This window comes from Platalea leucorodia (genome assembly GCF_965183815.1).
Source record: "Platalea leucorodia genome assembly, chromosome: 3".
NCBI classification, from domain to species: Eukaryota; Metazoa; Chordata; class Aves; order Pelecaniformes; family Threskiornithidae; genus Platalea; species Platalea leucorodia.
In genome coordinates, this window is record NC_138825.1 from 72,202,927 (window position 1) to 72,416,532 (window position 213,606).

The window sequence follows — 213,606 nt, forward strand, 5'->3', positions numbered from 1 at the left end:
AAATTATAGGTGATCTCTGCAATTTCTTGTTAAGACTAGTCTCCCTGTACTATCCCTGTAATTTTTACCCTGTCACTAACCCAGCTATCTGCTAAAGATGCAGAAAAATTCCCTTTACACAAACAGAAAAGATCTTCTCTTCACAGCCCTGGTCCTGCTTTGCTGCCGGGGTGAGAGAAGAAGGGGAATGCCATCCTGGCAATGGAAAGCAGGTGGTCTGTAGCCAGCTTCTGCACCAGCCTTTTGACAAGGAGGCAGCTACAGGAGCAAAAGACATACTGCTTTGCCTGTCTCTGGTCACTTGGGCGAAGGGGACCTCCTCCTGTTGCACCTTCCCGTTTCCTCCCGTTGCCTGCAAGCACAGAGACTAACCCACAGCACTGCCCACAGCACTGCCTGCAGGCACTGAGTTACCTACCACAGGGTGAACCATGGGATGCTCCATACTGTCTATCCCGCAATCAAATACATGATAAGGTGGGGATAGAGAGAGGAAACAGCCTGCCAACACAATGGGGTAGCTATGCTGTAGTGCACTGACAAATGTGTTCACTAACATGCTCTTGCTGACCTGTGGGCAGACAGGAATTAAGACGTGGCCTTCTGCCTTATTTTCTGATCTGTTGCTATAAGAAAAATGTCATTCTAACAGTTTAGGAAAGGGGATTCTGTTCTTCCCACTGGTGCTGCTGGAAATAAAGCATTTATTGGAAAGTAGAGTTATGTCATATAGCTAAAAGCATATGGGGCTTTTGACAGCAAAAGGCATAGTGCCCCTTCAACCTGCAAAAATAAAACATAATTGCTTTGTAGTCTGAATTATTAAGACCTTCTGATATCAAAACCTTGAGACTCAGGAGTAAGGAACATGACTATGCTCTGTACCACCTACAAGGCCCTCCAGATCATGTCCCTTCATGCACTGAATTCAACCTAACATGCTCTGAATGAAAATCATAGAATCATAGAATCATAGAATCATAGAATGGTTTGGGTTGGAAGGGACTTTAAAGATCATCTGGTTCCAACCCCACTGCCTTGTGCAGGGACACCTTCCACTAGACCAGGTTGCTCAAAGCCCCATCCAACCTGGCCTTGAACACTTCCAGGGATGGGGCATCCACAGTTTCGCTGGGCAACCTGTTCCACTGCCTCACCACCATCATAGTGAAGAATTTCTTCCTTCATATAATCTAAATCTACCTTTTTTCAGTTTAAAGCCGTTACACCTTGTCCTATCACTACATGTCCTTTCAAAAAGTCCCTCTCCAGCTTTCTTGCAGGCCCCTTTCAGGTACTGGAAGGCTGCTATAAGGTCTCCCCTGAGCCTTCTCTTCTCCATGCCAAACAACTCCAACTCTCTCAGCCTTTCTTCATAAGAGAGGTGCTCCAGCCCTCTGATCATCTTTGTGGCCCTCCTCTGGACTCACTCCAACAGGTCCGTGTCCTTCTTATGTTGGGGGCCCCAGAGCTGAACGCAGTGCTCCAGGTGGGGTCTCACGAGAGCGGAGTAGAGGGGAAGAATCACCTCCTTTGACTTGCTGGTCACACTTCTTTTGATGCAGCCCAGGACATGGTTGGCTTTCTGGGATGCAAGCGCACATTGCCAGCTCATGTTGAGCTTCTCCCCCAAGTCCTTCTCCTCAGGGCTGCTCTCAATCCATTCTCCGCCCAGCCTATATTTGTGCTTAGGATTGCCCCAACCCATGTGCAGGACCTTGCACTTGGCCTTGTTGAACTTCATGAGGTTCGCACGGGCCCACCTCTCAAGCGTGTCAGGGTCCCTCTGGATGGCATCCCTACCCTCCAGTGTGCCGACCGCACCACACAGCTTGCTGTTGTCAGCAAACTTGCTGAGGGTGCACTCAATCCCACTGTCCATGTCACTGACAAAGATGTTAAACAGCGCCAGTCCCAATACCAACCCCTGAGGAACGCCACCCGTCACTGGTCTCCTCTTGGACATCAAGCCATTGACTGCAACTCTTAAAATCTCTCTTAAATTGCTCCAAAGTTTGGGTTAAAATGTAGATCGAAAATCCAGAGGGCATTATATAATCTCACTCAAGTTTGTTAATAAGTGCTATTTATTCCAATTTCTGTCTCCTTCCAAGAAAGATATAAAGTCATTCTCCCATCTCCCACTGTTCTCTAGGACTTTTACCTTTATATTTATGGCAGATTGGAAAGGTTGAAAAATTAATCTGGCAACAGATTTTACTTTCATTAAAAAATGCATTCAAAACAAGTTAGAAAAATAGGAAAAATGGGGTTTTGTTCATAGATCAGTATTTTTTGACTTGAGAGGAGTTGTGCTACTACTGGGAGGTTTTGTACTGTGGCAACACAGTAAACAAAATTCATGAAATATAGGTGAAAAAATCTGTATCTGGGACTGGAATTGTGGTCTCAGATAAAAGGCGTTGACTAATAAAAAGATGAACTCTGATGAGACATTCAGAAAAACACTTTTGCCTATTCCTTTTCTAGAAATATATCAATGCAGACCTCTGTTTCACTTGTGTGAAAGGCAGAAAACAATTCCACTCTACTGTTTATAGGTCAGCAAGTGCCTTCTCATTTCACTTCTGGTGCCATCTTGTTTCCCTTGTGCTCTGCTCTTTTGAAGTATCTCTTTTTTAGCCATCTGGCCAAACATCTTTTTTCCAGTTAAGGAACTGATGTGAAAAAAAAAAAAGAAAGCCCACTGATTTTAAACTGTGCAAATGAGGCATCCATCACTTTATTTTCTGGCTATTCTATATATGCTGACACAAAGTCAGCTCTTGTAGAATATAAGTTATTCATGAAGACAGTCTCATTTGCCCTAAACAATGCTCTGCTTTTAATTACATTGTCACCGAACAGCTGAACAACTCTCAGGAGTCCATTCCAAAATTCTAAAAAAAATGACTTGGCTCAGACAGGACTTCTGTTTACTGCAAGGTTGCATTTAAACTATATATCTCTATATACAGATATATATGTAGTTAAAGATACAGATAATATCTCTGGTCTTGGCTGGTGTTGCATCAAAGCAGCAGTTGCCTCTGTATATTCCTTCCCGGAAAGCAGAAACACAAGAACATGATACAGTTGAACAGAAAATTCCCCAAACTTAGACCTTTCTCCTTCCCCTGCACTTCAACCCCAAATCCTATTCACTTGGGCCATAAAAGCCCCACTGCTATAAAAGACCTCCGAATCTTCTGCTTCTGTTTGTGTCAGTTTATTTTCTCCCAGATCTTTATTTGGATATGTAAATGATATACCTTAATGATATAATGATCTGTCCCAGCTCTACCTATATCGCATGGCAGAGATCTTTGCTCTGTGCTCCATAGTCCCGTTCCCCTAATAATGCAGATATGTTAGAGCTGTGATTTCCTCGGAAACTAAACTAGAGAAAAGAGGAGTGAAGTGTGTGCACAAGTATCGTGTCTCTGCAGCTCACACCTGAATCAGTGAGATGGGAAGAGCTCCTGGGTGGTACATGGGCTTGCTCTTTCCATGTGTTTTCGTTATTTAAGGATAGCAAGGAAAAATAAACAATAATGTATTAGGTAAAGGTTTTTTTAACCTCTGTGAAACTGTGATATTGTTCAGGCTACATTAAGCCTGACAGTGAAAAATCTGTTCCCTGTAAGTGCAGATATGTAAATTGTAGATCTAACTTAAATTACTTTCCTTAGCTGAAAGCTGTGACCTAAGTCTTACTAGAATATTTTGATAACAAGAAGCTTCCTTATAATTCATTCATAATGGTAATGTAACGAACGGTAAATTAAAACAAATGGAAGACTGAGCTGTTGGGAGTCTTAAAGTAAAACACCCATCGAAAGCCTTTCTGAAAAAGTCTATTTTCTTGCCACAGGCCTATAATGCAAGAGAAAAAACAGATTGACCGATTAGTTACAAATTTAAAAACTGACACTGAAACAGACCTTAGGTTTTGTTCCCACTGCATCACCTCAGCTGTAGAATCAGCTCTGCAAAGCTGTCTTCTGGCTAGAACCTGCCAGGATGAAATTAAACTACTTTTCATTAATAAAGTACCTAGAAACTTCACACAAGGCCTGACGTTTATTTCTAAATTATTTCCAAGTTTTTAAAGTCTTATTTTTAAACCATGTTTTTAAATACATTGCTTCACAAACATTGCATGCATTATAATATTAAAAAAAATAATATTACACTATAAAATAAAGATTTTGTTAAAGAGTACAATTGTGCTGAACTTTGTCAATGAAATGTTTACATGGTCTTATAATTCAGTCCTCAGAGATTTAGCTGTCTGGTTCTTTCAGTCACTGTTGATATAGAGAAGAAGGAATTGCGTAGTATTAGTAATCTACTTTTAACCCCCAAATAATATTTTCTAATTACTTAGGCCACTGACATTCAGATGCCTGAACTTCTTTATTATACTACAGGTGGGGTTATGTACTCTTAAATCCAATTTTCAGCCCAAACCTCCTCAGCTGCTCACTGGTTTTCAAACAACATCAGATATTCTCACAACTAGAAGCTCCTGTGGTTTGAGTATCATCTCATGTGTTAAAAAAATATTTCTTCCACTCAAAAACTATGCTTTGTGTTTTATATAAAGCTGTTATAATTACAAATAAGCAAAGACATATTTTACTAATGTTTATTCTACCTTTTCACACCCAATGCAAAACCAGCATGTAGCACTTCCCCAAGGAAAGACTTGGGAGGCAGAGCTTAGCCTGATAAATTCCTGCCTCAGTGCAGCCTTTAGGAACACACTTAAGTCTGTGTTTAAAAAGAAGAATGTGACTGAAGGTTTGCAGGAATCAGGGCCAGGAAGACTAGTGCCCATCACTGTGAAGTGATGAATAAGCATACTGAATTTGCTCTGCAATAAATGGTAGCTTTCAAATCACAAAAGACACGTCAAAATCACCTTTGTGAAATGAAAGAAGAAAATATCTAAGTCCGGGTACTAAATAATAAATCCTTCAGGGATTCAAATGACACTGTTAATTAGTAACAGAGTCTGAAATTTTAATCTCTAGGTCACCCATTCAAATCCAGCTAAATTCAGTAATAAAAGGTTAACACTGTTTAATGACACCTTCCTGAACAAGCAAAAATAGCGTGTTTAAAGGTAGCCTTAAAGGAAGCCCAAGGACAGAGGGAGTCCTCCGACTGCAAATCCACTGATTTGAAAGAAAAGACACTCACGTTAACCCCAGCCACAACACATCACTATTTTTCCCCACACTAATGGGAAAACTACAACAATATTGTGTTTGAGTAAGCCGGGAAGTTTTTCTCTTTGATTGCATTACATTATCTCAGTTCTTCACAGTGATCCATAATGAAGGAACTTCCCCATGTACGCTTCTGTTTGCCTGAGTCACTGCACAGGAGAGGCTTTACAGGGAGATGGCTTTTATAAGAGAGAAATTATTTTGTGAGGCTAATATAACAAGCAGCGGCTTGAGGGGAAAGGAAAATATCCAAGGTATCGGGGGGCTGACTCTATTCTTTCTTACATCAGTTTTAAAAAAGCTGAACTGCACGGGGTTTCAGTACTCAGCCGGAACATTTCAGAGCGCGTGGGCACTGCCAGATCAGACTTTGGATACCTCTTCACAGGGTAAAAAATCCTTGCAAAGGTGAAGGGCAAAGGATGGTCAGGACTATAGGATTCATCCCCAATAAGGGACAGATGTATATCCTCGGGTGAAGGTAAAAGATGACCTATCAGCATTACAGTCAAGAACACTGATAATGAACTGCAGCTCAGTGCATCTCACCACAGCTTTTGAACCAGCTCTGTGATGAGAACTTGTCAGTGCAATTCAGTTACTTTTCATTAAAGCAGTGATTGGAAACTGCATACAAGACCTGAGGTTTTACTCAGTGCTTGTGAGAGGGCTGTGAGAGCGGAAAGCCTGTTTTCACTAATAGTTCATGCTTTATGAACAAGGATACAGAGCTCCTAGCACATATTGCTGTCAGGCAAGAGTGGTCTTTCTCTTGATATTATATACCAGCTCATTCACTTGCCTGCTTCCCCATCTGATTCAGAAAACAAAATCTCCAGAGCTTTCCTACATCTCTGGAAGAAACCACTGGTGCTTGTCTGCTGCTCCTGGGCGATTATCACAGGTATTACTCTATAAGCTCCAGGAGTTTTCTGTGTTGCTGACGGAGAGAGATCATCTCTTCCAGAAGGCATTCAGAACAAAAGCCCAAAGCAGCTGTACTTTATCACATCTGAAAGGGCTTCTTTTTCTCCACTGACTACAGAGGAGTCCATGGAAATGGCCCTTACTAGACTAATGGCAGCCTTGCACAATACTTCCCTTCTTCCTCCAGAGTGTATCCTTTCCCATTACTTTAACTATCTTTGTTTACAAGCAGCCAGAAAAGGAAAGAGAAAGCTTGACTACCTACAATTTATCTTGCTTTGTGGGCTTTTTGGGTTTTGGTAATGTTTACTAATAACGAATTTTGTTGACAAAATACTTTTAACATATATTTACTGTTTTGACCTCCTAAATTATAGGCAAGAAGAACAATAAACAACAACAGAAGAAAAGAAGCATCAACTGATTTTAATGTCCATATTAAAAACTAGTAATATCACCTTTGGAAAGAGATTTTTCTAAGATACCAAGACCCAGACCATTTATGGAATCAAGGGGTCTATACCAATAGGTCACATTCCATCTAAAAATAGCTCGAAGCTATTTTAGATCATGGAGTATGGTAGAATACTTTCTGATACCCAGATTTGACTGCATCCCACATTGACTGAAGTTTCTCAATAGCCTTTTAGTGTATTTTAGTCTAACAAGGACAATAATTAGGGTGAGGTAAAAGAGAGGAGGGAGCAGTGTTCTTGACTACATATATCTGGGCACAAGGAAGAAGCTGGAGACTTAGTGGGATCAGAGATCAGGACTTGGTTAAGAACCACTCAAAAAAGGGTCAAGCATAAATTTTCCTCTTCTTGATGTGTTTCTTCACTTATCAACATTATTTCAGTCCTGTATTGCATCACATCCTGAAAATTCATCTTCACCAAGGCCCAAACAGACCCAGACCCCTCTGACTCAGTACTTGAGATTGAGTGAAACCGAGACACATTTTATCAGTCTACAGAGCACTACAGCCTGACCTCACGATCCCTTCTGCTGACTACAATCCACCTGAGTATAATTGATTGTAGGATTAGATTTATGTTTGTAAACATCTGAGTTCTGCACTTAAAAAGAAAAAACAAGCACATTTGCTTGTCTATTCATTGCAGTTTTATGTCTTTGAATAATGTCCACAGCAGCATTTTTAGTGACAAGTTATAACATAGATTTCTATATAGTATAAGATAACTTACTTAAATCCTTTGTTCATTCTTTCCATTAAAAGCAAACAAAACCAAATTAAAATCCATTTTTGTGGTTTATTGCTTTATTGTTTGACATGTGGGAGGGGAAAGGAAAAAAGTGAGTAAAAAGGACATCTTACAGGGGCCAGTACCCTACATGGAGACAAGGCAATCTGGTGTACTTTACTTACAGTTATACAGGGCTTGTTTATTTAATCCTACAAAGCTCTTTTAAGAAAAAGCCTAAACTAAACCAAAATTCATTCAGGTCTCTTTAGCAACACCTTGCTGAGCAAATAGTTCAGTCAAGGAACTATGTTCTTTCCTACTACTTTTATTTTGTTCCTGTGGGAAACATTTAGGCAGGACATATTGTCTCTGTCAGGTTTGTACAGATAGTATGAGAGAGAAATTTTAGTAGTGGCCAGTTGCCACCTCGTGAGTCTTTCACTACTATCAATCTAACCTACAGTAAAGGAAAACACACTGGCAATGGAGTGGTAAACGTTGGAAATACCATACGACTGGGTTACTAATAGCCCTTCAAGTGAAATTTATCTTTGTAATTTTTTAAAGATTATTCATATATTATTTTATTACTATTATAAAAATATCTGGCTGGTATTTTTTCATTTTAAAGCTGGTTACTTTCCATATTCCCAAATGCTTAGACTTCGTTTGGTACCTCATCTAGTTCTCCATCTCAATGACAGGCAGCTCAGATTAAATTTCCACAGCTAAAAATTGAAGAAAAGCAAAGGATAAGGAGTACTACACAGGCCTGACACAGGACGCAACTCAGCAACTTCTATTTATGGATCCACTTTCCATATCCACCCATCCTGTTTTGGGAAGGACAGTGGAGTAACTCATTTTAGGTTAGTGCATTAACCTAAAGCAACCCATGCAGATTTCCTAGTTCTTAATATTATGTCTGTTTTTCTTATGTATTTAGGCATTCATCTTAGTATTTAATTTGCTGCATTAACCATTCATGAGCCATTCACAGATAAACATGGTAGCAACCCTGCTGCCCTGGTGGCTTAACCTCCGAACCATGCTTATAAACAGATTCAGCTGCAGGGAAGAGCACTGCTCCTATGCAGAATTTGGTCAAGGCTTCAGAGCACAAGGCTGACACTCCATTACACAGATTATTTCCACATCACAGTAAGTAATCCAATTGACTGAAATAGGACGGAATCTAACAGCAGTAATAGTAATAAAACTGGCTGTAAGAAAGACCTTACCCATAATTTTGAAAGGCTTGCACCATGGCTGTACTTTCCCTGGTCACTGTGGACCATCCTGGCCAAGATCTGGATGATCGCAGGTCAGTAAGGCTAAGAAATGCCGGTGTGTAGAGGAGGTGAGGGACAGCTGTTTTAAGGTCTCCTTGCCTCTGGCTAGTGCAAGAGACAACTATAAGGATATCTTGTCCTGGAATATAACTACGGGTTGTGACTCTAGCTGGCAATAAATAATGTCTCATGACAATGTCTGGTTTCCTGACACAGTGCCTCAGGAACAGACTTTTGTTCCCAATTGCCTGCTTTCTATTCCTTACTTTTCCTTCCACACACATATAGCCATAAGCACTGCTCTCTACTTTCATCCTTCCAGCAGTCTGTGTGCCGTATGGTCCATATTCCGTAGACAAATCATCCATATTTGTGTTGTCAGTCTTGAATTATTCTGGTTCAGGCCTGTAGTTTCCCCTCATGGAAGAGAGTTGCTGGACCAGTGACCCATGCAGGATGTGCCAATGCGGCCAGCTCCAGGCTGGGGTGGGGGTGGGGGGATGTCTTCTTCTGTGCAAGCTACAAAAGGATGGGAGGGTACCAGACGGCTGGTCCTTCAGGACAACTGGATATAGGGGCACAAGAGGCAAGTCTGTAGCCTGAGAGTCTGGCACCAGCCCATGTTCCTCATCCCTCACTTTTGCTATGAGGTGCTGACAGGCCATGGCTTAAATGAGGCTATCGCCTTTCTACAAGACCACAGGATGTGTATGGGTGGCACAAACATATCAGTGATGGAGTGAATAGCCAGAGGTGCAAAAAGACCTTGGTGGTAAAGACATGGTCTCTGAGACACCTTGTGGAGGCCTCTCTACAGCCTCAGTAGGACTGTTAATAGGACAGGACTGGTGAGAGGGCAAGTCAGCATGAGCCTTCCCCAGTGCAACAATACTTTTGGGAGACTGAACAAAGCAGCACAGTGTTGGTCAGAAAATAATTTAACTTTCTTTCCACTGTATTCAGAGTTCTTTGCAATTTTTTCAAACATTCTGATACAACTTTGGCAAATAGGATGTTACTTTTTAGTAGTGTTTTATAAAAGGTTTTGCCTTAACATTCTGAGGCAAACACTTGACTATTAATTTTTCCGGCCACCTGAGTTCTGCATTATCAAATTGTCACTATGAACTGAAACAGAGGACTAAACATGAGGCAACACAAGACAGAAAATCTTTCTTTGAAGAGCGATGGCGAGGTTGTAGTAAGAGACAGCATGACACTAAACCATTTCTGATAAAGATCTTTAAAGACAACCCCATCTGTTTTTTCAAAAGCAGTATGTTCCAGCTCTTGCAGAAGGCATGGGGTAGGTCACACCAGCCCAAACTGTTACAGAAACATGACTTTTCCCTGCCTGCTAGCTAGGATGGATTTATTCTTTCTTCCACCTGAACTAGAGAGAAGAATAAATTACTTGCAGCTGCTTGAATGCTATGTGGTAAACTTTGTTGTCTATCAGGAAACACTCCTTACTGATAAAGAAACAAAAAATATCCTAATTTTAAAGATCTTTTCAGAGCCGTTTGCAAATCAATGCCTTCCTAATATAGATCAAACAGTACGGTGTATGGCCATGAAAAGAAACTGCCTCTGCACTAACCTTTGGGGGGAAAAGGTGGAAGAAGGTAAACCTATATTTAATGGGTGATTCTAAGGGCATGACAACCTTACCCAGATGCCTCATTCTGCTCTGTTTGGAATTTGTCCTCTGTGTTCATGTACATACGTTAACAATTAACTTATTTTGCCGTCTCTCATCTGTTGATTCAAATACATAAGGGGAAAGACATGCCAAATTGTTTTCATTTGAGCAAAGCAGCTGATGCCAATGATGAGCCAAAAATAAGGAACAGACCATGAATATTTTTCAAATGTAGCCAGTTACTGGTTAACTTGAGAAAATACCAGATATTACCTCTTACACTAGATATATTATCTAAATATATTAATGTTCAACCACTGTTACAAAAACTAACCATTCACTTTCCATGTTCGCAACTGCCCTGTAGGTTTATTCAAGACAAAGGCAGGTTCCCACCTTGCTGGCAGGGACATTAAAGGAACAGACTGTATAAAAGAGAACGAGAGAAACATACAAAGAAGCATGAAACTATGAAAAACTTAGAGGACATTCTCCCACTTGTACCCCACTTTGTAGATTTACATATAAATATTTACCCTTTTCTCAAGACAATACTCTACATGCATGAAGACCCTCATGCCACAGATACCAGCCTGAAAGTGAAAAATATGTTCTTCAGTCTTCAGCATCTTCTTTGAGTCAGGAGGGTTTCCCTAAGAAACCATTGCTTCTGACTCAATAATTATCTTCCCTTTTCAGTCTTGGATATTTTCCTGAGTCTCATCTTAAATAGAAATCTGCCTGTCCGAAAGCTGCTTGCTGTTAATTCACTCTTCCCATTCTTGAGTCTGGGATTCCATACTGCCTGGTGCTTTTGAGGGACATAAAGCACTCAGAAGTACCTTGAATTCAGAAAACCTTTACACACTGCAAGCTCAGGGTTGCAGCAATGGACCAGAGCATCAGATGACATTGAAGCAATACAGCTGTCAATAAAGTAGAAGGCACAGGGACAACTGAACACATGTAGAGGAGAAAGGAGACCTGTGTTTGAGGAAGACAGCCAAAAAAGTGAAATGAACCAGAACTGGTCTAGGACAGATTGTCAGTGGTGTACTACAAGACCTGGGATTAGTAATTGAGCATTGAAAACTAAGAAGATTTTAATTTCTAAGGAAAACAAAGCAAAACTTTGCACCCCAAAACAACATTTCATCTAAGGATATCAAAGCAAACTCCATACATTAGGTCTCACTGTGAAATAGCTTAGCTCTTATTTTACAGCTGAGAAAACTAAGGCTCACCATCATACAGACAAAAAATGGCAAAGCCATTTTTCTTATCTAGGTTTTCAGTAAGATCCTGGTTTAGCCAAACAGCAAGAGCAAAGGTCAGATTAGCTCCGATTTTTTCTACATCATTTAGCTGCAGCAGTAAAACAAACAAGGGAGTTTCAGTAGGATAAAAGATCAGATTTGAACTGAGGCTGAAACTCCTGGATTTCATTTAGAGAAGACAAATAATTCACAACTGTCTATGACCTGAGCAGACACGTGTGTGTTGCGCGTGCACACACCAGCCAGCATTATGCGGCTGAGAGCCACTACTGTGGGAGCAAGTTTACCAAAAAAAAAATTCACACAGCCTGTCAGGTGGTAGCTGGACACATCTGACACATTATCACTACGTGTCAAGGTGAGTCAGAACGCACATAGCACAGACAGGAAAATTAAAAAGAAATAATTCTCCGTCACCAAAAGGCTCCTGTGGCTTGGGGTAAGAGAATCTGTCAAGGACTGATGGAACCAGCCACAACAATTTTGAACAAAAGTCTGTGAAGAGTAAACGTGTAGTGGTCCTAATGAGAACCACCGGAAAAAAGGTGCACCTCTTTTTTCCAGATGAGAGAGACAGTAAACAGTGGAATATTTTCAACAGGAAATATTAACTATGAAAATAACTAAATACATAACCTCTGCTGCTTATAACCCCAATGCCATCTAAGACCTACAGAAGGAGAAAGTAGCTTTAAAATAGACTCGAAAATAAAGTTGGAGTAATGCCTAGGTCAATCAGGGTCCAGTTAGTAAGCCATGTCTGTACTTGTTCTATTAAGACGTGCTGTTGAGCAGAATTAACTCATCTAGTCAGGGAAAGAGCCATTGGGAAGAGAGAGGAACAAGGACACCACTTCAACTATTGCATGAGGGCAATTTACACAATCCACGTGGCATCACATGTGGTTGGGGTGATAAAAGGTCGGGAACATTTTCAGCTTTGTTTTTTATGAAACAGCCAAGGAGCCATTAAATATGGAATTAAAATCTTGTACAAATCAAGCACTCCTAATATAAATAAATAAATGAATAATTCACAGTGTTCTTTCTTTTTAAGATCTCTTGATACTTTCAATCATCTATTATAATAGCTTTTCTTCCTTAGCAGGGTTATCAGGTTAGTAATCTCCACTCTAACCACTCTTCCTTGGGGCTATATACTAAAATAGACAGCTCTGGTTTGCAATCAAGATGTCCAGTTATTCCTATCATCTGGCTGCTAAATACAGCTGTTAAATGACTGCAAAACCCAATGTCAGTGACCATGTCTTGCTTTCTGCCAACACTTCTCCCCTTTGGTTCAGGAAAATGATGCCACCTTGGAAAGGAAAGTAAGTCTGTTTTCCAAGGATCCTCTCACAAAATTTTGCCTCCTTGTCTCGATTTAACCTTTTCAGAATCAACTCTAAGTTCATACCTGTAAATGCAGTATACAAACTTGATGACAGCCAAGAAAGCACTGCTGGGAGAAAGCAATTGCTACGGTTGTAGTGCTGGCACAAGATGTTTTAGTGCTATTGGAGATAATTAAGACTAAAGGAAAGCACAGTAGTAAATTGTTTTCAGTCACTCACAATCCACTGAGCTTTGTCCCTTAAATATATGCCGTATCTGGTGGCCTTCTACCTTTGCTGGGGATTGTGGGTACAGAAATGGGAGACTGGAAGTAAAAGAACATATCAACCTCTATGTAACAGCAGTCTCTTCAGTTCTGAGGGACAAGGGAAGAGAATAGAGGTACCTGTCATGACTTTCAATAATCTCTTAAAGATCTAAGGTCCAGATGGAATTTCATGGGATCTCGCAAAACAACTGCATCCTTAATTGCTATGAGAATAATTATATGAGATGCCAGTCTGAATCTTAAGTGATGAAATACCATAAACGCTAACTTCCATTTCTTAGCTCAGTAGCTAAAATTCTCTTCAAGGATGTGAGCATTGATAAACTGTTCTGGAAAGAGGGACAAAAGTTTGTAGCGCTTTTTCTTTCCCTTATTTTCCTGCCTCTCTCTTGTACACATAACACCATGGCCTGGTTTGCTTACTCTGAGGGACTACAAAGCATCTATAACAGAAGCAGTGAAAAAAAGATGAAAAGCAAGGAGTAACTTAAGTGAGATATTCTCAAAGATGCCATCTGGGGTTGAGTATGATACCTCCATGCTAGTACTGAACACGATCCTGCAAGTGGTCAGAGTTCAAATTCTAGACTCGGGCGTCTTGCGATGTTGAAGAAAATGCTTTTAATCTTTCATGGTTTTATAGAACGAGAGTCAAATATTTTCTTCAGGCAGCATTTCTTGCAGTTCATCTTCTGCATCATCTGAAATCTTGGAGAAGAGAGAAAGGGCAGAGCTTTTCTGCCCTTAGCTGGATGCTTAGCTGGACACTTTCAGCCAACCCTCCCAATAAGCACTGCATGCACATTTAATTTGGAGAAATGAATGATCCCCTCCCTCAGCTGGGGATGGAAGGAGTTATGAAGGATAATTCCAAAGATACTGATAGAAAAGAGAGACCTTTCATAGCATTGATGGGCCATGCCAGAAAAGAGTTGAAGGAGTAGAGTAAGTTCCGTGAGCTTACAGCTTCATATTCCCAGTACCTTTCTACAGTATTTATAAAGTTTGGATATTAGCCACATTCATCTCATGTGTTTAACTAGAGGAAATGTTTGAAAAAGGCTGTCACAGAATTTAATTTTCTTTCTTCTGTTTTCCATCTTCAAATAGGAGACCAATCTTCAACACTCGTCTCATTGGGAGGGAATAAACTGGTGTCTCTCTGATCTCTCTCAGATTAGCACCCTAGCTCTTAGGCTGTAGGCTTCTCTGGGAGTAGTGTTCTCACTTCAGGGCTGTTGAGCAACACTCCTTATGGAAAACTTTTCTCCTCTTTGCCTTCAGAGTCCTGCACACCTCTCTGAGTCATAGCACCACTTCAAAAGGAAAGGTGGCGGGGAATGTACACATTCTCCAGGATATTACTGCAAGATAAAAGAGGATAATTTGAATCCCCTGAGACTACAAAATGTGTTGAACACAGATCTCCAACTTCCTGAGCAAGTGCTCTAACCACAGGACTCCTAAATAAGTGGTCAACACTTCTTTCTTCTGAGCGCTTAAAGAAAAGCATGAGGCAGTCCCTTATTCTCGAAGCACTGAAGATCAAGCAAAGTTTTTGCGGTTGTGAATCACACTTTCCTCACATATTGAACTCAGAACTGCAGCCAAGCGCCAAAATTGGAGAGACAGAGAGCATTTCACACACAACTAGTCCTCAAATGGCCAAAGCCGCCTTTCAAACAGCATGCTGGGTGTTATGAATCCAACTGGTGAGCCCTGGGAACCTAAGTCTATGTCACACTACTTACTTACTCTGTGAAGAGCTGGATGTCTAACTTGGGTTTGTGAACACATTCCCAAAGGCAAGCCTGTTAAAAGTATCTCTGAAGGACTGGGCAAAAGTATTGCATCTGAAAAGGAAGCTGTCAAGTAATTTTTTACAGTAGTCTTAACCAGAACGTAACACTGGGAACCCCTTGTAAGGGAGTGGTACTGTTATAGACCTGCTATCCAAAAAGATGTATCCATCAGGATCTCTGCTTCAGCTGAATGTGCCTAAAAATGGGCCAACTGTTAATACACTCCTTATCTGCTACATGTATCCTTTAGACCATGCAGGCTAATTCCCTATCACAAGGCAACATCTAAGGCTAGAACCATGACAAATTAGGTGCAGCTGATTAAAAAAAAAATAGGAAAAGAAACAGTAGAGTTATTTTTTTCCAGACCTTTCAGTCAATATGCAGCAAATTTGCCCATTCAGAACATTGATTATAGAAAAGTGTCTTGTCCCTTGATTATGCAAATCTCCCTCTCACCACCTCTCATGTATCAGTTCTACCTTTCTATAAATGCCTGACCTGCGCATGATTGCTGGAAAATGATTCCTGATCCGGCAGCTGAACCCACAGAAGAGCCATTTCTCTCTGCAGGAGAGATGCAGTCCAGTGTTTTGTTGGCAAAACCAAACTAGATCAGACCCAGCCTTACCCAGCATAGCAAAACAACTGCCTGAAGACTTGGGTTTTTTTTCCCATATAGCTGATGTCATCCAGGAAGCAATGTGGCTCAATTAGTTTAAAAAAAAAAAAAAGGAAAAAAAAAAACAAAAAACAAAAACCAAAGTGTCAGCCAGCTCAATGTTTCCACTAGGCGGATATGCTGACAAAGCTGTATCGACAGAGGCTCTTCCAAGTGCAAGTCCTGGTGCAGGTGGGTGGGCTTTCCACTGCTGTCACTAGATTACTGCAAACACCAGGCTTCATTTGTTCATGCTTTATTTTGATTTTTTGACAATATTTAAGCACCTATCAATGTGGTTTAACTTTACAGCTGCATTGCCTATTGGATACAGCCAGTCAAAACTGAGCATGTACAACCCTAAGTTCTACTACTTGCATTTGAGGTATTTTTTTCTGAGTTACTCCCTGTATTTTCATGTTCTTTGGAATATCCTGTACAGTTCTGTATTGTGCCTGAAGTAAATCATTGACAAAAAAGCAAGGGACTTGTATAGTAATGTTGGGTTGAGGGAGGTTTTTTGTTCTTTCAGTCTCCATTGCCCTCATCTTGTGAACAGCTCTGTACGCCAGTAACTTTACATGCATCAATAGTCCCACTGAATAGTTCTCACATGACTTTGCTGGTAAGTGTTTGTGACATTAGGTGTTAACAACAGGGAAGCTCTGCATACAAAATTTAGGGTCCAGTTCAGAGGAGGAGTCCATTTTAGGGCCTAGATTATCATTGTCCTTGGAATGATCATCTCATCACAGAGGCTGGAGAATTTAACAGCTTCTGTCTTTGCATAGAAAATACTGGTTGTTGCTTCCCACAGGCTCAGGAAACGAGCAGGACGTCCCAAAGATAGTGAGGAGGGTGGCAGTGATACCCCTGGCGCGCATTCATATTTAACCCCTAGCACTTAGGAAGGACACCAAAAGAAGGCAAGAGGCTGGTGAGTTCAGAGGGCTCCAGTTTAGGAAGACGAGACACAGGAGGAGAACCCCACGTGATGACATTTTCAACTCTTGCATCCATTTACGACGTGCTACAGAAATATGGCAACCTAAGGAATTACTTCAGTATACTGAAGAAAGGCCCTTCTTCCAGCAATAAATTCTTCCCTCAAATATTATCACATAAGTAGTGATGAGTTTTGAGGGCAATCTGTGAAAAATATTATACGCCCACATACACAGTGATTGAACCAGAATATGCTCACCGAAGCTGAGAGTGGTATTTCACCGTTTAGGAAGCTTTTTCATTACTCAACTGTCTTTCAATAGCTAAACTCTGTATTTGCTAGCTTAAATGTTACTTTAAAAAAAAAAAAAGGCAAAAAAAAAAGCAGCATAGATTCTTATCTCCTTTTCCTAGCAGGCTGAATTCTTCAATCCCGAACAGTTTTATCTTGGCACAGCTATCAGGCTACGTTACACATTTCTGGGAAATGTGTGTCAAAGTCAGTGCTTATTGTTTAGTTTAAGGAATAGTATCACAGCTAAATGTGGGGAAATGCAACTCAGGAAAAATAGGATTTAAAAGATAACCGGAGTAAAAACTAAAGGAAATTACTGATTTCGCTGGATGCAAAATTGGGCCCCTGATCCTTCAGTTTCACGTATAATCCTGAAATTTTACAAAGCATATGCTCGTATACTTATGGCAGTTTTGCAGGACTCCAATGTTTCTATGTAACTGTCTTCTCTAAACCTGTTTTTAATTAATCTATTACATATTCTAACTTCTAAAGAATGGGATTTAGAAAAGCACTGGGCAGCAGCCTTACTTTATTCCTATTAAGTCAATAGTAAAACTCCCCTTAATTCCACTGGGAGCAGAATTAGGCCCATGCCAAGCCCATTTTCAAAATCACGTCTTTACAGCTTATGCAATGCCTGCTCCCTGCCCTTGGTGAAAGCACAGGCTTCCCTCTACCGTTTTTTTTTTTCCTTGCAAAATAAAGTCATGCAAATGCACAAACAAACCAACCTCAGCATCATAACTTCTGGGAACAACGTATCCCACTGTTTTCTTTCCGACTCTGTGGTTCACATTTTGGAGGAAACATTTAAGTTTATGCTGCTGAAGCCGCTGTGAAAGTCTAGGTAGGCTCCAAGTATGTTCCAAAAAAGTTTGAGATAGACCTCTGGGTGTTGGCTGGATTCCCTTTCCCAGTTAAAGAGACCCAGCATTTTACTGGGATTTTACTGGGTTTCCCTGCTTCTCACATCCCTGCTGCTTATTGCATTGCTCTGTAACGCGAGCAAAATAATAAATCCCTATCTCTTTTTTTTTTTTTTTTTTTGGAAACTTTTCCTCTCACAGAAAGCTTGGGGAGCTCAATGAAGCAATTTGATCAGCTATCAAAAATGACATTTCTGTGCGCCAACACGTGTTGTTTTTCCATTTGCACTAGCATCGGGGAGAAGTCGCATTTTCGCACTCACATGGGTGTGCTCCTCGCCACGGACGCACCTTGCACCTGCAGAAGACGACACTGGAATTAAACCCGTTTCTCTGGCAGAGGGCACGGCTCCCCCGGACCGGCGGGCAGGGATTGGTGCCCACCCGCACGGCCGCGCTGCTGCCGCCTCCTCGCGCGCTGCCCCCACCTGCGGGCACGTGTGGGCGTGCGTGCACGCGTGTGCACGTCTGGTGCCCGTCAGCGTGCAAGCACCCGCGCGCGCGGCTCTGGGGGCACACGCGCGTCGCGGTGGGGGCAGATGTGCCCGTGTGTGCACGAGCATCCGGGGGGGCGGGGGGGGGGCGCCTGCGTGTGTGTGCACAAGTGTGCACGTGTGCGCGCGTGCCTGCCTGCCGGCACGTGCCGCTGCCGCGCGCCCGCCTCGGGCCGCCGCCGCCGCCCGCCGCCGTCGCCCGCCGCCGCCGCCGCCCGCCGCCGCCGCCGCCGCCGCCCGCAGGGACGAAGCGGCCGCACCCGCTGCCCCGGCCGGGCGGGCCCGCCGCCGCCGCGCCCCCGCTCCCCCCGCCCCCGGAGGGCAGGCGGCGCCTGCGGCGGCCTCCCCGGGGCTGAGCCCCGCGACCCGCGGGGCCCGGCAGCCCGGGAGGGCGGTGGAGCCCGCGCCCCGCCCGCGCCCCGCCCCGCCCGCGCTCCGCCCCCCGCCATTGGGCCGGCGGCGGCCCCGCCCCGCCCCCGGCTGCCCGGCAGTTCCGCGCGGGCGGAGCGGGGAGCGGCGGCCGCGGCCCGGCAGCATGGGCTGGAGCTGACAGCGCCCGCCCCGCAGACGCCGAGCGCTGCCGGCGGGGAAGGGAAAAGTTGCCGCGTCCGCCCGGGGAAACTTTCTGCCGCCGAGGCGGGGAGGGGGCGGCGGAGCCGAGCCGTCCGGTCCGGTGCGGTGCGGTGCGGTGCCGTCCCTGCGCGGCGGCGGCGGCGGGGCGCGCTGCGCTGCGCTGAGCTGAGCTGCGCTGAGGCGGCGCGGGGGCCATGCCCGCCGCCAGCCTGCTGCCGCTCTTCGGTAGCGCGGCGGGGCCGGGGGCGCTGGGCGGCCCCGCGGGCAGCGGCGCGGGCGGCGGGGGCAGGAAGGCGGCGGGCCCCGGCGCGTTCCGGCTGACGGAGAAGTTCGTGCTGCTGCTGGTGTTCAGCGCCTTCATCACCCTCTGCTTCGGGGCCATCTTCTTCCTGCCCGACTCCTCCAAGCTCCTCAGCGGCGTCTTCTTCCACTCGGCCGCCCTGCAGCCGCCGCCGCCGCCGCCCGGCGGGCAGCCCCGCGCCCCGCCGCAGCCCGGGGGCGGCCCGGCGGCGGGGGCGCCGGCGGCGGGCGGGGCGGGCAGCCTGGAGCGGATCCGCGCGGACCACGAGCGGGCTCTGCGGGAGGCCAAGGAGACGCTGCAGAAGCTGCCCGAGGAGATCCGCAGGGACATCCGCCAGGAGAAGGAGAAACTTCTGCAGGACGCCCGCGGCAGGAAGGAGGCGGGCGCCCCCGGGCTGCCCCAGCGCCTCTTCCGCCAGCCCGTCGGCGCCGTGGGGCAGGAGCCCGCCGACCCCGCCGTCCGGCAGAGGAGGGACAAAATCAAAGAGGTGGGTGGCGGCGGCCGGTCCCGCTCCCGGGGACGCGCCTCGGCACCCCCGCGCGGGGCAACAGGTCGCCGCCGGCGGGGTGGGGGGGAGCGCTGCGCCCTCCTGCCTCCTCCTCCTCCCTACGGGAGGGCGTCTGTCTGGCCGGCCCTCGCTCGGCAGCCGCCGCGCAGGTCGGCTTCGTCGCCCGCGGTTGCCCCCTCGCAGCCCGCCGCGCGTCCCGCGCCCCTTGCGCGGCCGCGGAGCGAGCGCTGCCTGCGGAGCCGGCACTGCCTCCGTGCCGGCTGCGCCTCCCCCCCGACGTTACCGGCTCCCCTGGCTGTTGCACCGAAACCCGGGGAGGAAGCAACGCCCGGCGGGCTGCGGGGCGCCTCGGGGCGGGGGGCGAGGGGCTGCGGGCAGCGGCGCCGGGGAGGAGAAGCGACGGCGGGCAGCCCCATCGCCACGCGGGTCCCCCTGCGCGCCCCGTGGGGCGTCCGGGGCTCGGCCGGCGGCGGAGGCGGGAGGCGTCACCCGCGCTGTCCTGCGCCGGCCGGGCCCGAGCCTTTCCCGGTGCGAGGTGTGCGGCCGCGGGGAGCCGCCGTCCGCCGCGGGCTCGTCCGGTTCGCTCTGCTCCGGTACCGGCAGTCCGAAGAGTTGAGGGTGTTTGGCAAAATACAGTGCATTTAGGTTATAGTGGTAAAGCACCGGAGCTGTAACGTGTTTTGACAAATTCCCGCAACTGTATCGTTTGTTCGCGCTGCTTGGTTGGTTCAGGTACCGTTTTAAAGTCCTTCCCCACAGAAATTGTCCAACCTGCGTATAGGTGAGACTGTCGTGAGCAGAGCTTGACAGGGTCCTCTGACAGAAGAAGAACTTCCTTGATAATACAGTTCAACTTCCCGTCATTACTGGCAGGTTTTTCTATCGAACTGACAATTTCAGCTGCCTGCAGAGATTAGGGTTTATGAATTAATTAGTAGTATATGTTTCCTGTTCTGTCGTGGTGGAAATGAGACAGGAGTGAGACTGTAACTACTGAGTGTTTCTGTGTTTGTGAAACATCGTTAGCCTTATTTGGACTGATTTATTTTTATTGCATGTTTGTACAGAGCGCTCTGAAAAGTGAGCCCTGACATCACGCGGAGCACCAGATAATAAGCTCTCACAAATCTCAAGTTATGTTCTGTGCTCTGGAGTCCTTGCCTCAGTTTAACTATTTTAGCAAATTGTGCAGCAGTCATAAGCAGTAAATACCAATGCAAAGGTATTTTGAGGGGAGAAACTCTCGGGAGTGCACGGTACAGACCACATCTTGGTGTGCAGAGACTGTGTTCCCTTCTGGTTTAGTCACGCAGCCTCCCTAAGGCATACAGAACAATTAGAAATACCAGCAAACTCTTTTCCCAGTTATCTTGAATTGCCATGTAGAAGTATTTAGAAGTAATGAGGCTCCAGACCTGATGTACATGATTCGGTAGTATAGATGACTGCAACAAGTAAATAAGCAGGAGGGAGAAGATAAAACTTAAGTATACTGCTTTTGCGGGTCCCGCTCTGTGCCAGCTAGTCCAAGTTATCTTTTATTATATATGGATACACATGTGTATGTGTGCGTATATTTGTACGCTTGTGTACATATATACGTACCCCAGTATCTCTTCAGTTTTTCTTCCTCCCTTTTCATTCCATCACTCTTTTTTCTCCTCTACTTGTACACAGGAGCCACTGACAACACAGTAACAACTCAAACCAGATTTTTGGCCATGTACGCGTAGGAGATGACAGAGAGACTGCACTTAGTTTCAAGATCTTTATTTTTCCTTCATATCTCAGCATAATTCCGCAATGCTGTGTGTTGGTTCTGGGAGTTGCCTTTCCTCCTGATTCAGTATGTGACTGTAACATGTTTACTTAACTGCTCTTGCAGTTTTGCGGTACCTTGACTGGTTTGATTTTTCATTTTTAAAGAATGCTTCTTCCCCCCCCCCCCCCCCCCCCCCCCAGCTGTAAGACAGTGTTTCCTATTCGGTGTTAACTTGCTTCACATTGTTTCATGTGTTGGCCTTTATGTTGCTTTTCTCTAGGTCTTTGCAAGCCCTTATCCACTTTTTTTATGTTGATACTTTACTGTCAAGCTGGACTTCTAATCTGCAGTCTTTTTAGAAATAGTTTTAAATTGTAACTTTTTAAAGTGTGAACTTTTGTACTGCACTGTACATGCACAGAAACTGGAATTACCCCTTAAAGCTCCTCTCCTTGTGCCTGGTGGTTGCATGCTGGAGCTGCAAACGTAAAGAACCTTTCTGCTTTCATACTCTTTTGAGCCTGGAATTTGGAGTCTGCATTGTATGATGTACGTTGTATACCTAGAACTCAAAATTTGAAGCTATTCCTGTGGATATTTCTAACAGAAGGAAGTGGGCTACTTTGAAGGGAAGGAATGCCAAGAAATAAGATTGTTCTTCCCTGCATTTCTGTCCTGAGAGAGCTCTGTATCATTAACATGCTGATATAAACTTGAGGGGGAGAGAGAGAGCTTAGAGATGTTTCGTTCATTTGCTGTTTTAAATTTCAAGTTGAAATAAGCATTTAGAAGTCTAGCCAGTACTAATATGGCTTACGATCACAAAACAATACAATGCCATGACTTCATAGCATTTCTTAACGAAGTTCCGTCACAGAATTTTTAACCATTTTTTTTCTATGGCGTACTTTTTTGTATTTAAAAAAAAAGTGCAACTTAAAAAAGGTGGGAATATAAAGATTCTTGAACTTTATTTAGTATCAAAACCAACATTGTATGACAAATAACTAGAAAAATAAGTTGCTAGAAGCTTATCGAGCAAGTAAAAGACTTGTGGAGACACAAGGAAGTGGAGATCGTGTTGTTGTCACTGCCTTCCGCTCCGCCAGACTGACATGGTTGCTCTCGAGGTCTGTGCGTGGTAACCATCCCGCCATGTTACACCCACAGGGCCAGCCTGTGTGCAGGGATGCCCGTACAGGTAAGGGATGTGGGCCAGAGACAAGAGATAGTAATGAGTGCTGCAATATTCCTCTGTTTCTCTGCTGATGGTGAGTTACAGGCAGACTCAAAAGAAAGAGGGTCTGGCAGTACTGCCGGCAGTGGGGTTTGCCCATTTCTTCCTGTTGTAAAACCGCTGTCAGTTGCTTGTGGCTGCTGAATTTTTTACTGGCTGACCTAATGTTGTCTGCTCTGAGCATCTTCCTCATGCTGGATGCCTCAGGAAGGCTTGAGCAAAGAGGCACATCTGCTTTCGAGCATACCAGCGTGCTTGTATTTTGTCAGAACTTGTGTTCTTTGGGCAGTTTCCACTTATGCTCTGGTGTCTCCATGACTTGGGGCAGAGTCTGGGTACCTGGTACACTTCACACTGGTCTCTGTTTCGGTGTCCTGATAGGAGCCCCAGACTGTGAGTGAGGAAGTTGTGGTTTGTATTACTGCTCTTCCATTCATTGATTTGAGAGGTGGCCCCTCTTTTGAGCAAATACCTCCTGTGATATCTGTTCCCCATCTGTAAAAAAGGGGGAGTGGAAGGCAATGATGATTCTGTTCCATTCAAGCTGAAAGTCTTCCAGTCTTTGCTCTTGTCACTGTTGGTTGTGGCTGGGCATCATTATTTCTGATGTTCCGGGAAGACTTGCAGGTGTATAGACAGTCCGGAAAAGGTGGCAGCTTGATATGAACAAAAGAAGTGATTAGAAGAGGATGGTAATAACGGGGACAGGCTATGGAGGCAGGAGATCCACTGTTTCAGTTAGGGAAGTCTGACTTTGAATCTTTTTCAAGTCTCATTCCTCTCTCTTCCAAAAAAAAAAAGTGGTTGAATTATTTAGGTGTTAAGAAAATAGCAAAACCAAACTCTCTTTATTTCAGAGGCAAGGAATAGAAAACGATGAATGAGCTAGCTCAGGTACTAGAAGCAATATAATCACATTAGCGTAGTGCTCTGCCCAGGCTAATTAATCCTGCTGAACAGCAAGCTATTGGTGTTGGTGGAGCACCATACTAATGCAGCTGTGCTGCTCTTGTGCAAGGTAGCTAGCTTGAAAACTGTACAATTATTGTTCGGAGCTGTTTGCATGTGTTTTCAGGATAAAAACCTCCTTGGTAAACTGAAATCGATGTCCAAAGTGCATGATCATGCGGTGCTCCAAATACTCGCACAGGTCTCAACTGTTGCAGTCACCTAGTAGAAGGCCTGGAGAGGAGAATTTCATTCAGTGATTCCACAGTCATTCCTGAGCACTAGTTCTTTGAGTTCAACGGGGCAATGGTTGCAAGTCAGCAAAACAGACTCTGCAGCTGAAGATTACTTCACTCTGTCTTTCTATAAGGAACTGAATTGAGGTTGCATTGGCAGTGTGAATTCTGGAGCTTCCTAAGTCCTCGGCATTAATTTTGTTTGTTTAATTGTTTTCTATGGTGGCTTTTATGCAATTTAGATGGAAGTCATTAGGTTAAGCAAGAAGTATCTGGGGGAAAGAAAGCTTGCGAGCATGGAAATAAAGCACTAATCAGAGATCTAATACGCACTTGACATAGCAGCACTTGGGTGTAATCAGAACTCTCCGGTAACAAGGAGGAGTGATGGCAAAATTATAGGAGGTGGCTCGCTGCTGAAGAAGGGCGGTCGGCCCCTTGTACCTTCCTGCGTGCTTCCACCGCTTGCTTTCCTGCTGCCTGATATCCTGGTGCTGCTGCTTGGTGGGGTCCAGTGCCAGGTTGAGGGGAGATTTATTTTTTGGTGATTTTTTTTTTTTTTATGAGACAGGGTGAGCTCACTAATACTTGTTGCTGTCAGAAGAGGAGGGCAAGTCTATTCTTGTCACTTTTGACTGTCTTCTTCCACTGCCTACTTTGTGTTAATCCCACTGTAGCCCTCTGTAAGCTGCTTCAGCTCACTAAACTAGCAGAAAACTGCCAGAGCAAAAAAGTTGGATAGTTTTCTGCCAGGTTGGTGAGTTGAAGGCCTTAATGGAAAGATTGACTTGGTGCTAGTTTGGGTTCTGGTGAGGGAACAGTACTATGTGGATGAAAGAGGTATGAAACCCCTTTCAGTAGCCTTGTTTTGGGAGCTGGTATCTGATCTTCTGGCCTAGCTTCTCCATTAAAATTGAATCTCCACAATGTGACATTTGCAGAGCAAAGGTTCAATCTACTGTAATGATCTTCTGTAGCAGGCTGAAGTGCTGTGCTTCAGGAGACTGCTACCTCCCAACCCCTTTTTTCAGAACAGAAAAGGGGAAAAGAAACCCAGTGGCAGGAATTACTGAAACCCCAGCTCCTGTAGACCAAAATTCAGAGTGCTTTTACGGGGAGGAAGGTTGTGGGGGCCTTCATAGGAGGGGGAGAGAAAGAGTTAAAATGCAGCTGTGGAAGTATTGAGTCATTTGGGTTTCAAACAGAAAAATCCACCTTCCCTGATGGTACATTTCTTTAAGAACAAGTTACAGTGAAAGGGAAGGAATTGACATGTAATGAGTAAGCAACTGGTGATTCCTGGCAGCATGCTGATGATGCAATGCATTTCGAAAGAAGTTTTCTTAAAGTACTTTGTGACCTTAATACTGCCATCTTGTAGCTGTCATTCAGTTTGTTGAAGGAGTTTAAAATGAATCTTGGCTTTTCTTTTTCTCCCAATGCTTTATTTACCTACATATAATCTTCAGTATTTTTGTATCTCTAGTTCTTTTTGAGTGTTTTGCAGTGCTTTCCTTCATGATAAGTACCGATGTTTTTGTTTTGTTTTTGGTTGTTGGTTTTTTTTTTTTTTTTTTGGTAACGGTTTTATAAAATATGCTAAGGAGGTGAATCAAGTGCCTAAATACAGGGAATCAAATATGGTGGACAAGTAGATACCTTATACCCTTAAGTTAAGGGCATCCGTACAGAGCTCGCAGACATTCTCCCTGGGTTTCTTGGGAGATTTGTGCTCTTGTGAAGTGGCAGGTGGAGGTGGCAGGGGTTATCTTACGGCATCTAAAATGTCACAAAACAGCAAGTTAAATGGCTTGCTTAGAGATAATGGCACTACAAGATGCAGGGAATCACAGAATAGTTTGGGTTGGAAGAGACCGTTAAAGGTCATCTAGTCCAACCCCCAGAGAAGCTTCATCTGAGTTATTAAGAATATGATTCGGTGACTCTATTAAGCAACCTCTAGTTTCTGTCACTTGCCGGACCCTATGCAGAGCCTGTTCAACCTGCCAACCAAACAGAAAGCTACCCCTGCTTTTGTTGGGTTCATGGCCTGGTAGGGTAGGGAGCCAAAATGGCTTAGTGGAGGTCTGAGCACAGTGGAAACAGTGGACTCCCACTAAGCCAATGCATTTGAAAGGAGAGCAAAGTGGAGGAGAATGGGACTGAGGCGTCTTTTTGTCCACAAGACAGGGTAACCTGAAACAGGGTATGCCTTTGCCCAATTAATGTTCTTTCTGCTGGGAGCCCTTAAGGTGTTTTTAGGGGAGGACATTGTTTCAGGTGAGTTGCTTCAGCTGCCTTCTTTTGAGAACCGGCAGCCTCTTCTCAGTCAAATGACTTGAAGTTTCTGCCATGCAGGCAAATGCCTGTCTGATTTGAACATCAGTCGTGAGATGGAGGGATGTCTCAGTGTGTGGCTGTGTGCATATTTGACCGGAATAGGGTGTGTTCCCATTGCTAGTTCGTGTTTTTTTGGCCTCACACCTGTTTTCTGTGAGCTAAGAAGAATATTTAATTTTCTTATGTTCAGACTTCATCTGCGTTCTCAACAGGTAAATTTACCAATGTAACTGGATCCTCAGAATTGTGGGGAAAATGAAAAGGCTTTAAATGTTCAGTGGAAAACATCTGGCTTTCACAAAAAAATCAAGCACATGATTAATTCTTTAACTGAAAATCCACGTGCGCATTTTATGCGAAGGCAAAACCTGAATTCCAGACACACAGGACTCTTTTCGTGAAAGCTAAATAAGGTGATGTAAAGACATGAGGTAAAGCTTAAAATGGAATGTCTCCTGCATTTTGGCAGAAGTTATAGTCTCATGGTGATGATTTTGTATTTAATGTTAGTATAGCAGCCTATGGCAGCCATTTAATATAAAGAAATAGAGTAAATCATAATGTTGGTGAGTACAGTTGCTTAAGGCTGTAGTTCTGTGGGCAAACTGAAGCAGAAAAATTCCACCCATTTATTAAAATCTACCATTAAGGCCAAAAAGTGTCTTATCTCATTCAGGGGGGAAATGCGAGTGGTAGACAGCCAGGCTTTGATAGCTCGTTTGAATGTTAATGAAAGCACAGGGCTATGAAAAGGAACTCATGGACAGACAGGAGACAGCCCTTCTCTAGATGGTAATTAATGTCATTACAGAAGCACTTGTGTGACTGTTGGGTGGATAGACCTTTTCTTAAAGCTATCTGAAAAATGCTGCTGTAAGAATTGTTCCGTGTGTTAACTTTCTCTTTGGTTGGTTGTTTTTTTTTTTTTTTCCTAGCTTGGGGAGCTAGAATAGGTGTAAATTTCTGCTGTTTTAATTTTAAATAGAGTATCTCAACAAGTAGTTCCTTTATTTACAAATAATAAACTTGTCTTCCTAACTTATTTGGCAGAATGAGAGTCTAATACTTCAGGAAAGTGGCCTTCACTCAGTGTTTCCTGCTGTCTAATGGTGCAGCACTTCCCTGGCAATAAACTGCTGCCTGAGATGGTACAGAGATGATGAAACACTCTGGTTCTGTGCTTTGCTGGTAACAAACTCAACTATTCAGATGTGTCTCTGTATAAAATATGTTTCAGACATTCAGTTTTGAAGGATTTTGTGGTCTATTTATAAGTTGTTTCTAGACCTGTCATTTTACAAATGAAGAAAATAATTGTTTAAGTGGGCCTGTGAATTAGGCAATATGGGCAGCCTACCAGATACTCAATATACTGGTTCCTTCTTTTGTGTGAAAATCTCCTTTATCCACAAAACTTGTTTATTTTTTTTTTGCTTGTTTTTTTAAGCATGTGATATAAACAATGTGTGCACACTTCTAAGAAGTGTCTCTGTTTTTCTGTTTACCGTGACTTTTTATAATCGGGTCTGCAAGTCTGTCATGAAAATATAATTGGTGAGTAATAAAGCGCATGCTTGCCTGAACCAGATTAAATGAAACCTTTTGCAGAATTGCGGTTAAGTTGCTGTTGTATCGCAGTGCTCGGCAGCCTTGCCTGCAGAGTCCAGAAGACTTTGCCGTTGTGAGAAAGCAGTTTGGTTTTTCAGGGGTGACAGGGGTCTAGTGACTCGCGCAAGAGCACGCAGTGCGACGGTAAAGAGCAGAGCTTGACTACCTGGCTCCGATTTGTTTGTTTGTTTTTTTTTTTCCCACTAAACCAGGGGCTGTTGCTGTGTGCTGGGGGAAGGCTCCTATGTACGCTGCAGGTCTCTAGCCTGGGCATGTGAGCTCACTAGGGTCAGTTTAAACCTGGGCTTTGGAGCCTGGTTCATGGCTGCACGTGGGCAGCTGTGGTTTGCCACTGAGCTGCTGCTAATCACGCTGTTTAGTACAGAGGGAGGCTAAACCTGAGACTCCCTGGTTCTGTAAGCTTTTTAATCAGTATTTGAAATCAAATGCTCTGGTCCAGTGCTGTTTTGAAGGAAGGCAAGTAGGGTAGTAAAACTCCCAGTTTGCCTTTCTGGCATCTTGAAATCTTCAGTTTGAACTCTGTTGTAACCAAGAAATGCTTGTACGAAATAATATGACAACTTGCTATAACTCTCTGCAGTAAGCTGATTGGATTTTATAGCTGGTGTTTATGAAGGTACAGGTATTGCTCATTCTGATGCCTCTAATTTTAAAAGCTTTTCAAACAGATTGGATGAGCACATAACCTGCTGTTACATTCTTATAACTGTTAAACATTCACAGCCCTTGTGGGAACAGAGATATGCAGTCTCTTATGCAAAGGTAACTACAAGTGTAAAATCTACTTTCATTTGTCCTCCCACTCCCTCTTGGAAACTATATGTACCTTGGCTTTTAAATTGTTTTAGGAATAAAGCAAGTGAATGGAAGTCTGGCTTCTAAGAAACTTGGGCCCTTTTTTTTTTTTTTTTTAAATGCAAATCTCTAATAAGGTAAGAAAAGACATGAGGATCAGAAGAGACAGTAGGCAATATTGAGCAGAGGACCAAAATGATGCTGTGCAATGGATGAGCTGATGGGTATGGAACATCCAGCTGTTATAAGACTTTCTGTGCGCATCTCAGAAATTATTTCAGAAGAATCAACTTTTTTCTCTGATGCCGGGCAGATACAGAAGTTGCAATTTTAATGTAAAAACATGCAGCTTTGCACTTCTCATGTGAAGATATATATTGCTGGTATTTAGGTTAGAGGCAGTATTGTGTATTGTTTATATGAATAAAGTAGGGAGGAAAGAATATCTGATACTTTTTTCCAAAATTTTACATCATCGGACTTGTGTAGGGGTGATCTTACTGCTTGGCAAAATAGAACCTCTTTTTTCAATTATTTATTCAAGGTCAGTACGTGCTTTTAAAACATTGCAATAAAATTGCATTAGATCAGTGTGGCTTGTTTCTTCCATTAGTATTCAGACCACTGTGAGGCTATTTTTTTGAAGTATCTGCATATTTTTCTTTCGCTTAGTCCACTGCATAATAAACATCTCTGTGCCTTTTGAAATTTCTTTTGTTCAGGGACTGCTGTCTTCCAAGGAAATAGGAAGTAGCTCGTGTAAAAGAATATCAAGCTAAAAAACATTTTGCTTTCAAAGTGTAGTGCTTAAGGAGATAGTAATTTTACTATTCACTGATACACACACGCAGATGCAGACCCAGTCTTTAACTCCACTGTCAGTTTTCTCACTGCCTTTGAGCACTGACATCTGTTGGTGCACTGAATGGTGATACTAATGATAAAGCTTTGCCTATACTGCTGTCTGTAGGGAAATCTGCTGCTTGTTACTGTGGTAATAGTTCTCCACCCATCTGTGATTTTGAGAATTGCACTTTAAATTTTGTGTTGGACCTAGACAGTAATACTAGATTCTTTAAACTAAAGCTTAAAGAAGAGAAATAGATGTTAATCATTTGCAGTGATGGATTTCCACTCCCCCCCATCATGCAACAGAAAACCTAATTGCCATTTAGAGAGTAGAAGAGTTACACACATTACATATTTAAAAAGTCATAATACTTCAAAGCTGCATGCTGCTTTCTTTGTTCTGGTGAGATTGTATGAAGAATCACCATGGGAAAAACTATGCTATGTAAAGACAAACTGCAACTTGACTGATATTTTTATGTCTTACTCTGTAAAGCTTTAGAGTAAGCATGGCACTGAACCTGAACTGACTCTTCATAGAAATGTGTGTGATCTTGTCAAGGGCTGAAGTGACATCACAGATCAAGAAGGGCATTTCAAAAAATGACTTTTCTGAAGAAAAGCCCATACGTCTTTTCATGCAGTTTCTTTAAAAAGTCACTGTATTCATATATTGAGACAGAGACGTATTTGTATCTCTGTCCATATATATGTTTTACATAAGAGTCAAATATATCGTACGGTTGGTAAATGATAAATTCTGTTGTCTGTAACTGAAGATGTAATTTGTTGGGGGCAAGCTCTGATGTGAATAAACAGCTTGGAAAAAAGTAAAAGGCATAGTTTTTGGGTTTGTTTTGTTTTGTTTTTTACAAATAGTCATCTAAATTGAAAAGATAACTATACATATGCTGCAAGCAAAATCCAGAACTTTAGGATGGAGCAAAGAAATCCTTGTATTTCAATCATCAGTGTTGCTCAAGTTGTTTTTTATTATATAAATCTAAACCTTGCAGAAAGTAGATGCTCTGTGAGAAAGTTTTCAGACTTCATGGAAACAGTTTTCATATGCAGCCTGATCATCTGAAAGCATTAGGGAGATGTGGTTGGTCTGCATTTTTGCAGACTGTAGTCCTGTTTGTTCTTTCTCCTCTGCTTACCATATGATTTTGTTGTTGAGAAGGAGAAAGATTCAGACTTGCCACTGGACCTCTGGAGGCCTGATCTCTTGCTTAGAGCAGGGCTGACTTAAAAATTAAATCAGGTTGCTCAGTCTTGTGCACTCAAGTGTAGAAAATCTCTGCCGAGGGAGATTCTGCAGCCCCTCTGGACAAACATATTCCAGTGTTTGAAGACTCTTATTGTAGTTTTTTTTAATTATTATTGTATCTAGTTAGAATTTCTCTTGCTGCAATTTGTGACCACTGCCTTTTCTCCTTTCATTGTGTACCACTGAGAAGAGCTTGGCTATCTTTACTCTGTGGGCACCCACTAAGTCATTAAGAAGCCTTCTCCTCTCTAGTCTGAACAAACCCAGCTCCATCTATCTCTTCTCATATGTCAGGTGTTTTCCTGTTTTTTTTTGTTTTGGTTTGGTTCGGGTTTTTGTTTTGTTTTTTTAAAAATCTCCGATTGGTACAAGGGAGCAGAAAACCAAGAACAGGGCTCTCATTTGAGGCATCAGGAATGTCATGTAGAAAGTGTTAATTGCTTCCTATCACTAGCAAGCACTCTTGATAACGCAGCCCACTATACAGTTAGCCTTCATCTCTGCAGGGATGCCTTGCTTACTTGTGTTTAACAGGTTGTTCACCAGGACTGCCAGGACATTTGTTACAAAGCTGTTTTCTAGCCTGTAAGTTCCCATCATGTACTGTGGCATGGCATTATTCCACATTAGGTATGAGATTTTTGCATTTGCTTTTACTGGGCTTCACGAGGCTTGTCAGCTCACACCTCCAGCTTGTTGAGGTCCTTCAGGTGGGAGCTCTACTCTCCAGCTTCTCGATTGCTGGAGTTTGGTGTTACCCATGAAGTTGGTGCGGGTGTGTTCTGCTCTGTTGTTCAGATTATGGTTACTCGTAGCTAGCTGCTAGTTAGACTTTGACCTGTTTACTGCTGTCTTGAGCTTGTCAGTCCAGTCACATTTTTCATCAACCTTGTTGACCAGCCATCTAGTCTATGCCTTTTTGGCTGCCATAGTGCTAAGGGCAACTGCATCAAAAAGCATGCTAAAGTCAAGGTAAATGCTGTCTGGTGCTCTGTCCTAATCCACAAAGCCAGTGGCTTCATCATAATAAGTAACTGGGTTGGCTGAGCACGTTTTGCCTTTGGGAAACTATGCTTGCTGTTCACAAAGGTGATTCTGTCCTTTGTGTTCCTGGAAATAGATTCAAGGAGGATTTGCTCCGTTTTCTTCCCAGGGTTTGGAATAAGGCTGACTGGCCTGTAGTTCCCTGGATCTTCCTTGCTTTTTTCCTCAGTTACCAGGGGCCTCCCTTGGCCACTACGGCCTTTCAAAGGTGATTTAGAGGCTTTGCAATGAATCAGCCAACTCCCTCAGCACCGTCAGAAGCATCTCATCTGGTCCCATGGACTTGTGTATGTCCATTTTCCTTAAGTACTTCGTCTTCATCTACCTGACGCCTTTCCCCAGGCCCTTGCCGTTAAGCCCTGTGAGCGTGCCTGGCCAGTAAAGACCAAAGCAAAAAAGACAGACTCAAGCAGAGCCTTTTCATGTTGTATGCCACTGATTTTCTCAACCTGTTGAGCAGTAGGTCCCTGTTCTGTTTCGTCCTTCTTTTGCCGCTCATGTACCTGTAGAGGCCACTCCTGTCCCGTGGCAGTTTCCAGCTGAGCTTTGGCCTTCTCTCCTCTTGTGCCTGGGCAGCACTTCTGTACTGCTGTGGGGCAGCCCCTGCCCGCTTCCCTGGGGGCTTGGGCTCAGCTGGGCGCTCCCCATGCAGCCACCCTGGTCTCCTGCCATGGGCCATTCTCACACTTGAAGATCAACGAGGTCTCCTGGGCGCCTTTGCCCTATGGGGAACTCTCCCATGGGATCCTGTGGATCAGGTCCCTGAACAGACTGAACTTGTTCCCCTGAAGTCTAGGTCTTTATTACTTGTCTTCTTCAGTTCCTTCAGGATCTTAAACTCTTATGTCTAGCATTTAAATAGGCTTGGGGCTTAGGCATTTCTTATTTGTGCATTAATTGTTTTGAAGTGAGCTTTTATTATGGGAGGTGGGGTGGTGGAAGAAAAGGACATGTGGCCTTTTCTGACTAATTTGCATCTGTGCTACCTTTCTCGGTTACAGCAGGGAAGCACAGCAGGCAACTGCATGTTAGCTCAGCAGGTATTTTGAGATTTTTAAAAATGAGGAAGTGTTTACTGAACAAACAGTAATACTGGACAAACAGGTTAATATAGGGAGTTCCAATTTTAGTTTTTTAAATATTAGCTATTGATGGAAAACAAAACTCTTAGTTGCAGCTTTTGCCGCTTTTGTGAGTGTAAATACGTTATTAGCTTACTGATGCAGGCTGGGAGACATGCCATCGAAGAATAGTGTGCTGTTTTGAAGCTTCCTCCCTCTACATACCGCTGATCAAAACGTCAATCATCTGATATTTATACATTGCAAATGAGAAACTAAGGACATGAAAGCTAATATAGTGTCAGTTAAAGTTGAGAAGTTCAAAGTTTGAATTGTAACTGAAATGGATACCACTGAATTAGATTTAAATCACAGTTCTGTTTGATTTCTTTCTTAAGGGTCTAACTTCATTTGTAAGCACTTAAAATTAGCAAATACTTATTGCTAGCTTACAAACCTGTGTTTTTTGATTAAATTTCCATCTATTTTTTGTTACTTATTGCATGGTTTACAGCAGCCACTGTAAATATTTTTACAGTAGGGTTGTACTATTGCACTGCACTACTAATTCATGAGAGTCCAACTCTTCAGCATTTGATTTTCTGTCACTTTTGATATCAAAAAGGTCTGGCTTTGGTTTTGAAAGTGAAGTCTTTCTTTATACTGCCTCGTGCTCGATGTCCAAACTCACTAGTCACTCTAAAAGGGTAGTTTTCTGGCATTATAGCAATACATGAGCATCTCTTCAATTTGACATGCCTATTTTGATTTTGTGATGTGAGAAGCAAAGCTCTTTCCAGCTATAGCAGGGATTATATAACGTTCCTTTTGCCCCAGCTTTATGATCCTTTGCTATGGGAACAGTGATCACCCATAGTTTTTATTTGGCACTTAAAGCAAAAGTGTGAAAAGGTAGCTGTAAAACCTACATGAGTACTTTTGGTGGGAATAAGTTTGAGGAAAGGGCCTCTGTGTTTTGGAAAGGAGTTGAGCTTGTTTTAACTTTCATTAGACTTTTTTTCCTTAAATTTTCTACTAAGTCTGTGTATGGAGGTTTTATTTCATCAAGAAAGTAAGTTATTTTGAATATCGTTTAGCAATCCAAAGCATGACCAGTGGCTGTGTCTCCACTTTTACATTTTTGATCTGTGACTTGAAGTAAAAATTCAGCATTTCATTTTCCAAAGTAAAACAGGTCCTGTAGTGTAAGCTATTGAAGGTCACACCACTTGGGTCTCTTGCATGTGAAAAGAAACTTTAGATGAATGGTCTTATCCATATGTGCTGGGCATTGAGAAAACATTTTTTTTTTTTTGTTAGCTGTAGTCTTGATCATAAGAACCTAGAAAGATACAACTATTACGAAGTTATTTTAAACACATAATAGTGCACTGCAAGATGTTAGACGTGTTCATTTCAGAGTGACTTTAGCTTCCTGGTGTGCTAATTACCCATTACTGTGTTCTGCCACGGGGGGATTTTGTGGAGTTTTTTCTTCCCTTCTGTTTGAACACAATATTTTTGTGATGCCTATTTTATTCTTTATTTGCCATGAGGAGCCTTATCAAGTTCAGATTCATGCCACTGTTTGAAAAATGCAGTTTTTGTTTTCTGAGGAAGGAACAAGGCACACGGCTGATGCCAAAAACAAGTCTCAAAACCAGCTTTAAAAGTCCTCTGTGATTGTGTGAACACTGCAGTGCAAATAAACGGAGATGTGATCTATTACCTCAATGTCAAACACACCTAGTGTCTTGTTTTACCAGCCCTACCTTATGTCCACATGGAGAAACATTTCCCTAAGAACTTTGTGGCTGGTTTTACTGCAGCTTCACCAATAATGATTCTCTTGTACTTGGTGACTTGATGTTGCTGTTAGTCCTCTGTTATGTGGGGAACTTCTGCAGGCTGTAAAACAAGCTGTGAATGTGCTATAATCAGAGAGAAAATAACTTACTCATAATTTCTCTTGGATATTCCTGCTGTGCTTTAATATCCAGTTTCAGATATGCTGTCTATAGGAAACATCCTGGGTGGCATTGTATGTGCTGTAATCAAAACAACTGGGAATTTGTTACATGTTATTTTTTCTACCACCACCAGCCCCCACCCAGGAAAAAACCCCACTCAAATTTCAACTTCTGTCTTTTCCTTAAAATAGTTAAGGACTTGACTGAATTCCGCAAAGATGTTATATAGAAGAAGAGAAACTTTTTGTGGGTTTTCTGATGGGATAAGGAACGATGAAAGTATGTGAAGGAAAAGTTGCTCGTCTTTCATTTGAAAACTAATAACTGGGAACATCACAGATGCGCCACATTTTACTAAAGAAACTAGTGTATAAAAGAGTGTTTGGAGTGAAGTGAAGGAAGCTTTGTGTATGTGTATGTATGTGGGTTAACGAAAAAAGACCAAAGAAAAAGCTCATACCTTAATATGTAGAATTATTGCCAAAGAAGTAGAGCCAAACTATAATTCTTACCATCTTTTTAAACATGGTAAAGATAGGGTTGTGGGGCATTTTTATATCTGCATTTGCTCTTACTGTAGTTAATGTGAATGTTTCACAGCCATTATGGCTTGTGTGTGAGACTGAAACCTGGGCAAGGCCCTTGTTTTGGCTGGTGAGTAGGGAGGAAGTGTTTGACAGCTCGGACGATGAAAGGTAGTTCTTGAAACATACTGTGTAGCTGTATATGAAGGTGTACTAATGACTTTATGAAGTTTGATTAAATGGGTTTTTTTGTTAATATTTTTTACCTTTTGCCTTTTGGACTGCTGGGGAAAAATAACATTTTTGATCTTCAGAAGTGCTACTACTAATTATCATAGAATCATAGAATACTGGGTTGGAAGGGACGTCAAGGATCATCTGGTCCAACCTTTCTAGGCAAGAGCACAATCTAGATGAGATGGCCCAGCACCATGTCCAGCTGAGTCTTAAACATGTTCAGCGTAGTGGAGTCAACCACTTCCCTGGGGAGATTATTCCAATGATTGACTGTCCTCATTGTGAAAAATTTACCTCTCGTGTCCAGTTGGAATCTCCCTGGGAGTAACTTGTACCCGTTCCCCCTTGTCCTCACCATGTGACTCCTTGTAAAAAGGGAGGAATTAAAATAAATAATTAAATTAAATATAGACCTCCTTGGGTAAGAACAGTATTTGCTTGCAAGTCTCAATGTATTTAAAAATAAATTTTATTCACTATTTTATAGCTTACTGAAAATCCTAATCAGCTGTTCTCAATCATCTTTTTACACAAGGAATTTGATAACAAGGAATTTGATAACAATTAATTTGTACAGTTAATCCACATAGTTAATCCTTCTAACTTTGGGACATCACTCGGTTTCATTCATGCTCTCCAGCTTTTGTGATACGGTTAGTGTTACTGAAGGATCTATGACCTCACTAAGACCTCTGGGTGAATTTAGAAATATTTTGGTTTTTTCTAGCAGAATTTTCATTTCTTTCAGCATCTATCCCTAAACCTATTTAATTCTGTTTCTACAGGCAAATATTGAAACTGTGTATTGTGAGGAAAAACAAATAATTTTTATGTCTTCATAAGCTTTTAACATCTGTACAGTCAACCAGTTCCCGAAAATCAGCACAAACCTATGTTCCTTTTTTCTCCCTTGGGCTTTGGCAGTACACTTAAGAATCTAACCTTGGCTCTGCCAGAGCAGAGCTGGAGGCAAATTCGCCAAAAACCCAGTGTTTTTTTGGCAGACACCTTGCCACTGAAAAATTCCTCTTCCCTGAAGGCAGAGTGCACGTGCTAGTGTTGATTGTAGCAGAGAATTGTGTGCGCTTGGTGCCAAGCCTTTTGGACTGCAGGGGCCAAATGCATCTGGAAATGAGTGCAGATTGTGGACTATATGTACTTTTTCTTGAAGCTTTGGTCATATGATGAATGATATTCCTTTACTTGCTTTATAACTTGGACAAAAGCCAAACTAACCAAAACTATAGTGCTCTTGGAGTGATCTGTAAAAACATGCCTTGCATGAACAAATTGATTATAGTAGTTTGCTCCTAAGAAGAATTCTAATGTAGACATATGGGATCACCAGCAGATCCCTCCAGTTGGGGCAAGGGATTAAACTCTCCCACTATCTACCTTTTAAGGATACCTGTGACATGATAGCATGAAACTGTTTTTTCCCAATGCTTTCTTAAAGCATTCTAATATACCTTCTTCAATATTGAGAGAGGAAACAGATAAGAATTGGGGCATTGCAGTGGATGAGTGCTCCTTTTTTTATGGCCATATCTGTCAGTTTCAAACAAGGCAAATGCTACTCCACAGCAACGGCCGTTTTCTTCTAGAGGATGAAAGCAGTAAGCAACTTCTCTTAAAATCAATGAAAAAAACACCAGACTGCAAATATTAAACAAGTTTTTCAGGGTATGTGTTTTGGATGACTGTAGTTTTTTAATTTGAGTTTATTTAATACTGTCAGGAAACTTCAAATGCAGATGTATTTCTGACGTGTTGCCTCTCTTGCAGACCCTTCTTTTTCTGTTCTGCTTGACACCCCCTTGGGTTCAGTTTGCAGTCTGATTACAGCACTAGTTTGCGCCAGCAGGCATTATTGACTTTTAGAAGGAGGTATGTACATTTGATGCTGACTTTAAAACTTCCTCAAAAAATGTAAAATACTTGCTCAATATTTAAACTTGATAGTTTCTTGCTGTGGCTTCTGGTTATTACCTATTAGCAAGTAGCAGTAGCATCATATATGGGATAGGCATGGAGTCAACTAGAGAAACTGAAAGTCTGAGCTGCTGCATATTTTAATTACACTGATGTGTTTGTGGGACCAGCAACAGGAGTACCCTCTGGCTTTCAGTCATTGGTCAGAGGCCCTGATACGAGACGAGCTCCATTAGCACCGCACACCAGAGCAAAGCCTGTATTGCACAGCCAAAAGGCTTTCCTGCCACGTCTCGCTGCTCTTGGTTGGGACGTGAAAAGCTCCAGGCTTCAGCACTTCAGCTGTGGGCTCTGACTGGTGTGACACTTCTGGAGGGGTCTGCTTTGATTTAGCTGGAGCAATGGTTAGTGACCTATTTCAGAGTCAGTAGCACATGAACACATTGCCTAGTAGCTTTTGTCAAAGCTACTATGCTAGTACATGTAAAAGGACTAGACTCAAAGCTGATCTCTCCTCAAAGAAATGACAGGCTTAAAAGAATATAGGCTATTAATGGGTACAAGCAGAATGCAAGGAAATTAGTCTCTTCTGTTCAGCAGGGTAAGGCAGTGATAGAGTTGGCTTCTTTGTTTTTATGACAGACGTGGGACAATAAGATTTCCCCTTCAATATCCACATCAGCACTTCATTGCCTTCCTTATCTAGCGCAGGTAAATTTTTAACTCTCAGTTAACCATGCCAGCTAAAAGTTTGTAAATAGGCTTAACCTCGCCTGATTGTAACTATATGTAAATCTTTTGGGGCGCTAGCTATTACTGTTAAAAGCTGTTACTGTGGCAGCAAAATCAGTGGTAGTACACTAGTGTGGGGCACAGTGTTGAGTTTCCAGGTATGGAGTTCTGTTGTAGATACAAAGCGTATCTTCCCACCTTAGGTATACTGCTCACCCATAACTTAATGAAAAGTTTCCACCTTTAGCAATAGATTTAACTTTTACTTAACGGATCTCACAGAACTGATATTTTTTGCTTTAAATGACGCCTTAGACCAGTAGCTTTTTATTTAAGTGACAAGCTAATTCTGTCAAGTCTGAATCTCCTGGACATGCAGCATCCTGTGTTTTGACTGCTATTTTAAATGGTAATGTACTTGTTAGAACAAATTCCACTTCCCATTTAGACACTAGCACCTTAATTGTATAGAGGAGTCAAATTTGAATTTTGACACACTTTTCATTGTCCTAGCCCTCAGCTTATATTTCAAATACATACAGGTTTGCTATTTCATGAAACATTTATCAGATAAGTGTGTGAAAAAGGCAGAAGTGAAAGTCAGTGAACTCTTGAATTAAGTCTCCTGCTGTCTGTCCATAGTGGACTGTAGGTTGCTTGGGTTCTAAATTAATACCATACTTTTTAAAGAAAAATACTTCCTTTTACTTCTCCCAAATGGTGTATATATAGATATGTCCTCGTAATACTGCATTGCTAAAAATTAAGAGCAATGCGGTATTTTAAGGTATTCTGAAGTAGCTCCTAAGAACATGCTCCAAATCAGAAAAGAATTGTTAAAATGAACTTGGATATGCTGGAACAGAGGTCTCCAGGTTGCCCTTGTAAGCCTTGACAGTCAAACAAAGAGAGTCCTGAAATATTCCATGTGCTTGTCAGACCTGAACCACTGGATGCAGAGGGTGATGGGGCTTGCTTTTTATGATTAACAGGAAACAACCAGGATACTTTGTGTTCTACTGTAAACAAGTGATGCCAGGACCTTCTAAAGTGTCCTGGTTTCAAAACAAACAAAGAAACAAACAAAAAAAATCCTGTTACGGATCCAAGTTGTGATGTGCAGATGAGCTCTCTATGTGTGGTCAATTGTCTCCTGTGCATGTGGAAAATATAATTCAGCATTTTGTGAAAGTGGGCAGGCAAGACAGACTTAGGGATGTGTCAGGAGGTCTTTTTGTGATGGTTTTCTTTTCAAGTGGTCATTACAGGATGGAAACGTTGGAATGAGAAACCGATGTGGCTTTTCTGTGTTAGTCTCAAGCACAGCAGCAGGGGAGCATTTGGAAGAAATGAAATGTCTCTCTCAAATTCTTTGATGTCAGAGTGAAACTTTTCACATTTTTGTGAAAATGTAGTATTAGAATAACAACTGTTTCTTCTCCTTTCATTTTTGAAGGGAGACGCTATGAAGGAACAAGTTCTAGGAATGAAACGTATTGCAATTTTGAGAAGACTGTAAGAAGCTGTCTAAATAGCTTGTATGTTTGACTTTTGTGCTCAAAAAGGGAGCTTTGCGTAGTTCTGGAGAAATGAAATACCTGTAGAAGGACCGAAACCTCTGTTGTCCTAAACTGTCATCTCTAAGGCCTGTTAGTTTAACATGCTAAATGTTATATTTGAATCCTTAAAGATTAAAAGCTCTGGATTTCTGTAATTTGATTCTGAAATCAGTAAGTGTATGGAGACAGTGAGATCGTAGGCAGGTAACCTGCATGTCAGTATGGGTAAAAGGGTGCTGCTTATGAACATGGTGTAGAAACTGGATGCTATGATAACACATGGCTATTTTACGTAAGGTTTTTATGAATGGATCTTATTAAGCATTTCAGAGAAGATCAGAACTGCTTCCCCATTTTAGAATGCAGGAACTAAGGCAGACTTAAAGCACTTTAGCTCCTTCTAATACACAAATAGTAGATAATTAGAAGGAAGCTAAGTTACACATCTCTGACAGTCAGTGTATTCTCCACTACAACAATCTTTACCAAAATACATAATAAAAGCATACTTTATTTCAAAATTGTAAGATTAAATAGATTCAGTGTTTTTCAGGAAAACACTGAAACTGGGAGAAAGAGGTAATAATAAGACATCGATTTTTATGGTGTATTTAGTGGTGTTATTTAAGCCTATTCTGAGAAATATTCCTGTTTGTCGAATATAGGGCACATCAAATGAAACTACTAGGTGACAAAAATCAGAACAAACCTGTTCTTTACAAATTATGTTGTGGAGCTGTAGAGCCCTTTCTGCAGGATGTTGTGAGTATCAAAAAATTTAGACAAGTTCAGAAAACAGTTGAGTAATTTCATGAAAGAAAACTCTAGTGGGGATTATTAATCATACAAGCATCACATCTGGCTCTGAAAGTCCCCGACTCTCAAGCTCTGAACACTTCTGTTACTCATAGGAAGTATTTCTGTTTGCTTGTCCTGTCCCTAAACTTTTGTTAGGGATAGGAGGCTGTAGTAGATACACCTTTTAGACTCATCTAGCAGTCATTTTTTTGTGTTGGGGATCTTCGAGAACTGAAATGGTTGTTGCCTGGCTTGTACTGAGAGAAATCTATTTTTGAGAGAGGAACAACAACCAAAAAAAGGCCCTGAAGATAGATGCTGGAGTTATTTCAGAATGGCACAAACAGAATTCCTACCTGTCTTAAATAGAATTACATTAGTATTACCCAAATGCTCAGTTAATGAGTTACAAACATGGGGAAAGGTCTGTTCCGTCCTGTACCTTGCTGGGACATCAGGAGGTCGCTTCTAGCTATTCCCTCACTGGCAGGAGGGAGAGCACCCATGTTCCCCCTCACTGCATAAGTCAGATGCAGGTATGGCCAGAGCATCAACAGATTTATTGTCCTGTTCCAAGATGTGTTGATAATGTGCCCTCAAACACCTGTTTTGTTTCCCCTTGTATTCTCTTCTTCCATTTTTCCCTTTCCATTTACCATCCTCATCGCTTCCCAATTAAACATCTCAGCCCTGTTTCCCTTTCCCCACTGGCCTCCGTTCTGTTGACTGGTAAATTCTGTTAAGCTAGCACTCCCCTTCTGTTATCTCTAGTGCCTGCTTGCCCTTTCTCGTGTTGCTGTCTTGTTAGTGGTGCCACAGGACAGGGTGAGCCATCTGCATATACCATATACGCTGCTCCTCCTCTGTTATCTGTAGCATCTCGCACATGGTGGTGGTGTTATCTTGTTAGAGGCACCGCAAGCCTGGGCGTGCCATTTGCACGCTACCCTGATGTACAAGAAGGCTTGTAGTCTGTAATTCCTTGTGTCTGTGCCCCAGAAAAGACTGAAGGATAATAGAGTTTACATATACCTCAGTGTTTACGTAACTATAGATGTGGCTAAAGTCTTTGTATCAGGATAACCACAGCTGTTTGTATTGGAGATTAGGGGACTTGGTAACTGGAAAAGGGTAGACTTGGAAAAGGGATCAAGCCCAGAGCTGGATAGAGAACGTTTCTTGGGGAAACACTGGAGATTTAGGGAAGAAATATGAGACAAAAGAACTATTTATTTATTTTCCAAAAATGTTCCACCCAAACCCAGAATTTTCAGAATTTACAAAATTTGCTCATGGGCAGCCAGTAAACTAGAAATGAAAATTGACAGGACCTGTCAAGCAGGCTGCTGGGGAAGCTCAGTCCCTGCCTCCTCTGCTCCTCACCCGTCAGCCTGCCTGGGAGGGACTTGTCAAATTTGGCTTTCTGTCCACAGCAAGTGAAGTTGATGTGGTTTGGGGTTTTTCGTTTTTTGTTTGTTTGTTTTTGGTGGGGCAAGGGGGAGCTGGTTTTTAAACATGGACAGCTGGATTTTCAATAGGGAACTTCTCCACCAGCTCTACTCTACCAGACACTTTGTAGCTCAGTGACTTGACATAGGTATTATTTTTTTGGAAATTATTACAACAATTTGGATGTTTTGTTTTCACTTTTGCCACATAATTGGGCTTATCTTTAAAGTGTTTCTTAGAAACAGCTGCAGCAAACTCCCTAGATTATTTTGGATAGTTTAGGCTGAACTATCCAAAACAGTTTGAGGGAGAGCAAAGACTTTGTCTCTTCTATATTGTAGTTTTAAGTACAATAAATACCTTGATTGATCTCCTTTGGGGAACTTCAAATAAAGTGTGGAATCAACAGAGCTGATCTGTGAAACTTGAGTGGTTTTACATACCTGCCTGAAAAAAAGCAAGAGAATTAAAAGAAAGGAGTAGTGTGCGCTGGAAAACAAGTCCTATCCGCAGTCTTTCCTTTCTCCAAGCTTGCAGGTCTGTTAACTCTATAGCTGGCTTCCCCGTTCCTGCTTAGGAAGGGACAGAAATTCCAGGTAGTTGCTTGACTGCATTGTATTATGGAGGAGCAGCCCATCCTCTATATTTTTTTCATGATAACTTATGTATTTGTGTGAGGCACCATGTACACTGAGAAACTGGTAAGTTTAGATGGCAGTGCAAAGCTAGATTTTTTTACCCGTTGTGGGAATAAGTCTCTACTGGGTGGGTGGGGTGGAAGATGTCGCCTCCTAATAACACTACACTGCATGAAAGTCATCACACCATTAGCTGTGTTACAGATAGCACAAACTGGAATTATGCTTCCTTTGTGCTCTGAAAGCTATAAGTCATTTGAAGCACGTTTTGTTAACAGCTTAGCAAATGCAGTATGAAATTTGGGCAACTATGACCATCCGCTCTCAAATCCTTCAGTATGCCATGAAGTTATCACTGTCTGTGTCTTCTGGCAATGCTTCCTGAGTGTTTACCTTTTCCATAACAAACATAACCTTTGTGTGTTTCATTTTCTCCTTTTTCTTGTACAAAGATGTTCAGGAGGAGCCCTTACTTTCTGTATGCCTTTACTTTTATCTTGTTCTCTTTTCATCCATTTACAAATAAGTAGAGCTAATTTTTCAGCCTTTCCATTGAGGAAAATATCTCCATGCCTCTTAATTTAATTCTATCTATTTCTTCAGTATCCTCTACTGCTAGGAGGTGATTGGAACAGACCACTAGTATTCATCTTGGCTGTCTTAATTGCATATCAGTTTTCTGGTTTTCCATTTGTTTCCTTGTACAACTGAGCATCTGATTTCTTCTGCCTGTCATGAAAGCAGGAGCACAGACATTCTCCATAAGACTGTGACAGTTCTTCTCAAATCCGTGTAGAACTGATGAAATATTAACAGTACTATAATTTTCTGACTCATTTATAAAGGCTTCTTGCTGAAGAACATTTGGATATATAAGAAAAATATTGTGTAAAGTGTTAATATGCTATGTATAGCACTGAAAGAGATGCTACCTAAGGGTTAAATTACTTCTAGTACATAAAAGCAGATTTATGTAGATTTTTAAGGTTCTTTTAAAATTATATCTTTCCATAAAAAGATTCACTGCATATGTATACTTTTCAGTATAAAGGTATCATTTCCAAGCTGTCACCCTTAACTCCAGCTTGAATGAAGGAAATTATAGATACCAGTAGGTACATTTCATCTGTTGGGCATGAGGGCAAGTGTCTTATTACTTTTTTGCAGATACATTTATCTAAACTGGAAAGCTAATTTACAAATCTGGTCACTGTTCTGTAACATGCATATACTATGGTAGTGGAGTTAAGCAAATGTGTAAGGTCTGAGTGTCATGTATTTTGGGAACTTCACCAGCACTGATTACCAGGCCAGGTAATCAAAGAAATGTTTCAAGAGGAGAACAAATGCCACACAAAGAATGGTGATGTTTAGGTTTACAATGTCAATGTTGAATGCTCGCATAAAACTGCTAAAGGAAAATAACTGATACGTGTTTTCTGTTGTGGTGGTTCTTTCACTGTTCACACAGAGAGTGATAACTAATTTACAACAAGAAATTTTCACCTCAGAAAATTTGCTACAATACAGCCCGTGTCTCCTGGAGATAGTTTGAGGGCTGCAGAAATAAATCTTTCTTCAAATAATTTTCTTCTGAAATCAAATGCGGCCCTGGGTAAGCTGTTTGATCAATCCTGACTAAGATAAGTAGATGTAAATGTGAAATGGGCAGAAATCATGAATTCATACATGACACTGGATCTTCATCATGTTTTGCCAAGGTCTGATTATCTTAATTGTTCTTCTTGAATCTTTCTGTACTAAGGCAATAACTAGATAGCTCTTAACTTCCTGTCAGAAATGAGCTGGCAGTGTTTTGCATAGCTGAAGTAGTTTATTCAATACAGAAAATACCTTGAAATGTTTCTGAAGGCTGGGAAAAACCTTTAACAACTCATAATTCTCATCTGGAATATTTTAAACAGCCACAGTCTTGGGCTGGAATTTGAGTTGTGTGCTTGTTGTCGATGGGGAGAAGCAGGTCAATTTACTTGCTCTGTAAAATTTAGGTAAATGTGTGCAATCCACACTGAATTTAATGGGATCGCAGGATAGCTCAGCCTGGAGGTCCAAGGAGGTCCCTGGTCCATCCCTGCCGCAGCAGGCTCAGCGCTGAGGTCAAACCGGGCTGCTCAGGGCTGTGCCCCCTTGGGGCTGGAAACCTCCCGGATGGAGCCAGCACAGCCTCCCTGGGCAGCCTGCGCCTCTGCCCTGCTGGCCTCTGGGGAAAAGCCTTTTCTCAGGTCCCATCTGAACCTCTCTTGCTTGGTTCACCCAATGCCCTTTGTCTCTGTGGCTCCCTCTTCTTGACGACCCCCCTGCAGTTACAGGGGGCTGCTGCCAGCCCCCCTGGAGCCATCTCTCCCCAGGCTGACACTGACCCAGCCCCATCCCTCAGCCTCTCCTCACGGGGCAACTGCTCCGGACATGATCAGCTTGGGCTCCCCCGCTGGACTTGCACCAGTTTGTTGATATCTTTCCTGTACTGGGAGGCCCAGAACTGAATGCAGTATCTAGATGTGGTCTCCTGAGCACTGAGAACAGGGGGATAATCCCATCCCTTGATGGATGGGCCGTGGTCCTGCTGCCAGAGCGCTGCTGGCATGTGCACAACTCCCTGCACACCAGAGTCCCAGCGCCTTCCCCGCAGAGCTCCTCCCCAGCTTGTACCATTGCCAGGGGTTATGGACTCTGCGTTTGTCCCCGCTGAATTTCATGAAGTTCCCATTGTCCTGTTCCTCTAGCCTGTCTTGGCCTCTGTGAATGGCAGCCCTGACTCCCAGATAGGATTTCCCTTCTCCACCCCAACTTGGTGTCATCTGCAAACTTGATAACGGTACACTGCATCACATCCTCCAGGTCACTGATAAAGATGTTAAGGGGGGGGGGGAGGTAATAAATTAGTATCTGCTTTTGACCTCTGTGTAGCCGGTTTTCAAACGTTAGGAAACAGTCCAATCCTTTTGCTCTAATTTCAGGCTATTAGGCTGAAGATACTTCTCTGAGGGTAGTAGTAATGATGTAGACTTAGCCCTTGACCCACGCAGCAACTGTGTATCAGATTAATCTATGTAAATACTTTTCAGTGAACAGGCTTTCTGACTTCTGAAAGTACAGTTTCACCATGGCTACAGTAATGAGCTTTAGCAGTGGCGTACTTCAGCTTTTTTAACTGGATGCTGGGGAGAGGAGTGGAAAGATGGAACTCATTTGGGGCAGGAAAAAAGGAGAAAAATACTTACAGCTGACAGTTAGTGGCACATGGATAAGGATTTTGTATGGTCTGGTCTGGCCTTTTGTCAAAAGCTGATGCCCTGAGGATGGGGAGAGTATTTATTGCCAGTACCCAGTATTTTGGAAAGCTCAAAGTGCTCTACGCTATGTGAATTCAGTGACAACATCAAGCTTAGTAAGTTTCTCATTAACTGATATCTGATAGTTTTTATAACTGGTTTGTGTTTTTTACTTATTGTTATTAGCTACTTAACTAGGTTGGTGGTAGTCCCAAATCTACTAATAATGCATGGCTCAGTGTTTAATTTTTCCTTAAGAAAAAAACTACTAGGAAAAAAAAATTAAAAATAATTGCTTCAAAAGAATGCAATTAAATACAAGAAAATACAATTAAAGAAAAATTGCACTTAGAAAATACATCTGAAATTTTGCCTTTCAGTGCCAGTCTGGCGTTCCTCACACCTAAAACTTCTTACCAGCAAGGATACTCTCTTGTCCCTCGCAGTTTCTGACATGTGCTCTGAGAGGACAGCAGGATTGGGGGATGAATGTAGACTCATTCTGCAAGGGGGAGAAGCTTCTGGTGGGTTGTTGTTGTTCCCATTTAGTTTTTCTTGTGAAAGACATCCTGGATAGACCTGGATATACCGGTGCTTTCCATATAATGGGGTGGACAAAAGATTGTTACTTACTGACTTTAGCGGCAGAGTAAAACTTGAAGCATGGGAGGGGAGATTGTGAGTTCAAAATGTGGGAAAGAAAAATAAGCAGGTTCTTTAAATCCACCTTACTTCTTTTTTGTGGTTTTTAATCGTGCTCTGAAGCAGCAACTTGAATCACCTTGATGTTAAAATCACTTCATCTGGGTGTGTTGTACTGCATAGGACTGTGCTTATTTTTTATTTGCATTACCCCTGCCAAGATTGGGAGCTTCTGTAGCAGCACTGCTCTGTAGTGCCAGGGACCTAACGACCAAGTAGGAGATACAGTCTGTGCCATGAATAATTTATAATCTAATTAGAAGCAAACCTTATCAAGTAACTGTTTAAAGAACAGTAGGAAAAAATAGAGAACAAAAGCATGATTGTATCATGCAGTTACGGGAGCCTAGCTGTTCACACTGTTCAGCTTGGGAGTTCTTGGAAACTGTAGCAAGTCATAAGTAGACCAGGAAAAAAAAATTGACACTGAGTGGGATGAGTCTACGTATACCACTATTCTTTATAAGAGTAGTATTTCCACAAATTGCTTTCTTTTTTCTTTCCCTCTTATGACATTAGTCAAATTATGCATGAACTTCAGAGGCTGCTACTAATTCTGCATAAGATCAAAGAAATAAATTAGTTTTTTATACAACTCTGCAATGCCTTTCTGCTTTAAGTGAAGATGCTTCAGCTTTCTTTCTGGTTATCGCCAGCAATGAACAATGACTTGAGTTCTTGCACATTACGTTATGATGTGATATGTTTCTTTCTTAATGGATGTTTCACTAACACAAAACATTTGTGTGATTTGATTCTTTAAAAGCTAGCCATCAGTGACTCTCCTTCAAAAATAAAACATTGGAGCATGACTGGTTTGTCTATCACAGATGTTAAAAAAAAAAAAAAATCCAAACTGCTGAAATCATGGATTGTCTGAAGAAACATCATCTACCTCTTACGCTAGTAATAAGGAAATAATTTTTCAGTCTATCTGTCACAGAGTCCATCTGACTTTTTTGTTAAGTGTTTAAAGAGGACTTAGCTTTGGAGAAATACAGTGGTCTTGAGTGACAAGCTGTAGGCTTCAATTTTTTTTCTGAAATGCACATCTTGGTAACAGTTGCTACGTTGTAAGATAGGGGTTGTATGGCTCATTCTTTAGACTGCTCTGCATGACTTGGATAGTTCATTTAATATTTCCATCTTGTGTATGTATACAGACGTAAATGGCAACTGAAACAAGTTGAAAATAGAGCATCTTCAACATTAATGTCATCTCTGGTCAATTTTGTAATGCTACACTTCAATGCTATATTTTCTTTTCTCTTTCCACTGGTGTAGTTACTGAAAATGTGTTGTTGGCTCCTCCACTAGTAACTGAAGAGTTGGAGGCCAAAGCAGTTCGACAGCATCTTAATTGATGCTTTCAAGGCAGATGTTTTCAGGAAAAACTCTTAGAATGCCTACAGAATATACTCAAATCCTAGCTTACCTGGGGGGAGAAACAAATATATGATCCAATGCCTCCTCAGTTTTAAAAGGAAATAGTGATTTCTTGCATATCTATTTTGCTTTCTATATGTTGGGCAAAAGACAGCTGAAGTTGAACGAATGAATCTAAAACTGAGCTAAAACTGATCTGCTTTGGATGGCTCAAGGTAGGATGAGTGCTGTTATGTTAGATTTGGGTAACTATATGGGCAAGATTTTTGAAGCACACTTTTTTTTCTTTCCCTGAAATTGATAATTTCATTTGGCTGAAATTAGCCAGACCTTCGGCTTCAGAAAGTGCAAGGACAGTATGTTTGTGGGAAGGGTTGTAGATTGGTTTTGCCTTCCTAGTTTTTGTTTAGGCAAGGAAAGTGTCTCAGCTAGGATGCTTCTGTGCTGCACCAAATAGTTTGTTTTTCTTATAGCTGTGGTGTTGGGATGGCCAGGTAAGAAGCAGGCCGTATATATCAGCTTGTACTGAATGATACAGTATTTGGAGTACGGAGGTGAACTGTGGTCTTCCTTCAAGTTTCTCTGCCTTATCACCCTGTGACTTCTACTAAAATGAACTGTGCAATAGTTAAAGCACTATGGCCCGACTCTCAGAAACTAACTGTAAAGCATTCTGGTATCTCCAGCTTTTCAGTAAATTCATAACTTTAGAAGTACTTTACTGTTCAGCAAAGAGAGCTATGCCTGACAAATGACTAAAACGTAGCTTGTTATCATTGAGTAGTTTGGTATGTCATACAATCATTTTCAAATGAACTCTTTTTTTGGTGCAGACATATCAAAGCATCAGGACTGCTGTTCTTATTAATTATTGCTTACATGAAATAGTCCTGTGTGCTTGTGCGTTAAATAAAATATACAGTAGTAGAATAAGTGTAGAAAATACCCTACCTGCAAATTTCCTGTTCTCTTTAGTTACCTTTTAATTAGAATTCTTGTTACAGAATTAATAGGATAATTTATTCCTTTTAAAATGTGTTACCGAATGAAGCACTGTGCAACGTCTGTCCCTGGTTAACAAATGGTGCCCAGAAGAGCATATGATGAATATTAGTTGGATAGTTTAATACACTACTAAAGAGGCTTACAAGCTACTGTGAGGAGTAGAAAGTATAAGAATAGAAGCTTATCTGTAACTTAACATAACACATGTGGGAATAATACTTAGCATTTCTGTCAGGCTTTCCATTGAGGATTTTGCAGTGCTTTGCAATACAAATGATGAATTAATCCTCAGAATAGTCCTTTCTGTTTTTATCTTCCGTCTTGGTTCCTTTTTTATATGCAGATATTGGATTTTTTTATTTTAATTTGTTTTTGTGGGCAAGAAATGAATTATTTGTAGGATCTTGAAATGCTGAAGAGTAGCAGGAGTTTGCTCGCATATTACTTTAATACAGAGCATTAAACACAGAACCATGTAAAATATTTGATGGTATGATGTGCATGTTTAATATGAATGGAGAATCCTGTAAATTAGTTTGGCTATCTTAGCTCTAGTGTCATTTTACGAGTTGTCGGTATTTCCCCCACTCGGTTTGCAGCAATGCCCTACGCTGTGGGTAGCACTCTTGGACGAACTTCTGAGTTGTTAAAAGTTCTTCATTCCTATCACAATGCAAAACGAAGCCGTGAGCTAAACAGCAAGTGCCTAAATGCTCCCAAAATCTCTAGCTGCTGCTTAGTGGAAAACAGCAACTGGGAATTCTTGTTACTGGCCCATTAACAAATGCAAAGGTCTCCACTGGGGGTTTACTTGGCTAAGTGGAAGTCCCGTCAGGAAGCAGGAACTCCTCCAGCCTGTGTGTGTGCTTCGGAGCATGGTTGTCATCCACCTGCTAAATTAGAAACGGTGACACTTTGGCAGTGACTGTTAAACAAACATTGACAGTGTGTAGCTGGCTTTTAACTCAAGATGATGCCATTAGGAAATGAGGTTATAAACACCAGAAATCTGTCAAGCTCCTGATTTGCAATAATCTTCCTGCTGACAGATAAGAAGTGGTTATATATATATATATGAAGGATCATAGTGACAGGATTTATTTTACGTGTCTTGAAGGAGAAAAACAAATTTCTGTTACCAGTAGAGGAAGGGAGTATGTTGTCATTTGTATCTTCTTCTGTCAGATTCAAGGAAAAAAAGTAAACAGTATCCAATGAGATGAACCTTCTTCGGATATTTGAGATTTTCTTTTTTACGGCTTTGTTTCTGGAATAAGAAATAATAACTAAAAATTAAGAGCTTAGAATAAAATTCTGTTGACTGTAATTGCTAATTTTTCATTTGAAATCAAACTCTAGACACGATTCTACCTACAGAAAACCTGATCTGAATATAAACCAGTTTTATCTAGTTTTCTAGTGAATCTTGGTCTTCAGTCAAGAAGTTAACTTTGAGGTTTTGTTTTATGAAAAGTTGCTTAAAATTAATGTTGTCAGCACTCTAGCATAACAGTAGACAGTGTAAATCACTCTCAGTCATATCTGCGTTTCTGCTTATATAACGTTATGAACTAATTAGTGAAGAAGTAACTGCAGTAGAACACCCTATGTCTTTACCTAAAATTTCCACTATAGAGCAAGTCTGAACAGGGTAAAAAGCTGCAAATACCAATTAAAAATTACTTTTAAAATCCAATTTAATTTTTGTAAGGCAATTCAAGGCAGTTATTAGTGATCAAAACACTTCCAGATGGAAAAGACATTGGAATGTGTTACAATTATATGCAGAACTGCAAGAAAAGAATGAAATAAAGGGTATGAAGTACCACCAAAGTAATAATAGTGAATAATGACAAAAGTAACAAAGATCATGCTCTGAAACAAGGGAAATTGCCAAATGATTTCACAATGTAGTTGTGCTTCCTAATCTTAGGAAAAAAGTGTTTATGTATTGAGATCTAGAGAAAAATTGACGTATTACTTCATGTTTCCAAGATGGAAGTTATTCAAGACAAGATCAATAAACTCAGTTAATAACTTATATTTCTTTAGAAGAGCAATGTGACACTAAATACCATTATGAAGATGATGAAACACAAATGTAATACTTTTGATAACTAAAACAAAAAAGACAGACTGTGTATTGCCAAAATTACTCACTGTGATAATCAGTGGATTCTGTAAGAGCATATTAAACAGAGCTCTTATATATGCAGCATGATTTTATTAAAACTGATAGTGAATCAGTTGAAGGAGATCATACAGTTTTTCACAGAGAAATTCTGATTGGTGACAGTACCTTCAAAGGTACTGTTCTGTTTACTAATAACAGATTTCTGGAATGATTGTGAAGTGTTTCAGCTGTACTGCAATTTGGCTGCTACTTGGGGACTGTGGAAACAGTTCAGAATGGGTCTTTCAATGGGGGTTGGGCAAGATGACCTCCAGAGTCCCTTCCAGCCTCAACCCTTCTGTGATTCTGATTCACCGAGCCTCATTTAGGTTCAGTTGTTGGGTAACAGTAATGGGAATGGAGAGTAAGAAAGTAAGGCTTTCTAAAGCTTGAGTTTTTGCTAATGGTTAATGTAATATTGTCATCAGAGCACAGAAACCAGCTGGGGCTCCGTTGTGGTCACAGACTTCCTGCACTGGAGGTACTGTATGCGTGACACTGTGGTGGGTTCACCCTGGCCGGCAGCCAAGCACCCACACAGCTCTTGGCCCGCCAGATGGGCTGCAGGGGAGAACAGGAAGAACGAAACCGAGAAAACTGGTGGGTTGAGATAAAGACTATTTATTAGGTGAAAGAAGGAGAGGGCAGGGACAAGTGATGCAAAAGCAATCACCACCTCCCACAAGCAGACTGATGCCCAGTCCCTGAGCAGTAGCCACCTTGGAAAACCCCTCCTTTTTCTTCCTCTGCCCCAGTTTCTATTGCTGAACATGATGTTACATGGTAAGGAATATCCCTTTGGCCAGCTGGGGTCAGGTGTCCCAGCTGTGTCCCCTCCCAACCTCTTGACCACCCCCTCCATCCTACTTGTTGGGGGGAGTGGGAAAGGGGCAGAAGTTGGAAAAAGAGAAAGCCTTGATGTTGTACAAGCACTGTTCAGCAATAGCCAAAACATTGCTGTGTTATCAACATTATTTCAGCCACAAATTCAATACACCATATGGGCTGCTGTGACGGATGCTAAGTCAATTCCGGCCAGACCTAGTACAGCCATCAATCATGCAAGTTGATTTGTACAGGAGGAAGGTTTAAGTGGAACATGTATAGAGGTTTCTTACTAATTCTAGGGACTTCCTTCGTTTCCCTTGCTGATACTGTGAAAGAAACAGGAACAGAAAGGAAAGAAGATTCAGGGACACTAGACTGAGTGAACATGTAGTTCTGGTAAGGAGAAGTTTAAAAGGTGGGAATAACTTAAATGAGTAAAAAGTTAAGTGTAAACTGAGAAAGAGAAGATTATTTAATCTAGCAATGAGAGTTTAGTAGAGATTAGGCAAGCAAACTATTACATTTTCTTCAGAGTTTTGTTTTTGTTTTGTTTTGTTTTTTTAACTTCTCTCTTAATTTCTTGGGTTTCCAGTACCTTAGTCTTCCGCCTTCCTTCCTTGTCTTGGCATACTTTATATGGCTCTGTTGAAGGTCAGAATGGTACTAGTCCATGCAATAAAATATTTTTCCCTTTAATATCCCAGTTCTAAAAGGTGCTTGAATTCTTTTCCTGACATCCTCTGACATCTCCCCAGCTTGTATGTAACTGCTAAAAATAAAACGTATTAAGTTCTTATTATTTTCACTCCACCTGGTACTGCACTAGTTTGCATCTAAATACCACTATTACTGTGCTGATTCAGCATCGCTGTTGTTTTCTGGCAACATTTTGTGCCTGAACTCTTGGGTACTCCTGTTTGAATAGAACTGTATTTTGCACATTTCATGTGGCTTACGTGCCCTCTGTAGACATTGTGTTACTGCCATCTTCCAAAGCACTCTAACTAAAATACCAACAAATGGGAGTGCATTTTCATAATCTTTTGGTTGGCCAGCATTATAGCTGTAGAAAAGGTCTTTGTTTCTGCTTCTGGAGAACAAATCTAATTTGTTTGTTTGTTTAATGTTCAGTGGGTTGAGAAGGATTTTAAAATTATATTTCAAAATGCTTCCTTTAGAATTAAAGAAATGCACAGGTTCTTTTATGCATAATGTCAGACCTTCACCTTTCTCTTTTAAGTGACTTTGCTGATATCAATTACAATAGCACACTTCATTATTCTTCAACAGAGGTGGGGTAGTATTTTGGCATATTCTGAATTCCTAAGAAAAAATCAGTGCCCCATTTTTTTCTGAAGATGTAAAAGCAGCCAGCTTACTAGTGAGACAGTGCTAGCTGGTCAAGCCTTCAGCTGCCCCTTCTGATTGTGAGTGACCTGAGGTAGAGCTCTGTTGGGAAAGGACTTTGCTAATCTAGACACGGGGCTTCCCAGTGAGTTGTCAGGCTCTTCTAGAGTTTGACGTTCAATGAACATATCTTAGTAAAACTAGAAGGACTGAGGAATATGTCTATGCACATGTAACTCTGCCTATTGACATCCTGGAGGACTAATAAGGAATTACTTGAAAGCACTCGGGTGAAATAATTTTATTAGTTTGAGAGTATCTGGAATCATCTGGTCAAAAGCTGTTAGACTCTTCATCATTAGGAATTTCTCTTTTTAACAGGATCCATAATGTGCTGAAATACAGATGTTCTCAGTAACTGTGATCTTTATTTAGACATTTCAAGTGATCAACAGTACTTGTACAATTAGTCAGAGATGTGATCAGAAGGGCCTTTGTGAATTAAAAAAATCTGGAGATACTGATTTGGGGATGTCTCATGCAAACAGAAAGGTGAAGACTGCAAAGAGAGATGGATTTCTCCAAAAAACTGTTAAAATTAATTCCTGAACTACCAGTGCAAGGAGTTTTGCCTAAGCAAAGGCTTAATTATCAGTGAGCTGGGTCTATGCAAATTGCTACTCAATATTTTAGAACTTTCGCATTCTTATGTAGAAAATAAAGCTATTAACAAATAGGAAATTCATTAGAGGGAAACTTATTACAGTTTTGTAATTTCCACGGGGGGAAAAACATGTAGAGTATTTCTGATGTATTGAATTCTAGAAATTGAGACTTCTTGCTAGGTTAGAAGCACAAACTCACTTGTCCAGCAGGTAGTGTTGATTAAGGTGGATTTTTTAGTCTACCATATCTCTAGGCTATTTGCACAGTAAGTACAGTAACGCTGAGTCCTAGTAACTTTTTGCTAAATAGCCATTCACATTTGTGTCTAGTTGGAATAACTCCTGTCCTTTTGAAACACTAGAGGGCTCACTGACTGCTTTTGGAGTTGCATTTTGCTTTCAATGTTATGTCCATAAACCTCCAAATGTCTAAAGCAATGGTGTTCTAAAGGTGCATTTTCATAGGAGGAAACTTACTTACCAAGCTGGTGCTTTTATCTAAACCTAGACTTTGTAGACTGTTTCTCTAAGAGTCTTAAATTAAAACTTTGATTAGCCAAAAGAGATTAATTAAATCTTTTGCTCAGTAGATTCTGGTTGTTTTTTTCCCACTGAAGTATTTCTTAAGGTTTCGGGTTTTTTTCAAATTACTGGTTTTGTCTGCTTGGCTTTTTGGATTCACGCATTATAATTTCCGAAGAAGCAGTTAGACAAATGTACCTGAGTGGTTAGGCTCAGCAAAATGGGAGGACATTTTGGAAAACAAAAAAAAAGAGTTGTTCATTAACATGTAATAATAATTATTATTATTAGAAGGTAGTGTCTAGTGTGTGGGTTAGCTTCCTGTCTTACTGTCTAGGGGTTGACTAACAATAAGGTAATCAGAGTGGTTCTTCTTAACAGAAGTTAAGAACACACACATGCATTTACAATGCAATGCGATCAAATTGTCAATCAGTTGGAGAAACAAAAGGCAACTGAGTACCTATGGGACATCTTGTAGTGTTGTGCGCTTTGTGACTGTTTTGGTTGAACTGAACTGGGTTTGGAGCTGTTCCTGCCTTTCCCGCTTGGTAACTCTGATACTCTTGGCAATCTGACTTGGGGAATGAGACAAGACAAAAATGATCCTCAAAAAAAAAAATTTCACTTGCAAAAGTTTCTGTTTCCTGAACTGACTTGGTGTGGGGATAGATGAGCACTGCATCTTTTATGCAAGAGAAGGATCGCGGGTGTGCTAGGAGAGAAAAAAGAGGGGGAAAGGGAAGGACCATGGCAGTACTGGCTTGTGCAATTTTAATTTTATTATAATACCACATCTTTAGGCACTTTGATTCAGACCACTTAATTACAACTTTGATTTAAAAAAAAAAAAATAAAAAAAGAGCCCTTCTGTGTGGTGTTCCCAGATTAAGATTAAACAAATTAAAAGATTCTGATGTGATTTTATGAGAAAATAAGCTTTGGCAAAGCATAGCAAATGTCAGGTTCGGTGCAGGGCAGGATTTAGCCTGCTGAAATCTTTGAGAATTTGTGTTTTAATATCTAAAGCTGAGCTTGCAGGTCTGACACGTGACGGCAGGGCAGAATAAATGTTTCTTGTATAATATGCAAAATTACTGGAAAACTTCAGTTGATAAATTAGAAAATATGCTGTGGCCAAATGATTGGTTTCATATGATCTTGATCCCTGTAGCCAGGGATTGGGAATGCCTCATAGACATGAAGTCTACCACTTGGCTGCTTCTTACCAGTTCTGCGTTGGGACAAAATACCCTGTCCTTGGAGAGCTCCTAAGCCATTTCACAATGAAGTTGAGCAAGGGACACTGCTACCGCCATCCAGCATCAGTGCCATCCGTGGCCAAAGAGCAATTCCACACAGCCTCTTGCTCGCTGCCTTTCAGCTGAGATCTCGCACCAGGCTAACCCTCTGGTTGAAAATGGTCATGTATTAAATGTAGATACCAAATTTTGCATTTGTGAAGCTGGGCCTGTAAAGGCTCTAGAGTACATTAACATCCCTGAATTTTCCTGCAGGATAGAGGCGCATTTGTACTTCTGTAAATAGCAAAGAAACATTTATTCTCACAAATGTAGCAGTACTCTAGAAAATCTGTTGTCATTTATTATAGTCTGGCTTAATGCAGATTTTTAATTGACATAATTTCTCTATGTGATTTGAGCAAAGGAAAGAGAAAGGAAGAAAGTGCAGGATTACTATTATCAGCGAGTCCCAAGGCTGTTGCTTTTAAATTTAGGATTATAGCTGTTATTTAACAGAATTGTCCTTGACACATCTGGCCTCAAGAAGAGGTCTGAAAGCAAGGGCAGAGCAGTGTTTTCAGCTGACAGCCTGAAGCAGTATCTTTGAAAAGGTCTGAAATTGTCACTTTTTGTCTAGAAGATGACCTCTGGCATTCCCAGCGCTGCTGTGCCTTGTGGAAGAGGGGAGGAGGGGCAACGCAGAGGCAAAATCTTTCCTTCTGTTACATAAAGTCAGGCTGCTTGTGGTGGCCCTTAAAGAAGTACTCTTCCTCTGCAGGCGTTAAAGGTGGTGGTTGGTAAAGGGAGGCGTTGACCTGCTGGAGTGGCAGTGGTTCTTCACCAGGCCTGCAGAGCTGTGTGCGTTGTCTTTGCCGCGTGCTTGGGGAGGGAGAGGTGGGCTCCTGGCCGTGCACCTGGACCACCCCCAAAAAGGACAGTTTGGGCTAGGTCTGGCTGATTGTGGTGGTAGAGAGTGTGAGGTGTCCTTGAGTCAACCTGCTGTCCCAACTTATGATGTGGATGTCCTCTGCTCTTACCGCAGAGCTGCTGTGCTGGGTTCCCCCAGGCAGTTCCCCAAAGCAGTATTTATTTGTGGTGCGTCTCTTTATGCAAAACACGTTTTTGTAGTGATGTGTTTAGTTGTAAAAGTTCTCGGCTATTTGTGCAAAATGACATGTGAAAGTAGCTACAGATGCATACAGTAGCATTTATAGTCATAGATTATATCATAATAACCTCAAAACCTCTCCTAGGTGTTCTGCCCGCCCACTTTAGCTTCCTTCTGTTATTAGCCGCACTGAGTTTGAACCAGCTAGTTTTATGCAAGAAAGTCTCTGCCGGAATCTGAAAACTACTGTGAGCTTAATTTTCACCTTAAAAGTTCCTGCTCTAGGAGAAAAAACTTCTTTAAAAGCTTATTTGAATTGATATGTAACACAATAAATTCCCTTCCTCAAAATTACTTATTTTTGAGTGTGTCTTGATCATGAGCATGCAGATAACGGTAGAGGGGGATTGGACAGACATGGAATTCTTACGGTAACCATCGCACTGCCACCTGGAAAACAGTGCTACTGTTATTCTATATTGAGTATTTCATAGTTCTAATGCATATAACATGAATTTAATCAAGCATTGAATTAAATATGTTTAATATTGAGAATATTCTCAACTCAGTATTTGCTGTGGCTTCTTGCTAAATCAACATTACAATCCTGCTTTCGTTTCCCTACAGATGATGAAGCATGCCTGGGATAATTATAAGCGTTACGCATGGGGATTAAATGAACTGAAACCCATATCTAAGCAAGGACATTCAAGCAATCTATTTGGTGAGTGTATTTTTGTGCTTTAGTGACGTTAGCATAAAACAGTAAATCAGCTGAAAAGCTTATAGGTGATAAATGTGTTCTTTCTACCCTCTGTCATGCAGTGTGGTGTTTCTTGCTTATGTATAAAAAGTAACAGTAAATGAAGGTGATGCATTCTATGACTTTTATAGATTCTCTTCTGAATGAGAATAAATGAAACATGTCAGTGCTGCATGATAAAGATGTAGTTTTGTTGCATTAAATATTGCCCCGCCTTAAACTCTTCCTATGAAGTGGAACTCATTGACACTGTATTCAATAAGGAGGAAACAAAAACTATAAGGGGGGGGTAAATACAAGGAACAAAAGATACTCTCTACAGTCATGAAGATAGCTGAAGCTGTCTACAGTTCTCAGGAATTTATTTCCATTCCTTAGAAAAACTTATTAATCTCTATCAGTCAGGCTCCCTTATAAGGCTTTCTCTTTAATGAATATAATCATTATTTGCATCTCTAAACGTTGCACAGGAGATGCTTAAATAACACTCAAGTTGTTATCAGTGTAGAACAAACATGGGGCTGAAACGTTCTAGTAGGAGAGGCACACTGCAGAAATCCAGTGTAATGATGCAGGACTTTTCCAGTGTCCAAGTGGGACATAGGGCTGGATAAATAACAGCTGAAGAGCAGCGGCATTCTGAGGAAGCGTGCGAAAGCAGTCATATGAACTGTCATCATCTTCAGTTTTGCAGAATCTTGTGGTTTAACCCCAGCTGGCAACTAAGCACCACACAGCTGCTCGCTCACCCTCCCTGCCCACAGTGGGATGGGGGAGAGAATCGGGGGTGGGGGGGATGGGGGGGTGTGTAAAACCCAATTGCTTATCACCTGCTGACTGATGCCCAGCCCATCCCTGAGCAGCGATTGCTGGCCCCCAGCCAACTCCCCCCAGTTTATATACTGAGCATGACCCCATACAGTATGGCACAGCCCTTTGGCCAGTCTGGGTCAGCTGTCCTGGCTGTGCCCCCTCCCAGCTTCTTGTGCACCGGGCAGAGCATGGGAAGCTTCAAAGTCCTTGACTGGTGTAAGCACTACTTAGCAACAACTAAAACATCAGTGTGTTATCATTATTCTCATAGTAAATCCAAACCACAGCACTATACCAGCTACTAAGAAAAGAATTATTAACTCTATCCCAGCCGAAACCAGGACACAGAAAAATGAAGAATTTGACAGCAATCTTTATATTCAAATAGCTTCTGTTTTCCAAAGTGAAAGCTGAAAAATTAACCAATTTCTATAGCTGAGACAAAATCAATACATTATTTTGATTTTAACAGGTACTTATTTTGTTGAATGTTTGGAAAAGATAGTTTGAAGTGGAAACAGTTCCTTATACAGTCTAAATAGAGCACTTATCAAATCCTCAACTGTATTTGGAAGTTGCTAAGAGACAGCAGTTGTGATTACAAAAATAACTTTGAAAATACAACATCTACATTGATCTTGCTCCACTGCTTGTCAGCCCAAGGTAACATCAAGAATGTTACTAGATAATTATTATATAGTTAGCTGTTGGACTTTAAACAGGAATTGGGTACTTGAAACCAAAGTAGTTTGGGTGAACTTCAGGGTTATGTTGGGCTTCTGTTTTCTTGAAAACTAAAATTTTTTATTATCTTCATTTAGGTGACTGATAGTTGTGCAATTTAATGTCATATTTGAAGAACTATTTAAGGCAATTCTGTTTTCTTTGTTTTTTTGGAGGACAACAAAATGGCACATGATGTCTTGAAAATTAAAATGCGTAATTTAGTTTCATTTGAAATCAGAAGTGGTATAAAAATCTACGAGGTTTGAGTTCTTGATATTTCGTGGATTCACAGAAAAAGCTGTAGATATATTGACTTGTGAAATTTTTGAACAGGAGTTCTGTGGACATTGCATAGGAATAAGTCACTGCAGGCGCTATTCAGTGTGAAACAGGACAAGTGTTGAATTTGAAAATAAAACTCCATTTAAAGGAGCAAGAGCCAGAATCAGTCTAAATGCAGATCACTTTCTCATCATGGTCATCTAGTATAAGATCTTATTGCTGAGGAGATTTCCTTAGAAACATCTTCACTCTTATTGATCTCGGTGGCAAATCAAAATAAGTATTAGGTCTCTTTCTGCTGAATTGCTTTACAGAATACTAAAGAGCAGCATACCTGCAAGCAGTTCTGTCTCATAAGCTACCCTTTCCTGAATCCGTAATCTCCTTTTGTTTTCTGGAAACAAATCCTTGTTTCTGTAGTGTCCAGAGGTCATTAGACCTCATCTGAACCTTCCTGTTTGAATTCAACAAATGCCTTCTTTTTCATAAAGCAATAAAAGGATGATATGGTTTTGCTTTGCTTTTTTTTTTTTTTTTTTTTTTTTTTTGGTCAAATAGTTGAACCTCTTTTTCCTCATGAAAGCACAAACAAGTTTCCTTATCATCTTTGTTTCTGGTTCTTATTTTTTAGAAAAAAAAAAGCAATGGCTCCATTTTAAAAAAAATTGCAAATGGTTGTCTACTTTTAAGGCAATTCTGAATTAAATTAGTTGAGAATAGGTTACCTCCAGCTCCGTGTCCTTCAAATCTGCTCACAACCTTCAGAAATCAAGTAAGACGTTCAGTTCGCTGTCATCCATCATAACTGTCTCCAACTTGCCATGATAGTCTTTTCTTGCTTCCAGGTCTCAAATTTTCAAAAGTACAAGTTTCAGATTGTCTTAATAGCAGTAAGATATAGCATATTTCGTAAGCCAGCTGTTTAATTTTGAACACTTCCCCTCCTATTAATTAGTTGGTGCAGTTATGGTGTTTTGCATATATTGGGAGTGTCTGTTATGGGATAGAGACTTTAAGTACCTCACTGTGGGGAACAGCACAGAGCCAATGCTGTGGCTCACTGGTGCTTAATGTTCTATAGGTTACAGACAGTATAGCTCTCCTGACAAAGAAGGGTAGAGTTGTTTTCAAATTATATTGCTTCTAAGCTTAATTTTGAAAGTATAAATGTTTCAGTCCTTGCTAGCATGATAAGGCATTTTGTAGATAGATTATAATGACAGTTGTGTCTTGAAGGCAAGACACAACTGTCATCATGCGTTTCTCTGAAGCACAAAAATAAGATGGTCTTTTAAGAAGTGTAATTACACACGAGTGTGACTGTTCGGCACTACCATCTTGAATTTGGCAACTATACTGACACTATTGTTAGACTAGGGGAAGAGGAATACAGCCAGTGGGATGATGATGGGAAAAAGGTTAGTGATGATGGAGGAAAGAATAGTGACGACTGGTGGTTTTGACCTTGGGGCAAAGAAAAGCATCCTGCTTTAACACCTCGTACAAATTAAGAGTAGTAGAGCTCTTCTGTAGCTGAGGACTTCTTGATGAACTTTGAAATGACATTTTAATTGTCCTAAACCCAGGCCATGAAACCAAATTAGGAAGACAAGGGCCTGCCTTGATCTTACTGGTTTTCTGTGAGCAGTGTGTGGAGGGTGTATTTGATAAATTGAGGGAGTCTTTAGACTGGCAGACTGTAGACATATTCATGTTATGAGCAGAAGTTGCTTCCTCTCACATGTGCACACTAAAAATAATTAACTTTTAGAGAAAGGCTGAAACTTATGTAAACTGAAATATTTCTGTCTCAAGCCAAAGCCACATACTTGCCTATGACCATTGCAAAGTCTTTTCAGCACATCCATGTAATGTTTTTATATCCTTTTTATTTGCTACTTTAGCTTTTATCATGTTGTCTTGACAAGTAACTAACATTATTGTGGGGGTTTTTTATAGTTTACTCCGACTACAAAGCATTCAGTTACAATAACAACTATTTGAAAAGGCAGAAGCAAAAAGTCATCAGTTGTTGTCTCTGTAGCATTCCTGTTAGTTTAATTCCATGAAGTGTACAACTATTTCTAGACTAATCAAGTAAATTGGAATAGCTAAACACCTGTTTGCACCATACCTGTGCATCAGCAAAACACGGCATGTCTCCTATGCTGGTATGACTTCCGCTGTGAGTACTAATCACTCTCTGCCTATACCTGGTAGAAAGTAGGCCGTGAGTTAAGTGCTGCTAGTTTTTAATACTGTAAAGTTTCAGATTAATGTTAACAATGTTTGCTAAAATAGAGCTTTATCCATCTACCCTCCTAGTGTGGGTAGATCACAATTTTGCCAATTTTTTTTCACAGCACCCAACCACCAGCCCCCCAACCCAGGAGCTATTCCTCTCCAAGCCTTCTGTGCTAATTTTAAAACTAATGAGCATTGCTGCAGTGGTGGAGAGGTTTTTCTAGAAGTGGTTTCAGCACTGAAGTGAGTGTTACTAAAGGGCTTTTCTAATTATCTGTAACTGTATTTCATGTGCAGTATTGCAAGTTTAATAATATTGTAACTTGTGGGCATAGTATAATTAGTCTCTGCAAGTGAAAAAAGACCTTTTCTGGAGGGGAAAAGGGAGGCATTTAATAAATACAATCTGCAAAGCCAAAGTACTATAATTTAGCAAGATCCTGTTCCTCACACTTTGAACTGATCTTTGTAGTTTCTTGTATGGAGTATTGAGGTGTATGAAGATTCTTAAAGCCTGCCAAAATTCATATTCAAAACTGTCTTGTGGTGTACACCAATGTGTATTTTTAAACTGTAAGTTTATTAATATGACTCTAGAAAATTAATTGTACATATATTTAAACAATATGTTAATTTAAATTGAAAAGCTTCAACATATTCCCCCTCCCTCCCTTCTTGTTTCTCTTCACTTTTGCTGCTGGATTCCTTGGAGTTTTGGATTTCAGTATGTGGTCTTAATTTTGGAAGTAAGCCTGACACCTTTCCCAACTAATTAATAGAAAGCTGTCTAAAGAATAACACTAACAGATACATGGATGAATGACTCACCGCGGCATTTGTGAGAGGAGGTCATGCTGCACAGCTGCTGTTTTTTCACAGTTGGTCAATAAGGAGACAAGGAAGTTCATTGTCTTCTTAGATTTCCAAAAAGCATTTTTTGGGGTTATTACTGGCCTCTGGCAGGGATCCATTGGTGCTGAGGCCAGGCTCTCAAATTATTTATCACAGTGCTGGAAAATCAAGTGACCAGAGTGACAGTTTGGCAGCGCTAACAAGTTACTCAAGGTAGCTACGGCAATGGCAAACTGTGATTCCATGAACCCAGAAGGGTTCCCCGACAGATGATAACTGCTCTTGAAAATAGTAAATGGTGTCTAACATACCTAAATTTAAACCAGCACATAGTGGCATGGGAGATACGATTCTAAGTTATACACAGAACTAGCAGACTTGAACTCAAGGTAGTAAAGATAGAAAACTTTTCAGTATAATATATGGAGGTGCATAGAAAGTGGCATGATTGGGTGAACAAGGATTTATTGTTCCTAGTGGGGAACAATACCCTTTGTAAGGGGTGGAAATATCAAATCAGCAGATGGCATGTTCAGACAAACAAAAGAAGGTGGTTCATAACAAAATGTGTAGCTGAGCTGCATGGGTCCCAGAAGCATGGTGGATGCCAAAGGCTTCCATGGAAAGCAGAGATGAGCAACGGAGGAAAAATTCATCAAGCGCTATTGAATACAAAGACACCAGATCTGGCTCTGATACGCACAAATGTACAAAATATTGGAGATTAGAAGAGTATTCTGGAAACATCACAGCATTGTTTCATGTTAGAGATATGAAAAGCTAGATCTGTAAAAAAATTGAAAGTGTTGTTTCTTTTCCCACTCTTACCAGCTGGTAATAATGACTGAAATTAAAAATGTTAGTGTTGCTGAGGGTTTGCCAGTACTTGAGCAAGAGTTTCATGTTTTGGCATAGCATGCTTTAATAATTAATCACTCTTGACACTTTAAATTGCTAATGATATTGGATAGGAACCTTTTCAGTGAACTTTAAATAAAGGAAAACACTGATTTAAAATCTGAGTCAGCTTTTGAAACAATGCTCTAAGAAACCTACAGCTCTAATCAAAATGTTAATTTTGTCAGATCTATATGTATTCTTGAATATGTTGAGAATAATGTAGTTCAGAATTGTTACTGTACAATGTATATGCATATAGAGTTGAAAAAAATTGGATCCTTGATTTGTTTAATTTGCATATTTAACATTACAAAGAATCTGGTTTTATTCCCCATGTTAAGAAGATCTGAACTGTTCTTAATGGCCAGATTAAGGAAAAATTGTGACAGATTATTTCTGTATTTTTGGCTGGAATTTTGAGTCTGAAATGACAAACTGGAGGAAGATTTCATAGAATACATCTGCTTTGACTGAGCTTCTTCAGCTTACAATAACTGGAAGGTGACAAGACAAGTTTGCCTTACTGGCTGAAAACAATGAAGAGTCTTAGATGATCAGGGTGGGGCTGAGTGCAATTCAAATACAGCTATGTATAAAATTTTCTTTTCCACAGTAGCATGGAGTAGCCCTAAAAAGCAGTTCTTCTGACAGTAATGCAAATAATAATGGGTATCCCTTCAAAAAAAGTGCAAATGTTCAAAAAGATGTTTCCTGTATGTGCTGAATTTCCATCACATTAAAAAAACTACAAATATGAATGTCCTATATTAATTTTCATACTTCATATCAGAAACAGAAAACTGTAACTGTTTTTTCTGGAAGAAATAACAACATTCTATTCATCTTCTACAGTCATGCAAGAACAAGAAATCCTAGTTTATGACGCTTGCTGGATGGTGAACTGTTATAGGTGAGGGAGCTGATGTATATCATGACCTGAGGCCACTTCATAGTTCATCTTTCCTTATCTTCCACTTTTGTCATATGCTTCGCCACAGTTTCCTTCCAGTCAGAATATGACACAGTCAGAAAAAGAGAGGCAGTTGAACTTGAGAAGAGTAAGGGGCCTGGCTTCCATCCTGTTATAGACGGTGCATTAGGACACATGCCTGAAACTTTTCTCCATGTAATGTTCTGTATGATATGCTTGCAGATCACAAATTTTCATCTGTTTCACATATATGTATGCATATATATGTGTGTGTGTATGTATATCTCTCTCCAAATATATTTGATGGCAAGGAGTGTGGATGTTCTGGAGAACCAAACCCCAAACTTGGTATACAATGGATGGGGAAAGTTGTAAACAAACTATTAAGTACACCAGCATGCATTGATTCTGGCATCCTGGCTGTATTCTGTTTCAGACTCTTTTGGCAAAAATATAAGCCATGTCTGGGCTAGACAAATAAAAGCTTCTGTTGGCCCACCCTCCAAACAGTTTGGCCGTAAGCCAGTTGTGGTTCTTAAACCATATGGCCACATAAGCTCAGTGACAGAGCTGTGCTAATAAGCTTGTCATCCATAGCAGTTCCCCTGCAGTGACACCCTGGAAACTCATAAAAAGTTATTCATCCTCTGATCACTTTTTTTATTCTTCTCTGCTTCCCCACCCCTGAGGCACTACTCTGTTCTCTAATGTAATCTCCTTTTCTTATTTGTGTGCACATACCTTTGCATTGCTAGATATTAAAAAGCATGCTGCTTAAATGGACCTACTGTGTACTACCCAGTGGTGATCTAGACTGCTCTGTGCTTTTTATCACACTATTCTGAAATTCTGGGTAATCAGCTATCTTCATTAATCATCCACAAATCCTGTTAGCAGTAGGTTCTTTTTATTTTCTTCCAGATCATTGCTAAAGATTTCAAATGTTAAACTGGAAGGAATGCTCTGTAGATGCTGCTAGATAGTCCACTTGAAAGTTTCATGTTGACCAATTTCTTTTGCTTTCTCTTCAGTTAACTAGCTTGTAGGCTATTTTACATGTTCTCTATTAGTCACTTACATGGAATAAATGATGCTGTTAGTAAAGAGGAGAGAGAAAAACAGAAGCAGGTTTAACAAAACAAGTAAAATGGAGCGTATACGAGTACTTGGTCTGGAGGTTTTGGTAGAGACTAATAATGTTTCACTTTGGTAGGCTTGTACATCTGGTTATCTCTTTTATCATCAAAATTATTCACTTCAAGCTTATGTTTTATGAATTTCAAGTCAGTTTTCTCTACCTTGATTATACTATTTTTTGTACGATCTGCAAAATATATCTGTGATTACCTGAGGTGTATGAATTTGCTCCGAGTATTACTTGCGGTATCTTCCTTCTGCCTAGGGCAACTGTGAAACTCTACCATGGTGACTGCAACTTTGCTGGCACTTTTTGTAACCCAGTGCTCACTGTTAATCAAATTTATAGCAGTACCTTAGGTGTATAACAAAACAGTCCTCCTGCCCAAATATTCTGTGTCATAGGAGTGTATATCATAATCGCCTAGCAATAATCTTTGCCTCTTGTAGATCATGACTGCTGTGTAATTCCTTGGGAACGTTGTGTAACATGAATGATAACTGTATTTCATAATTTATGTGGTGTGCTTTGAGAAACATAGCATATATAGGCTTGTGAAATATTTGATCTTAATTTGATCTTATTCTGTAATAAGAAATGTTCATTTAACTTCTTTGCATTCCCCCCCCGCCCTTGTTTGTCTGACTGGTTATAAATGAGCTGTTCAGCTACACAATTTCCTTAACACTCTTTTTAAGTCTGGATTATACTGATTTAGTGTAAACTGCAATTGTTCACAAGTCATAATTCTGCCCTCTAAACCGACACTTTAAAAATGTGTTCTGTGTTCTTTTATCTTTTGTCAAGAATTTTGAAGTACAACTGTTCAAGACAAACTTGACTATTTAATTGTCACATTCATTGCTTTATTCTGTTTTCTGGAGCCTTCAGAATAATAGCAAAAGTTTTTTCAAATGAAGTAAGATCTGCTTGAGATTCTCCCATTTTCTTCTGTCTGTCTGCAGGGAAAGGTCTGTGATTTAAGCAGGCCATACGGCCCAGATTCAGAAAAAAAAAAAAAAATCATAGGAAGTGGGTGACTCCAAGGGCGATTTCTCAATAAGGTTGAATTCTCCTCTTTTTCTTCTGACTCAGTAGTGAGTTGCAGCTCAAGTACTAATCCTTAAAATTGAAAGCTCAACTGTTTAGAGGTGGTGTTAGCTGTATTACAAGAGGATTATCACAAAGAATGCTATTGCGCGGTGAGCCTATCTCAATCCACTGAAGCAAATCAGGTTATAGATGATTTTTTCCATAAGTAGAGCTCAGTTGCAAAAGTTCACCAGGAGCTGCTTTTCTTGTAGGGAGTTACTAAACATCTCCAGAGCCTTTGCAGTTGTGTTCTGGAGCACATGTCCTCCAGCAGTTTTCCACAATCACTCTCACTTTCTCACGAGCTCAGGAAAAATACAAGTTACTTAGCCAAGTTTAAAGGAATGCTTTTCCTTTAATATGAGAGAAGGGCAGCCAAGCTCCAAATAAGCTCTGAGAAGATACGATGTCCTTCTTAGCAAAGTATGCTGCAGTTTTATTAGTGGAATGTCTGGGGGAAAGCATAGATTACTTCCTTCAGAGTAGGAAAGGGATGTTCCAAAAAGGATGGTATATGCAATTAGCAGCTGCTAAAACAGAGAGAGCATCTGGTTCTGTTAAATGTTCCAAGTAACTGTTATAATAATCTCAAGTGTTATTTTGTTTAAGATAGTACAAATGGAAAATTGTTTTCTACCTGGAAGCTTAAGTTAAGAAAGTGATGGCAATCCTGCTATATGGAGGTCTCCAATCACTCCTCCATTTCATGAGGAAGCAGAAAACTTTGATGGTAGTAAACACAAGAGTTGACTGAAATAGTGGATTTCGTACTTAAATATGAATAATTCAATTCTGATACTTGCTAAGTCTACAAAACTAAGTTTACTTTTTCATCAGGTATTTCAGAGGCAAGATGATAATCAAATTTTGTAAAGTTAGTTGTAGGTACTGTCTTGTTATTCGCCCAGGGCAATCAATTCCTGAATGAGCATTCAACTGTCTACCCCAGTCACCAGCCCTGCTGGGGGAGAGAGGGATTGGACCTAACGACTTCCTCTGTTCCTTGCAACCTAAATTATTCTGCACTTCTAAATGTTTACTTCTGTGTCTAGGGTCTTCTCTAAAGAATAGCTCAACCGTAGTTTGCATTCATAATGAAGATTTTCTTAGACGAAAATGCTGTTTTAAAAAGGTTATTGTAAATTTGAAGGAAGCATGGGAAAGTCATTTGAGTGGCTTTATTTTCTCCCTGACCCTCCACATTACCCGTTCAGTACAGGATGATGAACATTTAATCCATGCCAAAGTGAGCATACTGATGATACTTCATCTTGCAATGTTAGGTGAAGGCTAGTAAACTGACTCTTATCCGTCTCCATAACAGAAGCAGAAGGATGCCACTTTTGCAAACAACCAGAACCTGCTCTGAAAACCGATGCCTGGTAGTCTGTCCTGAGCTGAGAAATTCAGATGTGTGCACGTTTGCCTTTGCTCCCCCAGTGCTTTCTTGTGTAGGTTACACGGTGATGCACAGTATCAGAAAAATTGTTTTTCAGAGAGGATACTTCTTAAAGGGCTTGCTTAACTGAAACGTGATCACTGCTTATCAGCTTCCTAAAGCTTTATGTATATTGTTGAGTATTAAAACAAAAGAACAACTGACTTTTTTCACTCCGAACTGGAAGAAACAGTCATTTCTCCATTTATTGAGATTTATTGTCTTCTATGAATTACATTTTATAGTAAACTGTTCCATCACTGTTTAAAAATGCAAAATCGTGACTGAAAATGCAGTGCATCAGAACCACTCTTCAAAACTTCATTAGTGGAAGAAATACTTAAATATTATGATGCTGTGTTGTGGCATGGGAATAAAAGTTAAGGCTGTGAATTACTAGTTGCCCACTTAAATGCTTATACACCCAATTTTTAATTGGACTAATTGAAATTAGATTTTAAAATTAGAATTAATTTAAATTAATTAGACCTAACTGAAAAGCCTTCTGTTGGAAAGTAAATCACTGGCTCTTCATGTATTTCAGGTAACATTCAAGGAGCAACAATAGTGGATGCCCTTGATACACTATACATCATGGAAATGAAAGAGGAATTCAAGGAAGCCAAGGAGTGGGTTGAAAAAAACTTAGATTTCAATGTGGTAAGTAGTGTTGCTGATTTAACATTTAATGCTCTGTTTAGTCTCCAGGGGCCAATTGAGGACTGGGTTCTAATATTGCAAGCATGATACAAGGATACAGAATTTAGATCATTGATAGATAAAACAAGGCAGGAAGCAGAAGCATAATAAACTTACTGCTCTGCTTATACGCAGTTTTTCAATCTGAGAGATTTAGGTAGATAGGAGGCAACGAGCTGAACTGAAGGAAGGAAAAAGGAATAGAGTATTTACCATTGTAAAGTAAACAACAAACTTTTCAGCCCTTTTGGATAGAAGAATTGGGACACTTCAAGCATTAATTTTTTCATTGTATAAACACTTTGCATTTTTGCGTTGTGAAATCTTCCACAAATTACACTTACACTTAAAGCAACACGCCATACTTAAAGCTACATGTCATACATACCATTTAAGTTCCGTTGTGTGTTCTAGTGAAGTTAAATCCCCTGAGTTAGGCTGAACTGTTGGCACAAACTGAGCTGCTTCAGTCTTATGAGGCACCAGGTCATCACAACTGCATGTACAAATCATCCTATTAACGGGTAAATATGTAACGAGAGCAAAGTCCATTATTAAAGGTTTTATTCTAGAAAGGCCCTGAACAGGCAAGAACCTCTGTAAAATTTCAAATAAATTGAGAAGATCTGGTTTAGGGGTTTTTTTTTTTGGTTGGTTGGGTATGTTTTGTTTTTTTTTTTTTTTGGTGGGCCAGAGTATGTATTATAATTGCTGGGTACAGAGAGCTAATGGAGTACCTCTGCTGATTGATGTAGTAAAGTAGGAAAGCATTGTAGGCACGGTACACTGAGCACTTAAAAGCTCTCGTAGGTGACGTGCGTAATGGTAGAAACACTTTCTGAAAACAAAGTACTCTTTCTAATATGTTATGCAAAAGTCAGGATTAATTAACTTCTCTTACATGCTTGAGAATTAATTATCATTTTAAGAAGGAGGAGTTAATAAGAGTGGATATTATATAGTTTATATAAGCAGCAATTTAGTGTGCATTTATGTTTACATCAATAATGTAAATACAGGATATTAAACTGTGCTTCCGAGTAGTGTCAGATACCTGAATGACATGCTAACTTTATCTTATGCATAAGATTTTTTTTTTCTAAAGGAATTTTTGTAATATTAAATTCCTGTCTTATTAGCTTAGCATTATTAAGATGTTTAAAAATGTAAGAACAAAACATCATAGAAAATAGCAAAATCCACTTCAAAGGAAGAGCTGAGCTCCACTTGGAGGAACATCATAAAGCACTGTAGAGTGATTTACATTAATAACACTAAAATCTTTGGTTTTGCATAAATCTTGCTATACTTTGTACTGGAAACTTCTAGATGGTATTGCCTACAATTTCAGCTCCTCTTGTTAATTTATGTACTTTTTAAAACTATGTAGCACTTACTTATTTTTTCTCAGTAATGCTTAAAAGCTATGAAGCCTTTCAAAATATCTGAAATTTTGTATTGCGTTAATCGGTCAATGCAGCAATCCAGCAGATTTACTGAAACTACTTTACAGATAAAACTGATATGCATCAGGAATAATGTCTTGTTCCTGATATTCCTGTAAATAGCTGTCTTGAGTTTGACACCTCACAAAATTATTTTCATAATACTTCATAGTCCTATAGAATTGAATTTTACGTTGGTATCAGTAATGAGTAGATGAATTTTCCCAAAGTGAAATGAGGAAATGAAAATAAATAATCACAACACCAACTTTAATAATTGACGTCGGTTTGTTTAACAGTTGAATTGTTTGACGCTACTCAACTTGTACTCGTTTAGTTTTCCACTTTAAATATAAGTTCTAGTTTCAAATGCTGCTTTGTATTTGTATCTTACAGTTTAAAGTTGGAAATCACTTAACATAAAGAACAGCTGGGCCCTCTCTTTTATGTTTAAGCATTTATCATGTATCAGGCGTTACTTGACATTTTCTGCATTAATGTTTTGTACACTCTTACTTGCTCCTGTTTTAGAAACCTTTCTCCCATGAAAGTGATTTAGTTTTTAATAACTGACACACTGACATATCCTTACGTATTATTTCTTGTGAGTAGAATAAAACATGTTTCTGTTTGATGTTTCTGGTTATTTCCTGGGCAGCAACTGCTTAATCAGCTTTTGGGGAAGCATGTTTGGCCTTTATTTGTATAAATAGGATTAGTTTTTCTCTCCATTTAATCTTAGAACTATGCTTTTTAAATCTTAACTTTTCTGTAACATGTTCTTTACAAAAATAGCTGTGACTGTATTCTGTGGCAGAACCTTTTCTCTTTATATTCTATGTCAATGCAGCTGCATAAAGCAAGTTTTCCTCTCTAGAAGTTTGTAATACATCAGATACTCATTGTACATGTTGAACTATTGGCCCAGCGCTCGATCTTTCTCATCAGCTGATCATAAAAGTTTCCAAATGTCACTTTGTAAACTAGGCAGTAGTTTATCCACATAAAAGGATTTATGGAATAAAGATGACTTAATGGGAAACGGCATCATCTCTTCACATGTTAGATTTCAGTCCCTCAATTCGATGAATTAGTTGTCAGGGTTACTCTTGTTTACCTTTCCGGAGAAAGCAAACTGTTTTGATTTTGAAGGAAAATTCTAGATAGGTAAATGCCACTTTTCTCGGCAAACTTGTGAATTTTGGTAAGCTTGTGAGTAGATGTGTTTGGAAGCTTCCCCTTTTGGAGTATAACATGCTTAGGCTATTTTTATTATAACTGGAGCTGGTAGCCCTGTGATTTTATAACCGAGATATCCACGTTGCAATGCTTGGAGTTTTTTTCTCTCATAACTGCTGAAATTCCTCGTATTTGATACCTTGCTGAAGTTTCAGCCAAAATGAGTAGTCCTTCAGGAATTGAGTTGCATTTTCTGATTCTGTCAATATTTTAAGAGATTTAGACATACTCATGCCTTTGGAAAGAGCTGACATTTAGCAGTGGCTAAATCCATGGTCTTTGCAGCATGGATGTGTGCTCTGTTTTCCATTAAATCACTTCATGTCTGTGGGGGTGTATCTTTGCTCTTCAGTTAATATAGCTGAGGATTTGGTCTGACCTCCCCACGCATGCTGCTGCCCACACACCCTTTTCACGGTGCTCGTGCACGGCCCTGCCCAAGGCTGCGCTGGGCTGGGTTGTGTATCTACATGTTGCAACGGAGGAAAAAGGAGCCAGTCTTTCACGGGATCACTAGGGAGCTTGGCTGTTTCCTAGCTACAACTACACACTGCTGCATGCTTCTCTGTTTTTATTTTTTCGTTATTTGCTTTAGGACCTGCACACACACAGAGCATTCATAGCTTTCTGAAAGAGTTTCTGTACCACCACTCAATTTCTGCTTCACGCTGGGGAGGAAAAAGCTATCGGTCTCTGCCACGCAAGGGGTGAACCACAATGAATCCATACTTGGGAAGAGGGATTGGAAGAGGGATCTTAATGAGATGGATGGAGGGGTCAGGAGTCAGGGAGCAGTCGTGCAGGAGCTGAGCCGCTTGGCACAGCAGTGAAGGGTTGGGAGTTAAGTACTGGAATTAATGGTGCTTCGCTTCTACACCCAGACACATCCCAACTTCTTTAGGATAAGAGACTAACTGACCCGTCCCCCTCTTCTTCAGCCCTGCTAAACTCCTTCCCCACAAAAGGACAGTCTGGCCCATACTGCATAGTGGGAACAGTCCTTGGCCTACATGGTGTCCTGAAGTGTGCCTGGACATTGGCTTGAAAACTAGGGGCCCAAACCAGACCAGAAGGTGATAACAATTAAATGGTATGTGGGACAGTGCTTGAATTCATGCCCTGACCCACTGATCAGCCATCTGATGTGGGTGTAGTCAGGCAGGACCAGAATGGGAACAAGGTACGGAGCAGGAAGCCATGCGCTTGTTGGGAGAAGAGGAAAATGATTTCTTCTGCCAGCAGATTGCTCAAAGGTGAATTTGGATTCAGACTAAAATAGCCTTCCTGTTGGTTATTAGTGGATTTGGCTTTGTTTTCTTCATCCCTCTCTATTTTTGGTCAAAATGGAGGATGGCAGAAAGTTATGATTGCTCAGTCAGATGAAAGTGGCAGCGCTCTGTGCAATAGCTCTATCTATGTGGATAAAATTTAATTGACTTCAGTTGACATTTTATGCGAGCACTGACTCATCGTGCATTATCTGTCTGATCATAGATACCTTCCCTTGTTAACTACACAGGATGGATCAACCTAGGAAAGAGTTGATGTTGTGCTGTGGGGAAAGTATGAACAGCATTTCATTATTTGCTCTCGGAGACAGGTACTAAATGACCTGAGGAGCTGCATCAAGAGAAGGGAACGAGTAAGACTGCAAGGATACATTGAGTCTTGTGTCCTGCCAGCACTCTTAAGCAAAGCTGTTTACAGACAGACTGTCAATCAGTCACTGTATCTGATTTTATAAGCCACCCTGAAGCTTGAAGGCTTACTTACCAGTTCTGATTTTCATCTTTCTACTTAGCTTTGCAAATTTCAGTATCTTTTAAAGAAGCTTCATGCAACGTAGAAGTTTTGCATGTAATATGTCTACTGTTTTGGGAACTAGAAGAGAGTGGAAAAAGTACAGAAACTTGAAATTGTGTTTATCTCTACTGCCATGTGTAGATTAACTTGCACCTTTTCCAAGATCCCAGAATAGCAAATATTATTTGGATCTAATTATTAATGCTTCCAGCATTTATCTTTAGCTCAGATCTATCTGTGGTGTGGCAGTCAGTAACAGGACAGACTTTTAGAATCCAGATTGTTTATTTCAAACTTCAGCATTTACAAATTTAAGTCCCGCTACTCTCGAACTGTAGATATTATGATTGAATTATAATTATATTTAACAGTCCATAACCTAATGTTCTGGCTTGGAGGCAGATGGTTCTTTGGCACTTTATTCTTGATGGTTTTTTCTCTTTAACTGAGAAAATCAGAGAGTTTCCAAATATAACGATTTGGAACAGGATAGCTTTCCTATTTTAAAAAAAAAAAAAAAAAAGGCGTGTGGGAGGTGAGAGTAAATGGACTTCAAGTAAATGTATAATGGGTCTGTGAGGAAGCTTAAGAAAGCCAGCAGTTGAAAATGGTTCTTTAGTTTGTGGGACCATTTGTTTACTAGTTTGCCACATAACTTGTTAGTAAACTCTAAATGCCAGACTTCAAAGTGACTTGATTTTGTTTTGATTGTGAATAGGAAATTATTCCGATGGTCTAAAAGGAGATCCTGCAAATTTATTATTAAATGCAGTTCTTTTGCTGCTAGAGTTCGTTAATGCCTTCAGTAACAACACTATTTTTGTGCCTGTTTAAGATCTTACAGTTTGCCATGTAGGGACTTCAGCAAGGTTGAATAGCATGTTATGCAATAACCAGGTTTTGACACTTGCAATAAAAAGGTTACTAAAATTGTTTCCCTTGTCTATGGGAACTGAGTATTTTAGCCAGCTGCCACTAAATTTCATTTGTGGAATACGAATGAAACTTGTTTCCCCACAATTGCAAGTAATTAAAATGTTGTTTAATTACAGTAGCTTCAAGTGAGCTATTGTAGTACTCTTGGTGTCTCTATCATACTTCCTGGACTGCTTGAAAATGCTAAGATTTGTTGTTGTTCCCAACCTTTGTGTTTCAACAGGGGGATATTATTATTATTTAATAGTAATAACAATTCCAAATCCCTCTCATTTCACTTGAAATGTGGGCCCTTTGTGTCCATTTTTTAGTCTAGAATTATATACATTATTCAGCATTGTTCAGTATAGAGTCCCTGGCGTTCTCTTGCACAGCTTGTTAACCTGCAGGATATGGGCCGTTTGCAATGGTACGGTATGGTATGTGGCCGTGGGGGGAGTTGCTATATTTCTTGAACATAGGAGCAATAGATGGAAATGCAGATGAGGTGACTGAAATTTTATTACACTGCTGATGAGGTAAGAACAGGAGAACTGAAGGAAAGAAAGTTTTGGAAAGAATCTGTGCAATAAAGACTGACACAAGTTATTTGGTAGGATTTGTGGCCTTATTTGGATTTTTATAAAAACAAAGTGAGTAAGCTCTTTATCAAATACAAATTAAGGTGACTTAATTATTGTGGATACATTCATCCACATAAACAGCACACAGTATTTTCTCCAATTGAATTATGAATGGCAGAGCAAGTACCAGTGCTAATGAGTGCCAGGTGGAAGCTGATACTACATAAATAAAATTGGGTTGTATTTCAAATGTTGTGTTTATAAGTGAGGGTGACTTCCCATGAGAAAACATAGATGGAAGTTGTTTTGGCCTTGGTCTATGAATTTGTGGAGAGGAGGACTTTCAGGAAAGAGATGTGTTAAGGAAATGATCCAGAAGGATGTTTTGGGAAGGTGGAGGAGTCCAATAGGAGAAGGGCTTCAGGAGAGCCCAGCTGACAGTAGTTTTGTTGTCTGAACAGAGCTTTCAGCATTAAATTCAACCACAGCTGGTTTAAGCTTCAGTAGTTTACCAGTTGTAGGCTTAATCCTCTGGTGTATGGAAGGGTGAGGGAAGTGAAGTGAGGTGCAGCTGAGATCAGATTGACCCTATCATAGGTTTACAAATAAAATACAAATGCAGAGTAACACAAACTAGGTAATGTAACTCTTGGCACTTTTTTTTTCTTCTTCCTGTTCAGTAATACTTGTTGCTTTTTGAAGATGCAGCTTCCTTCAGGTATAGTCAGCCTCCCTTTCTTTAAAAGGAGTTAGTTTAACAGGTTTACTAGTTAAACCTGTCACATTTTGCAGCTTATTGAGTGTTTCTCAGCTATGATTCTTCTCTTGCTTAAAAAACCCTTATTTTGGCATTTCTCTTTGTCAAGAGAAAATGACAAAACACTCAGCTGTTTTGTCCTTTGATTGTAGAGACCTTGTTACTTGCATAGCCTCGGTTTGAGAAAGAGCACTCTCTACCATATGTAAATAGGTTCACTTTGGCATTATGTGTCTAGCCGGAAATGTAAAGGATGTTACATCTCTTTGTCAAAATAATTTTGTCTTTAAAAACTAATTAAGGAAACTAGATGGAATTCCATGAAGTTGTCACAGTTTTGCTCTTGCACCATGTAATGGGTACATATGTTGCTGTTGGTTTTCTATTTCTCTAAGTACAGTGAGCGGCAGTCACAATTTCTCTGGATTTCGTATAGTACTTGGACTATCCCATTTATGATTCACTTATCAGAAGATCAAGTAGTGAATGATAAATTATTAATCAAATGTAAGATGAAAGACCAAATTACTCATATACTTCAATTAACATAAAAGCCCTGGAAGTAAAACAAAATACGTTGTTCCCAATATACATATCACTTTCCCAAGCATCTACATGCTTTCAGAATCCTTCATAAAAGGGAGGCCTCCAAAACTAGCAGCCAGAGTAAGATGATATTGCATAGGAACAATAAGAGCTTAGCACAGATGTGTACTAACAAACGTGTTCCAGATATCGTCGTACACAGCACATGGCCACACAGCCTAATTGGGGTACTAATGAAACGACTGTAAAATTAGAGATTATATCTGTCCAGTTGGTCAGAGTCATCTTATAGACTTGGGATCTTACAAAAGGAACATTGTGGTCATTTTGAAATAAGCATGTCCAGTCACTTCTCCTTACAGAAGTTCCATTAGATCTAATGGAATTAATTCAGCCACTGCTCAGACCTGCTATGTAATGATACAATGATGGTTTGAAAGAGAAGGCTAAATTCAAAATAAAAAAAAAAAAAAGTAAAATAGTTCTGGCCTCTTCAGCTGGTGAAGTAAGAAACTTTGGGAAGTGCAGATAAAGATTTTTCCTATATATTTTGGCACTGTTAAATGGATGATGAGGTATTTGTGTACAGCTGGATCTGAGACCAAAATAAAAAATAACGTTGCTTATTTAGAATTTGACTGCGGAGTAGAAATATACAGACTTATTTGTGCAAAGTGTATGTGGATGGCAATTAAAAATATGAAGAGAGGGTAATGATCAGGGTGTGGCATCTTAAATGTGTAACACAGAAAATTTAAAAAAAGTCAAACCAGAAAGAACGATAAGTTGGTGTAGCAGAAATCTGCTACTTTTAGGACAAGTTCACTTTTCTTAACAGACTACTACTTTACATGAACTTTCCATGTAGAGATGAACGTTTCTTTGACATGAAGTTACAAAAATTCTTTAACTGTTTTGCAAATTGCTGTAATTCCTGTGCTTTCTGAGAATACTACTAGCCTGGCATAATGAGTTTAAGAATAACTATGTATTAAGCATACAGCTTTCAAATCTGCCATTAATGAAATATCTGTCCATGTCATTTATTGCGTCTGCTTCAGTGGCTTATATAAAGATTTTAGTAAGAGACGAGGATTTTGAACAAAGGTTCAAGAGATTTGTGCAAGTGAAGTATTGGAAATCTGATAACATTAAAACAATGGTTAGCATCAAGAAATGTCCTGAAAGATCACCACTTCAGCAAACATTCAGGATTACAGAGCGATTAATCTTTGTGGTTTGACAGGAAAATCTTTATTCACATTACTTAAAGTCTTCTTTTTGTCTATAACTGAATTCCAGAAGCAGATGTCAGTGCATACATACTGAGCTTTTCTTAAAGGGCCTTTGCCTTCCTTGAAAGATAGCAATGGATTGTGAGTTAAGTGGCCATATTAAATCCAGAAAGGCAAAATGTAAGGTTCTGGAGACAAAATATTCAGGTCATACATCACTCAATTTACTTCGAGCAATTCAAAATCAAAAAGTAATTTAATTCAATCCTTACAGGAAAGACAAGTGTCTGGGATATCTGATTAACTCATTTCCTTGTCTAATACCTACCTCTTTACAGCTTCAACTTTCCCACATCAAAGAAAAGTTCTCAGCGTGTGCTGAGGCTCAGGATTGAAATAGAAAGAACCTGAACTTCTGAAGAAGGTTCTCAAGTAAAATACTATTTATAGGAGTTTCAGCGAGCTCAAGTTCGAGGGAAGAGAAGCTGCCCCTATCACTGCTTTAATCATCCTTTCTTCAGTCAGACCAGATCACATCAGCCTTTCCTAAGTCAGATCAGTTCTCTACAAGCTGTTTTATGCATTGGATTTAGTTAAGGTAGACTTATTTATTCAATGTAGAGTTCTTACATAGGTAGCCTGCTTAGCAGATGAACTTCTGTATTGTCTAGTTAGTTCAGATTTCTAGAGGTTTTAAATGTTTTTATATCCATCTTCCCAGGTTTACCATATATCATGATATAATAAAAAGAAATACACAGAAATGGCACTAGTTAAAGTTGAAGTGAATACCTGTTTCCAGTTACTTCATTCTCCTTCTTGCTGGATTCAGTGAGACAGTGACTGACCACTTGGAAGCAGAAATACCAGATTAATTTTGGGAACAGAAATTAAGCCTTTTTTTTTTTTTCTTCTTTGTATTTTCTTTTAGAAAGAATAAGAGTAGACCAGTATTGGGAGAGCTGTGAGTGAGGAGAAACTGCAGAGTTTTAGTATGCTTAAACTTGGAAAAATGTTATGTTCTGAACAGTGCAAGACAGCAAGATAACTTTTTCAGTTTGCAGTTTTAACATGTGATGACAGGTCTGAGTTTTCAATAGGCAGATATGCGTGATGGCTTTACTTTGCCCCTTTGAATTGTGCTCATGTGTATAAAACACCACACACAGGCACACACATACAGTATATATGAATTATATATTAATCAGAGCAATTCTGTGGATGAAATTCTATCCTCCATTTTTAGAGGGGGAGGTGCACAACAAATTTTAGAGGAGAAAAGTTAAATGCCTGAGGGTAAGTGGACAAGCATTGTAGCAAGTCAGTGGGTGTTTTTTTGAAGTCTGTACCTTTACAACTGATGAAACACTGAACAACTCTCCACAATGTGTCTAGATAACTTTCCTTAATCAGAGTGCCTTGCAAACTCAAAAGCATGAAGTTGTATTTCTAGTAAGTAACCTAGTGCTATTTTCTTCTGCAAAGGCAGTTTACTAGAATTTAAAATCCATAGAGAACAGGGAGCAACTTCTTCCCTCCTACATAAGCTGACATCTGAACGTTTAAACTGGAAAAGTACAAAAACTAGCTGAGTGAGAAAAGGCTGCAAGCCCTTTGGAAGAAAATCCTGCAGCTCCACCGTGCATTGATTTATATTGAATATAGCTATAGTTTATGTCAGCAAATAGAAGATGGAAAAACAACTCAATAGAAGCAAGAGCAACCCAAAACATGCGCAAGTCAAACACCTTATTTACGTGCCCAAAAGTTTAGAAGATTGACTGCTGGGTACCATTTTTCTACAGAAATAGAAAAATATAAAAAGTAGTATTACATAAAAAAGTGAAAATTAAGAAACTTCAGCAGATCAGCTTTTCAACTGAATGCCTCTTGAGTGGATTGGATGTTGTGTGTTGAGGTAAAATTGGAGTTGACTTCATAAAGAACAAGAGAAGGTAGTGATCATGAGACTCAGATTCCTCATTTAGGTTTGAATTTAAAAAGGCAGAGAAGAATGTGCTTTGAGTTTTGAAACAGGTAATGGCTGTATCTATGCTGCTCAGTACAACAAACCTGGTCTCTATCATTGGTAAAGACCAGACCAGCTTGGGAAGGGCTGTCACTGTAATAGTGAAAGATCATCTGCTTCCTAGTGAATACATACCATGATTACATTTTTATCATGAACATATAATTGACTCATTCTAATGTTACCTCCCATTTTACAATCACCTGCATTTGGACTTGAGGTAGGAAAATTCTTGTTATGACATTCTGATCAAGAACTTCTTAAAGGGTGTCTGAGAAACGAAGGTGTGAGGTGAGGTAGTGCAGGACAGAGGATCTGAGAGGACATTTTGTGTGTGAGTGCAGAATCATCTGCAGGAAGGTACTTAGATATGTGGATTCAGAGAATGTCCAGGTGGAAGAGATGAGAAGTTGAACAGGGTGAGGATAATGGACAGGACATTTTGTTGATGTGAGGAAGAGAAGGAAATACTTTAAAATGCCTGAAGTTCGCTTATGTTGGCTTTGCCTACATCTTCTGTGTTTTGCCATTTACAGCTGTTGTAGCTTAATACCTGCATGTATATATATTATTTAAAAAAAAAAAAAAAACAAAAAACAAACAAACAAACAAACAAAAAAAACACTAAAAAGAAGCAACCAAAACTGTACAGAAAAGTATTGGGGAATAAAACTATGTTTATTTATTTCAACAGAATGCTGAAATTTCTGTTTTTGAAGTGAACATCCGTTTTGTCGGTGGATTACTTTCAGCTTACTATCTTTCAGGAGAAGAGGTAAGATATTTCCACATGGCTTATTTGAAATATCATCATCTATATAAAGAGCTAACTTTTAATGATTTTATTTATCAGAATTAAGCTTGTTTAGAACTTTGAAAATGGCTTGTACAGCAGAGATCAGTCCAATGGATTTTCTTCTACTACTGTTGCTTTGTATAAGTCTTAGTGTTAAATGAATTATTTTTTCCCTGAGTTGAAACCATACCCAGTACATTCTTACTGGGCTTCATGCTGGAGTGTGTAATTACGGAGTTCCTGTGCCATGGTAGTAGTAGATTTGGTGCATCAGGTACCTGCTTCACAAATTGATTTGAAGCATATTCTTTAACTCCTCTAAACTATACTTCTGTTGGCTTTCCTGAAGCTGAAGCTTCAACTCACATGGAAAAGACATGTTAAGAATGAAAGGGTAACTGGTAAACCTATGCATGTGAATGTCTTTAAAGCATTAATATCCCATTAATCTCTATTGCGTGTCATGGTTTCTGGAGAGGACGAAGAAGCAATTTCATGTAAGAGCTTTGACTAATGCAATTATTTCTGTAATATATTTAGAGAAGGCTATACTAAGTCACAGGTGCTGTGATATTTTAAACTTCTAGCTTGGCACTTGAAAAGTCTTTTATCTTACTAGTTCAAATTCTTGTTCCTGTCTCTGGATTATAGTAGTATTTTATTGTAGGATTAAGACAAGTTAATACTCTTTAACCGTAAGTTGAGTTTATCATTGGATTTCTTTAAATCCAAAGCAATTACTGGTGGAAACTCTACAAAACCCTAAAGATGTATAATTTTCTTTCATATGTAAATTTCCCAAATACTGGATAAAGCTCTGTTTTCAACCTGTCACTTTAAATTAACTTAAATTCATGTTAGTTTCTGTTAAAATTTATCATTATGTTAAAGCTGTCTTAGCAGATATGATTTGGTCATGTACCTGGCAAAGTAGTTATAAGGAGACAATGTTTCTCTGACACTTTACATCTTAAGTAGACTTACCTATTTTTTTCCCATGGTCCTGTCCTGAGTGTAGGTGGCATTGAAAAGACATTAATGTTTTGAAATATACAGTTTTTCATATTTTAACTGTCGTATAATTTTCTGGGAAAAAATTGCACTTAGACCCATTCCAAATTCACACTTAACAGTAATGAAAAAAATTGAGAGGTGCTTGGTAGGTGGCTTCTTCATCTTTACTAAATGTTGTTTTACTTAATGTCTCATCTCCAACTCTTGAAGGAAATCGCTTGTCCTCATACAGTAACTCAGCAACTAGAAATAAGCTTATCTAAGGAGGAATAGAATTGAAAGCTCTTCCTTCTGCGATTAAATAGTTGTATCTTTCATGTCAGATCTACTTCTCACAAACAGGAATTAACTTTTCCAGTATAACCTATTGCTACATTTTAATTAAGCAGTTCTGACAGAAGCAGAGGATGCTTCTTGGCAGACAAGAAGCTGGTAGAGGACTGCACGTGAGCCTTTACATCAGGTGGCAGTTGTCTGCCAAGAAATGCCTGAACCATTTGTCATCAGTGCTGTTGATTTCATATATGTGTTGATGGTTTATATCTTGTGTCTGTTAATGTGCAGGCTCACTTTCAATCAGTGCATATAGTTTCTCCTAAATAACACCTAGTCATTGCTTCTCAACCATTCCGTCACCTTTAGAGAGGCAGTTTTACCACCACCTCTTGGACTAGATTGACAGCAACACTAGTGTCCAAATAAAACTCTGTTGTACAAACAAAATGAGGAAATATTTAAAACAAAAGAAGGTGTTTCACACAATGCATAATTAAGTGGAACTCTTTGCAGTGGAGTATTAGTGATACCGGATGCTAGTGTCCATTCTAAAAAAGAATGGACTCATTAATGAAAGTAAAATGGGCCCCTAAACACAAAGATGATGTGTATGATTAAGGAGGGTCCTGAGCTATTGCAGGCTGGGAAAGACACCGTCCATGCCTACCACTGGTTTTCATACTCTTTGATAGACATCTTCTGTCCGAGACAGAATGATGTTCCTAAACTAGCAGTTGGGATACAAATTTGGGGAAAACTCCTGCTTTGTCTCCTAAATCCAAGACACTGAAGCAATAGCCAGCTGCTGCCTATGGGAGGAACGGGATGCAGCTGTTGCGAGGACAGAGCAGCCATGCAGCAGCGTGAGGTTTCCCGTGTTGCTTGGGTCCGTCCTTCACTGGTGCTGCTGACGGGTGTGGAGAGGACTGAGGTCCCCAGAGGCTGGCTGCCAGCATAGAAAATATATCTTTAATCATCCTTTAGTCCATTATATTAGTGGGCGTTCCTAAGGAGGTGGAACAACCTGTATGCAGGCTCTTTGGAGGATTAAGCTTTCTCAGTTAAAAGCTCATTTTATTCTTTATCAGATTAACTGTTTAAAAGTCTTATATTTGCGGTTCACACTTATCAATATCCTAATTAAAGAAAGCTATGTTTCAGTAAAAGGAGTGACAGAAGTAATTATTGTTTGTACTTCTGAATTACATTTCCATGGGTAATGATCCAAACCTGCAGCATATTGTGTGTTCCATAATCATTTGTAAGTCTAACTAATCATGATTAAAGAATATCCTATCATACTGAGTAGTTCCTACAACATCCTGCTCGCATAATAGTTCATTTAGATAAAGGCACCAATATGAATAATTTTAAAAATGAACAAATGGAATACTTCGCCTCTTGATAACTGTGTGTGGTACTTACTTGCAAATAGAGCTATGAGATGTATTATATTAAACTTCCTAGAATTTCTGCCTTACTAGAATTAATATGAAATGCCTAAAAGTGATAGAACAGTGTCATAAGCTTTAAGTCACTTTTTCTTTGTATTTTATGATTCCTGTTTAAATGCAAGCTAGAAATAATTCCAGTCAAATATCAAACTTCATTTGTAAAACAGCTACAAATACCAGAAAATTTGATTTCAAGGTAAGTAACTTTTTAAGGACTGCTCTTCTTTTTTTTCTTTGAAGTCCCTCATAGTAATATTACATGTGAATGCTTCCCTGGTATTTTTCCATGACTCAGTGGCTATAAGGGATTATTAAAAATAAACCTGTCTCCTTTAAAGCAGTGCTAGTATTGATTTGTTTGTTTGTTTATTTGTATGAAAGCATCTGGAGGATCCTGTAATATGGTGAGTTTAAATGGTAGGAACAGGACAGATTTATTTGCAAACTTTCTTGATTGTTTTGTTTAAATTAAATCTGAATTCATTAGTAGACATGTGATTCCTCTTCTAAGCAACTTGGTACGTGGTGTTTTTTGGTTTTGTACTGGAAAATAAGACGCCTAGTAAGGGAGAGATTTGTTTTACAAATGTTTTGTGGTACTTACTAGTCTGATGTAAAATTCTGGTATACCAAGGGTCAGGAGTACTGCATGCAACAAGATCCCCTCTTCTGCAGACCCAGATATTTTTTTTTCCCTCTTGCTTAAAGCACACTTCCAAATGTAGTCATATAAGGACATAATTTGTTAGCTGTTGGAGGACAGCACTGTGTCCTCTAACAGCAGCTAAGACCTTTCTTGGAATTCATGGAGATGAAAAACATTATTTCTCAGCACTGTAATCTTCACTGTTGGGAATTACTGTGATACTGGTGCTGAAAGTCATGGTAAGTGTATGGTGCTGCTTGTAGAGAATATACAAGCCTAAAGACTGGTCTGAGTAGCTCTTCTGGTTTACTAATAGCTGGTTCTTATAGGTACTGCTAAAGCTGTGTAATAAGGGGACTGTTTTACTTGAAGGTTGGTTGCACAGTCAGAGAATACATTGCATAGGCAGAAATAGAGGGAGCTTTTAATAATTGCTGTTTGTATGAGTAGCAAAGAAGTAAATCCAAAATGCTCTCAAGTGAATAAGGAGCATGTGAGTTTCAGATCCAGCTGGTAAGTTCCCAGATTCCTTTGAAACTTTTCCATTTTTTTAATGGGATGAGTTTTGGTTTTTTTTTTTTTTTTTTTTCCCCAGAGTTAAAATATTTTGGATTTAACAGCTGTTTTTCTTGCATAATATAACCTTCTCATTTCTAGGACTAAAGATAGTTGATAATGATGTTCATATTGCCATTTCTCTCCATGGCATGAAGCAGAAATGTGACAGGTTTGTGGTTATTTTCTTTTTCTACTCTGGCAGCATATCCTGTTTGAAGGAAAACAAATTTATCCTGATCAGGATGAAGGAATAAAAAAACAACAACAAACTGTTCCTCATGATGATACATGTTGGACTTTCTGAGTTTCATCTATTACTGTCTTACCAACTGTTAATTAGAAGTAAAAAAGAAAAAAAGAAGATAAAAAAAGTGGTGACGTATCACCTAATTAGTTTATACCTGCATTTAGAATAGAAGTTACAGTGCCACTATTCAACTTCACTTGACGATCTTGGCCCCCTGTCTGACTTCAGACCTAATCATTGCTCACTTAAAGCAACCATCTATCAGGGATGGTCGTGCTGTCTTATTAATGAGGAGCAGACATGAAATAATGATGCAGATGCTATTGATTTAGAGCTGCCTTTGCCTGGCTGACCACAAAACATTGCTGACTTCATAGTGCTAATACATTCTCTAGAATTTAGCTGCAGTTATCTTTATCTGGCTCTTCCTCTCTTGTAGAGGTCTCCTGTCGTAGAGAATTTTTAAATTCCGTAAATATAATTCACCATTTAGCAATCTTGAATAGTAGGAGGATGAAGTTTGTCACCTATACAAAGGTATTGGCCTATTTCTGCAAATCAGGAATATAAGTTCCAGTATAGATGCCTTGGGGATCTTATCTCACCAGAGTGAGAATTGACCACATACTTTATCTCCCACTTCCTTTCACTCAACTTGACGCTAATTAACAAGAGGACTTTTGCTTTTATGTCTTGGAAGTTTGATTTCTAATGCTGTTTGAAACTCCGAGCACACTGTATCAGCTTGATCACTTCTGTGTGAATGCCACTTAACTCCTCCTTAAGCATCTTCACAGACTGGCAGTAGAATTCCCTGTTTGGTAGAAACCAGAAGACTGCAATTGCCTGTAGTTTTCTGCAGCCCTGCTCTCAGATTTGGGTCCTGTTTGCCACCTACCATCCATCTGCTGCCACTTTAAGTGATACATCAGTACTTCAGTGGTGTCATGTTTTAGTTCCTTTAGAGCTCTGCAATGATCTTGATGATTTGTTTCATTTTTATCGATTTATGATTTTTTTTTAACTTCCATAATTCATAGAATCCTGGAGTCATTCAGTGTGGAAGGGACCTCAAGAGGTCATCTAGTCCAGCCTCAGTATTGGGACAGTGCATTAGGCTTGTCCTTTTAAGAATTTCCTTGCATGGGAACCTGCCTACGCTCTTCAAGACTGAACACTGGGGCAAATTTAGCTTTTCTGCAATGAATTTGTTTCATGCACTGTGCTCTTTTACACAAACATCTCTTAATTGTTCTTCCTGGCTCTCTAGCAGGCCTCATGTTTCTCTTTTTTTTTTTTTTTTATAACTTTAAAAACTTGTTCTTCAAAAATTACTTTTAGCCTGACTTAATAGCTTTTCATTTAACTTGTCAGACATTATCAGTTTCTGTATTCCTTAATAGGACTTAATATACTTTTGCTTTTAATTACCTTCTTTATAGTCACACCAAAAGAAGATAAAAGTCATCTGAGCCTTTTGATTTGAGAATCTTGTGACTCTGAACCTCATCTTTTATCCTCCAAGTCATCTTCAAGCATTTTACCCATTTGGCTGTTCCTTTCTAAGTTCGTATCAGCTGGTCTTCTTGATTCTCTTTCCAAACTTAAATGTTACCAAATTGAACCTTTTGTTTATAACAGCATGTTGAATTGGAGCATGTGGCCCCTGTTAGACAGTAATATGTCAAACTAAGTCAAGAGGTACTTTTTCTCTTACCGACTCTGAATTTCTGCAAGAAGCTGTCATTACAGTCTATAAAAGCATGGTTTATATCTGCTCTGATGTAGCACTTAACAGCCTGCTCAGGGACAGAGAAGGATTTAAAGTCTCCTCTGTTTCCCACAATCACAGTCTGTAATCTCTATTAGTATTTCAGTCTCTTCACCACTTTTAATAGCTCTAACGCTGTTCTCTTTCTGTGCTAGCTGCATCAAAATGTACTACAGAATCCCTGTGGATTCACATTCTGGAGATAACTTTGACTCTGAAGATTTTCTTTGATGTAGACTGTTCTTCTGCTGTTCAAGCAGACTGCCCTTCAGTCTTCTATTTCTGTCTCTTAAGTTCCTGCAGTGCAATTATACTGTCGCTGTTGATGAAACCCATCTGTGTTAAATATGTTCCTCGTACTCTAAAAGCTTCCTCATTCCTAATGCTTCTGTCCCCTTTCTCCGAATCCTACTTGCTCAGCTGCTCTGTGCACTCTACCTCTCAAGCTAGCCCCACAGATAATGCTGAGGAAACCTCAAAGAATGGTAACAGAGATGCCGATTTCCAGTCTTGCACTTAATGCAAATTTTGCTTCTTGGTTTTCCTTCTCTTCTGTCCTGGTTTCAGCTGGGATAGAGTTTGTTTTCTTCCTAGTAGCTGGTATAGTGCTGTGTTTTGGATTTAGGATGAGAATAACGTTGACAACACGCTGATGTTTTAGTTGTTGCTAAGTAGTGCTTACACTAAGTCAGGGACTTTTCAGCTTCTCATGCTCTACCAACTGAGAAGGCTGGAGGTGCACAAGAAGCTGGGAGGGGGCACAGCCAGGACAGCTGACCCCAACTGGCCAAGGGGATATTCCATACTGTATGACGTCATGCTCAGTATATAAACTAGAGGAAAGCTGGCTGGGGGCCGCTGCGCGGGGACGGGCTGGGCATCGGTCAATGGGTGGTGAGCAATTGCATTGTGCATCACTTGCTATGTATCATTATTATTATTATTACTAATATTTTATTTTATTTCAATTATTAAACTGTTTATATCTCAATCCATGAGGGGTTTTTTTTTTCACTTTTACTCTTCTGATTCTCTCCCCCATCCCACCGGGGGCAGCGGGGAGTGAGCAAGCGGTGGTGCGGTGCTCAGTTGCCGGCTGTGATTAAACCACATCTTGCCTCTGCTTTGGCGTTAACTGATATCACGTATGCATGCCACGACTGGGAACTCTTACTCAGCTCTAAGCACCTGAAGCCTTGTGGAGCCTCTGCCACCTGTACACCAGGCATGCAATCAACTGCCATCACCAACAATTTTTGTGCCTCATAATAAAGACCCTGAGGCTACTCTACTAATATAAAGTGAAAATACTGGCAATTTACATTAATTCAGTGAATTGCTGTCTGCTGGAGTTCAGCAATGGGTATGTTTCTGTTTCAGATGTCTATTATCAGCACGAATATCCACAGCAGGGGGACAGAGCAGCAGTGGTGATAGCCTGTTGCAGCTGCCATAACTAAGCCTACTATGAAACCAGGAGCCGGAGCCCTGATTTTGGTCTAAGAAACATGAGTTTAGAACGCTGACCTGTATCTAACCACATTCTTCAGTTTTAGTGGTTTCCCTTTTGTTTGGGGAGTTTTTTCAAAACAACAAAAAAAAATTGGTTTGTCCCATGGCAAACTTATTTGACATATTTTTGCATTCATGCATTGACTTTAGAAATAACTGAACAGAAATGCTTTATTGCTCATTACATTAAAGAAAATTCCCTGCTTACCTCCAGACTACTATAGTCTGATGCTAAAGCTGGTAAACTGTTAGAAAGGAGAATGGATGATAATGAGAGCTAAGTAATATCTGTTTGTGATTGTAACAGCTGGTATGTTTGACATGAGCTGGTGAGCTATATTATTAAGTAGAATTCAAGCAGCTGAGAGGGAGCTGGTTTGTTTGTTCTGAGGATTTGGCTCTCAACCAGCTCCTGCAGTTTCACTTGATTGTGGTTCTACAGAACTGTTGGAGAGGGCATGTCTACCAGAAATACTAGTGTGGGTGCTTTCCTTTTGAGCAGCAGCTCTAGATAGACCCGAAAGATTGATTCTTTGCATGTGGGTTAATATACTATACAGAAGAAATTATATGCTATTAACAGACTGTCCAGAGTCACCATGCATCTGCAAAGAAATTCAGTCTCCAAGACGTTTGTCTCTTTCATTTATCTCAGTATTCAGTTCTGTCATTTTGCAGCATCAAATGCAATTGCAATAATAAAGCAGAATAAAAGGAGAGTAAAAACATATTGCCTGAAGTTAGTGGGATTGTCCTGTTCTGCAAATTTAATAGACAACGTACAGCATGTGGTTAAATACATGGTTCTGTGGAGCCATTTGCAAGCAGTGTTGAGATTGTTGCAAATATACTATCTAAAGAATAATCCTTATATATAATTTTACACCCAAGAATCTGGCTTATTTCTGCAAATGAAAGCAACATAAAAATATCTCAGTCGGTGCTGACAGTGGGAATAGATCAGCATTAATTTATCCTCCTTTAATTCTAGGCCATATAAAATACTTGCAAAAGTGTATTCTCTCTGTGGATGCATTATAAAAGTTCAATTAGGTGATAAATAATAAATGTTATTGAATCATTGTACTGAATTTTTTTCCCAAAAAAAGTACAGGTAAAAATAATATGTACCTGCATTTTACTCTGGGCATGGAGTAACTCTTCATTTCTTCATCTAAATCTTTCACAATGTTTAGCTAGTTTATGTAAGATTCCATTTTGTGCTTTGTCTGCATAGACTTAGTCTGATCCAGAGGTTATTTTTCATTAAGTTGGAAGTTAAGTAGATGATAACATCCTCTCCTTATTACCTTAGAGAAGATAAAAGCATAAACCATCCAGTAGAAGATTCCCCTGTTTTTCATTCTATTGGCAGCTACTAAGGCATTCCATCAGATTCCCAAATCTGACTTTAGCAAAGAATCCTTCTACTTTTGTGTCTTTTTTGCAAAAATTTAAATTACTTCTATTAAAGAATATGTAAGCATTAATTAATTTTAAGTATTTTAAATACAAATCAAGTGAATAGAAGTTTGTGATAAAATTGGGAAAGCTCCTCATCCAATTTGCTGTTTGAAGGACCAGATTAGAGATTCATTACAAAACATCACTTTGTGCCACGTACAAGTCCTGCTGCTTCAAGCTAACTGAAAATCATTAAGAAAATTGAATGCCTGAAATCAGAAGCAGACATCGTTGCTGTTCTTCAGTGCCCTTCATGCCTCCAGCAATAGGTACAGATAATGGCATCTTTGCTGCGGAAGAATCAGATATTCTTTTAGTCTCCTTTGGATTTAGCAATACATCTTGCTCAGTAGATCAAGCCTGAAACAGATACAAACAAGGTTCACTGGCTTTAAGTTAGCATGAACTTTTGGGATCAATTTACGGAGAGTGCTAATTGGCCTGTATAATTTTTTTTTGGCAGGATCTATTGTTTATGCTTTTCAGACAACAGAAATCTGAAAGATTTGAAAGGGAAGATGAGGAGGGAGCTTTTTACCAGGTCTTTCAGAAATTGCATGAATCCACATGCTATTCGTTTGCCATTTGTTTGTAAAAATGCAACAGTTGAATAATGTTGATAAATGTTGTGGTTGATAAATGAGTGCAGTTCCTGTCTCTCCTGTGCCAAAAGCTTCCCTCTGCCATACACAGACTGTATTTGCACCTTATGTGCAAATGATTGAGAAGGAATTTGGAAAAGATGTTCACATGAAAAATCCTTTGCCACTTCCAGCACAATGGATGCCAAGGCGAATTCAGGTTTTTGGCAGGTGATTGCCCCTAAACAGAGATGTCATGAAGCATTTGAAAAACAAATCTTTGTTTTCCTCAAAGCAATGGATATAAGGGCTCATTTTGCATAGGCCTAAGTGCACAGAAATGGGAAAACTGCAAACTTTTCTTAAGCCAGAGACTGAGGAGAAACAAAATCACTTCCATGAAGATTTAAAAGGTGAGAAAGAGGAGTAGTATGTAATGCCAGTGTTTCATATAAGTCTTACTTGCTTTCCTCAAGGAAAAATAGTTTAGGATGTATTTAAACAGCGTATTCAGTTTCTTAGCTCACTGTTTACATTGCAAGTCTTTTGTCAACAAGTATTATACTTTTGTATTCCCACAGGTGTTAGCTGGTCGGCTATCTTACTGTTTAATTTTCTAGTAAAGCATAAGATATAAGAGAGGTCAGGAGCTGGTAAGATATTCTGAAGAACTTGGATTTTGTTTGATGTGTTCAGCTCTGATATTCTTCATTCAACACCTTTGCTTATGTTAACCCACCTGACCTTGATAACTCCTTCAAATAGTAGCTAATTAAGACAGTACCGTATGAGGGGACTCTCGTCATTCAGCTACATGAAGGCTCAAAAGCTTATTTTAACATCCAAAAAAACCAACCCTATGTAAACTAACAAAGCTTTAAAGCAAACAAGTAAGATCATTCCAACATCAGTGTTACTGGAGCAGAGTCAACCTTCAATTAACAGAAAGCAGTCTTCCTTCTGGCATCAAAAGCCACTTCCTTTCTTATGATTCAAATGCACTGAACTACCAAAAAGGCTCTGTAACTAGTTAATCTGAAGAACTAGATGTGTCTGATTTGTTTCTTTTCTTCAGCCTTTAGGCAATCATCATCTGCTTTTGCAGGCTAAGCAAAATAACCACACTAGTTGTTTTTGGAAGCTGGTTCAGTCCAGTTAGTGCTTTAAAGTTGTGTTGTCCCTTGGGGGGCAAGTTGTCCTTAATTTTTGCAAGCATGACTAGATAATTTTACAGTCCAGTAGATCCTTGGGATCATCATGTGAAAAGGATATGCTGTGAAATTTATTCTCTTCCATTTTTCTTTGAAACCTTGTTTTCTTCAAACCAACAGCTGCAGAACAGAGTCAGCAGCTCACAATGCCGTTTCTTAAAGGATGCTATTTTCCCCAACTTGTTCTTAAAAACACTATTCATAGTATACAGACAATTTCAGTCTTTTTCCTTTTATCATGCAAAACTACTGAATAACTCAAACCTTCTCATCAGCATTTGCTGCTTGTAGGGTATCTCTTAGAAACATCGTTCAGTCTGTGCTCAGTCTTTTCTCTCCAGAGTTGCTTTCATTTCCATTTATATTCTAGAGGGAAGAACAAATAAGCTTCCTGATTCCAGACAAGATCAATAACTGCTGAGATGCTCTGGGCAAACATTGCCACACTGCTGCAAGAGACTACGGGGATGGCACTCTGCACAGCTGGGCAGACTTACTCCAATGTTAAATGCCATCAGCCTTTCTGATTTGCCTGAAGGTTGTGTGTTAATAAGGTTATTAACTGACCCAAGGCCAAAAGTGAAGACTTACTGAGATAGCAAGAAGACCTCCTTGCTCAACCATTTTTTTTCTTGATGGACTATGACTGTTGGTAATACAAGTAATGAGTGTAGCTGGTGCTAAGATGCCCCTTTTCTAAATCATACTTTTAAGACTTTTTTTATGTCTAGTTCCAACTTGAAATTACAGTTAAGGTACTGTAATGTTCTAATTTACATACCATCAAATATGAAAATAATTTAGTGAAACCTGTAAAGTATTCTCTCTAGGAATGGCTATATGAAATGTTCAGTCACACAGTAAAATAAAACACTAAAGCCATGCCTTGAGTTTTGGCAAAACCAAAGAGTGTTTACATGACTGTCATGTCTTTTGTTTTTTTTTCCCCTTGCTTCAAGTGGGGGGATGGAAAGCAATGTAATGATACTTATATATGCTAATATGCATACCTGAAATCTTTATGAATACTTCTAACCATTATTTCCTCTGAATATACACTGCATTCAAAAATAATGTTAATTTTTGGAGTGAACATCTTATGGCTCTTTAATTATAGGAGTGATTTTGAGGTTTAACTGTAAAAAAAGTTTTAACTGCAGGGAATTCAGAGAAGCAGTTGAATTGCTCATAAATTTATGACTTGCTGGCAGCACTGCTTTTCAGTCGGAGCACTTGTTTCTGACTCTTAAGAATTGGAAATGTCTGCTTCCCTTCTTATATTTTAGTCACTTTAGTTTTATGGCTTGTCCAGTAAGAGAAATAGTCTTACAGTAAACAGAAAGGAATTGAATTAGTCTGCCTGATGATTTAACTTTACAACATAAAAGCAGCTCCTTAAATCATAGTTCTTCTCTCTTGAAGCCTCCTGTTTGGCTTACATAAAAAGAACTACAAGAGAGTTCACATTTCTTATATTTAATTTAAGGAAAATACACAAGCACTTTATTTAGGCTTGTTTTGGATGTGCCTGCTATTCATCAGACAATTCAGTGACTATTGTCTTTCAGAGAAATCTCAACAATAAGAAAGCAAGCACTGACTTAAGAAAACATCATCTTCTTTTCTTGCTATGCAAAAGAAGTTTTTTCTTGTTACATTATTTATATGAAAAGCCAGCTAGATGGTGTGTCAGAGGTCTTGTGGAGGAAGGAGCCTGCAGAGTATGCTAAATTTTAACATGTTCCTCTCCCCTGAAAAATAACTTCTTAGGAATGCATCATCAGTGCTACTGCTAGTGTTACGAAACTCACCTGTCATGGAGTCAAGCTAAGCTGTTTGCACAGTTGCAAATCCAGGCTGAATTTACCCAAATGGCACTTTCTCAATCCCATTGTTTTTAACGGAATTTACCAAAGCAAATGAAAGAAGTAGTTTCTATGTTGTTAGCAGTTGTGACAGTCATCGACATTTACTTGTAATCTGAGAAAACACTGAAACATTAGGGCCGGAACAGATAAAACTCTTGGTTCCTTTTCCATATAGATATAAAAGTGAAAAAGAAATAGTCTGTAGCTGCTGGTGGCAGAGGAAGATGAATGAAAGAGTTTTATGATCAAATGGCTTGTTCCTGTGTGATCCATGCTGTAAATCTAGCAGAGTGACAGTTGGCACTGTCTTTGTACTTGTGATCATTTTACTTTTTAAGATATTTTTGATGTTTCCAGTATCTGAGATCACAAAATCTGGAAATTCCTGTGTCAGCTTCAATCCTAGTATAAGGATTAGAAGAAGCCCTTTACTGTTTAAACATGGGACAGCCTTAATATACAACATTAATTTTCAGTGAATACTCATTATATTTGGTATATGTTTAAAGAGTAGAAGAAACACTCTAAAAGAGTAGTTTTTAATTTATTTTTCTTGTATCCATGAACACATCAAATTAACGGTCAGTGGAATTGCCCATGCGTGAAGAGGAACAGAAGATCTCTGGTAAAGGACATTAAACTGTACTGTAAATGAGATTCCATAAGCTTTTTGTGTTTAACGAAGACTGTGTAAAGCCTGGAACTCTGTAATCCTAGGCCCAACATCTTAACTTGTTTTTAAAACTTCAGTATTCAAACTTGTCAGTTTGGATTCTTATCCTGCTTTGTTCCTTGCCCTAATCCTTTTGTCACCTGTGTTGCATGTAGTTCACTAGTTATTAGTTGTTCTTATTATTGTTATTATTATGAGTTTATTGCTTGCTTCTTTCTAAAGCAAGCCACTGCTTCCTTACAAGAGGAGACTCTTATTGATAAATAGTTTGTTCCAGTGTCTACTGAAGCTATAGCTTGGACAAAAGTCATTTAGGACTATGCTATGACACTGCCCTGTACATGCCGTCATGCTGTGCCACAATATATGCATAACATTTATATATAACTGTCAGCAGAAACTGAAACACGGGGGGCCCCCTCTGAACATCAGGAAATGCGTTTTTACTGTGAGGGTGACTGAGCACTGCCCAGGCTGCCCAGAGGGATTGCGGAGTCTCCATCTTTGAAGATATTCAAAAGCCATCTGGAACAGGCCTGGGCAACCAGCTTTAGGTGGCCCTGCTTGAGCAGGGGGGTTGGACTAGGTGACCTCCAGAGGTCCCTCCAGAGGTCCCTTGCAACCTTAGCCATGATGTGATTCTGTGAACTTTCATTCACAGCTTCACGAAGACACAGCCCCTTGGCTATCTGGAGCACTTTGCATGAAAACAACAAGGAAAAGGAAAACTTTGGTTTCTCAGGGCCATGGTACTACCACTGCAGACCCATGACAATTGCTCTGCAGCAATAGGAGTAACTCTCTCCGGAAGGAGCAAACCCTGAGCTGGCTGGAGAAGAGCTACTCTGTGCTACCTGGTCTGAGGACATTGTCAGTATAAATTTTAACCATTTGAGGACTGGCCTCTGAGTGATATAAACACGTGACTTAAAATACCTGTGATGGTGTCAGGTTGAGACTATGTGGTGATTCAGGAAGACCGGCCTTTTGAGCGGGACCAGAGCAAAAAGACAGAGTAGGTTTTTTTTTTTTTTTTCTGTTGGCTTGGTGAGTTGAGCAGGTTTGCTCTGCAGGTACCCATTAGCTAGTGGTCGGTTCAAAGAGGATGGCAAAATATGGGAGATCCTGAGCCTTGGACCCTTTTGTCCAAGGACCCTTTTGATTCCAACTGTTGAGAGTCATTTCATTAAGCTATTATTCTGATGTTGGAGTAAAATATTAGAATGAGTAAATGAAGTTAGGAAAAAAAAGAGCAGAAAAACAAATAAAGTAGGCATACTTGGTATCCTGTTCACGTTGTTATACTTGTATATTTGATACACATAATTTAAAACTCTTTCGATTAACAGCTGGAACAAACTTACTTACAAATGTCATGTAACACTGGCTGAAACAAACAGCTCTCCATTTGCTGTTGAATTAACATTAAAAAGCAGAATATCCTTTACCTATGGAGAATGATTTTAGCCTTTTCTGTACCTGCCACCGTGGTCTAGGAGCGTACTTTAGAGTGAAGGCATCACTCTAAATCACTTAATGGTGTCGGAATTAAAAGATACAGTCGAATTTATAAGGCCAGGAATGAATCTTCTGTTAGGACTTTATGCTACATTAAGTATGTAATTATTGATTCACCATGCAAAGTTTATTAGGCTCCTCCACCCCACCCCCTGCTTTCAACACAGATGGTGTTGCAAATCACCTCTCAACGGTCACCTGCTTGAAAGGAGAGTTTCATATGCAAAGTGCTATTCTTTGTTTAGATGTGATAGCTTGCAAGATGTAAAATGAGGCAGCTATTTAAATTTGTTGTTACAGCACTTGGGCTGGGTACACAAGATTAAATAAAAAGAAAATTAGGAAGCAGATGCTTGTGGCTTAACAGAGGAATTGTGCTAAAAGATACTCTTCATTACTGGTGGATATGAGTAATTTTACTAAGGCAGCTGTTTCCTTAATCAGGAAAAACACAAACCTCTAAGATGACATCCAGATGTTTTCTGTATCGCTTCACAATATAATGAGTTTCCATTGTATATGCCATATTTTTAATTCCATTCATATTTACTTACATCCAATATATTTTCAAATACATGTATCATCTTCCTTAACTGTAGAAGATCTGAGTGCTAAATACGTGACATATTTTGTGCTCTTGACATCCTTGCCTGGTGTTAGTCTACAAGTTGCTTCTAGGGCTGACAATGTCTCTTACCAGCATCCAACCATGTGAATATCAGACTTCTGCAGGTTTGAGGGGGGGTTTGTTTTGGGAAGGAGTTTTTTTAGTGGTAGTGTCTGTTCATCCTTTAGTTGTGCAGTTGTGTGATGCCTCTTATCAGCGCTGCCTGTTCAGAGCAGGACATACCATAGTGTTAATACATATATAGTGGGTTAATACCCTGTTCCAGTTATGTGAGTATTGGGTAAAAACAGAGATTTAAAACTTCCACTAGCTCTTAGGTGTGGGCTCAGTCCTCCGTCATGCGCTGCTGACAGTTTTAATGCCTGCTAGCTTGCCATCTGCCCCTGCTAGAAACACATGCTTTATTTGACTGTGGACCTGGGATTCCAGGTTTTCTGTTGCTGGCAGGATGCAAGACTGGCATCCCAAATCTTTGATACTGATTTACTGACACCGAGCTGTTTCATAATTTATTTATTTGGGGTGGTGTGGGATTTCAGAACCTTAAGATTTGAGTGCAGCTTTTGTAGGCGTGAGTCTTGTTACCTGTGGTTTGGGCCTCGGGAGCCAGCTGCCAGTGCACAGTTGATCTGCACATACGTGGCAAATCCAACTCATTACTCATTGTGCAGGCTGTGTATCGCACCTCTTGAAAAATTAAGGCTGCCCTGAGTAGGGTGAGGAATTCTCACAGGCTTTTATACCTAACAAATTCCTTTTATGACAGGCAATTGTTAAAGTTTGTTTACTATATTCATTACCACTTTTTCTTGATTTATCACAACAGAGATGATATTAAATGGTCAGTTCATGAGCTTTCCAGGTGCTAATGGGTTGTGGCTTAACTTTTAATTGTGCAAGTATACATAAGCTTTAAAAAAACATAATGCTTTCTTGACATTAGTAAATAAATTAGCAGTTACTTTTTCTCTTGTGGTCTAAAAGTTCTTCCTGTTAAATATTTCTTGGAGTTTATGTCTGCGTAAGCAATCTTAAATACACATGAATAGCACAAAAGGAAATAACTAAATATAACTGGAACAAACTCTTCCTTTATGATTTTTTAATTCTGCAGTTATTTAGCAATTCCTTCCTTCATTGCAATTTTAAAGTGCAAGTCAGATATGTAGAAGTTACTGTACATTAATATTTCTTTGGTTTATGCCTTGCCTTCTTTCTGCCAGTTTGTATCATTTATTACTGGCCTTCCTAAAATAAGATTTTCAAACACAATATATCTACTTAGAAATTCTTTAGTAAAAAAACAACTGAAGTAATTACATGTGTTAGCTACTACTGATAACTTGAGGGGTTTTGTGCTTGTTGCTATGTACATTTGGATTAAATCTGGAAATCTCTCACTAATCCAGTTACTTCCATTTGATTAAGTTCTCTACAGTCTTTTCTACAGGGGGAGACTCTTCATGGTACTATGTGACTTCTTTGGTACAATGATCAGCTGGAAAAGAAAATTAATCTTCTTGCCATCAGTGAAACTATAACAAAAAGGCTAATTGAATAAAAGAAGGATTTTTTTTTTTCCCCAAAAAATGTAATCTAATTTTTTTGTAATAAGCATCTTTTTAAAGTGGATTTGCTTATACAAGCTGGTGACCAGCACACTGGAGTATTCTGGAAAGGGCACTATGAATCTAAAAGCTTACCCATGTTTGTTATTTCCTCAAGTTATGAAAAAGAAACGTACCGCTCTAGCAGTTTGCAGGTGAGATAGAGCTGTTGTTCACAGATACCACAAGCTGCCTGAATCTCTCCAGTAAGGTTATTTGCATACTTCTACAATCATGATTTTCAGAAGCTGGAAACTTGTGTGCACCTTCCTGAGTTGCCACGTCACCTTGGGTGCCAAGAGCTTTCACAAGGTTTGAGCGCTCTGATGCCTGCTGCTCTCACAGCTGAGTCAAATACAAGCTTTGGATTCCCATACTGAAGATCTCGTTATAAATACTGCCCTGTGTCTGTTTCAGCCTTAGATTGGGATAGAAAGTCCCCTTTTACTACAGGATCTATATTTTCCAGGCTTTCTCCACTGAAAACCATTTGTCTTTTAACACATTCCAGCCCAGCACTGTATGGTGGTTGATGCTGAGGAGGATTGTGGGAATGGCTGCAGATTGTCATTATTTTCAAACGAAACATTCCTCCTGCTTTATACAGCTGTGATATTGTTTATATGTGTGAGGGAGAGATTTGTATGAAAACTAGTGCTGCTTTGAGGACTTCAATGAGAGGGGACCATCTGAGATTATTTACCAAGCTAAGTTTTTTTTTTTTTTTAATTTAGTCATTTTCCTGGGATTTCTGACATCTCCTAGCCCCAAGATGCCCCTGCGATGTTCTGTGTGACAGCTTAACTTGCGCTCCCTCTGCCGGCATCCCGATGGGATAGAAACCCGACCCGCTGCGTTTTGCTAATCTCCAGGGAGGGGGTGACTTGTTTAAGTTCTCAATAAAATAAAATGCTGCTCTATCCGGTCAAAATTCTCAGGTGAAGGTGTGACAAACCATGCTTTGTAAAGGAGGTAGAGCACGTTTTGCTTCCTTCACTGTGCTTTTATGGAAACGGTGTTGATTTAAATTTCTAGCGCATAGTCAGCTCTTCACTGTCCGGGCTGGTGGGTTTGGCTCGGGCAGCACAGGCAGTGTGGGATGCTTTAGGGTGTTTAGTGCAGAAGCACCCCCTTGCCTCTGTAGAGAAACTTCTTGCATCCAGCTAAGCCTCTGAGCTCCAGGTTGGTGCAACCCCAGGAGAGCCAGGCCTGCTCCGCTCAGTCATCAGTGACCTTGGGGGCCAAGGAGAGGATTATTAGCTCTGAGCAAAGTAGTACAGATGGGCAAAGGTGCTTTGGGTCTGATGCTACACTTACGAATCAGAAAGCCTTCCCAAAACTCAGAGTGCCGAAGAACCTGATGCTGACTCTGGTGTCAGCTCGTGCAGTCATGCTGATTAGCTCTGGCTTGTCTTTGACCACTGTAGGTGCAGTCTCGAGCGGAGCCACTCATTTTTAATGCGCTGTCCTCTGCTGTATCCTGGTAGGAAGACATGAGGTTGGGTGCAGCCCTGGGCTGGAGGTGGGCTCGTGTGTTGGTGTGGCATTTCACGTGTGCTCTGCTCAGGTCCAGCAGGACTAGCCCAGAGCTAGCAAGATGGTCTTGGACCCAGTCTGTTTTCTGGGGAAAATGCTCAAAACACGCTCTCGGCACTTCTGGATCTGGGTGTACAATAAATACTACTACAGCTGTGAAGGTCCTAAATGAAGTCCATTGGGCTCCTTCTGTTGGTACTGGTTACCACACTGACGTGACTCATTACAACGCTAGTTTCCAGAAATGTTATTAACTGTCTCCTTACCTTGTAGCACAGATGATTCATAACTGACTTGGCTCAGCCAGGAGTAAGTGAGGACTGAATGAAATTAAACTCAAAACCACCTGCTAGTGTCAAGGTGACAGTAATTGTAAAAGCAGTAATTGCTGGTGAATTAATGCCAGCAGCTGAGTAACTTCTCCAGGTGTCATAAACACTGAAAATAAGTTATAGGAAATGTTTTCAAATAATATGACACTTAAGTGTGGTATCACTTGGTATTGAAGATAGTGGAAGAATTCAGCTTGGGCTGTTTCAAGTATTGTAGTATGTCACAGCGCCACAATTTTTGTAGCATTTCTAATCTTTCATTGTAAAAATAAAGCAGATGCAAACATAGTAAAAATCCTGGATTGTCTTTCAGCAAAGAAGGTATTGGAACAAGTCCTTCTAAGAGAGTTGTCTTTTGTTAGCAGATGGCTTTAAACCTAAATCAACATTTGTTATGCTGAAAGGATTTCTATTCAGTGTTCTGAAGAGCAGCAAAGCGGCCTGTCCCTGTTCATTTTTCTGCTCTCGTTTCCTGCTTTTTCACTGAAATATTCATTCCTTACCCTACTGGGAAAGGCAGTCAGGTACAGGAAAGAAAGCAATAAATCTTACTTAGTGGCTTGTCAATTTCTATCCATAAATATAAAACAAAAATGAAAAATGCTTAATTTGACAGAATTAGAAATGTGGAGAAAATGTCTTTGTCAATTGAAAAAAAAACTAAAAATAGGATTGTTTCCTCTGGTGTTAAAATGTAACTTCTGGTTTCCCTCATATGGAGGACTTTTTAAGGCAGAATTCTGACTGTTCTTTAATTTAAGATATTGTACCATGTTATACTCTTTTTTAATTATATGTGCCTCATATGCAATCCTAAGATATTTCTTTGTTTCCTGTGTTTTCTTTTCCTTCTGATTAGCAACAGCAATTAAATCTATAATGGGGTAATCTAACATTTTCAAAGGGGTTTGTCATTCCAGCTAGAGGAAATGATTTTGTTTATCCAGAGGAGGTAACATTCTTGTGCTATAATGAAAGCCAGTGCTCACCAAATGACAGCTCTGGTCTTAGCCCTGCAGTTGCATCCTTGCAGGCAGATCCCCATTTCTCTGTGGGAACACTGTTTTCCCTAATAAGATTTGATAATGGACACAAGAGTCTGCAGAATCTGATTGATTGCGCAATTGGGTCCTGTAACATGAGTAACGCAGTTCTGAATGTATCTGTCTTTTAACAATCTCTTTTAAAAGAAAAAGACTTTTTCTCTAAATCCGTTAAAAAAGATCACAAAACAAACTTTGATATCTGCATGCCACAAGATTGTGTAGAGCATGTGAGTAACTGCTTTAAATTGAGTATTTGGAAAACTTGGTTCATTCAGTTCACAACTTCTTTTCATCCAAAGTTTGTCTCTCTGTCCTAATTCATGCCCCAAACCTCTGCATTTGTATCAGTGGCACAAAGTAAGCAGAACCAGCAAAAACCCATGCCCAAACTGCTTTTCTAAGCAAGAGTGCCTCACTGAATTAAGGTCACATTTGAGAGAAATTTTTATTAGAGAAACAGTTACTGTGGGAAAACTGCTGATGGAAGTACTGTATATGTAAATGTGGTTACTTTGCTTACCTTTTTCAGTAATAGTGCTAGCAGCCCTACTGGAGTGAAAGAAGCAGATTATAGTTGCTGAGAAAGTGGATGAGTCTTTGGGACTCACTGGGAATCACGACGTGCATAGGTGCGGTGTTGTGCAAAAGCATACCTCCTAGCAGCTTGTGCAGCGGTGCTGTGGTAGGGGAAGTTCCCAAGTTAGTTTGTTCTCTCTTATGAAGACCAAGAAATATTTATATGTATTTAAAAAACAATCGAGAACATCTAATGGAGTGAGAAAATAAAGTTTTGCTCCCTCTCTTGGTATGTGTGTAGCCTGTGGAATGAACAGACAGTAACAGGAAAGCTGTGCGTGCGCAGCAGTGAGGTGGATTTCTTGCTTAAGTGTTACTGGATACTCAAATGTTGTTCAAAGAATGGCTGGCTTGCAGTAACGGCGAAAGGGTTTGGTGTGACTTTTGTGTTTGTAAGGCACCTGAGATTGGTAACTCGAAGGACAACGAAAGTGCTGCTTTACTGAGCATTGAGCTTATTTTAACTAACGATTCATGGCCTACTAATATAAACAGACATCTCAATAGAAAATGTATCTTCTGTATAATCTATTATATGACTATCATAAGTATCTAATTTGCTTTAGTGCTAATTACAATTATGAGTAGGAAGGAGTCTGTGTATTTATTTCATGGAGGAGACTTTCTTATGCAAGACCTTCACACAGTGAGAATCAATATCATACAAGTTTGTTAGAGATCTTACATAAACTTTTAAAAAAATGTTAATAATACTTTTGAGTTTAAAAAGAAGGATTGCCTTGCATCCAAAATCTATCTTCTGGCAAAAATTAGGTTAGAGAGAAATGCTTGAGAAAGCATTTAATATCCTACCTAACTTTATAGTGTTACATACTGGTCATGTATTTCTGACTGCTTTCAATTATCATTTTCTTTTCTGAATCACAGTGCTTCACTTAGAATAATTTCCTTTGTTGTAGTATAGTACCTAGCTCAGTTAAATGCCAGCGCAATTTTTAGTGATTTGGTTGCTTTTGAAAGGTAGCCACCCTACTTTCCTCTGAATCCTCAATTTAAAAGAAGGGATTGATGGTGGTGTGGCTTACTCATTGCATCACCTGATGAAAGGACAGCTGATATGGGGGTTTCTGGGGTTGTTTAGTCTGGAGAAGAGGAGGCTGAGGGGAGACCTTATTGCTGTCTGCAACTACCTGAAAGGAGGTTGTAGCAAGGTGGGAGTCAGTCTCTTCTTCCTAGTAACAAGGGATAGGACGAGAGGAAACGGCCTCAAGCTGCGCCAGGGGAAGTTTAGGTTGAATATGAGGAAAAACTTCTTCACCGAAAGGGTAGTCAGGCATTGGAACAGGCTGCCCAGGAAAGTGGTTGAGTCCCCATCCCTGGAGGTATTTAAAAGAAGGGTAGACGTGGTGCTCGAGGACGTGGTTTAGTGGTGGACTTGGCAATGCTAGGTTAACGGTTGGACTCGATGATCTTAAGGGTCTTTTCCAACCTTAATGATTCTATGATATGTCAGGGAGATAACTCCACAGTCCCTCTTCCTTAAAAAGTATGCAGTCTAGATATGATAGAGCAGTGGAGGTCTTCGGAGTAGTTTGTAGGTAGACTTTTAGTCTTGTAGGTAGATACTTAAACCATGAGAATTAAGTGTGGGGTGAGGGGTGAAGTGCAGGTGTGGGACCGTGACAGCTTCTGCCAGGTCTGATCCAGTTGGAGTACTTCATGTAAGTAAGCCTCCATTCCTGCTGTCTAAGCATCCATGAGGAGAGGCCAGGAAAAGTCCTTGAGCCTCTTGAGATAACCACTGGGATGGAAATTTTGCTGTAGATCTTTTCCTTTATTATATGTAATGTCTCTTCTTTTCGTGCTCTGTCATTTCTGCCTTTACTCTGTGCATCTCAGTAATGGCTGTCATACTTTTTGCTTACCAAAAAATGACTTTACTGAGAGATAGTGGAGAGACAGTAGGGCTCGGCAAGAAGTTGAAGTTCATGTCAGCAATAGAGATATTAAGTAGAATTTTCTATTGTTTCTTTACTTCTATTATCCAGAAAAATATCTTACCCTCTACAATATTTATTTCTTGTTGAATATTAGAAGTTTCTGCGAAAGAAAAATATGCTGAACATTGTGGATGGTGTGCAATAATTATAATACCCTCTTTTTCCTGTTATTTTTTAACGGTTAAAGCTGCAAATTGAAAAATAAAGCAGTTCCTTTATTAATCTTCACCCTTTTACCCTTGCTTGAAGAGCGTAATTTTGCTGCATGAAGTTGCTATTTATTGTGTTCAGTCATTCAGAGTGTTGTTGTATTCTTGTCATTCTTGCCTATAGTGTTCTACTTAATAGATAGTGATTTAGCAGTCAGTCGTTCAGACATGTTAAATTAGCCCAGAGATAAAATTGGATAATGTCCATAGCTGACTTTTTTTTTATAACTTTGGAAGGGGAAGGAAAATCAGTAGCATGTATTAATAATAACCTGTTGAAATTCTCTTGTAAACAAGAAGCGCGTCTTCACCTCAAGACTTGTTCCAAAATTGTGTGATGGTTTAAAAATTGCCTGGTAGTTGCCTACTAGGAAAATTGTTTACTACATTGGTAGAGGTGTTAGAGGTGTTAGCTTCACTGGGTGTTCTAATGTTGGTGTTGAGAGCACTGTCCTGATCAGGAGTGAACTACATTTTCCTTGCATATCCATATGTGGAACACTGTTTCCTTACTGCTTCGCATCAGATGTGTTTATTTTTGATAACCATTATTTTTGACATTTCCATGAAGTAGGCAATTTTATTTTGAAAGAAATTGGGTTGTTAATTTATAAAAGAAATACAATAGAATTGAAAAAAATATGTGAGAGTTGGTAGAAGTATTTGAAAGTAAAGCTTTATTGCTGTACATCAAATCATTATTTAAGATACTAAAATGTAACATCTTTGTCCAGAAGCAATTATTGTAACAGACCTCTTTCTGAGCTTTAATGATGAAGCCTGTAAGGTACAGCAGTTACTGAGCCTTGCCGCCACTGCTATGGTTGAATACGTATGTGCTTTTTGAAAGGGAGATCTCCTCTTGTCCTTAAATACACATCTAAAAAGAGTACGTATGGCACCCTTAACCACATTGCATAAAATAAAATATCTACCCTATTTACATATGACAAAAGACAGGGTTTCATGCTGCACAGCAGATGCTTCTACAGAAATTCAGGGTCCTTGTGTGCCCATTGCTTGGAAGGGTCATCGTAACCACTCTCCTGTTAATACTTCAGTGTTTCAGGGCAGAGATGCTAAGGTAAGCTGATGAGTTGATCGCACCATATGTTGCGAAAGGCTGAGGAGGCTTCTCTTGTGCTGAAAGAGCAAAGCATAGGTTTGGGTTCAACAGACCAAAGTGAAAAAATGTGGCTGTATAGTGTAACAAGGGGAAAGCTTGTGTGCTCCTGGTGGGGTTACTGCCGCTGGCTCCTCTCAGGGAAACCTACTAAGAGATAATTATGTTCTGCGCCAGCTGTTTCTGAATGTCCCTCAAGGTTTTAACCCCTGGGGAGACTGAATTATGTGCTGGATGAAGATCACAAATCCATAACTAATTCTCAGCAGAATCCACACAATTGATAAACTGGGAAGTCAGAATTAATGTGGATTATGAAGGGATTTCCAAGCAAATTGTTTTCTCTGCTGCCTTGCTTCAAGTTTCTCCCAGCACTCACATGCAATCCACTCGAAAAAGTTTTCTGAGTCCAGCCATCATTTGGCTTCAAATTACTTAACCTCCCTCAAAATATCTTGTACTGTAATTCTACATCTTGGACTGTTGTCACAGAAATCTTGAGACAGGTCATATGAAGAGACTGTGGGATAGTTTGGACCTTCTTTATGGTAACATGATTATCCCAGAGTTTTATATTCTCTTGTGATCACCTATTTTTCAATAATAAAACCCTTTACTCAAAGTGGCTTTTAGAAAGTGAGGTTTTATAAATTGTAGTTTATTTGTGTGGAAAGAAATTTCTTCATTACCTTGTTTTGACCAGCAAATATCTTTATTCACATAAACATATATGCATTTTTTTCCTTGTCCGAAAATTTGCTATACTGTACTTGGCTACACCGCAAGATGCATCAGATGTACAAGTTGATTTCTAATACATAAATAAATAAAAATTCATCATAAATATGTCTGAGGAGAAAAAAATGAATTGAAGGGAGCCATTATTAGAAAGACAGAACAATGAAGGTGACTTTGCTATTTTGGCTACTACACCTGGGATAATCCCTTTCTGTGTTACGCAGGATCCCAGTGTAATTCCAAGCAAATAGGCCTTGAACATCCACATATTGAAATCACTAAATAGGTTTCTATATTTAAGTTGGAACAATATTGCTTCTAATTAAAAACTCTCTTCCTAGAGCACTCAGTGCTCAAAAAGTCAGGTTAATGTAACCTGACTTGAGCTGGCAGTTGGAAGGAGAGTAAAATCCTCTTTCTTCTAGCTTTGTAACAATTACTCTGAACATAAAAGTTCCTAATGTTAAATTGTTTGTCATTGTTGTGGGCACACATTAAGCAATTGGGGTCTTTCCGCTTCTTGGTTTTAAGATGAAATCTGAAACTCTTTACATGCTAAAGACCAGTTAAGCCTCAGTTATCTGTAGGAGTGTATTCCAGTTTTTTGATTACTCATGCTGTTGATACCCATCTGGGTATAAGTCAGCTGAGTCCATAAGACTGTGGTGCTGCAAAAATATAATTATTGTTGGGAGGGGAGGGGGCGGGGAGGGAAGGGAAGGGGGGTATTTTTGCCGCAGATTGCCTGTGCAGCATATTTGCAGTACGGCAGGTACACGGCGATCCAGCCGTGGTTCCCACGGCATGCTGAGCCACCGTTATATACACCTCACACAGAGCAAAGGCAGCGTTTCTGCGGCAGCATCCCCACCGCTCTGGGAGGAGGCGTCGCTGGGGGCAGGGAGCTGCCTGCGAGCCAGCCTGGATCCAGCAGCATGCCCGGCTGATGGCCTCCCTCCCTGACCCCAGAGCGCCTGGCAGGCAGGGCAGGAGGCATGCAAGCAGCTCTGTGCAAACCGGAGTGGGTCTGACCACGCTGATGTCTCTGGCTTGATGCTGGTCATGCCAGACGCAGGTCACCTGGGCACCATCGCTCTACGATCCTGCTGTGCGAGTTCTCCCGTTACTGTGTGTGATGGAAAATGCGTTGTGCTGCTTCGTTCCTTTGACGTCACTGAAAAAACAGGGATGCTTCGTGTGCTGAGATGACTTATACTATGCGCTCAATAACAGTATTATCTAAATTAATTCAGTGGGAGCAACAATGCATTTTCCAACACTTTCTTTCTTCTTAACTTTCAGGTTTTCCGAAAAAAGGCAGTGGAGCTTGGAGAGAAATTGCTACCTGCTTTCAACACTCCCACTGGGATACCTTGGGCATTGCTTAATATTAAGAGGTAAAACAACTGCTTTTTGGTGACTAGCGCATATAAAAAAGTTATGTTGAAACCATCTTCATCACAGAACTATTAGAATTTCTGCACAGCTTTTGTCTTTCCAGCTAGGTAAAAGTTGACATAAGGTCCTTGGTTCTACAGTTTAAATTAGGAAATTTAAGTAGATAATATGTTGTACACACAAGAATGCATATGGAAATACATTTATGCACCGCAGAACTGACTGCTTTTTTGTCAGTTAGTATGTTGCTCATCACTTTTCCTGAGGTCCTCCATTGCTTTTAGTATTGTTATACGTAGAGTAAGGCCCAAAGGACATGTGCTACTCTGAAAGGGTAAAGCTTCCAGCCACTTCATACTCATATTTTTACCTGTTCTCAAACTTAGTATCAGCATGTCCTTCAGTAGCATATCAAGAAATGAGTAATATCTGCTACAAGTGACTCTCTGTTCTGCAAAACCACCAAGGAGTGCTTTTGCTTTAGAATCATAGAATGCTTTGGGATGGAAGGGACCTTTAAAGACCATCTAGTCCACCCCCCCCTGCCATTGGCAGGGACATCTACAACTAGATCAGGTTGCTCAGAGCCCCATCCAGCCTGGCCATGAATGTTTCCAAGGATGGGGCATCCACCACCTCTCTGGGCAGCCCATTCCAGTGTTTCACCACCCTTTGGCCAGTTGTGCTTTGAAGACAGCTGCGTGTTGCTGTAGGAAATGCATGCTCTCCTGAAGTCCCTCTGGCCTCCAGTGTCTGACTCCAGACAGATGTCAGCAATTCCTTGGTCTGCCTCAGGCCTGCTAGCAGTGATACTGTGCTGGTAAAGAAAATGTTTTCTTTGCACTGCCTGGGGAAGAATATTGAGAGTTACACCTGTGGGGTATATTTGTATATTCATAAGGACACATCAGCCTTCTTCATACTGCAGATAAACCCCAGCACCACCCGCCACAAGGAAGTGAATCAAGGAGAATTTCACATGTGCATGTGTTGGTGTCATGTTGTATTTTTTTGCGTGATTCCGTCCTTGACAGTCAGCATCTTCCACTGTTCTCTGCTTGGTCTGTGTTTATGGGTACACCTTTTTCGCAGAGTGGGACGTACGTTGGCATCCTTGCTTGGTTGGCTGTGTTTGCTTCAGGCTTTCCAATAAGCTGCTCAGAGGCAGTCCTGCAGAAACCCCCGGTATGTCAGTTCAGCCAGGCTTATCTTCCACCTTCCTTTCAAACAGAAGTGAGGTGAGAGGCAAAAAGCACGTCTGTGTGCAGGAGCAGGAGGGAGTTAGTGCCTCCTGAGCTTTCTCGCCATTGAAGGGGCTGATTAACTGCTGCCTGGTGATGATCCCTGGACTTTGACTGGTTATTTACATGCCTGCTAATGATTTCTTCTCAAGAGACCGTAATGAGTTCTGCACAAGTTCAATAGCACAACAGCTTGAGGTTTGTTGGTTATTTGTTTTTAAGCTGTTACAAAAACTTCCGAGTATGAAACCCTAGCATACGTTTGTAATTGCAACACAACAGTGCCTTATTCTACATAGTATATGTAAACATATTTAAGGTATTACGGCTAAAAATTTGTCTTATATGCAACCCTTATTTAAATCCCTGCTTATCTACTAAATATATGAATGTTTTTTGCAAATAGTTCAAATTCTGTGGTAGGTCTTTATGACCTTATTCCAAGCTTCTCACAACTGCTGTGGTGCACTGCAAATGTCAGCCACAAACACTACAAGGCGGTGATACAAAAGGGATTCATTTCTTATCTTGCACCAAAGTGCAAGGAAATGCTAAGCCACTGAAGCCTGCATATATTACAGATCTAATACTCCTCATTTCTGATTAGTATTTTATTTTATTTTATTTTGATTTATGCTTCAAATTGGAGAACACTCACAATAGATTGTGGGTGTCAGTGGTTATTTTTAAATGACTATTTTTGGATTAACAGATGAGCTGGATATTTGCTTCACTATGCAAATGTTCTTCACAAAATAGTTTGTCTTCTCTGCTCGTCCTGTATCATCACAGCTAGACTTGCTCTCTTCTTGGGTGCCTCTGTGTGTAAACATATATATGTGCTTTTGTCTGAGTGTATCCTTACATACCAAGGGCATCCACCTGAAGTCTTGTACTCTTTTCTCCATTCTTTTCTTCATCCTGCTTCTTTCCTCACGACTTAATGACCATGGGACACTTACTGTCTATTTGTGGAACCCTAATTATCAAATATATTAAAAAGTTCACTGTACTATTCCTCAGCTAAAATTATTAGCCAATTCTTGACTGTGTTTGTAAAATTTCCTTTTGTCTCTGAAGTACATTTTAAGTAATTAGATCGGTAGTTTGTACCGGGATTTCCTTTTCTTTCTTTCTAAATGTTTCAGTTGCATTTCCGTGTTTCTGATGTTCTTGATATTGGTCTGGATCTTCAGGATCTGTTTTTCACTTCTGCTTCTACTGCCAAATTAGAAGTTCCTTTTACAGCTCACTTGCTTATTTGAGTAACCAACGTTGTATAACACTTGTTGACTATTCTGACTGAAAACGCTCGTACAAAGAGGGGCTGCAGAAGGAGAAGGTGTATAAAGTGGTGTTGGCTTGACAGATAGGTTTGAGTCTTCTTTTGGGGATAAGGAGCACAAGCTGGCAAGGCCGCTTTTATTTATTTACTTACTTATTTATTTTCCTCCCTCGCCCAAGTCCTTTGTTTAGATATTTCATCTTCAGGATTTCTGAAACAGCAACTATAACAGCTTCTTAAAACACCACTAGTTCATGGCTTTTCTTCTCAGTGAGCCATGACAATCTGGCTTCTTCATGCTAAAATTTTCATTTCCCTTTCTCTCTAAAAACTTCAAGTAATTTATGACTGAGCAATCAGATTGCTTGTGTATTTCTGTAATATGCCTCTGATTTATAGAAATAAAAATATCTGAAATTATAACTCTCTTAGTGAGTTAAGTAATCTTAACACATATCTAGCTTGCATCATGTTCACGGGATCAAGTAACCTTCTTAATGTATCTATTTATTTTTACCCCTGTAACTATTAAAAAGGAAGCTCTATGGGGCTTGTGTTTATGGGATGACGCCCAGCTGTGAAATACAGAGAACCCAGATTGTTGTTAGTCTGTTGGATCAGTCAGGAATAAACTTCTGAGTATAAGATCCTGTATGGTATTTTTTCTCTTTCGGATGAAAATTGTCTCTTTATGTCACTTTTTCCCCCTTTGAAAGCAGACTTGTATCTTTTTGTTAGTCACTATTAGTTCCAATAACACCACATTACTACTTGCTAATAAGCAACCAAGAAGCATTCTTATATGAAAGAATATATTTTCCATAAAATGTTTGCTTTCTATACATTGGCCAGTTGAATAGCTGTTTTAAGGTTATTTATTATCCCTTTTGTGCTACTATGTAGCAATACTGGTAGACATTAAGGTTCCTGGCTTTTTATGAAGAATCCACGTATAATATAACCTTTAAGTGCATCTGAAACTTTGAAAAATAGTTATGCTTTACATTAATAAAGAAGTTTTTGACTGGGCTAAATAATATTTTTATTTCTGGAAACATAACAAACTGGAAATGTTTTTTTTGGACATGCAGCCTGTTTGCAAATGTTGTGGCTAAGGGGGATACTGTGCTTGTTCCCCTGGCTCAGTGACAAAAGTAAATAATGTAAATAAAGTAAATTGATGCATATAGGGACCATGGGAAGTGCTGTATAGAAGGAAAAGCTATGAGGTATGGGTGAAGTGGGTCAGAGCAGGGAAGCTTAACAGAAGTCAGAAAGGACAAGTTTGAAATAAATTTGATTAATTTGTATTAAAATCAAACCACAGGGAGTGATAAGATTTACTCAACATAAACATAAAATGTTCACTGTGTCTGATGTCAGCCTAGGATTTTTGCCTTTTACACTTTAGCATTGATTATATGTAAATGGTGGACCTGAGTTGAATTCAACATTACATATTTTACGAAGTGAGATAGCAGAGGCCCTGCTAAATTGTTTGAACAAAGTAGTTACTCATTTGTAGGTAACTGAAGATGGAAGTGACAAAACTGCAATATTTATGCTATTGGGATGTTGTCAGCATGATTTTAAAGCAAGGTTCTCTTTTGATTTTTTTTTTTAATTATTATTGTTGTTTTTTAAATGATCACATTTTGTACAGAATATTTAAGTTATGCCACAGGCCTTTCTAGGCCTCAAAGCTTTCAAGGTTTGAACAAAAGTTTCTTGGAGCTACTGAGCCCTCGGAGCCACTGTGTAGATTCAGAACAAGAAGCTACACCCACAGCACAGCTTCAAAACCAATCTTTTTTCTCTCATGTTGTTTGAAAAAAAGCAAATAACAAGGAAAAATACACCCGTAGTTTTTTATTTTGAATGCTTTAAGTTTTATTAGCAGCTAAGATTCCTGTTCCATGACAGTAGTGGCAAGCAGGATGGCTCTCCCCCACCAGTCTGGCTTGCCCAACAGAGCCTGGCTGCTTTGGAGGGGGATTTTATGCTAAAATGCCACGGTGTCTGCCAGGGTGACACAGGCACAGGTGTTGCTCTCTTCTGGGGCACATGCTCTGGTATTTCAGAGTACTGGCAGTATTTTAGGTTGCAGGCATTTAAAGGAGCTTATCCCTCAGTACCTTCCGCCTAGGAGGAAATGTGGCTGATAAACCAACCACCAAGGCATGAAATATTGGTCTTTAGACAACAGAACTTGCTTGAAAATATTTTAAAGTTTCAAAGTAATTCCCAAATTCAAAACATGTTTAAGGTCTCATGTGCCTAAATCACTTGAGGAGTAGATGGCCTTCAAAATGTCTTTAGTGTGCTACCTCATTAGAAAAACGCTATTATTCCTAAGAAAAAATTTTGGTGTGTAACAAAACGGTTGTCTTTGAGTGCTGGGACTTCTTCCAAAACATCATAATCAATGCACTTAAGAGTATATTCCTTTATAGTTTGTAAAGGAATCTTAATGCATTGAGAAAGTTTGAAAATACCAAGAAGAAAGGATCCAAACACGTAAATTCAGTAATCCTTTTTGGACAGCTTAATTCTTCCACTTACACTATCAGAAACGCCTGGAATGTGATTGTTGCATTATTTTGCAAAATTTTCCTAAGCATCAAATTGTGTGATATTGTTCTTCAACAGAATTAGTGGTTCATGCTTTCACTTGTCCTAGTGACTCAACAAGCACTTTCTTGCAGAGATTCAATCAGGATGGTTAATTTAAATTTTCTGGTTTGCACTATTAACTCTAGTGTCTAAATTAAATTAAAAAAAAAAAAAAGAATAAAGGGTTAAATAAAGCTTATTCTTCAAATTTTACCATCTTCAGCAAAAATAAACTTGTTTTCAAAGGGGTTTTAAAGAGGAAAAACTTACATTGTCTGCACAGTTTGTCATTGTAGGACCATGCAGAAGTCGTGTTTAGATGGAATCTTTAATTTTATCCCTTCTGTCTAACCTGGGCATGATTTTAGAGGAAGAAATCAAAACTATCTAAGAAACAAAAGCTAAAAGTAGTCTAGTTTGCACGCTTAGTAAAGCCTTTGTGTGTGTGGTTTTGGCAAATGCTCCACTGACGTAATAAAGCGAAGTGGTAATAGTAACAAAAAGGATTTGGATATTGAGCTGAACACTGAGATTTCCCCTGGAGCAAAACAGACCAATTGAAACCAGACTTTTTCCTTCAGGCGTTTGGATCACAGTGTGGATTTGTATTAGCACTGGATGCAAAGAGATAAATCCTAGCTGAACTTTACCTATCTAAAAATTATTTGTCTGGTGTTAAGCGTATGTTTTGGCATAGAATGATTTGCCTTCTAGAGATACTGATCTCTCTCCATTGACTAAAGAAGACCTTAGGCAAATAATTGAAAAAAATAACTTTTTGAGTTGAAGAAATTAATTCCGTCCTAATTTATAAGTAACAAGTGACAAGGATGTTTTCAGCAAACGGTACATTTTTTCGGCACTGCCATTTCAGGTGCTGGTTAACCCACTGGTTCACTGCATGATTCATAAAAAAGTTTACATTTCTTGAGTCAGTACTGGATGCAAAATAAACTTGAAAAATGATTTTGTGTTGGGGCATTTTGATATCACCGTATTATATGTCATCTGATTAGCAATTTCATTGTTTTAGAACATGTTAGAACACCACAGTAAGCAAATTGCTTGCCATGTCTTTACTTCATCTGACGTGAATAGCCAGTTCTGCATTGCATGACTAGTGCTTTATATTCAATAAGGATCAAATGAACTATTGTAAAATTATATTTCATTTAAAAAAAAGAACAGCTTTCTTTTTTCCTCTGAGTTTCCATAAATAATTCTTCCATGGCCACACATAAAATTAAAAAATTGGTCTAAGAGTGTTACTAAAATTTAGATTTTCTGATTGTAGGTATCAGTACACATCAGTGTGGTTTTCAGGATAGATACTTTTGACCTGAGGTGGTGTCTGATTTGCCATTGAACAATGCAAAAAATCTTGTTATAAAAATATCAGAAAAATTCCATGAGATAGTTCAAGGAACATATCTGTTTGGTGGGAAAAAAAAAAAAAAAAAGAAACAGAACCAAGAATAATAATGTTTTGGTAATAGTGCATAACGTTAAGCTGTATTATTCAAACAGCAGCTTCAATTCAATATTGTAATGCTGAATTTGTGTGGGAGGCTGCCCTCTGGCAATAACACAGGAAAGATTTGGGACCTATTATAGCTATTGCAAAATATCTTTGTCAGTTCAAGTGCTTTCTTTGTAGCGAAAGGGAAGAGATTCTAGTCCCAAATTCTAAGTTTAAACACTAACTCTTTCCCTACGGTTTATTAGTGCACTGTAAAATGAGTGAAAATACTTAAAAATGCATAGTTATCATACTACTTATCTGTGTAAAACCCTATGTGATTCCTCAGCATAAAATCTATGATTGCAAACACTTTGTAGATCTCTATGGTGCTAACAATAGCTAGCATTCTTTTATAAAACAAAACAAGCCTTTTGACAAACAGTCCCACAGAAGCCAGCTGGTTACAGGAAGGTCTTGGTCTTCGCTTCATGGGTTTTGCACCCCTCCACAGCAGACACTGTCTTCAGGGTATCAAAATCTTCCCCAGCTATCATAAATTTTTGTCTTGCTGGCTTAAAAAAAAATGGAAAATGGCTTTTTTTGTGTGTTATTTACAAAGAAGATATGGAAGTTTTCTGTGCTGGGAAGGGGGAAGGGATTTGAGTCAGGATAAGCAGGTTGCACTATTTTGTGTTTTGCCCTAGAAGAAATTGGGAGTAGGAAGTTCACGCAGGCCACCTATGGCATGTACCAATAGGTGACATGTACCAAACAGGTACTTCAAACTTTCTACTAGTCTGGTTGTAAATTAACCCGGCCCTGGCTGAAACACAGTGACATAGGGTGGAGAGTGACGAGCGTGAGAAAGTTGCATCAGATCCTCGGTTCGCTTCCTGATAGTTAAAACTGCTCTTGCTCCCCAAAGAAATCTGCCTGCAAGGTTTTGAAATTGCATTTATTGAAAATACGATTTTATAAATTAGTATGTAGATGTTGGTGTTGCTTGTGCTCTTGCTTTAGCTGCATGACTGCTGCTATCACCTTGATATTGGCCGATAATTAGGAGGTATTTGTCCGACGTACTTTCCCGCTGCCTAGGACATGCAAGGGAACCCTTCGCATTGAGCTGCCAAACATATTTGAGAGTTGGAGTTGTACATAAAGATGTGCAGGGTGAGACTCAGTTCAAGATGAGACACATTTGTATGTTTTACCAGCACAGCAGGAACTGGCTCCCGTTACGGTCATTAGGGAGCCAGGCACTGCAAAGTAGCAGTTGTCTTACCCTGAAATAAATGCCTAGTGCCTGGCCCACCGAGCTGCCCTTCCTTGACCGTATTGACTGTGCTGGGAACTCCAACACCTGAATGTAGGCACATTAATCTTTGCACTGGTTAAAGATCATTTCCCTTTCAATTGCTTGTATCGTGTAGATCCTAATTTTGATCTATGTCCAGTAAATGGTAATCTTATAATAGACAAAATGTGACTGTTGGAAGAGGCTTCCTTCAGAGGGAAGGGAATCAATTCGTACAGACTTCAGGTTTCATTAAATAAATAAAATGAGCACAGGCACTTCTCAGTCACTTCCACCACAATTCAAGTCACCTCAGGGAAACACTTCATCTAAAAATAATAGTTGCGTTAGGATTGTTTCTCCTAAGAATTTTCTACATGAGAAACTGTGAAGACACTTATGAATTATTCACTTTATGTATGTGATACGATGTATGTACATTTGCAGGATTTTGCCTGCAAAATCCATGACTCCATATTTCATTAGGGAACTCTTTAAATGGCCGTGAGAAGGGGAGAGGGGGCATTTATCAAGTGTTTTGCTTGTGTATTTTAGCTCAGATTGCTTTAATACTTCTACCTGGATAAATTCTAAACCGGAGCATGTCATTCTTAAAAATAGTAATTTCAAAATGGAAAGGTGGTTGTTGGTTTTATTCCTACTCTAGTTTAAGCATCTTTATGATGTGGTGGATAATAAGGATTGAGATCTACCAAGCACTATACTTAGACTGTCTGACTAAATTGTTGGTGATAATATGCATAAGGGTATGATACCTGTTCAGCATTACAAGACTGGAGGAACAAGATTTTTTACCTAGCATCAAAAGTAAGGACTATTTTAGATTGTAAAATAAGCACTAGTTTAAATAAGTGACTAATGTTTGTAGTTACTCTGTGTTCTTATTGTCCTAAAATAACGCATGTGAAGAAGAGTTGCTAACTACATTTGTTCAGAAATCATTACTGAGAACAGATTCTACTGTCCTCTTCACAGAAGACAACTTTTTTTTTCTCACTAAAAAGACATTTTTTCTCTTCAGTACTTCTCTAAGTACATTAAGCTTTTAATATATCTTTCATTATAGATATGCGCACACACACACATATATGCACATGTAGGTGTGTGTCTGTCTGTGTGTGTATATATATGTGTGTAAATCTTTATTCATGATTGTATGGTTTCTCATTGCTACTGATACGAGAGGATCTCTCCTTAACCTCCTCCAAACGATAACCTCCCAGCTGGACAGCTGAAACCCGATCTGTAACTGTTGCAGTTCCGATATCACAACGTATATATATATCACAAATATTTCACTCATCTGAATTTTAAACTTCTCTTTATAGTACTTCATAATCCTATTAATACTGTGAAACTTGAATTTTGTGGTTTTCAGTTTCATTATACCAGTGCTGACAAGTGTTTTTTATGCCATTTTTATAAGCATGTTTAATTTTGAACTGACTAGTCATAACTGCCTATGACATCTTTTGTTCTTCTGAAATTCATGACATATCCGTTTTCACGGACACGTCAGGTATTCTTTCAGTGCACTTTTCCATTTAATCTTTTATAGTGACCTTAAAATAACAAATCACCATAAAATAGGTTATATTTTTCTCTATAAATCAGTCTGTTATATCAGAATAAGAACATTCAAGCAGACTGATGTTTAGCTTTAGTTTGTTTTTGTTTTTCTTTTTAACATAAACTAAAGTTTATTATTTGTTAATTGTTCAGTTAGGTTTAGCATTTGGAGAGATTTGCAGAGTTTTCTTTCTTTTCAGGAATCTTAAAATGATGGAAGGATTATTGGCTTCCTTTCTTGCAGAATTGCTGACCATTAGTTGGATTTTCTCAGGTTTCTGACCAGCGTCATACATCCAGCTGGATACAGAACACATCCTTGTTTTTAAATAATAATCTCAGCATTAAATGCAAATACCTGAAGTACTGTACTGGTTACTTTCAGTTGCCTCAGTGTTAGTCAATGTAAGGGCACAGGTTTTGGTTGGAAAGCAGCTACGTTGTTTCTCCTAGTGTCTCTTCAGTGTCCAGACCTTATTTGAATCCATAATCTAAGTTGCAAGTTTTTATTACAAGCTTCTGAGATCATCCAATGCCTTTTATTAGTACTTTTTCTGTAAATCAAGAAGTACTGCAATCCATCTTTGATCCTGTTCTAATTTATGTATTTTCTAACCCTGCTACTTCTCTTCCATGCTTGCTCCCCCCTTCTAATCCATTTTTATTTTGGAGGAGGAGCACACCAGTGGTGATTTTCAGCTCTGATGGACGTTTTTTCTGCTGAACTGTGATTCTGCCCTTGCCTCCACATTTTCCATAAGAGGAGTCTGAATCCTGGATGCATCATGTTTTCCAGATCTATGGGTTGTTCCTCTGAGTCTTTTTTCAGATGCTTCAGTTTCATACCTTGCGAAAATTGAAGTTTGGGAACTGTACTGGGTGTTGTCCCACATATGTCTTCTGAGACTTCCGAGCTGATTGTTTTTCAGCCCCTCCCTCCTGTGTTTGAGGTTGTCTAGTTGATCTCCTTCTCTGCCTCTCTGCAGTACCCAAAATGGGACACATGCTAGAGTTGCTGCCTTGAGGTAAGATGCTTCATGGAAGAGTTGATCCATAAATCCTACTTCTCCTAGTGTATTATCATGTAATACACTGTTCCTTAAGGTCTTGAATCTATTAAAGTACTTGCATATTCTGGAAGGTGTGATAATCAAGCTATTCTTAGGCGTATTTTAGTATATGTTCGGGGGAGTATATATTTATACACACATATAGATGTTTTATAAAGATAGATATATATAACATTTATATTTTTATATGTATATATAACATTTAGCAGTGTAAGGCAAATTGGGCTTTTTTAGGGAATTCTGGGAGAAAGGACAAATTAAAAAAAAAGTTGCACTTGCCTTTGCTGCTAAAGGCTACATATTCTTTAAAAATCTCTTTTCCTATCTCCAGTTTCTCTCAAATACAGAATTACATGGTTTTTACCATCCCCTGGAAGACTTTAGAAACATTTTCAAAGAAAACCAAACAAACCCAAAACATATTCAGTCTTCCCTTTCTGATACCTAAGCTGACCAAGTGAAAACTTCTATTAGATCAGAATAAAATAGGTTACCGCTGTTTGGAAGCCATGACGTCATAATTCTCATATTTCTACACTCGTTCTTATCTTTTACAAAGGAAGAGATCCAAGGGGAGAAAAGAAATAATTTTTACGCAGCAGTGAGGTTGGAGAAATAAAACATCTTTCGGGCATAAATGGAAAATATAAAAAGGCGCATCCATTTTACTTGGTTTTCCTTTCCTCACAAGAGAACCCTTGAATAATCCTTCCTGTTTTGTAAAAGCAGCTTTTGATGCTAATACTGATACGGACACAGGAAGATGTATGCTGCTTGAATGCTGCATTAATTATCTTTGCAGTATTTATAACGGAACACTCTTGATCAGCACTCTGATGAACTTTAATCTATATCTCTATAAAGTTGTTTTCCTTTACTAGTTCTTAAAATTTCTTGCAGTCTGTGCTCTGCGAAGGCCAGACAGGTACGGAGCACTTTTAATGGTTTCTAATGACAAAGCGATGAAGAAATTTGAAAAGTCTCAGCAGTGAAGTCTTTCAACAATGCAACTACAAATAAAACCTCTTTTCTAGTTGAAAATATGTTGAAATACTATGCATGTCTGAATTTTGTCATTAAGAAGATTCTTTAAAAATTCATTTTTAAGCTTATGTAGTTTTTCGACTAACTATATTAAGTCACATTGTAATTTATTTGCCTTATTACAACACTTCATTAAAGTGTCAGAAGATACAGCTTCTAGGCAGGGTAATACACCAAGAGCTATGCATGTGGTGCTTTTCACATATGGAAATAGCTGCAGCAGTTCTGTTCTGCAGCGTGAATTAACAAAGATTGATTGCAATCTGTTTTTATTAACTCAAGGAAGAAAAGCAGTGTAGTGATATCAAGAAAATTAATTATAACTTTCTAATCTGGTAATTAATGTGCAGCTGGGCATGAGTGCAGTTAGTGCAATTCAGTGATTTGGCAGTTCTGACAAATTAACATCATCTGTTTTAAGGTAGACAACTGGTTTTTAATCTTTGCTCAAATTTTTATAATCTTTTCCATTTCAGAATGGTTTTAGCAATTTAGATGTTAGATATGGCCTTTTACTATAATAATGTGAACTGAAGTTCAATTGTATCTTTTAGGACTGAAGTTCAGTTGTATTTTTTAGAACCCTCTTTTATTCTTTCCCAGTGTTGTACTGAAGTTTCTTATGAAGCAGTTGTATGAAACAGTGAATACTGGTAATTGACCTGCATATGTTGAATAATCTTTAAATGCTACTGAGAATTTAATGTACCCTGTAAACTGAGATACTTCCAATTAAATAGAGTTCTTAGGATAATCACTTTCAAAACTAATCAAGTAATACACAATGTTACTAAAACTCTTGTTGACTTAATTGTGACAAATTAATAAACCTAACCAATGCAATTACTGCAATGGTCGTATTAGTTTGTATTTTTCATAAGCTATCCATAAATGTTTTTCAGAAACACAAAAGGAAAATAGAAATTACCTAGGTGTATTGAATTACCATGGCAAGGTGACTTGAGTGGGGGAGTGCTTGTGCCCTTCTTGCCTTCTTTATGAGGCGTGAAGGTGACTGTGGATCACCCCATGCTCAGTGCCTCTCATCTATTAGGAAACCAAATGCTACTGTACAAAAATTAGAACTAGGATCCTAGCACTGGAACTGATACGAGAAAATGCTCTTAAGCAGTCTGAATTGTTTTGCTGCTATCGAATTCAATCTTCTAAAATACACTGGTGAACAAAGTATCGTAATCTTGTCAATAAGGTTTATCTTTTGTGTTATTTTTAACAACGGAATGGGGAAAAGCACAAAGTATCTATGTAAATCAGACTCTCAAAACTGTCCAAAACTATTCAATATCCTTACACTATCAATGAACAGATGGTTAAAAAAAACTGCTTTGTTTACATCAGACTTTTGGGGGGCTTCCTTGTCGTCTTCTTTAAGGGCTTTTGTTACTGTTAAAGTGTTCATTAGGAATGCATTAGAGAAGGTGTTCTGGGAGACCAAAAGCCAGGAGTTTTCAGCCCAATGAATCTGTCCTTTTGGTTGTTTTGTGACACAATTTCAACAGGAAAAAAGATGGACAACCTTTCCGAGAACAGCTTCTTGCCTAGCACTTAAGATGTTCTCTAGGAATTTAGCAGGTATGGGTCTGAACCTCCTCAGCTGGAGGAGAGTTGAACTGAGGCCTTTCACTTCTTGGACGTTTGCTTTAGCTCCCTAGGTTATTTCTTCCTTTAAAAGAAAGCATTAGCTATAGAGTTTAAATCAGTCTGATTTTACTGATAGATGGATGGTGGGTATGTTATGGCTTAAGGGCTTGTGAATAATTAAGATCAAGGAATCAATGTGGATGTCTTCGTTAGCAGGTTAGTTCAGCTCAGGAGTGAGCTTCTGAGGTGTTTCTCCCAGTCTTCCCCACTTGCCGTGCTGTGGTTTATGGTTAAACACAAAAGTGCCCAAAAGTGGATGTTTGCTCGGCACCTTTGACCTGCTTGTTCTCAGGACATGTGAGGATCACGAACCTGGCCTTAAATTCCTAAAGTAAAGCAAAGCCTTTTATGTCTTTTGTTTGATCCAGCTCAAGCTAAGCAGAGAGCCAGCCAAGATTTTAAGTAGAAATTAAAAGATTTGATTATTCCATAATAAAAATAAATATATAAGGGATTGGGGGGAGGGTTGGGGGTGAGGGAGAAGGGTGTTACTGAGGTTCTAATCAAATAAAAGCCTTGGAATTTTATAAAGGACCTACTAGGAAATTCGGTTGGTTTAATGGTAGAGAGTAAGATTCAGGCAGATCTCATATTGGGTTTGCTTTATGAATTATGCCTGGAGACACAAAAAAATTTTAAAAAAACACCCAAGAAAACCTCAAGCACAAAGAATGGAACTTGAAAATTGGCAGAGGTTTGTTGGTTGTCATTAATGACTGTAAGCAGTGCATGATGTTCACTATGTTATGCCTTCTTCTAATTTGTGTTTCACAGCCAGTGCCATATCAGTGGTTTTAGGATCCTGAAATATTCCATATTGTTCTCCATATCAAAAAAATTTCATTTAATAAATTAGCTTGTATTTCAAAATAAAAAATAGGTAGCAATGCAGTTTATTGCATTAGTCATATTGAACAATTCATGTTGGAACAAATGAAATGAAGAAAGACTAGAGGAAATTTGGGGTTTTTTTCTTTCTGTTTAGACACATGGTTGTGAACAATTCGTATTTTCATTATTTTTGTCTGCTTCAAACCATTTTGTCAGTATCTTAAGTTTTTGTATTGTTTTATTTCAAATTTCCTAAGTATTTTCTTTGCACTCACTAACATAACACAACTTTCATGAGCATTCATAGTAATAAAGCTCAGTTTGCACATGGCAAAATAAGAATACATGAAATGCAGCTGTTTGGAGAAAGAGTTATTTTGAAGTGTCTTATGTATTCTTTGAAGTCATTCTGTGGTGAATTAGACACTCCAGTACTGTGAGGCAGTTTGATCACACTGTAACTTTCAGTTAGATTAGCTATACTTCCATTAAGTGCTTTCATGTACTACCAGATATTACAACTGACAAAGAGCACACGTTACAGAATTAGTTTGTAGATATGTAGGACAAAATATAACCCTAAATGATATCCAGTGGTATAATTCATTCAGCTGTGCTGACAAAATGGATGGCTGCAGACTTCACATGGGTAGTGAAGTCCAAGAGATCCTCCAAAAGCAAATTCAGTCATATATATGAATGCCTCAAGGCCTTTTGTAGCTATCTGTGGTTTTTCCTCATAGTATTAAAAGGTATGGAACATTAACCATGACACTTCAATCTTTCTGTCCAGTTTTGATCAATAGGTTGGCTTTTAATGTCTTTTTTTTTTTTTCCTTTTTTTTTTAAAGAAAAACTTTTTTCTTTTTAATCTTCTGATTGCTGGTCAGTTGCATGTACATGTAACTTTGAAGGCTGATCCTCTGTCATATCATTGGGTTTCTGCTATGATGGCCAGCATGATAATCATATTGAGAAAGAAACTGTAAAAGAAGATGCTGAACTCTTCCGTCAGGAGAAATAAGGATTAACAAAGAACCTGTATCTGCTGAGATTGTTCTGGATTTTCTCTGCTGTTTTGCAATGAGTTGCTGCTAAAAATCCTGTACGCATTCATATTAACTGCATGGCATTATCGTATCAATGTTATGGCTGGGTGAGCATTTCAAGTGAGTGTGCCTCTTGCTACCAGAGCCTGCAGGTGTTAGGGTCATTATTGGGTTCTGTGTAGGCTGAATATCTGCTATTTTTATTTTTAATATTGCCATATAATTTGGAATTACTATAGTAGAGAGCTAATGCCAGGCTAGTCAACCGTAAGAATGAACGACCCAATGAGCAATGCTTCCGTGATCATGTTCTGCTCTGGCTGACCTTTAACTTGTTACAGGCTGACTTGTGTGACGGTAGGGAGGAGTAGGAATTCACAAGCATATCTCTGCGTTGTGGAAAACAAGCAATCTGACTTTTTACACCTTAGTCCAACGGGCTGATGTGGACTGTCTTCTTTGTGTTGGGTTAGGTGGATTGATAGCCAACATCCAAACTATGTGGTGTTCTCCCATGTTCTTGCTGTAATCTCACATTAAAAAATGAGCAACTTCATGTTTACTGCTTTTTGATGAGCAGACCTTGCTTGCCGTACTACACCATAATCTAACTGAGTGGACCTGGCTTAGAGGATATAGTATAACTGAACATAATTTGTAAAGACTTATCAGAATAGTCGGTTTGCTCTATATTAAACAATCTGCTGCCCACCAACAAGCAGTAATAAAATCCCAGCGGTAAATGCCATAGACACATGGATGTTGCTGTAGGAATCCAGATAGCAGAGGGTAGAGACAAAACGAGACTTGTACAACGGTGGGGTAGTTTAAGAGCTATTGAGAAGGAAATAAAAAGAGGCTAGTGAGCCAGCTAAGCAGTTTGTTCCAGAAATTTGCCTTCATTGGTTTAAACTTCACGTTAAAATTACATTTTTATTGTTACAACACTGACACATCTTTACAAGGAAGTTAATAGGAGGGAACAATCTTTCAGCAAATTAAATGAAAGGCTACTATTTCCAGCTGACATCTGTGAAACTGCTGCTACACTCCTTGCAGTAGTGCTTAGAGAAATAAATGAGCAAGTATTCATTATAATCGAGCTTTAATGGTATCCATATGCGATATATCTTGTAATGGTGCTCATGTTGTGTGGTTTCTGTGTAGTATAAAAAAAATTGAGTATTAGTCTGTCAAAGGCCCATTAATGTAAATGTCTTGATTCAATACTTAGCCTTGGTGTGAGGCTCATGTGTTTTAAATATATCCCAGAAAATCATCGTTGGTGCAGCAAATCTGACAGTCTTTCTGGTTGACCTTTCAGGTTGTCCATTTCATGTCATACAGTGTACTTTCTAGGTAATGAAATCTATTGGAGCAAAGAAGATTTTAAAAGTGTTTCATTTTGATTTTAATTCTTTTGAAATTAATATATTCTAATGGGCATTAGAATGTGCAGTCTTTCAGCAATGTTGTTTCACATCATGTCATGATATTCTACTGAGGCCGTAAATAACCTATTTTCTCTATCTTCTGCCCAGAATTCATTTTGTAAATTAATTGAGTTTTGTTTAACTACGTTTTAGTCAGCATTGTTTTAACAGCTAATAGCTTTTGGACCTGTCTTTGAAGGCTTAAATCTGTCATTTTTGTATTCAGCCTGTTGTACGCTTAAGGTTTACTAGCATCCAAGGTTTTCATGAGCAGTACAAGTTCACAAGCCTGCTTTTGAGTAACTAAACTTTGGACACTTGTTCAAACTTGCTTCTTTTTCTCCACTTAATGAAGTCTAAACTGTCCAGTTTTTGCATGATAGACTGGTTCTTCTGAATGGCATACCACAGATGCTCTGATAAGGCACACCTTAAAAATTGGAACAGGACTCTTTATGGGCTTTACTTGCTTCCCTCCTCCTCCTAAAATGCACAGGGATGGGATGCTTTAAAATTTTTATTATTATTTTTAAACACGCTTAATTCATCAAGAATGTATGATTTAGCTTTCTCTTGCTTTATCAGATTTTTTTTGGAAGTTCCTGAAATGAAATAATCGCAGAAAATAAGGCAGAAGTCACGTCATCAATCCATATGTTCCAATACTGAACACCTAAGCTGCGCCTAAGTTACCCAGACAGATGTTTGTCTAACCATTTCTTCAAGACCTGCAACATGGAGATTCCATGCTTTTCCAAAGTAGCTGATTCCAGTACTTCTGTGTCTTCACTACTGGGAGTTTTTTGGGGTGGGTGTTATTTTCTCTGATGTCTATCCTGGAACTTAAATACTTCACTATTTTGGTGGAAGATTTATCCCCTTTTACATGTTGGAAGAAGATTATTGCCCTGTCTAATCTATTATCCATTAACAAGATCACTCTTTCTCTCCTCAGCCCTGGGGCAATGCTTTCTGTGTTCCTGATAATTCTTGTTACTCTTCTCGAGGCTTTCTAAAATTTGTCCCTGTCTTTCTTGAAATGTGGTTGGTGTCCGGTATTGGATGCAGGTCAGGGAAGGCCTTTCCATGAGTGAATAACATACGCCCTTCAGCACCTTCATTCCTTAGTTGCATTTAAGCCATGCCATACACCCTGCCACATGCCCTGTTTGCATTTCCACTTAACAGCCTGCTCATTTCTAAAGCCTCCTTCCCCACACCTGCTTCTCCAAGCTTTTTGGAATGCTTCTGTAGCAAATTCCAATCCTAGGTAGTAGCTTCATGAATTCTCTAGACCTCTTTTCCATACACATCTTTTGAGCCAGCAAAATACTTGTCTTCTCAGAGCAGCTCTGGTATACACTCGGCATCACTTACTCTTATTCCCCTCACTCGAGTACAACAGAAAGAGAAAACATTCTGCAAAGCCATGGCATCACCATCACTTTTATGTATTTTTTGGTGTTATTCTATACCATATCAGTACTTGATCCTCTGATATGGGAGACTTTATCTTTCAGTATCTCTTGAGCCTCTTTGAAGTAAACAACCAGTTTATTTTTTCCTCCTTTCCTTTTATGATCCTTTGTAATTGTGTAGGGTTTTGTGCATGAGCCAGATTGGTTTGTTGCTGATCAGTCATGTATTGACTAAGCATGTCTTAGGTACTTCAGAGGATTAAAAAAAGACCTGTTGCTGTCCACAGCGATGGTGGCTGTAGCAGAGGTTGTTCTTCATGCTCGCCTGTTAGGGAGGAGAAGGGAGCCTGGCCTTTTATATTCCGTCCCTGAGTTCACCCACACATCAAAGACAATTTGGACTCTGGTTGCTGGCCCTTTGGAAATTTGCCTACCTGAAAGATACGGGAGTGAGAAAGGGGAGCCACCTCCACTTCTGTGTTTACTCCGATGATTTTGACTTGGGCCACAGTGTTGCTCTCATACTCCCAAATTTGTAATATAATAAGAGCCAAGAAATAAATCATTTTGATAGAGTAGACAGACTGTATTTTAAGTTACTCATAAGAAACCTAAAAATAGTTTATTTTGATGGCTTTTGAGTTCAAAGTCTTTCTGGTACCCAAAAGGCAATTTTGTACCTTACCAAAAATAGTTATTTTGACTGACATTATCTTTCAGAAGAGTCAAACAGACTAACCAATATGCCACATCTATCCAGAATATACTCCATTCCTGACAAGGTCTTCAGTTTAGTTGAAGAACAAGTATGGGACTTCTTACATGATGATCCTTGGAAGATACTCCATGCTATACTATTCCAGTCTACAGCTGCAAATACAAAAAAGCAAAAAAAAAAAAGGGGGGGAAAAAAAAAGCTTAAAATACGGGTTCTTGTACTAAAGCCATTAAAAACAGTGAGAGATTACAAACAACTTTTAAAACCTTTGACCAAATGTTTTGCTGGAATGGGGACAGAAACCTGATTTTCTTAAATGCTTTATAAAACTATAGCATCATTGTTCTCACTGATAATTTAAAAAAGAAAAATAGCAAGGTACTTTCCCTGTGTACGTTGTTTAATATGCAGAAGCTTTTTCAATGTGGTTAATGGAACAGTGTGTGCTGGTGCAGGAACAAAAAGTACCCATACTGTCTCCAGCAGGATTCCAGAAGTGTGGGGTTTTTCTGAGCCTTTGATTGTTCTATCATTTTAAATAGTAATCCTTTCATGCTGATTTCACTTCATCCTTTATTATCTTATTTTCATTGTATTGATTAAAATCCCATTACTGTTAAGAAAAGCTTATTTGACTACTTGATGCCAGCCCCTTTATTATCTGATAATCTGGTTTACAAAATCCTCCAAGGAATATCTTAAGTGTGGTCATGAGTATTAGTGGATGGATTATGATTATTCTTTTAAGAAGTACTTTTAGAAGAAACGTTTGGTACTTCTCATTTTTCTGCTCTGCCAAGGTAGCGTAGGTCTTTCAGCCTTTTTCAACTCTATTGAATTATTAGGTAATTGGATGGAAAACTCCTTTCCTTCTTCACTACTTTAAAGTATCATTGTATCGTCATTTAAAACATGGATTACTGCAAAAAGATTATTACTTTTTCTTTAAAAATACAAGTCTTGCCTAATCTGCTTTTACTGAGTTTTCAAGGTAATGTTTGTCCTTTATTTTTTTTTCCTTTTTCTCTTTATGGTATAATCAGATTGTCCTGGATCATAATTTTTAGTGCATATCTGAGAATTAAGCCATATTGTGCTGTGCCTTGCCATCTGAGATAGTCGGCATCATTGGTTTCTTGTAAATAGCTCATCTGTAAGATGCGCAGCAGCTGTGTAAAAGTATTTGTTGCTTGAAGGAATATATAAGTAGATTAAAGGTGAAGTTCTGGGTTTGGTGGAACACAATTGAATGACTGGTAATACAGACTCTACCACAGGAAAAGTGTGATGGGGACGTTTTCCTCAGGTGAAAATCAGGTGAGGATTACATTATGTGTTGTTTTTTTTTTTTCTGTCTGCCTGCTATACAGTGGGAGATATTCCTATTTAATCATACCTTAGTTAATGAATTTGATCACATTTTAGCCGTTGGTTCATTTTCCTTGATGACACAAACAATGAGAGACTTGATACGTTTATAAATATGTGATCCAATGAAATCACATTTAACATTTATTAAACCATATTCCATTATGTTTGGAGCACAAGCATAACATCCAGAATCAGAAACGGATAAATAACATGGTTATCTTCCACTAGCCTAGTGATATGCCTGAAACCAATGTCACTTGAGAAAAATAGGGATAGCTCTTTATCGTTAAATTGACTGGATTACACTGAATAGTATGTATCTTCTATAAATGTATAAAGTGGGGAAAAAGGAACCTGTAAATTGCATGTAAGTACTTCTTTAAAGTAATTGACTTTAATCTTGATTTTCAAATAGTTAATAGGCATTGAAGGATAAAACTGCGCATAAGCCAATGTGTGATGTGCTGGGAAAAGAATCCAGAATAGTCTTGTTTTACATTTTATTACTGATTTCCAGAGAGAGAACCAGTTTCCAGTTCCCAAATCTGAATGGTGTTAACAGAAAGGATTTATACGGTGATACTGGTGTTTCAGTCAGGCTGCAGGGATTCCCTGTATTCATATTAACCTGTTGTCTCAGTAATAATTTTAATGACAGTTACAGGATTTTACTGCTTGATCAGTGTCTGTTGAAGCCACCAGGAGTTTTTCTGTTGGCTGTGAGTAAGGATCAAACCCGTAGTGACTGGCACTGAGAAAAACAAGTGTTTATCTGATCCCAGAACAAATGGATTTATATGACAAAGCAATGTGTGGGTAAAGAGGACGGAGAAGATTGAAGCAGACTGGAAAAAAGGGACATTTATACTTTTCTTAAAGCATTTGTCAAAACAGATTATGTCTTTAGCAATACTAGTCTGAAAAAGACCACTTCAGGTTTTTTTATCTGGAAAAGCTGTCCCTTTCAGTGAACCAGAATGCCATTTCAGTAGCGTTTCATACAGCTGTCACAGCATCTGTGAAAGCAGAGACTGAAGAGAGGTTTCCCTCGACAACAGTGGTGTCTCTGTATTGTACATGTTTAGATTGATACACGTATCTGTAAATGCATATGCAAGTGTAATTTATGGCATTTGTAAGTTAATGTTATATCAGATGAGTATCACAGCTGCAAGTCTTGTCACAAACTGTCCAGTATCTGAAACCACTGTTGATCCAACAGCTGTATTAAAAGGAGAGATAATTGACTGTCAGTCAGAAAGCCTTTGGCGTAGGCTCCTTGCAATGAATGGTAGCTACAAAACTGCTTAAAACAGACCTTTGCAACTTGTCAGCCAATTATTTTTAATAACGGAGCCATGCAGCTAGTGTAATGATTTTGATTCTCACTTCAAACATTTAATGGTACCACATGCAATATCAAGCACAATAAATGTGACTAAATGCTTTGAAAGACTTTTTAACTTAAATGACTGTGAATCCACTTAAAATATTTTCTTGTCATGAGAAGCTAATAAAAGCTAATTGAGTTCAGAAAAGTAAAAGATAAAAAAAACTTTTTAAAGTTACCATCTGGTGGTAAGGAATGGATATGATCTGGATAAACAAGAGTGATACAGATATGTTTAAAATGACCAAGATTGAGATTAGGACAATCTAGAGTATTATAAAATTAGTGTTGGGAAGTGGGAAAGTGGGAATTAGTGGCTGGGAAGTGTCATATAGCCTGTCACTTGCCATCCTTTGCTTTGATGCTTCGAGTCTTTACCTTCTCTGGAAAGTCCTCATCAGACTGAAAAGACCGAATACTTGGATTTTGTCCTGTCCAGAAGATCAGTCATGGCTTTCCTTGAAAAAGTGACTCCTGCTCCTCTGATAGAGAAGCCACTGTTTTCACAATATTTCAGTACACTAATATTCTTGACTGGGTTGTGAGTGTCCTTAACCTGAACTGGAGGTGACCACTGTTGCAGGATCTCCATCATAGAAACGCGCCTTGCTGCTTTCCACTTGAGGCTGTGTGGAGACAACTTAAAGATCCCAAGTCACTGACAGTAGAGGGAAGAATATCTGGTAACACGGAGGTTGATTGGGAGAGCAAGAGGAGAGTTGTGGGGCCAGAAAGAAAGAGCAGCAGCAAAAAAACAACACACACATCAAGAAGAAAAAAAAATGGGGAAGTTCTGGGTTCTAGCACCAATTCTCCACACTGTTTCTATGTTACCTAGTCACCTCCAGATGCAAACTGCTCAACACTCATCCTCATAACAAATTATTTTACAGACAAAGGAAATTAGTAACGTTTATTTGCACTTGGACAATGCAATTGATATGACATAAGAATAATTTAGCAAAGCTTGAATATCAGTTGTTAGTAAAGGAATTCTGATGTGGGATAGACACTCACTGAAGTCAGAAGTCAATGAACTAATCAGGGAGGAGGGGGGATTTATAGCAAATCCTCAGCAGATGAAAAAACATAACCTGAAAGTTGAATGTTGGAAAAGTGATATAAAACTGGGAGCAGAGTCTTATAGAGAGATGTACTGAGCAAAGTAGTTCAAGAGTGCTGATTGCCATGGCTATGGTGGTTTAAGACAGCAAGCACTCTTGTTTAATGTGAAATGTAAAGTTCTGAAATAAGCTTTAGATTTAAACAAACAAAGTTAGTTTGTCTTTTAGTATTAAAAGGCATGGCAGAGAGGAAGAGAACATACATAAATGGTGTTTCCCGTGGACTTTTCCAAAATTCTTAATTATTTTTCTCCCCAGTGAATCTCTTAATAAGGTGTTTTCCACTGGCTTCTCAGAACCAAGAAATTTTGGAGTTTTTTGTGCTTTGGGGTTTTTTTTCGAGGTGGAGGGGCTTTATGTTTTGTTGTTTGGTTGGGTTTGGTTTTGGGAGTTTTTTTAGACTGTCACTAACACTGAGTTATACCAGTTGCTACAGTAGGGAATTTCATTTCTAATACCTTCTTCTTTTACACCGTCTAACTTATTATCACATGGATGGCAGAACTGTAGGCTTCTATTCATGACTTTTCATTTCCTGTTATTTTCACTTTTCTTCAGGGACCTGATTAAAAGTAGTGTATGCTGGTACTTATCTCTAGCTTTGCTCCATTGTGTTGTATTCCCTCTTGCTTTTTTAGCCCTTGGAAATTGATTCATTAAACCTTTAGTGCATAAAGTAATAGGAAACATGAATTGTTTAGTGTATTCATTAGTGTGTTGTGGGAGACATGTAGGTCTGTGCTGTGCTCAGATAACTTTTATCAGAAATGATTACAGTAACAAGTACAGTTTTAGTACAGTGATGGTGACACTGAAAATTACCTTTAAACACTTGACATGTCTCGTAGTGACATTTCAAATCATGTACTGCTGGGCTACTAATTGTCTCTCCCTGTCTCACACTCCTCCATGTGGGTGCGTACGTGTGAGTTTACTGCTCTGTTGGTTTGCCGCAGGGTGCCAGTTCCACAAGCTTTGATGCTCCTTTAGAGCACCAGTAATGTGAAAAGTGTCACAGGGCAGACAGCCATAAGGAAAGGATTGTACGAACCCTGCCAGTAAAGTCCTAGAGATATTCAGTATTTTTCCACAGAGAAATGCTGCAGGAATTTGACATAAATGAAGCAGTCCAACAGTCTGAATGGACTGGTGAGAATAAGATACTCTGATTATTTTAAGCATCAATAGACACAGTATCGCTAGATCCAGATGTTCAAAACCCATGCATCAGATCACGAAAGAAGTATCCCAGGGTGTACGGTGGTGTTCCTGTGGAGGAGGTGTTTTATTTTTTATTCTCAGCAGCTGACAGACTTCAATGTGTACAGTAAAGCATGATCTTCCCACAGGCAATTTCACTGGCCTTTGCTTATTCTCTGCTGCTCTCCAGAGGCAGATGAGATTGTCTCCTCTTTGTCTTGGTTCTCTCTGGCATTTTGGTCTCCACCTGCCTCTTGGGTCCTCCTGCTCCCTCTGCTGCTGTTTCCATTTGCTTCAGTGTCCACTCATTTCAGTATTGCCCCAGGACCCATCATTACCCTGACCTAATCATGAGCAAGCAGTTTTCACCACAGAGGGGCTGGTCCTGCTGCCATGACAGGGAGTTTGATGGTGGTGTTGAACAGCGCCCTTTTTTACCAAGCGAAGAGTGCTTAGTGGGGTTTCATGGACTATGACTTGGATGTGTAGCAGACATAACTCTCTAGCCTCCTCTGTGTGTTTATATGCACACTTCTCCAACACCTCCTCCACCACTGACTTGATCCTTCAGGGAGGTGGGGACCTGTCCTGGCCGAGGCCACAGCACAGGCTGATAATGGAAATTCCATACTTCGTGCACCTTCCGTTTCCTTCCCGCTTTTACATGAACAGTGCTCTTCAGTCTCTGTTGCTGTTCCGTGCAGTTTCAAGAGAAATTGCCTGTTGGATGGTCACCTTGAGGAGGATCAGCCCACTTGATAGTATTCCAGGATTGTTGAGCATTTTAACCTTTTGCCTGCCAGTACAGTAAGGAAATAGTGACCATTCCAGGACAGCTTTAAAGGTCACTGGGTAGGTTTCCTTACAAAGGTAAAAGGCAAAAATGTTGGGAGGAGAATAACTTTTGTTCTTGAAAAATTTAACCACAGACAGTGCAACTGATGTGCTTAGGTACTGTAGGGTCTCTAAAACAACTGTTAATCTTCAAGAACCACAAAACCATTCTGACTGGTCCCGTCTTCCTAAAATTGACAAGAGGAGCAAGGAGACTGTTTTCTCTTCTCCTGCCCTTTTACAGATGGGCATCTCTGTAATGTTTGGATGGGAAAGTGTGCTGCATACATTGCCTTTGAAGGACCTGATCAACCTCATGGAGAAAAGCAGGGATCTTAAAATAAGATCTGTTTCATATTAGCATCTTTTTGGAGCTGTGCTGATAGTTTCTCTGATTCTGATGAACAGTCAACCATAGTAATCTGACTTTTCCTACTCTAATTTCCAGCCAGATGATGATGTGCATGTGCCTGCAATACAAATGGATGCATCTCCTGTACTGGCAGAACTGAAGTGGCCAGCAGATCAGCATATGTTAATGCTGACACTGCATATGACTAGGCAAATAGACAAAATTAATGTTCTCAAACTAATAGCTCTTGAGGCTATACCTCTTCATTATCTCACTTGTTACCGTAAAAAAAAACTTTCATGTTCTGTCTGACATTACAGCATAGAATTTTTTTTATTCCCTGTTGTACTGTAAAATTGAGTAACCACATTTGTTGTTAGTCTTCATACTGCAGTCACGGATGGTACTAATTCACCGTCTGCCTCCTCCTGCTAAGTCAGCATCCCTAGAAATCACCTCACCAGGTAATAGCTGGCATCAGTCGGTCTTCAGAGAGGGCAGCTCAGCTGAGCAGGAAGCTGCCAGCTGGGCAGTGATTAGGCAAGGGCAGTAGCTACACATTCATTGCCACAGCTGACAAACTAACCAGCTGCTAGCATTTGCCTAAACGATTCTCCTAACAAAGAGGAATAAAGCAGACATCAAAAACTACCACATAGGCTAGCTAGCTGATTTAAGTTTCTTTTTCTGCTGTCTCCAGCTGTCGAGACATTGTGTGAGAGACGCTTAACCAGATTATAATCATTTTCCTTTCTTGGAAAAGGGATACTGTGAAAACGTCAGAGCTCCGGCAGGAGTCTGTCTGCCTTGGTTGATGCTGTCGGGGGGGAGATAGGGACCGCATAGGCCTGCAAAAAGTTAATTGCCATTTATTGGAAGTTGGTCAGGAAGGTGTTTCACGCTTGCTACTGGGGCTAGAAATACACAGCTACTGTGCTAGCCCTGTCACGGGTTCCCCCACTTGACTTGGCCCACGAGGTGCTGTCCTGGCAGCTCCCACCACTAGACTTGGGTGGAAGAGTTGAGTACCAGTGGTGTACGCAAACATGGCATTTCTGTGTTCCTATCTTTCTTCTGTCAAATAGGGGTACGGATGATTTGCCAGGTATGGGGAAAACAAAACGACATTAAATATCTTTGAAGTGTTAACAAATAAATCATCCATTTCAGTGCTTGTGAAGGTCCTTACACCAAGATCCCATCTGTTGTACTCTTGGGGGCGGGGGGTGAAGGAAATGTAAAAAAAAAAATATCTTTTGAGCATGTAATTTATCAAATACAGTAGTTGAAACTTTAGCAAGCATTGCCTGTGTGCTCCATGGTGGGGTTTTTTTGTTTGTTTTAAAAAGTGTGAACCTCTAATAAAATAATTTCATTCTTCATCACAGCTTCTTTATAAATTAAATCATAAAGCACAGTTGATTAGCATTGTTAGTCAGCTGCAATACTAAAAGGAGAAAGATACAGCACAGGAGTTTGAAGGGAACCTCTTCTGAAAAGTATCAACAGCGGATCACCCTTTAACTTCCCCGGTTTGGTCTACAGGATTGAATTTAGCTTCTCTCTTAGCAAGCAAGGGATGTGTGTCTAATGATCAGCATTGGTTTCTGGGAAGAGAAGAAGCCTCTCTTCATTTATTTTTGTGACACATTGACAAATGGTTCCATTCAGTGCAAAATAAAAAATCATTCTTATGAAAGTGTTTTCAGATGTGGCGATCCTAAATAATGCATGAAACATTAGATATTCTATGAAAATGACCTCTGAGTGTGATCCTTTTGGCTGCCATAGTGACTCCCTTAGCTAGGGGAGCACAATATGCAACTATAGTATCCATGAAATATTTTTTCCCACTATTTGCTTATTTTTATGTTGGGGTGTGTGTCACAAAGTATGTTTAGAACATATTAATTGTTTGGGTTTGAGTTCATTCATTTGCCTAGGAAAAGCTGAAAGCAATTAAGTTTTATTTAGCATTTTGACTTATTTTGTGCCATCTATGGCTCTATAGCAACTTAATCTTTTAAATATATTTTGTTTAAAATCAGAAATAGATACTGAGTATGTACATTAAAACCTGACCCTTTACTGACCTCTCTTCATTTGTTCTAAGGAGACTTAGTTGACTTAATTAAATTATTATTATGAAAGACTGGTAGTGGCAGAAAAGAAATAGACTGACGGGGTTCGCAATATATAAATACTTTACTAGAAATGCAGTGACTGGCCATTACGTAGTTACACTGACTTTTTATAAAAGGAAGACATTTGTTTAAAAAAAAAAAAGTCATCCATAGAAATAATGACCAATTCTGCCCTTGGAGATTTTTCTCACTGGATTGAAATATGGCAGAGAAAATAGTCATAAATTGACATGTATTACATCTATGAGAGAAATTTTGGACATAATGCATTGTGTTAACTTGTTTATTTTACTAATTCACAATATGTGGCACTGTCTGTGTGGCTTTGCCTGGCTAGGTATAGAAGATTCACAGACTTTGAGGTATCCTTTGTATCCTTTTCATGTCACAGTGCTGCAGAAAGGTTTTCTGTATTTATTTTTGTAGTTTAATCTGCCAAAAGTTATCTTGCAATATTTTATAAAAACGTCATGCAAATGTGGCCAGTAGAAAAAATGACAAAAAATACATTGTGAGCTAGGAAAAACCTTATTTTATAATTAAAGAATTAAAAATATAAGATTACAAAGTGTTTCTCTCCAGTCCTACTTCTTGTTATATATATTAGTCTGTAGAGAGTCACAAAATCCGTCTGATGGCTGTGAAGCTAATTGAAATCTTGGGGAGATTTGGGCACCTGGCAAGCGGTAACTGTAGGTGAGACTGGTCTCCCTGGGTTTACTCTGTAAAGGGAGAGACTCCATCTTTAGCTTAATCTCCTCTGTGAAGTGATTTAATTCTGTTACCTGCCTGTGCTGATTACAAGGGGAGCCCTGAAGAGATTCATTTCTGCGAACACCCTCGCTGGAGAGGCACTGCGCTCACATTTCCCCATCTTCAGTGGCGGTCGGAGCTGTCGCTGGTACACAGCGTCCCTGCGCCGGTCGGGGTGTGGTGGGCTGACCCTGGCTGGATGCAGGTGCCCACCAAAGCCGCTCTACCACTCCCCTCCTCAGCTGGACAGGGGAGAGAAAATGTAACGAAAGGCTCATGGGTCGAGATAAGGGCAGGGAGAGATCACTCACTAATTACCGTCACGGGCAGAACAGACTTGACTTGGGGAAATTGCTTTAATTTATTGCCAATGAAATCAGAGTAGGGTAATGAGAAATAAAAACTAAATCTTAAAACACCTCCCCCCCACCCCTCCCTTCTTCTCGGGCTTAACTTTATTCCTGATTTTCTCTGCATCCTCCCCCCGGCAGCACAGGGGGATGGGGAATGGGGGTTGCGGTCAGTTCATCACACGTTGTCTCTGCTGCTCCTTCCTCCTCAGGGGAGGACTCCTCACACTCTTCCCCTGCTCCAGCGTGGGGTCCCTCCCACGGGAGACAGTCCTCCATGAACTTCTCCAACATGAGTCCTTCCCATGGGCTGCAGTTCTTAATGAACTGCTCCAGCGTGGGTCCCTTCCACGGGGTGCAGTCCCTTCAGCAACAGACTGTTCCAGCGTGGGTCTCCCGTGGGGTCACAAGTCCTGCCCGCAAACCTTCCCCAGCATGGGCTCCTCTCTTCACAGGTCCTGCCAGGAGCCTGCTCCAGCACGGGCTTCCCACAGGGTCACAGCTTCCTTCAGGCATCCACCTGCTCTGGCATGGGGTCCTCCACAGGTGGATATCTGCTCCACTGTGGACCTCCATGGGCTGCAGGAGGACAGCCTGCCTCACCATGGCCTTCACCAGGGGCTGCAGGGGAATCTCTGCTCTGGTGCCTGGAGCACCTTCTCCCCCTCCTTCTTCACTGACCTTGGTGTCTGCAGGGTTGTTCCTCTCACGTGTTCTCACTCCTCTTTCCGGCTGCAGTTGCTGTTGCGCAGCAACTTTTTTCCCCCTTTGTTAAATACGTTATCCCAGAGGCGCTACCACCATTGCTGATGGGCTTGGCCTCGGCTAGCAGCGGGTCTGTCTTGGAGCCGGCTGGCATTGGCTCTATCAGACATAGGGGAAGCTTCTGACAGCTTCTAACAGAAGCCACCCCTGTAGCTGCCCTGCTACCAAAACCTTGCCACATAAACCTAATACACTAGGGTATGAGCCATGCAGCTGAATCGCATGTGGTCATGATCTTGAGGCTAAAACATTGAAAAGCGATCATATTATGCTTTCAAAATTGTCTGAGGACCACAGGCTTCCTTTGGAGGGAGAAGCGGGGGATGATGTTTTCTTTCACAAAAAAGCTAATAATTCTACTTCATTTCTATTTCTAAGGTTTCTACGCTTGGGGATTGAGACTCAAGGAGAAGCATGAAGAGTGTGCTGGGGAACTGGGAGGGGGAAGAAAGAGAAGAAAGCTGCAGGAAAGTTTGTGTGGCCTTTGCATCACCCTCCCCCTTTTTCTTGACCTCCATTTGGGAAGGTCGCTTTCCCTCGTGGGTGTTGGAGGGCTGGCTGGTGGTATGGAGCAAGGCGAGCGAGCCAGGGGCTGCGGGTTGGGCTGGGCAATGCTCTGCTCATGTGGGTTCCTGTTAAAACAGAATTAAGCCCAACCAATTCCAGTTGTAAGTTATATTCTCTGGGCAGATCTCCTTTTCCCCTCAGCAATCTTGGAAGTACCAGGCACAACCTGCATGCTCCAACTCAAGTCTCATGGCTCCGGTGAATTTAAATGGACTCTTCGTAGTGCCATGTTCTCATTTCTCTGTCATAGCGTTTTGCGTTTTCACCCGCCATCATAGTTGGAGTAGCTTTTTTGCAAAAAAGATCAGCATTAGTAAAGTCTAAAGGGGCTATAGGGAGTTATTTTCATATTTAATCCTAAACCCTTTTGCAACAGTGGCTTTTGGACACTTCACATTGTTGCTGCTGGATCTCTTTTGTTCTGGCCTTTCACCTTTTTTACTGGCTAAGTCTGCAAGAGGATACTGAGTATTAGGTTGTGCTTTTGCATTTTGCATTAAATATTGAAATTCTGAAGTCTTGCTCTGCCTCCAGCTTGTGGAGTTGTCCTGGCACCCTCCAGGAAAGACTGGGGGATAATAAACAAACTGCCTGCAGAGATTGAAACAGTTCTGCTCACTGATGGCAAGAATTTTGATTTCATAAGTGTTTTGACCCTTTGAAGTATTTGTGCAATTTCCCTGAGGATTTGCTGTTCCTTTCAGTTGAAAATTAGTTGCTGCTTTATATATATTGGGGACGTGAAGTGATTTTTTTTAAAAATATTGTAAATATTGTTGTGCCTCTGAATTTCAGTAATTTAAAAAAAAAAAAAATAGACCTTTAAGTATTTATATTTCCTCTGTGTTTCCCTCTCCTGGTACGTTCTGTACGTTTTAGAAGAGATACTGATCTCATACTTTCTGTTCCTATCTACAGAAGGACCAACAGTGGTCTACTGGAAAAATACTGAGTTGAGTTACCGGCAGCCCGGGTCAATCAGGCTCATATTTCCTGAGAATGAATGACAGTAGAATTACAAACACTGTATTTCAGAATCTGTGGCACTCGGTGTTCAGTAAAAAAGTTTATAAAATAAACAGGAAATATCATAAAACAGTGATGGTCCTGCTTTAATACTCTTTTCTGATCCAGATCCTCACTTCAAATTTCACTTATTTACATAATACTAGTTATAACACTAGTTATATTGAAATAAGTTCTAAAGTTCTATTAATATTTTACAGAAATTTTTTATAGGTTTTAAGTAGTAGGAACAATATGATTTTAGACACAATGATTTGAGATAGATTAAAATAGTGCCCTGTAAACTGAAATTATTTTAGTACTGGTCTGGAACTTCAAACAAGTTTAAGTAGTGTGGCTTTTCCTTCCTTGCTGAAGTGTTAGAAGGAGTTTTTCAGCTGTCCGAACTGAAAACAATAAAAGCTACATTAAATAGTGTATAGATGCAACATAGATGCTTCTACTTTTACTGCATTAAGAGTAAAGAATGCAATTTTATAGTTTTCAAAACATCTTAAGCAAGAAGAATCTTCCACTCATGGTAAAGCGCATTGCTGCACACAGAAAACCTCTTGATAGCCATGCTTGGAAATTTTCCTGGTTAACAAAATGCAGTACATCAAAATGTTCTGACGTGTTGTGTTGATATCAGCAGACGTTGTGATGGAGAGCAAGTAGGGACTTTATTATGTTTTCTGCCAAGTTTGGTTGATGACTTGCTGCAGGAACAACTCAATGTTTCCACTTTGAGATTTATTGAGAAATTTAATAGAAAAAAAAAGTGGGGTTTTGCCAGTTGCACCATAATATGGTAACTTTTCAAAACCTTGAAAAAGTATTTTCAAAAAATCACTTTTTTTTTTTCTGGTGAGCTTTATTTACCGGTAGTGTTTTATGCCATCTCTTCTAATCTGGGTGATTTGGAAACAAGCTAGAATATTTTCCTCTAGAAGTCAGCACTTAGGCAGGACTTGGGCCAGTGTGTCCCAGAGATGGTGCCTGTTCTTGGGTGAATAACCAGTCTGTAGGTGTAAGCTCTTCAGTCCGTAGATAAGAGATTTCCAGACTGTTGTGTGCAGTACTCACCTTGATCTTATTTTCTGTAATATTTGACGCCTTTATGTCACCATTTGGAAAAATTCTGACCCATGGTAGATTGAAGTGCAGACAGATGGGTTTTTCTCTTCACTTTTGTTTTCATCAAATGTATAAAGCACTCTAATCTTTGTAAGATTGCTTTTAAATAGAGTTATTCAGATCCCATAAAACTTGTGTTCTGTTTCTGTTGTACAAATATCAGATCAAAGTTGGATTGCGTGTGTCTTTGCAGCACCCTGATTTCATTATGTCATTGATTTTGTCTGAAGCTATGAAGATTAGAAACATTTTTCTCCTTTGGAGTTTTGGGCAATCATTTGCATCAGAGGACTTCCATGTGTCCCAACCTCTTGCACCTTTATGGTCAGCCAGGGGACCCTCATCTGATCTCTCTCCTTTTGCTCCGCCAAGTTCTCCCTCCACTCAGCACTCAGATAAGCTTAGTCACTTCAATGCTTTATGGTCTGGGAAAAAGAAAATCTATAGCATACCTATGGGGAGTATTTGAAAGATGCTATGGTACTTCAGAAATGGGACAATGTAAGTCTGCCTATCAGTAGGTAATATTCTGGGTTTATTTTTGGTGGCATTTGAGTGAGTTCCAGCGGTGCCTTCAGCTCAAGCCCAGGCAGCCAAAGGTGTTGCACGGTTTAAAGCTGTGACATTTAAGTAGAACACGAATGTGCTCTTTATTTGTAGCCTTTACTCTGCTTTTAAAGTTTAATGACTTGTTTTTATTTTGTGTGTGTGTGGCAGAAATCTCAAAATAATGTGTTAATATAGCTAGTGGGGAAATTAATTTAATGGAGTCTTAATTTCATTATATTGGTCAAACTTCAGTTATAGATACTTGACTTTTTGAAGAAGAAATTTCAATACAACTGAGGACTTCCACCATGATGAACTAAAGATGGAGTTTCATGCCTTTTTCTTGTTTTTTCATAGTATGAGTTTTAACTCAGGAAGAATAGCCGATTTTCATGGTTGTGCAAGTGCTAGCTGATGACTGTAGTGGCTGCTTATGTATAAAAGTAAAATTAAATTTTTATATATGTGTGTCTGTCTGAAAATAAGGAAGACATTCCAGTACCTAATAACCATATTTATATCTAACATTCATGCTAATAATATGCTGGTCTAATATGTCATTATTCACCTAGATGCTCTGGAAAGTTGGGTAGCTTTTCTTTAATTTCAGGGTTCTTTCTGATTATCACTGCTGGAAATTTCAAGGGGAAAAACCCCACCTGTTTGTAATGAAACTTTAGCAGACTTTTCATCCTGAATCTCAGCCAGCATTAGTTTTTAGTGAGGATTTAGCAATAAATGTGCTTTTCTCTACTCCCAGCACAAAACCTGAGATTAATTTTGCTGTGAAGTGTCTTTAGGTCTTAATTGAAACTGAAGTTACTCATCCTGGTAAGAGTGCCCAGACAGACAATGCCTACATATTCTACTCTATTAAATTCTGAGGTATTAAAAAGTATATACTGCATGCAGTACTTCTAACTTAAAGCCTATGCTGTATATATGCAGTATTTTAAGTTAATAAACAATTGCACTGTAGAAGGAAGAGTTAGAATTGGAGAGTGTTGCGTTAAATACAGGGAAAACAGGTCAAGTATGAGAATGATTTCTCATACTCAGTGTTTTTTGTAGTGTCTTTGTACGTGATATTGTACAGTGAAACACTGGTACAGTGATACGTGCGATGGAGCTATTCATGAGCTAAAAGACTGGCTTGTTGCAAGAAGCGATTTTACAAGCCTAGAGCAGTACTGGACCGCAGTAATTCAAGGTCCTGTGGTGAAGTCATGGAAGGCTGCCGAAGCACGGTTTCTTACGCAGCTATTAAGTACCTTTTAAATTATCTTCTCGTGATAACAATGTATCTACTACCTGCTATATTTTATTAGCGTTGCCTTATAGATGCTCATGGTTATTTTCTCTGTTTCTCTTCCCTCCCATCTTAGTGGAATCGGTCGAAATTGGCCATGGGCCTCTGGCGGCAGCAGCATTTTGGCAGAATTTGGGACTTTGCATCTGGAGTTCGTACACTTGAGCCACCTGTCTGGAAACCCTGTCTTTGCTGAAAAGGTTAGACTGTTCAGTCAAAATCATGTTGTAAAAGATAAATCACGTGTTGGGAGACTAATATCTCTGGGGAGAGATTTGATTTTCCTCAGTTGTAAGCATTTGTCACAGAAGGTAGATATTTCCTAGGTGTTTCCCTAATCACCTTGGTGTGTTTTTCTATTATAAATTCAAAAATCCATTCCAAAATCTTTGTGGTGCATCTTCTTGTATATAGCACTTACCCGGCCCCATAAAACATATAATTTCAATTTATGTTCTAAATTAGTATCCCATTAAACAATCAGACCGTAGAGCTTTCTTCAGTACTTCACCTGAATGTGGTGAAAACAAAAATTGACATTATATTGGGGATAATATGTGATGCCTATAGAAAGCAAAGCACCATGGCTACCTTGTGTGATTTCAGCAAGTTTAGTCTTCAAAATGCTGTATAATATCACTGCTGTCAGTGGTCAGAAAGCCCTTCCATTGCACTGACCTTTAAGAAATGTGCTTTGAACTTTCTTTGGGGGAAGAAAAAAAAGCCAAAAAAACATCCTTTGACAAAACAGTTGCTGTGCTTACTAATTCTTCCAAAATTTGATAACATTGTCTTCTGGATACTTTTCATTTACATGAGCCATGGAAAGCAACTCCTTCTCCTTCCCTCAATTCCCACCTAAGCAATTTTGCTTTGTTTTTTGGTGTGTAAATAGTCAGCAGTTCCTGTTTTTTTTAATACACTGTATCATTTATCATCTTTTTTATTTTTTTCCTAATTAAAATTTACAGTTGTTTTGGTTTTGCATTCTTACTGTAACTGCCCCATGTTAACTAAAACTGATATTATCTATCTAATAATCTAATTAATAATGAGACTCCAAAAGTTTAGCAGTAGGTTTAAAAGCAATGGTCAAATCTAAAATGAACACTAGTTGTACCAAACTTAAAGGACTGAATGACTTTGCTGCAATACCATTGTCAGCACTGGAATAAATTTTGTGAAACAAACTCCTAGCAATTTTAATGTATTTAGAGATGGATTTAAAGACAGTGTTTCTCTTAAACAAATCTGAACTTGGGGGGAGGGGGAGCACCCAGGAACAGCCAGAAACCAACTTATTAGATAATTATCTTTTGACATTTATGGTATAACATCTGTTCTACTAAGAGACAATTAAAGTGTGATGAAAGTGCATGTGTTAAAAATCCTACCCTGTGGTTCTCTTCCAAAGTGGCATCGAGCTATAGCTGCAAGATGCTGGAAATCTGTTTCTGTAAGCTGCTCTTAAAACCCTTTAGAGATTGCTATTCCACAGCCCTCTGAGGCAAGCCGTTCCCAGGCTGGTACGCTTGATAAAGAAGAAGAAACACTAGAATAAGCTTTGCATGGAAGTATTCATAGAAGAATTCATTAAATGAGGTCTAGGACTCGTTGCAGTCTGCATTTGGGCAATGACTGTTAGCAATGTAGTGTCAAGATGCAGAAGGCAGTTTGTGTACCACAACAGAAATCCTTCTGCAGCTTAGCGTAAGCTAATTTATCTTCTTTCTCAGCAGCTAGTTCACTTGATCTCTAGGCATTCAGGGTGTTATAATGAAGCTGTCAGTACCTTTTTGTTACGATTCCTGGTCTGTGGTGCTCAGGATCTTCATTCTCCCAAGTTGCTGCATTTTCTTTTTCTGTGAATGTTAAAATTCAGTATAAATTATTTCACGTGCTCTGCAATGGCTTGTGCTGCTGGATGACTCCAGCTGTGGAGCATCTGGACTGTAATTGTTTCCCCAGGCCTCTCATTTGTAGTGGGCTCCTTAACAGTGCCGGCGGAGCGCTCAGGGCTGCATGGGTTCCAGTTGGGCAAGCTGGTTGTATGAAGCTCAGTTCCAGCAGTGCTCTCCTTTCCAGGCAAAACTGCTTTACAATTCACTACTGCATCTGAACTAGGTGATAGGCTTAATATTTAATACCATTTCTGATTTGGGTATATGAGGAATATAATGCTGAAGTAGCTGAGCTTAGTTAAGGCAACTAGCCTCCGTGAATTTCAGTATCCTGTGGAGGGCGAGATACTCTATATGGCAAGTCCTGAACTTCGGAGCTTGCTTCTGTTGTGTTGTTTCATCACCGACACTTGACACAGAAACTCCAGAGGTTTTGAGGAGCTCATTTACGTGATGATATCAGCTTAGAGGATCTTTTTCAATAGTAATACGATTGCACAGAGGTATTCACGTATGTGTGTTGAATAAGACTATTTTTTTATTTTTAGGGATATTTGCACTTCAAGACTTTTGTACTGACACTGTTTTATTTTGGGGGGAAAAATGGATCAGTGCTCAGTGTTTTGTACCCTTCCAATAGGTAATGAATATTCGAAAAGTTCTAAATCGACTGGATAAACCAGAGGGTCTTTACCCCAACTATCTGAATCCCAGCAGTGGCCAATGGGGCCAGCGTAAGTAGATCACTTCTTTGGTACTATGACCTGTCTATCAGTGTGCTGTTTGCCGTCGTTAACTTCTTTCAATCACTGTTACGTGTTTTTTGTATATATGCAAAAGGGAAGGTTTTGCCAGGGGAGATTTAGATTAGATATTCGGAAAAATGTCTTCACGGAGAGAGTCGTGAGGCGTTGGAACAGACTGCCCAGGGAAGTGGTGCAATCACAGTCCCTGGAAGTGTTCAAAAAACGTGTGGATGTGGTGCTTAGGGACATGGTTTAGAGGTGGACCTGGCAGTTAGGTTAACGGTTGGACTCGATGATCTCAGAGGTCCTTTCCAACCTTAATGATTCCATGATTCTATAAAGAACTTTTATGAAGTATAAAACCTCACATTATAGCTGAGGTTCTATACAATGTAAAAAATACTACAAATATAAAAATAATAATCCTACTTGCTGTATTTTAATGTACTTTTCTTTGATCTTTCAGTATGGCTTGTGCAAGCAGGGAAATGTCTGAATATGTATCATTTTAGAAAGGAATTTGTAGACTACAAAAGTCTTTTATTCAAAAATCTAAAATGCTCTCTAAAGTAGCTGTTTAAGGAAACATTATCAGCTTGTCTGAATCAAATTCCATATTTTTAGAGTGGTGTGGCTCCAATGAAGATAAAATAAAACAAGTCTTTCCAGTTAGTACCAGCTGTGATTTCTATTGACATTTAATGCCAACAACTGAGGAAACAAACTAAACAGAACTGTGTCATGGCATTAATCCCCTTGGAACCATTATTGGAGGCACCAAAATTAGAAGGGAAAGTGTGTAATAAAATGCTTGAGGTATTTGAACTTCTTAGCCCCTTCCTGATGACCGAGCCTTTTCTTGTTGTACACTGCCTTCTCCGATCTTCGTAACATGTTCAAAGCCTGCATAGTGTGCTGGTTTACGATTCTAGAGACCCTGCTTCTTTTTCCACTTTTCCTACTTAGGTTCAGTCTACCACCATCCCATTCATGTGACTCAGTATTCTGGTATTTTTTCTTCCCTACATTATTGAAAGAAAACAGGCAACATATGCTGTCTTGGTCTGAAAAGACACGGGCAGATGAGATGGTCCTGTAGATTATCAGTGTTGGAGCTGGTTAGACAATACAAGAGAGGGAAAGGACTGGAGAAGTTTTTGAATATAATAGCTTGTTTAGGATGCAGCTGAGGTGGAAGTGAGGTTCTGGAGTCCTTATGGGACTGGCCACAGTCTGGATAGATAAGATAATTTTCGCAAAGGCAAAGAACGAGTGTTTTATTAAATAAAATATATTTTTGAATGCTTTGTGTCACTTTGAATTAAAAAGATGTCCAAAAAGGTTGTGCTGCTCAGTTGTATTGTCCCATCAAGGCAAAGGCCGTTTCCCTTTATGAATGAGAAGTATGCCCAACATTTTAGAAAGCCTTCTAGTCTGCTACACTGTGAGGCTTCCTTCAGGTCACCATGCTACAAGGCCTGTGGCAGCTCAGCATGCATAACCATCGACTCCAGCTGGCATGTTGGTATAAACTGTGACATCCATTTACAGATCTGAGAGAGATGTGCCCACTTGTTACCCATGTTGGTTCAGCACAGACTTGTAAAAACATTAAAACCTCCCACTGGAAGTGTTGATCTTACAGCTATAGACACTGCATTCGGTTAGAAGACTACCTCAGCATCTGTGAGCCCGGTCCAGTTACCTCCTTCCTTGGCTTCAGTCAGCCACAGAAACTCAGCTTTTTGATGAGCTGCATGAGAGCAGATCTTTCTAGTGGCTGATGCCATTAGTGGCTATGCCTTAGTTATTTTAAAGCAGTCAAATACTTACTCTGCCTTATGGCCTTTGCAATTTCCCTATTATTAATATAATCGTGTCTTATGTATTCCTCGTTCACATTAAATGCCAGTTTTTGTTGGTGCGCACAGGAAAACTTGCAGCTTATACCAGCTTTGCTTTCCAATAGCATGTAGTATTGACAAAGAAATAGGTTCCTGCACATGCAAACGATGGACACAGATGTTGATGCAGGTCAGCCCCTAGCATGCTGAAGCAGCAAAAGCAAATTTGATCTTGTTGCATCTCTTCCAGTTCACTTGATCGTGTTCACAGACACTGATTTATTAATTTTTTCCCCATAGTAGATCAGAATGTTAAGACTTGAGAGGTGTTTTATTTGAGGTTGCTTTTCTGGGCTGTTTTCAGTTGATTACTACAGGAAAAAAAAACCTACACTCTTAACTGGTACAAGACAGAAGTATTATCTCTCAAACATCAAGTGGGGAGGGAGGAACAGTTCCTGAACATTTCTTCTCTAGCAATGCTGTAACTGTGAAGGACACCGCTGGATCACTGCCATTGTTCCTGTAAATTCATTTAGCCCTTGTTATTTTGACAGTAAACTGACAGTGATTTGCTGCAACGTGCGTCAATTGGATTTGTCTACTGCAATAATGTATATAATAACAGGGCTTATTATTGATGAAACTGTGCTTGTGCTATTTAGTTTGCAAATGTCAGAGGTTTCTATGGTAATTTATTTAGGAAACCGTAAAGGTCATTTAAATGCTGCCGTTCAAAGATCAGCCTTCGATCATAGAAAATGTTCTCTTTTTTTTAAGAAGCCTCTTTTCCTTTTGGATCATGAACATTTAATTAAATAAATGGTGTATTCTTTCCAAAAATATAATATATCTCATTCAAAAGAGGAGGGGGGTGGGAAAGCCGTTTATAACCCAGGTTTGATGGTACAATGTATTCATTAGGCAAAGGGACAGCATACGTTTGGAAAACTGAATTATTTTTTGTATGTCACAGCCTAGTGGAGGAAAAAGGCACTGTTAATAAAGTTTTAATAGAAAAAAGTCTCTCTTCTACATTTGCATGGCTTTGCAACCTATTTAGAAGGTGAAAAGAGGCATTCCATGAAGAGAAGATACCAAGGAGTTTAAAAATAAATTCTCTGTGTTCTTTTGAAGTCCACCAACAGAGACATAACTTTGAAGCTAAGACCAGAGTTAGTTGTTGGGAAGTGTGAGCTCTGTACCACAAACCCTTCTGCATCTCACTTTATGAGCCTGGATTACCCCACACGTGTTTTGCTTTTCTCATGCCCAGAATTTTGTGGTGTGACTCACGGGCTTGCTGTGTGATACATGTAACCACGTCTCCATCCCGGATGTCTCGGGTGGAATCCGTGGACCCCTTCCTTGCTGTAAAACTGATGGTTTTAAATGAGTAGTCCTGGTAAAGCACTTTGAAATCCTTTCACTGGAGACTTGATAAATGCCAAATCCCTTAACGTTACCAGGCAGCACCAACTTAAGAAAACCTCTAGCTAGTGTTCTTAGTTTAATGGAGCTTAGAGAAACACTTTATATATATGTATTATTTTATATATATATATATATTTGTAGCATTTGATGTGTTTAGGGGACCTATGCTGAAATCATATGATAGCCCATTAAAATTTTGCCAAGAATCTTTAGGCTCTTGGACAGCGAGTGCAACGTCGTGCGAGCAGCCGAGAGCATCGCTAACTTTCACGTCACTGGTGCAACTAACATCGAACGGTCTGACTCAGCTGATGTTAAGTAATGTTTGCAGGGTCACGTCCCAAACGTGTGCAGTTGAATAATCACAGCATCTGTAGCACCAGATCATTTCACATAGTAAATGTAGGGCAGAATAAAGCAGTGTGATAGCAATAATCATCTGTAGATGTGGCAAAATCTTTTTTTATTTCCTTCTAGAACCACTGCTGAGTTCTGAGAGCAGCCAGATGTTCAAAAATGTAATATTATTTTTAAACATACGGGTTGGCATTTTGAAATACCATAAAATAACCTGAAATTCAACTCTGCAGTAAGGAGCTAAAACATTTTGGCCTTTTTTAATGAAGTGACTTAAATGGAGTATTAGTGAATAAAAGAGCAAATAAAAACAATGCCTGCCTGTTAAGAGGGGAAAGCCTTTATCAAATTAGAGAGCATTTTCTAATTTTTTTCCTGGTTTTAAAATAAAAAAGAACTTAGGTTAACACATTTTTGTGTGGGATAGACTACATGAATTAGACGTTAAACATATAAATTCTTGCTTCTTTGCCATGAACTCCTGCGGCACGTTGTGGATATTAAATAACTATTGTGCTTTAGCCTGATGAAAAAGTTAGCAATTGAAGAAATAATTATCTGTATATACCAGTTAAGTTTTTCCTGAGGTTCCAGGCTTGCATTTATTAAAGATTGTTGTAGAAAGAGATTTTAAATGCATTAAATCCACTGTTTCAAACTGTGATGGTATTTTATTGCCCAGGCTGAAGATGAAATTGCTGTTGAATCTCTTTCTTCCCCTTTTAGATCACGTCTCCATTGGAGGGCTTGGGGATAGCTTTTATGAATATTTGCTCAAGGCATGGCTGATGTCGGACAAGACAGATGAAGAAGGCAAGAAAATGTATTATGATGCTGTTCAGGTAAATAAGATATTTAAATCTTCCTTTACATAATAATCTAATCTATAATAATCCTAAAGAGACAGGCTCTGGGGACAATGTGAGGGATTTATGTCTTTGCCACCACAGTGTGTTTTTCTTAAAGAATAGTTTCTCTTTTAAAAAGACTTCATCAAATATAAATGCTAGAGGAATACAGATACTGTGGGAAAGGGGAGAGTCTTGCAATATAGCTAATTTTTTTCCAGCTGAAAGACCGTCAGTTCTCTTTTAACACTGGAGGAGAAAAGTATAAAATAGGCAACAAAAAATGCATCTACAAGTAGCTCTCAGAGAGAGGTTCAATTCTTTTTTCCTCCGTTTTCCCTAAATACATTCCTTCTGTCCTTTTTCCTTATATACAGGCCGGAGTTCCTCTCTTGTGTTTCGACCTCATATTTCAGCCATTGGAGTATTTTGATTGTGGTCAACACAGGGGTCAATATATTGTGGTAGACAATTATAAACGAAAATAGAAATTTTTGTTGCACAATGACTTTTTGTTACAAGAGGCATATATTTGCCAGCTTCTGTGAAACAGCCAATTATTCAAATTGGACACAAGAGAAAGTTTTCAAAGATCAGAAATTACGGTTTTGTGACACTGGATTGAGACTTGGGAAGTATTAAGTTTAAATCCATATTTACAGGCTTTCCTTGCAGTCTTGGGCAAATGACCTATTTTCTCAGTTCTTTGCTTTCAAATATATATAAAAAAGAGGATAATATTACTTCTTTTTTCCCCATTCTTTCATCTGTTTTGACTGGAAGCTTTCTAGGGCCAGGACTTTTATTAACTGTATGTATGTACAGTGCCTCTGTAGACAAGGCTTCGAGCTGCTGAGCAATATCTGCTTATTCTTTCATACATCTGAAAATGTGCTGTGCCTAGGGAAGAGGCATAAGTCTCCTTTTACTTCCTACACTGAAAAAAGTGGTGGCATTAAAAAAAATACAGCCCTGGCTCATTGCAGCTTTTTTTTTTTTTTTTTTTTTTCTTCATTAGAAGGAAAAGTCATAGGTGGTGATTTGAGGGAGGGTGTGATCTCTGGTGGTAGTAAATTTGATGACCAAGTATGCTCTGCTAAGAAAACCCTGCCTTTAATTTTGTAAGTGCAGATTTGGATGCAGTCAGCCTCATTTTCACCGCTGACATGGTTTCAGCTTCAGAGCAAAAGGTGGATTTTAAATCGGGTTTGAGTGCATTTGAGGCTATAACATAAGAACAGTGATACTGTAATAGCTCAGCCATTAGGTTGGCAGCCAAAAAGAGAGAACAAAGTGTCTGATAATACGATATCAATTCATCTTAGCGTGGAAGGCATTTTGAAGCACCTCAAAGCTGCTTCAGTCTTCTACTTCCACTGGTTTAATACCGTCAGGTTTTTAGTTTAAATACATTCTTACACAGGGTAAGCGCTAGTGCGTAGATGCATGCTGTAAAAAATGTGCTTTTGCTAGTACAGCTATTCTGGAAACCACTGCAGATAGAATATCCCAAACGTGGTGTGACGGTCACCCTTGTTGGTGGGACCGTGACCGCATTGACTCCCGTCCTGCTGGGGAGCAGCAGGGGCGCGTTGATCCCAGCTGATGATGGAGAGTCCGAGAGAGCCCAGCGTCCCAATGGCCGGTGCTGGGCTGCTCCTGCTAAGGCTGAAGGTTCTCCTTCCCCTGACTTGAGCACAGCTGGAGCGAGGTCCATCAGGAATTCTCTCTTGCCTTACGCCACACGAGCGGGTGTGCCGTCCCATGTCAGCTGCACGGTGGCAGTGTGCCTGGATCACTCCTGAGCCAGCCCAAACTGCCCAGCGGGTGGAGAGCTACCTGCTGTTGGCTGGGCATCGGGGAAGAGGGCCAGGAGCGCTCCAAGGTGTGTCCGTGCAGGGTGCAGTGGCATGGCTTTCTTTAAACTCACACCTTAGCCATGCCGGGATAACAACCTGCTCAGGTAGGAAAGTTGTCGCGGGCATCCCGAGGTCCTGGCGGGGAGCAGAAGTGGTGATGGCGGCCACCCCCTGTGGCTGGTTCTTCCTGCTCGGGGTTGAGCTGGGGGAGCAGAATTGCCCGGTCAGCAGCACCACTGAATGTGGCAATATCAATGACAGGGTCTGAGCTCTGCTGTATATGACTAGATTTAAAGGGCCTATTTTCTTAATATTTTTCAGTAGTACTAGCTCTTAAGCAGTCCAAGCATCGTGTCTGTCCAGAGTATCAGTGTTTGAGCGGGCCAAATGATCACTAAATATGTGCTAGATTTTGCCATGCTGCTGGTTGAATGCTGTTTCCAGTATTTTCTGAGCGATGGCGTTCATGTTCTCTGTTTTCTATACCGAGGTACATCTGTACCAAAGCTGAAAGTGTACATGCAGCATGTGGAGGTACAGCTTGATGTTGTAATGTAACTTGTTCAGAAAACAGCAGGGAAGTTGCAGTTTCACAGAAACTGCAGGCTGGTTGGGCCCCATTGAGAGGCTAGCTTCTTCGCCGGAATAACTAGACTGTTCTCAAATCCATCCTGATATTGGCTTTATTGCTATCGATCCCTTACTTATCTAAATTAAAGCTAATTTAAGTGTCTGCACAGGCTGCAGTCTTTCTTTATGACTGAGCCTACACGGTTTGGGCATTCTGAGTCTGCTTCGTATTTTCTTAGATAAATTTCCCCCGACGCTTTCAGAATCTTTTTAAAACCATGCCAAAGGGAACGGCGTGATTATTCCTGGCCATTCAGTCCAGCACATACCCACCAAATTCTGAAAGAGCGATGTGAAGGTTTGATGCCTAATTCAATATCTTCCGCTATCCAGAAAACACAAATGAAAATACATGGTGAATTATAGTTCACTGTGAAAAGCTGAAATTTATTTAGATAAAGCTTTGGGGCTATTTCTTATGTTGTTCTGTAACTCATATTAGAAACAAAGAGTTCTTTCTATTAGAATTTTTGTAGCACCTATAGGTTTTTTTATGGCTTAAGTTAAAAGCAATAACTTAAGATGTCAAGCTAGATTTAAAAAATTTTTCTACTTGCCACGAATAAGATGCGTGTTTGACTGATGCCGTTTAAAGAAGAGTTTATTTCTAATGGGAAAAGGGACAGAGATGGTCTTGTTTTGAATACCAGAGCATAATATGAATGTATATATAAGGCTGTCAGAGGGATTCATAAACTCTAGAATTTGCACAAAAAGACAAGTGAATGTATTTTTTAATGTAAGTTATTTTTCTCTTTTGGGAAGCAGTGCATGTAATGTCCAGTTTCACGTAATACAGGAAGGAAGAGATCTTCTTAAGCTGGTTTCAATGGATAGCATGCAACATTCAGTTACAGAACAAACCTGTATTCGGATTTTAGTCATATTTTGAGGATGTACCTGGCCATAGAATAATCTGTCAGTCTTTGCAAGTATCCAGGACAAGGAACCATCCCTCTCTTTTCAGTTAACACAGTTGATCTCTCAGACACAATTGAGTAGGTTTAGCAAGAGAATATGATAATTCAGAGCAAAAATGGACCTTCTGGGTTCACTTATGTCTAGTCTAGCAACAGCAGTGTCACAAGCAACTGCATCAAATCCTCCTCCCTTGAATGTGTCAGCCCCCATTTTCTAGGTTGAAGGGCAATTTTGCCACTACTCCTGTGAATAGGTTGTCTCACACTTGACGTCCGATGGTTAGGTATCTTGTCCAAATTTTCCCATTACCTTTGTTTATGGCCATTGCTGCAAGCTTTCTGCATCTTAAATATTTCTTCTCTCTCTCTGGCGCTGCCTTCATCCCCTCCTCAGTGTATTTCTAGAGAAGTGACATATCTAAGGGATGTAAAGAGAGCAGTAACTCGGCCCAGAAGATCTTCACAGGAAGAGGGAGAATCCCTCCCCAGCGCTTCCCAAGCAGCTCGGTTCAGTGCAGCCCACGGTGGCCCCTCGGTATCAGAGAGGTAAAGCCGTTGCGATCTGCAGTTTTACCTTTAGACAGGGTAGTTTACTTTCAGACATTTAGGTTGTTTAAGTTTTCTTACTGGGTAACAACTGCTCAGAAGATTGTAACAAGGAAACTCGTGATCTCCGGAGAACCTAGCACGTGGAAGTAGAAACGATGGAAAGAGCAGGAAGAAGAATGGGTGTTGTGAAGCAGTGCCGTGGCCGCACTCTGCCGGGTTTCAACAGCGCTCCTGAACGTCAGCCTGCTGCTAGGCTGGGTTGCGCGATTAAGGAATGCAGTAACCTTTTGTGGGTATCAGAAGGGGAAAAAGTAATTTTTGGCCTCAGAATTTTGAGTATTCAGACAGAAAATACATAGGATCATATTTTAATTTTTTATAGTTTTTTTTTTTTGGTACACTGCTAACTTTTCAGACTAGCCTTGATATACTCAGTTTGTACTCTGCCAAAGGAAGCTATTTGGTTTTGATTTTGTTTGGGGGGGGGGGGTGATATATTTAATGGTCAGCATTAAGTAGTGAATATTTTTCAGTGCTGTCGAGATTCCAGCCTTTCAGATAAAACAAATCCAGATAAGACTCCTTTTTCATTTAAATGAGGGAGAGAACAAAGTGTTGTTAGCAAACTGAAAACATGATATTGGCAGATAGGCCCTTTTCATCTCCAGAGTTTCACGAGTGTCTGTTTAACTGTGGTGACAGTCTGGTGGCTGGTCTGTGCTGACTGCAGTTTGCATTAAGTCGCTTGAAGTGGTTTGCTTTGTGATCGTAGTGATCTTAAAAACTGCATAACTGATGTGGACAATGACAGAACTGCAACAACTCAATTAGAATAGTTTGTCATGCTGGGTAAAGCCAAAAGTATATTAATGAATTGAACATTCAATACTTGAGCACTTCTTGGCATTGAAGGAAATACGTAAATAGGGCAGGCGGGGTGCTACAATAGGAGCCCATCTGCAGAATGAAACAGTTGGTGCAGGGGACCCAGCATTCCCACTGCATACATTTTTTTGGGGGGGCGAGGTATTGTCTATAACTTAAATGTGTAACAATGGAGAAATATGCAGTTTATTTACATATTTTGTCAGCTGTCATGTTTAAAATATTTATCACCCAGCTGCACTGGTGTTCTGCACGTAGCGATAGTATAGCTGTATTATGTAGGAACACAGGATTCATTACACTTAACAGATGAGAACATCCAGAGGACTCGCTGCTCCGTTTTATTTTCTTCACTATATTGCCCCTCTTGACAGGAGTTTTGAGGCTCTCCACAACTGCTTACAGAAAGCATCAAGACTAAAGACAGGCTTCTGCAGATTTTTAAATCCTTACTGGTTTACTTATAACAGCACAGTGTCTATATTTTGGACTATAGAAAGTACTTATTAAAATGTTTGCTTGTTTATGGACTGTCAGGAGAAGCAGCAAGCTGTAACGTTGTTAGAATTCTTCAAGGAGGATTTTAACTCGAAAAGTCCTGCAAGAGAAATTGTCCCCTTTTTGCTCATGGCTTTGCTCTTGTTGTCAGAGCAGCCGTGTCCATACTACTTGTGCTATTTTCCCTTCCTTTTCTGACAGCAAAAAAGCTTACCAGGAGCAATAGATATTTATTCTAGAATATTCAGAAAATACATAATGTAACATTTTGACAGTCAACTTGCTTTGATTCATGCCATGCCATTAATACTGTTTTAAGAATATGAATAAATCTAGCCTTCCGGTAGGAGATAACATTAAGTACATTTAGTGCAAGAACACTGGTGCTCTTAGAGACACTAATACGGGGGGAAAAAAAAATGTAAGTAGATTTTCAGACAAAAGTAAATTATGAGTTTTCCCCTAGAACTTAATCATCTTTTTAGTGATCAGATGGACAGGTATCATAGTAGTTAAATGCTTGCCAACATTTCCATTTTAAAAACGCAGGCAACTCCATTATAAGCATTCATATTTCATTTCACATATCACCTTGTCTGTATAACACGTCTTAAGTCCAAAAGCAGTAAGTGCCTTATTGCTTTCAAAATGTTTCTTACGTATTGTGTTTAAACAAATGGAAGTTCTTCTGTGTTCAGGTTTCAGTTTTGATTTTAAAAGCACAGTTTAGTAAGCAGTGAGGACCTCAGGATAAGAAGATACTACTTTTCTTTGGCAGAAGTATTTAAATAAATTGTAACAGGGGCTTGAAGTTCCTATTCCATCCTAGTTTTTCTGACTGCATGCTTTCACGTGATTCATGCATCTTGTAATACTATTTAAAAACTGTATGAACGATATTTAAGAAAACAGAATCAACTAATAAATATAAAGTTTAAAAAAAAAAGGCACAGTATTTTTCTGCCATCTCCAAAACAGCTGTAATAATGGAACAATGCAAATATTAAACTTTTCATAATAAAATAATTGGAATTTTAGATAAAAGATAAATTTGATGAATTATGAAGATTGCTGAAGGAAAGTATCTATTACATTAGATCAACTCAACAGAGAAAACATAAGGGAAGCAACTTAAAGTCAAGAAAACAGGCAATTGACTTACAAACTCACAGCATGCAAAACCACAGTAACCCTGACCTGCCTGCTGTGTGCTGTTTCAAAGCAATAAAATGTATTGGTGCAAGCCGTAAACATTAAAATAAATAAGCAAGCAATTGACATTATACATCTTTGAATTATTGGAAATATCATGTGGTAGAATTCTTTTTCATACTCGTTGTTGCTTCAAATTGTCAAAATACTGTTTATGAAGAAGATTCCTAGGGGAAGAAAAATATATTAAAAGTTTGGACTGAGATAACTTAGAGTGCTTTGTTGTAAAGAACCCTGCAGAGTTGTAATTATCCCCAAAACAAACATTGTAAACCCTGGACATTTAGAACTAGGATCATATTTTTGAAGTTTCAAATTTATTAAGGTATGAAAATACATAACTATGACTTGCAAGACAGTTTTATCTCCAGCTACAGTGACGTCTTGAGGTGGGAAATGAAACCCCTGGTTTTTGTTGTTAAAACAGCAGTAGTCATTGAAATTCATTAATCATATTTAAAGCATTATTGTAGAAGGAGAGGTAAAACGCCTAAGTGCTAGGGGAAGTAGAACTGCAGTTTTACATTGCATTTTGAGGTTTGCAGTTTGTTATCCCTGCTCCTTTAGTAGAACTAACTTTTTTTGTGGCATATGTTTATTTTGAATTGGGAAACTTTGAGGTGCAGAACATTTTTCCTGAGAGGCTTACATCTGTGCTCTGTAGGCATCTCTGTTAATATTTTTATTACCTGTCAGCATAATCGACCAAAAGAATACCCTCTATTAAAAATAAGCTTGTTGACTGGGTTTTTTTACTCATTTGAACAGTGAGATGACTTCAGCTCTGTATCCTGTGTTTCTCTATAAGCAATCCAGTTCAATGTCCTAAACAGCTGAAAGGGTGAATGAAGGACTTCCCAATCACAAAATCAGGTCAGGGATTGAGGAAGGGGGGTGGTGAAGACAGCATTTAAGCTGTGTGAAAACCTTAAAGGAATGAAGAACGAAATGAAGGAAAATGGTTATTAATTAGGAAGGTCCAGTTCTGCTTAATTTTGCAAGGGTAAGGGCTGGTAGTATAATGTAAAGGTTCAGGAACAGGCTGATAAGCAGAGAACACAAAACGTTTCGCCTTAAGAAAGGGGGGCAGGAGCGGGGGAAATCAGGTTGGGAAAAATTGAAGAGTTTCTCCTTTGTGCTGTCAATGACGAAGATTACACACCCATGCAACGTGCAATCCTGTAACCTAAACAATCCATAATGTCTCATTCACCGCAATTCTTCCAATGTGACAGATAGGCGAGGGCATCATTTTAACATGTGAACTCGTAAGAATAATGCCAGGAGTAATACAAGGCGCACTTGAGTCACAATTCAAACCGTAAAAGGGACTGTTAGTGTTTCTAATTGAGTGCTCAAGCATTTTTTACAGTTGTTGTATAGAAGGAATAATTTCCCACAAGATGGGAAAAAAAGTAATTTAGCTAAAGGCTTTATTGCAGTGAGGACTGTAAGCAGAGCCTTACATAAAAGCACAAAAAAAAAATTGCCAGGAACTGCATCAGCCATAAAAGTCAGCCTGGCTGTAAGAGCTTGCAGGTACATTATAAACCGTATGGCATATCAGCTTTACATGTAGTACATTTATTTTGTTAAATATCTGGCAAATGTTTTTTATTTTCCTTCACTTTCCCTTGCTCCCTCTACTTTTTTGTCCGCTATGGTCTAAAGTCAGGTTGTCTCAAAAAAAATTTTTTTTTTTTTGGTCACTCCCAGGTAGCGTCTGCTATTGCTCCTTTTGGGAACATACATTTGCAGCCACTTTTTCTTTGCAACCTTTTATGTTGCACAGTCTCTCTGCTTTACCTTGATGGAAAGAAAGAAATCACTATTTGAATTGCAGAAATATATTCTGGAAAACAGTAACGTGCAATTTCCATTTACTTAAAAGAAAAACTGTACCAGCTCCAAACAATTCTCCATCAATAATGTATTTTCAGCTAATCAAAGACCACATTCTTCTAGGTTTTCTGATTCCTTGCAGATGTTGTATATTGGTTTATACCAAGGATATTCATTATAGTAAAATGAAATCATAATCTCAGTAGTGATAAATATGACACCACCTGATCTGCAAGTAGAGCAGGAAGAAATTATTCGTAGGTGGGGACCAACTTGTAATAGAGCTGCAATTCAAATAAATGTGTCCCTTTTTTAAGTGTGTAGATAATTATATCAATATAAAAGTAAATTGATTCCAAGTAGGAAATTCAAAATTAATTCTACCAAACAGAGCTTTTCACTTGGGTGGATCGTTGTCATCATACTACCTATTCTCCTTTTGTAACAACTTGGTTTAGTAACTTGAGTTCCCTGCCAGAGCTGCGCCCACAGCGCTGCAGATAGCAAGTAGCATTTCACTGTGGGATTGTAACCCTACCTTCCCATCCCACTGCTCAGGTTCGGAGACCCTTATTATATCTTCATTTAAACTGACAGTATTTCTTCCTCATCCTAGTGCTTTCTCAACTTTGTGTTCAAGTTTTTTTATACTTAAAACAATTGCCCATGTATTCCAGCTAGTGATTTAGTCCTGCTCTGGCCCTCGAGCTTATTTAAAAAATGAATGTCTTTCAGAAAGTTCAGCCCAGCCTGATGGCACTTACAACCTTTGTGAAACTCACTGAAAAGTATTTTGCTGTGCTCCTCACAGAAGTACATACCATTATAACCAAAAAAATATTAAAAATGTGAATAGCAGTTTTGTGAATTTCCAGTAGATGGATGGTAGATGGCACTTTGGCAGTTTGGGTATAGATTCAGAATCGATAATTGAAAGAGTACTGATTTTTGTTTATTGTTTACTTTGAAAATATTTTATTATACTAATGCATTATACAAACATACATTCCAGAAGTAGTGCTATAACAATATTTGGAAGTAAATTCTGAAACTAAACTATAGTTAAGTTGGACTTGTGGGAAAAAGGAAGGTTTTACCATGTCTTAATGCTGCAAATGCTGTTATTGATACAGGAGTTCAAAATTTCAATGAATGCATTCATCAGTAGTTGGGGAGGTTCTTTTGTATGTTCTATTCATGCATGTTATACATTTTTTTTTTTTAAGATTAAAAGCATTTACATTTTTGAGCCTTTCTAAATATGCTGATTTTTTTATAATGACTTTTTTTTTTATGTTGAGTTCCTGAAACAACTGGAACACACCTAACAAATTCATTATAATCTGACACTTCGATGCCGTGCTGGAATTATTCCGAACTTCATGCAACTTTGATACTGTGAATTCGTTAGCAGCCCTTCGGTGAATGTTGTTTCAGGGCAAGTGGCGAGTCTCTCTATTCTCAGTCAGAGGGTAGACGAATAGTGATGAGAGAAGGGAAACCTGTTTCTGACAACAACAGTTTGTCCAGCTCAGATGGGAAATGGCCCATGAAGAAACTTCTGCGATTTAGTTGAAGCTGTTGACAGTCCCACTGTAAGCTCCCTGGCAGTGGTTTTGTGAGCTCTGCTGGTGCACCACCCGGTGCCACAAAAAGAGCTACCAGCCCTCTGGGAAGAGACGCTCCTCTGCTTTTCACGCTTTACGAAAGCTGTTTGGTTGAGGTCAGTTTGCTTAAATCATGTAGCTTCTGGAAAGTATTACTTCATAAGCGTTTAATGTCAAATGAAGTTTAGGCTTTACCAAGTTACAGTATTTGTTTTCCTGTCTTCCATAATAAGAGTTTGTTGAGTGCTGATGGACTTGCAAGTCTGGCACACTTGGGCTTATGGCTTCTGAAGGTTATTTGTACATATCGAAGATTATTTGGATTTCGTGTCTAGGTAAAAATGATTAGTTACCTAGCATGCCATTAATAAAGGTATATACATCGATATAGGTATTACTAGCATTCAGGGATCCATGATTGTACAAAATATGACAAGGCAATTTGAGAGTCTGTAATATATCAAATAATTATCTAATAAAAATAGCTTTAAATAAGATGCTTACATAATAAAAATAACTTTTAATAGGCATATGTACTAGTTCTTAATAGGACTTATTTATAAAACCAAGATGATTTGCTTTACTAAACATGAATAATTAATTTGGATATATATTTTTATTTTGTGACATTCTTAGCATCAATTAACATCAATTTGTTAGTTTCTTAACACCAGTTTGTTAGAATAATTTTAAAATTTCCCAAGTGGAAGTCATCCTTTTTCAGCCTGAACTTTAATCTTGAGCCAAAAGAGGGTGAAAAAAATTCTGAAAGACTAATTGGTATCGCAAAATCCATTTTCATACTACAAGAATCAACTCTGATCTAGTTACTATAGTTCTGAAGGTGCATGATTACTGTTATTTCTGTCAGGTACAGTAATACTTCATTCTGTCTTTCATTACTTCATTACTAAAAAAATTACAATATAGGTAAATTAGTCATTGATCTATTTTTATATTTGTTTATTTTTTAAATAAATTCTGACTCAACAGCTAAGTGATCAGTAGAGTTATCAACTATTGCCAGAATTGTTGATTTGGTGAGATGGGGATACCATGCTGAAAGGTTTAATGGAATATCATTAAATTAAAAGTTTTTCATTTCTGAACTTGGTTTTAGATAGCTTATTTTTTAGAGTGCCTAAGCAGTCCGAGAGCTCTTTCCCACAAAATTATTGTGTGTTTTAACAATAAGGCATCTTATTACAAAATATAAACTGTTTAATAAAAATGTGAACAGAACTCTGAAAGATTCTGGAATTTTTCCAATTATTTCTATCTTCTCATAAATTTTGCCTCTTTTATGCATTAATCCATTTTGTAGCAGGTTCTTTGAACTCTGTTCTGTCAATTCTTTAATTATAAATTCAAATATTTTATACCCAAATGAGCACAAAAGGCATGTTTTAAAGAACATTATTTTTAAAAAAAGTACCTAGATATTCCTCTACTAGTTTCCCAGTCTGACAGAAAAGCTTTTTTATATGCACTTGGAATACCCGACCACCAATTAGCTTGAGTCCAACTCGGCCTCTGTAATTCTTTCATCCAAACCACAGACCCCATGGATGCTTAAGGAAACTGTTGTCCCACCTTTCCCCTTTTATATTTAATTCCTCTTTTTATAGGTTAAATTATGCAGGATTTGTTGAACGTACAGGAATCTTCATTATTTACTGCTGCTTTAAAATTTAGGTATGCTTTTCAGTAGGTACTAATGCTAAAAACATACAATCAAGGAGGAAAGAAAGGGATGGAGGAGTTTCCTGAGCCAGTAATGGGTCTGGAGGTGGGCAGAAAACATCCTTACTAAGTGCTTTGCACTAATATTAGTGGAAAACAAAATGTAGTTTTCAATGTGACATTCTTGGCACAAAAAACCTACTTAGTAAGTAAAACTTGTACAATTATTCTGCTGATGCTTCTAGTTTAGAAAAGATTTTTCATGCTTATAAAACCAACCGGTACAGATGTTTAAATGGGAAGAAATAACTACAATCAATACCCTCTCTTTATAACACTTTTTTTTTAATCCTGGCTTTTTTGTTAATAGTTCTCTGTGCTGATATTTTATTCATGTTTTTTCTCTTGTATAATGCATGTTGAGTACTGTTTCTGGATCTTATGATTTCAATAGAATAAGCCAGAGTACTGCTGGATAACTGAACGTATGGTAGCGTTGTTCGTCTCCTCTCCATTACCCTTTAAAGAGTAATAGCTTGCTTTCTGTGTGGGCTTCTAATTAATGTGCTCTTCTGCATCTCCTCTGTTCTTTTAATTCTGTTCTTCTCATAAGAGAAGGTTGTTTTCCTGGATTTTGTAATCAGTGACCGTACATTGCTAACGGCACCAACTTCAATTCTCTCTAGGAGATTTGTATTTTTTTATTCTGTTTAGGTTTTTTTCCAGACCCTATTCTTGATTGATAACTACAGAGGAATTCAGTCTGGGGGGGAAAAACTCATTGGACTTTGGGAATGCCATATAGACTCAGAGGCCTAACATCAATTCAGTGCACTCACCGAGTCAGGTGTTTTGAATAGGAGTTATGTCTGCATATAATTGACGTGAAATTATATGAATAACCACATCCTTTAAGTCAGAATTACAATGGGAAGTATGGAAGCTGAAGTGATGGCTAATCACCATTAAAAGTGAAATTACCTGAAATTGCTCAAAGTAGGCAAAGAAATAAAGAATTTTAAAATTGAATTGTATTTTTTAGGTCTTTCCAATATTTTTATAAAATGTACTGCATAAATTGCTCAAAGTTGTGGCAAAATTAATCATCGTTACTGATATATGCTAATCGGTGTTGGTTTGGCTGCACTTTGAGGTTATGCTAGCTCATATTACCCATTTTACTTTATAAGCAAAGGCAATATGGAGAAAAACCAACCAACATACAAGACAACTTTGTCCTTCATACTTTACCAAATGGTACCAAAGCGATTGAAATCATGTACTTTTGCAGGCCATAGAGACCCACCTCATTCGCAAATCAAGCGGGGGGCTGACATACATCGCTGAGTGGAAGGGTGGGCTGCTTGAACACAAGATGGGACATCTCACTTGTTTTGCTGGAGGCATGTTTGCCCTCGGTGCAGACGGAGCACCTAATGACAAGACGGGCCATCACATCGAGCTTGGTGCTGAAATTGCTAGGACTTGCCACGAATCCTATGACCGTACAAGTAAGTACTGTATTTGCAAAATTTAGTTTCACGGTTTGACTTTGTGAAAGCAGCCATCAGTATTTTTGCGCAATGCTGAATGAAAGTTGTATGGTGGTGAGAACTCTTCATCCTTTCTGAGCAAATGCTGCTTTGCTCTAAGAGTAACTTTAAGAATGGCTGCTCCGTTTCATAAATAATTTCTGTGCACCTGAATCATATCTACTCACTCTAGTAATTAACATGACAGCTTTTTTTTCACTTTGCCAATTTCTGTATAGCCAAATACAAATAAGAGAGGGAGCCTGTTCACTTATGCATCAATGTAGCTATTAATCATGTTTTATGCACAAAAAATTATTTTATTCTCAGTTCTGTTGGTACAATGCTGCAAACAATAGAATTGCAAAAAGAAAGTGGATTTCTGTGCAGGAAATTTCTTCGGATTCTTTCATCTTCTTAGAAAAATAACCCTGGCAGTATTTCAGGTCCCAGAGTGTATTTTCCAGTTTGATATAGAAAAGTAAATATCCTTGTCTTTTAAGCAAAATTTCACATGTTGCTAGTTATATGAAGTCTTCCAGAATGCAAATGTTAGCATCGCTGTTCAAACTGGAACTGCTGTTTAAGGCATTGATGAAGAACAGCTCTCTCCTACTCTGAATTATTTACAAAACATTAAAACCAGGAGGTGCTGCAGTATCTTTCAGAAATGATACACCTTTTGGGTAACCTGGCTTTGTGCCACATGAAAGGACAGTTGATTTGGTAGGTTACATGATGTGAAACCTTTTTTAATGCCTTTATTTTAGCATGTGTTTTTATATTGGCTAGGCATGAAACTGGGACCAGAAGCCTTCAGATTTGATGGTGGTGTTGAAGCCATTGCTACAAGGCAAAACGAAAAATACTACATCCTACGACCAGAAGTCATAGAGACCTACATGTACATGTGGCGGCTCACTCATGACCCAAAGTACAGGCAGTGGGGATGGGAAGCTGTAGAGGTAACGTTCTATTGGACTTTTTTCCTATTAAATCCTACTATCTTGTTAAGTGAGCTATGGAATGATATCTGGATATTGTTTAGCAGTTGGAGGTAAATATTTATTTTAAATCGGTAATATCAACTCAAATTTCCAGAGATTCATTTACTAAATAGATGAACTAAGATAATTTTGACAAAACCAAATACTGCTGGTATTGTATATTAGAAAAATGCCTTGTGATTTCTCCTTCTTAAATACTTCTCAGATCAGGGTCATACTTGGATGTACTGTCACATTTGGATGTTGAATATCGCATGTGAATGGAAAGTGCAAATGTGTGTCAAATTTGAGCCTTGGATATGGAAATAAGTTTTATGAAGTGTATTTTCAACAGTAATTGTTTGAAGGTGATTTCAATTAAGGTGACGGCCAAGATGAAGTACTAGACAGTACGAAACACTTAAAAATGGGTCACTTTCAAAAAGCATAAGTCATCTGGACTGAACTCCGTTAATGATAACAATCTCTTCTAGATGTAAATTTCTGCATCCCACTAGCCTTTGAGCTTCAACCAGTCCTGCTGAACCTAGCTATTTGTGTTTGTCTAGCACAAGACTTCCAAGAGGGCAGCTAGTCTATGCGGCAAAAATTGGCTTGCCATATCCATTGTTTCCCTTATTTCAGCAGTTAATCACTCTTACTGTTAGAAATGAGAGCCTTTGGACTTACCATGTTTCATCCTCCAGGTACGGGTCCTTATTACACTTCTAGAGTTCACTTATTTTCTTCTCAAATTGATGTTGCCCTTGCTAAATTATCTGCCTTTCACTCTTACTTTGGAATTTCTAAGCAGGCTGAGATCTTATAGGAGATACAGGAAGCTGAGGAACATTATTTTTGTGGCCCTGTATACTTAAGAAAAATTAAAAAAAAAAAAAAAGAAAACAAGACAAAACTCTGTGTGGTATTTTGTTCACAGTGACCTCTCCTTTGCAGAGTTTTTGCTTTCCAGGATTTCAAAAATGTCCTGTTTGTCAGTTTGCCCAACACCTCTTGTTTCCAGGATTGTACGATGATCACTTTCTTGGATGGGCCTACACCGCTGGTTGTAGAAGGTTGCTCTATACTAAGGGAAGAACATGTGGACTTGTGTCGTGCAATTTCTTATCCCCAAGGGACCCTACTAGAGAGCTGTTACTGGGTTATGACTCCATATACCTGGCTGTGACATGACATCCACCAGTTACCTGGCTCCCTCAACAGCAACCAAGATCTGTAATTGTATTCAGTATTCACTGTGTGAGATCGGTACTGAAAGTATCTCAACTGTTGTGCAAATGTTGTTGAGTGTTGTGAAAAAAAGAGCATTTCAAGTTTCGTAATTAGATATTCTTGAAGAATGAAATTTATGGTAAAATCTGCTTTCCATAAAAGAATAGCTGCTAGCATTAACTATACTTCTACCCTCTAACTCCTCTTTCTTTGAATATTCACAGCAATTCCATATCTGCAGTCAACGCTCTATTCAGCTAGGTAGACTGTAGTTATTTAGGCCATTTTATTTGCCTCCCTCGGGCGTTGGCTCTGTTGAGCCTGAAACAACATGCTTCTGAGTTAATGATTCCAAAGCAATTTTTTTTTTAAACCTCTAATTTAGAGTGCTGTTCCCTTACTTTCTTCTTCGCTAACACCACCCATAGGCATACATTTTACTACTGGAATCTTCCCAGGCAGATTATAATTGGAATATTTACAATGGCTGTTTATGGAAGTCATCCCACCAGGCTTCAGCAATGCCAAGTGTCCCTTCTCCAGGACATGTTTTTCCTGACTCATTGTTGCTGCCCACACCGATAACATTGTTATAAACAATTGAAATGTTTTCCTTATTATTATTCTTTACCCTGTTGGTTCAGATTGTGTTTATTTCAAGTTTGTACACTCGTTTACCTTCTTAGCGCTCCCCATGTGTTCCTTGTTTAACATTCTTGTGGCTACTCTCATCTGGCTCTAACATAGTGGATTAGAGCCCATGTGTGGGAGATGCAGCTGGTCCCATTCTGTACAGGCCCATCTTCCACTGCCCTAATGTGCAGGTGCATGTTTCACAAAAACAAATCTTACAGCTTCACAGAAGTTATACAGTCAGTTGTAGGTTTCAAATATTGTTTTTTCTTTTTTTTCTCTTCTTCCCTGATGCTTATAGCCTGTACAGCTCCACCTGATACTGTATTTTTTTGTTCCAGCACGTGTTGAGATAGCTTACCACAACTATTTCATAAATTCTTCTCCCTCTTGCTCCGGAGAACACGTCACTCCGCCCTTTTGTTCTTGGGGAAGTCCCTGACCACTCACTATGGTTGGTTTGATTACCAACACCTGTTGCACAAAGAGGAAGCTGAGATTGAAACAAGAAAAAAGGGGCAACAATCAGACCATTTGTTGTTGCCCAAAAAAGTTGTTCTTCAGGTGTTTCATGTCCATTTTCAACTCATGACACTGGCAATAAGAACTCATTAGGTTTGTTTCCCAGTGCCCTTGTAGTAGAAAAGGAGGCTGCTCTATAGGTCATGACTTCTAAACTCTCCAACAAGTCTATTAATTCTTTCTCTAACTTTTGTAGACTAAAAACATGCTCTAGCCTCTCCGTTTTTACTTTGGAAACTTGCTTTGCTGCTTTAATTTGAGTCCAAGATCATTCTGTATGTACTTCAGCAGTTGCAGAAAATGCAGTTATGACCAACAGCAATATCCAGTGTTACTGAGTCAGAAAGGTTTTATTAGCTTAGCTCTTGAAAGTCTGCCTTTCTACATTATAAATGCAGCACATATTTTGAATTCACAGCATTTCTTTTGTTTTTTCCCTTTATGGTACTTTGAGATTGTCAGCCAGTTTTCACTCCGCTTGATGTTTTCCATTACTCTAGCATAACTGATCTTAGCCACCCTCATTTTCTGCGAGCTACTAATTTAAAATGTGTTTGATTGTGTCTTACCACCCACCACTACCCCACTGTCAATGCGAACATCACTGTACTCCGAAACTGCAGGTACGGGCACAAAAGGCCATTACTGCCAGTTAAAGGAGGGTGACAACCAAGAGCCTTTTTATCGTACTAGCGCTGCACGTGAATGTCCTGTTCCTTCAGTTAAGTGGAAAGTAGCTTTGAGGGGTAAGATACTTCACATTTGCATCAAGTAGATACCACCAGATGGCTAACATGGAGCAAGTTAACCTCTTAGTTTCCATCATAGCAGTGTGTTGAGGCGCCTGTACAGTATCTCCCTACAATGAACTCATAAAGAAGGCTCTAAGTACATGTTAGAGCACATAAACCCCAAATGCAATTTGCTTTTATTTTACCTCACCCTGTTTTGAACGCAGATGTTTCTTTGAATAATAGCCCTGTCCTTCAAGTTCTCCTTCTGCTGTGCCTTGGAAAACATAATCTTGTGTTTGACATTGAAAATCCAGACACAGATTCAGCATTTTGAATTCATTGCAGGTTGAAGTAGACGAGAGGGAAGGAGTACCAGCCAGGGCAAATTACTTGTTTAAACTTAAGTGTATTTGTCACTTAGCAAAAGTGTCCAGGAAAATTAAAGAACCTAAAGACACATAAGAAAAGACAAATAGGCCTGTTATATTTTAAAGGATCTCTTCTGGAGAAAAATCCCTTTTAAATATACAATAGGCAGCTTACTCTCCAGTGAAAGCTATGGAGAGCCTGACATGCAAGCTAAATATATGCAGATAGCTACAGGGACTCCAGCAAAAACAAGGACATTTAGGATATCTACTTACGGCAAAACACAGATCTTGAACAGCCTTTAGAGCAGGTGGAGGTGATGGATACCTCAATAATTATTAGTGACTTTTAGTCCCATCTGTCATCAGAAAATGCTTATTCTGCCTGTTTGCTTTTTTTAAACATAGCTTCTGCCTTTTCATAGCTTTTTGCCATATGTGGTTTGAAATGCAGCATCTTTTCCTAAATAAAATCTACACGTCCTGTAATCACTTTAGTGATATTTGTAATAACTTCAGAAATGGAGGAACTAGTTGTCTTCCATCTCGCTGTCGGGGGGTTGATAAAGCTCCAGCTATTTCTGCCTGAAAGTTGTTGCTCCAATACCTGTCTCCACAGCAAGCACCATGTTTCAGAGTAGTGTGGTCCTGAGTAAATGTAGTAATCCATCATGCTTACCATCATTGTCATTGTGAGAAGTTATTTAGGGCTGGAGAGTATTTTCTGGATTTGTTTTTGAATAATGAACTGTTTTAAATATAATCATCTTAGATTCTCTTCCCTCCTTTATTATACTGCATGATATCAGAGAGTTATTATAAAACAGAACAAGAAAAATGAAGAGGCTAAGAATACTTTTGACCTTGTTAAATAGGTCAATTATAAAGAAAAAAGATGAATTAATATTTTTAAACAAAGCAGTGATAAGAGAACTAATATTCAAATAAAACATTGGATAGCAGTCTATTTAAAGAGGTTACGGCTTATATATAGGCATATAGGTACCACCTTTCTAATGCAAACACCTGTCTAAAATAAAGAAAAGCAGAAAAGTTTATTAAATAGTGTAACTGTATATACCTTTTACACTTCCAGCACCAGGTACATGGGTTTTGCCCTTCTGGATACACCCTTCATCTGATCTTTTTTCTCCTTCAAAATTAGCTGATCATATAGAACGTTGCTGTGGGCAGAAAACAAATTACATTTTTAGATGTAAAATAGAAATCAGTCATCTGTTTTACACCTTTTAACTGAGTGCACAGTTTGGAAACTAGTAAGAGAAAAACACATTCTCATTCTTACACCTAAAACATGTTGCGTTAAGTCCAGCCACATACTAGCTTTCCATCTACTCCTGTGTAATAGACAAAGCTTTTTCAGAAAGGTATCAAAGAAAAACAGTACCTACTGCAGAAAAGAAATTCAGTCACAACCCAATATCAGAGGTTTTGCATTGAAAAATGAAATAATTGCAAAGAGAAGCCAAACAACTTGCATAGCAAATGGAGAGCTGCCTTTCCTTTTTCGAAGCTACTCACAGGACTGGTCTTTATCATGGCATTCACTTCTATCATAATAATTTTTAAGCACTAAAATATGACCAAGAAAGGTATACATGACACGACCTCTGAAGGCTGATAGACAAGCCTGAGAGAGAGGCTATTGTTATTCCTATTAAAAAGAAGAAAAAGAAAATACATGAAAGTCCATATATCTTCACATCCATGTATCTTTCCTTCTGAAAACTGGTTTGTGTTCACTTCTTTTATTAATTTATCATTTTGCTTCTCCTCCTAAATGTAAAATTAGACATGTGTGCCCATGTCTTTTTAAAAGAGTTTTCTATCTAGAGCTTTATCTAGTTTTCACCTCTTTATCAAAAAAAAGTGACAATTTTTTTTGCTAGTTTTATTGTCAAACAAAGAAAAACTGACAGGTGATTCATTTTGTTAATCCCACTGTTGTTTTTTTTTTTACCCCCTCTCTTCAGGCACTGGAAAAACATTGCAGAGTAGATGGTGGCTATTCTGGCATTAGAGATGTTTATAACAATCATGAAAGCCATGATGATGTGCAGCAAAGTTTCTTCCTTTCAGAGACACTCAAGTAAGTTAAGAAAGTTGACTTTCATTAATGTGAAGTAGTTCTCTGGATCATCTTTACAGGTGTATTTGTCATCAATACCCTTGACATTCACGTAACAAAATCCGAATGAAACAGTAGAACTTTTCTTAGGTGACAGGAAGCCAAATTGACTTTTTTTTCCTTCTATATTAATAAACTAAATTCTATGACTTCTGGAAATTATCTTTATTTCTGATGAAGGTACCTGATAGTCTTTGTTGAGAAATTACATCTCCTAGCTTTGATAGGATCTAATTATACATGCTAACACTAGTGAAACAAATTGACTAGACAGAGGACTTATCAGACTTTTATTGCATACTTTTCATTTAAAACTACAGAAAAAGAAAAAAAAAGTGAACTTGCACAGTAAGCTTGCATGGCCTGTTAAAAGGAAAAACAACAGCTTTCCTTATCTATCACTGTCTCTTTAAGTTTTTAATGAAATAAAGGAAGTTTTGTCTTGGTCTCTTCACTTTTTTTTTTTTTTTTTTCCTGTGGAAGAAAAAGTTGCAAAGACCAGAAAGAAGCAATCATGCCATTTCAACAGAAAGTGTAATACTCATGTAAATGAAATATCGTAAATATGTTTATATACATAGTGGAATTTTTTTGAGGTAGTGCGCTGCCTCTAATATACCTTTTAAATTGGCCTATCAGGATTAGACCAAGAAAAGCCTTCAGGTAAGGATGGTGATTGAGAAAAATAAAATTTCATTTGCTAAGCAGACTTTCATCCCCAAGCAGACTTCAGTAATCATGCTACAGTAGCTACCACCTTCTATCATGACAATAAATAAAATATTGGATTTGTTTATTGGTTACTGCTGGGTTTAATAGACCCTGTCTTAGTAAATGGCTGCCCAAGCTACTGGTCAAGTGCTAGTTTTCTTCTTTAAAAATCCTAAGGGAGAGGTTGTTCTCAGAAGTAAGACAGGATTGGACTACAATATTTTCACTCCTATGCCTTGATATATGTGGACATTCAGAAAGAAAAAAATTACTATGGTTATATATTATTAAAACAATATGTAATAAAATTACCAAGGAGGAAGTGGAAGCGAAGTGAACCGATATTTAACCTTGATAGCCTAAACTTCTTTGTCCTCTATCAGGATAGAGGCATTCCTTTGGGGGTCTCCAGTTGCTATTGCCCTTGAGTCCAGTCCGAGTTGAGTAGCCCCAAAGTTTTGTGCTAATCATTGTGATGCTAGGATTTACTGGTGTTTTGTGTTTGGTCAGCTGTTTCCATCGATACGTTCATCTAGGGAAATCAGGTATTTATGTCTTCCTGAAAACTATTGTAGTTTCACTTCCCTGATGTGGTCACATTTCCTGCTTTTTTTCTTGCCAGGTACTTGTATTTGCTGTTTTCTGAAGATGATCTTCTTCCATTTGATCACTGGGTCTTCAACACAGAGGCTCATCCTCTCCCTGTTCTTCACAAAGACGATGGGAATAAAGAAGAAAACCAGAAATAGATGAAGATTAAGTTATACTTTGTTTCATTCCTTATGTTTCTTTCCAGGACTTGGGCACATGATTTGGTTTTAAATTCCTGAGTTAAATTTTTAAATGAAGTGTTTTGCAGTCTGTTTTCTTTGACAGTAAATATTTATGAATGGACCCCAACTGATTATGATAAAACTTTATTCCTCTTACCCAGCTGAACCACTTCTTAGAAGAGAAATAGGACATCTCTCCAGATCTTGTTAGGCTGCAGTGTCATCTTGGCCCAAAAGAGCAGAGGGTCTGCATGTTACTTGTTTCCTGTTATGCTTTTAATTTGACTGCAAAATTCTTTTCTCCTCTGTGAGGAGATGTCTGCTTTAAGCTGTAATATTTTGCCATGTTGCAAAAAGCCATATTGAATTAAGTATAAAGAGCTTTTTTTTTTTCTGTTCTATGTTAATTTGTTTTGTGTGTCATCCAAGAGAAATCTTGTGACTGTGACAGCCTCTTCTTATGCGGGTCTATCATTATTTGGTAAAGTATCTGATGTATTTCATTGTCAATGAAGTCTACATAGGAATATTTTCATCTCATGCAGACACAACTCTGAAACTGCAGTATACATTGAAGTTAGACTGAACTAGTTTCTATGAATTTAGCACATTAGTTAGCAGACCTTAGTTTTTCAGGTTTTGATTCGAATATTGTAATAGAATAAATCGTTTCCTCCCTTTTCTAAGTGGTGTTATTCTCATGTCTTTAGTCAGACCACTATGGAGTAAAATAAGATAGTAATTTCTTATTAAGAAAGGTAGTCTTACCTTCTTTATATATTTAGTCCAGTAGCTTTCATTTGGTTGGATGGTAAAAAGACAAAAAAAAAAACCCTAATTACATTTTCTTGGAAGCTGAGAATTATACCAGAGACAATTTGTTTCGTTTTCTGGGACTTTCTCAAACATTCAGGTAGGTTCAGACTTGACACCAGATTTTAATAGTTTATTGTCACAAAGTAATTTAATGTATCTACATGAATAAAACTAGATGTTCAGGTGCCTTGAAGAAAACTTGTCTTCTTAAAAGATAATGATTCAGAGAGGAAATTATCCAGTGTAGAACTAAAACTTTGTGAAAGCACCAAGTCTGTCTTCTCCGAGTGACAGAAACACAGTGTGCTTAAAAATATCCCCTAGATTAAAGGCCTAGCTTACTAAGAAGGGTAACAGCTTTGCCAAAAACGTTGTACTTTGTGGCATCACCAAAGGGAAAAAAAAGAAATGAGACACAATTAAGTCCTGTTTCTATTTAAGCGTAGTTTGGAGTGGTTTACATGATTATTGTCTACCTATGTTTTCATTTAGTGACAGGCTGACTTTCATACATTTTGAGTAGGGTCTAACAAACACCTGGCTTCCCGTTCTGAGAAAGCACATTATTCACTGATTGGACTGCAGCAAAACAAATATGGTTCTGAAAAGTAATCTCCTTTAAAGGTATTTAGTAAGATAGCTCATATGTCCAGCATAGCTAATCACAGCTGAGGAAGCACATTTGTTTGTTTAGGCATTACAGAGTACATTTTTTCTATACTGATAGAGGTCTGCGATGTAGGTTTTCTTAGGTAGGAGCCAAGAGCAAAGATAACGGATTACATTTTTATATATAGCAGCTGGAGGCTGACCCATAAACTTGACCCTCTGGAGCCTGTAAAGCCAGCACTGCCTCTCTGCTTCCCCTGCACAGAGAAGATGGCACGTGCCACGCGAGCGGCCAAAGCCATTTATGTAGGGGGCAAGGCAAGAGGATCTTAAGCGATGCTGATCCTTCCATCCCAGGCCTGGCAGAGTTGTGCATTCGTACATGGAATTTAATAGGGGTACCCTGCTGAGCCTGGGCAGCCCAGCGCTGGGAAAATGGATACAAGTGTATGTGCATCTGCCTCAGATGAAGCCTGCTTACATGGAACCGGCACATTGGCTCAAGACTTTTTGCTTTACTGCTTTTTTATTATTATTTTCTTTTTTAAAATATGGATTCCCTCATGTCACAGTAACAGTTTTCTGAAACTGAACGAGCAAGGATGAAGTCTTGGCTCTCCTCTGTTGAAAAGCAGAACTCGTGCTGATTTTGATACTCCAGAATTTGTATCTTTGGAGGACTGTAACATTTCATTGTACTTCTTCAGAGATTGTATTTATAAGGGAGCTTTCTCCTCCTCCCCCCCCCCCCCAAGTACCACAGAGAAATTATAGCTGTGGAATTAAAAAAAAAAAAAAACAAACAAACAAACAAACAAACAAACAAACAAACACCTCTTCCCTCTTTAACCAAAAAGTAATAAGATAACTAAGACAAAAGTCTTAGTTACCCTTATTGGGTCACCTGCTGCTGCCTACCACACGGTCGTGCATGTGCTGCTATAGGCCTCCTATCGGTTGTTAAATAACTACAGTAGTTCAGACAAAAACAGCCTTTGAGAAATGGGTTTTGTAAGCCTCTTTTTACGTGGTTTTCCTAACCACAGTATGCTTCCCCCAGATGTGTCTAGTGATCTTGCATTTACTTAACAAGCTGAAGAGAAACAGTGGAGAACCAGATAGCTCGTCTCCGTGTTTCAAAAAGCAGGCTACAAACACAAAATTCTTGTATGCATTGGGTCCTATGTACTCAAATATAAGCGTCATGACTGTTTCCTTGTAATAAAGACATTTAGTATAACTTTTTTTTTTTTTTTTTTTAAGTTTGGGAGTTAGTTAACGATGATTTGAAAGAGCACAAATCTGATGTGACTGGTATTGGTATTCAGGTTGTATGTACAAACTGCACTATACTGTACTTTTTGTAAACTAATGTAAGTAGACGAGAAGATTGTACAACGTGTAGATCTGCCAACTGTAAGAAAAAAAGCCTTTTCATAAACTGAGAATATATTGATTTTTCTTCCTTTTTTTTTTAAATAACCCTAAAACACCAAAGCTAGAGCAATCCTTTTGAAACAGTCAGTACCTACCACCGCTTGTTAGATTGCTGAGATAACCTGCGTTTTATTTGCTGTTCACTGATGGCTAGTGATGCTCACTTTGTGTTCCCAGTCATTCATACAAGCAAAAAGAAATTGCTGGGGGTTGGGGGGCGTTATCTTCGCATAAACACGCTGCCTATACTGTTTCCATTTCTTTGTAGCATAATAATCCATTTAAAGCTGCATATGTTAAGTCCTAAGATGTAGATCACTTTAAGTGGCACCCACATTGTTTCATGGGGAAAAAAATGTTTTGATTGTTTGTGAGATAAGTATTGCATATGTGTTGGTTGTACACAGATTTTTGCAATGCCCAATGGCTCACTGTTTCTATGGTGACTTCATCTTACACATTATCCATTTCTATCATGCATTTAAATTGGTTTTGATTTGTACATAGTCCATTTAGTCTTTTCATCTTTATATAAACTGAAATTATGGAATACATAATAGATCAAGATGCTTAATTTTTAAGAACTTATATTTGTAAAAATTTCTCTATTGTGAATAAAGTCTTTTAATATATCTGTTCAACTTGTTATAATTTTTCCTAAACACATTGCAGAAGTAACTACAGGAACCTGCTGCATAGTCTGGTTTGGCTGCTGTACTCAGAATTTTTGGCAGCAGATTGGTTTGATACAGATTAGTACTCGCTGTACTTTTTAAGATACTATTGTTAATTAATGTTAGTCAGTGTATGGAATTGCTACCACAGAAATAAATTCCTAGAAATTTTTGTCAATAAAATTCATCCTACCAAATGTACTTTGGTAGAAAGCGAGCTTGCTAACGACAAGCGGGAAGCTGGGAAGTCAGAGGTGGCAGGCAGTAAGCACAGTGAAGGTCAGTCACTCCGATTCATGTTCTGCACAATACAAGCAGCCTTCAGCTAAATGCCATTTAGGCGCGAACACCAGAGCAGAGATGACAAGACTGTCACAGTGCCCAGCGTTACATGATCATGTAATGAAATGCTATCGTTAGTCCGTGCTCCAGGGGAGAGATGAACAGTTGTCATAGGAACTGTAACTACATTTTGTGTCAGTAAGATCTCCCATCTAAATGTTGAAATAACAGCTACACCTCATAGCTAACCTTGTTTTCTCTGTTTAGTAGAAAGCCTCATCCGAAGATGATAGTGAAATAAACCGCCATGATTTTACAGAACAGTCTCAGTAGTATCAATTTCTGTCAAAGGACTTACTCATTAGGCCTTCTTAAGTAAGTAAGTCATTTTTGAGGGTAGCTCCTAGATCTGGTGCCTCATTTTTTTGCAGCAGTTACTGGTGTGCAGCTACAGGGTGCAGTCCTCGGGGCAGCCAGCAGGCAGTCCCCTCCTGTAGCTGGCTCCAGGACCACGCAAGCTGCTACGCAACAAGTTAAACATGAACTAACACAAACCTTAGTGCAGCACGTTATTCAAAAGAGGTGTAAATACAAGCCTGGGTTGGATTTTCAACCAATTTAGTCTTAATTGGATGCTTGGTGTGGTTTGTTTTCTGCAGGGGAAAAAGGAACCAGGACCAAGCTGACAATTAGTCAAGACTAACAGGATTTGCCCTGCCATTTGCGTTGCCCTATGGCCTTGCTTTACCACAGGAGTAACTCGGCGCTCATATGACAGCATCTGCTATGGAAACAGCCCTTCACCTGATCCGCCTTAATCTTGGGATTAATCTGTCCTGGTTGATCTCAAATGCAGGAGGAAAGATTATGCATCAAAAAGCAGTCTGCCAAACCCAGGACATGGTTGCAAAGACTCAGAGTTCTTCTCTGAATACTGCGAGAAGAGATAAACCACAGGGTTTTACTCTCTCCTGGTTTTATGCATTCATACATGCACAAAGCAGTGGATGGAGCAAGTCATGCAGCTGCAGAATCCAGTTAGAGCCCAGCAGGCTGTTAGCATTCAACAGTACCTCAGAAGCAACCAGTTTGACCCTCATTTCTGAGGCAGCTGCTCCTCGATCTGCACCAGCTCTCACTCACCCTGTATTTAAAATCACCATAATCAATCCCCCTTTGGAAGCCCCTCTCTCAAACTTCTGCATGCTCTCCAAGCTTTCTGTGCACACTTTGTGGAAGGTTGTTTGCCTTTCACCATTCCCATACTGACATTTTACAGGATATTAAAGGCCCCTCTCATTATTAATACTTTATCCCTTCACTTCAGTTGTGCATTGTTTTCACAGCATCAGAGTAGCACAGAGCTACTATTGGTCTTGAGCACCTCAAGTTAGAAAAAAAAAAAAAAAAATGAAATTGTCAGTGTGACTATTATACTGTCACATTCTGGCCATTGATTCATCTGCCAAGAGCATCACCCTATGACAAGGGGACTTGCTGGTGCTCCAGAAGCTCAGAGAGGTGTTACGGTTGGCAATGCACATGACAGAAGAGCCCAAAGTTATTTATTTCAGCCATGGGGGATAGTTAAAGGATTCTGATGCTGCAAACAGCGATCCTACAGTAACGGTAGGTTCCATGTTTAAAAAGTTCATCAGCACATATCCAAAGGAACACACAGGCAATGGCGGACTGAGGCACCATGTAATACCCTGTCCCAGCTACTCCCAGACCCATGGGAGTCAGCCCATCAAAGGCCCACCTCCACACTCCCAGAGGAGCACTGGGGCACACAGGCAGGTGGGAACCCAAGTGAGGGACTCCAGGCCCCCTCCCCGGGTTGTCCTAGGAGAGCCTCAGCCCTGGTGCCCAGGTGTCCACCCATCAAGATGAGTCAACAGGAGCAAATCTCCAGAGCTTTTTTTTTTTTTTTTTTTTTTTTTTTTTTAGGGGGGAGAGTACACAGGGGAAGAGGATTTTGGCATTGCACAAGACTTGTGGGATGTTTAGAGGAGGCATCAAAGGTGGGCTATAGGGATATAGGTGATTTCCCAAGGATGGGAAAATAGAGGAATAAGGGGCTTGCATGAGTGCTGAGAACACCTGTGCTGATCTGTGTTGCTGGCTATATACATACATATATATGCTCAGTACAGGTCTCTGTGTGTGTGCATGTGCCTACTGGGAATAAGATGCTCAGCCCCATTACTGGCTGGACCCGGGGCACAGAGCTGTGGCAGCCTCAGCCCTGCCAAGCTGCCAGATTCAGCTGCCCCAGCACAACACGGCCCAGCAGCTGCGGATAAGGATGAGGCTTTGGGAGTGCCTGCGCAGTGGGCAGCGCGGTGGGCAGCTGTGTCACTGGTTGACCTCAGCTGGTTTGAACATCATTTACTAAACTATGTGGTCAAAGGCTTTCAGCTTTCTTGCACTGCTGTAAGAGCTCACAGCAGCGATCCTGCTGCTCCTACCCAGCGGTTAAGATGTTATAATCCATCTTTTATCTCCAGCTGGAGCCTACTACTAACTTCTACCTGCTAAATACTTGCTATTTAGTAACCAGCACTTTCCCTCCCAAACAACTTCCTATCTTGTGCCTTGAGGTACCTCAGTTGCTATGAAACATTTCTGTGCTTTAGTCCTACTTTTCTCAATCCAGCACTTTTTACATTTGCGGCTGGGGGCACCTCTGCTTCCCACGGCTCCCAAGTACCTCAGGTCCCCCCGGCCCCTCTCAGAGGTGGAGACCATTCTCCCAGAGGTGCACTCTCAGAACTCGTTCCGCTGCTACTGCTTGCATCTCACAAGTCGCTGCTGCTTTCTCCTAGCACGTTAAATCCTTTAACTTCAAAAAAAAACTTGGAATAAGAGGAGGCTCATAACCTTGCTGCTTTCACATTTGCTACGTCCAATTGTATATTCAACCCCATGGGAAACAATGTTGCTATATGTACTGTGAAGAGCTATATCCATAAGCTTCATACCAGTCCCTCAATTTGCAATTTAAAATATTACAATGCTCTATTTCAAAAGTACAGCGCAAAGAATTGTATAGCAGGAGGGACAAAGTAAGGGATGAGCAAAACTATACCAAATGCTGTATTTACAAGGGGTTTTATTATAATTTGATTATCTGTTCAGCCACTGTTGCTTTCTATTCCATTTGCTTCTGTTTTTGATTTAATTCCTAGCTCCCCTTGTATGAGTTTGAAATGCTTTTCCTAAGACACTTGCATTCAGCTTTCCAGTGGCAACAACTAGCCATAAGCACTCCGTGTTTAAAAAACAAACAAAACAAAACCCACAGCAAGACTATGTTACTTTAAATATTGAGCTACATTTCTATGGTACACAAGTAAGCAGAAAGAGAACTTATTCTAAAAACATATTTTTCATGTGCAGTTCCAATCATTACAGTTTATACAACACCTTCTAATCTACAGCTGCACAACAGTTTCGGGATTTGTCTCAGCCATCCTCCAAGACACCACCCAGAGCTAACAAGGGCAGCAGCAGTGAATTAATACTACAACACTCCATAACCACTCTGGGCAGGAGCTGACAAACACCAGATCACAGGAGAAACCCAGGGAAAGCGCAATGTAACGGCTCAGAATACCACCAAAAGAGTTTTAACATCCAGACACATTTACTGTGCTGTTCCCCAGAAGGGTAGAGGGAGAAGAGACCCAAACCACCAGCTCAAGCACCACAGAGCTCCTTCTTGGTTCAGAAACCAGCCAGCTGGTCCCTGATGTTTTCCCTGTGTGAGGAGGAGTTTGCCACCGGTCTCTTTTGCTGCCTGTCCATGCATAACCACTGTCCCTCAGCGTGGGTACCCCCAGTCCCGCTGCCCACCCATGTGCCACTACAGCGCCGCAGGACAGCGGCTGGGTGCTGCCGACCAACGCCTTTGGGCGTGCCACAACGGAGCCACTGACCAGTGGTGGTGCCGCCCCAAAGGCCTCTGCTCCCAGCTCCTTGCCTGTAATCCAGCTGAACACTTGACTCTGATGACCCAGATTTTTAACCCAGAATCACACAACAAAGAGAGGTTTTGACCACTTCCAAGCCTTCCCCGATTAATTTAATGCTATGGCACCTTTTAGTCAATGAATGGCTTCTACTCTGTCCAGAATGAACTGAAACCTACTGAGATATGTAGCACAAGTCGTAAGGAAAAATCCTTCATTCCCGGCTGCTACATGAAAATCCGAGGGCAGAGCTAATTAGGGGAGTAGATTTGCTAGTTGCAAAAAGCCATAGTTCTTTGCAAATGCACCAATTTCAATGCACGTTTTGGTTACAGAAGTTGTTTTCTAACCGCCGTTGTCATCTGCTGACCAGAAATGCCATCCAGACAGCCAGAGGCTCAGGTACTCACTCGGGCAACGAAAGATGCAGGTCAAGTGTATGGTCCAAGTTGCAAAGAGCCCCAAACCCCATCCTATGGGGTCACTGAGCTCTCCTCCCTGCCAGGCACCTCCTCAGTCCTGCTGAGGTATCAGAACAGGACCTGGCAATGGGAGCAAGGCTTTTGGAAGTGCTCAGCTGCAACAAAGCCAGGTATCACTCACAGCATCTCGGCCAAGAAATGCTACGGAGCCGAGCAGATGGGATGCAAGGTCACCATAATGGCTTGACTTCTCCTGGAACCCAGTCATTTCTCTGGAAACTGCAGCCTAAGAAAGATTGCTGCTTTATTTTGTTTCAATATTTTAACATGAAGCAGCAAATTGCCAAGAAGTACCTTCAAACATGCTTTTTCCACTACTAGTTACAGCGTAAAACCAACTCTCACCATCACAATCCCTGTGTTTGGGAACAACCACACAGACTAGAAGCGAACACGAACAAATCAAAACTTGCCCAAGAGCAAACAAAGCCTGCCTCACTAGCAGCGAGCTGCACCAAGGACTCACGATAATGTACCGACTGAGCGTTCATCAACCACCACCCATGGAAGCTGGGAAAGAGAGTGCTCCCCTCTCCACAGTACCAAGCTCCCTTCCTCATGTCTAGGAATGTAGACAAGCACAAGAGTGAAATTCCTAAAAGCAGGAGCAGCAATTTCTCACGGCACAGCACAGCCACTGCTCAGATGGCCCAGGAAACTAATTCTGGTGACTTAGCTCCAGCACAACCCATGCCAGCAAAAGAATGAAAAGCAGAGGAGGAGGAGGCTTAGCAGACTGAGAGACCAGAAACTTAAAAGAAAGATGCTAGAAAAACCTCAGAGTCTCTAAAGAAAAAGAAACTTATTTCCTCCTTTTCTAATGAAGCACCTTTCTACTCCAAGTGTCATTGCAAGACTACAGATACATAGAAAACTAATTAAAACACACCTTCACAGTCCGATGGGATGGAGACAGAAAAAGGGAGTTTATCATCTTATTGATCACCTCTCTCCTGACACCCACAGTTGCAAACAAGGGGGAGAAGATAAGCCAGGACCTACATAATGAGCAATTACCTGGGAGGCCTCCCCGGGGTCTCCTGGCAAGACAGGAGCAGAGCAACGCAAGAGTGTCTCTCGCAATTTCTGCAAGGGCCCTCAGCTGCTACCATAACCATTTCCACCAAGAGCTCTAGAGAAAATAAGTTTACAAGTGAAGCCAGTTGGTGTTGCACCCACATCTGAAGTCCTGAAAAAATGACATTAAATAACAGGAAATTGAGGCTATAGAAAAAAAATCATCCTGTTTTTCAATTTGCCATTTTTGTCTCATGCTTATCTCTGACTGAATAACCGATGAACTATTCTTTGATTTTTTTTCCCTTAGATCCAAAATTGAATACATTTGTCTAGTAAAATGCTATTGTCCACATCTTACTTCAATCCAAAACTTGAACATTTCTCAATAAAAAAGAAAAAGTGAGAGTACATGTAGTATAAAACACTAATAGAGTCTAAGATATATTTACAGATATAAGCAATCCTTATAACTATCCACTTCTGCAGTACAGTTTGATAGACTGTAACATAGATCTCAGTATTTAATTCTCATTTCTTTCTGTTCCAAGGCAAAAAGGAGGAGGAAACAGCCTCACACTGAAGTGTATGAACATTTTCTGACAAGAATTAATTGGCTGCTCACGGTCACAACTTGTTTGGGGCACTAAATCTTCTGTCTTTATACCCACGCTCTCACCAAGGTGGGCTAACTGGGGAAAATTTCTTGCATCGATGAGCATTTTTCTTTCTCAAAGTAACTTACACAGCAAGAAAACCAGCTCCATTTAAGTCGATGGCAAAACTCCCGTTTATTTTAGTGAAGTCAAATTTTCACCCAGAGAAAACAATTTCATAGAATTTTACATGGAGATTTATGAAGCAGATACAGCCTAAGGAACGCTCAAGGAAAAGAAAGCATAGGTGCTCTGTCTCTCTTTTTTTTTTTTTAATATCCTATGGATGATCTATTTTTTGAATGTGGTTATTTCAGACAATAAACACTATGTCTGGATTTATTCTCTCCGAGCAAACTATCCATTTTCTTATCATTCAGAGCTATGTTGTACCTAGTGAAAACAAATCAGTGAATTCGATTCAGCTGATGTTTGGCTTCTTTAATTAAAGTGTGCATGTCTTAACATGAATAGCTTCAACAAAACTTGAAGCTTTCTTTTCCCTATCACTCTCAAATGTTTTAATATATCACATCTCAGGCTCGTTTTCTCTCCTTCTCCCAACACTGGCTGCCAACATACATAAAACCACATCTCCACCTTTCATAATTTGCATACAAAATCCTGCAGCCTCTTTCCATTTCTCAGCAAAAATTTAACAGCTAGGCACAGTAGTGAGTTCCCATTTTGTGGGACTCCATTAATTTTATAAAATATGCTGCAGAACACTTACAAGCATGCCATAAATATTAATATATTAAAATAAAAGTACTCTTGTCAAATAAGAGACCATTTTGCAATGCATTATTAATAACAACCATTTATACTCTATAATGCCATAAAGGTAGAGCAAGTTATACAGACGCATTCTCTTCCTGAAAATTTTTACAATAGAAGATAAGATAACTGTAAGTCACTGGGCAATTATTCAAATAAGAAAAGGGCATAGGCAGATCAGTGGTGAAAAGAATAAGGCAAAATGAGCTGCTGGAAGCAGAAGGTCGTGGTCAAGAGACAACAACATAACTTCTACAAGCTGAAACCACTAAACCAGGCACATTGAACTGTGGTAATGGCAGGATACTTCAGAATGGAGGAGGAGAAGGAGTCGGAGATAACAGGTGTGTCTCTCACACACACAAACTGGCACTTAAAAAAAAATCATCTTCAGGCAAGCCAAGAATTGAGTTGTGGTGAAAATGGCACTGCTGTCTCAGAGACGCCTCCTCCTTTTCAGGGCTGAGGCGTGCGGAGCAGACATGCTAAGCGGGGCAGCTATAGCACACCCGCTCTGCATCTGCGGGGGCACCGACTTTGGAAACCTAACATAAGAGTCAATGATTGAAAACATGACCTGCTAACCACAACCAGAAAAAAAACCTGATATGACCTTCCATTGCAGACTGGCCTCCTGTCTTCTCACCGCTCCCAAATTCCCCTCCCTCCCAGTGTGTCCACAGGCTCTGTCCTTCTCCACAGCACAAGTGGGTGCTGGTAGCACAAAAGGACCCAGCTGCCAGGAAAAGTTGAAAATATTTGTGTATAGCTTTCCTTCCCTGGCTTATTAAAATGCAGTACCTGTTACATCCACTTTCTGTCTTACTCTGTGTTAAAACAACAAAAGAAACAAACAAAACCTATGAGTTGATATTTTTCCCTGTTATAGAGATGGCAGTCACAGGTTGTTGGTTGCTCATCAACACAAACATCACCTAGGAGTTTTTACTGATCACTTCAGCTCTCTGCTTAGCCTTATGCACTTCACAGCCTGCTTGAACCCCTCACTGGATTTGCCCTTTTGCCGGGAGGTAGGTATCTATAGACTTTCTTCAAGAAAATCTCCTAGAGAGATGCACACAGACCTTTTAAAGGTTAGGAGAGATGGAGATTTCCCTGAGCTCGTACAGCTCTTTCCTGCCTACCCAGACCTCGAGCATTCGTACAGCTTCCTACATTTGAATAGGCTTTTTAAATCCCGGTAGAAAAAAAATCACAGCCCAGGCTGCAAAGCGCAAGGATTAGTACTCAGGCCAGAGCAATCTCAGCAGACCTCAGCAAGTCCCAGGCCAAAGCTGTTTGTAGTGTTTAGTGAAGAGCCCCCAAACTGTTGTAAACAAAATTATTCACAGATTTGCAGCATGATGAGCTGATTAAAAGCACAGAAGCGGTGTGTACAGTAGTACGGCCACAGCAGTGTCTTCAGAGTAATTTAGGGGAACATTTTAAAGAGGCACAAGTCATCTTACTGTCTCCAGTTACCAGCAATAACGTGTAAATAATTCATTAAGAAAGGGCAGCCTGCACATCATTACCACTCAGAGGAACCAGAAAGCCCACAAAAATGAAAACAGAAACATGATCATTACATTAATTACTGATAATGTAAGGTTTAGCAACTCCATTTTATAGTATAATATCCCAGCTTCAAAAAGACCGATAGTAAAGACTTCCTATGAACCAAAATGCCAGTAGAAATAAGCCAGTCTCATGTTTAGCTTTCTTCAGAGCCTAAAAATGCTGAAAGCGACCTGGTTAGGCAGAAAATAGACACTTTTGGGTTTTTAATCCATTCACACCAGAAAACAAACATTACCCACACTGTGGAACCAATGCATTTTTGACAGCCCCACAGATTTTTATAAAGTACACTCTTGAACCTTTGAAAGCCAGAGGCCATGTCAGAGCCAACCCGACTTACCCTCAAACCTCCTCTCTCTGCCCCACCTTCAAAAATAAAACACACACCGCAACAAGACCTGTTGTCCATCTTCACTGTGGGGGAACAAATTGCTCCAAAGCTAATTTATGCAAAAATCTTTAGCTCCTTTCATGCATTTTTTTAGCATCCACCTTGTCCTTGCCAGGTGTCTCTCTCATTTCAGGCCATCTCTAGACCTTGAGAGGGAGCCGCTGTTCAGCCCACACCACAGAGCAGCCCTGACCATCCTTTAACTCACATGTTCACTAATAACAAGGTGAGTTTTTTCTTGCATAGCTTTGCTCAGTCTCCTTTTTCGCTTTGTGTTTTTAATAGAGAAGTCCAGGGAAAGAACTTCCCAGGTACAATTCATTTGTGCCTTCAGTCCAGCTTATTTGTCCAAGGAGGCAGGTACCTTAGAAGATGATATACTTCATTTGAGTCTCATAATGCCTAGTCCCACAGGCCCTAATCTTTTTATCTTACTACTATATATCTTTAAAACCAAAGGATATTTGCTTTTCTTTCAGGATTACATTCCGCTCTGTCCCCAGGAAAGATGTGAAAGCTGAAATACACTTATGGAGCAAATATATCAGCCACAGGAGAAGAAAAGAGAGAAGGAAAAACTCTTATTCAAACATGGCAATAGGGCAGCACCACACTGGAGTCCTATTTTCTGGTGCTTCACACAGGAGGAACAAAACCCTCTACAAACCAGCCAGGAACTAGGTCTGTATTTACAGAAGGGAGCATGTACACCAGGCACACAAAATGACTCACCCAAGGTTACAGAGCCAGGCAGTCAAACCCCCTCAGCATAGCTGCCAATTCTCAACTCCACTCCACTTCCCAGCCGCTAAACACTATTCTTCCTCCCACCTCCATGTAAGACATGAGCCAATTTTACTTTTATGAGACTAAATTACCTCTATTCATCTCCTGTCACGGTAAATGAGTTACTAGCGAGCTCTCTCATTTCTCAAAATTTTATTCACAAAGTCTTGTCTTTATAACTCCATTTACCTGTATGTGAAGAAATACATGCTGTTTATACAAGCATAAATAAACCAGGTATGATTTCCTTTGTATTAAGTTGCTTTTTTTTTTTTACTGCAGGGGAAGAGATAAGGGTAAGTAGTAAAAGAAAAAAAAAATTAAAAAAATTAGAAGAGCAGAGATTATGGCTAATATGCCTTAAATGGGAAAAAGTATTCCCAGTTTCAGGAGGCAACTCAAAGAGACATCACCATGAAGTAACAACAACGGCACACATCTCAACACGCGGGAGCTGACTCAGGAGCCTGCATCCTCTTTTTGCGTTCCTGTGAGGGAAGAAGGAAAAGCCATACGCCATACAGATTGCTCCATAAGCAGTTGGGTGCAATCAGTAGTCTGCAACACAGGAGTGCAAGAATTACATTAAATAAATTAAAGGGTGCAAAAATATACCCAAAGGGATACCAGGAGATACTTGTCTTCATCTTTCACTATTCCCTATGAGACATGGCAGCATGTAAATGATTGTGGCCTGACAACGCTCCTGGAAAAACAGTAAATTTCTAGCTATAATCCATTTCTAAATGGTCATTTAGTCTGCCCGTGTTAGTTTGTCCCTCTCTAAGGGCTTTCTAACCTGTCAGGCTGATTTCAAACAAATTTTTCTCCAGAGATGAAGCACTTGAGTCCCACTAACAATTGCACACCTGTAAGTTCTTAAAAATACATAGTTAAGAAAAGGAGAAGGTATTCACAATAGCTACAGACTTTTGATCCTATCAAAGGTGATGGTGGTCAATCAGTTGGGAATATGGAGCTACTCATTTTAGGAAAAATAGGGAGCACGCAGATCAGACATCAGTAACTCGGGGCCCAGCGCTGCTGCCTGCTCTCAGCAAGAGGGACACCACAGAGGAGGGGGGAGGCAGCTGCACCCCAGCAGGAGCTGCAGTGTTTCAGAGGCAGCAAGGAGGGTACTTAGCAGGGGTCAGGGCCCTGGTTGCACTGTGCGAGGCTGGGTCTGGAAGGAAGCATCTTTGAGAAAAGACTCTCCTCTTTACACCAAAAAGAGGACAGGGAGCTCCTTAGCATCTGTACCTGCAACCCAGTTATTTCCACCTTGTGGGAGCACCCAAAACATGCCAGGTCCTTCTCCTAGCCCGAGGGAGGGGCGATTCCTTCTGTTGAGAGTTTACAATTTAGCAAAATCAAAATGAAATCTCAATTACTGAGTAAGCATCTTCTATGCCTACAAGAATTTTGTTTTCCTGTCTTGTGACCTTTTTCTGATTTTTTTTTTTTTTCTGCTTTTCTGGTGACTTGGAAACTATAGTCACATCAGCATTTCTGTAGCCAAAACTTTAAAAAAAAAAAAAAATCCCTGTAAGAACCATGTAAAGGAGATGAATATTCAACAACTGTTTCTCCTTCACTAAACAGAAATAAGCAAGGCCCTAGGAGGTGTTTGGGTTTGAGTTTTATTTTAGGTCAGGGAAGAGAAGAAGAGAAGGGTCTTTTAGTGAAAAGTAATTCTACTACAGTTCAATGGACTTTGAATTCCCAAGTTTTTAATTAAAATGTGGATCAAAGTAACAACAAATGCCAGTTGGAAAGCCCACACTCATCCGAAAACAGAGACCAACCAGTTCAGAGCTTTCCAAACCCCTCATATTCAGCAGCCCCACAAGGGATGGAGGGGAACAGCACAGACCTGCTCAGCCAGCTGGGCTGTCAAGTGGCTTTTATTTCCCCATGCGAGAGAGCAGCAAAGGTGTTGAGCAAACAGATGATGAAGAGATGGGGGGGGGGGGAAGGGCAGAACATCAGAGGAAACAGATTCATAAGAATAATTTAATCTAGAACATAAAATTAATCCAACAAAATAGAGGAACAGATGTGAAGGGATTTGAAACTCCTTCTTGGATCATATCCCCTTAACTTTACTATACTCACAATCTGAATGCGATCTTATTTATTCATAATATTGAAACCATATTAATTAAGCAATAAAATACTCCAGACAGCTTATTGTTAGGATTATTTACATAATGTGTGTATTAAAGGGGAAGGAGGAGAAATTAGTGGCTCCATCCTGAGAGGTGACTAAACACTGGAGGAAACAATTCCTGGCTTTTTATAGCATGAAGGATTCCTCTTGCTGTTGGAACACTTGCCACAGTTTTTCAAAGAGCTTTGCTAATTAAGATATGTACTCATATGAGCAAATATTTGGCTATGTCAATGTTGCTGTTATCTCCCCCATGAAGCTGAGAAAACCAAGGCAAACAGAGAGGAATAAGGACATCTGAAATATTTCCCATCTCTGACCCCACTAAGTAGACTAAGTCAGTCATCTGCTTTAACCACAAGGTGATTAGTATAGCAATGACAAACAGATACAAATTTGGATGAGCCCTCTGGGGAGCCTGCTAAGGAATACACTGCCTTTCCAAGCAGAAGACTTGCCACTCTTCCCTCTGCCATATAAGTGATGTGCGACCTTGGGCAGTAAACTACCGATCTCAAGGATGTTGAGTTTGCCTCCAAGGTAGCAGAATAGAGGTCACATTGCTAACCTCCTCTGCTAGCTTCTGCAAGCCAGGCCTATCTGTTATTGGAGAGCTATCGTGTGCAGGACCTGGCTGAATTTTGCCTGTACAAACAAACTTGACAAATAGAAATTAATTAAGAGCAGGAAGGAGAGGAAGGAGTTGATCAATAGATGCTTACCTGAGTATTTGGGGCAACAGGCAATAAGAAAGTCATTTTCTCTGACCATTACTTTACAACCCTTGCGCTACCTTCAAGTTTAGGAGAGGTGGTTCCACAATTTCTTCCAGCAAGGATTACTGGGAGTCCTGCTCACCTTAAAGCTGGATTCAGTTTTAGGGGACACCACTCATCTCCTAAGTACTTAACAAGTACAGGTCAGGCCATCATGCCTGTGTAATTTACTAATGAGACAGCTGCATCTGTGCCTCAGGTGCCTTCACTATTTCTTAATTGTTTTCCTTTGGAAAGGGATGAGCCATTACCAGCCGAGCTTTTCTTCACAGTTTTAGTCTTCCTAATCCTGTGTGCCAGCCATTCTCTGCAGAGCAGTGAGGAACAAGACCTAACTGATGCCCAAGCAAGTACAGCTGTGGGAGGAAGCTGGAACATAATGTCTCCCATGGGCATGGGCTCACTATCCATGACCAGCATCAGCAGAGCAATGTTTGAGAGACCTCAAGTTTTTAATAACCTCACTGACTAACTTCACAGAACTTTAGGGCTGAGTGAAAGTAAAAGAACGCACCTGCAAAAAAAACCACACTTGGTTGGTTTAAACACTTCCCTTTTCCAAATAGAAAAGTTTACCCTCATCTTGGGACTGGAGATAGTAAAATATTTCTCCCCAACATCACTGCTTTTACCAATCTTCTTTAGTTTGTTTGCAAGTGACTTAAGAGAAAAGCTTGCTTTTTTTCTGTAGATAAAAGCACCTTGTATGAGGAAGACCCACTCATGCTGGGGGCCCTACGTATATATTATGGTAGTTAAGAGTGGAGACTTCATCACTGCTGTGGATAAACTTACCTTCTCCATTGTAAAGTCCAGACACATCTTTACTCTTGGAAAAGAAAACTATTTTATTGATCTCCCTTCAGAGACTAATTGAAGGAAGAAGATTTCAAAGGGCTGGTAAGAAAGAAAATGATTCAGCCACCAGGCCATTACTGACAATATGCTAGGATGCTGCAATTATTCTGTCTAGCTTTTGATACAGCTGCTCAAAAAAATCTTCCTCCCCTGAATCATTTCCAAAGATTTTGGTTTTCTCCCGCAACCAAAATATTTGCATTGAAAACTGTATTCTACCTTGCCCTCAAATAAACATCTTGTCTATACATACAGCAACAAAGGAAAGGCTTATAGTCAGATTGCTATACTGAAACCCAGAAAGCCTATGTTCGGTCAGTCACAAAAAGACATGGCTCTGAGGAATGAGTAGAAGAGTTGCTATTGGAGCAGGGGATTACTGATCTAACCCAGTAACCTGGGAGGCCCGAGTCTGAAATGCTATTTTAAATTGTGTCATTAGACAATACGGAATTAGAATTATTCATTGTGTCTAACCTAACCTCATTACAGCCTCCACCGGGAATAATTATTTCAAAACGTTTCTTGCTCTTCAGAACCTAAGGGCACAATTTTTGAGTCTTCCTGAGCTTGGCTCAAATCACTTCTCTAAATTCTAGGGAGCTGCTCTGGCTCCCAGCACAAACTGAACCCACCTCGGAACTAATCTTACTGGCAGCAAGGAAACGCAGGTGGCTGCTGCTGCATTCACTTATCTGCCCCACCCCAGCCACCGCCGTCGCAGCCCGTGGCTGTGCCCCTTACATCCCTTTCCATCACAAAGATTCATTTCCCCAAGCGGGGGGCAACGTTACTGCTACCAAAACGTTGCAAAGCAAACCTGCCAAAAATCAGGTGCTTTCCTAGTTTGTGTAAACCTTTCCTACAGAAATAGAAAGATAATGAAATGTGTGTCATTATATGCAATTTGCAGCTTATGTATGTTTTGGAGAAACACCTCACACACCCTGTATCCAATGCCTGGCAGACAAAGCTTTTCTAAAACAATGATTCATAGGGGGCACAATACTTCATTTGCAGAAAATGGGTCATTGCAAATATTTCTTTCAACATCTCATCTGATTTGTGAAGATCAGAGCGTACTTAATAAGAAATGTGATGCCAGCGAAATAAGCTGCATAAACTTCTGGCAATAATGTTAGCACAGCTGCAGGAGATTATCAAATTGATGTTTAAAGGAGTAACTAGAAAGACTCTCTCAGTAATATTTCAGATTCTTTCCACAAATATAAAGTATAGTTCCAATGAAAATTCGTGCTGTGACTTCAATCAGTCAGGTCTTTACTTATCTAATATTACTTTCTTTTTTACTAGTATAAATCAGCCTGTTCAGAGATGACCTTTGTCTTTTCAAGCATTTTTAATGCCCTTATGAAAAGATCTAGAGAGCTGCCATCCAAAAGGAGTTGAGGTGGAAGATGCTTTTCTCTGTTTTTTTATTCTCAGACACTCTGTCTGCTGCAAAAAAGGCACTTAAAAAAAAAGAAATAGTGATGAAGCTAGAAAAAAATTCTAAAGAGTGAATGAAATCAGAAATAGAAGTGAGAGTCAACTGGAAGAGGCAATCTTTTCTCTCCGTTCTTCTGAGTTATACTGGACTTCAGTGGAGTTAGTCTACCGAGCTCTTCCACTGTTTAAATGTGGGAATAATTCTTCCGCAACTGAAAAGCTTTAAACGTTTCCAGAGTATTACATCTTCAGCTCAGGAATGTTCTTTTGCATTGCTCTGATCTAAAATCATGACCAGTACAAAATAGGTATAAACATTGGTCCTGTTTCCCAGCAAGATACTTAAGACTTCTAAAGACAATTTAGAACTGAAATAATCTCTCCTGGGATTATTATTATAATTTCATCTGCACAAATAAACAGATTGTGATCCATTTCCTGATCAGCCAAAAGAGCACAGCAAGACACGATTAAGTAAACCAACTGACGTAAAAGCAAGATATAACATCTCATCTAAGTGAACTGTTGAAGTGCTAAACAAAATGAATAAGGAAAAGCATTTGGAGAAGTGGCCCAGTGTTTGTGTGTATCTTTTTCAAAGAAGCTCTTGTTATAACACAAATCATAAATAAATGATATTTTACTTCTATAGAGTTCCAGTAAACATCATTTGGTAGCTATGTTTGTTATCTCAGATTTACAAGGATTTTCAAGCTACATCATTAACACATCACACAGGTCCAAATCACGTCACCAGTTTACAACAATATAAATAATCACAATATAAATAATATAAGCACATCACCAGTTTTCAACAATACAAAACTTTTCTGTTTGAGCTTTGACCAATGTGCCCCAGAAACTTTGGTCTCCCATCTGAAAGCTGACCTCTCATTCAAAACACGGCAGACAAAGACTATTCCTGTTAATGGAGGAAATGGGCATGGCTTCCTTTCAATGCTCAGCTAGATTCTTTTAAAAAAGCTAATTTTTGACATTCATTCAGGAAACCTTTTATTAGTACTAAGAACTCTGGATGATCCTTCAGTAATTCTACTTATTGTTTTACTCAAAGAACAAAAAAGGGTTCATGAATAATGTTTTGGACATATGCATATCCTTATAGCACATTACCAACAGCCTAGCACCTTCATTTCACTTAATTGGGAATGTGAGAGAGGATTAAAGATCATACCAGTTTTTCAATGGGGGATGTAGATCTGGTTTTGATTCAGGGGGCTTGGGGCTGGTAGGTTTTGGGTTGTTTTGCAAGTTTTAGTCCTGCACTCTGAATCTGAATTCTCTCAGTGCCAGGAGGCACACAAGGCGCAAACATCGTTCTTCCACTTCGATCGGTCTGCGGCTGCGTGCTCTGGAGTCCCAAGGGCCACAGCACAGTCTTCTGTTGGTTTTTTCCTCAAGACATGACTGATCCAGTTCCATCTCCTCGTCCTCACTTCATTACTGATTTTCTCCATCTCCATCTCAAGTTGATGCTCGTTGTTTCTGCAACTTTTTATTTTTTTTCCGGGAGGAGGTAGTTGGCCTCCTGCCCAACCCCCATGACTTGGAGGCCCAGTGGTTTTTCTGTCAGGGTGGCCTTCCCTTAGGCTGCGTTGGTTCGCGGCACCTTCTTCAGTTTTATCCGGTGCACCCTCCAGAGAGGGATCCCCTATCCACCACCCAGGGAACGCGCCTTCTAGCCGTGCAGCCCCAGCCGAAGGTTTAGTCCTGCACTCAGCACTGTAAAATTCCAACCTGTTCCAGCAGCACATTAAGCAATTTGTTATCTCAGTTTCTCCATGGCAGGGGGTGGATGAAAAATGAAGCTCCTGAAAGCATGCCTCCTTCTACAGTCATGGTCCATTCCTCCCTGCTATGATTTGTACCAAAGATTCTTCACTCTTCCCCCAAGCTGCAGCTGGTTATAGCCTCAGTACTACAGTCATTTGTTTATTCTTCCTTACGCTAAGAAATGCCCTGTTTGTTGCTGTCAGAACAAGCAGCAATTTTACAGTACTTAATAAGTAAAAGATTAGTGACTGACCTCTTAGAGGCAAGTTTTGTCTCTGCGTACATAGACTATACACGACTCATGGTTTTAAACTTCACTGCCTAAGCTTAAGTCAAACAAGAAGATACAGTTTAAAACATACCAAAACACACCAGGCAAACAGAAGTTATTTTTGCCCTGTTGTGAAGCAAAACAAAAAAATATGTACATTTAATTAGAAGCAATTGTGCGTGAAATGTTTTACACCCACTCGGCGCTGCCACGGCCTCCACAATTTGTACGGGCGAGCTCCGACAGCGCTGTGCTGCCACCCTCTGTCCTGAGTCTTCCTAAGCATCAGCAATTAATGCTGGGGCAATATTAACTTCTCTTCAATCTGGGAATCCGTGAAGGTTAAAATCTACATCATACAAGCAGCTGATGGGTTATCAGAGCATAAGGGAGAGCTTGGTTTCTTCCCAAGCACATAAAGCCTTGCTGAGCATCCTGTGCTATCCATAGCACTGTGGTTACAGGACTACTGGGGAAGCCCGTGGTAAAAGGTCTTAGTTTGGAGGAAGAGTCTTGGTGAAGCAGGCTTGCGTGTACCTGCAGCTGCACTCAGCGTATCTACAAAGGAACAAAGCCCAAAGCTGACGCCACATTCATAATGACCCGACCGCTTCTGCTCTGGCGATTTTGTTTAGGTTCTTAAGGTCACCAGGTCTGTCTTACTAGTCCACATTTACTCCGTGATAGCCTTCAGAAACAAATAAAGTTAAGCATTGTTACATATGTACATTTCCTGTATTTCAGGGTATGTTTATTCAGTATTAATCATGTTTGAAACAACTGGAGAAACAAGCTTTCCCTCGCACGTCCCAAAATGTCCCAAAGGACCACTGTTTTGCAAGGCTTGTCAGCATAAAGAGAGGCTCAGAATCTTCCCCATCACACTGACAGGCTCTGACTGGCCTCAGGTATTTTCTATGAAGTCTAGAACTAGGATTATTTTGTCCACAGAATCCTCTCCCAGACTGGACTTCGTGAAGAATTTCAATTGAACGTTTGTCACTTTGTAAGAGAGGGAGGAACATTTAATGTAGCCAGAGAACTGAAAACCAACACAGACCCTCAACTGTAAAGGCAGAGGAGCAATATCTTAACAAGCAAGCGGAACGGAAGAATAACTTCCACCTTCCTGGCTAGAGCGTGCCTGGCTCCAGTCCTTCAACTCAATGCCAAGTAACTCTTGTTAGTCCCATGTTTAGGCAGGTTCCACCAAGAAATCAAGAACTATGACAAGAGAGACTAGCTTAATAAACTCTGAGCACTAATTAGATCAAACACACACCTTTCTAGCCGAGCTATTTAACAGCAAGGAAAAGAGCCCTGTGGCTGGTGACATGGGAGACCTGAACAGAACATAAACAGCCCAAAAGTGTCCTCAGTCTGTTAATCTCAGCTTTCCATAAGAACTGCCAAGGTTGCTTTTGAGGGCTTCTGTCTTCTCTGAAAGGAATGCATAAAGCAGAACGTAAAGCTGAAAACAAGGATAAATGCCAATAAGGCTTTCTCTTCTGTGGGCTTTTTCCATGGGAAGGGAAAAATACAGACTGTAATCTGCTAAAATGAGCTGGATTCCAGAGAAAGCTGACTATTTCTCAAGAGGCTGTCAAGCATTTCACAATATTCCACCGTACAGCAGCAAGCTTACATGGGAAGGATTTTGCATGGTGCTAGCAACGCACCAACGCTTTGTGAAGGCTAGCTTTAGGCACACTTGAAATACCTAGGCAGAGCTTTGCAAACTAGGGGGGGGGGGGGGGAAGCTAGATCTTCAGGGTGAGGCAAAGTCATTCCAGGCTACGTAGATATTTCTAGATGGCTTTGCAGCATCCTGCTCGCCCTTCAGTGTTTTGCTGTTTCTGTTCATTTTTAGATTGTCTCCCCCACAGCACTATTATGTCTTACAATGTTTGGAAGTCATAAGTGCCCTTTTGCACTCACTAAGCTCTCAGCAGAAAGTTGCTGTAAGTGTAAAATAAGCCAGGGTGTCAAAGCGTCTGGCAAGAAAAGAAAGCAGAAAGCGTGGAAGGAGTGCAAGGAAAACACAAGGGCATGTGTCAGCCCCTCCTTCCCAGGGCAGGGGAGAGTTCATAAATTGGCCAGGGGTCACTACACGATTGCTCATGCCAACCTCCCGTTAGCGGGCTGCTAAGCTCTGTTTGGGCGGCGAGTGGAAGGGAAGGACAGAAAAGCAGACATTCCTCTCTTTCAGAGTTACAGCTCCCAGACATGCCAAGCAGAGGGATGAAAACACTGTCATCTTACATTAAGGAAGGTCACTTTTGCTGGTGCTTGTGGCTTTATCACAAGCTGTAAGGGCCACAGCAAGCAGCAGGCAGTTGTGTGCACACATACACGCACCCACACACACAGGGAAAGGTAAGATCTAAATAAAGACATCCTAGTTATGCATGGACTTTCAAGGCTAAAGGGACACTGTAGAAACTGTAATAGGTGTGACTCCACTTGGAGACCTTGAAATCATAGTCCTTAGAAACCCCCATGAGATGTGAATAATGCATGTATTCACATGCATCCCCACTGGTATGTAAAATTTACTGCAGAAGAGAATCAACAATTTCACTTACATCAATGACAGCCTTTTTCCTAGAGAAAAAAAAAAAAAAACCCACCCTTGTATAAAAATAGCCTCTATTCATTGACCCCAAGAAAGAAGTAAACATTGCTTTTCTCCTCCTGTTGCTCAACAGCAGCTTCAAAATAGCTCTTAGAAGACAAGAACTTTCCTAGCCCTCTGACCCAGAACTGCTCCTTCACTTTTTCCTCCTTGCAAATATATTGGTTTTCCAAATTAAACCACAAAGTACACGACCAGCATGAAGACAGCCTCTTGACTTTATACTCCTTCCCCTCTGGCTCTCAACAGAAGCACGCCTGAGGATCCACTGTTCTTAAAAAGGTCTTAGTAGAGACTGAACTGAAAGAAATTCTACCCTGCTTACCAGCTATCTGCAACTACTACCTCAAAGGCATTTTTTTATCACACTTACTATCTAATATTCTCCAGTTCAGCGTCCATCCTTTTCAGCACTAAAATCCCTCCTGAAATTCCAGATGGCATCCTCCTTACCAACGTTTATATTGTTACACTTCAGCTTATTTTGCCTTGTCTCAATTTTTTTATTTGATTACGTCCTTATTCACAAATCTGCACAGACCTGGTCATGACAGTTGAGTACATTGCTCCCTGGGGTGCAAAAATCTATTCACAACCTCCTATCTTTCATGAACATATTAAAAAAAAAAAAACACAACAAAAAATGCACATCCATGCAAAATTATTTGTACTTTTAGCTTCTACAACATCTGTAGCAATGAGGCCTCCATCTTCACCATACACTGTGTGAAAGATTACTCTCTCTCTCCTCTGCTCTAAAGCTACTGCCTGAGTTTCATGGTGTGCCTCTTATTCCTGATGAAGATGACAAAGGTACACGAGCGAGTAACAGTTCACTACAGGAGATACACATGCAACCCACAGATGCCAAAAGAAAAAGGACATAGCTCTTCCTAACCAACTTTGGCATGAGAGCTCTTTAATCACCATTATTTATAAGGCCAATTAAGTACCCAAGTTGCCTGAATATAGTGAGTGTCTCCCTCCCTCCCAATCTGCCATCTCACACTTTGCCGTTGTTTGGAGGGAACTTGTCAGTGGCTGTAGCTTCTAAGCCCGGACTTTAATTTTCTTCTAGCAGAGTTAGCTGGCAGAGAAGGCGACAGCCTGACAGCCTTCTGTTAGTACTAAAGTACTGTCTAATGCACCTGCTATCAGAGGTAATTTTACAGAGAAGCCTAGAGATAATTTTTCAATTTGCTGTCTAGTGAATCAATTGCAGCTCAGTAATCAAGACAATGGCTGTAAAATGCAATGTGTGGAGTGTATAAGTGGAGTGACAGTTTCACACTGCAAATCTGAATCAGAGCAGAGTACTAGTATTTTCCCTTAAGCCTATGGAAGCCCCAGAAGGACCTCTGAATTTAAATGGGTAGAAGCAAATTACAACTGCTGATACTCTTAAAGATTCTTCCTGCTTCTAATAAAACTGGCAGGGAAATTGGTGTAGGCAGGCTTCAGTAAAGCAGTGTGCTGTGGAAAGGCATAGTTGAGATTGTACCCTTCTTATAGAAGGACTGAAGGAAAATTTAGGACTGTTGTAAATTGAGCAATACCTCCAATTCACAGACATCACTGTTGCTCTTCACTTAAAAGATCTTTAAATGAAACATAGCATCCTAGAGGCAGCTATGTCGTTGTCATGTCAGTAAGTCTCATGGGAATAGTTTGGAAGATGGTTCTGGCTGGATTTTTGTTCTGATTTTTAATACATGTTTGCTTGAAGAAAGAGGAAAACTAGGAGAAAAATAACAGGAAAAGAAATAAAGGCTAGGTGCCTGATCCTACAACCTTAAAATGTAACAAAAAAATTTATGCAAAGTCCTATCAAGTAGAAAGGGATTTCAGTTATAAGCAAAGCATGACCTTCCTGTTTCCTCTGGTTCCCAAGAAATAGGGTTTCCTCTAAGACTGTCAAACTTCTAAGAGATCATTTGTGAGGCCCCAAAGTTTGGCTGATCAAAAGATGGTTTCAATTTCATTTAAAATTAGAAGGAAGGTTCTATACTGCACTTCTAGAGATGGACAGGTCCTCCTCCATGCACTCATTTTTAATTCATTAATTGTTTATGGTTTTAAGTTTACATTCAAAAGGTTTACAATCAAAAAGGTTGAGGATGTCATATCAATCTTCTGTTTCCTTTATTCTGGATTACACAGGTAGGATAGGAAATTACATGTCTTTCTAAACAAGACAGATGAAAAAAGATTAAAAAAGGAATAGATAACAAATTTCCATACTAATCTCAGAGCACAGGTAACTGAAGATAGTTGCCCTAGTGAGTATAACTTCTCCCAGAGGCAAAGACCATACCACTACAGCAGGAAAAAAAAAAAAAAAAGACATATTTTTTCAATGTTTACATGGGTATGTTCTCCAGTCTTGGGCAAAGCAACTCCTCACTGAAAAGGGAACAGAATTCCAACAGGCTACACCATGTCCATATGTTCAAAAGGTTTTACCTAAAGGAATCTTAAATGCTGAGCAGTTCTAAAAATACAAGAAAAGGAACATCAGCAGAAACAGGCTAGTTTGTTACCTACCTAGAATTTGGCATCAGTGTATCTTGTATGGACCCTGTAAGACATGATCTCTATCTCAAACAAGTTACAGCCTACTTGGGGAAGACAGAAAGGAAGCAATATTACTGAAATCCCAACAGAAAAAAGTGTTTAATCTGTTTAATTTGTCCATAGTAACACAGGAAGGCTACAGCCAAGTGAACAATTCTCTGACCAGTGCTTCACGCACAAGCCTATCCTTCCTTTTAGCTCCTAAAGGAGGTTAAATATCTAAAAGGGGCTTAAATATTTTTCTTTTATGCTGCTGAAATGAAGCTGAAGAACTATCTGCAATTTCTTGTGGAATAGTGTAAAAATTAGCAAACCAGGATAGATGTAGATAATACTACAGTTATACATGACTTATTTTTGCCCATGAACATTTGCAAAAAGAGAAAGCAGGTGTTTCACTGCTTTGGACAGATGCACCATTTTTAGAGGCAATAATTTAAATTCATTGTCAGAATAAGCATACTTGCACTTTAGCCTGGTAATTTATCTGCCCGGGAAAACAGCTTTTGCATAGTGAGCACTGCCTACTTTGTTATCGAATGCTTAATAGAATTTACACTGCAGGCTGTTAAAGTCCAGTTCATGAACACACAAGACCAAGAAAGACAGTTTGGAGACTCTTCTGGTTTTATTAGTACACTGATTTGTAGAACAGCTTTTAAAATCAGATGTCTATTCTAAGAGACAAATTAAGAATACTTGATCTAAAACCACCTATTGGATTGTTGGAGTTATCTTAGTACTGAATATTCGCTTCAGGTATATAAACCTGAAAAAGAAGCTGTACCTCTAATTTATACATTCTGTTGGCTTTGTTAATCACTTGTAAACAAGCCTGTGGTACAGGTATCCATCCATTTGTGTAAGTCCCATGCCTAAATATACATCTGTGGCAAGTTATTTATGGGAAAAGGTTTTTGCAAATTAAGAAAAGCATTTCTAGGCCCACAAAGGTTGTTCCATGCATCTCCCAGGACCTCCATTTTCTCACAGTCATCGTCTGCTCCATGAGAAGTGCCACTGCAGGGACTCGTGTAAGAAAATAGGTGTGGCAGACTCAAGCTGAGAATAAGAAGCAGCACCTAAAATATCCACAAGCAGACAAAAGCCAGCAAGACTATACGTGACAGCAATTTAGGCTGATGCATGAGACATCATGAGCCAATTTGATTTTCTAGTATTCCAGTATTTTCTCTCCAATCCAGCATAACCTCTGTTTACTCACATAAAATACTAAAAACCTGAGGTCAGAGCTTGTATCTGCAGCAGGGATACAAACCTTAGTCTCTCACATCACAGGGGATGTCTCCCTGTTTCTCCAGTATAATTCTCACATTTTCTCCCTTTATATGGACTGAGCAATATGGAGTGAGCCATATAGTTTGCTTCTATTGTCCAGCATTTCTGACATGTCTGACATGACAAAAAACCCCTCCATACAACCAAAAAAAAAGGGGGGGGTGGGGGGGTGGTGTCACTTACTTTATTTATACAAATCCGTAAATCCAGACAGAGCAGTCACCTTGTGTGACAGTTCACACTATCGAGGAAATTCCTCTGGCAGGTTTCCTATACCACTGGGGAAAGCTTTCACCATTGCCAGATTTGCTGCAATGAATCCCAGTTTGCTCTTGCCATGCTCTGAGAGAGACAAGCCAGCCTTCTTTCCAAGAGAGAGTTTGTAACTGTGAGTCACGTGTGGAATTAGGTACCTATTTATCTTTGGCCCTCCCTGATGCCTTGCTTCTCTGACTCCACCGGTGCCCAACAATCCCTTTCTTAAGCATCTAACCACTACACATTACCTGGAAAGCCCAGGATCGTAACTTCAGGTTGAATATTCCTTTTTGGGGGGGGGTCAAAAGGTCACTAATGCAACAGCAGCTCCTGAACATGTTAGCCAAATCCCACCAGTCCTATTAGCATACCAACAGCAATCTGACAGTTTACCACGAGTTTGTTTTCATTCCTGGAGACTAATTAAAACCAAGTTAGTTCAAAAATTAAGCTGGAACACAAGATAGAGAAGATACTGTTAAAAGTGCATCCATTTGAAGTACTGACCTGTGCAGTACCCATGCAGTACTTCTAGACTTTAGGTTGGTTACATTTTACCATGGAGGAGTTTTTTAACATTCTATTGGACCACGTGCTTCACTGTGTCAAGTTCTAACAGAAAAATCAAAATAAAATGTTTTCCTCTCTAGCAGGTCAGGAAATATCACTGCTTGTTCACTCTGTATTTTAAACAGAACTGCAAGCTGTTCTGCACTTAAAACAGCAATTCAGGTTATTTCCCATTTTGCCTGATCAAGGTAAAAACCTCTAGAACAAGAATTTTCAGGTACTTAAGCAACTTTCGTGCAGTAGGTTAATGGTCCTCATACTGAAGACTAAATGCTGTTCTTTGCCAAGATCCTTTTCAGGCAATAACTTGGACTTCAGGGGCTCTAATAGCTTCTTGGGTTTCCACAGAAGAATTTCCATAGGTCGCTGAAGAGAAGACTGTCTCCTTCACTGACAGCAGGAGCAAGTTTAATTCCTTTGTAAAGCTTCAGTTTTAATGGAAAAGAGACAATAAGAAATGTCTCAGAAAAACATGGGTCCTAGCCAAAGAGATCTCTAAATAGAAAGACTGGCTGATAAGAAAGGCACAAATTCTAAGAACTCTTTTTGTCATGATTTTTTTTTTTCTTAAAGAGAGATAGGAATTGAAGTTTAAAGTCATTCAGCACTGCCCTCCTCACCCCCAGAATAATCCTACAAAGAGGGCGAGAGCACAGCACAAAGCACAACAGTGAATTATTTGGACAAGTTCCTAGACAGCAGTACCCACAAAACCTCCTTCAGCTGGTTCCAAAGTTATAGTGACTATTTAGAAGGTAAAGCAGAAGACAGGAGAGATGAAAAACCACAGCAACACACCACTGCAGCTTTGCACATTAAATGCTCAAGGAGGGTACACAGAAGGAGCAAAGCAGGGAAACCTTTTCCCTTGGTACCCATATTATTCTGAGTATGAGCACTGTTTACCTTGGAGTATTTGATGCCTGGAAAGGCAGTAGCCATCAACCATCATTTCTCAATAGACAAGACTGAAAACTTCCGGCAGTGTCACACCAGAAGTGGGATTTGCCATAACAAATGGCATTCACAGTGTACTTGCTTATACATACAGCTCATGGGTCTGTCTGTAGGCCTCCTGTATCCAGCTTTCTGTCCTAAATCAAATCACAGAATACTGAACTTTTAAACTGACCAATATAATCTTGGTCTAAACACCCAGTAATTTCAGCCTCATCCTTCATCTTACCCCTCAAGGCAATCTGTCAGAGTTAGATGCACAAATATAAATAAATTATAAATCCTTGTTTCTCACCTTCCACACAAGCGCCCTAATCACCAGTGTAGGGGGATGGGTGTAAAGACATACTCCATTATTTCTGGTTGAGACACTCAAAGGGAAATCAAGATTAATTGAGACAGAAGAAGAGCACAAAAGACTCTGACTCTACAGTCAGCTACAGTTACAGTCTGTTGGGGGAAAGAATTCATTCTCTTCACCTTCTCCACTGATTGTTTAATTTCAATACAGAAAAGTCCTCACAGCGAGGATCAGGGCCTAGAGCATCACCTTGCAGGTGAGTGAGCTCATCACTATACATATTAGGCAACAGCTGAAAGAGTTTGTTATTGCAATAGGCTTCAGCTTGTCTCCTGTTTTCTAGAAGAGTGCTCTGACCAGTGATGATGGCCACTTCTACACAAAAAGTTAAATAGTGCCAGAGCCCATTCTCTGGCCCTGATACCAGCTCTTACAAACTAGCCACGTCCGTAGCAATAAACCTCTTTCCCTCCAGGATAGTTGTGCCCCATTCAAACTACACATTGGGAACAGTCCTTGGCCTGTGCTGGGAGAGCACTTTTTGACCCACCCAAGGAGCCAGACACCATACTAATAATTTAACATCATTGTCAGTCTGGTTCCAGCGTCCAGGCACCATTTGATTTGCTGGTATAGACACGGTTTATGAATCCTGTTCACTCCTCTGCCATTCAGATACAAAGTGACACTGAGAGGTTCAGCACCATCTCCAATGAGGCATGCAGATACATGCTTCTGAGTTGCTGGAAGACTTCATTTTAGAAAGGTGGTCACTACAAGTGAGTTATTTCTGCTTCTGAGCAACAATCCAATAAACATTGCAAAGGTTCCTCATTGAGTCTTTTTTGGTATTCATGTCTCTTTTTGGAGTGATTAGGAGAAATACACCTGGTTTGGCTGCCATCATCAACATAATTACTTAGCTTCTCTGTGCAGCTCCTGATGCTTTTCTTCTTTGTTAGTTAGCTGTCCAGAGCCTACTGGATATAACCAAAAGATTAAAGCAAAATTTTATGTATAAATTTGCATATTGGGCAATGAGTGAAGAAGGCAAGGCAGGCTCTGAAAACAGGATTCCCTCTCCCCATAACCAAATACTGAAAACTCCATACTGCGTGAAAGCTTGTCAGAGGAGATTCAGGAGCACCGTCTCAGGTGTCTCTCTGTCAACCCACATATTCTTTGCTATTTTGCGTCACTCCTCACAACTGGGTTTCAACATTAAAAGACAATGAGGCAGACCGAGGATCACAGGAACAAACCGCTGCATCAATATCCCATGGAGAGCATGAACCTTGCTATCATAAATTCACACCACTGATGTTTCAGAATGAAGAAGGGTTTGATTTTGATGAAGACACAGACAATCTAAAAGAAAGGTCAAGGGACAGAAAAAGTGGTTGGAAGTTATCTCAGCCTTAACCAAAAAGATAGGAGAGGCTCTTCATAAAACAAAGCAGTCGACCTCCATGTTTTTACAACCTGTTTCGACACTCCTGAAGTATAGCCTCTCTGCAAGGTGCCAGCTCGTTGCAGTCACTTCCCTATCGATCTGTCTGCCGCATCTCTGGAAAGGTCAAGTAGGATGAGGGCCCTTTCCAGCGCTCTTTCAAAGCACTTCATTCCCTTCCAAAAAGGGCGAAAGCTCTCAGGTGACAGGCTAATTAATTCAGTCTTTTTCAGCTGTGCAGAACTGTGACATTTATAATTTATTCTGAAAGGAAAATAAATATAATTTAATCCTGTTGAAGACATCGCCACATCCCTTACCAAAATTTTGTATTACACTGTTTTATTCAGATGACACTTCAAGTGTGTCAGATTAACACTTTGTACATATTTGTATTCTGTGATTGCCTCTTTCAAAGATGGCTCCAGTGCTACCACATACAAATAACATATGAATTTATACAGTAAAAAAAATTTACAGTAGTTCACAGCACTGGCTACAAACTCCTAAGCAGAGCTATTGTAAATTATTATTTTAGGACTACTACTGAAGTATTTTCCATAAAACAAGGGTTTTGATTTCTACCCATGAGACTGCTGCTTCAAAAACAGTACAGTTACTTATTTCAGTCAGACACGGTATAGGTTTAGTTTATTTTATATCAAATCAAGGATCCTTTTGTGTTCAGAAAGAGAATTGAGATTTTCCTTCAGGAAATTTGAAGGTCATCCTTGCAATCAAGAGATGTATTTAAGATCATGAGTACTGCAGAGAATTTTGGTTACGTTTAGGGAAACTTTCAATGCAGTAAACATTTAGAAGAATTTCTGATAAATGCCCAGAGCTTAGACTAAAAATGCAGACATTTTTTTTGTCTTGTTCGAAAGTGGTTTTGCTTTCCTTAGATGCAGAAACACACAACAGGGCTCACGTCTCCTTAGCAGGATGTGACCCTTGTAATGGCTTTAAACGGACAAGGCTGAGTCAACTACTAAAACAGATCTAGTTCAGATGCAGTCTGTCCTTCAGACACAGGGATTCCTGTATACAGTCTGCTGTCTGTCAAAACCAGCAACCAGAGCAATTTTTCAGCTGAAGGTACCTTTTCCTCAGGCCAAGGCAGAACATAACCATTTACCATGCAACTCCTCACAGTAGAAGGCCATGACAGCTCTATGGACACTGGTGCAGACAGTTCTTGAGTCTAAGCCTCCTTGATAATAAATACCTCTTTCTATTTTCAGTGGCTCAAGATGTCCCAGATCTTTTGGAGAAATAACAACTCTTTAATATTAATGGAATTTAAGAATCAGAGTGATTTACTGTAGCTTTTCATCAAATTTCTCTGCTTATATTTCTAGAAAGACAATGTCCTTTCCAGTCTTATGTTCCAAAGCCATCAACTCTTGTCCTCTGCTGTCCCCACAGCCATAGCAAATAATTTAACAGCAGATCAAGCACCAGCCAAGGCCTAGACAATTTTTAAGCCCTATTACTCCAGCTGGAAAGCTATTTTGGAACTTTAATGTTGTGGTGGTTTGCAACTTTGTTTAGTGTTTACTAACCTTATACCCAGCTATCTGGGGCTAACATCCTATCCTGTACCTTTAACAGGCTTTCTTCTACCATGATGCTTCAATCTCCGATTGAAATAAGTGAACATATTTTAAGTCCCCAAAATCCATGCTTGCAAAAATACACTGATAGTATCATTTCATCCATAAATTTTGCCTTGGAAAAATCTCTACAAGGGTGGAATTTTCACATTATCTCTGGACAACTTGATCCAGTGTTTGACCCTGCTCACTGAAAAAACCTCTTCATAACATCTAATTAGAACTTCCCTTGTTGCAACATGTGTCCTTTGCCTTTTATGCTATCACCGTGCACCTCTGTGAACAGTCTGGCTCCACCTTAACTTCACCTTCCACCAGTTCCATATTTTTCTACTAATTTCTGTCTTCTCATGCAATGATTTACTCCATACCGTTGTATCAAGTGCTTGACTGAACTATGGAGGACTAATGAAAAAACCCGTGCCAGACCAACACAGTCTACTCTTAATAAACACATACACTGCATTTCACCTCATTTTCCATTTATGTGCAAGTCCCCACATATTCTTACTTCAAAGTTGGTTATAAAGGCTTCTGTATTTTGACAGTCAAACAGGTCTGTAGCAATCTGGATGACATTTTCTTTGCTTAGTAGCATATGTGCTATTTTCCCATTATTTTAGGATCACATCCAAGCTTTCCAAATCAGGTAAACTTCCGTTTCCAAACATTCTCATAGAAAATTTTGATTTTAGCCTCATGTAACTGTGCTCTAACTGCATTACTATACGTAACTGTATTACTTTACTGAAAACTGAGGCAAACTGTTCCCTTTGTTCTGGTGCCATACTAGCACCACCTCGAATTGCTAGTTCATTTCTGCTGCACAGTACCACTATATCATCCCTCATTCTCTTTATTTACTGTTCCTTCAAAGCAGGTCAGCTGCAGCAACTTTTGGACAACTGTCAGTCCACTTAATAGGCTGCATTAGTCATTTACAGTTTAGGTTTAATCCCTTTTACCTAGTTCAGCTCTGCCCCTTCTTTTTACCCAGCAGGTCCTGCAGCTATTGTCAAAGGTAAAATACCTCCAGATACCCTCAGCTGCAAAGCCTCCATCTTCACATCAACACACAGCTCTCAAATACTGTGCTAATTACCACCAAACCAAGCAAAAACCCACACAGACAAATTAGTGTGCTCTCTAGAAAACATAATTACCTCTTCAGCAAGAACAAGTTTCATCTGAACATCTTTATTTGCTGCTTTCTATTCCTCCGTCACCTCAGTAACCGCCAGCTATTTGGCTTTCTAAAGCTTTTCCCTCAGCCGGCTCTGCCCCATTTACCCTCAGCAGCTAGCTCTGAGCTATCATCAAAAGTAGGGAGTCTCATAATGTCAGCTGCAAGGTTATTAGTTTATTCATAATGAATAACTCCCAAAAGGGAACTAAATTGCAATCAAACTGATCATCTTACAACAAATGAGCATATTCTCTTCACCCAGCGGAACCAGGATGGGTCTTTCCTCACCCAGGACAAGCCTTGGGCAGACTCCTGGGCTCACCACAGCTTGCTCACTGCACCCACCCACCCTGGGAAGCAGAAGGAGGCAATGACCGGTCAGGCAAGTCCAACCCACTCAGAGGCCCACAAAGCCAGCAGGGCTGCCAGGAGGCAGCTGGGCCACTGCCAAGGTCTTGGCCAACCGAGAAGGTGGTGGGGAGCTGCTGGTGAGGCAGGGCTGGAGGTGGCTATAGCAGTGCGAGACACAGGCACATGCGATGGACAGTGCTGCCATGGATGGCGGGACACTGCAGGGGGCTATGAGGGAGACCTGTGAGGTACACGTGGACATCACAGAGAAGTGGGGAACTGGAGGGGAGTAATGAGGACGTTTTGGAGAGTACGATCTTGCAAAGCCAACATCACGTAAGTTGTTATTGTTATCAATGTTTCCATAAAAGGCCAAGATCACCTAGGTAATGGTATCAGAAATACCAAATTTGGGTACAGATAGAGCAAAACAAGGACCAATGTGGGAAAAGTAATTAGGGTTGTGTTGTTTTTTCAGGAGGTCACTGAGGTAGAGAAGGGATGATGCAAGGACAGCAAAGCAGGGAACCAGGGAAAAGGATAATGCATCATGCTGATCATGTGCCTGCTGCTGTCAGGGGGTAGCTGTCAGGCAGCCCTGCACTTGATCACCACAGCTGGAGCAGGACAATAAACAAAATACCCTGTGCTGATCGTACTGTAAGGGTCAGGCTTGCTCCCACAGTCAGGAATGCTGAGGCAGGCGCCGGGTGGGTGCTTTCCCTGCCTGTCCAGGGAGCACCCAGACAGATGGACCAAGCATCCTGGTATCACCACATCGGTGCTCGATCCAGGCCTGAGGGCGTCAACAGTACCACCCACCACTTCACGACATTATTACTGTAATTCTTGTTGGCATGTCTCTGTGGAAGTACACTCATCAATGTTCCTAGGATTCACAGCAAGATTGGTGCTTCCAAAAGATGCTGGACTTGGTGAGCACGCACTACAGAGTCTTACGTTGTGTACAGTAGGTACATTGGCTCTGAGGGCTGTCAGACCAGGTGAGCACATGCTGCAGAGCTGCATGCCCAGGTAACGTTTCCAGTTATCCCATCACTCAGTCAGAGCTGCTGTTTCAGAGAGCTGCCAGGTCTCAAGGAGGCCTGGGCTACATGTGGAGTCTTCAGACTTCACATGGACAGTTCCTAGAAATGTCGAAGAAAGCAAATATGTGGTGGCCTTCTATCAGCTCCTCGCTTCCCGGCCCCTGAAAACATGGCATTATTCAAACAAAACTGATACAGTTTGATTCTCTTGCATTTGAACTCCCCTTGCTCCCTAGCTCCATGACAAAACGTGTTGTTAATATTCCCAGAGACGTTAAATCAAGTGCCTTGACCCTCAATATAAAAGTTCTCACCATTACTTATGTTACAAGACTTTACAGTTGCCTTTAAGCTCCAATAGTCTCCAATGCTCTTCCCAGCTCTTACTTCTGTCTGCTTACTCAGATTTACACGTTTTCTTCCCAGACCGTGAGGGCAGTCTTAAGAGCTCCCACTACTTTTCCCTCCTAATCTTTCAAGTTAGATGACACTTCAGGACTTTTTAGTTCCCTCCTCTCCTCCCTTCTTTCCTTGGTCAAGTGTTGAAGGAGTGGGAGCAAACTCACCTCTTTCTCAAATGAGCTGATAATCTTTTATTCCCTATTTCTCTCTCTTCTGATGTACATTGTCAACTACACTGATCATAGAAGAAATAAAGGAGAGTTCTGCTTGATTTCTGTGGCAGTCTTTATCGACAGCTTTCCAGAAGAAAGGTAAATGGGGTCAAGAAAAAGCTTAAAATTTTCTAGAGACTGTTTATCCTAAGTTCCAAATAGCACCAGATAAAATCTAATAGGCTTTAGTTTTAAGCTGCTGTGAAACCTTCTGCCTGTAATGCTCAGGCCTACAACACACCCTAATGCTGTCTTAGCTGATGACTTTTTAATTGATGTTATTATGTTGGACAGAAAGACTCTTTTCCTCTAAGTACTCTTTCCTATATGAAAGAACAGTCACTGAGCTCTCCTTAAGGGAGGAATTTTTTCCCAATCAAAAATCAGAGAACATGGCCAAAGCCTGAACCTTGTATCTAAGTGAAGCTGAATTTCTAAAACACATATGCTGGGCTTATGGCAGATGCAATGCCTTGAACCAAGTTACAAATTAAATCTTTGTGATCTCTCAGAAAGTTCGTAACTCAAATTTTGTAGTACAGAACCAGCCAAAACAACATCAGCTTTAGTTACTAAGAAGTGTAATACAGAACATCATAAAGTATTTCCTCATATTTTTCTTTTATTGATAGGTTGTTGCAGGGCACTCTGAAGTATACCAGTGATTTAAGAAACAAGCAAACTAAAGTTTATTTCAGTGTTTGTTTTGGTTATACTCTTTACTAATGCACTATCCTTTTTTCGAGATACAATCTGAATGCATTACAATAAAAACTTTAATTTACTAGCATAGTTTTACAGAAGATGATAATTTTTATAGCTACAGTTTTAATGAATTCTGAATGTGCTCATCATTAGCCAAATCACATAATGCATAATAAGAGCTTTTAAAGGACACTAAGTCAAAAGTTTCAGAACATTTTCATCAACTAAACCTTGTAATACACTTGTCACCCAGGTATTACTGACTTTCTAGTGTGAAAATTAACACCTAAATTTAATCATTAAATAGAAGGTAAGTGACTTGCTCAAGGTCCCACAGTAGATAACAGCATAGCCAAAACCTGAGCTGAACAAGAATCCTGTGCACATCTGCATATCTGAGGACTGTGAAGTCTTCCCATAAATAGGAAAGGGAGAAAATAAATGTGAACAAGATGATGTCCATTTCCTTAGTGAACAGAAACACTTCCAGATTCCCTGAAATGCCTTACAACAAATTCTTGACCATATAGACAATTTGTTGAAACTGGATTGACAGTGGCTACAATTTCTGACCTTGATCTTAGCATGGAAACAGTTTTTATTCCGTGAACTTTAGGACTGCTGTGTTAAGCACTCTTTGGAAAAAGACAAGCTGGCAAAATTTAACCACTCATGTTTCATCTATGCACCATCTGCATAAGTAACAATCTCCATTTGTCAGAAGAAATTAAGACATTGCTTTTGTATGACTGCAAAAACAAGCTGGCAGTTCACTCAGTGATTAAACTATAGTAATTTGATGCACTTCATGCTGATCACTGTTATATTGTACTTTTATTATATTTGTTGATACTTTAAGTACTCCAAATTGGGCAAAAGTGCATAAACTATAATATGCAGAAAGCAAACTATTATTTGAATCATCATGTATGTTTCTCAGCTTGAGTGAAGTGTTTATGAAACACTTTTAAAATCTAGGGCTAGATCTGCTGTTTCTACAAATCAGTGCTGCTCCATTGGCTTCCGTGAAGAAACAGTGATTTACAGTCCTTGAGGATCAGACTTATAGTACTTGTTCATTTTGCTATGGTTTGCAGAGATGGGAAAATCAAAAGCAATTGTCATATTAGATTCTTACAAGTACAGAGATTTTTAGCTTGTAAATGTGCTGTATTAGAGGAGTTTTAGAACCAGTACCGGTGAAATGGGATGCAGTTCCTTTACTAGAGTGCAGGAAGGACTTTTAAATATTACAGAAACTAATACTTTGCTTTCTTATGCAGATAGTAAAAAATAATTTCTTATCATAACACCTCAGTAAAGTTGCTTGACTAGATTCATTTGAAAAAAAAAATTACAAAACTATCCAGCCATACTTAGAAAATGTTCATGCCACAACAAGTTAATCATCTCTGCTCACTTCCCTTGTGTCATTCTCATTCTTTTATGTAATTATTTACTTATTTCTGTATTTACTTGCAGGATGTGTGAAGAACTACATGAATTTCTCTCCTACTATTTTATATGCATCATCTACAAAATTGCAAAAGATAGATATAGAAATACTAACTGTATTTTTTTTTAAATTATCCCAAACATCCTTTGATGCATCTAGATTTTTCCGGATATTTTGGTGCCTAGAATGATTGCAGTACTGTAGAGCTAAATCTTATTAAAATTACTTTTCTTATTCTGTTCTACACCAGCCTGATACATGCAGGCTTTATTGCCTTTCTGTTCTGTACTAGGATCCACCATATATCTCAGTAAGAAAACCCACTACAGTAGTACGAGGAGAGCTAGCTTACATCACCAGCTGTCCTCCTACTTTCTTTTAGAGACAAAACAAGGAGATAGCCCAGTTCAGAAAATGCAGGTGTTCAACTCTCACTCCCAAAGCACACAAGTTCTGTGTTAAGGCTGGAAAGTTTCTGAAAAGTTCCTGCTCAAAGTTTAAACAGTGGGATTGTGTCGTGTTTATAGACTGGAAACTGAACAAATTGATGAAAAAGAGAGCTGAAGAGATGACTGCAAGGGTTTACTATCTATCTATCCGGATTGTCAATGAACTTTACAGCCAGAAGAGGCTAAATAATTTTATGTAAACACTTCTACTTCCTTCTGCTACAGCAGGAACTTGGTAGACAGGACAGAATGGTAGTCATTAATGCACGTCTTGTCATTTGTCTGAGATTTGAAGGTCTTTGAAGACACAGGGAAGGAAGAATCACTCATGTAAACTGGGATTAATATTAGATTTCAACAGCAGATGGCAGCAAACTCCCAAATATATCTGCAGTCTCATCCAGGTAATCTTTGATCCATATACAAAGAAGAAAAAAAAAGCTTTAGCACATTAGAAATAAACAAAACTGTATTTAAAAATGAGAAAACATTTGCTAAATTAGAGGGTGACATAGCTCACAGAAACATGAAGGATTTTTTAGAAACATCCAAATGCCAGTGGATGATGTGAGGTGACAGCTCCCCCAGTGAAGGTGCCAATCACTTGCATAAAGAGTCCCGGAAAAAATGACAGTGGGCATGGGCTGTAGATTCTCCCTGGCTTCTGCCAGGCCCTCTAGCAGTCCCTGCAGCTCTGCAGTTAGCAGCAGGAGGAAGGAAGTCTGGTAAAACAGGACACTTGCATGTCCTTGCCTCATAATTTAATTCAAAATAATCAGGGGACATCTACTGAGGACACTATTATTGAGGCAGATAACAGTCAAAATGGACCCAGTAGAACTTCCAGCCAGGAGACTGGCCTCAACACTTACACACAGGGAGCAGACCAAGGGGAGGTAATCCACATCTGCCTCCACAGAGGAAAGAGATGGTGTGACAGAGTACATGCACCCTAGCAAGAGATGGGCTTGTAATGAAATGGCCGAGTTGGGGGTGGGCTACAAGTAGCACTGGCAGGACCCTGAAAACAGAGGGGGAGGATGATCTGAATGCATGTGAACCCAGCAGCTGAGTGGGTACATTAGTGAAAAGGTGATCTTGAAGAACAAGGAGAAGATTCACCCCAGGATACAGCCTAAGTGGTGCCTTTCTAGACTGTATTTCCAGGAAGCCTGAAATTGTTTAATGGCCTTGGTCTATGAGGACAAGCTTGTCCCATCGGTTAAACATCTGGCTCTTTGATTCTGTACTTTCCTGAGACAACTTACAGCAGTAGAGATACGACATTCAATCCATCACTGAAACAAGGAGCAGTGAGACAATGTAGTTGTAGACAACGATTAGATCAGGTCTCATATTTTAACCCACATGAGGGGAATTTAGGGCTCATTTTTATTACCCTCTCCCCAAGGGGGAGCCCTGGGCCCATACATCACTGAAAGGCAGGCCAACAACTTCTATTGGTCCATGCTGTTGCCTAACTTTTTTTCATATTCGGACAGGCCTATACAGATTAGAGAGATACATCCACTCTCTTCTAAACCGTGAGGTACTAGTTATAGATAATTATTTGCAAAGTTAATTGCTGTAGATGATTTGATAACATGTTTCTTTATTGTTTTTTCCATTCCCTTTTACCTCAGCTCCTACCTTTGCCTCTTATCCACTTATCCCTTTCCTTAATACCGTGGTTATTTCTATTTAAACTTCCTTTAGTTTTTACTTCCTTTTCTTTCTTAATGGCTGGGAGATCACAGGAGCTGTATTTTAATGCACCTTGCCCATGGTGCAAAGCTTTATCAAAAGGCAAGTTGTGTACTGAAAATCCTGCTTGATTCCAGAAATCATATAACCGAGGGCTTTAAATCTATCAGCTGAAAAACAGGCCTATGGGCTGATTCTTAGCACTTATGCATGGTTTCTTTGTAGGTTCCTCAGCACCAAATACATCCTGTTATGTATAAGAAGATAACAGGTGGAAAAAAACATTGAAGTCAATCCCAAAATTGCTACTGAAGTTATATGAGTGAGGATTTCATACTAAATCTGCAACCCAGCGACCCTCTGACGACTGGTGTAACAGTTTACTTTTCTTTTTCTTCCCCAAATGAGAGGAAAGCATGCTGGTAGAAACACAGCAGGACTTTGGAGTTGCAGCTTCCCAAATAAGCTTTCTGCTTTTAATCCACTTCTTGTTGATATCTTGCCTCAGTGTGACTCCGAGGATGGAGCCCAGCAGGAACAGAGACATAAGAGCTCTGCCCAACCATGCCTGACCCGGGGCTCTTCCTGCAGCCAACCCAACACTTCAGTGCTGCTTCTGTAACAGGAGGAGGGTGGATGAGTAGCCATGTCTTTTGGAAACAGTTATTGGGCTTTAGCGTTCTTTTCTCTAGGAGTGATGGGAAGAACAATTCAAAAAAGTTTCCCTTGGAAATGTCAGGGCCCTGAGGGCCTTAATGGCCCTGACCAGCCTCATCTGGGGCCATCCCCACCTGCACATGGGCCCAGGAGCCCCATTTCAGCTCAGCCTGGGGCTGTCAGTGCCTGCCTGGGCTGTGCTGGAGCAGTTCCAGTCTCCCACCCTGCCTCCTGGATACACATGGCCCTGTGCTGGGGGCAGCCTGTCTCCTGGAACGACCCTGTGGTCATATGTTGTAGCTTGTTTCCAGCCCGGCCTCTGGCCCTGCCCCTTGCATGAACTTTGGACCCATGTCATAGCCTTGTCTCTGGTCCTGTCTCCAGCCTCCTCTGCTTTAGCTCCTGACGGGAACCCCTGGAGGTCCCTGGCCCTGGTTCTTCACTTCCCGTATCAGGGGCTGTCCATGAACCCTGTTGCGGCCCCCAGATCTGCCCACTGTAGTCAGACACACCCACCAGTGAGGGCATGGCCTCCACTGGGGTCACCCTCAGGTCCCAGCTCATCGTCCCTTAGGGAGCAACCAGCTCTCATTGAGCCCTGACAAGAAAAAAAGCAGGAAAACTATTTATATTTGATCATGAAGAGCTAGCAATGTTGCTTCCTTATAAGCTGTCTGAGGAAAGGCAAGGAGAGCTTACTCTTAGCATTGGAGTAACAAGACTGTTGTAGGAAGGACTTGTAGTGAGTGGGTAGTGAGAAACAAGAAGCTCTGAAGTCTCACTGGCATCTTTGCAGGTCATCTAGTCTTCAGTCATCACTGTTTGAGATGGCATATTCCAGGCACAACCCAATCTGCATCTTGAATAACATCTTTAAGGCTCATTTGGGAAAAAAAGATTTTATTTCCATCCGCATGTGTGGAGTTGAACATTGGTTGAAGTCTAGAGAAGCGACAAACAACTGTTTGTACTCATCTGATGGTACTGTGAGACTACAGCTTCTTGAGGATCATTAACACTATTGTCTCTATGTTAAACTTGCACTATCTTGTTTTACAGCCTTTATCATTCTGCAGGTTACAGACTTGAGCTTATTCATTACCCAAAGCTCTTTTGGGAAGGAAACGCACAGATTGTAACTTTTGTCAAACCTTCACACTGAATCCTGGCAGTCTTCAGATGTGTAGCGTTCTCTCGGTCTCTCATGGCAACACGTGTTTTTATATCTTTTTTTTATATCTTTTTTTATAACATCTTTTTTTATATCTTTCGTTCTCTTTTCGTTTTCTTTTTATGTGTTTTAGCAGCAATGACCTTTTCCATGTCTCTAAACACTGCCTTCAAACTGCTAGGGGCCAGTGCATGAAACAATGTGGCTTTTTGGGCGCAGGACTCTTCCAGAGGGTATTCATTAGGTTGATGTGCTTTGCATTTTGAAAAATAACTCTAAAATATTCTGCTGAGAATGCCTTTCCCTAAACTGAATTTAGGTGAGCCAATAATAGCACAAAGAATAATGCAACCCACATGCACATCACAATATTCCCTGGGAAAACTAAACAAAACCAGAATAAAATCTGTATTAAAACTGAGCAGAGCTGATGCAAGTTTTTTTTGCTGCCCTAGGCAGATAAAAATCGCTGTCCTCTTTCCTTATCAGTACTCACTCTCTTTCAAAATTTTCCACCCTGCGCCGTGCAGCTGTTACCTCTTTGGGCTCTGACAGATGTCCTCTGGCAAATCTTGTAGGGAGATCTAAATCCTCAGATATCTGCACTGTCCCTGTGCCAGGGGATGCTGCTCCAGCAGCAGCAGTGGGAGAAGGGAATGCGTGTCTACATTTCTACTGCCCTGACCAATAGTCTAAGCTATTAGTGCAAACCCAAGCAGTGGGCACCCTAACTAACCAGAATTAACAACAAGGGAAGAAGCTATGCCTCAAAAATAACAATGTACCTGAAACAGTGTTAAAAACTACAGTCTTGCTCTTATTGTGTCAGTCGTTGTCTCTTTAGTCTTTGGCCCTCAGTCACCTTGTTTACCGCATGCATCTCTGACATGACAGTTGAGCAGTGCCAACTTTAGAACTGATGAAAGAAAAGGTTTCATGACACACATAGGACACATACAAATGTCAGACTGATGTCACATTTGTCACATATAGCAGATTCTGGATACACAAAACAGGTTCCCACTTGCAGACTTGCAGATTCAAAATGCAATGACTTTTTTTCTGAGTTGCTACAGACTTCTGAGAAAAGTTCCCTGAAGTTCCTTGAAAACAAAACAGCTGGTTCCTTCTGAAGCCTCCAGGGACTTCATCAGAGCCTCATTACAACACAAATTAATGGGTTTAACCACAGGTATTACTGGCTGTGAAGAGCGACAGAAGGGTAGCACGTGCTTCCCCAGGCAACGTGTTTTGAAAAAAAATCAATTCTGATACTCCCATGTTTGTAATTTCAGTATTATTTTACATTCTAAATACAGTCTGTGAGACTGGGTAGCTTAAAAGGCAATTGCAGGTTTTATTTTACAGTATTTCCTGTGAAAATGTCAGGTGGTGTTTTTTTTTTTTTATTCTTACCACATCATGCAATTTTTTCAGAGTAACTGTGGAATTTATTTATCAGTATGAATTGATAAATAAAACAGCCTTAGGGAAAGCTGTGGTTTAGTATGTGTGAGAGAGCAAATACACAGAAAATATTTTATCTTAAAATTCAGTATATCTTAGACGCCTCTCAAGCAAAATGTGCCAGTCTCTTAGAGACACATACTCAGATTCACTTTTAAGCTTTATTTTATACCAGAAATACACATAAAAAAGCAGAATTTTCCCTTTCCTTTTCTTTCTGTTTTGTGCTTATTTACAGTTAACTTACTGTATATGCAATTTATTTATGTATGTATGTTTAGCATAAGCATGTTTATGCATATCTGCTGGCACTTTTTAAAAGGAGGCCTTACAGTACCAGGAAGCCACATTGCTTACAAGACAGATTTTCAGAAAAATCTGACTTATTTAAAGCTGTCAGCATTTGTATGTTCACGGCTGCACCTAGTTTTTGCCTATAGACAGTGAGTCAGAAATACAGCCAGGCCTGCAGTCTGTAAGAATGTACACAGGTCACAGAACACTCTCCCTCCCAGGACAACAAAAGCTCTCCTTTTCCTCTCACATTGCTCAGTGGCTGACAGCATTAATGTGTCAGACTGCGGTGACAGAGCTCGGAAAGGCAGGAACACACTGGGAGGTTTTGGTGTGAAAGTTAACTTGTGCACAGAGTTCAGTCCTCTTCTTCTATGCATTTCAGTAAGCAACTGAGGAACATGCTTTTCCTGGGTTATCTTTCAAGCTCAGTGGACACATATCAGAGGCCCACAAGCACTGCCTCTGGGAAGAGAAAGCACCCAGCAGGAGGAATAGAGCAATTCACACATCGCAGAGCTCTTGTCTCTGGCTGCTTTCACTTCCATACTCTTTCATCCAACAGAGAAGATCTTTCGGTGAACAAACCACATCACCCTGAAATGCAACTCCTTGGCAGCTTAAACCAACCTAAATTGGGTGCTTATGTGACCAAAAAGGGAGCTGGACCATTTGCAAATTAATTGTACTTAAAAAACAGTAGTTAGTTTTTGGCTGATCCCTGCACCAATGCAATTCCCACAGATGTGAATGCCTACATGAAGAAGGTGCAGGAACATGCAGCCAGGAAAGAGAAGACAGGACTGCAGCAGCTTAGCCTAGGTAAGCTTTGACTGCCACAAAACAGTTGTTACTTCCAAGGTAATTTAATACAAGTCTGATGCTGGAATCCTGCCCACAGCTTTGCATTGCTCTCTCATACTGCTGCCCATAGTGTTCATACTGACCTTCTGACAAGTCAGTTTGGAAGGCTTACTTAACAGAAAATTAAATCAGAAAGAAAAACATATAGTTCTCTGCCCCTTAAACTACCCAAACTAGCTCACAATGGGGTAAGTAAAAATCCTGTGCCAAAGAAAAGAAAGGTGAGAGTGTGCAGCTGAGGGAAGGAAGGAAAGGCCACGGGACCATAACAGCACCAACCTAGGCTGACTTCAGTCACTATGGACTTGCACACCCAAACTGTGGTTAAATGACCACCTTAAGCCAGTAGAAATTGGCACTGCTACCAAAAGAAGCAGCTCCGCCTACCATCCAGCTCCTGCCCTGGTGCTGGCACAGCCAGTTGTGCTGCCCTCCAGGGAGTCTTATCAGAGAATTGATCCAGGTTAAAAAAGCCATCTTTTCCAAGATGAGTTTTCAGCTGGATCTGTTCTCCGATCAGGTGTGCAAATTCTGAGAAAAATCATTTTGTATTCAAGATTAAAAGCACTAATTCTGAAGAGGATGTGCTGTATTGTTCATAATAAAGTGCAAATTCAACGCTGAGCTGTGAAATTTTTGGTACCTCTCTAATTTTGCACTATGTCTACAAAATGAGTACATTTAAATGGCCGCCACAGCAAGAACTCTGTGAGTAGAGTTGCTAACAAAACTAGATACAGAAGTAGGACCTTACTGTCATGTGCAAGGAATATCTTTGAAGATTTTTTAATATCCATTTCCTAACATTTAACAGCAACAAAAAGTCCATTTGGGTTTCTACATTAGAATGCAATATTAAAAGATATGACCACATGACATTTATCAAATAGTGCAACTACGTATTTGCTATAACTGTAAGCATACTTGAGGCATTTTATACTGATTACTTAATCCTGCATACTTACATTGATTTGTGTTAATGGTCCAA

General features: G+C 39.8%; 1 protein-coding gene across 1 annotated transcript; it reads left to right on the forward strand.

The window, feature by feature from the left end:
* Positions 1–19,100: 19,100 nt before the first annotated feature.
* On the forward strand, positions 19,101–171,615 carry MAN1A1 (mannosidase alpha class 1A member 1; the record flags this gene model as incomplete). Its single annotated transcript, XM_082305357.1, has 12 exons — positions 19,101–19,694; positions 57,626–57,722; positions 68,722–68,837; positions 80,124–80,204; positions 106,077–106,171; positions 139,812–139,935; positions 142,277–142,370; positions 146,744–146,859; positions 159,842–160,061; positions 160,875–161,047; positions 166,553–166,668; positions 168,041–171,615. The coding sequence occupies 12 exons, from the start codon at positions 19,101–19,103 to the stop codon at positions 168,165–168,167; spliced, it is 1,953 nt and encodes a 650-aa protein (XP_082161483.1). The 3' UTR covers positions 168,168–171,615.
* Positions 171,616–213,606: the final 41,991 nt, after the last annotated feature.